Source organism: Marmota flaviventris, chromosome 6 (assembly GCF_047511675.1).
Source record: "Marmota flaviventris isolate mMarFla1 chromosome 6, mMarFla1.hap1, whole genome shotgun sequence".
Taxonomy (NCBI): domain Eukaryota; kingdom Metazoa; phylum Chordata; class Mammalia; order Rodentia; family Sciuridae; genus Marmota; species Marmota flaviventris.
In genome coordinates this window covers 80,854,098-81,142,455 of record NC_092503.1, presented here as the reverse complement: position 1 = coordinate 81,142,455, position 288,358 = coordinate 80,854,098, and the positions used below count along the sequence as shown (strand labels likewise).

At 33.8% G+C, this 288,358-nt stretch overlaps 3 protein-coding genes and 1 non-coding gene across 6 annotated transcripts; 3 read left to right on the top strand and 1 right to left on the bottom strand.

Annotated features, from left to right (window-relative positions):
• The first annotated feature begins 50,518 nt into the window (after window positions 1–50,518).
• On the top strand, window positions 50,519–51,918 carry LOC114086819 (histone acetyltransferase type B catalytic subunit-like). The gene is given in 1 exon segment (XM_034636407.2): window positions 50,519–51,918. A coding segment is annotated over 1 exon segment (1,284 nt). The 5' UTR covers window positions 50,519–50,536; the 3' UTR covers window positions 51,821–51,918.
• Window positions 51,919–90,726: 38,808 nt separating this feature from the next.
• Irak1bp1 (interleukin 1 receptor associated kinase 1 binding protein 1) lies at window positions 90,727–120,216 on the top strand. 3 transcript variants are annotated; one of them, XM_027928103.2, is made up of 5 exons: window positions 90,727–91,082; window positions 104,099–104,164; window positions 112,419–112,549; window positions 112,654–112,882; window positions 119,053–120,216. In XM_027928103.2, the coding sequence occupies exons 1-5, from the start codon at window positions 90,768–90,770 to the stop codon at window positions 119,092–119,094; spliced, it is 783 nt and encodes a 260-aa protein (XP_027783904.1). In that variant the 5' UTR covers window positions 90,727–90,767; the 3' UTR covers window positions 119,095–120,216. The 3 variants fall into 3 exon arrangements, with proteins under 3 accessions (XP_027783904.1, XP_071469348.1, XP_027783905.1); XM_071613247.1 differs by lacking the exon at window positions 119,053–120,216 and adding an exon at window positions 115,787–116,104; XM_027928104.1 differs by lacking the exon at window positions 119,053–120,216 and having other exon boundaries at window positions 112,654–113,134.
• A 14,419-nt stretch (window positions 120,217–134,635) lies between these two features.
• On the bottom strand, window positions 134,636–260,504 carry Phip (pleckstrin homology domain interacting protein). Its single transcript, XM_027928102.2, has 40 exons — window positions 260,316–260,504; window positions 260,143–260,201; window positions 259,978–260,007; window positions 259,729–259,788; window positions 243,233–243,383; window positions 243,040–243,138; window positions 219,994–220,154; window positions 207,108–207,329; window positions 206,732–206,832; window positions 201,946–202,016; window positions 200,195–200,295; window positions 200,067–200,107; window positions 199,223–199,321; window positions 198,292–198,445; window positions 197,723–197,857; window positions 186,585–186,713; window positions 184,964–185,189; window positions 181,629–181,766; window positions 180,767–180,950; window positions 177,100–177,217; window positions 174,720–174,860; window positions 173,036–173,112; window positions 171,061–171,292; window positions 166,505–166,624; window positions 164,386–164,493; window positions 163,726–163,850; window positions 163,510–163,592; window positions 161,825–161,936; window positions 161,602–161,663; window positions 159,430–159,585; window positions 157,888–158,008; window positions 155,148–155,273; window positions 152,177–152,246; window positions 151,818–151,868; window positions 150,986–151,135; window positions 145,470–145,622; window positions 143,936–144,099; window positions 143,218–143,480; window positions 142,440–142,637; window positions 134,636–140,084 (listed from the first exon to the last, which is right to left on the bottom strand). The coding sequence occupies exons 1-40, from the start codon at window positions 260,353–260,355 to the stop codon at window positions 139,444–139,446; spliced, it is 5,472 nt and encodes a 1,823-aa protein (XP_027783903.2). The 5' UTR covers window positions 260,356–260,504; the 3' UTR covers window positions 134,636–139,443.
• LOC114087011 (U6 spliceosomal RNA) lies at window positions 240,593–240,699 on the top strand. Its single transcript, XR_003581741.1, has one exon. It is a non-coding gene; the product is annotated as a U6 spliceosomal RNA (small nuclear RNA).
• Window positions 260,505–288,358: the final 27,854 nt, after the last annotated feature.

Below are 288,358 nucleotides of genomic sequence, written 5' to 3'. Positions count from 1 at the left end.
CCAAAGAAAGAACTAATTCCTAAGCAATATGGGAACAATAACTTAAGGAAGAAGATGAGTATGTGGATGTTTGTTATATCAAATACTCTAGATTTCTGTAGTTTTTTAACTGTCATATAAAAAATTGTTTTATTCCAATGTTCTAATCTCTTCCATTTAACCAACGAATAACTCCTTCTTAGCCAGAATAAGTGTCAGCAAAGAAATTCACTTTATTACCCTTTATGCCTTTTAAAAAATAATTCAAGTCTAATTTTTTTTTTAACCTGGGATTGAACTCGGGGGCACTCGACCACTGAGCCACATTCCCAGCTCTATTTTGTATTTTATTTAGAGATAGGGTCCCACTGAGTTGCTTAGCACCTCCCTTTTGCTGAGGCTGTCATTGAACTTGCAATCCTCCTGCCTCAGTCTCCCCCACTGCTGAGATTACAGGTATGTGCAACCACACCCAGCTAGAGTCTAATTTTAACTAAGCCAACTAATGGATGTCCAGATAAGGAAAAGCCTATTTTCATTACCTCTTGCCTCTGAGCAACTCATTATATATTTCAAGAACACATTATACATGTTGTTTGCCCAGAAGCCTCTAATACTCCCCAACACTATTATTTAATTTATTCCCTAAAAAGATGTCCTGCATACTTCTGCTTGTAGGTTCACATATTTTCATACAAGTATGCATAATTTTCATAGATATTCACTCCTTCTTTCCTTATTATAAGATTCCCCTCCTTTTTTGAATAGTCATATTGAAGAAAAATAATAGAAAAATAAAGATTTTATCATGTAAGTTCAATTGGCCACCCAAGCAGTATTCTAAACATCAGATTAATCTTAGAAATAATTTTAAATGACAACTAGTATTTATTAATTATTCCCATGGTCTTAGATTAATCACTCTAGTTTCATCTTTACGTTTAATTCTCATAATAAGAATGACTATGTTCACTGTATCTGAGAGAAAATACACTTATCTCAGAGAACTGGCAGTTGAGATATTATTGTCTTTTTGTAAAATATATAAATTTCAACAGTGTCAGCTTTAGTCACCAGATCTTATTTGAGGTAACTTTATTGCACATTCAAAAACTTTTCATGTACATTTCCCTTTTGAGGCCTGTGTTTCTGGGCTCCAGATTACTCTCTTGTGCGCAGGTGCCTTATCACTCATGTTATTTAAGCCCCAGGATCTCACTAGTAAATTGCTTAGGCCTCTGGAATCACTCTTGTTGTATTTTTCTAGGCTAGGTAATCCACCTCCACATATTTCTGAGTTATTTATCTTACACATTGGCGTTCCTCCACAAGATTTTCTTATGGATACCCTTTACCCTGGGTTATAGCCATTTAACTTCTGTATGAATAGTTGATGAAGACCAACTACATTTTCTCCAAAAGTTTCTTCAAGAAATGTTTTATTGTAGTTGGTTCCTTGAACCCATTTTACCTCTTGATTATATAGTACCTCCATTGTTAATTTGGAGAACTGGGAGAACTAAGATGGCAGGCCAAAGGGAGGTAGCATTCTGTGTCTCTCTGTGATCCAGATCTCACCTAGTCAGAATACTGCATCTCTGAGTGTTAGAGGATGCCTATACAGCTGCTTTCCACAGAAATCACCAGTGCTGTGACCCAACACAGGGATCTGGGCCTCAGCTTTCAAGCAGGACTCCAGACTCCTGGCTCCTGATACCCAAAACCCAAAGTTCCAGCAAACACAGGGCTAGGAAGCACCTTAGCAGAACTGGCTATCAGCATCTCTACAGAACTCCCAGATTTCACTCTGCTCCCACACAGGTCACTCAGCTGCTACCTACCCCCAGCACAACGTCATCACTGGGCTCCCCACACCTCACCAGACACCCTGGTGCGGGAAGCAGACTGCCTCCATCTTGGCTCATCTCCCTCGCCATATTTGCTGGGGGCAGCTCCCAGATAGGATCTCCAGCTGGCCAGGTACCAGGTTTCCAACTCTCCCCAGCAGCAGTAACCCAATGCAGTAACTCCCCAAGATAAAACAACTCTCAGTTGGACAGATGTGCAGTGCGACCTGGGCGCTGCCCATGGGAGCCCCAGTGTGAGAGTTCCCACAATTGGAAACTGCTAAAGGAGAGGGAGAAGGGGCTAAAGTTTGGAGCCTAACAGAGAGACCAGGAACTGGGAAATTTCCAGGCAAGATAGGGAGATAGTACTAGGAGCTCAAGTCATACGAGTGGTCCCAAAAAGACCTGTGAGATACAGTCTCCCTGCAGGGACTGGCGGGTGCCACTCCCCACTTCCAAGCACTTTACACTAGGACTAGCCTTCCAACCCTGGTTACTTCCACCATCCTGAGGGCAGAGACACCAGCTTACAAAAGACAACCCCACCTATTTGATTAGAAGAGAATCAGGAAAGAAACAGATCTCTAAAACTAGCAATTCTAAGGTTTCTTCCTTAGAGTATTTTTTTCTTCTCTCTTTTTCTTCTACCCCTCTATCCTCCCACCCTCATAACCCCAACATATGTGAAAACAAGAACTTTGCATGAGTCATCTGAATAATATAATATAGAGGTGTTGTATATGCCCTTTTTTCTTCTTTTATTTTTCTTTCCCACCTCCAAATTTTACTATTTTAACATCCTGTATTTTTCTAAATATGTACGTGTGTTTGTTTTATGTACTACACTGTCTTCTCACATACTTGTCTACCCTAAATTACTTCCTGTCTATTCTCTTGCTACTAACCCTTTTTGTTAGATTTCTCTTTCATACTTCCTAAGATATATTAACTCTATATGCTCACATCCTACCTCCTCAGCATATTGTTCTTTGTCCTACCCCAGTTCATGGTCTCCCATCAGAAACTGTAAACCCTTTTACAAAACTACTGATTATATTATAGATAATAATTAAATCCAACATTTCTGTACATTGAGACTAAACCATAAATGTCTTAATAACAACAACAAATTGTTCTTAGGTGGTATATTGTTGATATTGGGATCTGTTAACACTGTCCTTCCCCAAAAAGGAGAGGTCTTGGAACCCTACAAGAGCACTACAAACCTATAGGGTAAAAATAATAATTCCCCAGACCCATAGAGCTGGAAAGGAAGACACAAGAGCAACATGAAAAGACAAGGGAAGAAATAGCCCCAAACAAATCAAGACATCACATTATTAGAAGCATTGGCAGCCACAGCAGAAGAAATTACAGAGAAGGAGTTCAAGATGTACATGCTTAAAATATTCTGTGAACTCAAGGAAGGTATAAGAGAGCAAATACAGGCAGTGAAAGATCACTTCGACAAGGAGCTACATAAAACAAATACAGGAAGCAAAAATCACCTCAACAGGGAGACAGAGGTTCTAAAAAGAAAAAAAAAAGCCAAACAAAAATCCTTGAAATGAAAGAAACAATAAAACCAATTAAAAGCTCAAATGAAAGCAACAGAGTAGACCACTTGGAAGATAGGACATCAGACAATGAAGACAAAATATATAATCTTGAAAAGAACATAGACCACACAGTGATAATGGTAAGAAACCATGAGCAGAACATTCAAGAAATATGCGATAGCATAAAAAGACCAAATTTTAGAGTTTTGGGAATAGAGGAAGGCATAAAGATCCAAACCAAAGGAATGAACAATCTATTTAATGAAATAACGTCAGAAAACTTTCCAAACATGAAGAATAAATTGGAAATCCAAATTTAAGAAGCCTACAGGATGCCAAATATACAAAATCACAACATATCCACACCAAGGCACATAATAATAAAAATGCCTAACATACAGAATAAAGAAAGAATTATAAAAGCCACAAGAGAAAGGAATCAGATTACATCTAGGGAAAAACCAATTAGGATAACAGCAGATTTTTCAACACAGACCCTGAAAGCTAGAAGATCCTGGAACAACATATCAAGCTCTGAAAGAAAATGGATGCCAACCAAGAATCTTGTATCCAGCAAAACTAAGCTTTAGATTTGATGATAAAATAAAAACCTCCCATGATAAACAAAACTTAAAAGAATTTATAGCTAGAAAACTGGCTCTACAAAACATCCTTGGAAAAATATTCCAGAAGAGGAAACAAAAAACAACAATGAAAATCAGCAGAGGGAGATAATACCCTAAAGGAAAAACTAATCAAAGAAGAAAATCAAGTCAAGTTAAACAACAAAAATAAAAAAATCTGGCTCGGAATATAAATCATGTCTCAATAATAACCCTGAATGTTAATGGCTTAAAATCACCAATCAAAAGACATAGGCTAGCATACTGGATTTTTTAAAAAAGACCCAACAATATGCTGCCTCCAGGAGACTCATTTGATAGGAAAAGTCATACACAGACTGAAGGTGAAAGGTTGGGAACAATCATACCACTCACATGGACTGTGAAAGCAAGCAGGTGTTTCCATCCTTGTATCAAATAAAGTAGACTTCAAGCCAAGGTTAATAAAAGGGATAAAGTTTGACATTACATACTGCTCAAAGGAACCATATACCAACAAGACATAACAATCATAAATATATATGCCCCAAACAATGGAGCAGCTATGTTCATCAAACAAATTCTTCTCAAGTTTAAGAGTCAAATTGACCACAACACAATAATCTTAGGTGACTAACACACCTCTCTCACAACTGGATAGATCTTCCAAATAAAAGTTGAAAAAAGAAACTATAGATCTCAATAATACAATTAATAACTTTGACTTAACTGACATATATAGAATATTTCAACCTGCATCAAGCAGATACACTTTCTTTTCAGTAGCACATGGATCCTTCTCTAAAAGAGACCATATAATATGCCACAAAGCAACTCTTACCAAATACAAAAAAGTAGAGATTCTACCCTGCATTTTATCAGATCATAATGGAATGAAACTCAAAATCAATGACAAAATAAAAATGACTCCAACACCTGGAGACTAAACAATATGCTACTGAATGAACAATGGGTTGCAGAAGATACCAAAGAGAAGATTTAAAAATTTCTAGAGATAAATGAGAACATAGACACAACATATCGAAATCTTTGGGACACTATGAAAGCAGTATTAAGAGAAAAATTCATTGCATGAAGTTCATTCCTTAAAAGAAGAAAAAGTTAACAAATAAATGATCTCACATTACATCTCAAAGTCCTAGAAAAAGAAGAACAAATCAAAACCAAAAGCAGTAGAAGGCAAGAAATAGGTAAAATTAGAGCTGAAATCAATGAAATCAAAACAGAAGAAATAATTGAAAAAATTGACGAAACAAAAAGTTGGTTCTTTGAAAAAATAAATAAAATTGACAGACCCTTAGCCATGCTAATAAAGAAAAGGAGAGAGAAAAAATCAAATTATCAGCATACATGATGAAAAAGGTAATACTACAACATAGACTATATAAATACAGAGCATAATTAGAAATTATTTTTGAAAACTTATACTCTAATATAGAAAATATTGAAGGTGTTGATAAATTTCTTAAGTCATAGGATTTGCCCAGATTGAACCAGGATGATATACATAATTTAAATAGATCAATTTCAAGTGATGAAATAGAAGATGCCATCAGATGCCTACCAGCCAAGAAAAGCCCGGGACCGGATGGATACAGAGCTGAGTTCTATAAGACCTTTAAAGAAGAACTAATACCAATACTCTTCAATTTATTTCAGAAAATGGGAAAAGAGGCAGCACTTCCAAACTCATTCTAGGAGGCCAATATCACCCTGATTCCAAAACCAGGCAAAGTTACATCAGAGAAATAAAACTTTAAACCAATATCTCTAATAAACATAAACACAAAAATTCTCAATAAAATTCTGGCAAATCAAATACAAAAACATATCAAAAAGATCGTGCACCACAATCAAGTGGGATTCATCCCAGGGATGCAAGGTTGTCAACACATTGAAAATCAATAAATGTAATTCATCACATCAATAGACTCAAAGATAAGAATCATATAATCATCTCAATAGATGCAGAAAAAGCATTTGACAAAATACAGCACCACTTCATGTTCAAAACACTAAAAAACTAAGGATAACAGGAACATATCTCAACATTGTAAAGGCTATCTACACCAAGCTCCAGGCCAACATCATTCTAAATGGAGAAAAATTGAAGGCATTCCTTCTAAAAACTGGACAAGACAAGGGTGCCCTCTTTCACCACTTCTATTTAACATAGTTCTTGAAACACTGGCCAGAGAAATTAGATGAAAGAAATTAAAGATATTCACATAGGAAAAGAAAAACTTAAATTAGCACTATTTGCCAACAATATGATTCTATACCTAGAAGACCCAAAAATCTCCACCAGAAAACTTCTAGAACTAGTAAATGAATTCAGCAAAGTAGCAGGATTTAAAATCAATACCCATAAATCAAAGGTATTTCTGTATATCAGTGACAAATACTCTGAGAGGGAAATGAGGAAAACTGCTCCATTTACAATAGCCTCAAAAAAATAAAATACTTGGGAATCAACTTAACGAAAGAGGTGAAAGATCTATACAATGAAAACCATAGAACCCTAAAGAAAGAAATCAAAGAAGATCTTAGAAGATGGAAAGATCTACCTTGCTTTTGCATAGGCAGAATTAATATTATCAAAATGACCATGCTACCAAAAGCACTATACAGATTTAATGAAATTCTGATCAAAATCCCAGTGGCATTCCTCATAGAAAAGAAAAAGCAATCATGAAATTCATATGGAAAAATAAGAGACCCAGAATAGCTAAAGCAATCCTTAGCAAGAAGAGAGAAACAGGTGGCATCACTATACCAGACCTTAAACTATACTACAGAGCAATAGTAACAAAAAACAGCATGATATTGGCACCAAAACAAACTGGTAGACCAATGGTCTTCTTCATTGTTTCAGCCATACCTACTCAATAAGCCTCTTAGAACTCACTATCTTCTCAGGCCCCACTTGGTTCAAAAACACACTGATAAAGCCAGAGACCATATAATTAAAGATTAACCTGCAATGTCTATACATCATCAGGCCTGAGACTCTAATAAAATTAGAACAGCCATAGTTTTTAATGAGATTTCCTCCTGCTCATCTCCCATTACCTTGCTTAGGTCCACCTTGCATGTTCACCCTGCTGGTTGAATCCATATTAGTTATCTTATAACTCACATCTTGTTGAATGTTTTGCTTTTGATTTAGATAGGGATTAAGAAGTATTTCATTAAAGCCAGATTGACTCACCTTAAAATGATCACTTATTTTGAAATAGCTACTTTGCAATCAACAAAACCTCCATATGCTACATCACATGACCACATTAGAAATGAAAGAAGAAACTTCATAACTGAAGCTAGTGACATGAAAAGGAAAATAAATGAATGTCATAAGCAAGTTTATGCCAAATAAATAAGAAAAATTAGATGAAACTGTATAAAATTCTTTTTAAAAACACAACATAACAAAATTAACACAAGAAGAAAAAGAAAATCCAAATAACTCTGTAAAGGAAAAGAAGTTATAATAGTTTCCCACAAACCAAGCTTCAGGCCAGAATCACTTCACTGGTGAATGCCACTAAACAATGAAGAAAGAAGTAATACCAATATTACTTTCCCAGTTTATTTTATGGGGTAAACATAATCTTGAATCCAAATCAGGATACCATTATAAGAAAAAAAGTGTGTGGACCCCAAGCTTTTAAAACTCCCCCCATTTTTGCTATTTTCAGCAGAAGTGCCATACACACACCTAGATGTCAGTCTTTTCACATCCCTACTTACTTTATGAATTATTTATCTAAGAAATATATGCACACTTTAAGTTTCATTGCAAATTCCACATATAATTACATACTACATATTTTCATGTTGACCTCCCCAGATTTAGTACACTCCTTTCAGCATGGCATGAGAATACTTGGGTCCCTGCAACCTTCTCTTAAGTAGGTATTATCATAATTCTGAATGTTTAACTTGGTAAGTATAAAATGGCATCTCCCAGTTGTCGTAGTCTGCCAATCTCTGCTCTAAGGGATTCAGAAAGAACATTCACCCTAAAAAAAAAAAAAAAAAAAAAAAAAATTACTACTAGTTTGAGGTAGTGCAAGCAATAAAGAACAGAGGACTTCAAAGCAGGCACGACTATGACAGGAATACGTAGCCTCTCAGAGGAGAAAATAATTTTGCCACAGGGATCATCTATGTACAGAAGTGTCCCAACCAGGTAGGAAGAGAGCTAACTGAGGGTGTGGCTACAGCTGCCATTGAAAAGCTGCCGGGTGAAAGGGAGGAGCTTGCTAATGAGAGCCAAGGATAAGATTCCCACTAGACTGTCTACACACTGATCTACTGATTTTCTCAATAAGTAAAAAGGAATGAAGACTAGAAACTGGAAAGGAAGTGCCCTTCTACCATCACCTACTCTATAGTGTCCCTCGGACAACTTCTATAGACAAAGATTAAACTAAAGACTGCAGGTGAAGGTAATGAAAAGGAAAATAAATGAATGTCATAATCAAGTTCATCTCCAGGGTCATAAGCAAGGTATAGAATGGTAGACTGGGGCTGAGAGACAGCAAATTAGAAACTAATATATAGGTTTAAGATTTTCTAGATGATGATGATAAACTTTTAAAATGCAAAGAAACAAAAACATATCATGTCCTTGTAATCTGAATATGCATAGTCTTAACAAGGCTTTTGATAAACTATTAGAATCACTGGTAAGTGCCAGATTTTCTAACTGTGGTAACTGATTATATGAATGACTTGAAATCCTTCATTCCTCACTTGATCTATTCTTTTGCCATATGACTTTGTGGTTCTCCCTAAGAAGACAAAGCCCATTTACTTATCCTCTTGAATCTGGGCTGGTCTTGCTACTTGCTTGAGTCAACAATAGTAACAGCAGATGCTTGAAACAGTGTTTCTGACTACTTCTCATAGTCTTCCAATGTGACAAGAATGGCTATATCAACCAACAGCCTGCTGACACCCCACCCCGGAGCAAACCCAGTCAAGAACAACAGGGCTGCCCAGAGGATCACAGAACATGAGTAAGAACAAATCCAAGTGAACACTACAGATTTATGAGCTAAATAAATGCTTATTGCTATATAATTCTGGAATTTGGGGCTTATTTTTTATACAGTATTACAGTTATAAAGTCACTCCCTTCTGTATATTAATAGAAGAGAGCAACATAATTTGCACACCACACAAGTACATGGACAGTTGATGTTTTATTATGAGAGTTAGGATAATTTCTCATTTTCCTATATTAAAAAAATTCCATTTATGCTTTGAAATAATGACGAGGTATATTGTAAGTCAGGGTGAAAGCTTTTCCCAGGAATTACCTTTGTAGTTGCTATACCTGAGAATGAGTAAACAGCTGTAGGATCCATTAAGGCATAAAAGAAGAGGCAGCATTCACAGACTATGTTTTCTTTCAACCTTAAGAATTCTAGTTTCAATAGTCCAGTACATGCATACAGACACCCAAAGTCACCAGGATTAGCAGTGTAGTCCAGCACTATCTTCTCAAATCCAAAAAGTTCTCTCTTATTATAAAACCCATATAAAAAAGTAAAATAATCATTTCTTCCCATTCCTTCTAGGCCACTTCAGAAATCTGATAAGTCATTTCTCTGCCACAGAAACTCAAAATTCTCATGCCATGGCCTAGCAGCTCTTGTGGCCTCCCACCCTTTGTCCTTCTCCCACCCAATTTCTCTTCATCCTACCATACTTATGTTAGACCTGCTCTCAGCTGTGAGCATCTGAAAAACTCATACCCACTGGGACTAGAGCATCAGACAACTGAGGAGCAACAGACCCTTAGCAGGGAGGAGGTGTAAGTATATACAATAAAATGGCAGGAATCAATAGTAGAATAGGGAGGGAGATGGGGAACACAGCCCACTCAAGGGCCTGCTTCATGGGCAGAGACCTGGACATTTGTGCAGGACCCTATACCCAGAAGAATCCCAAATTTGGTTGTCAACACCTGGAAATTTTTAATAATATCTGAATGACCACTCTGCATTTTCCTTTTGTACAAGATCCCACAAGTTCTGAAGTTAAGTCGTCCCACAGGTAACAGGGAGTTCTCTTGATGTCTATCTTCTTCCAAAGAACAGGTTTCATATATGGAAGTCATTTTTACCTGCAAAGTCTTCTGGGAGGTACTGAACAAAAGGCTTCTGAAGCCTAATCTTATTAACACCTGGTACTTGACCTCAGGTTTTGTCCTGCTTCTTCATAATCATTCATTTACTAGCACATAGACCCCTAAAATAGGAGTCGAAACATACTGGTAAAGGTCTGAAAATGATCTGTGAATGGACTATTTTGATTTCCCTGAAAACAGAACATATTTACCATTAATACCTCAGCACCATGTTAAATGGGCAGCTGGGACTAAATATAAACTCTTATCTCTCTTGCTTTAGTTTCACATTCTGCTCTGTGGCAGAGAAAATGGAAATCTAAAATGCAATTTTTCCCTAGAGGAACCATTTTATGTACTATTTATTAAGCCTACATTGTGTCAGGTATCTAAAAGAACACATAAAAATGGCCTCTTTCTAAAATAGCCTTTTCAATTACCTCTAAGTATAATACCTTTGTAACTCTTGCAGAAGCTATAAAGCCCAAGGACTGGACTTTCCTAGATGTGTCATTATTGTTTTAAGGCAACAATGAATGCTCACCGGTTTTTCCATGGTCTGTCTTTGTTGTACTATATTTTGTTTATCCCTTATAGAACATACCCCCTACAGTCCACCCACATCTCACCAATATTAAGGAAAAATTCCCCCAGCCCTTCTGCTTCAACTTCCCCTGCTTACAAATGAATGATACTAACTCTGCCTCTCTGATTAATATGATGACATACAAATTCTCATTTTTTCTCAAAATATTTCCATCATAGCTAATTATAAAAGGTTAAAATCCCAACTTCTGGAGTCATTCTTTTTATGAGGAATTTTTACCAGAATGATTCTGTTAAAGTTCAATTAATACTTGGAAGAGGCAAATATGATCTATATAATACTTATCAGAAAATAAGTAAATACCAATTTACCTCCATTCTTCCACAGAGTTCATTTATAAGAGGTCAATGATGTTAGAGGTAGTATCTTTTTTACTACAAATTGGAGGATCACACAATGATTCAACCAGGATTTAAACATCCTTCCCATTGATGCAGGCCCTGTGTGACCAAACTGTAGAAAACAATGCAGATCATGGTAGCCACAGAAAAGGAAGCCACAAGTGAGAAGAGGAAGAATCAAGACAAAGAGAACTTAGATTCGAGAGAAAACTAAAGGGCCAAGAGACCCATAAAATCTACTTCTACATTAATGGGGAATTTAACTGCCCAAAATTTTCAGACTATTTCAAAAAGAAGCAAAGCCTTTTCATTGGTGGCCGGGGGGACCTATAATTTGATCATTAACAGAATCATAGTCTAAGGACTCATTTCAAATAGGAATATAAAATGAAAAAATAAAAACCTAGTTTAGTTTCACAGAGCATAGTAGGGATAATAAATAATAATGGGATAATAACTGAGGTAACAGAAGATGGAGACAAAAGACAACAACAGAGACTACAACTTCAGTCACACCTATCTTGGATGAAATAAAAGCATATTTTTAATGACACATATCAAACTGAGCTAAAATTAACACTTGGAACTCAATCAGAGTCAGTGTAGTCCTTACACAAACTTTAGTTGCCTTTATAAAGTTCTTAGTTTATAAATCCCAACAAAAATTTAGTATTAAATATCGGTGTAAAGACAGATCAGATCTGTTGCTTACCAATGGAAAGCATTTCAAAACAAAACAGGGAAGAAAAATATAAACTCCATCTCCAATTACAATATGAGAATGGGCTTCCAAATTTAGCAAAGGCAAATCGGAGAGTGGGAAGTTTCCAAGACAGGACTTTTAGGTCTGCAAACCTCAGACAAAGCCAATAAAACTCCATAATTTAGTGGCACACTCAAGAGGTGAAACTGACCATTTCATTGGGATGATGTGGGCTATAGTAGGATTTTGTTAAGTGTAGAGGAGGGGGGGTGGGAATTAAAGAGTGGAGTGGAGAACTGAGAAATTACACATGTATACAAAGTAGCCTCGTAATGAAGCAGGATGGAAAGAAATATACCCTGCCTTGTCAACATACATAAAGTTTCATACAAAATAAAGATTTATACAAAAATGTTATTAGAAAAATAAAGGATAGAGCATAAAAAACAAATGACAGGTCAAGAGTATTTAAACTAATGTTGCCATGGAATAAATGAAAAATAAAACCTAATATAAATCGTGAATACAAAACACTTAGGGAAAAACAGTGCCTGTACAAAGGAGACTTAAAAATAAAATTATGTAAGATTAAGGAATACATGGTAAAACAGCAAAATTAGTTGAAGGTAAGTTTGTTAATATACAAAAAAAAAAATTGGGAAGAAAAATAAAAACATTCCAAAACAAAGTCCATAAAAAATCATGAAAAAAAATGTAGATACATAGAAAAGAGATTGATTCGAAAAACTTATTAAGGATATGAAATTATTAAAAAATCAATGAGAAAATGAGAGCAATGAAAGTTAAAGTAAAACTAACAAACGTACCATTGGAGTTCCTGAGAAAATGGAAAAAAAGAAGAATGTAAAATATTAAAAATAAAATTCAAAAAAAAAGACTTCACAGAAAGAAAAATAAGAACTGAATTTACAAACTGTAAAAGCATACCCCATCTCTGAAAAAACTAACCCACATAATCAACACCAAAGCATACCTTAGTAAATGTATCAGGGACCATCAAGAGGCAGAACCCATGTAATAATTTTATCAGGGAAAGTTCAATAAAGAGAATTAAGTTCATGTAATAATTTTATCAGGGAAAAGCTTAGTGTAGAGAATTAACAAGGAATTGAGGTAATGAGTAATTGGATAGTAAGAAGTAAATAAAAAGCTAAAGAATATAAGAATAGCAAATACAAGGAGTAGCACTACCCCTAGGTCTGAGATAAGAAGAGTCACCTCTCTACCCCGATACCAGGGCTAAAATCCAGACTTTGTTGAAAAAGCTTCATATGACCATAGATCACCAAAGTCTGAAAAAACTATTCACAGGAAGATCTTGGACCCACTACAGATATTCCTAAGAGAGTTGCAGAAGAAGGCTTTTAAGAGGAGGTGTCTTACTGGTAACATTAGACAATGAAGTCAAAGAGTATCAGGGGAAGTTGCTCGCTGCTAGGTGCTACTGAGCAGCATATGTTTCAGGATTCACTGAAGCTGTGCACTGTAGGAGCCAGGCACTGGAGAAGACATGCACTATAGGAGCTTGGTAGTGTAGAAACCATTCATACTGCTAAAGCCAGACACCAGAGAAGCTATATGATAGGGACCCCAGGTGCTTGAGAAGCTGCCCATGCTGCAGGATCCTGACATTAGAAAAGCTGTCCATGCTGAAGACAGTGAGTAACAGAAAAGCTACCAGTGCTGCAGGGGCTGTACTTGGAGAAGCTGAGTGCTTGCACTCAGGTACAAGAGGAACTATCCATATAGCCAGGCAATATACTCATTTTGCAAGAATCAGGTAACAAGGGAACTCATTTGCTGTGCAGAAGCCTGGAAGGACTCAGGCTTTCTTCAGCACTATCTACAGACAAAGTTCAATAACACGCAAGCAAAGGAGAAATATTCATAAGTTTCTTCCTACCCATCCCTGGAGGACTATACAGATTGTGAAGATGGGCAGCACTGCTTTCACCTCCAATCTTTCTTTTCTATATTTATAATGAAATCCTCAGTATAAAAATATTTCTGCACATATTCTTCACAGTTCTCTTTCTTCAGAGGTGGATGTAAGTGGAGACCACACAAGAATAGAGTAATAAAGGGTGTCTTTCTTTAATTAAATTGATAATAAAAATTTCCTTCCTAAGTATGAAACTGTCCTCCAAATAGCTGGTTAAAAAATGAAAATTATGCTCTTAAATAAAAGCATTTTCTTTTTATTATTGGCCTATAAGGTGATCCTGGTGTGAAATCATCTTTTGCTTATTTATTTACCTTTACTGTCATTAAAGGTACTTGGGGGAATTGATTTCCACTGAGGAAAACCAATAATGCAGTAAGAAGGTCCTTATAGATTCCTGCTTGGGACCAGGCAAATCTGCCCTGCTGTTCAGTCTACAGCTTACATACTCTTCTATCTTCATTTGCTTCTTAAAGACTGTTGGCCCCTAGAACATTTAGAATTTTCATAGAAACGAAAATATAACACTATATTCAAGTTTAAGAAAAAATCTTGCCAGAATAGAGGACACAGAGGACTAACCCACAAAATTACAACTACCTTGTATTAGACAAAGGTGCCAAAAGCATGCACTGGAGAAAGGATAGCATCTTCAACAAATGGATATGGTAAACTGGAAATCCATATGCAACAAAATGAAACTGAATCCCTATCTCTCACCATGCACAAAAGTTAACTCAAAATGTATCAAGGATCTAGGAATTAAATCAGAGACTCTGCGTCTAATAGAAGAAAAAGTAGGCCCTAATCTTCATCACGTGGGTCTAGGCCCCAACTTCCTTAATAAAATGCCTATAGCACAAGAATTAAAACTAAGAATCAACAAATGGGATGGATTCAAACTAAAAAGTTTTTTCTCATCAAAAGAAATAATCTGTGAGGTGAACAGGGAGCCTACATCCTGGGAACAAATTTTTACCCCTCACACATCAGATAGAGTTCTAATCTCTGGGGTATATAAAGAGCTCAACAAGATAAGCACCAAAAAAACAAATAATCCAATCAATAAATGGGCCAAGGACCTGAACAGACACTTCTCAGAAGATGATATACAATCAATCAACAAATATACAAAAAAATGCTCATCATCTCTAGCAGTCAGAGAAATGCAAATCAAAACTACTCTAAGATACCATCTCACCCCAGTAAGAATGGCAGCCATTATGAAGACAAACAACAGCAAGTGTTGGCGAGGATGCGGGGGAAAAAGGTACACTCATATACTGCTGGTGGGACTGTAAATTAGTGCAGCCAATTTGGAAATCAGTATGGAGATTCCTTGGAAAGCTGGGAATGGAACCACAATTTGACCCAGCTATTCCTCTTCTCGGACTATACCCAAAGGACCTAAAAACAGCATACAATAAGGACACAGCCACATCAATGTTTATAGCAGCACAATTCACAATAGTTAAACTGTGGAGCCAACCTAGATGTCCTTCAGTGGATGAAGGGATTAAGAAAAATGTGGCATTTATATACAATGGAATATTACTCAGCACTAAAAAAGAATAAGATCATGGCATTTTCAGGGAAATGGATGGCATTAGAGAAGATTATGCTAAGTGAAGTTAGCCAATCCCAAAAAAACAAATGCCAAATGTTTTCTCTGATACAAGCGGTGGGGGGGGGGGTGACTCAAAGTGGGGTAGGGAGGAAGAGCATAGGTGGAAAATTATCTCTAGATAGGGAATAGGGGTAGGAGGGAAAGGGATGGAGAATGAGAATAGCAAAGATAGTGGAAGGAGATGGTCATCATTGTACAAACTACATGTATGAAGATGTGAATTTGGTGTCAACATACCTTATACACAAACAGAGATATGATAAATTGTGTTATAAAGGTGTATTAAGAATCATAATTCAAAAAAAAATAAGAGAGCTCATGTATAATGGCATAATTTGGTATGAACATACTGTAAATGGATAATTATGAATGTAATGAACTCCACTATTGTCATGAATGTAAGAAATAAATTTAAAAAAAAGAAAAAAATCTTGCTAGCATCAGTGATTTTATTTGATTCTTTGACAAAAGGATTAAGGAAGAAGCAGTCTGGCAATGCGTCTTTCAACTACAGTTTAAAACACATAGCTAAGCTACTACCTCAAGATTCATCTAAATTAATTAGTAGAGTTTAGATACTGATGGAAGCCTTACCCAAAAGGTAGTATTAAACTTTTGGTGCCTCGATATTACAAATAATTCTGGAGAATAACAGGCATTGTTTTATAGTTACAGAAAAAGAAGAGGAGGGATACAAGGTACAGTATAGATTTAAATCTGACATCCAAGTTTCTTTTCCTAAAACTAGGTCTGGGTTTATTTTCAATCAAATATTGTAAAAAATAATCTCCATCTTCAGCTTTATTACTGAAGATTTTATTTTCACTTAAAGCATTTGAACAAATAAGCATTATATTAGCAAAGGTTTTTTGTTGTTGTTGTTTGTTTGTTTTTTTTTTTTTTTTACTAAGCTTGCAAGTGAGAGATTCAGTTTCTGGCTTTTGTCAGAACCTCTTAGCCCTAAAAAGAAGAAATACCTATATGACTGATGGAAGCAAAGTACTAACAAAAAACATAATAGGGAATTGAAGTTTTATATTGTGACAATATGAGTCTTACAATGCTTTGTGTCAACCTCTTTGACCACCATATAGTTATAAACTACCAGACAGACCCTGAAAGGACTTTGCCCCATACTGAGTTCTGCCATATTGTTAGTACTACTCTTACTTCTAAGAACTACTAATTTGTCTAAGACTTTGATATAATACATGATTCAGTTGATCTTCATATAAATAATATGTACTTATTGTTTATATAATTGATAAGTATATTATTGAGTCTTCGTAGTGTAAAAGAATAAAGTCTCCTATTAGGAGATAATGCCAACCTCAAAAATGTTCATGTGAAATTCTAAAACTAAAGGCATTCAAGGTCTTTGATTGCCCTGTGTCATTCCACCTCCTGAGCTTTGCCTCTAATAATTCCCCTGTCCAAGTCCACCTTGCAAGACAGATCAGACTTCTGGCCTGTTCTCAATTTACCTCAAGTTTTCCCACAGTTGTGCCTTTTCTCCAGCAGAAGTTATCTCCTACCCTTGCCCCTCTCCATGTCCAAATTTTGTCCTATTTTTAAGTACCTATGAAACTATACCTTTTCTAAAAAGCTTTCCCTGGTTGTCCAGATTGGAGTGTTTTCTCCAGACTCTGAACTTTGTAGCAGTGCTTCATGATATGTAAGATTTTGTATCCTATCTATACATTTTATCTCCCCTGATAGTCAAGAAGGAATTTAGGGCAGGATTTGTGATTTTTACATTTTTCTTAACCACTTATATAACATAGCATCAAGATTTGCCCATATTAAGTGCTCAACTAGTATTAGTTGAACAAGAAACGAATCACTCAATAGGGATCTTTAGGAGACCATTTCTTGCTGTCAGGCAGATGAAACTTCATAGATGAGAAATACGGACACCACTGAACAATGTCAACCCAAGTTCTATGCTAGCCTAAATCAAAATTAAAATCCAGTAATACTGATCCAGTCATTGTTTACATTTTTTGATAATTCAGTACTTTTAAAATAATTTTTTTATTATTTAAATATTGCATTAAAATATTATCTATCTTAATAACATCTTTTTTGGCACCTCCTTTTGCCTCACTTACCTCATTCTATTTCATTCCTATAATCATCTTAATCAGGCAACTTGTCATTCTCAACATGAAGCTGACCACTGCACAGGTAGGAGAAATAATACAAAGGACTTAGGCAAGGACCCTGGAAAGAGTCGGGTAGACTACCAAATTTCCAAAGTTTTTACTTGCATTTTGAACTGAAGTATTACCAATGCCCTACAAACACTATATCAATAAAGAAGAAATGTGCAGATGGTTGGGAATGTTGGACTCTAAAGCTACAGAGGCAGCCAGGATCATTCCCGGGCCAGTGAACACATTTTTATTGGACCATAAAACTTACATTCCAAGTACCACTAGAAGGTAGATTAGGACTGTGGCTATACTTCCTCTCCTGGTCAAGACTAATTCAAGAATTCTGAAAGATCTGAATCAATATACTGCATCCATGAGTAAATACAGCAATGGGTGCTGGTAGCAGACATGATTGACAAAGACAGAATTATCTCTTCTAAGTGTTTTTAGTTTTTATTTTTACCTCTCCAAAGAAGACGACTTTAGCCTCTTTACAATTTTATAGATGTGAGGGGCATCCAAGTCTTTTCCAACTTCCTAATCCATAATTATCATTATAGCTTACAATATCCCCTACAAAATAAAGTGCAATAAAACCACAGCACTTAAGCTATCCCTCCAGACTTCAGTGGTTTTATAACTATGATTGTAAAGAGATTTCCAAAGTTATTTTAATTTCAAGTCATCATTGTCTCAAGTCTCCTGACTTAGCAGATGGTTTTCATTTTTAACAATTTTTTTCAAAATTAATTAACTTTTTCCAATCCTAGGAAATAACAGATCTTAAATGACAAGAGAACAATAAAGCCTCTTCAAATTTTTATTTGTAGTTTGCTTATTTGCTTTTTAGAGACAAGAAAATCTATTAAAAGACTTTTCTTAGGTCACAACTCAGCATTGATTTCAGAAAGGTAAATTATTGTCACCAGAGTTTCCCCACACTTCAAGTCCTCCTCACTCAATTTTTCTTTAATGTTCAGGCTGACCTCTCAACCTATGTCCTTGCTCAAATACATTCTTCTTCTCCAGTGTTTCTGAGGTTGTTCTGAGCCCATCATTTACCATTTTAATTAAAAAATATTGGTATGAAAGCTTCAATCTCACCAACATCCTAAAAATAAGCCCATTCAACCAAAGTTTCTATCATCTGTAGAATGGATAAATAAGTTGAGTACAGCCCTAACACAGGTTACTATACAGCCATGAAAATGAAGAACTACAATGACATGCAATAATATGGATGAGTCTCAGGTTGGGCAAAAGAAATCAGACACCAGAGGGAACATCCTGAATGACTATATTTCTTTAAAAATAAAAAGTACAAAATAGGCCAAACTAATCTATGAAAGTGGTTACTCTTGAGGGAGATGCTGTACCTGGAAGAGGAGAGAAGGGGATTTCTGGGGACAAGGGTGATATGTTGTTTCTTGATCTATGTGACGGTTACATGAATGTGCTATTTAAAAAAAAATAGTTTTAGGCTCACAGCAAAATAGAACAGAAGGCATAGAGATGTCCTGTGTACCTCATGCCCCCTCACATACACAGTTCTCCCCATTATTATACATCTGTTATAAACGATGAACCTACATTGACATATCATCTCTTTAAGTCCATAGTATACAAGGTTCACTCTTGGTGATATATTACATGGATTTGGACAAATATAGAATGACATATATCTATCCCTATAGTGTCATACAGAGTAGTTTCGCTGCCCTAAAAGTCCCATGTGCTCTGCATATTCATCCCTCTCTCTGCCCATTCCCTATCATCACTTACCTTTTTACTGTCCCCACTGTGTTGCCTTTCCAGAATGTCATATGGCTTGAATCATACAGTATGTCTTTTCAGCCTGACTTTTTAAGCTTAGTAATACGCATTTTGGGTTTTTTCACATCTTTTCATGGTTTGATAGCTCATATCTTTCTAATCTGAGTAAATTGTATATGCCACAGTTTATTTATCCATTAACCTACTAAAGAAATTTTCAGTTGCTTCCAAGTTTGGCAATTATGAATAAAATTGCTATTACTATTCATATGCATGTTTTGTGTAGAAATAAGTTTTCAACTCTTTTAGGTATACATGAAGTAGGGCAATTGCTAGATCATATGATAAGCATATTTTTACTTTTATAAGAAACTGTCAAACTGTCTTCCAAAGTGGCTATACCATTTTGCATTCCCCTGGTAATGAATGAGTTGCTGTAGGTCAACATCTTTCCTGGCATTTACTCTTGTCAGTAACGACACATGATGTGAAGGATATTTTCATGTGTACAACTAACGTCCTTTTAAATGAAAGATACTTAGAAAAGAAAATATTCCAAATATTTTAACCTACCTTTGCACTAAAAGCTATTCTTAGAAATAAAAATCCTTTTACTTCTAAGTCTATATTTCTGGCAGAAATTTTTCCCAGTCTATAAAAACATATATCTCACTACCCAGTTGGTTCTTGCACCTAGATGCTCTTCAGAAATGCACAGTTCAACATGTCCAAAACTAAGTTAACCTACACCCTTCCTTCCTGACTTTTATATCTCAGAAAATGGGACCACCAACCACTCATTTGCCCAAGTGAAAAAACACAGCATCTTCTTATTTTCTACAATTTCCTTATTTCCTAAACCAACAGATATCATTTCTGTCAGTTCACATCTTTAATGTCTTCATTTTTGTTCCTTCTCCATTCCTCATGTCCCGGCCTTATTTCCATACTTTAATACTTTTGTTATGGATGATTGTGATAAAAAAGCTTTTCTGTCTCTCATCTCGCCCCTTACTGACCTGACCAGCATACTGCCTTCAGAGTCCTGTACAAACCACACAAAGATCACCAGTCTTCTTGCCATAGAGACACACTTAAATTTAACCAGATGCTGTTTCATCCAGACTAATCACCCACATTCTGAAACAGTTGATTTGAATATATTCTTCTCACCAAAAAAAGAGGCAAAGGAATCTCACATACCATGAGGAAAAAAAAACAGAAGAATATTCATCAGTCATTAAGAGAATTCAATAAGTACACTGGGTGCGGAGAATGACAATTGGCTTAACAGATAGGGTGATGCTCCAAGTTAGTCTCTACAGAGATGGCTGCTGAAGAGAGGGGAGTGAGTGAAATTCATGTGTAGAAATCCTAAGATATTAAAGTCTTGGAGACACTTGTTACTTCAAAAATGTAGTAGAGGGCAAAGACCCACATATACATGTTATTTTCCCCTATCTATCTCTCAAAATGCTAACAATGAGACTAATGTTTTACAGCATGTGGATAAGATGAATCTGAAAATGTTATTTAAGTGATGCATTGTGAACTATTTGATTATGCTGAATTGGACTTCTGGATTGGAGGACCATTCTCTGAAGAAATTGATCAACCTAAAGAAAAGTTCTACAGATATTTACTGACATTAAGGATCCCACCAGAAATGCCCAAAGCCCCACTCATACACTGTTTCTCATAAGTTTCTTAACTGTTGCACTCATAAAATGCAAAGAGCCTCTATACTAAATAGAGAATCAAAATAGACTAAGAATAAACTGCAAGAATCAACAAGAAAATTTAAACATTATTATAAATATCATCAGAAAAATAAAAGAAATTATTGTGTTCATAAAAACTCAAAAATGCTAAAAAGGAATGATACAAGAATATTTTTTAAAAACTTAGAAATTTAAAAATCACAGAAGAAATCTTTCAAAAAATAAAATGTTTAGACAAAGAATTGAGGAATATTTAAAAAGAGATTTAAAGAGCTAACCCATCAGTTCTAACATCAGAATGATAGGAGTTATAGAAAAATAAAACAATTGGAAAGAAAAGTTTTCAAAAAAATTATATGAGGAAATGTACGAGAACTCAAGAGCATAAGTTCACAAAGAAAATAGTTCATTGAATACTCAGCACAATAACAGAGGGGGGGGGGAATACATCTTTATGGCTTATCTTGGTCAGAGTAACAGGGTAAAGAGAAGAATCTAAGGTCTTGCAGAGTAAAAATCAGGTTATATGTAAAGGATTCAGAATTTCATGAAATTCAATGCTTTTGAAATGTTATGGAAAAATATTTTAACTTAGACTATAATATCCAGCCAAAGTATTATTCATATTTGAAGAGAAAATAAATTCTGTATACACATTTTAGTCAGCTTTTTTACTGCTGTGAGTAAAAGACCCAACCAGAACAATTGTAGAGGAGGAAGAGTTTATTTGGGGGCTCATGGTTTCAGAGGTCTTAGTCCACAGAAGTCTGGCTCCATTCTTCCAGGCTTGAAGTGAGGCAGAACATCATAGCAAAAGAGTGTGATGGGGGAAAAAGCTCACATGATGATCAGGAGGCAGAGAGAGAGACTGTCTGCTTCAGATAGGAAATATATATCCCATAGCTCTGCACCCCCATAAACCATTTCCTCCAGTCACACCCCACCTGCCTCCATTTACCACTCAGTTAATTCCATCAGGGATTAATTCACTGATTAGATTAAGGCTATAGCCCAATCATTTCTCCTCCAAACTTTCTTACATTGTCTCACACGTGAGCTTTTGGGGGACACCACATCTAAACCATAACAATATACAATATAAAGTGTTATCTACCATACACTCTTTTCTAGGAAGCCACAGGAATATGTGCCTCAGAAAAGAGTTAAAATAATAACAGTTAAAAAGATAAAGACACAGAACCTAGGAAAGGACATTTGACATAAGAAAAAGATGCAAAGGGAAGTCCCAGGTTGACAGGAATTTATCAGGCCAAGAGAACAACCAGCCCAGGTGGGAAAAGTAAGATGGAGCAATCTAGAAGAGAAATATAAAACTTCATGAAATTGATAGATTATCAGAAATGTTTGAACACTTGTAAATTAATATTAATAAACTTCAAATATACCCCTTAAATATTAATAGTAAATACATTATAAGCCAATACATGTGAGAAAAAAGAGGAAATTATTAACTACACAGGAAAAAAAAGAAAGTCACACTACTACTTGGCTTTATAGTAAATAATATTTTCACAATCAGTAAGGCAAAAACTGAATATTGACTTACCCCCCAAAGTTATTGTATCAGAAGAATAGCTGGGCAAGAAAATAAATTATAGGAAAAGAGTGTAAGATGGAAGTTCCATGAAGTTTTACCTAGACAAGAAATCAACAGATAATATAAAGGAAAATACCAGAAGAAATAGCTGAGGGAAATAAAAATGGTTATTATGTCTGAGAAAGAGGTATGGGGATATGGAAGTATAAGGCAGAGGATAGAAGTTTTTCATTTTTTTATTACTATGCTATTTGATTTTTTCAAACAAAATAATATTTTGAAAAATGTGAGAGTAAGTGAAACAAGGCTTAAACTCCTTAAAAGGAATATTTGTATCATTCCTCTTTGTTTAATAATCTAAAATTTTGATTTCATGAAAATAGAGAATTAATAGACTTTAAAAATTCAGTATAATTTGTGAATTTAATTTATTCAATGATGCCATTCATTCTACATTACTATTATCTATCAAATATCTTTTCATAACAGAGGGAGTAATACTACCTCAAATTTAAAATGGTATTTTTCTTAAAATTATTATTTACCTACTTATATTTAAATCTAAGCAAACTAAAGAGAATTTTAGCTTTCTATGATTATTTTCATTGTTGAGTTATACAAACCTGTATACAAACATGTTTATATTTGGGTCATGACAGACCTATTAATTACTCTGAGCTTAATTTCCTGAAGTATTAAAATATAAAGTTTTAAGTTGGGAAAGCAAAAAACAATAAACTGTTAAATTAGATTCTTGGCATTTCCTGTCTCAGATTGGTTAGAAAGGGAGAAACAATAAATACAATGCAAATTACAAGGAAATTAGGATTTTATTATTTTGTAAAATATGGCCTCTTCTTTAAATGTATAGATTGTGACTAAATAACTTAATGCTGACCTGAAATTGTGTATTTAAACTGTGCAATCATGTTTTGGCATATTTTTTGTTGCTGCTTTGCTTTTTGGGTTTTGTTTTGTTTTTTGTTTTGTTTTGTTTTGTTTTTGTGGTGCTAGGGAATCTGGCACACAATTTTCTTTACTGTTTTTGTTTGTTTGGTTGGTTGGTTGGTTGAGAGAGTTTGGTATTTTGTTTTGTTTTGCAAAGGAAAATCTCATTTATTTCAGTGAGCTAATTTATAAGCCAAGCATTCCATCTCTCTCTCAACTTTTCAAATAAATCCCCACTGGCCTCCCTGAGTTAAATTAGCAGAAGAACAATATTTCATGGTTCATTAGTATATGGAATCAAGCAACTGAATCCTAACTTAGCAGTGTAAAGAAAGAAGCAATGGGGTGTGACTCATTTTTTAATGCCACAATATGCCTTTAGGCCTCAATGAAAAGGTATAAATTAAGGATTTAATATGACCATGAAGCCAACTAACAAAAACAAACAAAATGTTTTTTATTGAAAGAGCTACTGTTACTTGAACATTTCTCGTTTTTTTAAGTATTTTAGCAATAGCAATCTTTATTTGTTAGGCCAAATTTCAGCTGTAACTCTACTAAATTTCATGTTTACACGCACTCCTCGGCTCTCTGAGTCATGGTTGTTATGATTTGACCATGGTTCACTTGTGTCCCCTAAGGTAAGTTAATGTGTTGAAATTCAATCCCCATTGTGAAGTATTAAGAGAGTGGAAACTTGATCCTACCATGATGTTTAAAGGTAAAAGCTTTGGAGCGGTTAGGATTTGATAAAATCATAAAGGAGGAGACTTTATGGCTAAATTATTGGTGGCCTTATAAGAAGAGAGAAGGAAATTATATTGGCCAAATTATATTGTTGTATTGTGTGCATATGCAAATATGTAACAATGAATCCCATCATTATGTACAATTATAATGCACCAATTTTTAAAAAATAGAAAAAAAGAAGAGGGTGAAAGACCAGAACATACATGCATACACACATTCCTTCTCTTGCCATGAGATGCCCTGTACTACCTTGGGACTCTGACAGCAAGAAGACCATCACCAGATGCCGTCCCTCAATCTTTGATCTCCAGAACTATAGGTAAAAATAAACTTCTTTTCTTCATAAGGTGGCCTGCCTTGGGTATTTAATTATAACAGTGCAAAACAGTTTAATATATTTGGTATTATCATATTTACACTTATGCAGCTTTGTTAGCTGACTTTCAAGGGTTCTCAAACTCACAGGAGGACAAACACATTATAAGGAGGCGCATAAGACATTCCTTTGGGGGTATGTAAAAAATATATAAAATTTTCATTTCCATTTTTCTCTAAAAATAAAATATAATGTAAGACTCTTTAATATATGGATTGCCACAATTATACTTACTCAGTAAGCACAACAGAGACTCTATTTTCCACACAATGAGCCAACTAAAATGTGGCTATTCTGGCATAGAGGAGACAATGGTGTCCTCATGTATTCGTTTTCTGATTTCAGCAGGTTACACCCTATGGCAACTTACACCATTTATGAGGATCTGCAGATTATATTGCCAAGTTTTATCAAAACTAACCTTCCTTATAAAAATAAACAGTTTAAAATTTTTCTGCAAAGACAAAACATGTTGAAGATAATATTACTGGTAATGTCGGTATTTAAGTGAATAAGAAAATGGCAACATGGAAAGTTCTTCTCCTGGTTATGAGCCATATTATGAGAATAAAAACCAAGACACTAAACAAGAAGTTGGTCAAAAGATTTATAAAAATCCAGGCATGGCATTGCACACGTGTAATCCCAGCAATTCAGGTGGCTGAGGCAAGAAGATGGCAAATTCAACCAACCTTAGAAACTTAGCAAGACCCTGTCTCAAAATTTTTCTAAAAATTTTAAAACTCAGTGGCAGTGTTTTCCTGGATTTAATCTCCAATTCCACAAAATAATAAATATAGCAATTTTAAGTATGAATTTATATCTACAATCATTCAATATGAACTATCCTATGCACATATTCTTGATTATATTTAGTCATAAATAATGTGAACCCCTTACAATTAGCCTGATATTTTAAAATACTACTTAGTTCTTTTACTTTTTAATGTTTATTTTATATATTTTTGTAATGTACGGTACATACTGGCATTACATTTTGTAGTTATTTTTATTAATTATTTGTTATTACTTATTTTTATATATTTATTTAGAAGCAGCTTAGTGAATTGATAATAGCACCGACATGGAGCCAGACTATCAAACTCTGTTACTTACTATTGTATAACCTGAGCAACTTATTTAATCTATGACTTAGTATCTCTACATGTGAAACAAGGATAAGAGTACCCATTTCACAAATTTGTGAAGTTCTCATAAAATGTCTCAACTCTAGTAAGCTCTAAACAAGTATCATTACATTGAGTTAAACTAAAACATTAACATGTAAAGAAATTAACATGTAAATATGAGGATAAATGCTCATTTTTATTGACATGAATATAAAATCACATGCCTTCTATTCTGACACAAGACTGCTTGTGTCACATTTATGTTACTTGAGAACTTAAAAATGGTCATAGTTTATTGATAGAAAATTCCTATTCTATTTATCCTAAGGTAAAAAGGAAATATTTTTATAATTTTACATATTAGTTCACCTCTTACTTTTCAAAATTGTAAAAGAAGAACAAAAATAAGTGAGGTGGCCGGGCGGAGTCGTGCATGCCTATAACCCCAGCAGCTCGGGAGGCTGAAACAGGAGGATCATGAGTTCAAAGACAGCCTCAGCAATGGCAAGGCGCTAAGCAACTCAGTGAGACCCTGTCTCTAAATAAAATACAAAATAAGGCTGGGGATATGGATCAGTGGTTTAGTGCTCCTGAGTTAAATTCCTGGTACCAGAATAAATAAATAAGTAAGGTATTTAAAATAAATAATAAGTGAATTAAACAAAGAAGATTGTGTACTGAAGTCATTTTTAAAAAACAGTCCTTAATACTTGTAACAGTTGCACTACTACTATTAATGATAATAATAAACAAGTTATTTAATTCTAAGTAAATTGTCTTCTGGAATATGCAAATAAATAAAATAATAAGATAATTAGTGAATTAGATGTCATTTACATATGGCTGAGAAAATACTATGCTTGGGATTCCCAACAATCACCATATCAAATATCCCATTATGATAATGTTTAAATTGTTTCATATTCTTTGAGTACCAGAAACTTTATCATGGGGGACCTACAGGGGCAATCAGCCCTACTAGATAATCAAGATCAGCAGACCTGACAACTGAACGTTATTAATGACCAAAGATAAACAGAATATATGGGACTTGTGCTTAAAGAGCCACAAGTAGCTATGTGTGCAAATTACTGTGCTTCAGTAAATAAGAGTTCATAAGGGAGCTTACGCATGGTGATTTGAGTTAGGACCAGAAGGGGAGTAGGGGCTTTTCAAAGTATGCTGTTAAAACAGAGTCTGAGTGAAGAATTCAGGCTGGAAATCTTGAGTGGATTATGGAAATGAAAGGAGAGTACGCCACAAAAATGAGACTAGAAAAGCAATGAGGCCATATTTCAAGGCACCTTGTAAGTCTAGCTGTGGAACATGGATTTGATACTAAAAAGACATGAAGAGCAATGAAAGGAAGCTCCTCGGGACTGTGACATGATCAGATTTGTGTGAAGGGAAACTCAAAGCAATGTATACAAAGATGAAAAGACTAGAGGCTAGGAAATCAGTCTTGAAACTACCTCAATTAGATAGAAGTACATGCCTGAGCTATGTTTGCACCCAATAGCATAATTTAAAATTAGCCCTGGGATGGCATTTGACACTATCTCAGTTAATTTCATATAGTCATTCAACAGATAACCATTTGATGTTACTTTCTACTTATCATAGTTTGAAATGCCAGAGGCTGACTAAGGAACAATGCAGAAAAGGACCTTTCTCCAAAGGTGTTTACATCTTACAAGATACAGATAGATAAGAATCAAATAGCTATTGTGTCAAGTGAAAGTGTTATAAAGCACAGAGAGCCAGGGTTGTTCTTCTATTTTACCTAAGATGGTCAACAGAAATTCTTTAATAAAGTGATGGAGGTCTTGGTGAAGCAAAAAAGTGAGCCCAAGTAGCTATCTGGAATCAGAGTTGTGCTGGCAGAGGAAATAAAAGCACTATTGCCAGGAAGCAGGATTCTACTCAAGGTGTTCAAAGAACAGGAAGATGAAATTGAGACCACAGGCTGGAACCTCATTGTACCAGGTGGACACTATTTCTGAAAGTCAATAATCTTTAAATCAAGGAAGAAAAATGTGTTACTGTCACTTGGAAGACAGCATGAGAATATGAACAAGTCAGAGCAATCTCATCTCCACAGTTATTCCCTTTCTTTCCTCATGATGGTGGGTTGTTAAAATTGTGTGTGTGTGTGTGTGTGTACGTGTGTCTGTCTGTCTGTCTGGGTACCGGCATGATTTGATGGCAGCACTAGAGTGTGTTGAGCCAACCTCTGCACATTGACACACAGCAAATGGTTAGAAACATAATGGAATTTCTGGGAAAATATGATAGTCATTTAACTGATCAGTTTCTTTATACTCCTATAGAAGATCTCATTGCAGTTCATAAAATCTAACAGTTTATATTCTTTTCATCTCTATATGATTATGTCACAAACTACTGTGGTCCTTATTACTGTTGATCCGATGCTGCTGATTTCTGGCAAGAAAAGGTTAGAAATTACATAAGGACTCATGGGAATTTAATATTTCCTCATGGTGTTACTTATTCACACATTGAAGCACAGAACTTCAGCATTTGTGCTTCTTCTTATAATTCTGACAAGTGTCAATGTTAGTGAAACGTACTTTCTTGCTACTTGATGTATTTCTATGCATTATCCCATTTAATCCCTATAATGTCCTTAGAGGCCTGTAAAAGTGATCACATAGAAAGTAATTTTCATGGATTTGCCATCCAAACATAAAGTTGAAAAGTAATGAAACAACTCCAGTTCTCATTTTTTTTAAACTATTATAGTATAATTTTATTTTTTTTCTTTTTTTTTATTGGTTGTTCAAAACATTACAAAGCTCATGACATATCATCTTCCATACATTTAATTCAAGTGGGTTATGAACTCCCATTTTTTACCCCAAATACAAGTTGCAGAATCACATCGGTTACACATCCACATTTTTATATAATACCATATTAATGACTGTTGTATTCTGCTACCTTACCTATCCCCTACTATCCCCCCTCCCCTTCCCTCTCATCTTCCCTCTCTACCCCATCTGCTGTTGTTTAATTCTCTCCCTTGTTTTTTCCCCTTTCCCCTCACAAACTCTTATATGTAATTTTGTGTAACAATGAGGGTCTCCTTCCATTTCCATAGTTTCCCTTCTCTCTCCCTTTCTCTCCCCCCACTCGTCTCTGTTGAATGTTAATCTTTTCCTCATGCTCTTCTTCCCTGTTCTGATCTTAGTTGATCTCTTTATATCAAAGAAGACATTTGGCATTTATTTTTTAAGGATTGGCTAGCTTCACTTAGCATAATCTGCTCTAATGCCATCCATTTCCCTGCAAAATCCATGATTTTGTCATTTTTTAGTGCTGCGTAATACTCCATTGTGTATAAATGCCACAGTTTTTTAATCCATTCATCTATTGAAGGGCATCTAGGTTGATTCCAAAGTCTAGCTATTGTGAATTGTGCTGCTATGATCATTGATGTGGCAGTATCCCTATAGTATGCTCTTTTAAGGTCCTCAGGGAATAGACCGAGAAGGGCGATAGCTGGGTCAAATGGTGGTTCCATTCCCAGCTTTCCTAGGAATCTCCATACTGCTTTCCATATTGGCCGCACCAATTTGCAGTTCCACCAGCAATGTACAAGTGTACCCTTTTCCCCACATCCTCGCCAGCACTTATTGTTGCTTGACTTCATAATGGCTGCCAATCTTACTGGAGTGAGATGGTATCTTAGGGTGGTTTTGATTTGCATTTCTCTGACTGCTAGAGATGGTGAGCATTTTTTCATGTACTTATTGATTGATTGTATGTCCTCCTCTGAGAAGTGTCTGTTCAGGTCCTTGGCCCATTTGTTGATAGGGTTGTTTGTTATCTTATTGTTTAATTTTTTGAGTTCTTTGTATATTCTGGATATTAGGGCTCTATCTGAAGTGTGAGGAGTAAAAATTTGTTCCCAGGATGTAGGTTCCCTATTTACCTCTCTTATTGTTTCTCTTGCTGAGAAAAAACTTTTTAGTTTAAGTAAGTCAGAGCTATTAGACAGACAAAAGAAATTAAAGGCATAAAAATAGGAAAAGAAGAACTTAAAATATCACTATTTGCGGAAGATATGATCCTATAACTAGAAGACCCAAAAGGGTCTACAAAGAAACTACTAGAACTAATAAATGAATTCAGCAAAGTGGCAGGATATAAAATCAACACGCATAAATCAAAGGCATTCCTGTATATCAGCAACAAAACTTCTGAAATGGAAATGAGGAAAACCACCCCATTCACAATATCCTCAAAAAAATAAAATACTTGGGAATCAACCTAACAAAAGAGGTGAAAGATTTATACAATGAAAACTACAGAACTCTAAAGAGAGAGATAGAAGAAGATCTTAGAAGATGGAAAAATGTACCCTGTTCATGGATAGGCAGAACCAACATCATCAAAATGGCTATATTACCCAAAGTTCTCTACAGGTTCAACGCAATGCCAATCAAAATCCCAACGGCATTTCTGGTAGAAATAGATAAAGCTATCATGAAATTCATATGGAAAAACAAAAGACCCAGAATAGCAAAAGCAATTCTAAGCAGGAAGTGTGAATTGGGAGGTATAGCGATACCAGATTTCAAACTGTACTACAGAGCTATAGTAACAAAAACAGCATGGTACTGGTACCAAAACAGGCAGGTGGACCAATGGTACAGAATAGAGGACACAGAGACCAATCCACAAAATTACAACTTTCTTACATTTGATAAAGGCGCTAAAAGCATGCAATGGAGGAAGGATAGCATCTTCAACAAATGGTGCTGGGAAAACTGGAAATCCATATGCAACAAAATGAAGCTGAACCCCTTTCTCTCGCCATGCACAAAAGTTAATTCAAAATGGATCAAGGAGCTAGATATCAAATCAGAGACTCTGCACCTGATAGAAGAAAAAGTTGGCTCCGATCTACACATTGTGGGGTCGGGCTCCAAATTCCTTAATAGGACGCCCACAGCCCAAGAGTTAAATACAAGAATAAACAAATGGGACTTACTTAAACTAAAAAGTTTTTTTCCAGTTCTCATTTGAAGAATAAAAAAAGGAAAGGTAATAATTTGAGTTACTGGATCGAATAGAAAATTAAAATGTCAACTTTGGGATAGAATTCAACTCAACATTCTTTTTACATTTTTATTGTTTAAAAATAAATTAACCCCTACCTTTGAGAAACTTATAAAGAGAATGGGAAAAGGAGAGAGCAAGAGAGAGAAAAAGAAGAAGTAGACAGAGACAGATGGATGAAAAAGAAAATGACGACGAAGACAAAAGACAACAAAGAGGTTATTATACTGCTAGCCAGGATGTAGTTGGTGTCAACAGCAAGTTATGGGAGGAATTTATTCTGCCTGAGAGAGTACATTTAGAGTTTTAAGAGAGATATCAGTAAAGTGTGGGGCAAGATCTAGTTCAGATAGGGCAAAAAGCAAGGGAGAGACAATCCATCAAATATGAATAATCAGTAATGAGTGAACAAGTATAATGGTATTAGGAGACAAGCCAGAAGAAATCAAAGTGTCAGAGGAGCAAAGTTGGGATTGAGTCAAGACAGTCTCAGGTAAAAAGAGGAGAAAGTTAAGAACAGAAAGGCAGAAATAGACATGAATTACAGGGCTTCTAGCCTGCTAACAAGTAAGTAAGGGATGTGCCAAGCCAAAAAGTGTGGAAACTCAATTCTGGTATATCAATTATGTAAAAACAAAATTATTATGAAACGATAAAGACTCTTTATGTTTAATGACCTCTTCTTTTTTATGAACAATCATTCAGCAAGACTATGACTCGTGGCCAGGGTTACCACAGTAATTCAGATACCAGTCACATAGAACTGACAGGTAGAAATTGTGAAGGAAAGGGGAAAAGTGCTCCCAGGTAATAAGGTCTTTAGTGGAAGTGTGATAGGGATCTAAAAGTCAATTTTTTCCTTTTTTACTGGATATTAAGGTTTAGATATGAGGTGTCCCCAAAAGCTCATGTGTAAGACAATGCAAAAAAAGTGCAAAGGTTAAATGATTGGGCTGTAAGAATTTTAATCTAATTATTGCATTAATACCCAGATAGGGATTAACTCAGTGGTAAATACAGGCAAGTAGATTATGGAGGTGGTGGATCATTGGGCCATGCCTTTGAGAGATTCATTCATATTCATTCTCTCTCTCTCTCTCTCTCTCTCTCTCTCTCTCTCTCTCTCTCTCTCTCTCTCTCTCTCTTCTCTGATCCCATGTCCTGATCTGCTTTCTGCCACCACACCGTCCCACCATGATGTTCTGCCTCACCTCAGGCTCAACAGAGTCAGCCTTCTATGGACTGAGACCTCTGAAACCACAAGCCCCCAAATAAACTTTTCCTCCTCTACAATTGTTCTTGTCAGGTCTTTTGATCACAGTGATTAAAAAAAAAAGTGACTAAAACACTGGCTTACTCCAATGACCTCATCCCAATATTATCAATATTATCAACCAGAATACTTGCCATTGCCCAATCACAGAATGTTCATTCAGATCTCCAAATTATTCTTTAGGCTGCTTTCTGTGATTGAAAATGACTCCTTCTACTTTTTCACAGCCAAGTACCCAAATATGAATTTAATTAAAATCTGTTGATCACACTGTTTTTTTTTTCTTTAGTGAAACCCAAATTAGTGACCCCAGTGAAGTAGGGATTTCAGTATAGAAAACTGGAAGTTAAAGAGAAAACTTTGTTCTAATGATGTCACCAGAAAGGACTCCTGTGATCTCAAAACTGGTGATTCCCAATGTTTACTGCTTAGGTAGGTCCCCTTTCATGAGGAAAAAGATTTCCTCAGTGGCAGATTGAGTAAGCAGAGGTATCAGCAATTCCTCAAACTACTAAAGCCTAAGGCATTTTCCAGACCTTGGTATATGTATTAGGGATTTGGTATTTAACACCCACCGTGCCATTTCCCCAAACCATCAACATATTATTACCCTTTTCTGATGGAACATTCTCATGTTATTTACTTCCCAGGCAAAATCTGCTGAAACGCCACATTAATCATTTCACATATTTTTAGGATTGATAGCAAAGACTGAGTGTCAGTTTCAGACCTCAGCAAACTGGTTTTTAGATTTTTCACAGTTTATAAGAAATTGTTCTTTTTTAGACTGGAAAGATGAAAGTATAATTAGTTTGCTGAAAATGTCCAATAGCAATGATTTATTCATACTGAGTAAGATCATGCTGTTCCTTTAACATTTTCTGACTGACAAGGAATTCATGGGGTTCCATGAATCTGAACATTCTGTATCAACAACTAACAGGAATATAACTAGGCTTTGATGTTGAAGGGCTTAGAGCACCTGTGGGATTAAAATACTGACTGACCATTGACCGTTCACTGTTTAATACTAATAACGCCCAAGTCTACCACACATCTGATTTGATTTGGTGTGATTGATCTCTCACTGAAGAACTGCCATTTTGCAATTGTATTATCTATTAGAAGAAAGTGTGAAAGACCAAGTACTTTTATGTTACCTATACTGACACATTTTAAACTAGACATTTCTATTCTTTTGGTGTTTTTGTAATTGTTTGAAATTCAAGGTATGTCCAAAAAGCAACTGCTTAAGTTTGTTCCTGTGGAATGTGCCTTTGCTTGTGTACTCTGAAACCAAGTCATTTGGGCTATATTTTTCAATAATATAATAATGATAGGTAGGATTCACTTACTTAATGGTTGGCACTGCACTGAGTGCTTTTACTTTCATTAACTAATCCAGTCCCTATACTATAATTAGACTAGGGAGCTAAGGCTTAGAGAAGTCATTTGTCAAAGTCTCAGACCTGGTATCAGACCAGTTTTTAAAACAGAGAAAACTATTCAAAGTCAGCCTCAGCAACTCATCAAGGCCCTAAGCAACTTAGTGAGACCCTGTCTCAAATAACAATAAAAAATAAAAAGGCCTGGGGATAGGCTCAGTGGTTAAACACTCCTGGGTACAATCTCTGGTAGCTTCAATCAATCAATACAGAACTAGAGCCCATTTATACTATTTTTAATATTCAGAAAGTAATTGCTTTTTATCTGGAGTTAGTGGGAAGGAGCTATCACTAACTTTGTGCTTGGTTATCTTACCCTGATCTACAAAAGGACTAGAAAATCATCCCAGAGCATGCAACTAGATTTAGATTAGTTGCCATTGGATGGAACTATTTTTCTCAGTAGCAAATTTTTCAATGTTAAAAAAAAAAAAAACACTTTAAGGAGCATGTTTTGAATTTCTCCCAAAGATGTTATATAGATTTCTAGAAAGATCATTTCTACTCATTTGGCCATAATATTTATCCTCAGAAAAAGAAAAAATACAGAAGTAAAATTTTCAACAAGCATTAAAAATGTTAACTCACTTATGACTTAATGTTTTCACTCAACATTCTCTGAACAAAACTTATGATTATTAGTATAGTAGGAAGATCACAATCTTTGAAACTGTTGTCTTGGATTCAGACTTTAGCTCCTACACTGAACCTCACATGTGTGATTGGACATATTACTTAACCTTCTTAATTTCAGTTTTTTCTTCTGTAAAATTAAAATAATTTATAATTTGCAGGTTCAAGTAAGTAATTAGAGTCATTAAAACGGATTTCAAATGCTCAAAAAATTGTAGCCATTTATTATCACCAGCAATAACAACATCACCTCATTGTCATATTAAATGACAGTAGAACTTCTTCCAATGATCAGACATCTCTCCTCTTACACACCATATCTTGTTATTGACGACAGCTCTTTGAGGCAGTAGACTCTTTTTCTCTAAATAGTTTGATTCCAGTATTTCCTTCTCTACATGGTGATATCTGTTGTAAAAAACAAACAAACAACAAAAAAAAAAAACTAATGTGTATTCTGTCTTTTTTCCCTCTGAAACTACAATTAATTGGAAATTACTCCCTACATGTTATCATAGAATTTTTCTTCAATAAGAGAAAGCATGAATCTCTACTAATGTAAAACATCCTTTGATTTTTGTGTTTTTCTCTGAGTTTCAATCAGGTACTTTAGTTTCTCTATTTTTTTCCTTTATTTTTCTTTTTGGTACCAGGGTTTAAACCCAGAGGCACTTAAGCTCTGAGCCACACCCCCAGCCCTTTTGTTTTATTCTTTATTTTGAGACAGGGTCTTACTGAATTGCTCAGGGCCTTACTAATCTGCTGAGGCTAGCTTTGAACTTACAAACCTCCTGCCTCAGCCTCCTGATCCACTGCAATTACATCTACTTTTTTCTTTTTATAGACTTTTTATCCATTTTATAGACAAGGAAGGGCACTGGGACTGAGGTGAGGGGTCAATCACCTTACCTAAGCCTCAACTGTATGACAATCATGCCTCTATAGCCCTAGGTAGGAAGCATTCCAAGTTGGAGAGGGGTTTTTATGTCATCCTTTAAGAATTATCTCAGTTGCACAGTGATCGGATGGTATAACTTCACGGGAAGGTACAACGCATCAACCCCACGCCATCACTGCCTCAGTATGGCACTTCATTCCATCAACTGTGCATTTTGCTAAAAGGTCACTAGTTGCTGGCCAGAGTTGAAAAACAACTCTAGAGCATGCACAGTATTAAGTAACTAGCTAGACCAAGATGCTGAGACAGCTGTCACCATGACAGAGTATCACCTTGGCATTTGTCAAAACAATTAAGACCCCAAAGTAAAGGGAAGCAGATGATGTCTTCCACCATGAAAAGATGCCAAATACAAACTCTAGATAATAATGAGGGATACTCAATGTGGAAGCTCGTTGAGGAGCATAAAAGGAATTGTGTTGCTCTCTGAGGTTGCATGGATAAGAAATGACATAGATACTAGTGGACAGGTTGAATTTAAAAAACAATACGGCATCGATTTCCATGCATGTGTGAGTTTGTTAGGATGAACCCAACTAGTAAGTAAAACCATAAAGCTCTAAAAAAAAACAAAACAAAAAAACCAGGATCTGGATATAAAACAATAAAGGTAGTAGGACCACAAGTAAAAATAATGCAGTTTCTTTTAAAAAGTAAAAATGCAAAAATTTCCCATTGAATATTTCATTGCTAACTTTTTAGCAAAATCTGGTAGAGTTGATATGATATTATTAGAACAAAAATAATTTCAATTGTAACATTATAAAATGTTTAAAGAAAAATTAAACAGACTGAAGATAAAATATCAAAAATTGTTAACATATACAATTGAAATAATAACTGAATAGGGTATTGAGTGGAAATAGAAGAAAATTATTATAACATAATATTGTTTACTTTAAGTTTTAAATAGAAAGCAATATACATGAAATTTCATAATTCATATTCAAAATAGTTATTAGCTACAATTTCCCTACAATTTCCTCTTTAAATTATGACTTATAACACTTGCTGATTGACATGTGTTAAGATCTATCAATTTGCAGGTATCAAATTCAATGATGTAGCAAGTTTTTATATGCTATAGCTTCATTATTTGTTTAACTGAAATTGAATAAATACTTTAGAGTTAGTTTAATTATGTATGATGTTGTAAAACAAATGCTATGCCCCTTACCTTAAAGTATACAGAATTTATCACAAGCAAACACAAGAAAAAATCCAAAATCCATAATGTTTAGGTAATTTTTAAAGTGTCATGCCCTTTAGTATTCTGGGAAGTTGATAACAGAATAATTCAAATGTGGTTTCTTTTACATAAGAAGAGTAACAGTTGAACAAGATCACATTTGTCATCTATGAGATATTTCTCCTGTGGTAATTTATTCATTGGTTTATGGACTTCAGTTCTTTGAGGATAACAACAAATCAATATCAAGACTCAACATAGATTCAATATAGATAAATTTGATGTTTTCTTTTCTGATTTAGTTGACAGATATACAGAGCTGTCCACATTTAGACAGTCCCCTGGCATTTATGCACTGATGATAAAGAATGTAAGAAGTCATTTCCAAAAAAAAAAAAAAAATGAGTACAAATTTAATATTAGAAGTTTCTTTTGGTTTGTTCATTATCAATATACAGTCATTATTTATGGCTTATCTTAATTTCTGGGCTTCTAATATTGAGAGGTAGAAAGCAATATATTCACTGTTTTGGAAATAGCAAAGGACATAAAACTTACTATCAATCATACACATAAATATATACACACATGTATATATTTATGTGTATGTGTGTATATATTTATGTGTATATTTATATATTTATGTGTATGATAAATATGTATATATGTATGACTATATATGTATATATGTATGACTACCTCCTAAAAACCTGATCCACCGGAAATTAGTTTTATAAAATTTAAAATAATTACAGTGTGCAAGGTCCTATGCCAACTCTAACACCAAAAATCTGCAATATAAAATAAAATAATTACATACTGTAAAAAGAAAAAATATATGTTCAATCCAATAATCTGTAGGAAAAAAAAAAACAATGAAATAGTTAATCTCCAGAAATAAACCCTATTATGGAGTTTACACTAAGCAATAATCTACTTATCTCTTTTTATGATAAAATACACTAAGAAACTTTGTTTACTCTATTGTTATGACTCCAGAAAATATACCCAAGTCTAGTTTTTACACAGTTAGGTAAAGAAAAGTGAATTGAAATGGAAAATTTTATATGATTCCTTTTATCAATTATGTGAATTCAAAATCAGCTGCTTTCTTCTTTCCATTAAAAAGGAGGGTTTTTTGCCAGTGAAAATAATATCAAGAAATTTAGCAATCTTAAATAGCTATGATATAATTGTACTTATTATATTTCTTGGGCTGATTCTTTGCAATGTATCATACCAAGAGGGAACATTTGTAATCTCCTACTGCCATCTTATGTAATATCGTGTCACTGCACAATTCTAAAGAAAAATATACATGAAGGAAAAAACAAAGAACACTTTTTGGAAGTTGTACCTCAAATCCACATTCCTCACATAAAAATTAAATATCTATATTCCATTATTACATCTATATTAGTATTTTTAAAATAGGACCATTGAGCATGTTATTTATAATTCCTTCCCTATTAATTTCTTAAACTTTCTATTCTAATCAAATTTATTATATTTTACATACAGTTTGTTGAAATGTAAAATTCTAAGTAGCACTGTATATTAGCCAGATGCATGAGTAATGCAAATTCTGAAGTTAAATTTATAATAAATAAGAAACAAAGTACAGTTCTATTCTTTAAAGCAACTCAAGTAAGCAGAATTTCATACAGAAGTTTTTCCTGACACCAAACTTTTAAGTCATCAAGTTTATAGCATAATTTTAATTAAATGTGTCAATTATAAACATATGCAGCATTTTAATCTAAAATCATAATACAGTACTGGACTGAATTTGTACTGAAATACATGTCACTAGTCAATTACTATTTCAAGTAACCTAATACAATTTGGAAAACTGTCAATAGGAGAGTCTTCCCACTTCTTCTACCTAATACCAACATCCCAACTATCAGAGATGTATATCAATTGGGAAAATGTTCATCCACAAATGACAACAACCAAAAAAGCCTACTAGCCATGGTTTATATAAATAATAGTTTATCTCCATAGGCAAGAATGTTTCCTTTTATTTTATTTCTCAAAAACATCATCAGTTACTAAGATCCTTTTCAGCTTCCCATTCCACCATCCTTAGCACACTGGACTTTGCCTTCATGATTTTCTCCTCACCATCATGAAATGATTGCCATAGTTCTGCTATTAAGTCAGTGCTAAGATTGAAAAAGTGAAAATAAGAATACCAAATGTATCTACCCCCTTATTACTATTAGTCTTACTGGCTAGAATTATGTCACAATCTCTAGCTTCGAGGGAGGCCAAAGAAATGAGAATTTAATTCAGCATAATCACTGCGAGCCAAATTAGCAAGATACAAGAAAACAATGGATAGTGGAATGAAGCAATGTCTACCAAAGGCCTGCGATTAATTTTTATCTACTTAAGATTTCAAGTTCAGATGGTGGCATAAATTGAAACAAAAATCCTGCCTCTCTTTCCAAATACATAATAATGCTAGGTAAAATATTAGGAAAAAAAATACATACCTGAGCAGGAAGCACGCAAGGGAAATCTTCAAATGCCATAGACAAGGAAAGCCAATAACAATGCTTAGAAGTTGAAGTTCAAACTTCACATAGATAACTGGAATAAATGTATCTAAGAGGCAGAAGTAAAGATGTCAGATGAAGCACACAGGCAAAAGCAGGCACTAACTAGGAAAATGGGAAGGCAAGGTCTGGTGGGAGAACACTCTCAATCAATGCAAAAACATGGCACAGATATGGACTATGTTCCCCATGCCTGGGCCAAATCAGAATCTTTTGTAAGTAATCAGAGCGCCTGGCCTACTTGACTGCTGATGTATATGTAGCCTGGGTTCTCATACAACTTGCTCTCAGAAACCTCAGGAGGAGAAACCAATGGAAATGGTCCAAGATAGGCTCTGTAGGACACTGTAACTGGCAACCATAAAACCTCATGAGAAGGACACCTTCATTACCTAAGGAATGTAGAGGATAACTGCTGCAAAAGATTAAATTGCTGGCAAATATGGAAAAGCAAGTACCATGAGTGGTGCACCAAATGGGAGAAATCATTCCCAGGGATCTACAAATAATAGAGCAATCTTAAAGGGACTCCACAATAAGGGCTTTGGAACTATTGAAAGGAATAGTTCTTGCTAAGGCAAGACTGGGATTTTTAAAAAAGAATAGGCATATTTAAAATTGAACCAAAACACAAGTTTTAAAATGATAAATATAACAGAATATAAATAATTCATAAAGACTCTCAACTTTAGCCAGATGCAGTGGCACATGTGTGCAAGTCCAGCAAATCAGGAGACTGAGACAGGAGGATCACAAATTTGAGGTTAACCTCAGCAACTTAACGAGGCTTTGTCTCAAATATAAAATAAAAAGGGTTTTGGATATAGCTCAATGTTAAAGTGCCCCCGGGTTCAATTCCCAGTAACAGAAACAAAACAAAATCTCAACTTTAGCAGTACAGAGTGGTTAATATGGTTATAAGATATTTGGAGCATTTTTTATCTTATATGTTATAGGGAAAAAATGTAAAATGAAGAGTGAATTATTGGCCTTTTACAAAAATCTTATCTTCATCAGATTCTTTCACCTTTAATAACCAAGAACCATAAACATAACCCTTAAGAGGTCTTGGGGAATTGGGGAAGGAAAATAAGAAATATTAAAGAAACTAAAAACTTGCCCCTTTTCTCCATTGACCCTAAAATCAGCTTGCATGTCAGTCAGACAAAAACAAATGAAACAGAAAAAAGACCCAGAGGTATTTAGAACAAACCAGTACAAAACCAACTGAATTTCCGAGAGCTAAGGGATGTAGGGCAGAGGTCCTACAAACACAAATTATAAAAATGTTAATCCCTGGCCTTTAGAGTTTCCAAAATATCATTACAAAGATGCACAAAGTAGACCAGATGAGGACATCTGCCAAAAAAAAAAAAAAAGCTGCTAAATGGAGATGAAGTTTGAAAGATCTAAGGAGTGAGGAATATGGCAGAGTCACAAAAAATTATCAGAATACTGCTGAGTCAACTTTCTACATTCACAGGGTTTGTGTCCAGTCCTAATTGCACAAATTTAAATGAGTTTTACAGAAGTTAGAAAGATCCAAGAGATGGTAAAATTTGTCCAGAAGATGGAACACCACATTATGAGCAAAGATTAAATAGTTCTGCTTCAATTCACACAAAAGATATATGAATGCTATGTTCAAATTCTTCTTTCAGAGTATTCAAGGTATTTTAAGGAAATTAAGTTACTGTTCTCATTAAAGAAAAATAATCACAATTGGAATAGAGATGATATACAAAAGGAAGACTGTGATTTTCAAAACAATAAACCCTAAAATAAGCTGTCAGATCAGGAACTTTCTCCCACTTCTAGGACATCCATTAAAAAAGAATCAGCCATGATGGTATCATGAGTGATTTTCACTTTTTTCTTTATATCTTATTAGAATGTCTGTATATTACTTTTATGACAAAAGAATGTCAAAATAAAAAATTGAAAAACTAACTAACGGTTCAGATCATCAGTTGCCTGAAAAAGGAGACTAGGAGGATTTGGAAGACTCTGGGCCTTTTATTCTATAAGGAAAAAGCTCTTCCACAAATAACTTTCAAATCAATAGTTTCTGATAGAATATTAATTATTAATACAAAATCTAGGAAAATCAATGTACTCAATCTGTTCTACAATATCTAATTGATAATTTCTTAACTGGTTAATCACTTGATGATTGCATAACTTCTTTAATAATAATTAGGTGTGCTAGGCAAGATGGGGGAATAGTAGGTTTTCCATATAAAATAAAAATATGCAAAAGAAAGTCTAATAAAGAAAAGTTACATTATACTCACCATTTCAGGGGAAAAAAAGAAGAAATGAAAAAATAATAGCAATTATCCTACCTATTCACTTCCCAAATCTTTAAATATTTTCCTTTATACTGATAAATAAATATTTTAATAAACATACAGGAACAATTATGAACAATGACCATGTCCCCCTTCATTATATAATAGAACTGTAAAATGGCAAACAAAGTTACAAAGGAACATACTAAAATAATTCTTCCACAACTAGCAATAAGGCCATTTAATAACTGGACAAAGTTCAACTTCAGTAATATATAACACTTCCTGCTAAGACAGAAACACACAAAGGAATACATGTATGTAATAGATCAGTTATCAGCCGGGTTTTCTAAAATAGAAGAACCTATACAAATTGATGTCAAATCAACTTTAATTACTAAATAGCACCAGATTAGGCCTAAAACTACGTAAGGTTCCCCTGGTTTCCTAGAATTAATGAAATTACTTACTAAAAAAAATCTGAATCATTCCCTTAATTCTGTGTTTTGCATAATTGGCCTGAGCTTCCTAAACTTGATGTCATCTTGTTCATGATGACATCAAAGGGGTGAAGATATTGAAATTCAGAGATAGAAACATAATAAAAAGCTAGAAATGCTGGGAAGGAAGGAAGAAAGGGGAGGAGGGAGGGGAGGAGGGAGGAGGAAAAGAAAGACAAATGGGAAATCAGTAGCTTTCAACCCTAATTGAAAATTTGAACTTGGGAGTCTTTTTGAAATTATCACATCAACTAAAATCAGAATCTTTAGAAATTGAGACCATACTGTTTAATTTTGGTTTTGGTTTTGGTTTTGGTTTTAACCCACCAAATGATTCTAGTACAGAGAACATATTTTAAAGCATGACAATAGATTATATCAAGAAAAAAATATTATTCGGGTTGAATGCATTCAAAGCAAAGAACTATGTTCCAAACCAAGAATCGGCACCAATAGGCAAGAGACCACAAATATGACAATTTTTGCAACACTAGAATACAAAGATGACAACTTATAATAGCTAAGGCACCAAGAAATTATCTGAGGGACTGATTGCTAAGATGGTGAAAGAAACTAAAGCAAAAATGTAGCCCAGTGTTTTTACTCTTTGAGGGCCGTGAGAATAAATGCAATATTAAAGTGAATCAATTTCATTATGAATGTACTTTATCTTCCTTCATTATTTTCTTTATATCATATTGCCAAAAAGGAATCAAGTATGATAACAAAATTTTTGAACTGCCATTTGGGGTGGCATTTTGTTAATATCAAACTAAACCTATAGATTTAAATACAAAAATGAAAACTAAAAAATATATTTTCCCCCTTAAAATTCACAAGCATATGGATGTTTAATAGCATCAGTGCTCTTTAACAAGTAAATTTCTCTGGATGCCTCTCCAGTAAAGAAAAAATATGCTATCTAATTTCTCTGGATGCCTGCTCTATCTGGCTTCTCTTACATTTTGCTTATAAGCTGTACTTACGAATGCTTGTTGAATGCATAGAACATTCCTTAGCATATGGTAAAAGCCATTGATATTAGCTATTTTATTAACATATAACTCACATTAACATTAATATTAGCTATTATAAAAATATTAGCTCAATCTATCATTATAATTATTTCTGTCATTCATAATAATATTGACTACTATAACCCTATTAATATTTTCATCATCATTATCAACATCCACTCTTCCATATCACATCTCCTATAAAACACAGAGGTACTAAAGTTTCAGGGACTATAAAGTCAAAAGTATAGAAGCATCTTTAGTTAAGCACCTTTAAAATGCTGAAGCAATGACATGGACTTGGGGTTAACAGACTGGAATTGAATCTTAGCTGAGCTGCTAAGCTGCACAAGCAACTTAGCTCTCCCATGCCTGTTTCCACAACTGCAAAACTAAGATAATAATGATTGGTTCTGAGAACTGTTGAATTAAATGAAAGGGTATTCTGAGAACTGTTGAATTAAATAAAAGAGCATTCATAATTTGTTACAGCACTTTCCACAAATGCTCAATAAATATGGACCAAGATGGAACACTCCAGGCCCCTCTCCAGGTAAAATAAGGTAAAAAATATTTTTGCTTTCGTACACATATATAGAACTGTCTATAGAACATCTTATTAAGTTATTTTAACATTTTTTTCATTTTTATAATGATAAAATGTTTGTATAGCTGCCAAGAAAGCCAAGGTAAAAATATTAGATATTAAAATGTAATAAAGATAGTCTGAGGCTAGCAGCATCAGTGTCTCACATACAGTCTTTTAAAATCATTGAATTCATGAATAAATTGATTACTGAAAGAATATATAATATAATTTTCTGTTCTGTGATATTCTGGAAATAAAATTTGTATATATGTTTTTACTTCCTATGTTATAATTTTCTAGTGATACCAACGAAAATGCTTTTTACCAAGCACTTGATAAAGTGAGAACTCTGTCAATCTGAACTGCAGAGAATATTTAAAGTAATGGGAACTTATGGCTTGAAATGTATTGAAGTGTTAACAGTTTTTTGCTTCAGGAAAGAAAATAAGCACTTGTCAATGTGGGTCAAATCAATCATTTCAAGAGTAGTGTTCATAGAATGTTTGATAAGAATAAAAAGTAAAAGCCAAAAATGGAATATGTCTTACAAAATCTACCTTCATATAACATGAAACAAACATGATAAATTAGGCTCAAACATAAGAGGCATGCATAAGAAATGCAATTCTCATTCTTAATAGTTTCTTAGCTTTTTAAAATAAGTCTGATAATTGAAAGCATTTGTCCCTTTGATTTTTAAATATTGTGCTAAATGAGAAGATCATGCTACAGAGGTATCAAAATATGAAGGCTAAACATACACAGAACAAAAGGCAAATGAATAATCTGAAATGTTAATAGGGTGGGTGACTTGACCAAACTCATGCAGCTCTTCAAGGGCAGTGCCAGAAAGTCAATTGGATAGGCGCAAGAATTCTATTCTTTCTCTCCAGGATTCAAAGAATTCTATATAAAAGAGAAGGTATACTTTTAAACTTAAGCTCAGGAATAGTGTGGTTTCAGAGATAAGAATTTTTCTTTGTTCAAAAAAAATCTTCTGGTTGATACTGCCTCAAATGTCTTCAGTAAGAAATACTTTAAGAGGAAACAGAGTCATCAATAGAACACAGACAAAATATGAGCATATAAGTGAAACACTCAATCTCTTGATAAAGACTAGAGACTAGGAAAAAGTTACACACTTGAATCTTGTCATTGATTTCTAATTTAATTCCATTATGATTTGATAGAATGCAAGGTATTATCTCTATTTTTTATTTGCTAGATTTGCTTTGTAGCCTAAAATATGCTCTATTTTAGAAAATAGTCCATGTGCTGCTGAGAAGAAAGTGTATTCAGTCATTGATAAATGAAATATTCTATAAGTGCCTCTTAAGTCCAAATTATTGAATTTTTTAGTCTGTACTTTTTAAGATATTTTTAGTTGTAGATGGATACAATATCTTTATTTTATTTTTATTTATTTTTATGTGGTGCCACAGATTGAACCCAATGCCTCATGTATGCAAGGCAAGCACTCTACCACTGAGCTACAATCCCAGCCCTCTGTATCATCTTTATTTAGTTTTTTGTTGTTGTTTTTATTTTTTTCAGTTGTGAGAGTGTTAAAGTCATCCAGTGTTATTGTATTGTGGTCAGTTTGATTCTTAATACTGGGAGGAGTTTGTTCAATGTTAATAAATGCTCCATTTGAGGAGGCACAAATATTTACAATTGTTACTACTTGTTGTTTTATGATTCCTTTAAACAGTATGAAATGACCTTGTCTCTTCTGATTAATTTTGGTTTGATCCACTTTATCTGAGAGGAGTAATCCATGTGAATGGTATGTTTTTTCCCATCCTTTCACCTTCAGTATGTGAATATCTTTGCCTATTAGGTGAGACTCTTATAAATAGTATATTATTGGGTCTTGTATTTTAACCCATCTGTTAATGCATGTCTTTGGATTGAAGAGTTTAGACCATTTACACTCAATGTTATTATTGAGAGATAATTTTTATTTCCTATCATTTTGGCTTTCTAGTGTTGAATTTGATTCTCTCTTGGTTGACTATTCTAATGCTTCCTCCCTCTGCTGTTAAATGATAATGGTGATAAAACATATCAAAATCTCTGGGATTCTATGAAGGTGGTACTAAGAGGAAAGTTCATAGCATTGAGCTCATACATTAAAAGAATAGAAAGATACCAAATAAATAATCTAACATTACATCTTAATACCATAGAAAAAGAAAAACAAAATATCACAAAAATCAGTAGAAGAAAGGTGTAAAATCAGAGCCAAAATTAATAAAATTCAGATTTTAAAAAATTCAAGACATCAATGAAACAAAAAGTTGGGTTTTTTAAAATAAAATTGATAAACCCTTGAAGAACTTAACCAAAAGAAAAAGGAGGGAAACGCAACTTATTAAAATCTAAAATGAAAAAGAGTATCACCACAGACACTACTGAAATCTAGAGGATTATCAGGAACTATTTTGAAAATTTATACTCTAATAAGCTATAAAATTATGTAGACATGGACAAATTCCTAGAGACATATGACCTACCCAAATTGAGCCAGGATATAGAAAACTTTAACAGGTCAATTTCAAATAATGAAATTGAAGAAGCTATCAAAAGCCTATCAAAAAAAAAAAAACTCCAGGACTGGATGAATTCTCAGCTGAGTTCTACCAGATTTTTAAGAAAGAACTAATACCAATTCTCCTTAAATCATTTTATTAATTAGAAAAGGAGGAAACTCTTCCAAATGCATTCTTTGAAACAGTATCACCCAGTTATCAAAACTAGACAAAGAGACATCAAGGAAAGAAAATTTCAAATTAATATCCTTGATGAACACAGATGCAACAATTCTTAACAAAATACTGGCAAACTGCATATAAACACATTAAAAAACAGCATACAATGGTCAAGTTGGTTTCATCCCAGGGATGCAAGTTGGTTGAATATACAGAAATCAATAAATGTAATTCACCACATAAATAGACTTAAAGATAAGAATCACATGGTTATCAAAAATAAATACAGAAAAAGCATTTGACAAAGAATAGCATCCATTCATGTTTAAAACAGTAGAAAAACTAAGGACAGTAGGAGCATACCTCAACATTGTAAATGCTATATATGACAAACTCAAGGTCAACATTATTCTAAATGGAGAAAAACTGAAAGCATTTCCTGTAAAAACAAGAACAAGACAGGTTTGCCCACTTTCACCACTCCTATTTAACATAGTTCTTGAAACTCTAGCCAGAACAATTTTCTGCAAGAGAGGAAATTAAAGAATATGAATAGAAAAAGAAGAGCTCAAACTATCTCTGTTTGCCAATGACATGACCTTATATTTAGAAGACCCCCCCAAAATCACCATAACACTCTTAGAACTCATAAATGAATTCAAAAAAGTAGGAGGATACAAAATCAACACCCATAAATCAATTATGTTTCTATACTCCAATGATAAATCTGCCTTAAAAAAATACGTGATCTCAATCTAACAAAACAGGTGAAGGACCTCTACAATGAAAACTATAGAACACTAAAGAAAGAAATTGAAGAAGATCTTAGAAGATGGAAAGATCTCCCATTTTCTTCTATAGGCAGAATTAACATTGTCAAAATGGCCATACTACCACAAGCAACATACAGATTCAATACAATTCCCATCAAAGTTTTAACAACATTCTTCATAGAAATAAAAAAAAAGCAGTCAGGAAATTCATATGGGAAAATAAGAGGCCCAGAATAGCCAAAGCAATCCTTAGGGAGAAAAGTGAGGCAGGAGACATCCCAATACCAGACCTTAAACTATACTACAGAGCCACAGTATCAAAAACAGCATGGTATTGGTACCAAAACAGACATGTAGACCAATGATACAGAATAAAAGACACAGAGACAAATTCACATAAATATTGTTATTTCATACTAGACAAAGTCTCCAAAAACATGCATTTGAGAAAATATAGACTTTTTATTAAATGGTGTAAGGGAAATAAAAAAAGACACAGAGACAAGATGCTCAGGCAGAATGGCTGAATGGCAGAATGGCCAAGCTTCCAGCTTTATTTATATCAATAGGTTACATTCAGTCATTTGGCATCAGTTATACATTATTTTTCATTGTGTCATTAGGCAGGTTACAACATATGCCAGGAAATGGATGGATATGGAGAATATCCTGCTAAGGGAAATAAGTCAATCCCCCCCCCCAAAAAAAGGTCAAATATTTTGTCTGATATGTGTAATCTAATCCACAATAAAGGGAAGGGATAAAAAAAGAATAGGAGATCAGTGAAGCAGATAAAGGGGAAGGAAGGGGAATGGGAAAGGGGAAAATGGTGGAATGAATCTGACATAACTTTCCTATGTACATATATGAATAGACCACAGTGAATCTCACCATCATGTATATCCACAAAAAAAATTAATTAAAACAAAATAACTATGGGTAAATGGCATAAATATCAGTAGAGTAGCAGGAAGGAAGCAGGGGTTGAGGGACACAAGGGGAAGAAGAGGTACTGGGGACCGAATTGGGACAAGATATATTCCATGCTTTTCTAATTATGTCAAAATGGATTCTACTGTCATATGCAACTAAAAAGAACCAATAAAAAATAAAATGAGGATCTACCTCATAAAGTTGTGGGGATATTAAAAGACCTAATATGTGGAAACAAAGAATCTAGCACAATCTGTGGTCCATATTAAACAATTCACACATGTCACTTTATAAAACTCTGGAACACATTGACCCCTTTGGAGTAAGTATATTTGAGTCTCATTCATCTATGTTTTACAAAGAATATGAATTTAAGCAGTATTTTAGGCCTCTAAAATTAGAACAAGATTATTTTCATTTCCATAAAAATGTGCCCCACAAAAACAAAAATCGTATTTATTGAATTTTTTTCAGATGTTAAATCTTTTAATCTTAGTACTTTATTCAAATATACTTCTTTTTTTTGGTCCTGGGGATTGAATTCAAGGGCACTCAGGCACTGAGCCACATCCCCAGTCCTATTTTGTATTTTATTGAGAGACAAGATCTCACTGAGTAGCTTAGTGCCTCAATTTGTTGAGGCTGGCTTTGAACTCGCAATCCTATAGACCTCCTAGCCTCTGGAGCTGCTGGGATTACAGGCATGTGTCATCACACCCAGCTTCAAATATACTTCTATTTAATGTTTCCATTAAAAAACAAAAAGCAGTGTTATAAATGTCATTGCCACATACTATGGTTTGATAGCAAATTCAATGTAACTAGTCCCCATCAATAGCTTTGAATGTAGTTTTGTCTTAAAGTTAACTATATCCATTTTTTATCTTAGTTTATATGATGATTCTGGAGTGGCAAATTCCCAATGAAGAGAAAATGCAATCTAAATATTAAAATACCTCTTAACAAAAGTTAAAGGAATAGTTTTAGGTTTCTAATCCAGCAGTACTATACCCTGGGAACTTGTTAGAAATGTAACATTTCAAACCCCTCACAGAGCTAATGAATCAGAAACTCAAAAATTGGGACCAGCAATATGTGTCTTAACAAGTCCTCCACGTGTTTCTGATGCATGTAGAAGTTTAAGAACCACTGGTCTAAACTCTAGGTAGCATGACTGCATGCTTTTCACATATCAAGCTAAAGCTCCCTAACACCCAAGAGGCTACACCTGCACATGTTAGACAACCTATAATTCTTGGTCCCTGGCATGTAATTACAAGGTAAGTTCCTTACTTCACCACCAATCACAAAAGCTCTTAAGGAGTGGAGAGAAGGGATTTGATAAAACTTCAAGTCTTACGGCTTCAGGTCCCACTTTACTCCCTACTGGAAAGTTCTAACCAGGTGAACACTTTCAGGGGGAAGACGGCCAGCATCTCATTGTCGGGTTCTTCTGCCCAGAAGAATCCAAGCCACCCTAAATAGCCACCCTAAACCTTAGTATCTCAAATAATTAACAAATAATAAAACATAAACACTCAGAAATATATTTACAAAAGCAAAGCCCCTCATAGATCTAGTCCACATGGGTTCTTGAACTAGACAAAGACAAAATGCCTCTGGTGGCTTATTTAAGGGGGTACATCAAAGGCAGGGGTAAGATTTCAAGGGCGGAGTCTTTCTTTGTGATGTCTTGCAGTCAGGTTGATTGATATCTTGGCAGGTCACACCCATTTCAGGTGCTATGTGGGATCTTAGGCAGAGCTTGAGTGGGAAGTTCACCTGCATCAGGCAGTCAATCCCTGTGGGGAGTGCTCAAGGGAGATCCCAGTGCCAGAATTATCCCCTCAGTAGGCTACAATGCACAACATAGTCCACACACAGCCCACAGACTGCTTGAACATAGCTACAATCAAAGTAAGGAACTCATCATGCTGCTTTCTTCCATGCCACTACCATGACACTGAACAATGTTTATCCAATGTGAGTAGTAACAAAGGGCCCTTCAGGAAAAACTTGACTGGGAAGACCATTATTCCAACTCCCTGTGAAAAGAGAAATTTAAATTACCTTAAAAGCTTAATCCATTTTGATTAAATTAAGTTAAATTCTGGTCTTTCTAAACTGTGGGATTGGAAACCCTAGGACTCAAAGTTATTTCAAGGGATAATCAGTCTGTAAACACAATACATGTAGATAACAAATAATGAATCAGACAACATTTATTCAGCATTCAGCCTCTGCCAAGAATTTACATTTTACATTCTCTCATGCTGGCTTCCCAAATGCCCTATGTGGTAGATCTTTATAAAAGTTATTTACTCAAAGTCGGCTGGCCAACATGGTGATGTTCAGAGCAATCTGATTCAAGAAAAAATACTCTTAACACTTATCAGCTAGGTTCAGAAATATACAGATGTCTGGGAAACTGAGTCACATTAGATAAGGGGGTTAGCTTTAGGGACAAAGGAACTGCAGAAAACAGGACTTATTTCAAAGAGCAGGACTAGGCACAAAAAGCTTATAGCAGCTCAATTCACAATAGCTAAACTATGGAACCAACCTAGGTGCCCTTCAATAGATAAACAGATAAAGAAAATGTAGTATGTATACACATTGGAATATTACTTGGTTATAAAAGAATAACTTTATTACTTTTGCCAGTAAATGGATGGATCTGGAGACTATTATGCTAAGCAAAATAAGCCAATGCTAAGAAAAACAAAGGTGGTGGTTGATTCATCCTTCCTCAGCCGCGGGTGCTCGCAGCTCGGAAATGGCGGGATTTGGTGCTATGGAGAAGTTTTTGGTAGAATACAAGAGTGCAGTAGAGAAGAAGCTGGAAGAGTATAAATGTAACACCAATACAGCAATTGAACTAAAATTAGTTCGTTTTCCTGAAGATCTTGAGAATGACATTATATTATATTCCTGAATATATATATTATATTATATTCCTGAATATACCCATCAACTCTTTGGGGATGATGAAACTGCTTTTGGTTACAAGGGTCTGAAGATCTTGTTATACTATATTGCCGGTAGTCTCTCAACAATGTTTCGCGTTGAATATGCATCTAAAGTCGATGAGAACTTTGACAGTGTGGAGGCAGATAATGTTGAAGGCAAAATCAGACAAATCATTCCACCTGGATTTTGCACAAACACAAATTATTTTCTTTCTTTGCTGGAAAAGGAAATTGATTTCAAGCCATTTGGGACCTTACTTCATACATACTCAGTTCTCAGTCCAACAGGAGGAGAAAACTTTACTTTTCAGATATACAAGGCTGACATGACATGTAGGGGCTTTCGAGAATATCATGAAAGGCTTCAGACCTTTTTGATGTGGTTTATTGAAACTGCTAGCTTTATTGACGTGGATGATGAAAGATGGCACTACTTTCTAGTATTTGAGAAGTATAATAAGGATGGAGCTACACTCTTTGTGACCGTAGGCTACATGACAGTCTATAATTACTATGTGTACCCAGACAAAACCCGGCCACGTGTAAGTCAGATGCTGATATTGACTCCATTTCAAGGTCAAGGCCATGGTGCTCAACTTCTTGAAACAGTTCATAGATACTACATTGCATCTCCTACAGTTCTTGATATTACAGCGGAAGATCCATCCAAAAGCTATGTGAAATTAAGAGACTTTGTGCTTGTGAAGCTTTGTCAAGATTTGCCCTGTTTTTCCCGGGAAAAATTAATGCAAGGATTCAATGAAGAGATGGCAATGGAAGCACAACAGAAGTTCAAAATCAATAAGCAACACACTAGATGGGTTTATGAGATTCTTCGATTGCTGGTAACTGACATGAGTGATGCTGAACAATACAGAAGCTATAGGCTGGATATTAAAAGAAGACTAATTAGCCCATATAAGAAAAAACAAAGAGATCTTGCTAAAATGAAAAAATGTCTCAGACCAGAAGAACTGACAAACCAGATGAACCAAATAGAAATAAGCATGCAACATGAACAGCTGGAAGAAAGCTTTCAGGAACTAGTGGAAGATTACCGACGTGTTATTGAACGACTTGCTCAGGAGTAAAGATTATACTACTCTGTACAGGAAGCCTGCAAATTTCTGTACATTGTGCTGTGGAAAACCTGATGGTTAATTTTCAAATATTGTAACATTTTACTTACATTAAATGTTATGTATGTTATCTTTAGTTGAATATTTTCTTCTGAGATTGTATATTTTAAAATACTGTCTAGAGTTTATGAGCATATATTGCATTAAAAAAAGATATAGCTTCTGAAATACTATGGTTGCTTTCTTCTTAACCAGTATAATAAATGCTTAGTTGTGATATGAAAAAAAAAAGAAAAAAGAAAAACAAAGGTGGAAGGTTGTTTCTGATATGTGGATGCTAACACACAACAAGGGAGTGGGGGAAGAATAGATTAGAAAAAGGGGAATGAAGGAAGGGAGAGGGGATAAGAATAGGAAAGACAGTAGAATGAATCTGACATAACTTTATTATGTACATATATGAATATACCACAGTGAATCTCATCATGTACATCCAAAAGACTGGGATCCTAATTAGAATAAGATGTACTCCATGTTTGAATAAATATATCAAAATATACTCTACTGTCATGTATAACTAAAAAGAACAAAAATAAATGAAAAATATTTTTAAATACTTGTTCAACCAATAAAGTCTTAGTTGACAAATTTTAACACATTCTACATAACTGTTATTTAATCTACCTTGGTTTCACTATCTGGGCTCATGTCTGTGGTCTAATGAGAAAGAGGGCTTCTGCAAAATCTGAACAGGTCACCTCACTAAAGCCTAGTAAAACACTAAGAAACAAAACTGCTTTAGGAAATCTGTAGCAGAGAGTAACACCAAAAGCAATAGATGCAGGCATTTTCCTTGATTCCCTTTCCTTTCTTCCACTCCAGTATTCACATAAAGATATTATAAATATAGCCAGGCCACACGAGAGCTAGAAACTGGAAGACTAGGAGCAGAATTCCTACTTGCTTTCTTTCAGAGGCTTCTGACCATTTTTTTCCACTGTGGCTGAGTACTATTTTAATTTTGGTATGTAATAGATCTAATAGCTCTGAGTTTGAATCTCAATTTTAACACTTACTAGCTACCATTTAAAAACTGCTTAACCTCTTGAAGATTCCACTTCCTTATTTTTGAAGTGGAATAACAAAATCTAACCTCATTAGTAGTGATATATTATACAATAGGCAGAATAAGTATGTACTTGGTGAACTAGCAAAGCATCAAGATAAAATAATAAAATATTTCTGAGACCCCAGCACTGCAGAAAATATATATATTTTGAGAAAGTTTGACAGGAAAAAAAGTATTCAAATAGTCATCAAAGTAGGGATTTTATAATATCATCGGTATTATTTAAAATTATATTAGGTCTGTGCTTGCATTGGGGGAGTGGTGACAAAGCACCATAATCTTTTCAGCGCTCATTGGAGTGGTAAGTCTCAACATGGCCCTGTTCACAGCATGGATATAAAGGTTGTGATGTGATTGGAGCAATATTTGGCCTAAAGAAGCTCTTAGTAGATGTTGACTGATTTAATGATCTGTATAACAGCTTCTTCTTCTCACTTATACCTCTACTTCCTCATAACTTTAGCTTACACAGCCAACTCCAAACATTGCTCTATAAGACTTTCAGTTAAGAGTTTGTCATAATTGAACACAATATTCTATGTCTCTTAGTTCAAATCCTCAAGAACAAAAACTCTAAGTGTATTGAACCCAAGCAATTTTAGGCAGAAGTGGAAGTATGCAGAGCAGAGCAGAGTTGAATCATATCACCACCTAAGACCCCTTCTGCTCTTTTTTTTCCCCTTGCAATAAGAGTTATTCTAGTCTTGAGAAGTCAGATTTTGCTAGTTCATGCTATGGTAAAAATAATCCCTAAGGCTGGGGATGTAGCTCAGTGGTAAAGTGGTTGTCTGGAATGTGTGAGGCCCTTGATTCAATCCCCAGCAAAATTAATCAATTATTTTTTTAAATCACACCAAAATTCATGTTATTTAAAATAATAAAGGTTTATTTCTGGCCCATATCCCATGTTGACTGCAGGTTGGCTGTGACTCTGATTCACACATTTTCTTCATGCTAGGATCCACACTGAAGGAAGATGTCCTACCTATGATGCACCATTTTTGTGACAAAGAGAAAGGAGCAATGGCAAAATAACTGATATCAAGTAAAGTTTTTGCTTAGACAGTATATAAGTCACATTTGTCAAAGAAAAGTACATAGCCTACTCTAGAGCTTGGAAGTATAATCCTCCTATGGGAAAGGCAGTGAATAAATGGGAAAAATAACAACTTAGCACACTATGGGGAGCAAGTTTTTAAGAAATACATATTACAATCACGTGAAGAGCCATAATATTTACAAAGCATAACTTAAACAGTAACAGACAATGTTGGGAACGACTGCTCAAGAATACTAATTTAAGGTCTCTCAAGTCACTAAACAATCTGAAGTAGTTTCCAGTCAGCAGGACAGAGTATCATTTTCCACACAAAAGTTCTGTAAACCAGTCAATATTGAAGTGTTTTGTAGACAGCAAAGCAACAAAAATATGCATTGCCCTAAATTTTATTATATACATACAAATATCTTTCCATACTAGGTGCACAAATGACTCCCTAAGAGAGCCATTTTATTGTTTTTAATAAATTGAGGAATTTAGAAAACAAATTTTTCTAAGTAGATAACTTTTGCACTTAAATCTAATCAGTTTCTTCTGCTTCATTAAAATCTGAATTTAGGGGAACATTATAATTAAATTAATTTTAAATTCTATGAGGAGCATCAATTCTTAGTGCCATAAAAAATTTAATAATGATGTCATTTGATGCCAGAATAGTCCAGGAAACCTGTAGACAATATTATATAATGAAACCATTCTTTTTCAAAGTGACCATAACACAAAGGTAAAAAAATGTATAACTTTAGGCATTTGCAATTAGTAGCAAAAGGCATGATTACATACTTTATGCTCTATGGAAAAATATCCTAAATCTAATATTGAACTTTGGAATTGTAGCAAAAAATGATGAAAGTGAAGGAACCATTTAATTGCTGTCTCTACTCTCCCTACAGTAAGGAGACAATACCATCTGTTGCTCCTCATGTCAAAGAACCAATTTAGCTTTAGTTTCTGAGAGACCTACAGCAAACCCAAAGGAGGTATCACACCAAGTAGTGTCTGAAGATTTACAGAAGTAAACCTGCATTTTTTATCCTACTTAAGCAAAGTACTTACTTTGATACAAAAAATTGAAAGAAAACCTATTTTTATAAGAAACCAATTTTTTCCACATCTTTTATTCTTTACAAAGTAAAATTAATGCAATGAGGTATGGTATTTTAAAAATTAGTTAAAGCACACAATTTTTCATTTTTTTAAGATAATTTAAGCTAAAACTTCCTTATATGGGTTTTTTTAAAGATTTTATTGAATCTGCCCAAAAGCCAAGGCAACTTCATGCATCAGGTACTACATCCACAGCATTTAAGGCCTAAGTTTACTTAACAAAACAAAAACATTTTAGGTAACAAAATTAAAAATAAACAAGTAGTACTCGATCAAACTAAAAAGTTTTGCACAGCAAAGGAAATAATTAACACAATTGAAAGGAAGCCTATAGAATGAGAGAAAATAGTTGCAAATGGCATGTCTGATAAGAGGTTAATATCCAAAATACATAAGGGATTTATACACCTTAATAGCAAAAAACAAAAACAACAATAACAAATAACCAAATTTAAAACTGGGCAAAGATTCAGAATAGATATTTCCAAAGAAGACAACAGATACATGAAAATGTGTTCAACAACACTAATCAGGGAAATATAACTAAAAACCACAATGAAGCAGCATCTCACAAATGTCAGCAAGGATGGGAAGAAAAGGAAACTCTGGTACGCTAGTGGTGAGAATATAGGTTAGCATAGTTATCACAAAAAAAAAAAAAAACAGAACGGAGGGTCCTAAAAAAGTTAGAAATAGAACTACCATATGACCTAGAAATTCCACTTATGAGTGTTTATCCAAAGGAAATAAAATCAGTATCTTAAAAGAGATATCTGTACCTTCATGTTTCCTGCTCCATTATTCATAATAGTCAAGAATAGTCAAGAGAAACAACTGAGTGCCCACTGACAAATGTATATATGAAATTGTGGTGTGTTTATATGTTTGTGTGAAGACATATGGAATATATATTGTAGAATGTTATATATTATTCAGTCTTTTAAAAAGAATAACATGGAGCAATATGGGTGATCCTGGAAGACATTATGCTAAGTAAACTGAGCCAAACACAAAAAGACAAATACTGTCTGATCCCACTCATATGAAATCTAAAACAATCCAAGCTCATGGAAGCAAAGTGTACAATGGGTCTTTCCAGGGTGGGACAGGGGCTGAGGGAAATAAAGAGTTGAAGATGTTCATCAAAAATTCCAGACATTTAGTTAAAATATGAGTAAGTTCTGAGAATCAAATGTACAACATAGCAACTACAATCAATAATACTATATTGTATACTTGAAATTTTCCAAGACAGTAGATCTTAAATATTCTCACCAAACACACAAAGAAACTAGTAACTAAGATGATGAATGTATTCATTAACTTGATTATAGTAATTACATCACTACGTATGTGTATCACAACACATTTCACTAAATATATAAATCAAGATATACTGTACATCTTTAAAATATGCAATATAAAATTTTTATTTGTCAATTATACCCCAAAAAAGCAGGAGAAAAGATTTTAAGCTTTCTTACAAAAACTGTTTATACATACACACACACACACACACACAGAAAATTTTTAAAACAAATAATTATATATAATCAGGAATTTTTTTAAAGAGTATAATCACCTACAGGCACATCAATGTTTATAGCAGCACAATTCACAATAGCCAAGTTAAGGAATCAGCCCAGATGCCTATGAATAGATGACTGGATAAAGAAAATGCAATAAATATACCCAATGAAGTTTTACTCAATCTTAGGGAAGAATGAAATTATAGCATTGATGATAAAATGGATGGAAATGGAGAACATCAGGCTAATTGACATAAGCCAAATTCAGAAAGTCAAAGGCCAAATATTGTCTGTCATATGCAGAAACTAGAGCATGATCCCATGAAAACAGAAAGGAGATCAGTGGAGTAGAAGAAGAGAATAGAGGGGGAGGGAGGAAAAATGGAAAAAGGACGAAGCTGCAGAATGAAATTGACCAAATTATGCTATGTACATATATAAATATACCACAATGAATTCCACATGTATGTATATCTATAAAGCACAATTAGAACATCAGTAACTAATTAAAACGAAGATAGTAGAGTGGACAAAGGGGAACAGGCTGAGGGAGGAGGAAAAGGAAAGAGTAGGGACTAAAATGGAGCAAATTATATTCCATGCATGTATGATTTTGCCATCATGAATCCCACTATTATGTATAACTATAATGCACTAATTAAAAAAAACATTTAAGCAAAAAAAACTGAGAGTGAGGAGGCTGAGTCTGACTCTGACTCTCACAGTCATTGCAGTACATTGAGCTCCATTGAGACAGCGTGGGGCAAGGGAGAGCTGGATGGGCACTGGGCTAACTCTGTGTTTTGCTGAGGAAAAACAACTAAACATGAGCAAAGGAGAGCCTAAGAAGCTGAGAAGCAAAATGTCATCATATGCATTCTTTGTGCAAACTTGCCGTCGAGAGTACAAGAAGCAGCACCCAGATGCTTCAGTCAGCTTCTCAGAATTTTCTAAGAAGTGCTCAAAGAGGTGAAAGACCATTTCTGCTAAAGAGAAAGGAAAATTTGAAGACATAGTAAAGGTGGATAAGGCCCATTATGAAAGAGAAATGAGAACAAACTAATAAACAAAAAGGCTAGCATCATTTAATAGCCCCTTGGCCTTAAAAAATATTAGAAAAATAATCATAGAATATCTAATTTTAAAAAGTATAACTTCTAGGTATACATTCTAATAATAAAACATTGCAAAATGTATTCTAATGAATAGTTTTATTATTTATATGCTAAATTCATTATGTTAATAGTAACTAGGTTAATGACTATAAGGATGTTAAATGCCAGGAAACAACTCCCAGAAATGATGGCTTGGCTTTTGAATAGCTAATCTAAAGCCCTCACTTCAATCAGAAACAAATAGCTGGGCCAGTCCTCAGCTCCTAGTTTATGACTATAATACTATACCATATACATTATGAGGAAGCTTAGACTTTGTTTCTTTGTATTTTGGTAGGCAAGAGGTGAACAGAGAAATAGAAGATGAATTTAGCTAAACTGGAAGCTCAAGTTACTAAGTTTCAAATTAAAGAAAAATAGTGGCCACATTACATCATAATTTACACCCCACCCATGAAATTATCATCTCATATTTCTAAGTTCAAGTCTCAAATATGCAATTGGGAAACTTCTTTAAAGGCTGCACTTCCAGTAAAACTAATTAAAAAGATCTGGAGCAGGGCCTGGAATTTGAATCTTACATAATCTTCCAGGTGATTCTGACACTTTTAAGAAACAGGCCTAAAATACAAATGATCTCTGTCAGTTCCAAATAGATTTCTGCCCCAAATGACAAGGAAATGTATCAGCGATCAGTTGTAGCCCATCCAGGTCTAAACTTGATATCCTTCATAATAAATAACAGTTTTCAAAAGGTCCAGACCAACTAAATATTAAGAAGAAAACCAGAAAAATTCAAATGGCCTCTACTCTGGCAGGTTAACAACAGGCCTCCAATTAATGGAGACAACAGGTTATTCTTTTTAAAAATGTGATCTAATCCAGACTCTGGGACCAAATACATATCATCATACCTAGGAGACGAGAAAATAGATTAATTGGCAACCTAGGGAACTCACCATTCAGTTTTGTCAATAATTTTGGAGAAGAGGGAAGTTTTTCATAATGATTAAATGTTATTTGTCCCTCTTTGAACAGATTTTAAGAAAGATGAGCCCAGTAAAAAGAAGCAAACTATCTGTAATTTTAATATGCAGTTATGTTAAATATGACCTGTTCCTTCCCATTATTACTTAACAAACTGTATTTAGTTATAAATTTTTTCCTCATATCCCCTGATTTTCATATCACCCTGAATTTCCCCCAGTTTGCCTATGAGGCTAGAAAAAAACAGTAATTTTTTTTCTCAAAACTCTATATTTTCTAAACATCAAATGCATCTGTGGTTTTTCTAGCACATGTGTTAAATTAATTCTCTTTTAGAGTTATGGATATCAAAGTCACTATTTTCTTTTCATGATATGACATCTTGAATAATCCATTTTCTTTCAAACTAGCAACATATTATTTCACTCCCAGGAGTGACTGCCTGTCATCTTTAAAGTAACCATACTATTCAAACACTGTTTACAATGGTAGATCCAATGTCTTTGAACTGAACTGTTTTTTGTTTGTTTGTTTTGTATACTGAAAAATGACTGGTTTCTGTGTTTTCATTGAAACAAGGATAGGTGTGCACTGTAATACACAGTAATAGATTTCTAATGTCTACATTCTACACAAAGAAATTAAATTTTCTTTGAAAATTGTAAGCAGCAGTAAGTAGCTCTTCCTTAAGAAAAATAAACTTTGTATTGCTTCTTAGACTTTGGAAGTCACTTGTATTTAAGGCTCATGGCCTCCCTTGGGATATGTACTCAGAATGTTAAATTTTCTATATAGTTTATAAATATTTTTATTATAAATTTATGAATGTTTAGGACATAAGTATGTGAATATTGATCATCCCCATCAGTGACTCTCAGTAAGAGCCTTCTATATGCAAAGTACCACTGAAGATGAAGCTACAGAAGGTTCAGGATTTGTAACTTCAGATAATAGCAGTTCATATGTAAAATGCTCATCTCCTGGACCTGGAGATGTAGACGTTCATTTTCCCAAGTTTTCTATCAGAACAACAAAAATAATGCTATCCTGAACATACAAATAAAATGTGACTAATGCAAAGTCAGTGGCAAATGATTTTTAAGTTTTATTTTTTGCAAATACTATTCTGATTTGCCTATTCCCTCCTGAGCTGTCTAATGCAATAGTCCCTATACAAATGTTACTATTGAGCACTTGAAATTAAGCTAGCCCAATTGGGAGGTGCTGTCAGTATAAACTACACACTAATTTCAGTCAGCACCAAAAATAATGCAAATGATATTTATTATATGTTGAAATGATATTATTTAGATATATTAGGTTTAAAATGTCTTATTAAAATTCTTTTTACTTGGTATTTTCTTTTTGATCACTTTTAAATGCAACTTCTAGAAAATTTTAAATTATGCATGTGGCTCACATTATAATGCTATAATGAAAAGCACTGAAACTAGTCTCTCTCTCTCTCTCTCTCTCTCTCTCTCTCTCTCTCTCTCTCTCTCTCTCTCTCATAGATACTGAATGGTACACAATTATAGATATATGATATGACTTAAATTAGGGGTATCATGTTACAATGATAAAGAATAAAATTAGAAAGCCATCAAAAGGACTATGTAACCTCAAATCTATCACTAAATGCATTAACCATACATGCCACCAATGAATCCAGAAAGTTGTAACAATGTGTCTAGTTGTGATAGCAGCAAAAAGTCAGTCCTGTTGGTTCAGATCCTGCAGAAGAAGGCTGGTCACTTGGAAAATCCTTAGCACATGCAATATCTGAATGCTTACATGTTTATATTTGTAAAGAATTATGATGATAATGATGATGACATGATTATTATCATTATTATCATAACTACAATTTACTGAACACCTAATTTGTATCAGGAACTCTACAAAGTTTCTTTGTGTACTCTTCTTACTAATCCTACTAGGTATATCAAAGTAGGCTAAATTCTGAAATAAACATCCCCCAAGTTTCAGCAGCTAACATAATAAATGTTATTTCTTGCTTTCATCTGATTAAGTGGCAGAGACTGGCAGCAGGCTCTGATTCAGGCCCCTTCTGTCATATAGTTCTTATGTCTCAAAGGTCTGTGGAGTCGTCCCCCATCAGCCAGCAAATGGATAAACAAGAGAAAAGAACACAGGGAAGATTTTTGTGGGTCAAGGATGTGGTGCATTTTATTTCCACTCTTACATTCCATTATAAGAGTTCAGCAATGGAAACACAATCTACAAGGCAGGCTGAAAGATGAAATGTAGCTGTGCCCAGAAAGAAAAAGAGAACATGGATATTGATGAGCATTAGCAATCTCTACAACTGGTAGATATCATATCTATTTTACAAATGAGGAAACAGAGTATCAGAAACAAAAGTAAATTCTCCAAGATCAAAGGTCTAGAAAATAACATCCAACACAGTTCTGTAACCCTAAAGCTCATAGTTCCCCCTCTACACACACAAGGAAACACTTAACAATTTGTGGGAATTATCACGATTTTGGTATACTTACCTTAGCAGGAGGATTAGGCAAATGACCAGGAGATGACAGAGTATTAAATTGTCTATCCTCTCCTGGCCATAACAAAAAGGCAATGTTGGAAAAGCCAGTTTAGAAAATCAAAATTTAACTTTGCATCATTAAAGAATATATCTATAAGACTTGATATCAACCTTCACAAACAAACAAGAAACAAAATTAATGGGGTAGGTTATTACATTGCCAAAATACTGAATACTCAAATACATATGTCCCCAGGATTTCCATAAATAATTACCAGCTGGCAGGATTGGTATGAGAAAAACCAAAGAATATTGTGTTTTGAGAGCTGAAATAATCTCTTACTTATCCCAAAACCAAAAATATTCAGAATACCTTACTAATCAGATTTCCTTTAAAATCCTATTAAATAATAACTATTGCTTGAATTGGTGAGCCTAAGCTATTCTAAGATACTCAAATTTCTTCTGAATTACCAAAGACAGCTTTTCTCATATTTAATTTGATCTTTAGGAACTCTTAAAAATTATCTCATTAAATCTTGATATTTTATGTAGGCTACTTATGTTAAACCAGTCACATTGTCCAAAATTTATAATCATTTCATTTCCTGATCATTTCTTTTTAAATGATGCATTATAATTATACATAACAACAAAATTCACTGCTACATATTCATACATGTACACAATACAAAAATATTATTTGATCAGTTTCATTACCCAGTACCTTATTTCCTGATATTTCTTTTTTTTTTAATTGGTTGTTCAAAACATTACAAAGCTCATGACATATCATCTTCCATACATTTGATTCAAGTGGGTTATGAACTCCCATTTTTTACCCCAAATACAAGTTGCAGAATCACATCGGTTACACATCCACATTTTTACATAATACCATATTAGTGACTGTTGTATTCTGCTACCTTACCTATCCCCTACTATCCCCCCTCCCCTTCCCTCTCATCTTCCCTCTCTACCCCATCTGCTGTTGTTTAATTCTCTCCCTTGTTTTTTTTCCCCCTTTCCCCTCACAAACTCTTATATGTAATTTTGTGTAACAATGAGGGTCTCCTTCCATTTCCATAGTTTCCCTTCTCTCTCCCTTTCTCTCCCCGCACTCGTCTCTGTTGAATGTTAATCTTTTCCTCATGCTCTTCTTCCCTGTTCTGATCTTAGTTGCTCTCTTTATATCAAAGAAGACATTTGGCATTTGTTTTTTAAGGATTGGCTAGCTTCACTTAGCATAATCTGCTCTAATGCCATCCATTTCCCTGCAAAATCCATGATTTTGTCATTTTTTAGTGCTGTGTAATACTCCATTGTGTATAAATGCCACAGTTTTTTAATCCATTCATCTATTGAAGGGCATCTGGGTTGATTCCAAAGTCTAGCTATTGTGAATTGTGCTGCCATGATCATTGATGTGGCAGTATCCCTATAGTATGCTCTTTTAAGGTCCTCAGGGAATAGACCGAGAAGGGCGATAGCTGGGTCAAATGGTGGTTCCATTCCCAGCTTTCCTAGGAATCTCCATACTGCTTTCCATATTGGCCGCACCAGTTTGCAGTTCCACCAGCAATGTACAAGTGTACCCTTTTCCCCACATCCTCGCCAGCACTTATTGTTGCTTGACTTCATAATGGCTGCCAATCTTACTGGAGTGAGATGGTATCTTAGGGTGGTTTTGATTTGCATTGCTCTGACTGCTAGAGATGGTGAGCATTTTTTCATGTACTTATTGATAGATTGTATGTCCTCCTCTGAGAAGTGTCTGTTCAGGTCCTTCGCCCATTTGTTGATAGGGTTGTTTGTTATCTTGTTGTTTAATTTTTTGAGTTCTTTGTATATTCTGGATATTAGGGCTCTATCTGAAGTGTGAGGAGTAAAGATTTATTCCCAGGGTGTAGGTTCCCTATTTACTTCTCTTATTGTTTCTCTTGCTGAGAAAAAACTTTTTAGTTTGAGTAAGTCCCATTTGTTGATTCTAGTTATTAACTTTTGTGCTATGGGCGTCCTATTAAGGAATTTGGAGCCCGACCCCACAATGTGTAGATCGGAGCCAACTTTTTCTTCTATCAGGTGCAGAGTCTCTGATTTGATATCTAGGTCCTTGATCCATTTTGAATTTACTTTTGTGCATGGCGAGAGAAAGGGGTTCAGCTTCATTTTGTTGCATATGGATTTCCAGTTTTCCCAGCACCATTTGTTGAAGATGCTATCCTTTCTCCATTGCATGCTTTTAGCGCCTTTATCAAATATAAGAAAGTTGTAATTTTGTGGATTGGTCTCTGTGTCCTCTATTCTGTACCATTGATCCACCTGCCTGTTTTGGTACCAGTACCATGCTGTTTTTGTTACTATTGCTCTGTAGTACAGTTTGAAATCTGGTATCGCTATACCTCCCGATTCACACTTCCTGCTTAGAATTGCTTTTGCTATTCTGGGTCTTTTGTTTTTCCATATGAATTTCATGATAGCTTTATCTATTTCTACCAGAAATGCCGTTGGGATTTTGATTGGCATTGCGTTGAACCTGTAGAGAACTTTGGGTAATATCGCCATTTTGATGATGTTGGTTCTGCCTATCCATGAACAGGGTACATTTTTCCATCTTCTAAGATCTTCTTCTATCTCTCTCTTTAGGGTTCTGTAGTTTTCAAAACCATCATCAAGTGGATACACGTTCTTCTCAGCAGCACATGGATCGTACTCAAAGATAGATCATATATTATGCCATAGGGCAACTCTTAGTAAATATAAAGGAGTGGAGATAATACCATGCACCATATCTGATCATAATGGAATGAAACTGGAAATCAATGAAAAAAGAAGGAAGGAAAAATCCTGCATCACATGGAAAATAAACAATATGTTACTGAATGATCAATGGGTTACAGAAGACATAAAGGAGGAAATCAAAAAATTCTTAGAGATAAACGACAATTCAGACACAACATACCGGAATCTATGGGACACAATGAAAGCAGTTTTAAGAGGGAAATTCATTTCCTGGAGTTCATTCCTCAAAAAAAGAAAAAACCAACATATAAACGAAATCACACTACATCTCAAAACCCTAGAAAAGGAAGAGCAAAACAACAGCAAATATAGCAGAAGACAAGAAATAATTAAAATCAGAGCGGAAATCAACAAAATTGAAACAAAAAAAACCATTGAAAAAATTGATAAAACTAAAAGTTGGTTCTTTGAAAAAAATAAATAAGATCGACAGATCCTGATATTTCTAAGAAAAAAAAACTAATTGTTTTTGGGAGAAGAAAAGAACATGGAATGATTAACATGAAATTGGAGCATTGTCTTTATAGTTAGATGACTAATGAGCTGGATGTTAAGTGTAAATGAAATTGCTAGATGTGAGAATCATTAAATTTATTTGACTATAAAAGAAATCAAGGCAGATGAAAAGGTTAGATTAAAAAGTCTAGAACAATTCATAGGAGACCTTGAAGTTCACAGATTTGAAATTTGAATTTGATTCAAAAGATCACATTAAGCTCTAAGATTGCTGCTGATGCCAATGATCAAATTGCTGATGCTAATAATCAAATTTCTTTTAGTGGTCACTGATCTATATATACCTTTGGTTGAGGAGAGAAAGTCTAGAAATGAAGAGATAGGAAAACTGTTTAGAAAGACAATGACTATGGTGGTGAAAGGGGAGAAATCCATAAATGTTAGACATTCATTATGTTTTTTTCTCTATTTTTATATTCATTACATCTCAAAAGCACTTCATCCACTTCCATACCTTGTTAGTCAATATTCCTGACTCTACTGAATTCACGAACATATTTCTCAGAGGATAGTTTTATGTTTTAGTTCTATTTCCATTCTCAGAATGTTATTTATCTAATCTCAAGCCTTCTTGGGAAATCATATAATGGAAATCTTATACTTACAATGTATTTTTTTTCTAAGCTTAATGTGATAAGCATGATTTCTACAAGTCTGGGGGGGGAAAGATTTTATGTCTTACCTCCATAATTGTGGGCACATGGCTTGAGTTTTCCACTAACAGGTACTGTCCCCTTACTGGGTGAATGGTATATTCATTAGGTAATATGCTGTTAAGTATCATGTAAGAGTTTTGTTCATCAAAGCTTCCCCACTATCTTGCTCAGAGACAATCCTCAAATTCAAGACTGTCTCAGCTTCAAATGTCATGTAGTACTATTGAGTTCAGAGCTTACCCAAGTTTATTTACTATCATGTGTCAAGCACTATGCTGAATACCTTTAAAAAATATCAAAATAACTGTCCTATTAATCCAGTCATCTTATCTGGCAAATGGAATCCTCATCCTGTCTTTGAGATAAACTCCTGAGGGAAATCCCATTGCTTTTAATCCTGTGAATCTGCATTCTCATGAACAACTGCAGAACTCTTGATTTCACACATTTCACTTCTTGCAGCTGCTGCTTTTCTATTCTACATGAAGCTCCTTACCTTGATTTCCCAAGCCACACAAATGATTCAATACAATGTGTTTTTACATTACCAAAATTCCAAAACAACTAAATATTGTAAATAAGATATTTATGGTATTTAAATTTTTGGCTAATGTGACAACATGGAATTTTTCATGTTTTTTCACAGGATCCAGCCTCTTATCCATATTACATGGCTTTTTTCTAACTGTATTCTTTCTTCCTGGCATTTCTCCTAGTATGTGTGTGTGTGTGTGTGTGTGTGTGTGTGTGTGTGTGTGAGCCACAAAATAGGTGGCACAACATAAATATGGCATAGACACACATATAAAGGAATACCCACACACACATACATATGTATATAAAAAGAGAGAAACTCTCAATCTAAAAAAGAAAGCGTCTCAGAGGAGATAAATTTCACAGTTCACATATCTTAAAAATTCAGACAATTTAACTCTAAATGCCTGTGTCGTTAAAACACGATGCTAGAATTTAAATTTTTATTTAATTAATAAATTATTAATAAAATTATTTTTAAAACCCAGCTTTAGGTTCACAAGAAAACTGACCAGTTTCCATATATCTGTCTCCCAACCCTCCTAGATACAGATATAGATACAGATAAAAGCTACCCAACTATCAATATGCTGTATTATATGGATACATATTACCATCAATAAACATAGATTGATTCATTATTATCCTTAATAGTTCATGATTTGCATTAGGGTTCATTTTCAGTGATGTATCAAGGAGAATAAATGCTGGATCATATGGTAAGAAAAAGCTTAGTTTGAAAAGCAACTGCCAGACTGACTTCTAAAGTGATTGTGTCATTCTTCATTTCTACCAAAAATGAATGAGCACTCTTGTAGCTCCACATCCTCACAAGTATTAGGTATTATCAGTGTTTTGAATGTTGGTTATTTTAATATGTGCATAATGGTATCTCATTATTATTTTAATTTTCAATTTTCTAGTGAAATATGATGCTAAACATCTTTTCATGGGTTTAACTGCAATTCCTATATCATCCTCAATGAAGTGTCCATTTAGGCAATGTCATTTTTTATAAGACTTGATAACATTGATCATGTTGTATTATCTTTGACTCTACTTTTAAAATTAAAGAGGCTTCTTCAATGCTCTCATTATATAGATAAAAAATTAAGTACAGGTTAAAACTGAATTCATGAAGAAGACAGTAGAATATGGAAAGAACCCCATGTTAATGGATAGACATAATTAATATTATTAAAATGGACATATTTCCAAAAACAATATATATATATATATATATATATATATATATATATATATATATATATATATATATATTAAATTCAATCTCCATTAAAATACCAATGACATTCTTCACAAAACTAGAAAAGAATCCTAAATTTCATTTGGAAGGAAAAAAAATGCCCAGAATAGCCCCCAAAAAATTCTAAGCCAAAAAATCAATGCTGGAGGCTTCACAATACCTGGGTTCAAATTATACTACAGGGCTACAGTAACAAAAAACTGCATGGTGCTCCCATAAAAACAGACACACAGACCAATGGCACTGAATAGAAGACACAGAGACAAACCCATACAATATGGTCATCTGATTCTTTTTTTTTTTCTTCAAAATAACTAATTCATATTTCTTTAACTTGGGAAATGTAAAAACTTGAAGACAAAGGAATCCTTTTCAATAGCACTTTATTGTTGAATTTGCCAATAGTCTTCCTTATTGATTTTTATAGATATTTTTCCTCCCCTTTGTACTGTAAGCAAAAATAATAAATTCTAATATAGACTCTTATACTTTGTAGAATAAAAATTCTAATATTGTTTCTTACACTCTATAACATAAATGCAGTCTATCCCAATTTTTTATTCCACCCCACAGCAAGAAATACATCATCATAATCCACAACAGATACATACATAATGTGTGTTAAGAGAGATGAACAAAGGCAAACAAAAAGAGGATAAGAGAACATAACAAAATTTCACCATCAAATATTATCCTTACTATGTCTGTCACACACTGATGGGTCATCTGATTCTTGATAAAGGCATAAAAAAACACATACTGGAGAAACACTGCCTTTTTAACAAATGGTGCTGGGAAACTGGATATTCATATAAAGATGAATGCATCTAGATCCTTATCTTTCACCCTGCACACAAGCCAACACAAACTTTGCAACTGCTAGGGTCAACACTCCAACAAACAGACACAGGAAACAAACTTTTCAATAGAAGTTTTAAAGCTCAGAAAATAATAAGAAGAATTAACAAACGAATAGTATCAAATTTAAAAGAAAAGGAAATAGTTAAGAGTGTGAGGAGAGAATCTACAGAACAGGATAAATTCTTTGCTAGCTATCACTAAATGAGCAAATGAACAGACACTTCTCAGAAGAACAAATGGCCAACAAATATATGAAAAAATATTCAACAACTTTTTGCAAATTAGGGAAATGTAAATCAAAACTACGCTGAGATTTTATCTCACTCCAGTTATAATGGCAGCCATCAAGAATATGAATAACAATAAATGCTAGAGAGAATGTGAGGGAAAAGAAAACTTTTACAATGTTGATGGGATTTTAAATTGGTAAAATCAGTAAAGAGGTTCCTCAAAAGTCTAGAAATGGAACTATCACATTACGCAGCTATACCACTCCTTGGTACTTATCCTAAAGAATTAAAGCCAGAACTACAGAAATACATACATACCCATGTTTATGGCAGTGTAATTCACAATAGTCAAATTATGGAACCATCTAGTTGTACATCATCAGATGAATGGATAAAGAAAATGTAGCTGGGTCCCATGGCCCACGCCTGTAATCCTAGCAGATCAGGAGGCTGAGGCAAGAGGCTCACCAGTCCAAAGCCAGCCTCAGCACAAGTGAGGTGCTAAACAACTCAATGAGACCCTGTCTCTAAATAAAATACAAAATAGGGCTTGGATATGGTCTAGTGACCCTGAGTTCAATTCCCAGTACCCACCCCCCCCCAAAAAAAAAGAAATAAAATGTGGTATATATTCATCATGGAGCTTTATTTGGCCATAAAGAAGAATGAAATTATGTCATTTGCTGGTAAACTAGAGACATCATCCTAAGAGAAATAAGCAAATTCAGAAAGTGAATGGTTATTTCCTCTCATATGTGAAACTAGAGAGAGAAATGGGGCAGGGATGGTGTGGGGAGAATCTTCTGAAAATAGAAGGAAAACCAGTGGAGTAGAGGAAGTAGACCAGGATGGGGGCATTGGGGAGGAAAAAGGTAGGATCTGGAAAATAATATTGACCAAATTATACTGCTACATTGTGTGCACATGTGAATATGTCACAATAAATCCCATTGTTATGAATAACTACCATGCAATGATAAAAAGGGGAAAAAAAGAACTAGAGAGAAGGATATAGAACAAGAAGAGTATTACACCACGAGGTGGAGGCTAAGAATTGCCGCAGAGAAGCCCCACGTTTGCCAAACGCTTACTGCTGCGCTCACAAATTTCCTGTGGGGTCCTGATAGAAATTTGCATGCACCATAGGCCATTTAGGGATGGAGAAGGTTAAGTAAGACTAAAGCAGGAGCCGCCCCCTCCCCCCGCGCCTGCAAGGTAGACGGAACTGTGACCACTCACAGAACAGGCACAGCGGCCTGCTGAGGGGCAGAGCTGCCCCCCTCCCCCAGGGCCTGCAAGGTAGGCAGAACTGTGAACACCGGCACAACAGGCGCAGCGGCCTGCTGAAGGACAGAGCCGCCCCCACCCCCGAGCCTGCAAGGTAGGCGGGCCTGCACCCCACCAGCAGAACAGGCGCAGCGGCCTGCTGAGGGGCAGAGCAGATCCCTCCCCCAGCACCTGCAAGGTAGGCGGAACTGTGACCACTGACGGAAAAGGCCCAGTGGCCCGCTGAGGGGCAGAGCTGCCAACCACGCCTGTAAGGTAGGTGGGCCTGCGACCCACCTGCAGAACAGGTGCAGCGGCCTGCTGAGGGGCAGAGCCGCCCCCTCCCCCCGCGCCTGCAAGGTAGACGGAACAGGGACCACCTACAGAACAGGCCCAGCGGCCTGCTGAGGGGCAGAGCCGCCCGCCCCCTGCGCCTGCAAGGTAGGTGGAACTGTGACCACCGGCAAGACAGACCCAGAATTCCGCGGAGGGGCAGAGCTGCCCGACAAGCCTGCAAGGTACGCGGACCTGCGACCACCAACAGAACAGGCCAGATCTGCAACCGACAGACAGAACAGGCCCAGCGGCCTGCGGAAGGGTAGAGCCGCCACCCCACCCCCATGCCTGCAAGGTAGGCGGACCTTCGACCCACCGGCAGAACAGGCCCAGAGGCCTGCAGAGGGGCAGAGTCGCCGCCCACGCCTGCGAGGGAGACTTTGCGACTATACAAGACCAATATAAATATATAGGGGGAAAATTCAATAGCACAATAGTTTCACCAAGCAGAAAGAAACGCGAACAGTATGAAGAGACAAGGAAAGAAAGGACCACAAGCAATGCAGGTCAACTCAACGTTAGAAGAGGTAATAGCTGCAGCAGATGGAATGTCAGATAAACAATTCAGGATATACATGCTTCAGATGATCTGGAGTCTCAAGGAAGACATCAGACAGCAAAATTAGACAATGAAAGATCACTTCAACAATGAATTACATAAACAAATCCAAGAAGCAAAAGATCAACTATACAGGGAGATAGAGGTTATAAAAAACAAACAAACAGAAATCCTAGAAATGCAGGAAGCAATAGTATATTATACAAAAAATAAAGGAAATTAATAAACTGGGATAAATATTTTCAACAAATGTAAAAAACAACTAAGAGCTATAATAGATAAGGAACTCACATAAATTTATGTGGGGGGGGGGTCGGAAACAATTGCTCAATTGATAAATGAGCAAAGGATATAAATAATATCAACAAATATACCAAAATAAACAAGTATATACAAAAATGCTTATATTACTCCAAATGTTGATGATATAACTTATTATTGCTGTGTTTTCAAGTAAATATACTAATATATCCCAGGAGCCTAAACAAATGTTCAAACCCTTTGACACATTTATCCAAGTTCTGAGGATTTACCTTAAGGAAACAATTTTTTAAAACAGAAAAAAATATATGTACCAGTTTATTTGTTGCAATGTCACTACAATATTAAATATTGAAGCAATCTAAATATATAAGAAGGAAACAACTTAGTAAATTATGTTACATTATAAAAGTATTAATTATTATGAAAACTGCATAAATATGTAATAAGTGAAATCAGAATAAGATTTCATTTACTGTAATTACAGTTATATAAAATTCTTATATACTTAGAGAAAGAGTATAAGTAATATAGAATAAAAGACAACAATGAAATGGATTTGGGTTTTTCAAAAAATATACTTTGTGGAGATTGTTTTCTCCCTAGATTTATTAAAGCATACTTGTCAAATAAAATTATATATATTTAAGGTATACAATGTGATATTTTATACAAATGTGTATTGTGAAATGATTACCACAATCAAGCAAATATATCCATATTATCTATTTTGTAATTATCTTTATGCATGTGTTTATTTTGAGAAAACTTAAGATCTACTCTCAGAAAATTTCAAGTATATAATAAATTATTAATAACTATGGAAAAAAAAAAAGAAATGCAGGAAGCAATAAATCAACTTAAAAACTCAATTGAGAATACTGCCAGCAGAGTAGAACACTTAGAAGATAGAACATCAGACAATGAAGATAAAGTATTTCAACTTGAAAAGAACATAGACAGCTCAGCAAGACTGTTAAGAAACCATGAGCAAAACATCCAAGAAATATGGCATAACATCAAGAGACCAAAGTTAAGAGTCATTGGGATACAGGAAGGGATAGAGTTTCAAACCAAAGGAATGAGCAATCTATTCAATGAAATAATACGAGAAAACTTCCGAGACTTGAAGAATGAGACAGAATCCCAAATCCTAGAAGCCTACAGGACGCCGAATGTGCAAAATCATAAGAGATCCACACCTAGACACATTATAATGAAGATGCCCAACATACAGAATAAGGAGAGAATTTTAAAAGCTACAAGAGAAAGGAAGCAGATTACATTTAGGGGTAAGCCAATCAGGATAAAAGCTGATCTTTCAACACAGACTCTGAAAGCTAGAAGATCCTGGAATAACATATTTCAAACACTGAAAGAAAAGGGGTTCCAACCAAGAATTGTGTATCCAGCGAAATTAAGCTTCAGGATGGAAAATGAAATTAAAACCTTCCACGATAAACAAAAGTTAAAAGAATTTGCAGCTAGAAAACCATCTCTTCAAAACATACTCGGCAAAACATTACAGGAAGAGGAAATGGAAAATAACAATGAAAACCAACAGTGGGAGGTAGGACAGTAAAGGGGGGAAAAATAATCAAAGAGGAAAACAAACCATGTTTAGTAACATAAATAAACAAATATGGCTGGAAGAACAACCCATATCTCAATAATAACCTTAAATGTTAATGGCTTAAACTCACCAATCAAGAGACACAGGCTAGTAGAATGGATCACAAAACAAGACCCAACAATATGCTGCCTACAGGAGACACATTTGATAGGAAAAGACATACATAGGCTGAAGGTGAAAGGTTGGGAAAAATCATATCACTCATATGGACTTCGGAAACAAGCAGGAGTCTCCATACTCATACCAAATAAAATAGATTTCAAGCCAAAGTTAATCAAAAGGGATAAAGAGGGACACTACATACTGCTCAAGGGAACCATACACCAACAAGACATAACAATCATAAATATATATGCCCCAAACAATGGTGCAGCTATGTTCATCAAACAAACTCTTCTCAAGTTCAAGAGTCTAATAGACCACCATACAATAATCATGGGAGACTTCAACACACCTCTCTCACCAATGGACAGATCTTCCAAACAAAAGTTGAATAAGGAAACTATAGAACTCAATAACACAATTAATAACCTAGACTTAATTGACATATATAGAATATACTACCCAACATCAAGCAGTTACACTTTTTTCTCAGCAGCACATGGATCCTTCTCAAAAATAGATCATATATTATGTCACAGGGCAACTCTTAGACAATATAAAGGAGTAGAGATAATACCATGCATCTTATCTGATCATAATGGAATGAAACTGAAAATCAACGATAAAAGAAGGAAGGAAAAAGCATACATCACTTGGAGAATGAACAATAGGTTACTGAATGATCAATGGGTTATAGAAGACATCAAGGAGGAAATTAAAAAATTCTTAGAGATAAATGAAAACACAGACACAACATATCGGAATCTATGGGACACATTGAAAGCAGTTCTAAGAGGAAAATTCATTGTGTGGAGTTCATTCCTTAAAAAAAAGAAAAAACCAACAAATAAATGATCTCATACTTCATCTCAAAATCCTAGAAAAAGAAGAGCAAAACAACAGCAAAAGAAGTAGAAGGCAAGAAATAATTAAAATCAGAGCTGAAATTAATGAAATCGAAACAAAAGAAACAATTGAAAAAATTGACAAAACTAAAAGTTGGTTCTTTGAAAAAATAAACAAAATCGACAGACCCTTAGCCATGCTAGCGAAGAGAAGAAGAGAGAGAACTCAAATCACTAACATACGGGATGAAAGAGGCAATATCACAACAGACACTTCAGAAATACAGAAGATAATCAAAAATTATTTTGAATCCTTATACTCCAATAAATTAGAAGATAGTGAAGGCATAGATAAATTTCTTAAGTCATATGATCTGCCCAGATTGAGTCAGGAGGATATAGACAACCTAAACAGACCAATATCAATTGAGGAAATAGAAGAAACCATCAAAAGACTACCAACTAAGAAAAGCCCGGGACCGGATGGGTATACAGCAGAGTTTTACAAAACCTTTAAAGAGGAACTAATACCAATACTTTTCAAGCTACTTCGGGAAATAGAAAAAGAGGGAGAACTTCCAAATTCATTCTACGAGGCCAACATCACCCTGATACCTAAACCAGACAAAGACACTTCAAAGAAAGAAAACTACAGACCAATATCTCTAATGAACCTAGATGCAAAAATCCTCAATAAAATTCTGGCGAATCGGATACAAAAACATATCAAAAAAATTGTGCACCATGATCAAGTAGGATTCATCCCTGGGATGCAAGGCTGGTTCAATATACGGAAATCAATAAATGTTATTCACCACATCAATAGACTTAAAAATAAGAACCATATGATCATCTCGATAGATGCGGAAAAAGCATTCGACAAAGTACAGCATCCCTTTATGTTCAAAACTCTAGAAAAACTAGGGATAACAGGAACATACCTCAATATTGTAAAAGCAATCTATGCTAAGCCTCAGGCTAGCATCATTCTGAATGGAGAAAAATCGAAGGCATTCCCTCTAAAATCTGGAACAAGACAGGGATGCCCTCTCTCACCACTTCTGTTCAACATAGTTCTCGAAACACTGGCCAGAGCAATTAGACAGACGAAAGAAATTAAAGGCATCAAAATAGGAAAAGAAGAACTTAAATTATCACTATTTGCAGATGATATGATTCTATACCTAGCAGACCCAAAAGGCTCTACAAAGAAACTATTAGAGCTAATAAATGAATTCAGCAAAGTGGCAGGATATAAAATCAACACGCATAAATCAAAGGCATTCCTGTATATCAGCGACAAATCCTCTGAAATGGAAATGAGGACAACCACTCCATTCACAATATCTTCAAAAAAAATAAAATACTTGGGAATCAACCTAACAAAAGAGGTGAAAGACTTATACAATGAAAACTACAGAACCCTAAAGAGAGAAATAGAAGAAGATCTTAGAAGATGGAAAAATATACCCTGTTCATGGATAGGCAGAACTAACATCATCAAAATGGTGATATTACCAAAAGTTCTCTATAGGTTTAATGCAATGCCAATCAAAATCCCAACGGCATTTCTTGTAGAAATAGAGAAAGCAATCATGAAATTCATATGGAAAAATAAAAGACCCAGAATAGCAAAAACAATGCTAAGCAGGAAATGTGAATCAGGCGGTATAGCGATACCAGACTTCAAACTATATTACAGAGCAATAGTAACAAAAACAGCATGGTACTGGTACCAAAACAGGCGGGTGGACCAATGGTACAGAATAGAGGACACAGAAACCAATCCACAAAACTACAACTATCTTATATTTGATAAAGGGGCTAAAAGCATGCAATGGAGGAAGGATAGCATCTTCAACAAATGGTGCTGGGAAAACTGGAAATCCATATGCAACAAAATGAAACTGAATCCCTTTCTCTCGCCATGCACAAAAGTTAACTCAAAATGGATCAAGGAGCTTGATATCAAATCAGAGACACGCCGTCTGATAGAAGAAAAAGTTGGCTACGATCTACATACTTTGGGGTCGGGCTCCAAATTCCTCAATAGGACACCCATAGCACAAAAGTTAATAACTAGAATCAACAAATGGGACTTACTCAAACTAAAAAGTTTTTTTCTCAGCAAAAGATACAATAAGAGAGGTAAATAGAGAGCCTACATCCTGGGAACAAATCTTTACTCCTCACACTTCAGATAGAGCCCTAATATCCAGAGTATACAAAGAACTCAAAAAATTAGACAATAAGAGAACAAACAACCCAATCAACAAATGGGCCAAGGACCTGAACAGACACTTCTCAGAGGAGGACATACAGTCAATCAACAAGTACATGAAAAAATGCTCACCATTTCTAGCTGTCAGAGAAATGCAAATAAAAACCACCCTTAGATACCATCTCACTCCAGTAAGATTGGCAGCCATTAGGAAGTCAAACAACAACAAGTGCTGGCGAGGATGTGGGGAAAAGGGTACACTTGTACATTGCTGGTGGGACTGCAAATTGGTGCAGCCAATTTGGAAAGCAGTATGGAGATTTCTTGGAAAGCTGGGAATGGAGCCACCATTTGACCCAGCTATTCCCCTTCTCGGTCTATTCCCTAAAGACCTAAAAAGAGCATGCTACAGGGACACTGCTACATCGATGTTCATAGCAGCACAATTCACAATAGCTAGACTGTGGAACCAACCTAGATGCCCTTCAGTGGATGAATGGATAAAAAAAATGTGGCATTTATACACAATGGAGTATTACTCTGCATTAAAAAATGACAAAATCATAGAATTTACAGGGAAATGGATGGCATTAGAGCAGATTATGCTAAGTGAAGCTAGCCAATCCCTAAAAAACAAATGCCAAATGTCTTCTTTGATATAAGGAGAGTAACTAAGAACAGAGTAGGGTCGAAGAGCATGAGAAGAAGATTAACATTAAACAGGGATGAGAGGTGGGAGGGAAAGGGAGAGAGAAGGGAAAAAGCATGGAAACGGAAGGAGACCCTCAGAGTTATACAAAAGTACATACAAGAGGAAGTGAGGGGAAGGGGAAAAATAATACAAGGGGGACAAACGAATGTCAGTAGAGGGGGCAGAGAGAGAAGAGGGGAGGGGAGGGGAGGGGAGGGGTGATAGTAGAGGATAGGAAAGGTAGCAGAATACAACAGACACTAGTATGGCAATATGTAAATCAATGGATGTGTAACTGATGTGATTCTGCAATCTGTATATGGGGTAAAAATGGGAGCTCATAACCCACTTGAATCAAATTGTGAAATATGATATATCAAGAACTATGTAATGTTTTGAACAGCCAACAATAAAAAAATTAAATGTATTTTTAAAAAAAAAAAATGGATCAAGGAGCTTGATATCAAATCAGAGACACGCCGTCTGATAGAAAAAAAAGTTGGCTACGATCTACATACTGTGGGGTTGGGCTCCAAATTCCTCAATAGGACACCCATAGCACAAAAGTTAATAACTAGAATCAACAAATGGGACTTACTCAAACTAAAAAGTTTTTTCTCAGCAAAAGAAACAATAAGAGAGGTAAATAGGGAGCCTACATCCTGGGAACAAATCTTTACTCCTCACACTTCAGATAGAGCTCTAATATCCAGAGTATACAAAGAACTCAAAAAATTAGACAATAAGATAACAAACAACCCAATCAACAAATGGGCCAAGGACCTGAACAGACACTTCTCAGAGGAGGACATACAATAAATCAACAAGTACATGAAAAAAATGCTCACCATCTCTAGCAGTCAGAGAAATGCAAATCAAAACCACCCTTAAGATACCATCTCACTCCAGTAAGATTGGCAGCCATACTCAGATCGAATAAAATCAACTTCAAACCTAAGTTAATCAAAAGGGATAAAGAAGGCCACTATATACTGTTAAAAGGAACCATTCACCAACAAGACATAACAATTATCAATATGTATGCACCAACTAATGGTGCTGCAACCTTCATAAAACAAACTCTCCTCAAGTTCAAGAATCAAATAGACAACAACACAATAATTATGGGTGAATTCAACACACTGCTCTCACCATTGTACAGATCCTCCAAACAAAAGTTGAATAAAGAAACTATAGAACTCAATAACACAATCAATAACCTAGACTTAACCGACATATATAAAATATATCAACCATCATCAAGTGGATATACATTCTTCTCAGCAGCACATGGATCCTTCTCAAAGATAGACCATATATTATGCCATAGGGCAACTCTTAGTAAATATAAAGGTGTGGAGATAATATCATGCATCTTATCTGATCATAATGGAATGAAACTGGAAATCAATGATAAAATAAGGAAGGAAAAATCCTGCATCACCTGGAAAATGAACAATATGTTACTGAATGATCAATGGGTTACAGAAGACATAAAGGAAGAAATCAAAAAATTCTTAGAGATCAATGAAAACACAGACACAACATATCGGAATCTATGGGACACAATGAAAGCAGTTTTAAGAGGGAAATTTATTGCCTGGAGTTCATTCCTCAAAAAAAGAAAAAACCAACAAATAAATGAGCTCACACTTCATCTCAAAATTCTAGAAAAGGAAGAGCAAAACAACAGCAAATGTAGCAGAAGGCAAGAAATAATTAAAATCAGAGTGGAAATCAACAAAATTGAAACAAAAGAAACCATGGAAAAAATTGACAAAACTAAAAGTTGGTTCTTCGAAAAAATAAATAAGATCGACAGACCCTTAGCCATGCTAACGAAGAGAAGAAGAGAGAGAACTCAAATTACTAGCATACGGGATGAAAAAGACAATATCACAACAGACGCTATAGAAATACAGAAGATAATTAGAAATTATTTTGAAACCCTATATTCCAATAAAATAGAAGATAGTGAAGATATCGATAAATTTCTTAAGTCATATGATTTGCCCAGATTGAGTCAGGAAGATACACACAATTTACAAAGACCAATAACAAAGGAGGAAATAGAAGAAGCCATCAAAAGACTACCAACCAAGAAAAGCCCTGGACCGGATGGGTATACAGCAGAGTTTTACAAAACCTTTAAAGAAGAGTTAATACCAATACATTTCAAGTTATTTCAGGAAATAGAAAAAGAAGGAGCTCTTCCAAATTCATTCTATGAGGCCAACATCACCCTGATCCCGAAACCAGACAAAGACACTTCAAAGAAAGAAAACTACAGACCAATATCTCTAATGAAACTAGATGCAAAAATTCTCAATAAAATTCTGGCAAATCGGATACAAAAGCATATCAAAAAAATTGTGCACCATGATCAAGTAGGATTCATCCCTGGGATGCAAGGCTGGTTCAATATATGGAAATCAATAAATGTTATTCACCACATCAATAGACTTAAAGATAAGAACCATATGATCATCTCGATAGACACAGAAAAAGCATTCGACAAAGTACAGCATCCCTTTATGTTAAAAACAGTAGAAAAACTAGGGATAGCAGGAACTTACCTCAACATTGTAAAAGCTATCTATGCTAAGCCTCAGGCTAGCATCACTCTAAATAGAGAAAAACTGAAGGCATTCCCTCTAAAATCTGGAACAAGACAGGGATGCCCTCTCTCACCACTTCTATTCAATTTAGTTCTTGAAATACTGGCCAGAGCAATTAGACAGACGAAAGAAATTAAAGGCATAAAGATAGGAAAAGAAGAACTTAAATTATCACTATTTCCGGGTGACGTGATCCTATACCTAGCAGATCCAAAAGGTTCTACAAAGAAACTACTAGAGCTAATAAATGAATTCAGCAAAGTGGCAGGATATAAAATCAACACGCATAAATCAAAGGCATTCCTGTATATCAGTGACAAATCTTCTGAAATGGAAATGAGGAAAACCACCCCATTCACAATATCCTCAAAAAAAAATAAAATACTTGGGAATGAACCTAACAAAAGAGGTGAAAGATTTATACAGAACCCTAAAGAGAGAAATAGAAGAAGATCTTAGAAGATGGAAAAATATACCCTGTTCATGGATAAGAAGAACTAACATCATCAAAATGGCAATATTACCCAAAGTTCTCTATAGGTTTAATGCAATGCCAATCAAAATCCCAATGGCATTTCTTGTAGAAATAGATAAAGCAATCATGGAATTCATATGGAAAAATAAAAGACCCAGAATAGCAAAAGCAATTCTAAGCAGGAAGAGTGAATCAGGCGGTATAGCGATACCAGACTTCAAACTATACTACAGAGCAATAGTAACAAAAACAGTATGGTACTGGTACCAAAACAGGCGGGTGGACCAATGGTACAGGATAGAGGACACAGAGACCAATCCACAAAATTATAACTATCTTATATTTGACAAAGGTGCTAAAAGCATGCAATGGAGAAAAGATAGCATCTTCAACAAATGGTGTTGGGAAAACTGGAAATCCATATGCAACAAAATGAATCTGAATCCCTTTCTCTCGCCATGCACAAAAGTTAACTCAAAATGTATCAAGGAGCTTGATATCAAAACAGAGACTCTGCATCTGATAGAAGAAAAAGTTGGCTCCGATTTACATACTGTGGGGTCGGGCTCCAAATTCCTTAATAGGATACCCATAGCACAAGAGTTAAAAACAAGAATCAACAAATGGGACTCACTCAAACTAAAAAGTTTTTTCTCAGCAAGAGAAACAATAAGAGAGGTAAATAGGGAGCCTACATCCTGGGAACAAATTTTTACTCCTCACACTTCAGATAGAGCCCTAATATCCAGAGTATACAAAGAACTCAAAAAATTAAACAATAAGAAAACAAATAGCCCAATCAATAAATGGGCCAAGGACCTGAACAGACACTTCTCAGAGGAGGACATACAAACAATCAACAAGTACTTGAAAAAGTGCTCACCATCTCCAGCAGTCAGAAAAATGCAAATCAAAACCACTCTAAGACACCATCTCACTCCAGTAAGATTGGAATCCATTATGAAGTCAAACAACAATAAGTGCTGGAGAGGATATGGGGAAAAGGGTACACTTGTTTATTGCTGGTGGGACTGCAAATTGGTGCGACCAATTTGGAAAGCAGTATGGAGATTCCTTGGAAAGCTGGGAATGGAACCACCATTTGACCCAGCTATCCCCCTTCTCGGACTATTCCCTAAAGACCTTAAAAGAGCATACTATAAGGATACTGCTACATCATTGTTCATAGCAGCACAATTCACAATAGCTAGACTGTGGAACCAACCTAGATGCCCTTCAATAAATGAATGGATTAAAAAATGTGGCATTTATACACAATGAAGTATTACTCAGCAGTAAAAAATGACAAAATCATGGCATTTGCAGGGAAATGGATGGTATTAGAGCAGATTATGCTAAGTGAAGCTAGCCAATCCCTAAAAAACAAATGCCAAATGTCTTCTTTGATATAAGGAGAGTAACTAAGAATAGAGTAGGGACGAAGAGCATGAGAAGAAGATTAACATTAAACAGGGATGAGAGGTGGTAGGGAAAGGGAGAGAGAAGGGAAATTGCATGGAAATGGAAGGAGACCCTCAGGGTTATACAAAAGTACATACAAGAGGTAGTGAGGGGAAAGGGAAAAATAATACAAGGGGGAGAAATGAATGACAGTAGAGGGGGTAGAGAGAGAAGAGGGGAGGGGAGGGGGGATAGTAGAGGATAGGAAAGGCAGCAGAATACAACAGACACTAGTATGGCAACATGTAAATCAATGGATGTGTAACTGATATGATTCTGCAATCTGTATATGGGGTAAAAATGGGAGTTCATAACCCACTTGAATCAAAGTGTGAAATATGATATATCAAGAACTATGTAATGTTTTGAACAACCAACAATAAAAAATTAAAAAAAAAACAAGGAGAGAAATGAAGTACAGTAGATGGGGTAGAGAGAGAAGATGGGAGGGGAGGGGAGGGGGGATAGTAGAGGATAGAAAAGGTAGCAGAATACAACAGACCACTAGTATGGCAGTATGTAAAAACGTGGATGTGTAACCGATGTGATTCTGCAATCTGTATACGGGGGAAAAATGGGAGTTCATAACCCACTTGAATCAAATGTATGAAATATGATATGTCAAGAGCTATGTAATGTTTTGAACAACTAATAATAAAAAAATTAAAACAACAACAACAAAGTCAAGGAATGCTAGAGGTGAATCCCTTTTTTGTTTGTTCATTTGTTTGAGGAAGACCTTTGCCAACACAATAGACTCTTGATGTAGTGCAAATAATCACTGATTATTCAAAGGCAATAAGACAGAATAGAAAGAGCATGTGTAGACTTGCTTTTCCAGGAACCTGAGAAACATGACTTTAAAAACTGTCTGGGTTCTATTTGTTCATCTGTAAAATGAGATTATGTATCTTCAAGCTTCCAAATTCTGTATTTTCTTCCCTATAGAATTTTCTCTTACTTTATTTTGTATATCATATTTTTTCTTTGACAATTTTACTAATTTATTTAGCATCTCTCTATACCTTCTTATATCTCTAATGATTGCCCAGATAACCAAGATTTAATTTACCTTATGCATGTTTAAAGAGTTGTAGTTATAATAAATCTTTAAAATATATATATACTTGTAAAAGCACAAGAAATAAAATTTTAAAAATCAATAAATAGGATGGCATCAAATTAAAAAGCTTCTTCACAACAAAAGAAACAATCCAGAGTGTGAAGAAAAAATCTACAGAAAGGGAGAAAATCTTGCCACTTGCTCGTCAGATAGGGCATTAATCTTCAGGATATTTAAAGAACCCAAAAAACTTGACACCACAAAAACAAATAACCCCGTCAATAAATGGGCAAAGGAACTGAACAGACTTTTCCCAAAAGAAGAAATACAAATGGTCAAGAAATAGATGAAAAAAAATGTTCAACATCACTGGCAATTAGAGAAATACAAATTAAAACTACACTGAGATTTCATCTCAAGCCAGTCAGAATGGTAATTATCAAGAATCCAAGTAATGATAAATTTGGCAAGGATGTGGTGAAAAGGATACACTCACACATTGTTGGGGGGACTACAGATTGGTGCAACCACTCTGGAAAGCAGTATGAAAATTCCTCAAAAAACTAGGAATGGAACCATCATTTGACCCAGTTATCCTATTCCTCAGTATATATCCCAAAATTCAAAATTAGCATACTACATTGCTGCCACATCAATGTTCATAGCAGCACAGTTCACAATAGCTAGCTATGGAGCCAACCGAGGTGCCTGTCAACAGATGAATGGATAAAGAAAATATGGCATATATACACAATGGAATATTACTCATCCATAAAAAAATAATTACTTTACGATATATGCCAGTAAATGCATGGATCTGGAGAGTATCACGCTAAGTGCAATAAACCAATCCCCCTAACAAAACAAAGATTGAATGTTTTCATTGATACGTGGAAGCTAAATCACAATAAATGTGGGGGAGGGAAGAAGAGTTTAGTAGATTAGACAAAGAGGAATGCAGGGAAGGGATGGGGGTAGGAATAGGAAAGACAGTAGAATAAGTCTAACAAAATTTTCCTATGTACATACATGAAAATACCTAAGTGAATCCCACCATTGCGCCTACCCATGAAAATGGGATCCTAATTAGAATAAGATATATTCTATGCTTGTACAATTTTATCAAAATGGATTCTACTGTCATGTATAACTAAGAAGAACTAATAAAAAGAATTACAAAAAAATTAAACTCAAATTTCAAGAATAAAAAAATGAACTTGTAGAATTTGGAAGCAGAGAAACAATTTATGTAAATAGTTCTTTGATTTTTTATAATTTTATAGGATGTTTCAATACAAATGTGATCATTTATTCTGTTTCTACAGAATAATTTATCAAGAAATTAAATAAAATTTCCTCCCTAGTCAGTTTATGTGCTGCAATATTCTATAAGCTTGGAAACTAACAGAATTCGGAATTTAAATTTTGGAGGTTAAAATACCTATGGGCAAAACTATCTCCAATCCACTACTTTCAAAGAAACTAATTATCAAAAAGCTGTCTTAACCCAAATGTTTCACAGCTTAAACTTGCAAATTGTCCAACATTTTTATTCTCTTGTATACAAATAATGTACTTCAGTTAGAATATATAGAAAATGTAATTTTATTACAACAAATTGTTTTTATTATTACTACAGTAGCTTAATTTATAAATGAATTCTTCCTTAATTAAATGGACATTTAGTGCTTTGCATAAGCAATTAAAATATTAAGTCATGACATTATGCAACTAAACACATAAAAATCAAGAATAATAAGCCAGATAATACCAAAGCAAATCAGTGATGTGAAGTGAAAAGGGGAGAAAATAATCAAAGTGAGAAAGTATTGAAACTAAAGCTTACCTGAAAAATAGAAGTATCCAAGAGGTCAGTCAAGCATATATACAAAATCAGGTAAGATCTAATCCAGCAACAAAATATAGGGCAGCACAGTCGAACAATATGATAGAATGGGTAGGACAATTTATGTTTATTTTCCCCCAGAGAGCAGAGATGTACTTGAGAATACTTTCTCTGGATGAAGTTGTAACTTTCAAGGTGAAGAAATAATTATTAAACTTGGACTCTCTCTATCAAAAGAGGACACAGTAAACAAGCCTGACTGGTGAAAGTCTCCATGGTCCACACTGCACACCCTATGACTGTTATCCTATCCTACCTATGTCATTTTTGGTACCTGAAAATAAATCTCTGCAACTCATAAGAAAGCAATAAAAAATCTGGAAATAATAAGAAACATCAAAAAGAGCTATTTAGAGTGTCCAGGATATTTGTGAGATAAGATAGGATATTATCTCACTTCATTTCTGGAAAGTCTGAATCCAATTACTTTTTCTTAAAAAAAACTCACTGTAGACAATATCAACAAATATTTATCTCTTTCTCCTTTTTCTAGACACCCATTCATGCCTTAACCCTTTGTCTTCTATTTCCAAGTCAAACATTTTCTTTGGAAAGTCACTAATAATCTGATAAATACCAGGTTGAATAGGCCTCTCTCTATCCTTTAATTTTTACTTGTCTGTATCACTAGACATTATGAGTCACTTTCTCTTTTTGACAATTTTACAAACTGTAGTTCTACAACATTGTGCTATCTTAATCTTCTCTTGTCCTTGTGAGCCTTCTTTTCTGCCTCCTTTTATTTTTTTCATTCACTAATATATTTTTCTTAAGAAACTAACTACAAAGTATTATAAAAAAGTTTAAAGTGGTCCACTGCCTCTGGCATCTTTTAAACAAGAACCTTAAGATGCTTGAACCAAATTCAATGAATATCATTCCTCCTCTTTTAACTGTCCAGTTTTTTAGTTTCATTTTATTTAACTAATCACACACAAAAAGAAATCATTTTTACTAAGTAATTAAATTAAACTTCTTGGGGGTATTTTAATATATTTAAATATTATAACTGCTTCTTCTATCTCATGCCTTCCTTTTCAGCTTATTAATATTTCAAAGGCATGTACTATGGTAATAGTTTAGTGAGAGTCTGCAGGTGGGAAACTCCCTTCAGTCTATATCTGAAAACATCTTTACTTTGCCCTCATTTTCCAAATCATAATTTGGAAAATTATGAGACTTTCACCAGACAGCACATCAGAAATCCATCAAAAGTTGAAAATGGTACATCTTGGGACACCAAGCATGACATGAACCAGAGAGCTATTTGCATGCACAGTTACTTAGACCCCCACACCACCCATTAAGTTCACACCAAAACACCTCTCTCAGCTCATACAAAAAGTTATATGGGTAGAGCTCAGAAGATGACAAAGCAAATCTGGGCAACAATCCTTAACTCCTTCACAGCCCAGAAACAAAACAGTGAAAGAAGAGCTGAGCAGAGAGGTGGATTACAAAGTAAACACTCTAACACTCAATACTTCACCACTTGAGGCTTGGAGGAACTGGGAATTTGGTTAGCAGAGCAGAAAATAAAGAAAAGAGTTCCTTGACCCTGATTCCTGATTAGGATGAGGTTAGTGGGGAGAGGTAACAAAAAATTGAAAGAGGAAGAGGAAAAGACCATAAGTTTACTTCCTTAAAAACAAATGGAAAGAAAAACAGACCAAGTTAAATATGTGACAAGGAGCAACAAAGACAGAGAAGGAGATCACAAAATTCAGCTCAAATTTTGGGCAGATGTTTTCTCAGTGGAGTCCTACCAGACATTTAAAGAAGAACTAACACCAATCTTCCTCAAATTGTTGCATAAAACAGAAAGAAAGGGAACACTCCCAAATTCATCCTATGAGGCCAGTATCACCCTGATACTAAAACCAAAGACACATCAAAAAAAGAAAACTACAGACCATTATCCCTGAAGAACACAGATGCAAAAATTCGTAATAGAATGTTAGCAAATCACATTTTAAAACACATTAAGATGATAGTACAGTGGATTTCATCCCAGGGTGCATGGATGGGTCAACATGTAAACCAAGAAATGTAATGGATACAGAAAAAGCCTTTGACAAAATTCAGTACCCACCCATTCATGTTAAAAACACTGAACAAAATGGGTATGGAAGAAACTTACCTCAACATTATAAAGGATATATACAGCAAACCCAAAGTCAACATCATACTGAATGGAGAATAACTGAAAGCATTTCCTCTAAAATCAGGAACAAGAATGTTCACACTTACCACTCCTATTCAATATAGTTCTCGAAACTCTAGCCAGAGCAATCAGCAAGAGAAGAAAATTAAAGGGATACAAATAGGAAAAAAGAAGTCAAAATATCTGTTTGTTCATGACATGATCCTATATGTAAAAGACCCCAAAAAAACCCCACCAGAAGACATCTAGATATGATAAACAAATAGAATGGAAGAAAATCTTTGCCAGCTACTCCTTCAACAGGTGATTAATATCCAGTAGCAGCATATGAGATCAACATACAAAAATGAATAGCTTTCCTATACTCCAATAATGAGTCTGCTGAGAAGGAAATCAGGAAAACTATCCTGTTCATTATAACATCAAAAAAATATTTGGGAATAAATCTAACTAAGGAGGTAAAAGACCCCTAACAAAGAAAACTATGTAACACTGAAGAAAGAAATTGAAGAAGACCTTAGAAGATTAAAAGACCTCCAATGTTCTTAGATAGGCAGAATTAATATTGTCAAAATGATCATATTAACAAAAGCAATATACAGATTCAATACAATCTCCATCAACATATCAATGAAATGCTTCACAGAACTAGGGAAAAACAGTCCAAAATTTCATATGGAAGACTAAAAGACCCAGAATAGCCAAATTAATACTGAGAAAGAAGAGTGATACTGGAGGCATCACAATACCTGATCTCAAATTATACTACAGAGTTATAATAACAAAAGTAGCATGTCACTGGCATCAAAACAGACACATAGACCGATAGAAGACAGAGACAACCTACATGTTATCTGATACTTGACAAATGTGCCAAAAACATATGCTGTAGAAAAGAACCTTTTTTAACAAACGATGCTGGGAAAACTGGATATCCATACATAGAAGAATGAAACTTGACTTTTTAAACCATATTAAGTGGATCTAGGAATTAGACCAAATACTCTACAACTGTTAAAAGAAAACAGGCTCAATACTCTAACATATTGGCACTGTACATATTGACATTGTCCTTAAAAAGACACCTAAATCCTGAGAAATAAAACCAAGAATCAAAAAGTGGGATGGCATTAAATTTAAAAGCTTCTGCACAACAAAAGAAAGAAGGCTGTGAAGAAAAAGCTAATAGAATGGAAGAAAATCTTTGCCAGCTACTCCTTCAACAGGTGATTAATATCCAGAATCTTTTGTATAAAAACATAACACCAAAAAAATTAACAAATGGGTAAAAGAACTAAACACAGATTTCTCAAAAGGAGAAATACAAATGGTCATCAAGTATATGGGGGAAAAAACGTCTAACATCCCTCGTAATCAGAGAAATGCAAATCGAAACCACATTGAGATATTGTCTCACTCCAGTTACAATGACAATCTTCAAGAATACAAATAATAATAAATGCTGACTATGATGGGGGCAAGGTATGCTCACAAATTGTTGGTGGAACTGCAAATTAGCACAACCACTTTGGAAAGTAGTATGGAGATTCCTCAAAAGACTAGGAATGGAACCCCCATATGATACAGCTATCCCACTCCTTGGTATTCACTCAAAAGAACCAAAGTCAGCATACTACAGTGTGAAAGCACTTCAATATTTATAGCAGTGCAATTCACAATAGCCAAGTTTTGGAATCAGCCCAGATGGTCATCAACAGATGAATGAAGAAAATGTGATACACACAAACACAAACACATACACACACAATGGCGTTTTAGTCATAGATAAGAATGAAATTATGGCATTTGCTGATAAAATGGATGGAAATGGACAACACGATGCTAAGTGAAATAAGCCAGACTCAGAAAGTCAAGGGCCGAATGTTTTCTCTCATATGCAGACACTACAGCAAAATAAGCGGGGAAAGGTGGTGGGGTAATCCAATGAAAACAGAAGAGAGATCAGTGGAGTAAAGGAAGGGAATAGAGGAAAGAGAAGAGGGATGGGAAAAGGGAGAAACTACAGAATGAAATTGACCAAATAATGCTATGTACCTGTATGAATATACCACAACAAATTTCACATTTATGTATATCTATAAAGCACCAATTTAAAAAAAAAACTAACTAAATAGAAGGAGGAAGATCAGTAAAGTGGATGAAGGGGAACAGGCAGAGGAAAGAGGAAAAGGAAAGAGGAAGTAGGGGGGACTGAAATGAAGCAAATTATATTTTATGTGTGTATGATTTTTCCAAAATGAATCCTATTGAGTATCATACACTAATAAAAACATTTTTAAAAATAAAAGACACATATATTATGGCACTCAGGGGGAAAAAAGTCATATGAGCAGTAAGGGTTACTGTATGACCACATAGAGGAGGAAAAAACTCAACTTTTATGGATACATTATGGATAGGATGGTTTGTCATACAGGTTCAGAAATGGAAAGCAGCTGTGAGGGGTAACGAGAGGAAAAACTTTCCCAAATGTTGAAGCTTTGAATTCTGCACACACATAGAGATCTGCTTTGTGTGGAACTCCACAAATTCCTTAAAGCGAAGAGTTATACAAGTCAGCTTTGTATTCTTCATTATCTACTCTTAACAGACAATTCTCTTAGTTTTAAGATAACGTAAAATTTAGTCAAGGTTATTATGCAAAAAAAGGAATTTATGATAAGGATACAGTGATTCTTTTATAAAAATTCAAGGACAGGAATAAATACAGGTCTAAGGAAATTCTAAAACTGGAGACTTTTCCCATATCATCTTTGTACCTCCCTGAATATACAATTTGCTTTCTCTCTTCTTTATACATTGATATTTTCTACATCTCCAGGAAAAATGTATGTGAAAAATGGCCTCTATCATAGATGGATGAAGACACCACACACAATACATAAATAAAGCACCGATTTTTAAAAAATACATAAATAAAGCACATAATACATAAATAAAGCACCAATTTAAAAAACAGTAACTAAATAGAAGGAAGATCAGTAAAGTGGATGAAGGGGAACAGGAGGAGGGGAACACACACACACACACATTATTGATCCAACCAACTTGATAGAGTCATTCTTTATTCAGAATGGTTGCTAGGGGCTCAGCCTTGACCCAGATAACTAGGTCATTGTGAGATTAAAAAAATAAATAAACAATAATTCTCATTAATTCTCCCCTGAAAAATCTGAATCTTCTTAGGCATATCTGTTTTTATTTATTATATAGTTCTGTCGACAATCCATCCTTCTTTAAAACTTACCTTTATCTTTTCTTCTCCATTCTGACTCTATTATTTGCCAAAATGATAGTTCAAAAGATATATATTTTACCGTGATTAAATTCACATTTCTTTACCAGTGAGGATAAACTTTTTCTCATGACATAGGGCTATCAGTATTTTTGCTCTTTTGGATTGTAGGTACTGAATTGTGTCCTTTCCCAAAATTCACATGCTGAAGTGTCAACCCCAATACTGTATTTAGAGACAAAGCCTTTACAGAAGTAAGTAATGTCATAAAACAGGCAAGGTCATTTGAAGGCAGATGTTTGCAAACCAAAGTGAAAGATCTCCAAAGAAACCAAACCTGCTGATATAATGACCTTGGACTTCTATCCTCCAGAATTGTAAGAAAATAAATTTGTGTTGTGTAAGCTTCAAAGTCAGTCTGTGGTATCATCTTTGACTTTGTCATGTCAGCCCAAACATATTAGCAGTTTACCTCTGTATTTCTTTTTTTTTTCTTTAGATTTGTTTCTTCAGGTAATAGCACTCTAATTTTAAGGCCTTAGCCTTTCATACATGATGAATGCTACAAATATTTTTCCAATTTATTTCCCTTTCTCCTTCAACTTCTTCTTTTTGGCTTTACTTAGTCATTTTAAAATTTGCAAGCCAAATTTTTCAGACTTTTCTTTTATTGCTGCTGCATTTGAAATTATGCTTGAGATCGCCCTTCTCATCCTCAGAATTATATTTATCTACATGTTTTTCCAGTTCTATTTTTTTCCTTTTTGGTCACTCAAATGTTATTTTCAGTGTATAATGTAAGATATAGCTCAATGTTTTAACATAGCTAACCAATTCCCTATATCATTTACTCAATCATTTTCCACTGATTTGAAATCTTTTAGCATAGCCTAAATATACTTCAAACTTCTGTTGCTTTTTGCTTATAATGATCATTCATTCAATAATTCATTTTGGAGACTATATTCTCCCACAATCACCATTGGGGAAAACGAATTTTCTAAGTTTAAGAAAAATCTTGGATGTCTTCCAGTGTGGGAAAAAAAAAGATTTTTCTTTTTTCTTGGATTAGGGAAAGCTTTTAAAGTGAGTTTTAAGTTTTTCATCATATGTTTTCATCTAATAAAAATATTTTATCAAATGAAGGGCAGGTACCATCGGATTTGTCAAATTATCATACTAATAAAAGAAAAATGATAAACTACATGAGGACTGTTATTTGGCTTTTTCAGATTCCTTTAAGAGAGCGTTCTAATCTTTTATTATCACTATTATTATATATTATTAACACCCCCCCCCCATTCTCTTAATAAAATTTCAACAGTAACGAAGGGTGAGTCACAAGACTGTTTTCACAATGATTACTGCTTAGTGGTAAGAAAAGGACCCACCCAATGGTGGGGCCTTGGAAGAAGGGGAAATTCTTCCAAGAATTTCCAACAGAAACACGGGCGCAGTCCCGCAAAGCCCGTTCCCCACTTCCACCACTCCCCCCCACCCCGGGAGCGGAAGGTTGAGGTAGGACGCCGAAGTTGTGTGGAAAGGCGGAGCTAACTGAGAGGGAGGCCACAGAAAAAGTGCACTCAGATTTTTGAAGATGGTAGAGTGAACATCTTAACTATCTCTAGATGCTCAGCCAAAGCCTCAGAAAGAAAACGCAGGAAGATTTTCTATCAGGCGTGCGGAATTCCGGGGGAAAGCTCGGCCCCACCCCACCCCGGCATCCTTTGCGCGGCGCACTCTTCCGGTCGGCCGCGGTCAGCCCGGAGTTGCCATGGAAACCCAGAGGCCCTAGTTATGTCGCTGCAGCGGCCTCCTCCGTCGCGCGTGTTCGTAGAACTGGTTCCTTGGGCTTCTCGGGGCCAGGAAAACAATTTGATCACTGGCGGAGAAACGCGGCCCAATGTCTGCCGCCCCTTTTCCTCAACACAGGCCCAAGCCGCGACCCGCGAAGTGCACGTCAGCGGCACTGCGGAGGTGTCTGCTAGTCCTGACCGGGCACAAGTGGCAGTGCGAGTGAGCAGCACCAAGGAGGCAGCGTCGGAGGCTAAGAAGAGTGTTGGCCGTCGCCTAGACTACATCATGCAGTGTCTCCAGCAGCAGGGATTGCAGGTGAGAGTTCAGCAGAGCGGAAACTTCCAGCCTCACGGCACAAAGGGATGGGTGGATGGTTGGGCCCTGACAGAACACTGGTGGGGATGCGGGTGTGGAGATTCTTGGGCGTTTGGAAAGCCTTCGATGCATCATATTTGAAGGCACCACGACCTAGCCAAGTGAATCTTTTTGACCTTTTCATGTTCTAGATGAAAGCAATTCTTGGCCTCAGTAAACTTGCCAAAAAAAATGCAGATTGGGTAGGTTTTTATCTGGTGATTTTGTTTTTACATTTGATGAAATGTTAAAACTTGCAATATTAGATGTAAATACTTGGCTAAGTAGAAAGCTGGGCCCTAAGTTTGCTTTTCTTTTTCTTCCCCCGCCCCCCTTTTTTCTTTTTTGTCATTTTTACTTTATCATGGAACTGGCAAATAAGACGTGACCTGCTTCCTCCGAAGCATGTTAAAGTTTTGTAATGTGTGGTTCTTCAGTATTTTTTTTTTTTTGTAAACAGTATTGCAGGGGGTGAAAAGGTAGCACCCATTTTAAGTTTATAAAAACTCCCTCCAAAATTCTTCAACATTCTTAGTTTTAACTTTTTTTTATAGAACAGTTAAACCAGTGTATTGTGGATGTGACATATGTGAAATACCTCTACTTAACAGAGATGCCCATGAGACAAATCACCTAATAAATCTTGCCTTAAAGCCCACTCCTAAGAAAAAAATGAGCCAGCTTTATTTTATCCATACAACAACCCTGTTAATCATGTTTTAATATCCCCATTTTCTAGATTAAATGAAGGTAAGTAATGCTCTGAACTTTAGCATAGCAGTATTTGAACTTCTGTGTTCTGAAATCAAAATCTAGGTTGCATCCAACTATCCCAGGCTCCAGGTAATTAGAATGAAAGAAAATCGGAAACCATAGACATCAACTGTTTCAGCTTCATTATTTTACAAAGTACTTGGATTCTAAAGAACAAAGATCTTACTTTATGCAGAGTAACATTGAGTTTGTAAAAGTGCAGTCATTCTTGCTTCCAGTCTATTGCTAGAAATACCATAACCCTGAAAAGCAAGTCTGTATTTTAATAAGGAAAATATGGTTATATTGCATTTACAAAAATAAGAGTTATTAAGTCATTTAGGAAAAAATTCTCAAAAGAGATTTATGATTTAGAAGAATTCAAATGCTAATTCTAAATAATGTGAATAAAATGGGCTTACTATATAGAAAAATGTTTCTTAAAAACCTGCTGTCAGTGCCATAATCTTGTTTGAATTAAGTCATTTACATAAAATATAAACTGGGCCCATGTGTCTCTAACTTCTAATATGTAAAACAAAATAAATTACTAAGTCTAGTTTAGAGTAATTACGTTAAGATTCAATGTTTAAGACAAGACAAAGGATAGTAATCTCCCAAATTATCTCTGTTAATGAAGGAAGGCAATCATGTAGATGATTTGTTCAATAAATAATAAATTAAAATCATTTATATTACTTTTCAGGATGAATTACTTGCATTCATAAAGTCCTTATTCATTTTAAACTTGAGAATATTGGGTTGTAAGTTTTATAAATATCATACCCCTACTTAAAAGGCTCCTCATACTTTTAAACTCTTTTGCTTAATATATGGAACTTAACTCTCTTCATTTCCTGTCATCTTTCTCTCCTCTCTTTGTCTAGCTAACTTTTTCCCCTCTTTCCCCAGGCCAAGCACACCTTTTGGCATTCCTTTCCCAGTATAACACAAGTCTCTATTATATGATACTCTACTGCTTAATAAAATGTATCACCCTGTATAACTCTTGATTTACTTGTCTGTATATATTAAACCTCCCCAAAGCAAAGGGCTTTTTTGCATTCATGAGTTGTGTTCATGTGCACCACATAGGTATACATAGTCAAGGGGCAAGGCAGTTTACTGGAGCCTCTTTTATAAGGGCAATTTGTTGAAGATTCACAAATAAAACAGACTAATATAAGTATGTATGTAATAGAGTAAGAAAGAAAACAATGTTCATTGTACTTGAGGAGTTTCAGTAAGATCTCATAAAAGAAGTGACACTTCTGTCAAATATTAAACAATAATTGAAGGGAAAGCTTTCCTGTTCCTCATTAGAACTCAGCAAACATATATGTTCTGAGCACTATAAGCAGTTCAGAATGGCTAGGACACAGAAGACCTGGGGGACATAAAGGAGAATCGGAGGTAAGATTGATGAAGAAAGCTAGAGGCAGAACATGGAGGAAACTTTGTGTGCCCTACTGAAGAGTTTAGATATTATTAATTATTATTGCTGGGCCTTTTACAAATGCTATTTCATTTAGTATTCCTACCCTATAAAATTAGTACTAAAATTGCTGTTTTACAGATGAGAACTCTCAGGACCAGAGCGATTGTTCACATCTGGGAAGTGGCAGAGTTTAAACTCCAAGAACTTTGATCTCAAAGCCCATGCTCTTGACTACTAAAGTATGTTGCTACTTTATTCTGTTGGCAGTGGGTGATTGAGCAGATGATACTGATCACCCCCACATTTATCTGTTGGCATTTCACATTTGTCTGTTGGCATTTCACATTTGTATGCATGCAGGCCCAACTTCTGTCTGCCAACATATGTGAATTATTTGCCTGAAAAAGAAAGTTTTCCCTGGCTACCAGAATTTATTCTGCCTGCATGTGAGGCCAGACAATAATGCTTGGAAATTAATTCCTAACCCCTCATCCTAACAGCCTTCAATTGAAGGCTTAAATGAAACTGGAATGACTGAGGAGACCCCAGCTTCCTTACTCCTTGAGTAGAAAAACTTGGAGGCATGTGTTCTACCCCAGTTGCAGGGTTTTTCTATAGGATTAAATTTGAGTTACCCATAGTAGTAATTTCCTTGACAATGGCTTATTTTCCTTCTCTCTCTTCCCACTCTGGTGTTCTATGGGATCGTATTCAAAATCACCTATACTCAAATCTTTGTCCCAGAATCTGGTCCTGGAGTCACCCAATTTAAGACAGAGAATAATGGAACAGATAGAACATATATATTAACAGTAGTTTTTTATTATTAAGAATGGTAAAAAAAATGATGTACTTATAGCTAAATATTTATATAAATCCTTAATTAATGTTCTTTGGACATTAACTGCTATATATATATATATAGTGTATATTTATATATATATATTTGATATATATATAATCTGTATATATCTATATGGAATATAGATATATATATACTTGAAGGTTGATGAAAAATTACACTCTAGGAAAATAAGTTATACCACAACCTTGCATGGCAGGCAGTATTTTGTTTCTTAATTTTGTTAATTCAGTAAGTCTAAAAAATTATTCTGTTACTTTTTTTTAACATTTGAAGTTAAACTTTTTTCATATTAGTTTCCAGGTACTTTCCTATTTTTCCATTGTTTTTTCTTGGTTAGTTTGGAAGAACCTTAAAATTATGATTGTTCAGAGTTTATGTCTATCATACATTGCAAAAGTTTTCTCCCAATTTCTTATTTATCATATAATTTAGCTTATACTTGTGAATATTCAAAATTTTGAATTTTTATTTACCCAAATTCATTCATCTTTTCTGTATGTTTTCTGCTTTCAATGTAATGCTTATTGGGTCCTTCCTAAGCGTGATGTCATATAGCCATTAACTGATATGTCTGAAATATTAAGGGACCCTTGAAAATGCATTAAATGTTATGTTTTATTTTTACCTTGGTATAAGAATAAGAGTTTTGTAAATAACTGTACTGAGACAAAGTATTGAATTCTGTCATTCCCTTATTGTATTTGCAGGAACCTATCGTAAACTGCCTTTACTAATAAAAAAATATTTCTTTACCTAACTGAAAAGTTGTAATATGAGTAATCAAGTATAATATGGTCAAGACTCTATTTTGATGTAGTTCCCTTGGCTTCATCTGCATCTTCCTGCATGATACAAAATGACTGCAACAATCTGAAGCCTTACATCAAATACTATATCTTAAAAAGACAATTGTGCTTATTAATGTATCCATGTTAAAAAAAAAAAAAAAAAAACCTGCAATTCACTCTAACTGGATAATTTAAACTTGTCTTTGTGGCCAGGGAAATGCAGTAGACCAGTTTAGATTGGATATCTGTCCATCTTTTAACCTAATCCTGGGGCAAGTCAGACATGATATCAAGGCAATAAAGACTTATGGGGGTGTCTCTGAATCATAGGACTTCTGCTCTGAAAGAGTAGGGAAAAATATATGATATGAGGATTCCATATTGCCTTTTTTGCCTGTTGCTTTAAAATGTTCCAGATTATTGTTTTTTTGCAGTCTTCAGATGTTCTGGAATTGGGTTATATTAGTAGCACACTATTTAAATTATTAACATCTTTATAAAATCTTTGAGGGAGAATTCTGACCTCGTTATTGTTCCCCTGAAATGATTTCCTATCTGCAAGGAGTGGTACATGTTAAATGGCAAAATGGGAATACAATCAGAAATTCCAGATAGTGGGAAATCCTATAGGACAAATAAGACTTCTCTGTTCATATTTTACATTATATTTATATGTTCATTTTAGGATAATTGCCGATTTTGCAGTATTGTGTCCTAGTCCATTTATTCAGTTATTTTTTCTGTAAAGTTTTATGGTTTTCTTCATGTTTGCCTTTTTATGAAAACAACTGGCTATTAATGTTATTCTCATATTGACCAATTCATTGTATTTATATATAAAAGTGCTTAATTGGGAAAACGTAATGAATTATGCTTGTATAATTCAATATTTTTTAGGTTTACCTGGTATTGGCATGGTTTCTCAATATTGGCACTGTTAACATTTTGTATCATCTAATTCTTTGTCATCCGGGGCTATGCATTGATGTTCAGCAACATTCCTGGCCCATAACCATAGGGTAACCAAAATGTGCCTATTTACTTTAAACTGATTTTCTCATGTCTTAGGAACCTCCTCACTTCCAGACTAACGGGAACACTTGGTCACTTTGTCTATCTACTACATAATGGCAGTGTGCTTTTCTTCCTACATTGTGATAATCAGAAATGTTCTACACATTGGCAATGTCTCCTGGAGGACAAAATCATCCTCTGGTTGAGAACCACTTATAGACATACAACTTATAGATATACAAGAGATCTCATACTCTCCATGGAAGCCCACCAGCTAAATGGGAATATAACTATGGGAAACAGACTCAGGTTTATTTTTATTTCTTTTTTATTGGTTGTTCAAAACATTACAAAGCTCTTGACATATCATATTTCATACATTTGATTCAAGTGGGTTATGAACTCCCATTTTTACCCCAAATACAGATTGCAGAATCACATCGGTTACACATCCACATTTTTACATAATGCCATACTAGTAACTGTTGTATTCTGCTACCTTTCCTATCCTCTACTATCCCCGCTCCCCTCCAGACTCAGGTTTATATAGCATGCTACAGCAAAGAATGCATCCCAAAGGACTTTAGGAATATTTCAGAACTGAGGAGTAAGTTGGAGTCTTTTAATAGGTTTTAGACTGATGCTAAATTGTTCTAAGAAGGATCAGTGAAACAAGGGCAACATGGTAATTGGCTATTTTATTATTTTTTTCCCCAATAGGAAATCCAGAGAATTAAAGTTGGGCTAGAGCTATCTTCAGTTAAAGCTCAATAATCAAGCAGTAAAGGTTGTAAGTTGCGAATGCAGTTAGGTTCTTTTCAATTAGAAACTTAGAAACTGTAATTCTGTTAAAAACTTTGGGTTCTTTCTGTATTTTCTTGGAAGCATTGTTTATATTCTCCTTAGACCTTCTTAGTGATTGCCAACAGGCAATTTTCACTTCCCCATTCCCTATATCATTTGTATTTTCAAAATTTAGTAAATATGTGGTTATATTAATAAGAAAGATAGCTATTTTATATAGATTGCTTTCAAAATTTCTCAAGCTTCCCTTTATGAATCACTGGGCTAAATGAAGTAACTGTTTTACTGCTTCTAAGAATTTTTTCTTTTTCAGAGAGAAAAATGCTAGGGCCTAAAGTAAAGAAAGGATGGTCTTTTCTGTAATACTCCAATGTCCATGTGCAAGAAATGAATGACAGCTCACACCTTAGATAAAAATTTGTTCAAGATGGATAATATACTTAAGTGTAAATGTTAAGCAAGTGGCATCATTGCTTATTATCAGAGTAGGAATCTGAGTACTTCTTCCAGTGCATCTTGGTTTGGGAGTCACTAAGAAAACAAGCAATCAAGCACTGGATAAAGCAACACTTTACTCACATTAAGAACAAACAGCAAAATCAACTTCAGTAGTAAGTATCAATCTCCCACAGTCAGCAAATCCCTCCACAGGGGAATTGGCCAGCATGTCTATCTCTTCTGCTGCTATAAAAAAGACCCCATCCTTTCCCCAGTGGGGACAGCTATAGCAATGGAGTTGTCTAGGCGCCATGTAATACACACACTTAATAGAACAAAGGATTCCACATTAAGCCTGAAATAGGGAAAGATTCCCATGCAAGGCAATAAACTCAGTGCCCAACATAAGCTATGAGGATACTTTATCTCTTACAAGGAAGTGTTCTAAGATCTAGATCCAAGGTCTAGATCCAAGTTCTAGACCACAGGCAGCTGAGAAGGGACTTAAGACCTGAATGAACAAGACTGTCTTTCCCAGCAGTAAAATATGAAACTTTTAGGAGAAAGTAAAAGAAAAACATCTATGTGACCTTAAGTTTGAAGATGAGTTTTTAGATTTATTACCAAAAGCATAATCCATAAACTAAAAAAAAAAAGATAAATTGTACCTTATCACTTTTTAAAAATTGCTTTGTGAAAAACAGTGTTAGGGAGCTGGGAATGTAGCTCAGTTGGTAGAGCACTTGCCTAGCATGTACAATGCTCTGGGTTCAATCCCTAGCACCACTAAAAAAGAAAGAAAGAAAAAAACTCTTAGAAAAATGAAAAGACAATCTAAGTCTAGGAGAAAATATCTGTAAATTACATATCTGACAAAGAACTTCAAGAATATATATAGACACACACACACATATATATAACTTATTCAACAATAATACAAACAGCTCAATAAAATTCACAAAAAGATATACACAGACATTTCTTCAAAGACATACAAAAGGCAAATATATACATGAAAATATGGTTCAGTATTACTTTTCATTAGGGAAATGTAAATTAAAACCACAATGATATATCACTGTGTACCTATTAGAACCCAATATGATGGTACCAAATGCTGAAGAGGATGTAGAGCAATAGTAGTTCTCAATCAATCATTGCTGGTGAAATTGCAAAATGATGTATTCTTTGGAAGATAGTCTTATAGTTTCTTATAAAGTTAAATGTAGACTTATCATAGAAACAAGCACCTCTGATAATTTGTCCAAGTGAATTGAAAATTTATGTCCATATGAAAATCTTCACTTGAATGTTAATAGCACCTTTATTTGTAATTTCTAAAACTGGAAGCAACCAAGATGTTTCTCATCAGCAAATAGATAAACAGTATGATATATCTATGCAAAAGAATATTATTCATCAATAAAAAGTACAGAAATCAATTTATAGAACATCATGAGTGAAACTTACATGTATATTGCTAAGTGAAAACAACCAACCCCAAAAGGATTCCATTCATGTGATTCTGGAAAAGGCAAAACTGTGGAGACAAATCAGATCAGTGATTGATAGGGATTGTTGGAGAAGCAAGTGGTTGACTGTAAAGGGGATACACAGAGGAAACTTTAAAGTGAAAGAATTATTATTCATGGTACTGGCATGGTGGATATATAATTTCATGCATTTGTCAAAAACCATAGAGTTGTAGATCACAAAGAGTGAACATTAACATATGTGAAGTAGAAAAAAAGGCATTAAACAGGCTGTAAGAGGATCAATCCAAAAGTAGATTTCAGAGTGTGACACATAAACCTAACTCTATTATAAATGAATGGCATTACTACACTGAAAGTGTTGTGGGAAGGAAGGGAGTAGCCTTGGAAAATGGTGGTTTTTACTGGAAATTCTGAGATAAAAATGAAAAGCACATAAACCCTATACTCTAGTTGGTAAATTTGTTTTCCAAGGGGGTGTACATTAACAATTCTGAATCTGCTTTACACATATACTAGCATTGAATAAATAAGTGGATGGTGGGTGGTGAGGACCAGGTTTCTCAGTATTAAAGATAGGAGAGTTATAATGACCTCTCTGATTCTGACTTAGAGCTGAAAAAATCAGCAGGAACCCATGTTTACCTTCCTAAAGATGGAAAGATATAGAAACAATCCTAGATATGTATGTATGTATGCATTAGGATACATCATCTAGCTCTTCCACTAAAGAGGGCCTAGAAGGAATAACTCTTAAGTGGTAGTAAACAGTTGTAGCATTAAGATTTTGGTCCTAAATCCCAATCTCAGAAGGTACTTTGCTTCTTGAAGAAATAGTCAGGTTTAGAGCTGGGGCAGGAAAAGTACATGAGCCTGACATACTGTACCAGAAAGTAAAAAGAAGTGCTCAAAAAATAAAGGATAGATGTATGTCAAAGGTCTATAGGTTCCAACTTCAATCCTAAAGTCTGTATTTATTGAGTATGGAGTGCACTTAATGTCTTGCCTCTAATTAATAAAGTATAGAAAGAAAAAAAATAGTAACTTTATAATGAAGGAACCTGGCAATACTTCCTTAACCAAGTGACCAAGGTTAACATCATGAGTAATGTAGATATGTTGTAATGAAAAAGGCATTTTACTTCTATCATATTCTTTCCTAAGATAATCTCAGTCTAACCACAAGAAAAATGCAAAACAAACCAAATTAAGGTTTGTAAAATATATGACCAAAACTTTCAAGATCATGAAAACGGGAAGACTGAGAAACTGTTACAGATCAAAAGAGATGAATTAATGTAATATAGTATCATGGATTTGATCCTGGAATAGTAAAAAGGACACTAGTGTAAAAACTTATGAAATCTAAATAAAGTTTGGGCCTTAGTTAATGGTAATGCACCAATGTTGGCCAAATCCATTATAATAACTTTTTTTTTCTTTTAGTACTGGGAATTGAACCCAGGAGTGCTTTACCACTGAGCCACATCCCCAGTCCTTTTTTATTGAGACAGGCTCTCGAAGGTTGCTGAGGCTGGCCCCAAACTTGCAGTCCTCCTACCTCAGCCTCCCACATTGCTGGAATTATAGGTGCGCACCACTGTGCCTGGCTGTCAAAATAATTTAAGATAATAAGATCAGAGAAGTCTGAAACTGATGTATATGACATTCTATACCAGCTTAGCAACTTTTTTTCCCCCTTCTTTTTTGCTTCTGAGTATTGAACCCAGGGATGTTTAACCACTCAGGTCAGCCATGTTCCTAGCACTTTTTATTTTATTTGGGATCTGGCTAAATTGCTTGGGGCCTCACTAACATGCTAAAGCTGGTCTCAACCTGTGATCCTCCTACCTCAGCCTTTTCTTTAAATTTAATATTATCCCAACGAAAAAGTCTATTTTAAAAAGGCTGAGAACAGAATGTAGGATATATTTATGAAAAAGTCTAGCCAGGCTTGGTGGTACACACCCACAATCCCTGTAGTTTGGGAGACTGAGACAGGAAGATCTCCAGTTCAAGGCCAGCCTCAGAAAATTAGAGAGGCCCTATGCAAACAAGTCCAACCCTGTCTCAAAATAAAAAAATAGGGCTGGGGATGTGGCTCAGTGGTTAAGCTCCCTGGGTTAAATCCCCAGTACCACAAAAAAACAAACAGTAATATATAGACATTGATCTAGATATATTTATATGCACTGATAGATGGTTTAGTAAAATTTTTACTAAAATATTAATAGTAATAGGGTTTGGGGATATTACTTTTTGTCTTTTTCTCTAGTATTAGATTTTCTTTAATTAACATGTTTATATTTTTTAAATAACACTATTAAAAATAAGATTTTCTTTCCAGCGTCCTTTCCTAAAAGTGTTTCTATAATAAATTTTTAATCAGAAGTTTTATATGTATGAAGTAGAGAAAAAAATGAAAAAAGTGATATCAAAGGTGGACCAAAAGTATATTTACATATCATAAAAGAATATTAAATGACAGAAAAATAACTTGTTAACATCAGTGAAAAAACTGATTATAAGCCATATATGTGTATGCACACAGTTCTTTTTCATACTTATCTTTGTTCTAAATTTTCAACAATGAACAGGTATTACTGTTTTAATTTTAAAAATTCACATTAATATTTTCATGGGAGTGACAGATAACAGAGCTACAATTGGAACTTCAGTTCATATACCAGATTAAAGCTTTTAGAATTTTTCTGGATAATATCAATTGCTTATACTTAGTTTATATTTTAAACTTTAGATACAGCCATCTTCCTTACAACTTGCAATTATTATTTGACATAATAATTATTATATATTTATTTAACATATATTTTGAAAGATACAAAGAATTTTATAAAATGTTATACTTGTTCCCAAGGATGAATTTTAAAACTTTTTTGAAAACTAAATAACAAATTTAACTTTTTTATTAGAATTATGTACCAGTATTAACCTAGAGAATCAAAAAAAGTTTTAATATTACTTTTCTAAAAATAAACAGACCCAAGTTCACTGTTTTAGAAAAAAAAAATTTAATTGGCGTAAACATCAGGAATTTGTTTTCTGTTTTGGAGGCTGGAAGTCTGAAATAAGAATGCTAGCATGGTCAGATTCTGGTGAAGGGGGTCTTTCCTGGTGCCTGAGAGATCAAGTTCCCTTGAGTCTCAGTCTCATGGAATTAATATCATAAGACTAGGACTCCACCTTCCTGACCTAATTAATTCCCAAAGGCCCCATCTCCAGTTAACATCACATTGAAGGTTATAGCTTCAACATAAGAATTTTGAGAAGACAATTTGATTCAAACCTTTACATCCCTGTCCCTTGCACTCACCACCAAATTCATGACCTTATCACATGCAAAATACATTCATACTGTTCCAATGATCTCCAGAGTCTAACTTATTCCAGTATTAACTCTGAAGTGGTCATCTAAATATCATCTAAATCACTTGTGAATCTAGACAAGTAATGTACTTCCAAAATACAATGGTGAGATGGGAATATGAAAAACATTCCTTATACTCCAAAAAGGAGAAATAAGAAAAATGGAAAGGGTGAGAGTTTCCAAGGAACTCCAAAACCTAGCAAGGCAAATTCCATTAGACCTTAAGGCTTGAGAATGATTTTCTTTAGTTCCATAATCTGTCCTCTAGGACCTTAGAGTAGAAGTGTCACCCCCACAGTTCTACATGGGGTGGGGGATGGGGGGTCCTTCTCCTGGTGGCTCTGAATAGTGATCCTGCCTCCAAGGCTTTAGGAGGAGTTTATCTGACCTGTTGAAACTGAGGTATGGCCTTAATGATCTGAATCACATTGGGCATAATTTTTCCCTTTTTTATTTTTTTAGGATAATGTGTTGTTGTTGTTGTTTTGTTGTTGTTGTTTTGGTACTGGGGATCAAACCCAAGGTGCATTACTACTGAGCTGTATCTCCAGCCCTTTATATTTTTTATTTTGAGACAGATTCTTATCACATTGCTGAGAACCTTGCCAAGTTGCTGAGACTGGCCTTGAAACTTGTGATCCTTCTGCTTCAGCTTCAGAAACATTTTTATCATAATAGTATAACATCTACTTTGCTGAGTGGCTTTTTTTGTCAAGTACTTTACATACAGCTTAAATTTTCATAGCAATTTTATGTGATATACATAAAATATATTCTACATTCTGTTCTCAGTCTTTTTATTTGTGTGTGTGTGTTTTTGTTGTTTGAAATTTTTTTTTATTTTTTATTTGTTTTAATTAGTTACACATGACAGTACAATGATCTTGACATATCATACATTTGAATCAGATGGGATATAATTTCTAATTTTTCTGAGTGTACAGGTTGCAGAATTACATTGGTCATGCAGTCACGTATATACCCACAGCAATAATAATGTCTATTTTATTCTGCTGTTCTTCCATTACCCCCTACCCCTCCCCTCCCCTCCCATCACTTCTCTCTACCCAATCTAATGTGACCCACTTCTTTTTTTTTCTCACATCATCATACCCGAATTCTGTATAACGTAGGGGGTCTCCTTCCCTCTTCCATGCAATTCCCCTTCTCCCTCCTTTGGCCTCCCACCTCTCTTCCCTATCTAGAGGTAATTTTCTTCTCATGCTCTTCCTCCCTAACCCATTTTGAGTTACCTCCCTTATATCAGAGAAAACATTCGTCTCAGCCTTTTTAAACTAAACTAGATATTAACCTGATTTTATAAATTTAGAAACTGAGGCTCAAAAAAATTGAGTAAATTGCTGGGCGCTATAGTGCACACCTGTAATACCAGAGGCTCAGGAGAGGGAGGCAGAAGGATCGAGAGTCCAAAGCCAGCCTCAGCAAAAGTGAGGCTCTAAGCAACTCAGTGAAACCTTGTCTCTAAATAAAATTCACAATAGAGGTGGGAATGTGACTTAGTGGTCAAGTGCCCCTAAGTTCAATCCCCAGAGTTTTAAAAAAAAAAAAAAATGGTAACTTGGCCAAAAGGTACAAATAATAGTTATTCAGTAAGTTTATGTTACTTATAAATTTTTTGTGCATTATTTATAAGTAAATTTTAAAAATACTGAGACTCCTCTGACATTAAATATGTTATGCAGTGTGTACAAACAGTTCCTCATATTATGCTGTCCTACGTTCATACTTTCTTTATATTTTACAAATATATAATTATGATCAAATTTTAAGCAAATATTTGTAGGTTTCTTAATTTATTTTGTGTCACTTTTAGGACAGTTTTAAAATATCAGGCAATACAGGGTTTTTTGTGGGTTTTTTTTTTTTATTCTTATGTCTTCCTGATTTTCATATCAGGTTTCTGGTTTATGCCTTAGAGCAATTATATTTAATAGCCACACACTTAGTAATCATCCTCTTGTACTTTCTGTTTCAGGCAGAAAATGTAACTGTGACAAAGGATTTTAGAAGAGTGGAAAATGCTTATCACATGGAAGCAGAAGTATGTACTTAGCAAATAACTGGAAACAGCATGATTTTGTGGAGACAACTTGTCATTTAGTTTTATTTTTGCAAAAAAATATACCAGAGACATGCTTCTCGTAGTTTTGATAAAAGATTATTTTTCTCAAAATAATTTTTGATGTTGTATAGATGATCTTTTAAATATATTTAATGAGATTTAAGAGAAGTTATTTAAAATGCAATAAAAATAGCAACAGGGAAATAGCAGTTAAATACCACCTGAATAAACTTTTAGTAAAATTATTGCCTGGTGAGCAGGAAATACTACAGGAAAGAAATTTCTCTTAGATAAAGAGAAAATGAATAGGGAGGGGAAGAATAGAAATTCAGTGGATTAGATAAAGGGGAATGAAGGAAAAGGGAGGGTCTAGGAATAAGAAAGACAAGGGAATGAATCTAACATGAATTTCCTATGTATATATATGAATACATCACAGTGAATCCCCACATCAGGTACATCTACAAGACTGGGATCTAATTAGAATAAGACATACTTCATGTTTGTATAAATATCTTAAAATATACTCTACTGTCGTGTATAACTAAAAAGAACAAGTAAAATTTAAAAAGAGTAAATGAAAAAAGTCATAAAGGATTGAAACACATTTTAACATTCTTTTATTCCACAATGCAACTTAACTGTGTTTTAATAAGTATTATTTGGAAATAAAAACTGCTTTTCCTTTACACAAATTAAAAAAAAGGGGGGGGCTAGGGATATAGCTCAGTGGTTGAGCACTTGCCTGTGAGGCTCTGGGTTCAGTGTCCAGCACCACACACACACACACACACACACACACAAAGAGGGAAACATTTAAGTATACTTAATTGATGATAACATTATTTAGAGCCTACAACTGTCTCAGCTTTTTACTTTCCTTTAAAGTGTGATGATTAGGATATTTTTTATGGAATCAGAATATGTTTCTGAAACCACATGTTTGGGGTATGTGCTTAATGCATGTTGCCTCCTTGTCACAGGAGAAAAAGAACAGTGAGGTTAGAATGGAATCTTGTTTACCCAGTCAGAGAATCTTTGTTTTTAGAAGTAGAAAGTACCTCAAGGTATCACCTAGTCCTATCTTCAGGCAGAGATAGATTATTTTTTCTCTAATTTTTCTATTAGGTTTAGATCACTTAGATCTAGACTTCTTAAAGGGCATATAATAAGAATTAGAGTGAAAAACTGGAATCCTGTCTTTTTATCTCTTGAGATAGTAAACAATATTCTGTTTGTTATCTCCTGTTAACAGTTTTGTGATTTCACCATTTTAATGTAACTATTTCAAGGAAATTTAAAATTACTTATTATGATTTTAGTGATCCATTTAGCAAAAGTATACTCGTGGGGACTAAAAAAAAAATCTTTCAAAACAAAATGAAGAACAGTCTAAATTACAGAGGTTGAAAGTTCGAGTATGCTATAGCATTTCAATAGTAGATACTACCTGTTAGAGCTTCAGATTGTAACACAGAGGAGCAAATTATCTTAGTTAAAGAGGTTTATTGTGAGGGTATATCAAGGAGAAAAGAGGAGGGAAAAAAAATAGTCCCATATTTCATGAAAAACTGGCATATTTTCCAGACCACAGAGTTTTGTAGAGATTGAACTTTCAGGTACAAAGAGTACATTAGAACTGCTTGTTTTAAGAAATAACTAAATGATGACTTAACTAAACTCTCCTCCTTTTCCTTCTGCTTTAACTTGCCTTTTTAATGTATTATATTCAATTTTCTTAAGAGAATATCTGATTACATTTTGTATAGAGCTCTCTGGAAATCAGAACTCACATTATATTATACAATCCAATACATGATTGTCCTTAGATTAGCACCAGTAGTAGATATTATCTAAAATATCCAAATTTACAGGAGCAGAAAATAGAGTGTGAAGGGGGTGTGTGTGGAATAGGAGATCTTGTTCAACAGGCATAAAGTTACAGTTATATAGGATGAATAAGTTCTAGATATCTACTCTACAACATAGTAGCTATAATTAGTTTGGTATTATGCACTTACGAATTTAAGAGGGTAGATTTCATGTTTTAATGTTCTTACCACAGAAAGAAAAACAAAACAGCAAATACCACAAGAAAACACTGCAAAGTGATAAATAGGTTTATGGTCTTCATTATGTTGCTTGTGGTAATGGTAACACAGGTTACTTTAAAATTCGACAAATTGTATATGTAAAATGTGTGCGGTTTTTTGGTTTGTCCATTATACTTTAATAAAGCTGTAAATAAATTTTAAAAAGATTAATGGACATTACTTTTCCACATAATATCTGAAATTTTCATTCTGAAAGGCATTTTAAAGATGTTTTAGCTAACCTCCCACCACTTGGCTGTTCCCCTTTGGTTTAAGAATAAACATGTTGAAGGTTAGAAAGTTTCTAAATGACTTCATTAAATGTAGATGAGTGAATATGTGTGGGAAGTGGGAGTTGGATTAAAAACCGGGCTTTGAGATTCCTATATTGGTACACTTGTCACTTCTTTTGTTCTTTCTTATAATAATCTCAGTGTCAAGAGAGATTTTAAAGCCTGAAATATTAGAGGCATTCACTAATGTATATCAAAAGAAAAAGTAGTGTAGCACTCATAAGAATTTCCCCCTCCCTGTTCCCACTTATTTTTCCTGAATGCCTCCCATTATAACTGGGACTTAGAGAGGCTGCCTTTGCTAAAAGCAGTGACTCTTTACCTAGATCTGCAGTTGCTGTCATGGGTAACTGAAAGCAAGAGAAAGCTTAGCATCTCTGCCTTTATTTTATATTTGTTTCCTTTATTACCTTAAACTTTGGATTGTGTTCCTGCTTAGTTCTGCACATTGGTATATTAATCTTCTAAGGAGTGTTTATCGAAAAACTTCACATCATGTACAACCATAAGAATAGAATCCTAATTAGAATAAGTTATACTCCATGTATGTATAATATGTCAAAAATACTCTACTGTTATATATATCTAAAAAGAACAAATAAATAAAACCCTCTAGTAATACAAGGTTTATTAGCCCTAAATTTACCATACTTATCTGTTTGTCTTGAAGACAGAGACAACATTTACAGCATCTCTTATTTCAGACCTCTGGGGTGGCACCTATAAGTCTTCAAGCTTGTCCTAAACATTCCTGGAAATTATTCCATGTTTTAGTTCGCTTTTTCACCACTGTGATCAAAAAACATGACAAACAATTTTAGAGGAAATGTTTATTAGGCATTCACCATTTCAGAGGTCTCAGTCCATAGATATAGCAGACTGCATTGCTCTGGGCCTGAGGTGAGGCAAAAGATCCTGGCAGAGAGTGTAGTGGAGCAAGGCAGCTCAGGACACCAAGAAGATACTCTGCTCAACAAAGACAAAATATAAGCCTCAAAGGCACACCCCCAGGGACCTATCTCCTCCAGCCACACCCTATCTGCCTACAGTTACCACCTAGTTAATCCATTCAAGTGAATTAACCTACTGATTAGATTAAGGTTTTCATAACCCAATCATTTTACCTCTGAACGTTCTTTTATTATCTTACACATGAGCTTTTGGGGGACACCTCATAGCTAAACCATAACATCCCATGATGAGACTGCCCCCTGCCCCCAGCAGGAACTGTCATCCATCTCATGAGAACTGAAGTGTGCCCTCTTTACCCCTTTCTAGGATTACAGGTCTGGTGGATAAATTTCCTGAGCAACAAGAGGAAATTGCCCTCTCAAGTGGTAGACATCTCTGGCACTATCTAATAGAAACAGAACTCAGAGAATGAACAACTAAACCACAGTTTAATCAAATCTGCTTAATTATGCAGATCTCTTGTCCCCTACCTCATTCCATCCTCTGTTTAAACCTATACTCATGTGTGCTCTGAAGACTGAGAAGCTGGATCTCACTTTGCCTTCCCAGCATGGCCTTATTGATTAAAGTATCCTTTCCTGCTTTTCATGTACCTTTTCTCTTTGGTGTTTGGGACAAGTGGCCAAACATGGTCTTTTGGGGACCACTGGAGTCAGGACCCTAGCCTAGGACTCCAGTAACACCATATGTTGAGCATTTTCCATCCATATCTCTTCCAATCTTTGTTTTAACTATTCATTTTTCTTTTGAAATATTTTATACGTAAGACCCATTGCATTTCAGACATCTAATAAACAACATTTTCTAACCTTATACCAAAATTGACTTACTGTACCTATCTACTGTTAGAGTATCTCTTCCAGAAGGAAAAAAAATAGCTAATTATTTTCTTGAAGTATATAGCTGAAGCTCACTATCATATTGATGCTACATTTGTCTTCTCTAGGAGTAAAGATCCTCGCTTTCTTTGGTCATTTCTTATATGAAAAACTCTTTCCTGAGTTAGTCAATTTCATCCTAAAGGATCTACATCTATAGTGTCCTGCTGTGATTTGACTATTCATGTTAGAGGAAGATGATTATTATCCTCACTCTAGAATATTTTTTCCTAGTAACACACTGAATTAGCTTTTGGGCATTTGCATCACTTTGTTCTATTTAGCTTATAGCCTTGGTCAGTAATTAACAGTCTTTCTCACATGCTGCTTTTTGAATCATATTTCTCCCAATAAATCATATTTCTTCCATCTTATTTTTTTATTTACTGATTCAAAATGAACTGGGATTTTATATTTGCCTCTATAAAATTTTGCCCATAGATTCAATCTATATTCTTAGCCTGCAAAATAGCAGAGAAATAAAGTTTATAATAAAGAGAAAAATAAAGTCAAACCACTGCAGAACTGATACAGATGTTAAAATTAATTGGCAACGTCATTGAAAGATATTAGAGGGCTGGGGTTGTGGCTCAGTGGTAGAGCACTTGCTGGCATGTATGAGGTACTGGGTTTGATTCTCTGCACCACATATAAATAAATAAATAAAAAGGTTCATCAACAATTAAAAAGAATATTTTTAAAAAGTTATTAGAACTGTTTTATATACACTCAAAAATTAAGTAAGGGAGAGGAGAGAGGTAAAAGTCTTAAACTTCCAGAGATGAAAACTATAGTGTGAAAAAAAGAAATATAGGACTAATATCAAAGTTGACATTACACAGCCAAGCTTAGTGAATTTGAAGACACTGCAATAAGAACATCTAGAACAAAACATAGTAAGAAAAGACAAAAAAGAATCAATGGATTGAGGGACAACTTGCAAGTGACCTAATATACATTTAATTTTAAGTCCCAGTGGAGGAGAGAATGGAGAACAAGGATACATCTGGAGAAATAAGAACCAAAAACTTTCCAAACCTAAGGGGAATTGTAAAACCACAGATTCAAAAAGTATAATCAACCCTAACCACAACAAATACAAAAATATACAAGTGCACATTATAATCATATTGCTTAAAACCAGTGAGTAATAAAACAGCCAGAGGGAAAAATATTCATTATATACCAAGTAACAAAGGCAACAGATTTCTCCTTGAAAACAATGAAAGGGAAGAAGCAGTAGAATTAACATATTTAACAAACTAAGAGGGAAAATCAACTATAAACCTAGAATTCTATATCCAGCAAAAATACTTTTCAAAAACTAAGACCAATTAAAGAGTGTTTAAGTAAGCTGAAATAATTCATTACCTATATACGTGCACTGTGAGAAATGTTAAATGATATCATTTAGACAGAAGAAAAGAGACCAGAAGGAAACAGGAATCTACATAAAGGACTGAAGAGTACTGAAAATGTTAACTATATGGTTAATATATGATATTTTTATTACATAAATCTTTAAAAAATATAAGTATTGTGAAGTTCTTATATATAAAAATGGTACATTTCTTGGAAGAGTTTGATAAGTTAAACATGTATCCTGTAAACCCTAAAACAAACATTAAAATAGCAAAAAGGACTATCATTAATAAGCCAATGAAGGATATAAAATAGAATAATAAAAATATACTCAGTCCAGGAGTTGGAGAATATAATGCTAAGTGAAGTTAGCCAATCCCAAAAAACCAAAGGTCAAAGTTTTCTTTTATATGAAAATGCTGACTCAGTGGCATTGGTGGGGAGCATGGGAGGAATGGAGGAACTTTAGAAAGGGCAAACCAGAGGGAGGGTAATGGAGTGGGCAAAGGGGTAGGAACAATGGTGGAATGAGTTAGACTTCATTACCCTAAGTACATGTATGAAGACATGAGTGGTGTGAAAATACTTTGTGTACAATCAGTGACTTGAAAAATTGATTTCTATATTTGTAATATGAAATGAATTGCATTCTGCCATCATGTATAACAAATTAGAATTTAATAAAAAATATACTCAATTCAAAAGAAAACAAATTGAGAAAAAGAGGAACAGAGACAAATCAAAAATAAATAGTAAGATCAGAGGTTTAAATTTAACCATATCAACAATCATATTAAATGTAAATGGCCCAAATACCTTCATTCAAAGGCAAGTGTTTCAGATTATATAAAAAAGTGAACTCTCTCTATATGCTGTCTGAGAGAAGCATACTTTAAATGTGAAGGCACATTGGTTAAAAGATGAGGAAAGACAGACCATGCTACCACGAATCAAAAGAAAGGTAGAGTGACTAAATGATATTAGACAAAGTAGATTTCAAAGGAGAGAATATTACCACAAATAAAGAAAATAATTTCATAATACTAAAAAAGAGTTAATCAAGAGGACATGCAATCCTAAATACTTAGATCAAAGCTTCAAAATACTTGAGACAAAAATGATAGAACTGCAAGGAGAAGTAAATGGAGAAACCATGTTTATGACTTAAAAGACTCAATATTATTAAGATATCAGTTCTCCCAAAAGTGATTTATATATAGATTCATTACAATTCTAATCAAAATTCCAGCTAGCAGCCAGGCACCTTGGTGCTTGCCTATAATCCCAGTGACTCAGGAGATTGAGGCAGGAGGATTGCAAGTTTTAGGCCAGCCTCAGCAACTTAGTGAAGTCCTAAGCAACTTAGTGAGACCCTCTCTCAAATAAAAAGGACTGGGAATGTGGTTCAGAGGTAAACTGTCTTTGGGTTCAACTACCAGTGTAAAAAAAAAAAAAAAATCCCAGCTAGGCTTTTTTTTTCCGATAGAAATTGACAAACTGACTATAAAATACATGTAGAAATTCAAAGGATCTAGAACACTTTGACAAAGCAGCATCTTTATTTATAATAGCCAAAAATTGGACACAACTAAAGAGTTTTCAAAAAAACTATGTTTATATTCATATAACAGAATATAAAATTAACCAACTATTGACCATCTACAACTAAAAAAAATTATAAAAAATTAATCCACTATTATGCCAGAATAGGGATGAATCACAGATGCATTGTGCCAAGTGGAAGAAGTGAGTCTCAAAAAGATGCATATTGTATGCTTTCATTTATATGACATTCAGAAAAAGTTCAATGTATAACAAGAGAACAACAGACCAATGGTTGCCGGGGGTAGGGGTTGATTTAATAAAGGGGGTTCTTTGAGGGAATTTAGGGAAACAAGTCTATTATTATAGTTGCAGAGCTCTGCATATTTATCAAAAGTCATAGAACTTTACACTAAAATATTTATAGTGTATTTAAAATAAATAAATACATAAATGGTGCCATGATGTGATCATTTTTGAAGTTAGGTAATTGATGTCTGGGAATTCTTCAAATTCTTAAATCTACTATTATATATATTTGAAATTATAAAGCTAAAAAAATAAACTATGATATTAAAAGATGTCCACATAGATCATAGTATGATTAATAGAGTAGTAGTAGTAAAGACAAAGAATTATGAGATGACCTCAACTTATACAATGCAGAACATAGTCAAATAGATTAGCTTCTGCAAATAGATGTGAAAATGACTAGTGGCAGCAGTGAAGTATGATGTAATTGCTGCTTATCAGTATCTAATGGCATAGATTAGATTAAAGAAAAAGAAAAAGTTATCAGGATTAGAAATTAGCCAAAAAATAAAACTGAAGGGGAAATCCTCCAATTTCATAGAAATTCAAATTGAATAAATGAATTTTAAATATTCAGGTCAATATAGATAAATTTCAAAATTCATAAGCAAGAGTCTTTTAATAGCAAAATAATTTAAGTATCAAATAGTCTTTCTTTTTTATTATATAATATAAAAGAACCTTATAATCTAGGTTTACTTTTTTTACTCATATTTAAAAAAATAAATTTGAAACAGTACATTAGACATGAAAATAATACCAAGTGTCATTTCATTTACAGGTTTGCCTTACATTTACTGAATTTGGAAAGATGCAAAATATTTGTAATTTCCTCGTTGAAAAGCTAGATAGCTCTGTTGTCATCAGTCCACCCCAATTCTATCATACTCCAGGCTCTGTTGAGAATCTTCGGTAAGTTTAAGCACATTTTTATTATTATTAACTAAATTATTAATTGCTTAAACAAAACTATTCAGTGAATGCCATATTAATAATCTCTGCATTTAATTCCTCAGACGGCAAGCCTGTCTTGTTGCTGTTGAGAATGCATGGCGCAAAGCTCAAGAAGTCTGTAACCTTGTTGGCCAAACCCTAGGAAAACCTTTACTAATCAAAGAAGAAGAAACAAAAGAATGGGATGGCCAACCAGATAATCATCAGTCATCCTCAAGTTCATTAACTGTACAACAAAAAATCAAAAGTGCAACAATACATGCTGCTTCAAAAGTACTTATAACTTTTGAGGTAAGAGGGAAAGAGAAGAAAAAAAAACATCTCTAAAGTTCCAAACAAAATATGTTGTATTTGTATTTTTTTATCTATTTTTGTACTTTTTATAAAGTTTCCTTTTGTCCTGAGTACGTATGTTGGATAATAGATAAACTGTTTCTTTATACGATTTGTAAGTCCTTGAATATAGTTCCACAGAATGTTCACCTTTTGTTTTCAAGAACTAACTGAGAAATGTTCTTGGGAAATAAATGTAATATATGCACACTTCTGTATACCAACAATTCATACAAGTGCATGTACGATATTTACAATATAGGAAAATACTGACACTTTTATTTCATCCATGTTCTTATATGACACCACATTTTATATAAAAACTAGGTTTCCACAACTTAAAATTTTTACATATAAAAGGAAATCTTACCATCCCATCAGACCTAATAATTTTCTAAATTCATGAGTTTGATTATTTACAAACTAGTAATTTAGCCTGTTACAGTTTCTTAGATGCTGACAGAATACATGAGACTCCAGGAACAGAAACAAAGGAGCATGAACATCAGCATATTGTCATTGGCTCCCGTTGTCCCATGTTACATAGAGAAGCACAATATGGCCATAAACATAACTACACACTCAGCAGATTTCTTATAGCTGAGGACTACGGAGCTTGAAAAATTCACTGCTTTTTATTATGAACAAAAGCAAACCTCTTTGTCCTAGAAGGCATTGCCTCTTCCTTCACAGATGCTCACTGCAAACTCAGTCCTTAGAAATAGCTCAGGTAAAGAGTAGTCACACCTAGCAAGAAATGTAGGGAAGAGGAAATTCATAGAAGACTGTCTTTCTCAACATATCTGGTAATTTTCTTACTAGATCCAGACCATTTTATGAAGACGCAGACCAACAACTTCACAACATTAACAAAAAGAATGATAATACTTTTGATAAAAGGATAATAAGGTATACTAGGGAAATATTGATGCCCAAAATTGACATAATGTATGAATTAGACTCTCTTCTACAGTGCTTGTTAGATGATACTAACACCTGTGTGATACAAGCTACATGTGTAATGCAAAATTTCCTAGTACATGTATTATAAAAGTAAAAAAAAAAACAGTTAAAAGTAATTTTAGTAATGTATTTTATTTAAGTCATTATATCCAGAGTATTATCATTTTGGTATATAATAAATATTTAAAAAATTATTAACAATATACTTATATTCTTTTTTTGTACTAAGTCTGTTAAAATCCAGTATATCTTATGTTACATCACATCTCAATTCATATGCTAAATTTTTATCATGAATACTTGATCTGTATTAAATCCCTATACTGAGCAGTTGGAAAAATTGATTCACGTATCCAAGTTGTTCCAAACATGTTTAAGTTATCCAGTAATTAGATCAAGTATCAATTTTGAAATTAAAATTTAAAAATTTTAAATGCACTTCCTTAGTTACATTGCCACATTTGAAGTACTTCAGAGCCATAAAAAGGTATTGCCTACCTATTTAAACAAAGCAGGATCATACACTGATATATAATGATCCTTAAGCTATTTAACAAGTACAAACCATTGCTATCGCATTATGTATTATTTATAAGTGATCATATCACAATTCTGTTACACCATATGCTTTCCATTCACCTAGGATTTAGAATTTTTCCATACATCTAGGACATAGAATTTTTCCTTTATATCAATATTTCTTTCCAACAACATATTCCAGGATGTAGTGTTCATCACTTCTTACTTTTCTTAAATAGCCCTGAAACAACTAAAATTTAATCATGTGGGCAGATTGTTCTTAGTCATGGGCTTCATAATATATTGGGTTCCATCACATTTGATAAAGAAGATTATCAATTGAGCATGAAATACCTAAGGCAAATTTTTTTTTAGTTAGCAAGCACTTGTTTAAATTAAAAGAATAAAGATTGTTGCTTCAAAAAAAATCTGTAGAATGTAATCTTGCACTTCAGTAGAGTGGCTATGGAAAGAAATCCTTCAGAAATTAGACTGGTTTTATCTATGGCATCCTGTACACCTTTCCAAAAATTCCAAATTACAATTGCTACTTTCTGAAAGACAAAGGATTTTTTTTTCTAAGAAACAGACCTACTATGTATCCTAAGCTTCTTTTTAAATTTTTGGTACATATTAATGATACAGAACAAGTAGGTATCATTTGTACATGCAAATAATATCATTTGATCAGTTTCATTACCCAATACCCCCTCTCCTCTCTCCTTCTTATCCTCTTCCTCTACACCAATTGTCTCCTTTCTACTTTTACGACATCCCTTTTTTCTGTTTTTCCCTTTCACTTCCACATATGAGAGAAAACATGATATTTGTCTTTCTGAACTTGGCTTATTTTGTTTAATGTCATCTAAACTCCTTTTTAAAAAGAAATGCTATTAAAATAAGGTATCTGAAATTTTATTCAATTACAACTAAAAAAATTAAAATTAGAAATGTTTATCAGTATTCTCATTTAACAGTCTATTTGAGTTCATTGTAAATAAATAAGACCTGGAAAAAAATTTTGTAACTCAAGATGCTATACCTCATATCCCATAATTATTGTTATATCTTCCTCTGGAATGTAATTAGCTAAGGAAATCCCACATCTGTCAGACTCTTTGAGAAGAACTGCATAGTGAGGAGCCTTATAATAGCCTACAAAAATAAAGCATGAATCATGAGGTCAAAACCAAGAATTAGTAAATGATTGTCCACATTATAAAATTTAATAGAAAGCAAATACTTTTATTATTCATTCCAGAAACAAATATAAATTAGTTTTAAAATAACATGAATATTTACTATTGTGCATACAGTATTTGCAGCCAAACAGCATCAACTCATAACCTAATGTGGCCTCTATTACTTCAAAATGTTCAGGTATCTTAATAGACTAGAAGTAACAGCGGCTGATCCAAATCCAGACACCACTTTCAAGGAGAGGAAATAGAAGTCTTTCAAGAAGGATTATTTGTATCATTTTTTATTAGCAAAATAAAACTTTTAAGCTTGCTTGTTAGGAGGATATTTTCATTTCAGCCACTCTTCTGGAGCTCTGGCTTCATCATCCCAATCAAAAATTATTTCTGGGCTGGGATTGTCGGCTCTGTGGCAGAGCGCTTGCCTAGTATGTGCGAGGCACTGGGTTCGATTCTCAGCACCACATATAAATAAAGGTTCATCAACAATTTAAAAAATTTTAAAAAGATGTAAATCATCATGGATTTTTTTTTTAGAAATTATTCTCGGCCATGTAACTTGTGGATGATCACCAATTTCACATCAAAATGAACAAATACTGGCTTTAGACTTTGTACATTGATTCTATTATAATAGAAGAAAAAAAAGACTAAGTAAACATTTTTATTGATTTTTAAAAAAATAAATGACAGCAGAATGCATTACAATTCTTATTACACATATACAGCACAACTTTTCATATCTCTGGTTGTATATAAAGTATGTTGACACCAATTTGTGTCTTCATACATGTACTTTGGGTAATGATGTCCATCACATTCCAGTATCCTTTCTAATCCCCACCCCCTCCCTTTCCCTCCCACCCCTCGGTCAATCTAGAATTCATCTATTCCTCCCATGCTCTCCCTCCCTACCCCACTATGAGTTAGCCTCCTTATATCACAGAAAACATTTGGCATTTGTTTTTTTGGGATTGGCTAATTTCACTTAGTCTTATCTTCTCCAACGCCATCCATTACCTGCAAATACCACAATTGATTTCATTCTCTTTTATTGCTGAGTAAAATTCCATTGTGTATATATGCCACATTTTTTTAATCCATTCATTCACTGAAGGGCATCTAGGTTGGCTCCACAGTTTAGCTATTGTAAATTTTGCTGCTATGAACATTGATGTGGCTATGTCCCTGTAGTATGCTGTTTTTAAGTCTTGGTGAGGTGAACAGAGAGCCTACATCCTGGGAGCAAATTTTTATCCCTCACACATCAGATAGAGAGCTATCTCTAGGGTATATAAAGAACTCAAAAAGCTAAGTACCAAAAAAAACAAATAACCCAATCAACAAATGGGGCAAGGACCTGAACAGATACTTCTCAGAAGAGAATATACAATCAATCAACAAATATATGAAAAAATGATCATCACTAGCAATTAGAGAGATGCAAATCAAAACCACTCTAAGATTTCATCTCACTCCAGTCAGAATGGCAGCTATTATGAAGACAAACAATAAGTGTTGGTGAGGATGTGTGGGAAAAGGTACACTCATACATTGCTGGTGGGACTGCAAATTGGTGCAGCCAATATGGAAAGCAGTATGGAGATTCCTTGGAAATTTGGGAATGGAACCACCATTTGACCCAGGTATCCCTCTCCTCGGTCTATACCCATAAGTAAACATATATTATTGGCTACATAGGTTTTTTAGATTTATTCGAGTTTCATGTACTCAGTATATTTGACAAGAGATAATATTAGAGAAACAAAAACCAAAAATAGTTTACACACTAAAAGCTGAAAAGCCCAGGTGGCAAGAGAAAATGCTCATTTAGAATGATCATGAAACAAGTTATTGATCCCTGAATTAAATCTTCCAAATGCCATGTTGCTTATCATCTGGTGTGGGGCATGAAGCATGTCCACCCTTAAAAATGAAAGTGTCTTTCAAAATAATGATTCTGTCACCTATCTTGCTCATTTTCCTTTGATAAACAATTTTGGACAAAGTCAAAAATAGGTAAATAGTTTCAGCACTTCATATATACATCAGTTTTATACTGATCACATTAATTACTTCCTAGTTATATTTCATCTGTTCCTCTATATGACTATGAACTCCTCAAAAGAAGGCCGTGTTGGAGACACTTATTTTCTCAGTTTCTGGCTAATAAGAGGGGAAGAAAAAACTGCTGTCAGATATTCTACTTTGTTCCCAAACAAAAGAGATCATTAATAGCACTATAGCTGACTGCCATTAACATGAAGTGGAGAAGGGAAACACAGGACATTGATTCCAGATGTATTCTTAAACCATATATGTTTTCACCAGAAAGCATGGTATTATTTCCCTAAAGCTTACCTTTATTAAGAAGGAATTTGTGGGTTAAGAGTAGAGATCAATAGTAGACGACTTACCTAGCAGGCATGAGGTCCTGGATCCATTACCTACCACCAAAAACAAAAACCTAAATTCATCTCAGGCTTATTGAAGTGGCTATATACATGTATCTTTGTCTTTTACCTCCTCTTGCCACCGAGGGTGAGTACCAGTTGTGCCATACTCTTTCACCAGCAGGCAGGTTACATAACAGTATGCCTAGAGAAAGTCGCTTTTGAAGTTCTGACTGTAGCCACTAGAAAACTGCATATAATAAATTCAGTTTACTTATAACTATTAATAAACAAATGCTTTAACTGAATTTGTTTCCATTGGCATTAATTTTGCTTCCAAAGCTTATTTTAGAAAATCATATTTGTATCTTATAGCAATAATGAATGTGTGGCACACAAAAAATTACATTTTTTCCTTCTATTGAATCAGTGATATTCTAATTTCATTTTAAAAGAATTAGTGTAATGATCCAAATAAATCAACTCTAGCACAAGTAAGTAAATAGCATCAAAAGAATTTTTTCCACTTATGTTAAATTAATCATGAAAAGTTCAAGGCATAACATTCTATATGGAACAGGATGTAATGTATGATTGATTCAATGCTGAATGTCAACTAAATAATAAATTCGTTTTAGTTTGTCAAATACCTCACTGCAAAGTAAATATTTCTTCTTCACCTTCATTGTACCATTCCTAAAATTATAAAGATTTGGTGATACTGATTCAAATGGTCTGCAACTAAATCAATTTGTATATGCAGCTGAAACCTTTAAAAAGCATTTATTTGTAAACCACAAAGGTCAGCATATATTTGAAAAATGTTTATATTGGCTTTATTCTGTAGGTGGGCTGAGAATTCAGTCTCCCAAAATAGTATTCCTCTTAAACATTGCATTTATTCAAAATATCCAATTACTTAATGCTTAATTTGAACAAGAAGAAATAGAGAATTGATGATCTCAATATTAAATCAAACATTTTAGAAATGCTTTACCTAAATGGTTAGACATTTCACTTACCACTATGCACTAATGCTTTGCCATACTGTTAGGTGAGAGTCCTGGAAACAACACTGCAACCCACACACAGCTGACTGAGAACACCTGCTGCAGCTCTGAGGAGAACTGGACAGATTCCCCCTCTCACCCCAGGAGAGCTGCCCTGCTGGCAAGAAGAGTGAAAAAACCACAGCAGGGTCCACCCTGCTTCTCTGTGTAAACTAGAATATTCAAAAAGTGGTAGACAGGCAGCAGCAGACAGAATAATATACTTCTTGAAAGATAGCATGGCCCGGGTAGATCCTGTAACATGACTTCTAGAAGTCTATATGGAGGTAGTACTTTTAATGCTGTTTTCAGTCTTAACACAATTCTTATCCATATTTTTGTACACCCTTTAATACTTAGGTTAATATCAAGACTAGAAAGACACCTGTATAATCTAAAGAATTTTTCAAAATCCTGGGCTTGAACCCAGGCCTTATGCAGGCTATGGAATGTAGTGTACCTGTACTGCTACACTTGCAAGCAACTGCATCTGTGAAGAAGTGGCAAAGGCCAAAATTTATCAAGTGCTTGAAATTAATAAAACACATGATAATTAGCAAAGTCTTGTTTAGAATATTTTTCATTAAGGAAAAAATAAAACAGGAAATTCTGACTACTCTCTCCCTTTTCTATCCTGGATCACATACAAAGTTGCTATTTCTCATCAATTCTCTTTTTGATATTTAGTCAAACAGCCCCAAAGCTTGCACATACATGTGAGACATAATTGAGGATGCTATACATAACTTAAGTCAAAATCTTTTCATTTTTTTCCACCAAGAAGATAAATTATTATGAATGTAGAAATTTTTATTACTGATTTGGGGAAAAAACTGGATTTTATGATTTTAAAACTTTATCCTGGGGCTGAGGTTGTGATTCAGTGGTAAAGTGCTTGCCTAGCACATGTGAGACCCTGGGTTTGATCCTCAGCACCACATAAAAATAAATAAATAAAATAAAGATATTGTGTCCAACTACAACTAAAAAATATTTTTAAAAAAACTTTATCCTTTGTCAAATCTCAATCATAGAAAGTAAGGTGTATCATGTTATCCACATGTTCTTTTTTTTTCTATACTTTGTCCAAAATATGTATTATTTTCCAGTCAAACCTAAAATAATATGGGACAAATATTGGAATAAATAAATATCAACTTACCTAATTATTTTCTAGTTTTTCTTATTGTTGGAAAAATCTGAATCAAATCAGCATGAAAATGTAAAAACTAAGTTTATTTTCAAGGTTTGAAATGGACTTTGTATAGTCATCTTGCATTTTTCCAACCCATTAAACCATCTGTTTCCTAGCTGCCTGTGGTCAGTAAGGTCCTATGCCAGTAATTATTTTTTAATCACTTTTCATTTCTAAGTGGTATTGATGCTATTAAATTGGATTACACTATTATCTGAAAAAAGTATATAAACATTTATATATGTACATAAATTTAGACACATAGATATATAAAGTTATCAAAAAAGAAAGGGATTACTCCTTTGACATGTCTCCATCATTACTAATACTTATAACTTAAACCAAGTGAATCTGATTGCTTTATTTATTTACTTATGCGTTTGTTTATTTATTTGTTTTGGTTAGGCTGGCCTGGTATTCCTCCGTTAAACAAATTTTAGCCTCTCAAGTAGCTGGGACTACAGACATGTGCCACTGCATCCAGCTGCCTCTTTATAACCAGAAAGTAATTATCCCTTTAAAGTTTTTATTTAGAAATTAAAGGGATTTTATAAGTATTAGGTAGACCTCTAGAAGCCTCATGAACTTCCTAAAAGACCTTTCCTAACTTCCTTTATTCTTTGTAAAAATATCTAAATACAAATATATTCTGGAAAGAGTATATGCAAATCAGGAATCAGATTAAGATTTGAATACAAAATCTGAAAGAATATTTATATCATATAAATCTCATGTCATTTATACAACCATGGGGAGTTTGTGTAAAGGTAAGAAAATAAACCTCTCCCATGAGACAAAAATATAAAATACATCAACTGACATACACTCCTTATCATGTCCTGTTAATTTTCAGTTTTCCTTGGAATATCATGATTTCAGAATATTTTATCATAAGAATAGAATTTTTTAATCTGTCCACATAACATTTTCCTGCATTTCTATTATAATTGCATTATTCTTTACAACCAATTTCTTTTTCCCATGAATGAGCCTTTTCTAATTTTGTACATGTTTAAAAAGAATATAAATTAGATTAAATTTATATTTGGGAATAAATTAGAACAACACTTTTTATAGGTTAATCAATCACCTCTAGAACACTTTGGAGTTTTCTTCCTATATCGCAAAATTGGTCTATTCTAATAGTTAAAAGACTTCTAAATCCTATAACAATATTCAGCATTAAAAGTGTGATTTGATAATATTTTAATATGGGTCTCAGGTGTCCTGTGAGTTCATCAATTTGCTAATGAAATCATGAATTCTCAGGGTAAAATTCTGACTTAGGGAGATTAAAAAATTGAACATACTCTACCTCAACACTAAAACACAATATCTAATGATAGTAACTCAGTGATTTCTTTCTCCCAAAGGTTAAGTAAAATATATATTAATAAAGATCTATAAGATTTTATGTACGCTGGAATAAACTGAAGGTTAAATAGTCTTTGCTGAATAACCTCATTCATTTTCCAACTATATGGAGATATTTCAGATGAAAGAAAGTATACAAGGAACAGACTGAGATCACTGTTTCAATGTTATTTTTAAGAAAAAGCCAAAAATAAATATTTTTCAAAAATTACATTTTATCTTCTAAGCTTACTAAGTAAAATTATTTTCTCCAAAGTTGTTTGTCCTCATTTGCTCACTAGTACTCAAAGCAGTTTTGAAGACTTAAAGTGTTTCTGTTTGTTCTTAGTCTAATTGCAATTTTTAAGTCTTCATTAAAATATTGTTGAACACTATGTACTAATCTCAATAAGTACCTGTATTATTATAATTTATTGAGTCACCTTCTCCTACCTCCCCAAGAAAAATCTAAGGGGGTTATAATTTCATTAAAGAACATCCTCTACAAAGTAAGAAGGCATACTGATCTCAGATTAGTTGTTTTTTTCAAATATTTACAAAGAGATGATTATATCACTACCTCAGGGAATTTCTATCCCAGGACTTCACTTTTCAACATAAGTGGTAAATTGCGCATTATTTTATAACTTTTATTTATCAGAAGCCACTATATTGATTAAGCACATTACTTTCTGTCCTTGAAAAACTAAACTATTATCTTAAATAATCGGTAAAGTTCACCTCCAAAAGATAGTTAACTATTTTTAAGGATGAAAGAAAATAAGACAGAACTACAATATAGTAAAATCTTTTTATTCCTTTAAGATTTTGAACAGATTCATCATCATAAACTTGAGAGATGAAGTTCTTTGCTGATAGAGCTGCTAGCAGAATATAGATCTGCAAAAACATTACTATACTATTTGCAGACCTCTCCACAGTGATAAGACTTCAAACATACATCTCTGTATAATACATAAGGGAAAAAAATGAGGAAAAAGAAGTGTATTAACTTTGATGTGCAAATTCCTTTAGCAATACCTACATTGGAAACACTGGGTATTTTTCCTCATTACCACTGCCTGAGTCAGTTACTGACCAATTTACATTTTTTCTTATTGGACTGAAAAGTAATTAGAAACATTATGAGATTATTGATTCCTTCACAGCTACAACTATTCTTCTAAAAATAAATGTTAAAAATCCTGTTTCAAGCACCAAAATTTCCACAGACTTTAGTTTACATACAAATTGTGTGTCCCTATAAAAGCCCACTTGATATTTGTAATAAAAATAATTAATTAAAGAGAAAGCTTAGATCACAAGAAAATGTTCCTTTGCTAGGAACAGAAGATCCTTACTTGAAGAGGGGTTGAAATCCTGAGACCCATTTAATTCATATTTTCTGTGTTAAAAGTTTAGAAGTCACTACTGAGAATGTTTTTATGTCATATACACATATAAAAATAAAAAGTTGAGATAGCTTGATAGATAGTTGAGATTGATGATCTAATCTCATCAATCTGGTAACTGAGATAGCACTTGTTACTCAGGGTTCAGTACATGCCTACCAGATTGATTCAGTGTGCACATCTATTAAAGAACTTTTGGTTCTAGACATGTAATGGGGTAGAAAATCAATGTGCAATAACTTTCTTTCCCAGTGCTGAAGATCAGCCCCAGAAAGCATGCCAGCAAGCACTCTACTATACTGAGCTAAACCCACAGCTGCAATAGTTTTTACTATTAATTATTCACATGCATTAATTAATCAAATCAATGGGTTTCCCTGTGGTATTTCTATATATGCATACATTGTGCATTACTATGACAATCTACCCTGGGATAATTCTTTTAAACCACTCTCAGCTGATCACAGTGACACAAAAGCTGACTAAAACATAGTGTTTGGCTATTAGAGAGCATTGATAGAAAATTGTAAGGAGGAATAGCATGAAAGGCCAGTCTTGGTACTGAAGAACATATTGGGGGGGGGGATTGCTGATTTAATAAGAAAAGAAAGCAAATAAAAGACTAGCCTGAAGGTTAGCACATCCTTCCCTTTTGCTGAAATACAAAGATTTTAACTTAGTGTCTCCTGGCAAATCCACTGTGTGTCATATATGTGTATGTGAGTTTCACTAAGTGCTCTGAGAGTCCCCTTGAATGAAAGCACAATTAATGAGACAGTATCCATGTGCTCTTTTTCAGTCAAAAAGCTGAGCTTTAATGGCATAACTGCAGGATTCCTCATGTCTAAACCTGTACATCACTGGTAGGTCCCCACCTTTCACTAAGAGAAGGACCTTAAAAATAATTTATTCCAGTGGTACATATAATAACATGAATCCCAGCTGGGGAGCAGGGGGAATACGGATTACTTAAAAGACAGTAAATAGTTGTAATGTGTGGAGCTTATTTGGATCCTCAAACACATTAAAGCAACTAAAATGTTTATAGCAGGAGACCTTTAGAAATTTGAATACCAATGAGATATTTGATGTTATTTTTGTGTGCTTGATATTTTCATAATATATCTGTAAATGACATCTTTTATTATAGTATTCTGTTTCTGACAAGGACATGCGGGAAAAGTATTAAGAATGAAAAAAATCAGGTGGATCACACAAGATGGACATTAATCTGAATGACAGGCAGAAGCCAACTAAGGCTTTGATTTTTATCTGGGTAGTAGAATAGAAGAAACTTTAGAATTCCACAGGGAAGGAGAATTGCTAGACTGGAAAGGAGAGAAATTATAGTTAGTTGCTGGTGGGGGCAGGTGGCAGGACTGTCATTCCGTTCACAAGAGAAAGGAGGAAGACAATAGAAGTCCCTCCCTGAGTGATTGATTATCAAGAAATTGCAATCTACCAAGTCCAGGGTATTGTGGAATATTCAAAAGGAAATACAAATCTCAGAATTTAATTCAACAACATCAGAACAGGACAGAACCAGTTGAGTAAACTATTTGTGGAAAATATTCACTTGGTGGTAACATTTGACAGAAAAATCGATTTCCCATTGAATCAGTAATTCCTGTTTGAAGTATTATAAACGTACAAATGTAGATCTAGATTTGCAACAGCTACAAAATGCCTCAAGCAATTGGATAGGAGAGAAAGTGATACATCAACCAAGAAGACCAAGGTGAAAATGAAAAAGCGCAAAGCAAACCAAAAATGACCTGAGGAGGTCCGACAAAAACTTGGCACTCCCTCAGACTCAAAGAACAGCAATTCACACTACATTTTCTTCTTCCTCCCCACCCTTATACCCTGGAATGACACAGACCAAGATACTGCTCTCACCATATTTTCTCCTCAAATCTGTCATTGTCATCGGTGGAGAAGTTCTGGTGCGGAGGCCCAGGAGCAGGAGATTCCTCCCGTCTGCCCTGATCCGGGGTGTCTATCCATATGCATGGCCATGAACAAAAGGTATGTGCCTCCTGTTGGGGTCAGAATCAAGGCACCCCAGGCAAAGTCTGGGAAGGGGATGAGCCTCTCTTGTGGGGGAAGGTGACCACAGCCATGTGCGAGCTCCCCAAGTCTGGGCCCCGCAGAAGCAGTGGCTGAGGGACAGGGGAGGTTTGATTTGTTCTTGTGTTCCACAGGCAGACGAGGCAGGGCACCAAAGATACCAATATCTAGTTTTGGCTACAGCAAAGTTCAGAGGGTACAGCTTTCGCTGTAATCAATTAATCCCTGAACCCCAAGTTCAGGTACTTTCAGAACTTTATGCCCAGAGTGTAAGGGAAGGGGCCAGAAATTCACAATCTATGGAAGTTCACACAAAAGCAGCTTTTTCTTTCACTGTTCTGGGCAAGTTAACCCTTCAAGGACAGCACCTGAGAAGGGGAGAGCTTCTTCTCGCCTTTTTCCCCTTCCCTTGCCAGCTGTAACCATGGAGCCCAATTGGTAACCTCTTCTCTTAACTTTGAAATGTAAACATCTCTGTGAAGCTCTGGCCCAAGGCCAGTGGCCTGGTTAAAAGAATCTGTTTTTCCTATCACACTCTGCATTTGCAAACATACTTCTACAAACTACTATACTGGATAAATGTTTGTCAAAAACTAGTAACGGGCGTTTGGCACCAGGAGTGCTGATCTCTTCCTGGCTAGTGGCCATGTAAGACAGCAATAGGAAATAGGATGTTCAACTACATTGAACTCTTTTGTAGAGACTCTTCTGCTGATAGTCCTAAGAGATCAATTATGGTGAAGATTTCTGGAGACGCTTAGTTAAGATTTTCTTGTGGAGATGGGGGTGCCCCTACATTTGGGGCCGGCAGGCAGCCCGCTCCCCCCCCCATGCCCAAATCCGTGGGCCCCTAGTTTGGGCAGAGCGATTAAGCTCGTGATGCACCCTCAGACCACTGTGCACACCCAGTGGGATAGGGGACTGCCACTGCCAAGGCACAGCTGCAGGAGTCTGAATTGTACCTACTCCGCCAACCTGCCTCCAAGGCCTTATAGAATCACTGGACCCTTTACAAAGTCTACCAGAGCCTCATTCCCACACTGTGATCCCCATCCCTATAGGTCTTGGCACTTCCCTTGTTCGCCTGTTAGTGCCAGGTTCGAGATGGCATAATTGTGTCCTTTGCATCTCTCACCCTTTTTCTGCTACCAACACCTGTCCAGTTGACCTCTTTCTCCCTTATCATCCACTCCATTTCTTACTGTGACTGCCTGAGAGCAGGTCATTGCCCCAGCTGATCACCCTATTCCAGTACCCAAATCAGGTCACTGTAAATACTTGCCAGGATTCAGTAACCTAACTTAAACATGGCTCTAATCACATTCAACCCAGCTTAAAATTTTTTGGTGGCAATAGATAACTGACATCATCAAGATCAATCCCATCTTGTGATATCAATCCCATCTTGTGATTTCAAAGCCCCTCAGAATGGCCTCTTGCACTCCCTCCTCTTTTAATGTCCTGCAGGAGAACTGAACACATTGTACTGTCTGGGATGTTTCTAATCCCTGAGGGCCTTCCTTCTCTTCCCACCTCCACCCCTCGTGCTTGTTCAACTATACTCAGCTTTAAATTAAAAACTCATAACATCATATCCTCCAGAATAGCCACCTCAGTTGTTAGATGACCCTCTTGTGTTTTCCTTGCACCTTCACATTACTCTTTGTAACAACTCCAGCAATGTGGCCACTATCGATTCCACTCCACTTGAAGCAATCTGTTACCTGCATACCCTGTACCAGGCACAGGGTAAACCAATGTTAGGAATTGTGGAGAGTGGTGATTTAAATCATGGTCTGACTTGTGGCTGTGTTTGCATTGGGAACTGGCTGTGCAAAAGTGCAGGTCAAATGGGTCAATTGCTATGGTGACACCATTGGAGGAAACTCTGTGTAAAGGCGTAGATTATCAGTTGGCACCTTGAGTTCAGGCATCAACTCCCAGTGATAGAAAATTTTGAACATAACAAGATGATCCTAATGTCTCACCAGTCCTGCATCTTTCAGATTGCCTGCTTTGCTAAAACTTACCCATGAATTACCTTTTGATTAAACCTATACAATAAATGTGCTGAGCTAGCTCTGGGTCACTGTTTCTCCGATAGAGAATAGTGTCCTACCTGGCTCTACCTCTTTCTATGTGTGTCTGTTTGTCTTTTCTTCATCTACCATCACACCTCGTCCAGTTTCCTGTTTCTTTCCCTGAATTAATGGCTACAGCTGAGAGATGAGAGGGCCATGGCAATGATTACTTCAAACTGCCCTGTGAAGTAGCTTCTATTTTCTTCAACATACCATGCAGTACCCTAAGAGAGCTTAAGTACAGCCATTCCCTGCTTAATGACAGGTTTACTATCTGAGAAATGGTTCTTTAAGCAATTTTGTTGTGCAAACATTGTAGATTATACTTACACAAACTTAGATGTTATAACCTACTAAACACATAGGTTATGTGGGATCAACCTTTATTTATTTATTTATTTATTTTTGTGCTGGTGATTGAACACTGGAGTGCTTCACCCATCCCCAGTCCTTTTATTTTGAGACGGGATCTTTCTAAGGTGTTTAGGGCCTGGTGGATTTGCTGAAGCTGGCTTTGAATTTGTGACCCTCCTGCCACCATGCCTGTTGGGACCAACCTCTTATATGTTATCTGTCATTGATCAAAATGTTATTACATGGGACATGAGTGGATTTGTCTAATTTCACATGGCCAGGATGTAGGGAACACAGATAGGTATTCCACCCCCACTTTTTTAAAAAATCCTGCCCTATATGATTTCAGTGTGCAGCAGAATTGATAACCACTGCTATAGTCTGTGAGTTCCTTTAAGACAAAAGGCCATGAATTTAGTTTCTGTACATAGCACAGCAACTGGGACATAGTATTATGGCATAGATAGTAGGTGTCCTCAAAAAGATAATGAAAGAAAGTTTAGAGGTGAAATGATTAGTTATGGGAGCCTTAACCTAGTCAGTGCATTAATCTACTACTAAAGATGATAACTATAGACAGGGAGGGTGTGGCTGGAGAAAGGGAGTTGCTGGGGGCTTGCCCTTGCAATATATATTTTGTCCCTGGGGATCTTGTGAAGTCTCTGCTTCCCAATTGTCCTGTCCTGAGCTGCTTTCCTGTGCCACACTCTTCCTGCCATGATGTTCTGCCTCACCCGGGGCACAGTGCAATAGAATCATTCATCTCTGGACTGAGTCACAATCCTCCAAAACTGTGTCAAAAAAAAAAAAAAAAAAAAGCTTACTATAACCTATAGTAAGTGTTCATTAAATATTTGTGGAATACATGGAAGTTTTTTGGCTTATTTTTCCCTTTATCTTCCTCACTCTAGAAGGAAAGCTACACAAGATTATACAAGAATCAAGGAGCCCTTTTTAGGTATGCAAGAAGTCCTAGAAAATGACTTGACAGTTCATAAATGGTAGTGACATGATCAAAGATTATGCCCTTTTCCTCCCATGCCCTTTTCACTATTTTAACTTTTTTCTGGAACAACCTCCAGGGGAGAATTTTTTTTTTTTCTTTTCCCTTGGAAAACTTCTGTGGTAGGAGATTGTCACGTCTAACCAGATTGAGAGCATCTGTAGACCAGAATTCAGAGTGGGGAGGGTCAGGGATAGTGTATTAGCTTTTAATTGCTAGAATAAAATACCTGGGAAAATCAACTTAGAGGAGGAAAAATGTATTTTGGTTCACAGTTCCATGGGTATCAGTCTATGTTGGGCTGATTCAAAGGCAGAAACATCATGGCAGAAGGGAGTTGGATAGGAAAGCTTCTCACCTTATGGAAGCCATGAAGCTGAGAGAGACAAAGTGGCCAGGGACAAGAAATATCCTTCCAGGAGATGCCCTATTTCCTCCATGCAGGCCCCACTTCCTAAAAAGTTTCCATCAGGGCTGGGGATGTGGCTCAAGCGGTAGCACGCTCGCCTGGCATGTGCAGGGCGCTGGGTTTGATCCTCAGCACCACATAAAAATAAAGATGTTATGTCCACCGAAAACTAAAAAATAAATATTAAAAAAAATTCTCTCGCGCACGCTCTTTAAAAAAAAAAGTTTCCATCAACTCCCACTAATGTCATCGAATTATTAATCCATCAATGGATTAATCCACTGAGGTCAGAGCCCTCATGATCCAGTCACTTCTCAATATCCCCACCTCTGAACACTCCTGCATTGGGGACTAAATCTTCCACACATAAGCCTTTGAGGAATACTTCATATCCATAACAGGTAGGTTCAGTTGAAAAAAAGGAAGAGGAGGAGGAAACACACTCTGCAATATCACTATTTTCATGTATAGCTCCAAAGAAATTGTGTCAGTGACTAGCAATTATTATAATAGTAAATTACATATCTTGAGATCCTTTTAGATCATCCAGAACATTACTCTAGGTGGTTATTCCAAACCAGCAGGTTGAAACAAAGTCATAAGAATTAGACCTACTGGATATATGCATACACACATATACACACATGCAGATCACCATTACCAACATCACCAGCAGTGTAGGCAATGGACTGAAGTAGTACAAAAGCAAATACAGGAAATTATGTCCTTAGCAGGGTTGTTCATAATAGCAAAAGTTGGAAACCACCACCATATCTCTGGCCACAGAATAGTTATAGTGATGTGTTCACACAATAAATACTATTCAGCAATGAAAATGAATTATATTTTGTATAAAACACATGAACACATCTTAGAAATATTAAAAATTATTGTTGGATGAAAAGACAGTATAACACCAAATATGAGAAAAAAATATTAGCATCAGGCTCCTGATTTGTTAAATGTGCTGTGTGAATTTACACTTGCATACTGCATATGCAATTTGTTACAGAAATATTTAGATACTTATAATTCACAGGCATCTGTAAGCACATTTATACATATGCTATACAAACATTGTCTAAAATGGACTGTGATGGCACAAAAAACTGGAGAGATGACTACATCTTTTAAAAGGTTTTTAGACAAAAAGAGAATGAACTAAATAATAAATATTTTAGGTGAACCCTCCTTTTTCTCTAGCAATATTGCAACTATTTGTTAAAGGAATAGAATATAGGCATTTGTTCGGTTTCTTGAAAATACTGATATGGCACAAAACAGGAAGTAAGCAGATGATATATCCTTTTATATTTGACATTTTTTACTACTCCTTGATAATCACAATATATATATATTTTTAATCATCACAATGTTACACTAAGCCAAAATGCTTAATTCATATGAAATATTCCAAGATAAAATTTCACTTTTAATCTAGATCATTTAAACTATTCCCCTAAATTAACTTTGCTTTAGGTGGGGATTAACAAATTAATATATTTATCAATTAACTCCCAGGTAATGCTATTAACTTGCAAAAGAACATTGAAAACTTTTCTCACACTTGAGAAAAGGGTTTTCTTAATTTGCCTTTATATTGAATTATGCAGAGGTTAACCCAAAATGTTAACTTCTTTTAAAATTTTGCCTGAAAAATCAATCTAAATTTTAGAGATTAGTCATTATTTTGAGTTGTGATATCACAATATCCAACACATTAAAATGATTTATATAGTACTTTCACATTTCAAAAATGTTTTCTTTTTGCACACCAGGGATATTGGTGAACCCAAATTGTATAAGGAATGAAAACAGAGTCCTCCCAGGCTGCAAAGGTATATTCACACAGAATCTTGACATATCTGTGTTTGTGTTCATTGGAGTTGTTTTGCCTAGATTCCATTTCTGCTGTCATTTGGTTGGTGACCTCATTCATGTAAAAATTAACTCAAGACAACACTCAAACAATTTCAAGGCTGTGAATATGGTATTTACATATAAAATTACTTGAAAGATTTTCAATAAATTGTCTATTACCTACTGTTGGAAGTCACATATAAATTATGGATTTGTTTGAGCCATTATAAGGTAGGAAGGCTATTTTTCTGAGAACTCCTGGGTGAAATTCCCAGGTTGGAGAAAGCCCAGATCATACTGGCGCCCTGTCTTAGCTCACAGTCCCTAGGTTCAAATGCATCCACGTGGAGATGGGCGTAACCTGCCAAGCCCCCAACAACTTGTTTTCCCCATTCTTATTCTGCTTTCCTCAAGAAACCTGCAACACTGAAACGTATATATTTCTCCTTAAATAAAGGTCTTGGGCCCTTTTTCCGTGTTCAGTACCAGTTCCCATGAGGGCTGGAAGAGCCACCTGGTGCCCTGCTTTTAAAACTATTTTCTGTCCCTTGTCTTCTGCTCCTTATTATTTTCAGACTGTTTGTTTTCCCAGCCGGTTCACACCTCCAAGCAGGAATCTGCTCTACAGGGGTGCTGGTAACCCTGGCAGCCTACATATAATGAACAAGTTCCCTCTTTGATGATTATGATTATGACATTTAGCTTAACAGGCTGAATAAATTTTTATAGGTACCACTGTTAGTATTCTAACAGTTCAGTTATAGATTTTTATAACAGGTATTATAGGAAGAATTGTCATGACTCAAATGTGAACTTCTGTCTACATCATATGGACCACTGTATACTAATTTGCATACGATGCAGTAATTATGAACTGAAATTGTTAGAGGAAATGATTCAAAGACTATGAGTCAGCATTTCCAACAATGTAATTCATCAAGAAGTTGGGAAGAGTGTAAATAAAATGTGACTTCATGGCAAAAATAAAGCCCCAAAGTCTTAAGATATTAAAGCATGTTGTGGTAGCTATGAAAATGTGCCTCATAGAAATGCACCTGCAGTAGCTTAACAGCCCAGGGCCCCAGAAATTACATTCTGAATTCCATCAATGTGCGGTTCACACTTCCTGAGACTGCTCCCAGCCAATGCTGAACATGCAGTTGGCATGCATATCCAGGAAACAGTGACTCCATGGATGGTCAACTTTGATCCAACAGCCTTGCCAAATGTTCCTTAGGCTACGCAGCAGTTGAGGATATTTCACCCAACATTCCTCCCCTCCTTTGTTCACTTAAGGGTCACACCTGTATTATAGTCTGTTGGATTTTCCAGCCCCTCCGGGCTCCCTATTTTCTTTCAAAAATGTTTCCACACAAATATTATGTAAAAAGTTAGATAAAATTATTTAACAAATTTGGGGGAACAAGCTTATAGCTAAATTATGTTAACTCAGATTGGCTGTGTGTTGGAGGACTAATTCAATGCTTATTAGGGAAGGTGTTTGCAACTTTCTTTCTTTCACTTCATGCTTGTGTGAAGCCTAAAGGTCAGAGAGAGGTGAACACTCAGGGTCTTCTCAGGTCTCAAGCATCTAGCACAAGGCATGCACATGGCCTTCTGGACTCCCTATTATGCATGATAGCTTTTCAAAGCCTCAATTTTCCCATGTATCTTCTTCCTCAGCCTCTTCCTGCCAGGCTTTTGCTTCTGTGTGCTGCTTGCCCCATCTATTGTCCTTGGCTCAGGGCCACTGTGGCTCATATATTAGCATGTACAAGGTCCTGAAATTTCTCCTTAGCACTGCAATAAATAAATAAATAAAATAAAAACTTTAAAATATTTTTAAATAAAAAGTCTTAAAAGGAGATTGAGTTACTCTTCAAACTCTTTATAAATCTGTTCAGGTGGCAGATTCTATATCTCATAAGAATAGTTTTCTTTTTTTACTTATGTCCTCGAGTATCAAAAACAAAGATCAAAACAACAAAAAAAGCAATTTTCCACATGTAAAAAAATTTTCCTTAAAATTAATGTCATCTATATTTAAGATATTTTACTTCATTTTGAATAAATCAACTTATTCTTAGACATCCATGTTCTTAAGTAATTAATTTCTCTTTCTCATCAGTAGCAAATATTTCAAATTGACTCACAATTTATAACAATAGATTTGCAACAGTCAAAACTTCTTTCAGGGATTCAGCAAATCCCACATTTACTATAATCAGGTTATGGCCATAAGACACAGCTTGCCTGGAAGCTTTACATTAAATAGTATATTTTCTATAGGGACTAAACAGAAAAGCCAAGACTGAATCATGGGTACAGAGGACAATACACAAATGAGATAATTACAGGTTATTTTAATTGGCCCTTGTCAATAATCTAATCAACTTTTAAAAGATCTTCACATGAGGAAAATGAAGCTCAAAGATGTAATAATCTTGCTGGGGTTATTCTACTTCTTTACTGTCACTAAGACGAGTCAAACTTCCATTTTTCTAATTCCAAGTCCAGTACTTTTCAGTATAATAACATGTCTAATTAGGTAGAAAGGTACTTCATTGAATCCTTTCCACCATTCTTTTCCCTCAAACAGTAATCAATACATGAACAATACATTGAATTCAGAGTTACTAAGTACCACATCGCAAGGATCAGAGCTTTTGTGCTTTGGTCTTTACTGTTCTTAAATATTGAGGAAACTCAGATCATAGTTGATGTTACAACAAAAGAGAAATAAGTAAAAAGCAGTTGCTAGCTGGATGGTGGCAACTGAAGCCTGAAGCAGAATTACAAGTTTGATGCCAGATTGGGCAACTTGATGATACTAAAAAAAAAAAAAAAAAAAAAAAAAGTGGCTGCTGAAAATGCATTTCACTTGGCTGGTTCTTCTAAGTATATAATTGGTATTAGTATTTGCATATTTTAGGGGGGATGGGAAAGGTACCTGGTTCGATTAACTTAGGAGTTTAACAAAACTTCTTAGGTAGAAATGATCATTAGTAGCACAAAATTAGAAATTCCTCCTTATGTTCTTAATTTGAATAATCTACTATAGACACATTCTTATGTATTTATATCTACTATTCTTCATATGAAAATTAGTCTTAGGATGTTAATAAAAATGCATACTGATCTGAGCAAACTGCTAGAAAAATAGCAACAGTTTTATAGATCTCAATATCTGCACACTGCTTTTTAAGTTAAATTTTCTCATTCTTCAAAACTCTTCCCAGAAATTTCACATTTGAGAAAACATTTATATAGCATGTTCTTTTGACATATATCTTTAAAATATGAATATTGAAGTATTTATCACTCACTCTAGTAACAAGTTAATAAAAATTCTTAATTTTTATAAAATTTTTGTACCAGGGATTGAACTCAGGGGCACTCGACCACTGAGCCACATTCTTATTTTGTATTTTATTTTGAGACAGGGTCTCACTGAGTTGCTTAGCACCTCACGGTTGCTAAGGTTAGCTTTGAACTCCTGATATTCCTGTCTCAGCCTCCTGAGCCACTGGGATTAGAGGTGTGTGCCACCATGCCCGGCAATAAAATTATTTTATATGAACACCTAAAAAGGGCAAATGAGTTTTTATTTTTAATCTTCAGTCATTTTTGTAATTAAATTACACTCAGATACTCAATTTCCTTTAATTGATAGTGATTTTAACATTTCTCTAAACAGGACACCGAAAATTTTAATGAACCAGCATTACTATAATGGCTTCTGCCAAACAACCACTTTGGTAAATTGCCTGTTAATATTATGTATCAAGAGCTTTATATATTACAAAGAGCAAATAAAAAATAAAGAAATCATGAGACTTTACAAAAAAAGGTTAGAAAAACAAGTTTTCTATTTATTTAAAAATAAGTTTATAGTTACTACATTGCAGGGACAGGAATTCTTACACATACATTCTAGTTTGTATAAAAGGATTCAAAGAATTATGCATCAAAACTAACATAGAAAGTGTCCACGTAACAGTAAAGAAAGTTCCAATCAATATGTACAAAAAGAAAGGGCACTGCTATTGTGGTGTGAGACTGCTGTTTATAACATGATACTCCAGGTCTGGAAGGAAAAAAACCCAAAAACCTCAATAAAGCTAAATAATAATTTGTTTTTAACTCTGTTACTTATTACATACAACGGATTTGCTTGTGTTTAACATTGTTTTCTGTACAAAATAAGCATAATTTTAATTTGAAAATGTGTCAGTTTCAACCTTAACCCTCTAGGTCAGTTACTTTTTAAAAATTGAGCTACATTCTACACATGTCTAAATATCCTGTGACAGGATTAAACAGTTTTCTAAAAGATATTTTTTATAAGACCTGTCTTCTTGCAGTTTTAATATGGTCCAAAAATGTAACTTTATTTTGTCTCATTTTACAGTCTATCATTGTGATAAATAAACACACATTCTTAAGAGTAACCAGTATGTGTATGCATTTGTATGCATCTGCTTTATACGCTTGTGTACTACATACCATCTTGAACCTATTTTCTTATCTCCTTGAATGTAGAAACTCAGTCACACAATATTATGTATTTGGTTTGTGCCATAAGGTTAATTTCCTGATAATTTTATCTGCATTAAAAAAGTATTCCAAAACACCTATCAAAACTAAAAATATATATTTATAGCTCAGATTTTCTACTCACTTTTATTGTAGTGTGTATAAGATTTATCGCTGGAGTGCTCAAAGTGGTACTTACAGTCTTCTGACTCAATGACCTCTTCCTGGGTACTGTACATAGTTCAAAATGACTTTTCTTTTGGAGTGCTTTGCTAGTTAAGAAAATAGTTTCTTAGTAAATGTAATAATAATTTAGCGCAAATCACTTGGAAACAGGGAAAGTAAGCAGAAGTGCAAAGATGGAAGTAAGGAAAGGTATATTTTTCCAACTTTAATAGGAAGATAAATTCTTACCTAAATAAAACTAAACTGCCTAACCTGTTATGTTAGAAACATTTTCTATGTAAATTGGGACCTGTAATCCACAGAAGATAAAGTAATTCCTCTATTATAACTTTTAAAATCATACACCTCCTGCATTTAAGGTGAACATTTATAGCCCTTTAATCACTCAAGTATCTTAGTCCTTTCAATGTACTCAAAAATAAATTGCAGTCAATAAAAACCTTCAGAATAATGTTTTCTTTAGATAGAAAACTGAAAATCAAAATTATTTCCAGATTATACTTGAGAAAAATATATAGGCATCAATGAATACAATGGAATGTCAAAATTAAAGTAATACTTCTAACTGAAGAAACTACATTATGAATAATACTTTGTAACAGGTAAATGCTAATATCAAACAAGATAAAATGTCATTTCAATATACTTGTTAGATAATTTGCTACACTGCAGATAAGGGACAGCTTTAGATATTAACATACGTGCTGTATGAGGATCTTTTCTCTGCTCACCGTTTCTTAAACTTAATTCATTTCCAGGTGATACTTAATTCAGTCAATTCTATGTCTCAGATGTGACCTAAACAAGCTCACACATATTCTATGATTTTTCTAATTAAACTTAAGGAGGAAAGACAGTTTTGTAATAATGCCACCAGCCTGCAGTGAAGTTGGGCAATAAAAATAATGAAAATAAGGCCTCATTTAATTCATAAATATATACAAAAAATGGTTCAATGCTATAATAGCAGATTGCAAATAATAAAATTTAAGATGCTAAATATCCATTGCCAAAGGTTATAAGACTATCATTGGATTGAATATTTAAAACTACTCAGTGGTCACATTCAAATTTTGTAAGATTCATCTGGGGCTTGAGAATATTAGGGAAGAGAGAACATTTAGGCTTGGGTATTCATCAACATGTAAATTAATTTCCACATTCCATGCATGTAACAAGTTATATTTCAGAAACTTGCAGCGAACTTGAGATTTTTATATTGCTCACCTATAAGACAAATGCTAATGTTTCATTCTGGCTTATTAACAGTACATACATAACTTTACTGTCTTAAAGAGGGTATTTTTCCAAGTGGTAAAACAAAACAAAAACATGGCAATGACTTAAATTTCTTAATTCAATTTTTGCAATGTATAGAATCTAAATTATAAAAATATAAATATATCTGGTATTACCAATACATTTTAAGTGTTTCTGTTACAAATAATCTGATCCAAGTCATTTTGCTTTACTAAGAAACCAGTGTATGAAAATGTCCAAATATGGTCAAATATACAGTATCTTTAGAATAGGTACAATACATTTACTTGTTATAGGAAAGATGGCAAATACTCATTTTTCTGCTCAAGAGTTGGAGCTAATCCATACACTATATAGAGGTACTCTAAGACTGTGTGCACTGTTTCTTTTTCTATACACACCTCAAAACTATACACATTTTTTGTTTTACAAAAATGGATTTTATAGTCTATCCTTTTTTTATAACACAATGCAGATAACATCAGGAAATTATATTTTCAAATAGATTGCCTTCAAAAACAACTAATTATTTTAACGCCTTAAATTTCAAACATACAATTTCAATAATGGTGTAACTGAAAGATTCATTTTTCTATATAACCAAGCCATCCATTTCTGCATTATGAAGAGTTTAACTACTGAATTTCAATTATATAGTTAAATATATCTGTTAGAAAAAAATAAATATACAAAAAACCTGAAAAATTTGAAATTATTATTCAACTGCAAAATCACAGCAATCCAGTCAAGATCTGGAAAATGGTTTACTTAATTTCACAGGAGGATTTCTGTACAAATTTCGTTACAAATGATCTAAAAAGCCAAAATGCATCACTTTTCATTCTTCTTCAAGACAGTCAAATGACAGTTAACATTTAACTTATCAGAAATAAGTAAAGAATAATTATTATATATTTTGCCAAGGTTCAATTAAAGACTTTATTTTTCTACATTAGGGTCATGCTGATACATATTTTTCCAATCCTTGCTTTTTAAAAATGTAGTATTTGAAAATTTTGGTTACATTTTTGTACCATATCAGTCCTCAGAAAATACTACATTCTTTAAACTTTTTAAAAAATGGACAATAATTTTTAAACAATAGAAATGGTATTTATGTTGGTTTTTAAGGTATAAAATAAGTAACTGTACCATAAACAAATAAATAACTGCTTTCCTTTTCCATAGCAGTACATATAGTAATACATTCTCCTAAGTCATATAGTTATCATTTACAATAGACAACTTAATTTTACTAATGATGCAAAAAATAATAGAATACAAGGCACAATCATTAAATGGAGTTTTTCTTTAGGGTGTATATTGACATACCAGCGTGATAAGGATACCGTAAAAAGTGCAGAAAAAACACAATGTGCAATGAGACCACTGTATAAAACATGATTGCATAAAAAGTGATTTGGCCTATTTTAACCTTTAATAATTGAAAATAACCAATCTTCCCCTTAAAATTAAACTATAAAGTATGACATTTTAAAATTATTTTTATTCTACCACTATCTAAAAAATCCTGAAAAAAGGAATTTATACCTGGGTAATAGTATATAAGTATGTGTTTGTATATATATTTAATTATACCCATTTATCAATATATACACATACACACACAGACACATTTCTTTGTAAGTCATTTTAGCCTATCAGATATGTCTAAAGTTTAGAAATGACATTAATCCAGATCAACAAGTAAACATCAAATCCCATACCTTTTTTCCTGTATCTTCCTTGAATCCTTTAACCACTTAAAACATTTCTCTAAGACATCTCTGTCAAAGGACCCACCAGTGCATTATTTTCTACTATTAGTACCAAAAAAAGAATATATCTCAGCATAACTCTTTAATAACTTGCTCTTTAGAATATATATCCTTTCCAATATTGAAAAGTGTATGCTGTCCTGACAGTCAAAAAACAGGCTTTCCACTGCACTGATTCTCAGTCTTTGGCACAATAAACAGAGATTGAGAGACTGATATAAGAATCAAGGTCTGAAAAATTAGACAGTCAAATGTTTTCCAATGTGGATATGTTTCCTTTTCATCAGCACATTTTGAGTTTGGCAGAAATGGAATAAAGCAAAAGCCTTCTCTAGATATTTTGTAGATGAACATTCTGTAACTAAAATTAAACTTTTTAGGGAATCAAATGGTAGGAATTTTATCTTTAGAGGAAACACATTCCTTAAATTTACTGCTACTCTATGTAATATCTGTCTTCCTAGGGGCATGACCTCTGTATCAAGAAAAAAATGTATCTTGCTTGATCAAAAATAATTCCTTTTAATATGAAATGTTCTATCATTGGGAGTATTATGCTCCTTAAGAGTGTAGCAGAACTGTCTCTTTCATAAATAAATCAGGAATTCATTATAGGTCCTCAATTTCTTATGTTTCAAACAGTGAATGAAATGAATATGGAAATGTATAACCTAAGGGCAATAAATAGCAAACATTTAAAATATATATGTATATATTTATATATATATATATATTCATTTAAAGAAGTGAAGTGTCTTCTAAGATTTTTTTTTTTTTTGCAAGTCAAATCATAACATTCCCTAATCCACCATAGCAGCAAGGAAGTAGAAGTGTTAGCTCTACTTATTCCTTAACTGTACCTGTTTTATAGATTTTGAAGTAAAATATTTTGGTTCAAGTTACCAACCAATTAAATTTGCTTTTGCTTTTTCAGTCAACTTTCGGACTCGTCCTCTACTAGAAGTTCCAAAAGTCAAAGAGGTGTCTTCAAACAACAGCTGCCTTTGCTCCTCTTCCGAGTCATCCTCATTATAGAAAGCTGTCCTTCGACCTTGGTTTCTAGTTCTCATGTGGGGTTCAGAGCTTTTGAGCTCTTCAAACTCTTCTTCTTCATCTATAACAGGATCATCAGTCTTTTTTCGGTTACTTCTCCTTAGCATTTTAACATTTGCAGGAACTATAAGATCTGAATCTAGTTTTTGTGTTTTCATCTTCCTTTTGGGTTTTCTGCCTCCACGACTCTTTTTCTGTAACAAATCCTCCTTAACCATATTACTTTCAGAAAGAAAATTGCATGTTGAAGAAGGAACCACTTCATCTCTGATGGGATGCATGTTATTTTGCTCTGAATTTTCTGCCTTTGCGTACTGTAGCTTTTTGGGCTTTCTACCCCTTTTCTTGTGTATAATTTCACCACTATTGGTATTAACTTCTACCTTAGGTTTCCTTCCAGGTCCCCTCTTCACAAGTTTTGATGGCTGTCCTCCATGGCCATTTACTTGAATGGTTCCTGGTACGAGAGCATTGTTCTTACAATCTCCTACAAAGGAACAACAGCACATTTAATATATGGAATTATTTTCTTTATTTGAACCTCAAACCAGTCAATAAGGTACACTTATATGTAATAACATGATCCAACAAAGAGCTAACAGCTGCAAAAGATTTTATTGGTTAGTGATAGCCTCTTGAGGGAAATAAAAGCTCAGAGCAAATAATAACTTAGACGATAGCTGGAATTAGCAAAGGTCTCTTATTTCTACTATCAGGTGTCAATATTTATAATAAATCACTATTAATGAGTATATGTACATATATTTTTGGTATTGGAGATTGAATGCAGGGGTGCTTTTCCACTGAGTTACATACCTGGTCCTTTTTATTTTGAGACAGGGTCTCACTAAATTGTTGGGATTACAGGCATGAGCCACCATGCGCAGCTAAATATCTTAACTTCTGTACCATTCTTCCTTATACCTGATTATTTGTAATACTCAAAATTTTCATATAAATCAAACTGGGAGCTCCAGTATTGCAATGCTAAAACCTAATCATTATATACATCTGATTTCTCTAGGATTCAGGACTAACATAAGCCAGGCCAATAAACCCTTTGAAATTTGGTTTAGAAAGTAATCAGATTAAAAAATGCAAACATTCACAGTCACTTGCTTATTCATTCAAACACTTATTATCCACCATATGCCAAATACAAGTTATTTAAGAATAAGTTAATTAAAAATAAGGAGCTCATATTCTTCTGTGGACAAAGACACATGAAAAATAATAATTTTATCAACCTGTTAAGTACCACAATAGTAGTAAAGAGGATTTTCCAGAAACAAAGAAGAAAGTGCTTGATTCTACCTAAAAAGAACACAGTAGGATTCCTGGAGATGATTATTTCAAAATTTGAAAGGTAATAAATAGATCTTTAAAAAACTACAAGGAAAAAAGAAACTTCAAAGATGGGGGCAGGGGGAAGACAAAGATATTTAGGTGCTTCCATGTGGTTTCAGATGGCTAGGACATAATTGGGAGAAATAACGTAAGGAAACCTGGAATTTGTTAAGCAAGAGCCAAGGAATGAAAAGTCTTGCTTAATAGTTGGGAAGGAAAAATTAAAATCTGATTCCATGTATCATTTGAGCAAGAAATGATTTTAATTCTGTGTATGTGCATGTGCACACATGTGCTAAAGATCAGTGATCAGAAAGATTACTTTGGATGGAATATGGAAGGTGGATTGGGTAAGAAAGAGCTGAAAAATGAAACAGAAAGACTAGTTAGGGAACCTAAGTAGTCTAAGTAAGAAATTATGTAGGCCCACAATAAGGTCAAAAGTGAGAATGGATTTAAGCTATGCAATAGGGGCAGAAACAACAAAAACTAAAGACTACTGAATAGATATGGATGCTGAAAAGAAGGCTAGGATGACTTCCTGATTATAAGCTTATGAAAACAAGAGGTCTCAATGCCATTAATCAATATGAGGACATTTCACCAATGATATTAAATTGAGTGAGGTTTCTACAAAGAAACATTGAAGAAGAAATGTCTTAGATACAGTTTGGAAGTCATAAGACAAAATGCTTATTATTGGGTTGTCTGAGGTAAGGAATTATATATCGTTTTAACATGCCATATGGTATATTGAGTTATTTTCTCCATCTTTCAAACATAAAACCTTTAGAACAAAAAAAATTGCACTTCAAAAGAACTCAGCAGCTTAACTATAAGGAACTAACAGTTATATATTAAACTGGAAGCCTGACTGTAGACTACCATAATGAATTAGTAGAGGTTAGTGTACTGTATTTTTTGGGGGGCTGGGATGGGTACTAGGGATGGAACCCAGGGGCACTTAACCACTGAGCCACATCCCCAGCCCTTTTTATGTTTTATTTTGAGACAGTGTCTTGCTAAATTGCTGAGGCTGGCTTTGAATTCATGACCCTCCTGCTGCAGCCTCCCAAGCTGCTGGGATTACAAGCATGTGTCAACGTGTCCGGTAAGTATATTATATTTTATAATCTATAACAAAAATTTTTTTTAGAAAAGTGAAGAATGTTTCAATAGGTTAACTAAATATACTTTAAACTCCAAGGATCTATTTCTTTAGATTTTGTAATATTCAGAATTAAAAGTCTTTTATTCTAGAATGTGTTATTATTTCCATGTTTTAAAAAATTTAATGACAAATAGTTTGCTTTTGACATAAAACTGCAAATCAAAGGGTGTCTTACTATATTTATCAACTAATAAAGACTATATGATTTTTAAGCAGGCAATCAAAAAGTAGATAAAAAGAATAAATCCAACCACACCAAAACAAAAAAAAAATCATTTGTAAGAAAGATCTATTATACTCAAAAGGACACAAGTAACATCTTACCTTGCTCAGTGACAGATGATGACTTTGAAAGAGTGGATGCCTTTGAGAGTACAGATGATTTCATTTTACGTTTGACGGGTTTTTCCCTTTCCACGTTTTCTTTTGCAGTATTATTCCTAGTGCCAGGACTAAAAGTGGATTGACCAGGACTCGAAAGAGTATTCAAGGTTTTGGACTGTTTCACAGAATTTTCTAGTACTAAAACACACACAGAGAAGATTAAAAAAGTTTGGGACTGTGTCTAATACGATTTGCTTAAATTATTCAAAGGGTCAAAACTTAAGGGATACTTAAAAATTTCCTCAGAAAATCTACTTTCTCTCTTTCTCTCCCCCCCACCCCCAATGCTAAGGATCCAACCCAGATCCTTTTGCTTCAGATCAAATGCTCTAACTCTGAGCTACAACTCCAGTCCAAGAAACCTACTTTCTAATAAGAAAAAGGCATACCCAAGGAGACAATCTTAACAGTTAAAGCCTCTTTAGAAGCTGCAGTTCAAGATTATGAAAGCAAGCCTTGGCAAACTGCTAGCACATCTATGTACTAGAATTTAACTTCAGGCAGTTTGGGTCAGTTTGTTGTTATTATTGAGCATTATTCTACATTGATATTCCTACACATCAATTTTCTTTTTCTTATTTAAAACTTTTTTTTTAAATGGAGAAAACAATAAAGCCAGTAAAAGACAATAGCATCTACAGGAAATTATCCAAACCCACTGCAAAGTAAAATCTTAAAAAAAATCATCATACACCCTTCAATTTAGAAACTGTCTTACTTGTTTTCCCTGGCACTGCAGATGTATTAGCTTTTGGAATAAAATTCTTTGCAGCTGATGAAGTAGATGGTTGCTCAGTAGTGATAACTGGATCTATAATTACTCGGTTGCTTCTGGTTCGAACCACAGAACTGGATTCTGTTTTACCATTTATCTGAGCAGCATTATGCCTTGGTGGTACTGATCGTGTAGGTGTAGAGAATGGAGAGGTAGAGATTTCTGACTTTAACTGGGGTTTTACAATCCTTTTCTTCCTTTCAGGGCTGTAAGTAAGATCACATTGTTCATCATTCTTACAGCTCTATGAGTGAATAAAATAGTTTTATAATACTGTTGGATTCAATATTTGTACTATTATGAAATATGTTAAAATATGAGATTTGTAGTGGATTTCATATGGTTGTGAGCCTTTGAAAAGTGAATATTTAGTGAAGGATTGCCATAAATGCTACAGTTATATGACAGAAAGCATGATGCCATCACTACCCTAAAAATGCTGTTTTACTGTATAGATTTAGCAGTTTGAATTTAAGCACTTACACTAGTAAAGCTTTAGTTTAAAAGATTAAAAATCCTCCACATCATAGGAACTTGCATGTCAAATATATCATTCTGCAATATAGGGAATAGTAAAGGAAGTATTAAAAAAACACCAAATTCTATCATTTAGATGACAAAGTTATAGATTACTTAATGCCACTGAAAAGAAATTAAATACCTTGATGCAGCACTACTGGAAATAGAACTACTTCTGTTTCTTTTCTTCCTCCTCTTGGTTATAGTATTTCTTTTATGAAAACGCAGAGCAGATTTATAATCTGATAAAACTGAACTAATATGTTCTTCAAAGAAAGCAGATAGGCGCAAACTCATGCTGTAAATCTATGGGGAAAAAAAAACAACCCACAACACTGTGTTCAAACACTCTGTAAGGGAAAATGCCCATTTAGTGAATTTTGTAACTTAAATATTTTTCTAGTAAATTTTATCAGTATTTAAATATTGCTTTTATATTACTTTTCCAATCTCTATTGAGGTAAAGTAAACTAAAAAATTTTCACCATTAATTTTGTGTTTGTATTAGAAATTTCCCAAGATTTGAAATTCTTAAAAGTTCTACTCTGAATTCAGATGGTGCATACTGACAAAACTACTCATTATTAACTTTATCATATCAACTGAGGGTTTGAATTCATTTTCCACTGCTACCTAGATTTAGCATCTACTCCTTCTCATTACACTGTCATGTATCATTCTTTGCGTATCATTCTTTGGAAAAAGAACGGTAGATAATATTAATCATACTACTTCAAGAAAAATAGCCATTCCTAAACACCAAAGAATGACATCAGTGTTACTTCATAGAGGAACTAAGGAGTAGCAGGACACTATTAAGAACTCAACAGTCAGAATGACAGCTATTAAGAATATAAACAATAAGTGTTGGTGAGGATGTGGGGAACAAAGGACACTCAAACATTGCTGGTGGGTCTGCAAAATGGTGCAGCCAGTATGGAAAGCAGTATGGAGATTCCTTGGAAAGCTGAGAATGGAACCACCATTTGACCCAGGTATCCCACTCCTCTCAGTCTATACCCAAAGGACTTAAAAACAGTTTACTATAAGGATACAGCCACATCAATGTTTATAGCAGCACAATTCATAATAGTTAAACTGTGGAACCAACCTAGATGACCTTAAGTAGATAAATGGATAAAGAGGTATACATACACAATGGAATATTATTTAACATTAAAAGAGAATAAAATCATGGCAATTGCTAATGTATGCAGTTGGAGAATATAATGCTAAATGAAATTAGCCAATCCCACAAAAACAAATGCCAAATGTTTTCTCTGATTTAAGGATGCTGATTCATAATGTGGTGGTGGTGGTGGGGCATGGGAGGATTAGATGAACTCTAGAAAAGGCAAAGGGGAGGGATGGGTAAGGAAGGGAAATGAGGATAGGAAAGACGGTGGAATGAGATGGACATCATTATGCTAAGTACATGTATGAAGGCACGAATGGTGTGACTCTACTAGGTGTATAACCAGAGATATGAAAAATTGTTCTCTATATGGGTAATATGAATTGCAATGCATTCTGCTGTCATATATAACAAGTTAAAATTTAAAAAAAAAGAGAACACAATAGAAAATTAATTTTACTCTATTTAAAAAAAAGGCAACATTTGGCTACTTAAACATACTTTTCCTTTAGATAAACATAAAGCAAATAAAATTAAATACCCTTGATCTTTTGCTTGGTGTATATGCTTTGGAATTACTAAAAATAAGTCTGACATCTTTACATAACTCCATTGGTGACTCATAATTCCCAGCTTCTAAGGTTTCTCTAACAGTAGCAAAATCCATTGGAGTGTCGATGATGTCCCTGTAGTCCTAGGAGAGAGAAGACAGGCAGTATTATTATTATTACCACAAAGCATTATTTTCAGTACAAGGATTCACACAGGCATTTCATGATGAATAGAAGCTCTAGAACTATTAATAATTGCTCTTGTTTTTTAAAAAAAGCCCCAAAACATAAAATTTAAATGCTGCTGACTCACTGAAACACAACTGTTAAATTATGACTGATAAAACATAAACAATGAAAGTAAGGTAATATTCCATTGATCTGAAGGCTGAAGTTCTAATAATGTCAACTTCAGTACAATAATTGGGAGCTTTGAAGTAATCAAGAAGTATGAATGTAAATAGTTCTCACAAAGTGTGCTTGATTCCATATAGGAGTACCAAATTGCTCGAGGTATCTACTTTCCCAATTGTATGTAAAATAAGGCAAAAGCTTGGAAGCAATAAATGAGGCAAGTGAAAGCAGAAGAGCAACAGATAATGATCACAATATGGTGTAAGATTACAACATTATCAAAATAGGATATATTTTACAAAGGACAAAAAGCATTGCATCTTTTCAATGGCCTTGAAGATTTAACTATTTGTTTTTGAAGTATAACAATTCTATTTTGTACAATCAAGTTTAAAGTATGATATGTTTGATCATAAAGTAAAGCAAGTGCAATGTAAGATGAAATTATTACCTTTATAAATTTTTTATTTTTTCCTGTCCAACATATATGCTTATTTCCTTTTTAAAATTACACTAGCTAGTATTACCACTACTATGTTGAACACAATAGTTAAAATGCTTTCAATCTTAAAAACAGGAGAAACACAGTTTTTCACTGTTATGCACAATGTTAGCTATGGGCTTTTTTAATAGATGGTCTTTACTGCCTTGTGAATGTACCCCTTTGTTTTTAGTTTTCTTAATTTGTATCATGAAGTGTGCGACATGTTTTTAAAATAATTCGTTTTTGTCTATTTGACATCTAATTCACCACAGGATCAATTTTATTGCTATATTGTCTGTATTTTGGCATCTGGTGGCCTTACCAACCTGGCGGGGCGGCGGGGGGGGGGGGGTGGCGGGGGAAGCTCTTCCAGGGCTAGCCAATTCTTTTTTTTTTTTTTTTGTACTAGGGACTAAACCCAGGGGTGCTTTACCAGTGAGCTATAAAAGATACTAAAGGGTTAAACTGAGAACATGCAAACCAACCTGAATATAGTGTTCCAACTACCACCTTTTCCAATTCTCAAACTTCAGGTCAACATTTCTACTACCCTTCAATTATCCTAAGGCCAAGACTAGATAACTAGAGACCACCTGTATACTCCAGAGCCCACAGGGCCGGTGTTATAGCTCAGTGGTAGAGCACCTCTGGCTTTAATCCCTAAGCTGTTTACTCTGACTTGCTGTGCCTTTCCCACAGAAATCCTCAACAAAAGGTTCCTAACTTTTTTCATAGCTCTTGCCTTCTGCCACCTAACCAAAACCTGGTGCTTTCCCTGTGGTATAGGGTGACCTCCACCTTCTCTGGGACAAGGACAATAACCTTCTTCCTTCCAAGCTTGTTTTTATTTGCTTTTATGGACATAGTGATTTTACTACACCCTATCTAAAATGTCCTTTTTTTAAGGATAAGTATGAAATTTTGTCAAATGCCTTTTCTGTTATTAATTGGTATCATGTAGTTTTTCTTCTTTAGCTTGTTAAAATGACAGATTACACCACCTGCTTCCTGAATACTGAACTACATCTCTGGATAAATACTACTTGGTCACAGTATATAATCACTTTTAAATTCCTGAGTTCTATTTGCTGTTATTAAAGAGTTTTTGCATTTTATTCCTTTGAACTATTTTTGTCTGGTTTTGATAATACTGGAATTACAGAATGAGTTAGGACATGCTCATTCTATTTTATCTTCTGGAAGAGATTGTGAAGAATTTTATTAATTCTTCTTTAAAATATGTGGTAGAATTTTCCAGTGAAGTCATCTGGGACTAATGATTTCTTGTTTTTGAAATTTTTGAACTGCAAGTTAAATTTCCTGCTGGATATGGTGGCAAACAACTATTAACTCAGGAGACTGAAGCAGGAGGATGCCAAGTTCAAAGGCCAGCCTGCACAACTTAGCAAAAACCTGTCTCAAAAAATAAAAAGGCTGGGGATGTAGTTCAGTGGAAGAGCACTTTAGGGTTCAATTCCTAGAATCACCCCCACCACCCAAAACCCAACCAACCACCAAAAAAACCCAAGTTAAACATCCTAATCGTTACAGGGCTACTGAAAATTATTATTTTATATTGAATGAGTTGTGGTAGTTTTTAAGTATTAGTCCATTTCATCTAAGTTGTCAAATTTGTTTGTAGTAGTCTAAATATGTTTCCTTTATTATCCTTTTGATATGTGCAACGTTTATGATTATAATCCCAATACTAGCAATTTGTATTTTCTCTTAGCTTCATAAATCATATTTAGGAGAGGGAAGAAGGTCCTGTTATGTTCCCCAGGCTGGTTTAGAACTCCTGGGCTCAAGTAATCCTGATGCTTCAGCCTCCTGAGTAGGTCAAACTACAGACAGGCACATGCCACTGCACCTGATGTTAGCTTTGGAAACCTTAATAAAGGTTTAATAATAAATAATAAACCTTAATAAAGGAAACCTCAATAAATGTCAATTTTTATTGATCTTTTCAAAGAGCAAGCTTATAGTTTCAGGGATATTTTTCTTTTAGTTTTTGAGTTTCACTGATTTCAGGTCCATTATTTCCCTTTTGCTTACTTTTGGTCTATTTTAATATTCTTTTTCTAGATTCTTAAATAAGAAGCAGATTGCAGACTTCCTATGTATTCTTCAGTATACATTTAGTGCTATAAATTTTCCTGTATTGCTTTACCTGTATACCACAAATTTTGATATGTTGTATTCATTTTTATGGAGTTACATGTAATTTTTTAAAAATTAAGACCCAGAATAGCAAAAGCAATTCTAAGCAGGAAAGGCAAATCAGGCGGTATAGCAATACCAGACTTCAAATTATACTACAGAGCAATAGTAACAAAAACAGCATGGTACTGGTACCAAAACAGGCGGGTGGACCAACGGTACAGAATAGAGGACACAGAGACCAATCCTCAAAATTACAACTATTTTATATTTGATAAAGGGGCTAAAAGCATGAAATGGAGGAAGGATAGCATCTTCAACAAATGGTGCTGGGAAAACTGGAAATCCATTTGCAACAAAATGAAACTGAATCCCTTTCTCTCGCCATGCACAAAAGTTAACTCAAAATGGATCAAAGAGCTTGATATCAAATCAGAGACTCTGCGTCTGATAGAAGAAAAAGTTGGCTCCGATCTACATATTGTGGGGTCGGGCTCCAAATTCCTTAATAGGATACCCATAGCACAAGAGTTAATAACAAGAATCAACAAATGGGACTTACTCAAGCTAAAAAGTTTTTTCTCAGCAAGAGAAACAATAAGAGAGGTAAATAGGGAGCCTACATCCTGGGAACAATTTTTTACTCCTCACACTTCAGATAGAGCCCTAATATCCAGAGTATACAAAGAACTCAAAAAATTAATAAGAAAACAAATAACCCAATCAACAAATGGGCCAAGGACCTGAACAGACACTTCTCAGAGGAGGACATACAATCAATCAACAAGTACATGAAAAAATGCTCACCATCTCTAGCAGTCAGAGAAATGCAAATCAAAACCACCCTAAGATACCATCTCACTCCAGTAAGATTGGCAGCCATTATGAAGTCAAACAACAACAAGTGCTGGCAAGGATGTAGAGAAAAGGGTACACTTGTACATTGCTGGTGGGACTTTAAGGTACCTCATTACTGCCAGAGAGGTGGAACTTTCTATTTCCCTTATAGTCTCTACTGGTATCTGAAGGAAGAAAAAAAGGTGGCCTCTCCACTAATCTTTGATAATGTGAAAGGTATAAGGGGCACAGTTATTTTTCTGTTATTTGGCTGAAGTACAGCAGTGTGTATCAGTTTTCTGTATTGCTAGTCTGGCCCTTTGCTGATTCTTCTAGAGAAAAAAAAAGATAGAGCTAACTGAGGGACCTTTATCATCAGGGTTTATTAGCATTTTTAGATTAATAGCTTCTCCAATATCTTGAGTGGGATATATATAATGAGAAAGCAAAACACAGGAGAACTCACCATTCAGTTGGTCCTGAGAGCCCAGTCTATCTACTTTGTCTCCACCCTTCAGAATCTAGTTTTTACATCTGATGTCTACAAATTTTTAGTACGAGGTATTAGGAAAAAGGTCTACAACATCTTTAGCAAAGTCTAACTACACTGTGTATGACCAAATCATTCACCTATAACTGGTGAAAGACAGAAAGAAAAAAAAGGGGGGGGGGCTGTTTCATCAAAATACAGGAAAGATCACTAGAGTAGATAAAAGAGGATTGGGGATTGATTGAAGGGGAGGAAGAAGAGATGGAAAAGAATGGAATGAATCTGACCAAACTTTCATATATACATACATGAATATAGCACAGTGAATTCCAACATCAAGTATATCCACAAGGCACTAATAAAATAAAAAAAAGCCACAAATGTATTTCAGAAAGATCAGTAGAGCCAGGGGAGTAGAGGGAAAGAGGAGATAAGTTCTGGGGACTGAGTAAGAGCAAGTTATATTCCATGCTTTTGTGATTATGTCATAATGTATCCTAATGTTATATATAACTAAAAAGGATCAATTAAAAAAAAAAAAAGATAATGAAATCAGATGATACCACATCTAGGTTATGATGTCTTATAAATCAATTTATATTTTCACTTGAAATCATGCATGTTATTTGAACTATACAATCTTTAATAACTTGTTAAAAGAATAAAAATCACTAAGCTAAATTTGGATTGCTATGATGGCTTAAAAAAATAAATATTTAGATCATACATTGGCATAACTTAAAAAAAGAATATATAACATGCCACCTTACATTTGTATATAATGCTTCACTGTTTGAAAACTATTCTCATTTCTTCTCTATAACCCTATAACAAAGTTTTATTATTTTTTTCCTAGCTATGATAAAATTCTTGAAATTAGTGTGTGAAAGAGAAAAATTAGTAAAAATAATATACAGATGGGAGATATGTGATTTGCTCAAAGATAAAAAACTAGTAAGAGCAAAGCCAAGACTATAATATAATTCTTTAGATATTTAAAAGTCAGGGCTCTTTCCATTTTATTACACTATTTAACTTAGCTTTTCTATATAACCAAATGGATAATAAGATCATGCGTGAAATAATGAAGAAATAAATTATAGGCATATAAATAACCCACTATTATATATAAGATATGTAGCAAACTAAAAGTACAGATAATATTTTCAAAAGTAACTTACTGGATATTCAAGGAGATCTACTGGCTGTCTAAAAGGCTCTGAATCTTCACACTGAAATATGAGATTTAACAATTCCTGACATTGTTTCTTCCATGCTTGAATATCATAAGACTGAGCTCTGTTACGTAATCTTCTTCTAGGCTGATGGTCCTGAAATGAAAATATTCAAGTATATTAATAAAACAGCACTTATACAATACAAATTGTACACCATCCCCACCACCCCATGCTGGGTATTGATCCCAAGGCCTGGGACATGCTAGGCAAGTATTTTACCACTGAGCTACATCTCCAGCCTTTTTTATTTCTGAGAAAAGATCTCCCTAAATTGCCCAGACTGGCCTCAAACTTTTGATTCTCCTGCTTCAGCCTCTAGAGTATATGAAGACATAGGCATGTTCCACATCACGTGATTTAATTTTGAATTCTTAACGAAGCCTTACATAATTAGGCACAGGTTGATTATCCCTTACTTGAAACGGATGGGTCCTGAAGGGTTTTGGATTTGGGATTAATTGCAGACTTCACTGGTTAGACATTCCTGATCCAAAAATCTGGAAACCAAATGCTCCAAAATATGAAAGTTTTTAAGCATCCATGGAGCATTATGAGTTTTGTATTCAAATTACGAATGTTCAATTTATAACATACAGTAATACAAACAACAACAACAAAAAAATCCATAGCATCCACCTAGTTCTGAAAAACGTTAGGACTGATTTGAAAGTAATACTTAATCTGCCTTTAAGATTGCTAAAAAATTAATAATAAGCTCTTAATGCATTTTTAATTCATATAAAGTACCTCTGCAAAAAAAACAAAAGTTAATTACCTTCCTTTTTCGGGTAGAAGTTCCTGGCACATCAGCATCTTTCTCTTCTTCCTTTGAAGCCAGAATAAATCAAATTTATAAAACATTTTAGGTTTCATTACACTCAATTGTGTATATAGAAATTATTTCCTTTATACTTTAGAAAACTCAATATATACGCTGGGGTAATTTAATGACTCATTAAAAAGTCTCCCTTTTGTAACTTTAACAATAAAATACTGAATACCATTTTATTAAAAAGTTAACAATAGTACTGAGCAAACAATAATTTTCAGAACAGTTTTTACTTGAAAACTGTAATATGTATGTATGTAAATTTCTTTTTTTATAAGTAGTAATCATAATAAAATATTACATACCTCAGAGTCAGACAAAACCTTCTTCTTCATTGAATTATAAAGTGGAATTATGTTATAACAAGTTTGATCCCTAAATAGCAAGAAAATGTTAATAAGTAAGACTAAAGTCATGAGTTTTTTTCCTTTGATCTTAAAACCAGATTTTAAGGGTAAAATTGAGGCTAAAGCATTTCTGCATTTGTTGACATGGATACCCAAGACACACACAATATACCCTGTGTCATCCTTCCCCCTGGATTATTTAATTGTGTCAAACCCAATTTTTGACTCCCAAATGAATTTGCTAAGGTTGCTGGTATGCCTGGAATGCTGTCTTCCATTCCTTTGGCTTCAAGGTAAAGCTAATATACCCCATGTCTTCTCATTCCTTTATTCATTCTTAAATAGAGACATTCCATAAATTTTTGTCCTTAGTCATCTTGATACCATCACCTAAAATTCCTTGTTTAAACCTAATTGTCACTCCCCAATCTCTTCCTCTCTTAATTTTCATTTTTTTTTTTAAAAACAGCACACCATTCTAACAGTAATGAAAATCTTGGATTTTCACTATTTGTCCCTTGCTTTCTCAAAACCCAAAGAGCAGTCCAAACAGAATTCTATTCTCAAAAATATCTTGGCATCTATCCTTTTCTCACTTCCACAAATTATGCCCTTATCACCTTCTCTTTGGTATAAGCCAATGTGCTATTTATGCTTTTTGTCTCTTTTCTATATTTTAAAAGTGTAGTTCCTCTTGTAATCCTAGAGGCTCAGGAGGCTGGGGCAGGAGGATCGTGTGCTCAAAGCCAGCCTTAGCATTTTAGCAAGCCTTAAGCAACTCAGTGAGACCCCACCTCTAAATAAAATATTTTAAAAAGGGGATGTGGCTCAGTAGTTAAGTGTCCCTCAGTTCAATCCACAAGCACTAAAATAAATACTTAAATAAAAAGTAAATAAAAGTCTTGTTCCTCAGGTTGGCACTTAATGCCCACCATGTTCTGTCCCCAACTTAGCAATATATTCCTATAAGTTCTACTCCTATACTGTCTACTTAACCAACTAATATTCCTCTTAATACGGCTTTACTTTCCTACCTTAGGCTACTGCTTAACCCTGGAATGGCTTTCTTTTCATCTAATTTATCCTGAATACATCAGTATCTACCTTGTTCATAACATCTTCTTAAATACTTCTGTGTATTTGAATCTCCACTTTCAAAACTAGAAGTGACCTGTCCTCATATAAACTTTCACACAATTCTTTTGTTATTTATCGCAGTATTCCTTATGTTATTTCAACTTCATGTTTACTGGCCTATGAAACTGTATTAAAAGGGTAAAAATACGATTATGTCTATCTCCAAGTACATATTAGTTTGTATACATTGAGAGCATGAAATTTTGCCAAGTAACTCAATTAAAAAATACAATGATCAAAATTTCAAGGAATAATTTACATTTTCAAAATTACTGTCAGCTAAAAATGTTTTTTAACAAATTAAACATGTACCAGGTATTTAATTTTTTAAATACATAAATATAAAATGCTTGAAATATTACCTTAATTTGCATTTCAAAATCTGAAAGAAATGCATTTTCAGACTATTTAAAATGTAAAAACAATTTTCATCTAAATTACTTCACTGAGACATGAATATTTTATATCATGTGATTCTGTGAATTCATCTCTGAAAAGAGATGTATATACATATGCTTATAACACTTGTAAAATTACAAAGAGTTTTCTAGAATTAACTAATGTTTGATTACTAAATTCACTGAAAAAGAGCAAAAGCACAGCAATAAAGTCCCTAAAACCATTTGGAAAGGAAAAGAGTTCTAAGAGAATAATGCAGAGGAAGGACACAGAGTTTATCTTGCTAATTGTTTTTCCCTTATATCTGCTTGCATTTCTTAGGAAAAAACAAAAACAAAAAACAACAACACACACAACAAATATTCCCAGGAAAAAAGATCCTAAGATTATGTTAAAAAAAGAGAATGAAGCTGGAAAAGTTAAGGAAAAAAGCCTGAATAATCCCCTTATGTAAAAGTGGAAGCTGATAATACCTGAATTAAGGTATTTAAATATACTGTTACCTCTTCTTAACCTAAGGGAGGAGGGGGAAATCTAATATATATTAATATAAACAGTAAAATCAATAGAAAATTAGAACAATCTTTTGCACCAAAACATGATTCATGTCTCTGGCTTCAATTTAGAAGGCTCAATTCATTTTATGGCTATATAAAATCCACAAAATAAGGAAGGAAAGGTACTTTTGCCTTAAACTATAGTTATCACTCTTGCTATAGAATCAATACACAAGGAAATAAACCTAATTGAGGAAAAAGACTTCTGAAAATTCAGTATCTGACTGGATTACCTAAATACCTGTTAATAATCTTGTATATATATGGGCTGGGGATGTGGCTCAAGCGATAACACGCTTGCCTGACATGTGTGGGGTGCTGGGTTCAATCCTCAGCACCACATAAAAATAAAGATGTTGTGTCCACCGAAAACTGAAAAATAAATATTAAAAAAATTCTCTCTCTCTCATCTCTATATATTAAAAAAAAATCTTGTATATGTTACCTCCAATTAGTTCACTCAATCAAAAATTTTAGCTAATGATCTTTACCACCTGTAAGATTGAGAGAGCTAATGAAGATAAAAAATTACATGTTTGGTTGATTTTTATTACTATCCAATGAACTGAGAAATGAGAAAAGGATCAATGTGTTTTTTTTTAAACTACAGAATACAAATGTAATGCATTTTTATGATTTTATGACTAAATGTTTTTAGTGCACTTCCTTTACATTACAAATTTTTTTCTTAGTACACAGGCTTTGTATTTTGAGGAACTATATTTACGTGACAGCATTATACATGTAGAAAATTATTGTATTTTACAGTCTGACATTTTATATTTTAAAAGCCATTAATCATAGCTATTATAATTAAATATGAATAAGTAACTCACTTTACAAAATGTAGAAGAAGATCAGTCACAAATTTGGCAGATTTCACAATTGGGCTTCCCGGCTCATTAAATGTTCGAGTGTTATGCTCTATATATCGAACTTCCCACATCAGGGAAGAAACTCGCCTTTAAAAAAACAAAATATGTGTCTTAACCTCATATTTAGAAATATGTATACACAATTTAAAACTAAGACATTCTAACTTCCGAATTTCAGTCTTAATCCAATTACATCATTCACACCTTAAATAGCTATTTTCAAAAAGCACAATCCCATTTGTTTTAGAGGACAAAAAAGAGGAGTGACATTATCTATCTATAAAGAAAATGTCTAGAACAGGACACTAGACTATTAACAATGCCTACTTTTCAGCGGGGGAAATGTCTATAGGGGAAGAGGTAGGAGTAGAGCCAGAGAAACAAGTTCCTAGTTTTTGCTTTACATATTTCTGTCATGTATGGTACCTTTAAAATAAATAAATAAAAATAAATAAATAAATACCTCTAACTTGTATATATAAAAGGAAACAATCTAATTATAGAGCTAGTAATCAAATGACATGTAAAAATGAGAAGGTAATCAATAGCCTGCTTAAGAGATAAAAAACATAAAAACATGAGTGTGTTACAAGAAAACTGAGAATTATTTTCTAAACATTCTATTGACAATGCTAAATTGTTCTGGTGCTTTGTAATTTTATTTCTGAAGGTAAAGAAAAAGTCGACTTCTGAGAGTATCATCCAATTGTGGCCTGAATTAATAAAGAATACATTTAAAAAGTTACATATAATTGTGGATATAGAAGCATATAGAGAAAATGCACATTTCAAGTTGATTCACAAGGCTCATTCTAATAAAAGAATCACAGACATCTTCAGTGTACCACATAGAAAACTGTAAAGTAGGGCACTAGATTATTACTAGCAGGGCAAACTACTATTACTAGTAGTTTCACAGACACTGAAAAAATCAGAAAAGAAAAACACAAACTTTAAAAAGAGGGGAAAAAAACTTTAAGCTGTGAAATACAACATGAAGGCATCACTATATTACATAAGAACACAACTCAAGTTTACAACTATATTATCAGGTTAAAAAATAGGTGATTTCTAATTTATGTATGTATCAAGTTTCAAACTGGCTAATGCAAAAAAAAGTCTATTTAAGCTATAATGTACATTGAAATAATTAAGTACACTTTAGCAATTATCATGTTCAGCAATGTTTCTATGAGAAAGAACATAACAGTAATAGTCAGAGATGTCAGCTCCTTATCTTTCCAGCTGTAGTCCAACCACCAGTGTATACGAGATATTTCTATCTCTCCCTCTAATCTTCCCATGTCTTGTTCCAATTTCTGAAGTACTAAGTATAAATCTTAACCTTTAGTAATTTAGTTCTAGGAATACAGTTATAAATTTATTCTTCATTTTTTATCTTAAACTTCTACGAGATATTGAAAAATGCTTAGAGTAGATGGCTGAGTGAAACATCACGGGGGTCACAGGAGATTTCCTTTTCATCTCTTGCTTTTGACAAATCATCAATGATTCAATAGCAAGCACACACAGCAAGATCAGAAAAATCTTTTAAACCTAACGTATATCATCTTAGTTTTCTTTACTGAAATGGTTCTCAACCAGGAGTGCCTCATCCACCAGAATACATTCGGTAATGTCTAGATTCATTTTAGACTTTAAAAGTAAGAACTGCTATTGACATCTAAAGGGTAGAAGTACAGAAAAGTCCCTCACAGTGAAGAATTTTCCAGCCCCCAATGTCAGTAATGCTGCTGCTGAGAAACCCTGTTAATAAGGAAGAACAAATGACATTCTCAGTGCCAAGTGCCCCAAAACTGTTTATGCAAAAAAAAAAAAAAAAAAAAAAAAGGCACATTTTATACAGAAAAGTATAGATTATGAATAAAAACTTCCTAAGTTAACACAAAGAATGCAAAGAACTGTAGGATTTAAAATTAGTCATAAAAAGAAAACTCCGGTGCAATACTATATGCATTAAAATATTGTTGTCCTGTCAGGGCAAAAGTAATATAAAAAAATTAAAATTACAAATTGTAATTTTTTTATGGAGAAAACTATAAACTTAGTTTTTGACAAAACACTTCAGGTAATGTTTTTTTTTGGGAAAAAAAAAAAACTTGCAAAAATCTGTCCAAGATTAAGAACTCAATATTTATCAAAACGGTTAACTGGAAGAAAAAACAAATTTTAGTTGAAATTATATCTGCTTTTTAACACTAGTTCTATGGCATACTATTCTTCAATTATGAAAAACTAAATCTTTTCTAATTGCATTTTTCAAAAGGATTCATAACCTGAATATAAGTAAAGATAAGTAATTTTTGATATTTTAAGAAAAATCTATGAAGAAACAAAAATTCTAATATGCTATTTATTGAGAGAAAAGTAAATAATTTGGTTTGATTTATATTAAGAAAATGAGCATGAAGTCATATCACATCTAGAAAAACTGTATCCAGGAATCACATTCAACTAAACAAGCAGAATCAAGATTATAGTCAACTTGCTAGAAATTTATAATATCATATCCTATTCCAAATCTACTAAATCAGATCCTTTCAACATGTTCCCCAGGTGATTTATATGTACATTTGTAAACATAAAAAGTTAAGAACAAAGCTGTAGAAGACTGGCCAAAGAGTGAAAGAATGAATCATTTAGCTTCCTTTTGGTAGTATCCACATCAAATGATTCTAACCTGTAAAACCTGTTTTCCAGTCTTTGTTTAATTGTACTTAGATCCGTTGGATATGCCACTACAGTGCAGTACATGGGATAAGCTTGCAGATCCACAGGGGCCACAAATGCTGAAGCAATATCTAAAATAAATAAATTTTAAAATTTATTTTTTTATGTTCAAAATAATTCAAAAGGAATTCTGCTCAAATTTTAGACTAAGTCCTAATTCACACAGACATCAGTCTGGCATTGTCTTTTCATTAAAATTACATAATTTAACTGACATAAAGAGAGTCATTTTTTACTAAACCTACATTAACATTGTAAAATTCTGGGGATTTCTTTTTTTTTAATCCATAGACAAATTTAAGACAAACATCCTAATAAATTTATAAAAAATTCCTAAAACTGACTTATTCAAAACACACACATATTTCTTCAATCGATAGCCAGTCATCCTGAATCTGTATATTTGATAAAGCCATTCTATCCTTAGCATGTTGCATTTGAACATGACCTTTCTCAAACCTTACCACTTTATCTCATTCTTACATTATTCTGTGAAATATTAGGCAATGAGAGAGAAGGAAACAGATTCAGAAGTTTTTGACTCAATATAACTGATTCAAAGGCACAAAGTAAACTGGTAGAGCAAAAACCAGAATATAGTTAAAACTACTCTCTATATTATTTTATTCATTCATATATAAAACTACTTCTTATGACAGTATTTGTAGGGCCACTTTTACAAAACTGTTGCCATTTTGCAAGGGCTGAGGATATAACTCAGTGATAGAGCATTTGCCTAGCATGTACAAGGCCCTGGGTTTGATTTCACAGCACCTCAAAAAACAAAAGCCTTCAGATTTGAATATCCTACAATCTGTGTTCCCATTATCTTCAACTCTTCTTACTCAACAAAAGCCTTCAGATTTGAATATCCTACAATCTGTGTTCCCATTATCTTCAACTCTTCTTACTCATGTCTCTAAACTTTTTGAAGCTGATTACTCACTGGCAGAATGGGTTGATATAAGCCACCAAACTAGCTGAGAGTTACTTTGGAAGCCGAGTCTAGATAATCAAATTTTGTAGTTATTGCTTATTTTTTTTTAATAATACAATTCAGTTCATACTCCTTCCTCTCTCCCCTTAAAAAGATTCTCTTATGTTTGATTAATATAGTTGGGGGGAAACTGGTACAACCGTTTATATATTTAAAATCTAGCTTCCAATACTCCTCTAGTTTACATGTCGGTTTGAATATGCCAAGGCTCTTCAAACTGGATTGTGGAGGATCCAGATTTTTCAGATACTTCTGGCATTTATAAAAGGCCCTTATTCTGAAATTCAGCTGAGAAATGTGATTTATATCTGTTTTACATACTTAAATCTTGCATTAAGATCTCATTCAAGAAAAGATTCCTATTAGAAATGCTTGAAAAGCACTGTAGAATTTATTTATTTATTTTTTGTTGGCATAGTATTTTTACTGTAGTTTGCTTCCTGCTCCCCTGCATCCCTGCCTCATCTTCTATACTTCTGTGTTGTTGATAGTTACCTAGTGTCATCAACTGGTTTATTCCTGCAACAATTCTTTCACATTCTTCATCCCTGGGATTGGTACCCCATTCTCCATCAAGAGGTTTATAGATTAATGATCTGCATTCAACATCAGTTAAGGGAACACTGGTACCTAGTTCTTCCGGAAATACAGCTAAAAAATAGAAAAATAGATAGGTGAAAATTTGGCAATTAGTGTTTAGATTACCTTTAGAAAGTAAATTTAATGATGTCACAAAATTAAAGTCTAATTTTATAAAGATTTGGTAAATATATTCTTCATTTTCGTAAAGGAAAATATATTTCAAGGGTCAATAAAATTTACATTATTTTAAAAAGGATCCTAAATTTATAAATTATTTTCTAAATGATCATGATTATTCCTCCAAAATTATACCTGAAAACTTGCTCTGTAATCTAGTTACAGGTAAGAGAAAACAGTTCTATAAAAAGACGCAAATTTCAAAGTTTTCTAAATCATTTCAAAACTGCCACATTTACTTTAATAAACCACACTTGAGGTGAAACTAAAGAAAATATTTCTCAAAAATACTTCAATCAAAGCCTCAAATTTTCTAATGTAGAAACAGAATTGTGAATACTAATAGATAATCCTTGTGTGTTTTTTTTTTTTTTGCTCTGAAGTGATAAAAGTAAGCTTTTCACATGTCTAAAGCTTTAACATTTTAGCTAAGAAAATCACTAGAGGGTGGTGATGACAAAAATCTACAAATATGCCAGGTAATAATTCCTTTGGACTAGACTTCATCCGGGAAATATGTCAATGTTTGTGTATAAAACTCTTCTTCCTTGCACTGTAACTAAACTCTTTCTGCACACAGATATAACAAAAACAACATCCCACCAACACCACACACATAGAGATATATTTATATATGAAAAGTTTAATAAATCAGTGTCACTTATTCATTTATAAATAGCTAAGGTATTACAACACCTGTTTCACTACTCTCATATTAGCTCTATTATTGAACTCAATATAGTCCAATGTGACTTCAAATTCAAACTTTCATTAGGGAAGAGGGACAAAACCAGATAAGACATGTAATGTTTACAAGTTGATTTTCTGTAGTTTTAAAGGGCTCTAATAACAGACTAAGTTAACTTCTCCAAGAGTTCTATCTTTTCTGACTTTTTAGAGTAACAATAACAACTCAGCGATTCCATTTGTAAATGATTATTTCTACTATATTACAAATCAGACATTTTATTCTTTTTTAAAGATCATAGCAAAAGTAACACATTGTTAACAACTCAAACAACGTGGAATGTAAAAGATAATGTATGAAGTCCCCCTAATTCCACTTTCTATAAAATAATCATTAGTAATCTGCATATGTCCCTTTCATCCCTTTTAGGCATATTTAACTGTATCTGTGGTTATTTTTTAAAAATTGAAACAAAACAGGTAATAAGATAAAAGGAAAATGTAATCTCCATGCTTCAGCCATACCCACCTTTTCTCAGTACAAGGAAGATGTCATACTCACTGCCTAGGGCTAACTCCCAAATCCTGAGTGTGTCAGACAATATGCAAGATGATGGTTATTATTAATTATAACTACCTCTTCATTGAGCTCTTACATGTGTCAGGCTCTATAATAAGCACTTTATACACATGATGCCATTTAATCCTCAAAGCAGCCCTATAAGAAAGGTATTTGTTTAAATAATCAAAGGCTGAGTCCTAAGAAACTGAGGCTTTAAGTCTATGGAACTTGCCAAAATCACATAGAAAAATGGCAGTGTGAGGATATGAATCTATATCTGACTCAAAAGCATGACCTTTTAACTATTATGTTATACTTTTAAGTATTCTGCTGGAGTTACAAAAAAATGTCCCTAAAATACTCATTTTTAGGAATGAATAACTAATTAAAAACTTTCATATTTTGCTGTAATAAATGAATTTCAATACTCCCTGTTATGCTATAAACTCCAAGAGGTAAGGATCATGGTCTATCTTGCTTACTGCTGAGCTTCCCTAACCATTGGGGTCAATAATAGGTGTACAACAAATATTTGTTGAATTAATGTTTCCTGTTAAATCTTAACAACAACCTTATGTGGTAGTGAGTTAACAAAACACATTTCTTACTTAAGTAATCAACTTCATAAGGTTGATGCATAAAGTCTAACATATACTTACCATTATTAGGTATAAGCTCCATATCCCAAGGACTCATCTTTTCTGTATCTCCATTGTCCCAGCTTTAAGAAAGGAAAATTTTTAAATTAAAAACAATCTACAATTTTTATGAATAACATAATTCCTTTAGTGTTTGCAAGAAATATATCCCTTTCTTGATAAATGAAGAAATATTTCAAAGCAAGACTGGCCTAATAAAAAAAAAATACAAGTATTTCCTTACCAAACATTATAGCACTGAAATAAACTATCAGGGTACTCAGGCTGAAGAGGTTCCTGGCTTTCAATTGTTCCAAACCACCAAGCATCATCTATGACTGATCTGAAACGGTCACCTGGACAAGAAAAGAGGCTGTCTCATTACTCTGAAATGCATGTTTGTTGTGGTTAATTGTGTTTTCCTAAGGTATAACTCTAAGGCACTGAAACTGCAACATAGAAAGTGACCCACTTAATTCAAAAATGAGTTAAATCGGTAACACTGTAGGGGGAGAGATATTTAATATGCATACTTATTATTTTATAAACAGTGTTCTTGACACCATAAGCTTTCCGGTAAAGGTAATTATGAGTTTTACAGACCTATTTACAAGCCTACACAGACTGATGACATTAGGTTAAAGAAGGAGAATTGGAAAATACAAGCTTAACCATAATGAACAGTATCTGTAGACTTAATAATAAAGTCAAAAAATGAAGTTTCTCAAAGTAAGCCTTAAAACATTTCTGAGGAAAAGAGGAGTGCTGATGCATGCCTGTGATCCCAGAAGCTCAGGAGGCCGAGGAAGGAAGATCAAGAGTTCAAAGCTGGCCTCAGCAAAATTGAAGTGCTAACAACTCAGTGAGACTCTATCTCAAAATAAATTACAAAAAAGGGCTGGGGATGTGGCTCAGTGATTGAGTGCCCCTGAGTTTAAACCCCTGTAACCTCTCCCCCAAACTGAAAAAAAAAAAAAAAAAATTTCCTGAGGAAAGGCTAAAGTAAAAATAATAATAATTATTATTTTTGGTCCTGGGGATTGAACCCAGGGGCACTCTACCATTGAGCCACACCCCCACTCCTTTTTATTTTTAAGACAGGGTCTCACTGAATTGCTGAGGCTGGCCCTCAACTTTCAATCCTTTTGCCTCAGCCCCAGCCTTCCACACCACTAGGATTATACTTGTGCGCCACAGCACATGGCCCATTCTTTTTTTAAAGCTAAGTTTACCAAGACCAATAAATGACAAATCACCATGCCAATGTCTTCCAATGACACTGGAGAAAAGATAACTAATATATCAATTGTGGGCTTTGCTAAATCATACGTACCATCTTCATATCAGACTGCACTCCAAAATGACAATGGCTTTATCTCAAATTCTCAAGAACAACTACTTAATACATAGCAAACATTTGTACATAAACTAACAAAACTTAATGCCTGGAAATATTTAAAATTTCAAGGTTTCTTTGAAACTTGTTTACAACATTATTTTTAAATATTACTTTTTAAAATTATAACAGAAATAACAATAACAAAAAATAATAAAGTCAGTTTAGCTTTAATCTCAATCCAAATTATCACTCATTTTGTCAAGACTTCTTCTGATATCAAATATGAATTGTTATTAATATTTTTGGATAAATATTTAATTCAACATGTAAAAAGGCTGAAAAAAATCATAAAGAATCTTATAAACAGTTACCAAATGTAGGAGATAAAATGGTTTGAAACTTAAGCATCAACTAAAGTATTTTCAATTTAAACAAAACTTAAAAATACTTCTAATACATATCATACTTTGTTATTAACATTATTATTAATGGCAAAACATCTTTTTCTAAATTATGAAAAAGAATAAATCAATTGTTGGGTTGAAAAAAAGACATATCAAACATCCATGACTTCTGAATATATTACCCACCTATGTTCCACCGCCTATATTTGGCATCATCAAATTGTTGTCTCAAGACTAGGAAATCTATAACATCAGGCATATCGTGGTATCTAAGCACAAATAGAAACAAACTGATTAGATCATATTTTAGGAAAAAATATTCAAAACATGTTTAAATTTATCTGAATCTTGAAAAACAATCTACAATACTAAGAAACTACTGGTTCTTTCAATAGTCCTTACTTCATGGTAAATGATCCACCAGTCAGTTTACCAGTATCAGGATCCAGAAAAGCAAGTTTAAGGCAGCAAAGGGTAGGTAATCCCACTTCATATTTTATGCCAACTATTTTCATCAGTTCTTGTTCCTAAGATATAGAAAATAAGAAATCACATTTACAAAATAAACCACAAAACAGACTGCTAAACATAACTAAGAAAACATTTCTTGGTTTTAATATTCATCTGCATGGTAATTACTCTGTGCACATGTAAAAATTAATTGAGCTATGTATTTAAGATGTGCACTTTATGGTTTACAGGTTGTACTGCAATTTTTAAAAAAGTATAATAGTTTTCCAACAATTTCAAAGAATGCAAGATAATTTTGAACTACTGCTGATAAAATCGAGATGACAAAATAAAGTCTACCTTAAACATTAGTGTTATCTAATTTTCACTATGATCAAATTTTGTACGCAATTTATAAAGTTTATCAGTGAATATAAACTCAATCTTGAGTTTCTTTGACTGAAAAATCAAACCCTTTTAATCTCCAAAACCACTTCAATTAAACAAGGGAACTTCATGATTCAGTTTCTTATAGTGAAAATAGTAACCCTTAATACATTTTTTTCCATGACCCCTAAATAAATCTTTAGAGTTACATAATAAATACCATACCCGTAGTTCCATTTTATGCCATGGTTGTTTTTTAGGATTGATACTATAAATTTTATTTTTCCGGGCCATTTCAACATATGCTTCATGTCCTTGTCGGAAATAATAAACCTAAAAAAAGATAAAAGCGACAATTTTAAAATCTGGATGTTTCCAAGAATGTAAGATATCAACTAAAATTGCAGAGAAAATCTCGTGTCTTCTGAGCTAATAGAAATTCTGATACTGACTTTCCCCCCTCAATTCCTTAAATTGTCTCAGCATCACTTAATCATAACCAAAGTGTTCTAAATAACATTAGTATACATTTAGAAATTTAAGATGGGGCATTATTTTTATTTCATCATTTATTAGGTTCAAAATAAGTTAATTTATCTTGCAAAATAAAGTCACTTGTAACCAGTAACCATAATAAATTCATGTTCACCTACTTTTTTCTTACATTTTAGCAGGTAGTAAGACAGTGCAGCATATGTTTATTCTTATTTCATAAAGATCAAGTTTAGGTGACGTTTAACAACTGTCAATTACTTGAACACAGTAGTTTGACACCAAGTATTATTCTCAGTACTACAAATTTAAAAAGCTTGTTGAAAAATGCTATTAAGATCTTAGTAATACTTTGGAATAGCCACTTTTCCTATTACTTTCACTCTCTTCATTACTAATTCAGTTGTCTGCAACTTCAAATGCAGGAATGGAGCTGAATAAAAGTGATTTAACTATTCAAACACCAGCACCCAAAAATAAAATGGAAACAATTTCAAAGGAAATCATTTAACCAGGAATTACAAACTTTCTGACAATCTTGAAATACCATAGTAAATGTATTTAGTCTCTCCTTAATGCTGTAGGATCTGTAAGACCAATCATTATATTTCACCTATACCATAACAACGTGGTAATGCTCCAAGTTCCTCAAAACTTCTGATGCAAACAGGATCTCTAAAAAAAATTATTCCATACTTTCCTTTAGAGTCACTCTTATACTAAAAGTTTGTTTTCCTTGTTTAACTGTCAGTTACCACTTTAGTACAAATTAGAGTGCTTTATGAAAGCAGCTTTTTTCAGTTTTTATTATTGTTACTCATGTTAACAGACACCAGATAACACTATGTCTGTGTATAAAATAAGGAAATATGACCCTGGGTGAGACTTATGATCTAAATCCTTACATTTTCATTCTAAATTTGTAAGTATACAGCCTAAAATGGGAGTGCCAGTTTTTTTCTTTGGTCCTGGGAACTGAACCCAGAGGGGTTCAACTACTGAGCCACATTCCCAACCCCTTTTTGAGACAGGGTCTCATTAAGTTGCTGGGGCTGGCTTTGAAGATGTGAGCCTCCCAAGACACTGAGATTACAGGCTAGGGACACCATGCCCAGCAAGGGGTAACAATCTTAAATATTGAGAGTTGACGTATAGTTCAGTTGTAAGACCCTTGCCTAACTGGTATGCAGGCTTGAGTTTGATCTACTCTGCCAAAGATAAAAATTTAAATAAAATAAATAATAGTTCTTATTCTAAGACCATAGATTTTAGAAACAAATATGAACATATGGGTAAATGAAATATTTTGAAATAAAAGTATATGCAAAAAGCTAAATTTTATTGTAACATGCTATATATTTAATTTTTAAATTAAGAGAAACAAATATATTAATATATTTAATATATTCCTTTAGAAAGAAAAAAATAAATATTTGTTTTGAAAGAAAAAAAAGCATTACTTGTGATTGAACCCAGAAGGACTTTACCACTGAACTACATCCTCAACCTTTTTTTTTTGGAGACAAGGTCTTGCTAAATTGTCCAGGTTGGCCTTGAACTTGTGATCCTCCTGCTTCAGCCTCCTAAGTTGCTGGTATTACAGGCACGTGCCACCACACCTGGCAATAAATGTCAACAAAGCTTCCTTTCTCTTATAATATTTAGATGATAAAAAATTTATAGCAGTCTTAAAAAAGATACACAATTCATTCACAGCTGTGAATGAATTATTTGTATAAACCTGTTGTAATCTTCTATAGTTGTGTTTCAAGAACTATAAAATGTTCCAGGTTATTACTCAAACAAACAAGCAAAACAAAAAACAAAGAATAATTAAAAAGTTTAAAAGTACCTCATCACCCATCTGTGGCACAAATGGACATCTTCGGGGAATAGTATCTGTAATCCATGTTGATGGTAACCATTCTTCTAATGTCAAACCATTTTCAGTTAGTTCTCCCACAGCCAATCTCTAAATTTGGAACATTATAAAGTAATATTATCCAAAGAAGCACAATAGAGATCATTAAAGAAAAGGACTTTCGTACAAAAATTGTTTTCTTTAAACATTAAAAATCTACTCTAGAAAAAACGGTGGCATCAGCAACAATTATTCAATTAATCCAAATCATTGACAAAAACTAGACAGCAAAATCAAAATCTATAGACAACATTCATATAAGACATCCCCACAAACCCTGAAGTGTAAGCTCTGTGTTGGTTTCTCCCTTTAAAAACACTATCAGTCTTGGGATGGGGTTGTAACTCAGTGGTAGAGCACTTGCCCTACATGTGTGAGGCACTGGGTTCGATTCTAAGGACCGCATATAAATAAATGAATAAAATAAAGGTCTATCAACAACTTAAAATTTTAAAAAAAAAGTATCAGTTTTACAAACACTACTTATAACAAATTATGACATAATTTGAATTTTAAAAAATCCTATTTTTAGTGTTAGAAATTATAAGATATTCTCATATGGGTTAAGTATTCCTATAAGATACAGAAAGCTAATTATTTCCATGTGCTTGACATTATATTTCTGAACAGCCCGAGGATGTTCCTCTCCCCTTCTTTTGCCCTTTTTTTTTTGTTTTGCGGTATTGGGGGGGGGGGGGGGGTCAAACCCCAGAGCCTCACACATCCTAGGTAAGTGCTCTGCCACTGAGTTATACTGAGTTATAAGCCCTCCTCTCCCTTTCTTAAACAGCAATTTCATTCTTGGCTCATGTTAAGCTCCTTCCAAAAAAGAAAATCAGAGTTCCCCTGACCCCAAATGAAATGTTAAGCCATGTCCCTTACTTTTTAACTTTGATGGATAAAAGTAAAACTATGTCTCTGAGAAAAGGGTTTCTGAAAAACTTTGCTGAACACCTACAAGCAGCCTTAACAGTCTTGTTATTGCTTCCTTAGACTTAGTAAAAATGGACAAAGAGCCTTTGAAACCTACTATTATAACTAGAGAAACTTTATGCAACTGAGTTAAATTGTTGTGGTTCAGTGTATATGCTCTAAGACTTCTAAATTTCATTCTGTTGAGTTTTTTTTTTTTTTTTTAACAAAGTAGTTACCACTATGAGTTAATGGAATGTTTACTGAAAGAAGCAATACCACAGATTATGATTATGAACACTACTGGCAGCAGGTAATTTTTTTTAACTTTTTTTTTTTTAATTACTATTGTCCAGACTGGCCCTGGTTTGTGAACCTCCTATCTAAGCCTCCCAAGTAACTGGGAACTTAGTGCACATCACCATGCCGAGTACTGCCAGATACTACTATAATTGTTTCCCATTACACATTTTCCTCTTTTTATTAATCACACTATCATGATTCTCAAACACATCAGGAGCATTCTCATCTTGGAGAATAAGGGAGAAGTAAAGGTCTTTCATACTTCCTATATGGGAGATGAGTTCATTGGAGAATTGTAGGTAGAGAATTTTAGGTAGAAGAGCATAACTATGTACTCATTAAAACAGGGATTGGCAAGTCATGGTGCACAGTCCAAATTCAGTTTGCCAACTGTTTTTATAAATCAAGCTTTATCAGAATACAGCTGTACCCATTCATTCATGGATTATTTATGGCTGCTATAAGTCTGTAAAGGTGAAGTAGCTGGCCTTATATGGAAAAGTTTATCATCCCCTGCTTTAGAGACTAGACCTAGAAAAAAAGGGGTAGAAGCAGAAAAACAGATGGGAGGCTATTGTAGTAACACAATAGTTCATAGAGCCTTGCACCAGTGTAATAACAGTGAAAGTGGTGCAAAACAGTTAAATACTGAATAAATTTAGAAGACAGGGCCAGATTAATTCCCTGCTAGAATGGATGTTGAACATAACAGAAAAAAAAAAAAAAAAGGAATTAAGGATAACTTCAGAAATTGAGGAATAGAGCATATTTGAGAAGAAAGCTTGGGAAGTAAAGTTTTGCATATATTAGATTTGAGATACATTATTAAGTCAAATCATATCCAAACAGTTATATGATTTGTGAACAGTTATCAAGTAGTCACTTTGTTATTCACTAAGTATATTACAGTTAGACCCTGTTATCCCTAAAGGCATATGTGTTGAAGACTTTAATGCCGGTGTGTGGTGCTAAAATTGAGTATTTCTCAAATTTTCCAGCTTCATGATTTGAGATTTTCTTACTTGGGGAGGTATAGTTAACCGATTCCTTATCTTCTTCACTCATGGAAATTCTTCTAAGCCCAACTCAAACCTTTTTTATTCTAGGAGATCTTCTCTGAAACCCTAACATTAAGATGTTCCCATTTGGGCTGGGATTGTGGCTCAGGTGACAGAGCACTTGCCTCTCATGTATAAGGCACTGGGTTTGATCCTCAGCACCACATAAAAATTAATAAAGGTGTTACCTATAACAAAAAAAATATTTAAACCTTGCTTTTTAAAAAAAAAAAAAATGCTCCCATTCAATTTTTGAGTTATCTCTATAATAAATATCTCAATGAAATATATTATTAGACCACATAACATTTCCTCTATTTTATCTTAGGGCACTGAAGCATCTTGTTAGGCCACAAAATTTTTGGAATAAACACTATGTTTTACATTTCCTTTTAAATCATATTATTTTATAAACTGTAATAAATATTTATTGACTTAATATACAGAGCTCCAAATGACATGAGAAATACATGTATATATGTTATGAGAGTACATCACCTAAGATATGTTTACTACATCTCTGAAGAATTTTAGTTTTAATTATTATTTTCTATTACCTCTCCCTTTGTTGCTTAATTATAAAAGAATTAGCCTTATGGGAAAATATTTTTGTTTGTTCACACATGTAATAACATTACTTCTTAACTCTGTAATTCTGCATAAGGGAAATACTAAGCCAGGCCTGGTGGCACACACCTATAATCCCAACTAGTTATAGAGGCTGACAGGATTGCCAATTCAAGCCTAGTTTTGGCAACATAGCAAGACTCCACCTCAAAAGTAAATATGTAAAAATAAATAGAAATACTATTGTGTTATTTAAGTTAAAGATTAAGCAATAAAATAGTTCCATCTATTGCGGATGCACTGGTAGACATGTGAACAAAAATTCAAACTCAAGACAATAAGCTATAGCATCTTAACCTTAATAAAGTGTGTTCCATGCACAGCTCCTGTCATGATACTTTGTCACAGCAAAACAGTGAAATGAAAATATGCCAAACAGTAAACAGAAGATTCAAATGTGACCATGCATGAAGGAAACCACAATATTAGTTTGTGGATAACTATCAAACTAAGAAAGACCAGATAATGCAACCTGTGCTCTTGGGACCAAAGAATTACATTCTTTCTATGATATATTATTGGCAGATCTCAAAAGTTCATCAAAACTGATGAAAAAGATTATTTACCTTATTAGCCAGACACATGGCTAAATCAATTTCATTAACCAATCTATCACATAAAACAACAACTCAGAATATATTTATCATCACTCACAAATACAAAACAAACCAACCAACCTATGGGCAAATGTGGCATTCTCTTCAGTAAAGATTGCCCAAACAAAGGACAAAGAAAGTGACAAAAATAGTAGCTATGGAATCCAGATTAAAGTAATTCATAATTATAAAGCTGAAATAAACACAAACTCAACCAAATATGATTCCCTATTATAGTATTTTAGAGAGCAGACAACATGGCCCTCATACTACATGTAGTTTGGAGCAAAAATTAAAACAGTCGCTATATTCATTCCCTAGTTAGAGAATTTGAACTCCATAAGAGCAGATAATTTTTTTCCATAATACTTTTTTTTTTTTTTTTTTTTACTTTCTTTGCTCTCTCTCGAATTATCCACAGACTTAACAAATCAATACTCCTCTCACCTGAGGACGAAAAAATTATGGCTCACACACTAGGTAAGTTAATGAAGACGTGTTACAACAAGCCTATTTTAAAAATTCAGCATTGAATTCATATTTGCTTTGTGATCAACTATAACAAGTTTTGTTTTTTATTATGTGATGTTTTCCCTAGAATTTGTTTATTTTTAGCAAGAACAATTAGAGTGGTTAAACATGAATTCAATTAAGTAGAAATATACTTTGTTTTAGAGCAACTGTTTTTTTACGAAAATATATAAGTAAGTCCCATCAGATAATCAAGAAAAAAAATCTGTTCCTGTATTAAAATTAAATGCTCAATATTTACTTATATTTGTGAGTAAACCCTATTACATGTTAAACATCTAAAAACTTGTGTAACCTAGATGTATTTTGGTATACTTTATACATTTGAGTATTTTCTATTATTACTTGCTAACAGAAATCATTAAGGTTAATGATATTTAAGTTCAACTACGCTTTAAAAATGCACACTTTAAGTCATTTTCATAAAGGAAAACACAAATTTACAATTTCTAAAATCAACCTTTTGTTTTCTTTCTTTGGGTTTCTTTTTCTTTGGTGATGTTGCTCCATCTTTTTCTTCATTTACTTTTTTCTTTTCCTTTTTAATATGTTTTTGCTTCTGTTTTTCTGATTCCTCTTCATCATCTGAACTGCTTTCTGCTTTCTTGGTTTTATGCTTGGGAACTTTCTTTGGTGGTTGTAAATTAATTCCTGCATCTGCTGTCCAGTCAGAATAATCACTGGAGTAGTCACTAAGAAAAAAGAAGGGATTTCCAAAATATAAATAGAGCATATAGTTTAAGACTTTGCTTAATAAAAAGGGAAAGATTATAACAGAAAAAGGAATAACAGAATAGTACACACTTAAAGATCTAAAATATTTTCTTAATTTTCAAATTATCTTCAAAATTTCTTTACTTTGCATGTGAAGAAATGATATTTCATGTAGGTAAGATTATTCTACCTCTCTACATCTTAGGAACATCTTATGCTTCAAAGCATGCTATGATTCAGAGAAATATAGGTGTTACTCACTTATATATCATATTTGCCATTTCTTTTCTGTTACCTTTCAGACCTGTCTTACTAAAGTGATGTTATAGCAAAATAATCTAGATATGTTATCTTCTGTTTTAATTTTAGTATGTGAGAATATTTAACTACTTTGTTTTGAATAATTTAATAAAAATCATCCCAGGTAAAAATCATAACTAAAATATTGTTAGTATGATTTTATTATGAAATTTAAAATGATTTTTAAGAATTTAAATAAAAAATGTTTTCAGATACTATATTCTAAAACAGGCTTGCCTCAGTTTATTTATGAGCATTTTATTTACATTGAGTCCACTCTTTGCCACTATAAATGGCACATTCCAAATCTCAAGTTGCTCCTCAGCAGTACTCAGCTCTTACAGAGTATCTTCTGCCAGTATAACTACAAATGCCAGACTGACTGTTCTCTATAACAAATGTCCTCAACTGCTAAAGCCAAAAGCACTCAATACAATACACTATGTTTGGTTTGAGATATTCATTTGCATTGCTGAGCAAAAACAAAGCAAAAAATTTCCTTCACTGAAATGTTTCAAACACGGGTTAGATATAACCACATGCATCTGTGGAAATTGGAAAGTCCTCAATTCTAGGATTAATAAAAGTAACTCTTATAGCTTTCACTTAATGCTTCTCTTGGCACTTTTATTTTAAGAGCCACCGAGGTGGGAATAATTATCATTCTCCAAGCATTTATTCTTTCTTGCCTTACAAGGTCAGTTGTGGCCATCAGTCCTTTAACAATGTGAACCACCAATATCAAAGCAATCCTCACTTACATGATCAAATGAGATGCAAATAATAGAAAAAAGCTTATTCCCATTGCTAGAAGAGAATTTATTGATAGTATTCAATAAATTCCATTATATAAGATAGTTAACTCTATAAGATCTTGTTACTTTCATAATTTTATGCTTAAACATGTCTTAAAATCAGTAATAAGCCGGGTGCAATGGCACACCCTGTAATCCCAGCAGCTCGGGAGGCAGAGGCAGGAGGATTGTTAGTTCAAAGCCAGCCTCAGCAATGACGAGGTGCTAGGCAACTCAGTGAAACGCTGTCTCTAAATAAAATACAAAAAAAGGCTGGGGATGTGGCTCAGTGGTTGAGTGCCAATGAGTTCAATGCCTGGTACAAACAAAACAAAAATTAGTAATTAAAAACTGGCATATAATTCAGTTTATACATAATAGCATTCAGAAGATACAATACCAAGTAGGCAGTTAAATGGATCATTTTGCATATCTAATTGCACTTTCCAAAAAAATATTTCTATAGAGAAAATAGGAAAAGAAAAAAATTTCCTAAATTTTGAAAGACTGAAAGAATCTTTGAAGAAAACTTTTAAAGAGTTTTTGAAATGTCCTGCTAATGGGAAAAAATTTTACATCTTTCTAGTGATTTTATAATAATATTTGGAGAAATCAAAGTTCATTTACCTAGAACTGCCATCACTGTGCCATGCTCTCTCTTCTTCTTCAGAAGTTCCACCACTGACAGCAACCACTTCACCTTCCTAAGATATTGAAGACATATTTTATTAAATCATTTTAGGAAATAACATCCTGTGATTATAGAATATCAATGACAAAATACTAATGATGTTGGAATATTTAAATTAAAACCTTAATACAGCTTAATTTTACTCAAAAAAGTAAGACAATTAATGTATATGAAGACATAATACTCAATAATACTAGATTCAGAAAACTCAGATAATCAACATTTTAAAAGCTTCATATCTTCTAAATTGAAAGATATCAAATTCCAGTTTATATTTGAAATTAATTTCTACTTTCTGGGCCTTTAAAAATTAAGAATTTTTTTCTGTATATACTTTCATAACATTAAAGTTAGGCACATTATGTTTTGCCTAATATTATTAAAATAGTTTTATCATACAAAACAGGATAATCCATCTCTTATCCAAATGGAAAAAGATTAAAAAATAGCAAGACATTACTTCTCCTTAGTAAATATTAATTAGTGAAGACATTTTCTTCAAAAAAGTCAGGTTTTTGGTCACAAAATCTTATATAACTTCTTTGCTCAAATAAACTTTAAGCTCCAATAACAATAGCCCTTCATATTTATTAAGCTTTTACTGTATGTCAGAAATGGCTCCAAGCACTTTTGTCTATATCATCCCATTTTGTCTCAACAAAACTGTGTTGGTGGTAAGAAGCAGCTTTAATATAAGAAACTAAAGCTTAAAAAGGTTAAGAAATTTGCCCAAGGCAGCACAACTAGTAAGCAGTAAGGCTTAATTTGAAGCCAGATTATTTTATTCCAAAGCTAAGACAACTTTCTATTATGGTTCACAGTTAAAACTTGGTATGCATATTTGGATCATTCTTCAAGAGGATAATGGGATGTATTATTCATTTGTGATTTAAATAAAATGATATATTTTGGAGGAAAGTTTTCCCATTTTGATGTCTTAATGAAAAATGTGAATTAGGACCATTCCAAAGAGTTCTGAAAATTACAGGTCCATGCCACTGTTCACAGCTTACCGTGTTCATAGAGAATATACTTAGAGAATTCTCATAATGTCTAACACCACTTGATAAAACACTGCTCCAAAAGTGAATAGCTGTCAACATCTCTGAAACCCTGACTTAATTAAGGGGAAGAGAAGTGATGATGAGGGAAGAAAGGTTAGGGACATGGTTTTAAGTACTAAATAAGATTGGTTTTGTGACTACAAACTGATTGCCTTTGCTAAGAGAATGTATATTTTAGAAGGGACAAATTTATGGATGCAATTATAAATGACGAATACTAAAAAAAAAATATACATGCACACATACCCGAACAAGGCTTTAAACGGTTACCATAATTAAAAACTAACCAAAACTGTCAAAAACCTATTGATTCATTCTTAGTTACATTATACAAGTGCATCATGGTATTATTTTAAAAGTTTGGTATTAAAGTAAAGGGAATCTGCATTTAATCCCAGCTATACCATTTAATAGTTAGATGGATCTGAACTCTAAACACCTTTGAACCTCAGAACTCATACATAATGTGATTTGTTTTATGGATTTAAGATTATGAATATATATATGCCATGCCCAGAAGTCAATCATGGAAGTTATCAAAGTGCTGAGATCTTACATCTGAAGAACTAGTGCCATTTTCTATCTCCTCCAATGGTCTAGGAGTCTCTTCCAGTGCAGATCTTGTACGATAATTATGTTGATTTGCTTGTTGCTTTTTGGATTCCCCAAGATCCAGGAGATGCTCATGAGCATGATTCTGAAAAAAATAAAATGAAATTTATTCACAGTATGCTTAAAGAATAGACTTCTTAATTTAAAAGTTCATTTTTTCATTATTAAAGAACTCATTCATATATATCATGGAAATGGACTAGATTATAGTATGAACTATATATTTCAACATTACATCAAGTTAAATCACAAGATAATACACTGAAATTTACTTGCTAATTAATAAGTTTAAAATATCTTTTTTCCAAGTAAGTGATGTGAAGATTCATGATATAAGACTAAGACAAACAGTGAACTCTTTATTTTGTACTTACACCAAATCTATAGAACTGATTAAAAAAAAAAAAAGAACAATGGACTATGGGGCACATATAACAGGCAGAGGCCAAATGCAAAACAAAACAGTGATTTTTAAAAACCAAAACTATCCTGTCTATGTTTCTTTTACTGGAGATAAATCCGAGAGGTCATCTGTCATAGATGAGAAAACAAGCAATAATGAAATACCTGACAAAATCCACACAGTGACAGAGATTAACTCAACAAACAAGAATATGCATCTGAAAAAATAAGTTAATAAAGCAATCTCAAAGGCAAATAAGAAAGTAACATATCCATGAAATATGTAAGTAGAATTTTGTAGAAAATTATAGAAAAAAAATCAGTCTTGAAGTTAAAAAAAAATACTATCACAACTGAGAATGAAATAAATATTCATATACAAGGATACAAGATTTACTCCACATAGATCATCTGTAAAAGAATTACTAAATGGTTTCATAATTTTATAGAAATTTGGGGAAATACATAAAGGTATAAAAAGAAAATAATGTTCAATGACAATGTCACTAATTTTGACCAATCAACTTTTAACAATTTAATATATCTTTTTTCTTTCATATAACAAACATTTCTACTTACTCAAATCTGTGTCATTAAAAATTCTTACTGAATTTTTAAAGCTTTATCCATAATACCCACTTCTATAAAATAAATTCCAAGTCAAAGAACATAAACATTTTAAATGCCTCAATACATGATGCAGTGAAGGAGAAAGCCAGCTGTCAACCAATATTACTTCTTTCCCTTTCCCACAAACAAACAAAAAACCAAAACAAAACAAAAATAATTTGCTTTATTTATTGGGCTATCATGTGGCTACACTTTTGGCCAATGAGGAATCTGGTACAATATTATTGAGCAACATCAAACAGCCTTCCTCAGGAGAACACACGTGGCCCTTTGCAACTTCCTCTCTTGATCATCCATCCTATGACCTTAAATGAGGATGTTGGTAGTTTGAGGCCTGAGTCAAATCCAGGAGTATCAGAAAAATGAAAAAATTCAAGTCCTCAACAATTAGGGTGCCATATGAGGTCTGGATTATTCACTTTAAAATTTTGATATATTTCCAATTAAACTAAGTCACTGTGAGCTGGGTCAGAAAATCAGTTAACTTTGTTCTTTAGGTGGTAACTTGGACTTAAAGTTTCATATAATTTTCCTTGACTTTAGACTCAAAGATTTTCAAGCTAACTAAGGGCAAAGTAGGCAGGACAATAGATTCTTATGATTCCTTGACAATAAAGTACTGACATCTCTCTCTGATTAGGGCATGACCAACTGAAATTCATTGGATCCAAAAATTTTGCCAGAGTAGGATAACAGAGAACCTGGCAGAAAAAGAGGGACAATCTGCCCCTCTTAATGGGAAAACTAAGAACTTTTATGGCAGTATTAGCAGACATGATTATTTACAATAACAAATAAGTGAAAACAAAAAGATATAACAAAGAAAAAAACCCCAAAACATTGCTCTAGAATATGCAGCCAAGACTGAACTAAAGAGCTCATGTTTAGGCAGATTATAATTTATTAGATTTAATGAGTATATATACAAATTGGCATCTGAAGAAATGGCATGCTAGAAGGCAGGAAATGTAGAATTTAAAAAATTAAATGGTAAGCCATAGATACAAAGAGATAATCAGGAGTTAACTACATAATTTTATTTCATTAATTATCCCATTTAGAGTATTAACATTTGTAATTGAAAAGGGGGTCTTAAAATAGTCATCACCAGTATAACTCCCCATTACGCACAAACACAAGAATGGGATAAAAATTGGAATGGGCTGCACTCCATGTAAGTATAATGTGTCAAAATACACCCTATATATCTAAAAACAACCAATTAAAAAAAAAAAAAAAGGTCATCATACTTACACAGCAAATTATTAAACATCAAAGCAATTAATATTTACCTTTGAAACACTAAGTATTTTATTCTCTTTTGCAACAGTTAAGTGTTTCCTTTTTTCTTCTGACCTATAAGTCTTTATTTCTTCTTCTCCCTTTGCAGTTCGCCATTCTTCCTGCCGACTGAAAGAGAATATTAAAAACTATACATGTTAATTTCGCAATTGATTTTTCCCCAAAAGGAATGATAGCTTTTAGAGAAAGAATGCTACTCATATTTTCTTTCTGAATGGAAGCATGCGATAAAGTTCTGAGTTTAAATTCTTAAGTCATAGGCTCAGGACATCTAGCATTAAATGACTGGCATACTGGAAAGATAAGATGTAGACTACAAGAAAAACTTTTTCTGCTGTGGTCTTTGGCAAATCAAGTATTAGATTCTGCGACCACAGTTATTCTTAGGGTAAGTATCCTAAGGATTAGAAACTGGACTTTCTGTTTTTTAAATTGAGTATAGGATTTGTACTTTTGATAATCTTGTACACCACACAGATAGCTGGAATCCTTAAAACTGAGGTTCAACAGAATCTTAAGGTTGAACTAATTTAAGCTCTGAAAGACATTATTTTCTTTCCAGTGAGACCCAAGTTAGGCATGACTTACGAAAAAAAAACTCTATCCAGGCATCAATATGAAATTGAACAGAAAAAGTTGAGGGATATTAATTCTAAACTTTGATTTCATGAAATCTGAACTCACAGAGACAAGAATGTTATTTTTTCACTTTCATTCCTTACAACTTCAAAGTTTTTGAGGTGCAAAGGTATTGAATCTTTGAACTTTCAATTCTCCCAGGAGTTTTCATAATAGGAAAGGATTTAATATTCAAACGCAGAGCACCTATATATTGCTGATACTTTATGACTAGATATCAATGTTATTTTACTTAACAGCAACTTTTCCAATGTGTCTCATCATAATTATAAAGGGAAAATGAGTGAATTTTAAACTTGTGAAAATGACAGGCTTTGGATTTAACTTTTCTTTGTTCTTAAACTTTTTATTGAAGTATTCGTAGATTCAGATACAATTATAAGAAATAATTCAGAGATATTTCTTGTATCCTTTATTCAGTTCCCCTCAATCTTGTAAAACCATAGTATAACAGCACAACTAGAATGCTGATACTGATAACACACTAATCTTATTCAGATTTCTCACTTTAATTTCTATTTACTTCTTTGTGTTTGTTCTATGAAAATTCATCATAAGTGTACATTCGAAAATCCATCACACCAGTCAATATACAGAACATTTCCATAAGCAAGAAGATTACTTGTGGTGTCCTTTTCTTAATCAAACCCACCTCAGCCCTGCCTCCCCCCACAATCTTATCAACTACAAATCTATTCTTCATCTCTCTTTCATAATCTTAAAAAATGCTCCATAAATGGAATCATACACTATACAACCTTTTAAGATTGTTTTATGTATCAATGGGTTTTTCCTTTTTATACCAAAGTAGTATTCCACAGTGTGGATGTATAGTTGATTAAACCATGTACTCACTGAAGTACATCTGAACTTTTTCCTGGCTTTGGGGCTTTTACAAAGAAAGTTGTTTATACTTGTATATAGGTTATTGTGTGAACATGAGTTTTCGTTTCTTTTGGATAAAGTAACAAAAAAGCAATAGCTAGGTTACAAGGCATATTTAGGTTTTTAAGAAAGTGCTGACCAGTTTTCCAGCGAGGCTCTACCATTTTATATTCTCATAAAAAATTCTTAAGGAATCCAATGTTCTCTGTATCTTCCCCAGCTTTTTGTGCTGTCACTAAAAATTTTCGCCAGATAGGTATGCAGTAAAATTTCCTTAGTAGCTCATGATTTTAATATCTTTTCAGGTGTTTATTAGCTATTCTCTTAAGTAAAAGGTCTGTTCATGTCTTTTACCCATTTTCTGACTGGATTGTATTATTTATTATTGAACTTTAAGAGTTATTTATAATGTTAAAGATATTAGCCCCTTTTTAAAAAATATGTGTTTGTATTTAATTTTATTCACAATAATTAGTCTGGTTTATTTAAGAGCCTTTTAGAATCAAACTTTAAATTAGCTACCAGGGGCAAATTCTAAAAGATCCCCAAAGAAAGTGTTAGGGACAAGATCTAGGAAGGCCAAACTAAAAATAACCTCTAAAGAGAAAGCCAGAGCCTTGCTTGACCTTGGGCTTAATGGTTAAATACAATGGTAAAGAGATAAAAGGGTAGAGTATTTAAAGAGAAATATCTTTATTTCTCAAGTTTCCTTCCATGTGCAGAACTTCAGGCAAGTGAGCAATCATACCTCTTTACTCATTCCTCTCCAGGGGAAGCATCTACTAATTAACTGGTATGCTCTAGAAGGAAAATCCAGATTAGGATGGCCCAGCCCTGTGCAACTAATTGCAATGTATATATTCTGCTTTGCACTTTCAAGAAGCAAACAATCCCAGTGGTTTGGAAGTCTGAGGCAGGAGGATCACAAGTTCAAAGCCAGCCTCAACATCTTAGTAAGACCCTGTCTAAAAATAAAAAAGGGCTAGGGATGTAGCTCAGTGGTTAAGTGCCCCTGGGTTCAATTCCTGGTACAAAAAACAAAACAAACAGATAAACCAAATGTCTCATAGAAAGAAAAATACGATGACCATTGGCTATTTATGTTTCAGGTTTAGTATTAAGAAGCATAGTCTCCTGCAAATAAAAGTCACATCCTTCAAAACTGTACCAGAAATAAAAAGTAACATTCTGATTTCCTATGTGTCTTATTCGCCTCTATTATTTTTCAGTTAGTTCAGAATTCATATTGAAAAGTTGATGTTATTTATTAGACCCCCTTTCAACATTAGAATTAAAAACTGAGAAAGGAGCCAACTAAAAATGTATGAGTTAGTTAACTTTTTATTAAGGACATCTGTATCATAATATAAGTTACTACTCACATTTATATCTTAGGTAGATATTTAATCCTAAATCCCCAAATTCTAAGTATTGTCCAATCAAAAAGCTTAACCTATATGATTAAATCTAAAAATGTTAACTATATAATTACTATTATATTTTGATTTTAAGAACTAGAAAGTCTTAAAATCCAATTCTCAAAGAATATTACACTTTTTCTTATAGTATACAAGTCAGTATTAACTTAGATTCATAAAGACCTCATTCATGAATATTTTATTTCCCCATAGTATGAGAAGAGGATTATGTCAAATCAATTTTAATCCATAAATGCATATTTTAAAATTTAAAAATTTTAATATACAAGATAGTTATATATTTTCCAGTAAATGGTTTTTCTTTATGCCTCTGAATAATATGATATATATAATTAGTGAAATTCATTAAAAATCCCAAATAATAACAAGTATATAAAATGTGTTTAAGATATAAATAAGACAAACTAAGATTTATATATCAATCTTACGCTACTCAATAAAATCTCCTGTTTGGTAAGTTCAAATTAATGGGTTTTTCCTTCCATTTATCTTGGCACATTCCATCTCATACCACTTACATGACTTACTCCTGAAATGAACATATTTAAAAATTTTTCTACAGTCAGAAATAGCTTAAAATACTAGCTTTTCAGATAAGTTTAAAAAAATTATAAGGCTGAAAAGATATTTTAAAGACTATAATTCAAAATGAAAGCAAGCAACTATGGTATATACAAATTAACAATTCCCTTACCTGGCTACACCAGCTGACAGCTCAGGTACTACCACCCTTCGACTCCATGCTACAAGATCCCGCTCTGTGGCTATCTCACTCCTTGGTGCATTGCTATGCATTTGCCGTACACCTTCAATTTGTCCACTACGTCTTAGTCCTATATTTGGTGGTGAATGTACCTCTGAGGTAGAACTTACAGATCCTAAGTTTAAAAAAAAAAAAAAAATTAGTATGGTAAGTTCTATTTAGTCATACTTCTCCATTAGTTTGTAACCAGAGAAAAAGAGTCAAAATTGTTCTATTGTTCATATGAAACACAATATTATAACCACTAATTAAATTGCTAAATCACAGACAAAAGGTTGATAAAAACAAAATATGGTTATGGTTTTTCAGTTGTTAATTCAATGAATCTTAAGTATGAACTGTTAAGACCCAAGCACTATAAGTAAAAATCATTACTTCATAAGAAGCAAAATCAAACTGAAGGACATTTATGGTTCAGTAATTTGTTTTGGCTTTTTCAAGCTTTATAAAAAGCAACAATAAGGGTGATGAGCTATTGAAAATGTGGCTGGGAATATAGCTCAGTAATAAGGCACTTGCCCAGCATGTGCAAGACTAAGTGTTCAATCCAAAGCATTGCACCCCCCCCCCCAAAAAAACCACTCATTTCTAATGTTTTATTACAGAAAACTTGAAAAAATACACACATTAAAAAAAATCAGTATCTATAATTTAAAGCTTCATATTATGAACATTTTCAGAACATTAAACTATGTACAAAAACATGACCATTTGACAGCCCAATATTTCATTTTATAGATGTAACATATTTCAGAATTTAAAATATTTCACTTAAAATAGAACTTTTGCTTACCTCTACTCAAGCGACTGGTGTTACCAATACCTGCTTCACCAGAACGTCTGAGGTCTTGTTCTTGTTGTAGTCTTTGAATCATGCTGTCCAGGGGACTGATTTCCTGGTTTGCTTGCTGACTTAAAACTTGGTTTAATCCTATAAAATAAGTACAAAGATATTAAGAATATTTCAGAAACTCTTCAAACCATTTTACTTACCAACCTTGGAATCTATAATTAAATGTAAATTTTGTTTGGTTAAAAGACCTAAAATTAACAACTATTATGCTAAGAGTAAAGCAAAGAAAGAAAGAAAAAAGAGAGACAGCAAGAGAAAGAGTGTGTGAGATGAGTGCACACATACATACCCCCATATTAGTCCATTAAAGGTAATGATTAGAGTGAGTATAACTGCTTTTACTATGTATTTACCAAGATCCAGGCACTCATAATTGTTAATTTAATCAAGAATGTCATGAGCTTTGTAATGTTTTGAACAACCAATTAAAAAAAAAAAAATTCTCCCCCAAAAAAAGAATGTATTATTAAATTCTACGTTAAAGATAACAAAAACTAAAATAATTATTAAAACTCATACATCAAGGAAGTGGCAAAAGTAAAATTTCTATTTAGAGCACAGTTTCTTAAAAAAAAAAAAAAAAAAAAGATCTCATTACCTATGTTCTCAAAAGAACTTTACAGCTTCATTTATGCAACAAATTTTTGACTGTCTACTCTGTGCTAGTAACTATGGTAAGTACTGGGGATACAGTGGTGAGTAAGAGATGTCAAGATCCCCACCTTGCAGGAGCTAACATCCAGATGTGGAAAGTAAGTAATATATCTACAGATAAATGCATATTGTGAAAGATGTTAAAATAAAGAGGGTGATAAGACTCTTAAGAAAGGGTGGGTATGGGGAGAGATGGGTAATCTGTGTCGAGTTGGAACTTACAGAAGTTGTTTTTAAGAAGTTAATGCTTTAACTGAGACTTAAATTAGCCATGTGCAAAGCTAGAAAAAGTTCACTCCAGATAGTACGCAACAAGTCCAAAGGCTCTAAGACCCAAAAGAATTCTGTGTATTTTGATTCATCCTACTTTTCTAGCATCAACTTTTACCCATAATAATCACAGAGGACCACCTGACACTTCTATCTTCCTAACAGAAAATACTACTTGACCACAGAATTTCCACTGTTAAGGATAAACATAATAAAATCTTAACTCCTCCTTCAAGCGTCAACTAAAAAGCAACCTTCATATTTACTCCATAAAATATTCCCAAAATACCTCTTGATAGAATTAGCTGCAAACCTCTTTCAATTTCATACCAATCTATACATATCTTAGTAATCAGCCTAGTATGTAACATAAAGGAAAGTTTGGGCAATAGTTAGTTCCTTAAAAACGTGTACTGTCTTTTAAGAATCTTAATATTTTCTAAAGATAATACAATGCTATATATATAAAAAGAATTTTGATGATGCTGAATAAAATATAAGAATATAAGACATATGAAAATGTCATGGGAGTAAAGAAAGGAGCAGTTAATATTCGATGTGCAGGCATATAAACTTAATTGCAGCAGAATTTTAGATTGGGCTTAAACTGGGAAGACAGAAGAATATTTTAAATGTAGTGGGGTAAGAAAGGTACAAGGAAAGAAAAATTACATGTACTAAGCATATGATATTTCATTTTCTAAAATTTTTTTGTTAATTATACATGGACACAATATCTTTGTTTACTTATTTTTATGTGGTGCTAAGGATTGAACTGAGTGCCTCACATGTGCAAGGCAAGCACTCTGCCACTGAGCCATAACCCCAGACCTGCTATTTCATTTTATAGGAGAAAACTATAATTCAATAAAATAAAATTATCCACATCACAAGGTTAGAAAATTGTAAAAGCTCAGAGGCAAAGCTGAAATATCCATATGTGTTTTCCTGATTTGCTGTTGGGAAAACAAGTCATGTTTGAATATTGATGAGTAATTGGGCATATATCAAATTTACAACTGAGGAAATATAAAAAGTGTGCTATCCAGTGTCAATGCAACAAAACTGCATTCGAATTAATTTATTATAATAGCCAAGATTTACTTTTATCTATATTTCAATCAAAAATTATTATTGATCTAGATTTGCAAATAGAAATATAGTTCATAATGATGCTACAGAATTTCTGAATAAAAATTTTCTTTTGTTCTATTTTTATACTTAAGAAATCCAAAATAATGATAGTAAAGTTTTTTTTACTCTGAATTTTGTAAATCAGAACATTGAAAAATTTTGTGACTCAGTATGAAGCCATGATTACTGCTAAAGATTCTTCTGTGATCCACTATTAAAAACTAGTTTCTCTTTCATTTTTGAGCTCATGTCTGCTTTATACACTAAGAATAGCTTGGTGTGAAAGAAAGAGCAATGAACCAAGAAGCAGAGGTAAGGTTATTACTCTGTGATCCTATGACACAATACTGTTAAACTTCATTTTGTCAACTTTAAGGATCAAAATACTATAGATAGAAGGATTAAATATTATATATGAAAGTTTTTTATATATTATTATTATGTTAGTCTAAAACAAAATCATTTCACAAACTGTTCTAGTTTAAAATACAACAATGCATAATGATATGACTGGCTCAATCTTTATAGAGCTTCTCCATTATTTTCACTTAATAAATCAGTGTTATACTTGTCAAATAAGGAGGAGTCTGTAGACCTTATCTCCATTATTTCAACTCCCATTCAATTTGACTTTTACACTCTATTACTTCACTGAATAGCTCAACACTCTTCAACCCTATGTTACTTCTCATAATCGTTTAAAAGTTGACCACTTCTTAAAATACTCATTGTGAATAGGCAACCTAGTTATAGCTTCTCTCACATACTTTTATTCCCTTCAACAATATCAATCACAATTTTTCACCATGCCTTTGTTTATAATTATGCTTACTCATCTATCTAACCCATTCTATGATACCACTGATCATATTTGTTTAATTTCCTACTGAATATCCAAGGCTTAGCAGGTCAGGAACAGAGGAGATTCTCAATAAGTGCTGCTTAATGAATAAAATAATTGAATTGATTCATCACACAGCAAATATAGGGACAAGTCTATTAGTCTTCAGAAGACCTAAGCACATATAAACCAAAATTATTGCCTTAAATCTCCATTTTAATTATCTAATAATTCTTATGCATTATTCAAAAAAACTTATAAAACACCACTTTTACTTTTCATTTCCTGAAAACAAAGTTTTACTCAATGAGAAATTTTTAAATATTTCAGTGGAAAAAAAAACAAAATTTGGCTCTCTCTGAAAATAAGCACTTACCTGAGGAAGTGACCCCCATCTGCGGAATGAGTTGCTCCTCTCTGCAGTTTTCACGACCAGGAACTAATCTTTGATATCTTGATGGATGAGGGTTACCATCAACATCAACCAAAAATGGTGGAGGCATGAGATGGGGTGCCTGCTGAGTCTGTTCATCTAATACAAAATTGTTGGCATCACGGATAAGAGGCCGATAATCACTATGAAAGAACATCTGATCTGCAATCTGTAAAAAAGGTTCAAAAAGACTGGAAAAATTAAAATTTAGTATTATAAAGATTTTACAAAATTTCTAATGAGAAACATTTTAATACAAATTATGGCATTAAGCAACAATTTAAAGGCATTTTCTGGATCTGGAGATGTAGCTCAGATGCAGAGTGCCTGCTAAGCACCCACATGTGAGGCCTTGGCCCAATTAAAAAAATTTCTTTTCTTGAATTAATTGTAAGCAAACTTTGTATTTTTCACATTAAATTTTAGGATCAGAAAAGAGGCTGCTTTCTCTGGAACAGGTAGAGATTGTATATATCAAAGAGCACAGGGGTAGGAAAGACGGTGGAATGTGATGGTAAGCATTACCCTAAATACACATAAAAAGACACGAAGAATGTGACTCTACTTTATGTACAACCAGAGTTATGAAAAATTGTGCTATATATGTGTAATATTAATCGTAATGCATTCTGTTGTCATATATAACAAATTAAATTTTTTTTAAAAAAAGAGCTACCTTTAAAAATAAGTTATTCAATTTTAAATGTAATAGTAAACTCAAATTGAGGCATAAACCATACAATTCACAGAGCTACCATATCTTAATTCCTTAGGCATATAGTAAGCATGGTTTATTTACTTATTTAGGGTGCTAGGAATTGAATGCAGGGTCCCATGAAAGCTAAGTGCATACTCTACCACTGAGCTACACCCTCAGCCCCATGGTTTCTATAATATTAATATTAAAACTAACATAACAAGATATTCTAAGAGTGAGCATTTTCCCTAAAATTTTTGTGGTAATATAAAATTAATATGCACTCAGCCCTGACACATCTGATATCAAAATTTTATTGGTTAATTTGTAATGTCAAATTAAAATTTTGCTCTTCTTTAACCTTTTATACAACTCCACAACAAATAAATAATTACTTCTTTTACCCACTAACTTTAAAGACAAGATCTTTGGTAAAAATAAAACAAGAAACATTAGTTACTATAAGTGGGTCATAAAATTTTTAGAGAATCACAGAAAAGTTAAAATTCATATCCTAGGTAAAATGTATATTATTTACATAAATAAAACATTTTACATAATTTCAAAGAGCCTTTCCATGGACAGTATCTTTCATCTCCAGTTAAGATATGCCAAGTTAAGAACTCATATATAGTTTGTTCTTAAAGACTCAAATCTAGTTTGCTCTAACAGACTCATTACCTAATTACAGAACAGTAATATTTTAAGAACTATCTTCACCTTCCTTTCTAAAACACAAATTACCAGACTAGTTAAAATATGGTTATTGACTTAAAAAATGTTGATTTCACCCACTTCAAAACAATACAACTCCTAAGCACCCATGGATGAAAAATAAGGAAATGATGTATAATTATTATACTCTACCTTGTCATATTTGCTACTGGACCCAAAGCCAAAAATTAAAAGATGTCCGTGAGAGTCTGTGCATGCAAAATGCTGACCATCAGGAGAGCATTTGCAGTCAAATACTGCACCATGTCCTTGGCCTTCAATCTGAAATATATTTAACCAACAATCAGAAAATTCCCACTAAAATATTAGAATTTTATGATAAAAGATGTATAAGTATATATCCTAATGAAGTGAAGATTAAGTATAACAAGCACAAGCACAGTACAATAAAATTGGTGAATATTCATGAAAAGTGCCAGATTAACACCCCTGAAAAACAAAGAACCCTATTTATCCACAGACCATACACAATTCAGGAAATAAAAGAACGCCAATCTCCCCCACCCATCGAAGTCTGCTTCACGTTTTTAATCCAGACTTAAAATGTAATAAGCCATACATTTCATCTATTTCCATCCATTCATGCCCTTTCTGCAAAGGCTGACAAAATGTAGTAACTGTAGCGATTTTTTGATAACTCTTGGAATTAGGAGACAGAGATCACTGCTTACAAAATTCATTTTTTTTGGTAATAAATTCCCTGGTGGTCTGACTCATTTTTCAAATGGTGAATTTCAAAGGTTAAAGAAAAGGTTTTTTTTACCTGATAACTGTTTTCTGTTTTCCAGTTCCATTAATCCAGAACGAATGGATTTCTCCCTGCAACCTGTCAATCAAACAGAGGTGGCCAATCACCACTCTGAATTTTTTGCTCTCAGTGCTTCTTCAGACTATGTTCCAGTTGAAAACTTCTTTAGCAGTGTTCTGAAAGAGGTAAAAATTCTACCCTATCTAAAGCACATCTAGGGACTGAATTTCAGAAACAACTGAAATAGGGAGTTGACTCCCTAACTACAGATGATTTTCGACAAATGCAATTTGGATTTCTGGATTAGCAGAATCGGAACACATACACATTATCAGGTAAGAAATACCTCCTTTCTGTTCCGGTATCCACTGATCTAGAACAAATTGAGTATTATTAGTAATATCCCACGAAATACTTGGAAAGAGTAACTTTTTTGCTTTAGTTAAAAATCTGGCATAAGAATGGATGCACAGTTCATTAAATACACAAGTGAGTTAAAATTCAGAAGAAGAACAGTTGTTTCTCAAGGAAAGTTTGTACTTTGGTCAAAAGATGAAATATCACTATGAAAAGAAGGGCTCTGCCTAAGAAGTTAATACTGTAAACAGGAATTGCCTCAAAAGAAAACTAACTTTTCTTTTCACTTACTGAAAAAGAAGAAATGTATACAATAGTTCTTATTAATCTTGTTTTGGATGGTGACAATGGAAAAGAATGAATAACTTTCCTTAAAATATAAACATATACAAGAAAGCTAATAAACTTGTCTAATGTATATGCACATAAAAACTTACCATAACAAAAATAAAATGAACCATAAGTGAATAGATTTATTTATTGGATATGAAGAAAATTAGAGAATGAAAAGATAACAGAGGAAGGTAGCTGATTATAAGTCTACTTTAAAACAATTCAAAAACAAGAAGGAAAAGAACAATTTCTCCTGATTAATGTAAGGGCATTAGTAGCCAAATAGCATTTGCCAAAAGAGACAGACTGTAAGTAGAAATATCAGGATTCAAATTTTCACTTTTCAATGTTTTTCTAGACAAGATTTTACATGGACTGTTTTAAATAACTACATGAACAAAGTTTATGTTTAGTAGAATTTTACATCAAAAACTCAAAATTATAGAAACTCCCTTAGCTATATGTTGTTAAGTGATCTTAGTCCACTCAAAATTTCAGAAAAACAAGAGACAAAACAAAAAAACAACTACTTTATAAATCCATTCTAGTAAATGCTTCCAAAATGACAATACTATTACAAGTCTAGGTTTACAATTTTAAGTATACCATAGTAGAAAGAAAAAGATTTGAAAGTAGTCCAAGTCAGCAATGCCAAAGGAAATCTAAGAGATTTTCATAAGCATGATATGCTTCCTGTGATATTTAAGCTGTTTTGCTATATATTTTTCTTTTTAGAGGGAGTAGGTGGGCCTAATCAACTCTTTATCCATGCTATCAATATTGTCACATGTATAGTTAGCAGATCTCTACAAGAGTACTTTGGGAGAGATGGAATTTATAAAGGTCTAAAAACGCAAAGAAAAAATAGTAATCATATTTAAGATCATTGAGCATCCTATATATCACATTCCATTTTGAACATGGCAGGCTAGAACTATTTTTTTTTTTTTAGTGCCAGGCATCTGTTTACCTCTACAGTGACTTTTATATAAGAAAAAAGGTAAACTACATTATTTGGATTAATGACTATTCATTAAAGAAGGCATTATAAGAAAATACTTTATTCATGAACAAATTAGAAAAGGTACCTAAAAACATTAATTAAAAAACCAAGTTTATCTTCAGTAAAGGCTCCTTGCATAATGAACACCCCTACTTATAGAAGGCAGATTAGACTTTCCAAATACTTGTTGATGCAAAGGAGACAAATATTTTATTTTCCCTATATAACTAAAAATCTACTCTTTTGGTGTGTACTATGATTTAAAAGTCACATGAGAAAGTCAAACATTTGTCTCTGAAAAAAAATTGATCTTTTAAAACCACAGTCAAGTATTTATGAGTAAGAATTCTCAAAGGAAAAATTTAATCATAAAAGCACTATTTGAATATATATGCATAAATAGAAAACAATGAGGCAAACCTTCACAAATCAAAAGAAAAATACCTTCTCTATTCATATGAAAGGAATATGGATCTAAAATAAAAGTAAATATACTGCCTAACAAAATAATGTGTCAACATAAAATTTAATATTATATATAGCTTATACTAGTACTTCCTGCATTGCTATAGCAAAATAATTCCAACAAAACAGAAAATAACGACAAATTTCCAAATGAGTTTTAAATAAATTACTGTTGTAATAAAATGAAGAATACTCATTATACATTACCCAGCGCCTATAAAAATAAAGACCACATAATAAGAAACTCATATACATTAAATAATATCAAGAAATAGCTGAAATAAGCCATGAGATAGTATTTGCCAAGAACTGCAAAAATTTAAAAGAGGAATTAAAAGAAAGAAAGAAAAAAATATGCTTGGTAATTTTATATATATATTTTTTAAAGCAGAAGATGAGAGGACCACATATTAAAATAATTATTTCCCTATTAGAAAATTATTAGACTGAAGAATTATAGAAATATTAACAAGAAATGAGTAGTATAACCTTTGTTAGAAAGTTTGGAGATTTATTCATACTGAACTTTAAAAAAATTCAATACAAAAATTTCTGAGATGAAAATTTTGCTGATGACAAAATTACTGTACTTAAGAAAGAATGTACAACTTCTAATATAATTTATGTGAAGCAGAAAGATCAATGATTAATGGAGACAGAGGAATGAGGTCTAAGTCCAAAGAGATCTGTTCACCAATAGTGGGCAAAAACATCTCATCTGTCCATGGAATGACGGAGAATATTTAAGTGATCATTATAGATTCCTTTCTAATGCACTACTATTTGATATTAAGGAAGACTTATTGGAAAAACTGAACAAATGTGGAAATGAAGTACCTATGTCAATTCATGCTAAAATGACAGGGTCTTAATTATTTAAATCATTAGAAATACACAGATAAACAGATCTGAGCATTAAGAAGTATGTACTTCTTGAGGGCCTCAACACAAAACAGGAAAATTTTAAAATATGGGCTTAAGCAGAATTACACTGTTAAGGAATTATTTTAATTCTATGACCATGATCACTGTTCTTGTTTTGTGCATTTAAAAAAAATATATAACATTAATTAGAAGAAAACATCTTATCTAGAAAACATTTCAAAACTTAAAATTGTACACCTTTTAATATACTCTAATAATTTTATGATAGATTCATATACCAAGAGTCAAATAGCTAAGTAGTGGAATTTATACTAAGAATTGTCCTACTTAGAATTAGAAGTTCTTCTTTATGTGTAGAGAATTTTAAGAGTTAAATAAAATTATTGAAAATTCTTTATGATAATATTATTACATAACTAAGGACAGCTATTTAAAACCAATGGTATCAAGATAAAGAAATTTTTAAAACGCTATATGCCTGGTTTGATTTTTAAAAAAAGATAAGTAGATTAGCTCTAGATTGTTGTCAAAAGAAAAATATTATAAAAACAATTCATCTTCAAATTTAATCCCATTTAGTTTATCTATAATCTGATACTGAAGATAAGATAGCGATATTATATTCATCAAGTCTCCTTGAAATTTACTCTCCTTTCATGTCTCTAGCACAACATAACAAGATGTCTTCCCAACCTATTCCTTCTGGTTGTTTATCTCTTCTCTACTAAGTAAGTATATTTTTCAGTTTAGCTCTAAACCTTCTAAGCTATCCCAATTTCATAAAGAAGGAAAAACCATTTGACATGAGAACACTTCAACATTTCTTTCTCTTTACTCCTAGCCCCTCTAATTTGTCTCCAACTGCTGGCTGGCCATTTTCACATAGGCAGCTCAACATAATAAATATATACTAGAAATGAACTAATAAAATAATCAATTCTTGTTGGGCATACTGGCATGCACCTGTAATTCCAGTGACTCAGGAGGCTTAGGAAAGAAGATAAGTTCAAAGCCTGCCTCAGCAACTTAGGAAGACCCTGTCTCAAAATAAAAAATAAAAAGGCTGGATATGTAGCTCAGTGGCAAAGTGCCCTTTAGTTCAATCCTCATTGACCACACACCCCCCAAATGAATTCTTCCTCAATGTTTTAATATTTCCATTAAAAATACATTTGTTATCAAGGTCCCCCAAGTGCACTATTTTGAATACATTTATTAAATCTTTTCTCCTTGTTACTGTTCAGAAACTGTCACTACCTAACTTTGTGATCAGTCTTGTACCAGACCCAAAATACCAAAACTTAGTTTTTTCCCCCTTCAAAATTTCCCACTACCTGTCCATATAATTTTTCATCCTTTATTGATGAAAGTAGTTCTCCCCACATCCACACTGAATTTCATATCTGAGAGCTATGACTAGCAGCCCAACTATTATTCTCTTACTTTCTGTAACATCCTATAATCACCACACTGTTTACAATTCTTTATTTGAGGCGATTAAAAACCCACCTCAATTTATGTTTTTCATCTTATCATCCATTACTTCCAAACTCTGTTTCAAATTACCTAGCTAAATTACTTTTCAAACATATTTTAACATTCACCTTGATGTTTATAATGTTCTTCCTACTTATGAAAAAAACCACATTTCCTTTGTTACTGACAACGTGCTTTTTACCTTTCAAGACACAGTTCTAATTCTTTTAATTTTTTTTTATTTGGGGAGGTGTTATTGGGAATTTAACCCAGGGGCAATTTATCACTTAACTACATCTCCAGTCCTTTTTATTTTTTGAGACAGGGTTTCACTAAGTTGTTTAGGGCCTCACAGTTGCTGAGTCTGGCCTTGACCTTGCAGTCCTCCTGCCTCAGTCTCCTGAGTGCTGGAATTACTGGTATGCACTACTGTGCCAACATAATTCTTCCTTTTTAATAAGGCTTTCTCTGACCATCTATCTTGAACTGATTCTTACACCTTTAGATATAGCAATTGTCTATTCTCGTTTGTCATGCTATCATTTGAAACTATTTAATATTTCAGGTATGTTTCATCTATCCAACCTAACCATTAACAGACTGAAAACAGCCACATGTTTCTCTTCTTTGTGGTCCACATATTTTGTGCTTAACACAAAGTAAGAACTCAAATACATGCTAGTCAAAATGTCTTCACCTGCATGTTGACATTCTATATAATTTGACATACTTTCCTATTGTTTAGTAACTATCAAATCTCAAAACACTCTTGTGATAATGGGTCAGAGTATGTCCAAGAAATGCTACATCCAAGTAATTTATCAATAAAATACAGTATGACAAGCTGTAAAGACAAACACTGATGGCAAAAAATCTTAAATGTTTTTGGTATCAAGAAACAGACAAAAGAGAATCTAAAGAACCCCAGAAAGCAGAAAGTGTCATTACCTAACTTTTTGATCAGAAGACTAAAGATAATTCCTTAGCCAGACAAGATGAAAATAGGACCAGAGCCTTCAGAGTCCTTTTAAATACACAGGATATAGATATAGTACTATCTTATCAGATAATGACAAATGAGAGAAAGAAGAAAGATAAACTGACTTGAAATTTTTATTCACAAATAATACCACAATATAACCTATACCTATTTTGAGTTTCTTTTTCTTTCTTTCCTAGATATATGCTGCTGTGATTGTCTAAAACTAAAGTATGGGTAACACTGAGAACATGTTAATGTCAGAAGAATTATGCATGTGTAAAAATTCTGAGTGGTAGATTGGCAGCCTCTGCTCATTTGGAACGTTGCAAGGAGAAATATATTGTTCTGGATTAGTGGACACAGGAACATTTTTTTTTTTTTTAATCTCTTAAGTAAAAGAAAAGTTAAGAGAACAATTATAAAAATAAGGAAAACTTTAATTAAATAAAAACTGTTATTTGGAATTTACCCATGAAACAACAAAAGTAAAGCAAAAATCAAATTCAATAAAACCGCTTTCTCACAAGAGACATATTATACTCTTCAATTAAAATTAAAACCAGACAGGAGGCAACAACTACATCTTTGAAAAACATGACAGAAAGAGAAAGATATGGAGAAAGAATCAGATATAGCTAGGACTACAGAGAAAAGAAACAGCAAGAGAGAAAGCAAAGGTGCCAAAGACGTGAGAAAAGTTACTAACATGAGTCTATAAATCTCATTCCAAACATCTTTTATTTATTTACTATCTAGTATTCAAATAGTTGAATATTAAGAAACAGAAGGTCTTTCATATCTTTTCAAATTAACATGGATTCAACTGAATTTGCTGTTAAATCTTAGTTGTACTGTGTGGTAATTTAAGGGAGGAAATAAAGGCCAAAAACAACTAAAACAACTTTGTTTTGAGGAACATATAAGATTTTAGTAAACTTCTAAATGTGCCTACTTCTTTTCAGGGAATAGCAATAATACAAGGTTATCAAGTTCAGTCCAGAGACTTTACACACACTTTCAAGTTATTTCTGGGAATAATTTCTCTGCCTCTTAGTATTTAATTGGAGTTTGAAGCCTTTAGAGCTTAGAACAACTCTGATCAAAACAAAGCTATACTAATGTCTACCTCTTGTCAAAATGTGGGCTTGCTAAATTAAACCCAACTAGTTTACAATATTCTTAATATACACTATGGGTTTCAATAAAATATGCAAATATTTACTATTTTCCCCTGACTTCTCAAGTTATGCAAGGACTATTCAGCTAAAACATGAATGAATAACTGATGCTAGTTTTTTTAAATTTTTTTTTTAAGAATTTAAATAAGAAAAACTTGAGGCCCAGAATTCATGAATTTTTTTAAAACAGGAATAAAGTTGTCCATTTTCCCTAGGACATTCTCTTTAGTTATTATTATTATTTTCCTGGTTCAGTGAAAGAGAGAAAAAGAAAAAGAGATGAGGAGCAGGGAAAGAAAAAGAGACAGAAACAGAGAGAGAGCGATAAGGAGTAGGGGGAGGGGGAGAGAGGGGGGCTTTTATAAGTTCGAGATTATTTTTAATTAAAGATGAGACGGTGAAAGAGAGGAGGAATACAAGGAACACGTATTAACTATTAAATTTCATGTCCTATATTAGCCTTTTTTACAAACATCATCTCATTTGTCATACATGTCTTATTAATAATAAAAATAACCCACCTCCCAACTGTTTTTATCATTCAGATCCTCTATGAAGAGGAATGCTAGCAATACAAATAAGAAAATAATCCCATTCGTTTTCTGAAGAAAACTACTAGCAAATTGAAAATCCATTTATAAGATTTTGAAACAAAGTAAAGTAGGAAACTGTTTAAGCATAAAAAGAGCTAAATATGTTTATCTGAATTCTCAACTTCATATCTTTTAATTTTTCAAGTATAAGTCATGGCTTGATGTGGGAAAAAAGAATATTTACCTGAACGATCCCTATCAATACAATTTAAAATATTAACATCTCATAACCAACCATTAAAAATTTATTGAAACATAATTATTATAACTTAGAAGTTAAAAGTTCAACTTTTCATTTAAAAAACTTTCTAAAATGTAGTTCTGGCTTTATTTTATTTTTTACTATTTCTAAGATTTCAAAAACAGAATTTTAATTTTCCTAATAGGTAAGAAAAATTTGTAAAATGCTGATTAATCCAGAATATTGATTTGTCATGTAAATTCTATTATGTTTCATAAAAATATATAAATTTCAAATTGAAAACTCAATTATAAAAATCATTAATCAATCAATACCAAAGCAGTATTCTCAAAATATGCTTAATAAAAAAACCAAAATTTATGTTTAAAAGTTGCATTCTTTTAAAATTATAGCTTACATTTTTTATTTTCTTGCTATACACCAAATGGTGAATTTATTTATTTTATAAGCTCCAATTTCAACATTCCCATGAAATATACTTAAGGCTTCATCTAAAGTTCCACAACATTTTATAGATTAAAAATGAAGCATTCTGTGAAAATTATTCATTCTCAAACCCGCCAAGGAAGAACGACTACAACCTCCATATGGTACTCAAAAAATATTTTCTAAATTGAGTATGTGATTACAAGTAAAACTTAACATCAGGGATAAAATTTGAAATCAAAGGTTTATGGTATTTTATTAATTCCAAAATGTAATGATTAGCTAATAACGAGAAATAACTATAACTGTAGTCACAGCTCAAAATTCATGATAAACAGACACAAATTTCTGTTCCTCCCTAAAATTATTTTTCCTTATATTTGTAATAGCAGTGTTGGATGCTTTATGTTTAATCTGCCCATAGATAAACAAGCAATCAAATGAAAAAAGGAGTGAAGAGCAAAAAGAAGTTGGGCACTTACTCAACATAAATTAAAGATAGGGAAAAAAAAATATATAATACCTCAAAGATCCACACAGAGTTCTAAAAATTGTTCATGTCCCCACCCCAACATAGATCACTAACTGGGTATAAATTGAAGTTGGCTATGTAGTGACTTTGAAAACAGCTTTAAAAAAAAAAAAAACCTAACCATGACTACATTTAGACTTAAGGAGACATTCCCATCAGACAAAAATCATGGGAATAAGTTCCATGTGCCCATGTAATAACTGTGAGACCTAGGTAAACTTGGAAAAAGCACTTCATCTCTTTAACATACAGTTTATTTATAAAACCAAGAATAATAAAATCTACCCTAATTATATAACTTTTATGAGACCCAAATGAAGTAAAGAATGTGGAAACATTTTGGAAATTATTCAAAATATTAAAGAGAATAACTATATTTTAGTGAGATAAAGTATAATTTTTTGTTGTTTTTTCAAATGCAGGATATACTTTTTATCTTGTTTTGTTTTTCTAACAGTTTGAAGATTCTGTAGATACTATCTAATTCTACTTAGTACATAAATTTATTTCTATTGCTCTTTATAAATTTTTCTATCTTAGAAAGAATCAAATAATTTTATCATTTAAAACCCTAAACAATAAATAATCTTAAAGCAGTTAAGATACTGATTTCTTATTTAATTTCTTAAAACCATATATTATGGCTGACCTCTGGTTGCATAACTAATTCGTAAATGCTTAAGAGCAATCACTTAAATCTCAAGTGTTGAAATTTTTATATCTGTTAAAAAGGTAGAATATATGTGTGACCAACTTACCTGATGAAAATTCACCTTTGTAACTGAAAGCAGTATTCAATTTTAAGAGAGAACTTTCTCTTCACACACTCTACCAGTATAATAATGGTCTTTGAATTGAATTACTGAATGAAGCAACTAATATATGTATAGCTCTTAACTGCTTTCCTTTGAAGCTATAAAAATCAACTGAGAAATGACTATTTCCTTGAATACAGATATGTTCCACAAAGAAAAAAAATTCAGTACCAGCATATTTGTGGATTTGTTTTTTTTTTTTAAATCTCTATGCAATCACAAAGGAAATCCATCTATCACTAAGAACAAATAATCAACACTATCTTTTCAGTAAAATGATAATTTTACAACCCTTATTTCTTACCTTATGAATACTAAGGCATAGCCATGTCTGCCAAAGTTAATTTCTTCACTAATATAATTTACTTTTTCTTCTGTTTATTGACTACATAGAAGTTATTTTACAGATTATCAATCAAGTAAACATCACTTTCATGCAATTTTTTTCACAAACCATATTTCACAAATGACTATTACTGTGAAATAATGTCTTGCTAAAGAACTCTGACCACCTATTTATCATATTGTTTTACCTATTATTTAAGGTTTCTATCATTTTAAAAATGCTGATAGTGTAAAAACATTTTTTTTTCTTTCCTTTCTTTATAAAAAGGCATCCCTAATACATAAAAAGTAGACTTTTAAACTATGTGTCTATACTAACAGCAGTATTTGAGTTATATTTCATACAGTGGTCATAGGGAAGGGAAACACCACTTAAAGTAAGCTTTAAGTGTAATAAATTAAACCACTGTAATTCAAATACTCCACCAAATATGCCAAAATCCATGTAAGTAACAAAACATGGAGAGAAAAGGTCATAAGCCCAAATAAAAATTTAGTATATTAAAACATGATAGAAGTAAAGACCCGTATGATTCTTTGGCTTTAATTTTAAAATCAGTGTATTGGAATCAAATTTTGTTGCTCTAAGAGAAAGCTAATAAAGTTTAATAATACAACAAATACTAGTTAATAATTTATCCACATGGTTTTCTAAACATTTTTCTATATTACACTTTATATTTATGAATTTCACTGCTAAATCTAATAAAACTAAACCACTTATTATATTATATAGGTAATGTAGTATGTGTAGTTAATTTTAGTATCACAATTAAGGTATAGAATAAATGATTCTTTATTGGTGAAAACTTAATGTCAAACAATGTATGAACCAATTTTTAAATGGATTTCCTCTGTAATATGCAGAGTACTTTTGTCAAAAAGTCCCCCAAACTTTAACAGGTATAAAAACAAGAGACTGATAATTACCATATTGAAATAAGATCGAATTTTGACTCCTCTTGCTAGATCCCACACTATCACATTTCCGTCATGACCAGCAGAAAAGAGAACTCTAGGATCAAATGGATGTGGCTCAAGAACAAATACCTCATCTTCATGACCCTGAAATATTTTTGAAGTGTCAAAAGATTATAAATATTAAAGATAGAAAAAAAAAAAGCTTAATGAAACAATGACAAAAGTAATATTTCTAGAAATGGAATTTTAAGAATTATTAAATTGGCAAAACTTGTCAAATTTGTCAGTTTATAAATAAAAATGAAAATGAGTTAATAATACTGGCTAGGGCTGTGCTATCATTAAGTAATGAGAATAGTATTAACATATTCCTAAACACCAAAACACAAAAAGAATCTACAATGTATTTCCAAACAAAACCATTTTAACTGCATTTTTAAATTATTCCTAATGACCCACAAAACCCTACTGCCGTAACTAGAGATTTTAACTAACAAAATATTTTATGTTTTAATAAAAACTACAGTCTACAGTCAGCTTTAGTCATACCAAAATTTAAAGAAAGTCCATTTTCTCACCATCAGGACATGGATAAGTTGACCAGTGTAAGAATTCCAAACTTTCAGAGTCATATTATTAACTGCAGTTATAACTGTATTGTCATGTCGATCCCAAGCAACCATAGTTACTTTCATTTTTGTGATTTTATCTTCTATTCCTTGAAGATTTTGGCTGAAAGGAAGGAGGCAGCATTTGTTTACACTGCTTTTATTAAAATACTGGTGTATCAAAAACTAAAAATAAAAAAATTCTTATAATTTATAATTATTAACATGGATATGTATCACTTTAACGAAAATAAAAATAGTTTGAAGTAACAGCACAACAGCATAAGTTCCTGCGCTTAGTCAGAAAATTCAGGATTTCCTGAATTCAGGATTATGGGACTCATAAGACATTAGGAACAGATGATCTTAGGTAAATATCACTGCTATAAATCTATCTAGAATCAGGAATTCTGTGCCAGGGTGCTCACTCTATCTTTTACTGATGCTGTCAATGCCCTCCTTATTGCACCACTCTCCATCTATCTGAGATAACTACACAGAACTACTAGTAAATAATAATAAAATATTTTTTTAAAAAGTAATGGTTATAACATGTAATATGCTACAGAAGCTACTGGGTATAAATATCATCCTAAAAGGATAGATGGAACATTATAATATGGTCTCTTAAAAAAAACGTTAAAAGTTACAAGTATTCTTACAGGACAACTAGAATCCCTTAAAAAAACCAATTAAAAAATTAATCCAACAGGTCTTCTGGTTATATGGCAGTGAAATATTTCATAAAAAAATCAACCAATAATGTTTATTTCCTATAATACCTATAGTTATTGCAGAAAATTAATCATTGTGAACGATACATGGCTTTAGACAACAGCCCCATCAAATGCAGAATATATATTAAATAATCTAGATATACTATTTCAAATTTGATTCTTACCCTGCTGGACGAGTTGCCATATCCAACAAAATGCTCTTCCATTCTCTTCGTTTAAACTGCCAAATACGTGCTGTCCCATCCCGACTACCACTTACAAACCTGTATTTTAAAGAAATCCAACACCCCCCCCAAATCACACATGCTTTAACAAAATGCACCAAAATCCTGTTTTAAAAAGACAACAATCTTTATCCAATATCACAGAAATTCCTGTCTATAAATCTAACAACTTCTGAAACTCTATGCGCTTTAAAAATTTTACAAATAAATATAATTAGGTCTCAAAAATAACTTTCAAGGGCTGGGGGTAGAGATCAGTGGTAGAGCACCTGCCTAGCATGTAAGCAGTCTAGGGTTCCATCCCCAGTACTACAAAGAGAAAGAGAGTGAATTTTTTTCAATGAGATAAAATTCCTCCTAATAATAAAAAAGTTTATTCAAAGTGTGTTCTATTCAAAGTGTGAAGGAGTTTTATTTACTTTTAAAATACAAACATGAAAAATTTACAAAATATCATTTTGTGTCATCAGTAAACATATCTGTCTTGAATACTGCACTACCAAAGTTTCCCTACACTTTCATACATGTAGGAAAGATTATAGATTATAATACAAAAGCTTCTATTATTAAAAGCATTCAAATAAACTAACATTATTAAAAAATAAGAAACAAAGACACATGTTTACATGCATATGAAGGCCCTATTCACTTAAGTATATCTGGTCAAGATCTTTATTTTAGGTGATTAATTTCTATATAACTTAAATATAACTACTAGAATTATCTTTATTTTTTTAAGTTTAAAAATTTAAAGAATTAAATTAGAGAAATATAGATATTTTACCTGTTACTAGTGTTGGAAAACTGGATACTGTCAACTTTGTCCTATATATAGATACATAAAAAGCAGAAGCTGAATATAAACAGTCTCATTTAAGTTATATTCATCTAATTCCTTTCACCAATACTTACAGTATGAAACTCCAATTCTGATATTTTCTCTGGCTGACCTGATCCAAAAAAATAAACTCTAATAATATGATCTGTGCTCCCTGTGGCCAGAAACATTCCACCTATAAAGTAACAGCAAACATTTATGAGGAAATACAACTTTCAAATCTCTGAAAATTAAGTAATAGCCAAGCAACTACAAGATGTATTAAATAAATTTTACTCTAAAATCATTTACATTTACCATAAATATATAATACATCTAACTGCAATTTGAAAAGAAGTTTGCTAATATAGCTTGAACTAGGATGAATTTTTCAATATTTACAGAAGTAAACCTTTTCTCTAAAAACAATTTCACTGATTACATAATCTCACCATGTTAAAATTAGCAGTTATCTTCACTAGATAGTACAGCATTTAACTCTGATATTGCTGATATCCTTCTGTTGTTCCATTTCTCATCAGTCAGAAATCTTACCAAATTTCTAAGGCCCAATGCCCTCAGTAACTAACCTTTCCAAACCTGGCAATCAAATGAAACTGCCCTCCTCCAAACTCACCTAAGACTTTGCCTTATAGCATATACATTCTACTTGGCAGAATTTATTCCCCTCTATAAAGCAAAGCTCTCCCACAGAGTCAAGTCCTTACATTCAAAATAAAATTTTTAAGTACTTTTGATAAATGATCCACTTAATGGACCTGTAAACTTAATCAAATTATTTTTGGAAGAAAAGCATAAATTCAGAGTATATACACATATATATTGTGCCAATTTGGGTTATTACTAGAAGGAACACTGTCTTTATGGCAGCAGCACTGAAATTGAGACAAAAACAGATTCACTTCAGTTTACTAGCCCTGAACTCAGGTAATACTGCTATCCACAATTATGAAATAAAGTAAAACAGAAAATAAAGGTGGAAGGAATAGGTATTAGGAACATTAGATAGTGGATCTATTCATAGTTCAATTCATTTCAACTATCTAGATCACAGAAAACTCTTAACATTCATTCAGAATGCTGCTACAGAAATTCAAAAGGTAATAGCATATTAGTACTTCTATTCAGCTTTTTCTTCTCCCCACTACCCACTCCGCCCCAATACTGGGGACTGAACCCAGGCCCTCAAGCATGTTAAACAAGTATTCTACAACTGAACTACATCCCCAGCCCTTATTACTTTAATAAATAAAGAAAGAGTCTTGCTAGATTGCTCAGGTTAGCCTGGAACTTTCAATCCTCCTGCCTCAGCTTCCTGAGTAGCTGGGATTACAAAAGTGTGTCATCATGCACAGTAGTATAATACTGCTATTTTTTTTTTTTTTTTAAAGAGCAATAGAACAAACTGGAACAAAGTAAAGAGAGCATATAAAAATATTAATCAAATTTATTTTACTTAGCTATGGAACACCTTTAAAATCTGCAAAAATGTAAACCAGATTTAAAATACCTATGATCAATAAGAAAACCATTTAAAGATTTAATCTTTGTAACAGAGCAAATTTTGAAACTATTAATTCTCTATTAGAGCATTATGATCTTCTTATAGAATAATATTAGTCATGTGGTTATGTGAATTAAGCTCCAGCAAAACTGAAATATTTCTAACTCAATTTATCATTCTTGTTTACTAACTAGCTCTTGTATATGTATGAAGATATGATTAAAATACATTAGTAAATATTTTCCAAAATTTTATGTATTTTACTAGAAGTTTTCTAATGTACAACTTTTAGTGAAAAAGGAAGGGGAGGGGCAATCTTACCAGCACTAAAAGAAGAACAGATCATTTGAACTCCAGGTCGAGGACGCTCTGTAAATTTTGCAGGTCTTGGGCTAAAATACAAAAAATAAACAATTAAAAATATATTAAAGGGACCAGAACACCAGAAATGAGCTGTTTCAAAAAATAATCACAGAAGGACACAATTAAATAAGCAATAGATGATGACAGTCTTCCTAAAAACAACTTTGAAATTATTGTGTGTCACGATCAGATCCTGCAGACCTCTTGCACAGGAAACCTCCCAAAGTCTCTAGCACACCAGACATGTAGTTATTAGTTACACTAACTTCCAACCAAATTTAATAAGTCTTGGCTATTCATACTAAGAACAGGAATGCAGAATAGCAACATATAAAGTAACATATGTAAGGAAGTTCAGTACCCAATAACCCCCACAAAAAAGGAAGTTATTGATAAACATGAAAACATGAGCAAATAGGTGCTCTTTGGTTATGTAATGCTACATCAAAATTTAAACTTTTTTAGTATGAGATATTTTTAAGCTTCTCTGGTACCTTCTAATGTGACAAAATATTTTTCTAAAAAAGCAAGAATCTTATCTTAATGAAACTCTGAAGGCTATCTGACTGTCGTGTGAACTATAAAATTGGTTCAAAACAGGGATCTAGTCCACTACAGACTACATTTCACTGTATTTACATCAATACTATTGACATTAAATGTTATAATCTCCCATATTAAAACTACATTATAAAGTCAAGTAATGACAATAGCTCCAGTATATTTAACAAATGTGTATATGATGCGCCAATACATTGATTATATTTGAAAATATAGTTAGTAAACATTTTAACCAAGTTTTTCTCAGACTATAAGGGGAGAAAATGCAAAAAATAATTAGGTCCTTAAATCTAAGTACACTACTTAACTTTCACAATCCATAGCATTAAAATATAAAATGATTTCAGTTTTGTGATCATTTAGGGAAAAGATGTACAGATAACATATTTCTGATTTATCAATCATATATACTGAACAAGGAGGAGAGTTTTTCTTACTGATACAGAATGTACCAAAAAGTGCTTACTAAAAATTCCAGGAATAAATTTGTAAATAGATAAACCATTTATAATGAAATAAATGTCTATTAAAATACCCTTAAAAATCAAACTTTATTCAGAGCAACTAAATGTGCCACTTTCATACAAGCTTATAGATTGTAGCTTCACTCTTCCCTAGCTCTATATTTTTGTTTTGTACAACTATTCATATAAGTGCCAAGCTACCACTTAGTTGAAACACAACCAGAATATGCAAATAAAAATTCTACATACTGCTATTATAAACCAGATTTTATATTTTTAAAGGGGAAAAATAAACATATACAAAAAATTTATTTTTAAATGCACATTTGAAGAAATATTTTAAAAGAGGGTTTGAACACAAGAATTCCCATTTTCAACTTTCCAGCTCTGACATTTATCAGGTATATGACATTAAGCAAGATAACATTTCTAAACCTTTAGTCTCCTTATCTGTAAAATGGACTAACAATAGATGCTACCTCATAATTGCAGGGTAATTACATGAGATTAATCCATGTAAAGTATTAATATAGTACACAACTCAATAAATGTCAGTATTATTAATATTTTAATTCTGTTCAACAGTTCTAGATAGTCTAGATCAAAGAATAACTGTTGTTTAGGGGGTCCTGATGGTATTTGTATTTAAATCCTGTTCTACCACCATTGGCTAATTGTGTGACCTGCCTATGTCTCAGTTTTTTCACTTTTTTGCACAAGGGATAATAACTGAACCTACCTCCTCCAAAAGGCTTTTATAAGAACTAACATGATAACAAAAGCAAAATGATTAGTACAAGCTGGGCAGACTAAGAGCTTAATAGAAATCTGTAATCATTGTTATCTGCCTATTTCATATATATCTGTTCTCCTTATACCTAGTCTAAATATACTCAAGACAGGTTTCTTCTACCCAGAGATTTTTTTTGGGGGGGAGCGAGGCTATTGTGGGTTGAATCCAGGAGCTCTCTACCACTGAGCCCCAGCCCCAGCCTATCTATCTATCTATCTATCTATCTATCTATGGCAGGGTCTCACTAAGTTGCTTAGGGCCTCATTAAGTTGCTGAGGTTGGCTTGGAATTTGAATTCTTCCTGCCTCAGTCTCCTGAATCACTGAGATTATAGGGATATGGTGTCCTGCTCCAGAGTCTCTTAAGCTAGCTTTTGAAGTCACCTAGACACTCAGTTTAACCATCTTAAGAAACAGCATCTTTACTGGTGGGAGTTGATAATATACACATAAACCCTATATAAAAGTCAATTAATCAATAGATTTGGGTTTCAAAGTTCAAATGATTTTTTTCAATTACTGTAGACAGATGAATTTCTGAAGTTACTTTTCTAGATTATACAAACATCACCACACAATATAATTTTTGCCTTTATTATTATCATCATTATTTGGTACCAGGGATTGAACTCAGGGGAATTCAACCACTGAGGTACACCCCCAGCCCTATTTTATATATTTGTTCATTTAATTTATATGTAGTGCTGAGGATCAAACCCAATGCCTCACACATGCTAGGCAAGCACTCTAACCACTGAGTCACAACCTCAGCACCCCCCTATTTTGTATTTTATTTAGAGACAGAATCTCACTGAGTTGCTCGGGGCCTGGATTTTGCTGAGGATGTCTTTGAACTCCCGATCCTCCTGCCTCAGCCTCCCGAGCTGCTGGGATTACAGGATTGCACCTTCTCACCCAGCTGCCTTTGATTATTAAAGTCTAATATAACTACAGTAACAAAACTATATCCTGCCAAATTTTTTGGCAATTATCAATGATATGTAAATACAGAAAAGAAAAGAAGTGCCCCAAAGCCTATAGCCAAGGAGAAAGGGATTACTCTTATTTTTATATCTGAGACTGGCTTGAAATTTTTAAAGAGATAATTAATAATAGCAAACAGAAAAGCATACTATTCAGAAATAGCTAGAAAAAACTTTAATGTTCAAAAACAGAAAAAAAATCACTAAGCAAAGTGTGGAACAACTAAATAGAACATAACACAGCTATTAAAATTAACAGAGTGACGCATGGTACCACATGCCTGTAATCCCAGTGATTCAAAAGGCTGAGGTAAGGAGGACAATAAGTCCAAGGCCTGCTTTAGCAACTTAGCCAGACTCTATCTCAAAATTAAAAATAGAAAGGGTTGGGGATGCAACTCCTTGGTAGAGGGTCCCTGGGTTCAATTTCTCATACAAATCTGCCAAAATAAATAAAAAAATACCAGAAATGTTTATGATAAAAATAAAAAAAAAAATCAACAGAATATTATAATTCCTCTGCCTATACAAGATCAATCATAAAAAAATTACATTCAGGCAGTGAGTTATATGTGATTCTACATTATAAAAAACTCACTTCTCAAGGATACAGAAGCCTAAATTATTATTGTAGTTAGCATTGTAATGCTCAAAAAAAAAACTTTTATAAAAATTTTGTAAAACATGTTCTGTTTGTATCCTAATTTAAAAACTGCTTATCACTTTTTTCTTCTCTAACAAGACAGTAATAAACAAAGGGCATTCAGATACCAGGAAGTTAAAATATAGTAACAATTACTGATGACTGTCCAAATGAATAAGTACTATAGTTCAACCTTTATCTAAATGTCTATAGAAAGACATTAAATATAAAGAATACAATTAAGGTTAAATCAACTTGTTTTGTCCAAAGACATCTTTTGTATCACAATCTTCTCTTCAAATGAAGTACACTTGTATTATGTTATTCATGTTAGCATGTTCTAATGCCCTCCTATAACAAACATTGCATAGGAATGTTCATACACATGGTTTAAGAGAAGTCTTACATTGTGTCAATATACTAATTGGAAACAATTATGTGATACTACCATTTAAAATAATAAAGGTATATATAAATTATTAAATTACTCAACTCAAGTTGATAATTTATAAACAGATAATTACTGAAATATACCTTCTAATCTGAATGACTTTCTTTTCTGAAAGTGGCAAAAATGACCACTTTAGACACTGTGGAATCACTGGAGCAAATAAATACAAGCACCTCTCTTCAGTCCATCTACTCAAAAGAAATGGAATATAAAGCACAAGACTAAAGAGTAAAGAAGTGTTCTAATTTTGGTCTTCCATTAAAAAAACAAACAACAACAACAAAAAACTTGTTTTAAATATGGGAAAATCATTTAACCTTTCTTCACCTCAGTGTCCTTAATCAAAAGATAACTGTCAGCCAACCTGTTTTGACAAACCAAGATTTTAACATAGGTGAAAGCACAAATGGAAATGTGATTATGTGTGTACATCTATCTAGTAAAATTTGTTTTCCAAACTTTCCCTAGATCTATAATAAAATCTAGTATGTGTAGATTTAGTAACACAATTACAATTATTCTGAAGAATAGCATTAGTAACTCTAACATTTCTCAGCACCAAACAGAAATACTGAGACATAAGTATATGGCACATAGAAAGGAATAGTATTTAAACAGGTATACCCCGAAGGAAAGAACTAGGACACAGATGAGAGGAAAAAAATATTTATGATTAGAAAACTTTCTTTGAAGCATAGAAAGGGGGAGCGGGCTTAAAAAAAAACAGGTCATTGAACAAGCAAAGGGAATTTCTATTATTTCCCCAAGAAGAAAATGAAACTGATTTCTATTGTTGACTTTTGCAATTTCAATCGTTAAATACATTTTATGAAATAAAATAGCAACTGACTTTATTTTAAGAGTTCCAGCATCCCAGAGCCAAAAACAAATAGTGCCATCTGCCCCAGTAGAAGATAGATATCTCTTTGAGCCACTGCACAATGGTGAGAACTGAAAAACAATCACAGAAAAATAAAAATATTTACACAGAGTGATATAGTACAAATAACCACTTTTTATCATACCATTAACAACTAACAATACAGAAAATACCCAGAACAGAACAAGATCATGACTACTATATTATTCAAAATACATATAATTTTCTAAAGAAAACAAATATTTTTTAGTTTTAGTAAACCTTATATAATGATTATAAATCTGAGTTTCTAAAAGCTTACTCTAAATTACAACAAAAAGTTTTTAAAAGGAATTAAAACAATTACCTGTAGTGATGTAATAGATGCACTGTGACCCTGAAGAACTGCCAAAGGTGCACAGGTTCGAAGACACCAGACTCGGATCATTTTATCACAACTTCCAGCTGCTATCATGGTATTCTCATAGTTTACAGCCATGTCTGATATTTCAGCAGCATGTCCTCTTAAAGTAGCTAATAATCTCCCATCATCTGTTGCCCAGATTTTCACAAGGCAATCATCAGAACCCTTAAAATACAAGTGAATATTAGCATAATTAACCCTGTAAGTTTTAATTCAAATTCTTAACACTGATAAAGAAATCCTGTTATGCCCATTTTCCAACAATTATATTTTAAGCACTTCAAGTTGTAAATATTTTTGTTAAGAAATTTTCCTCATCATAAAGTTACTTATTTATTAAATTAAATCACTTGAAAAACAAAAACAAAACAACAACAACAAAAAAACCCTGTGTGCCCACCAGCAAACTAGAGAAGTAGGATGTTGGCAATAATTGACATTCACCCCGGTCCTCTACCTATCAATTCAAGATAAACTTTACCTGGAATCTTATGAATAAATGTGAACCTCTGAAGTAGTAACACAAAGTTATAATTACAAAACAAATATAACGTACACTGGTAACTAATACAATCTATGTTATTTTGTTATACAAAAGGAAATGTATGCTTATTTGGGGGAGCTTTACCCAGGAAGGTAGAAACATAATACTGTCTGAGTTTCCTATCATTGATCTTTGGCTAAATATAAAACATGATACCACTTATCAGAAAAAAGATAACCCTTATCTGCATAAAGTCAATAAAAATGAATAAAATACTTATTTAATTCTGCGATAGTAACATAAATTCAGGAAGAAACTGTAAAGGATATAGTTTCCCAATAATACCCATATTTGGAAATAAACATTCCAATTTCATACAACCAAAGTAGAGATCAGAGCTTCTATGGCTTATTTTTATCTTGTATTAAAAAATGTCAAATATTTTTAAAAGTAGAAAGAATAGTGTCATTAATTTGCATGTAACAATCCCCCAGGTTCAAAATTTATCAGTATTTCTACATTTTCTAGTCCTTAACATCAAGTTAAAATAAAAAACACAGACATTTGTAAAATTACCAAATGCTCTATAGGATACAGTTTTACATAAAAATTCTGTATGATTTTCCAATTTAATTCTAAAACAAAACCAAACATACAAACAAAAAACTTTATGAGTGCTCAGAGAACCTACAAAGGCAAATGATCCAGACAAGTTTTCTGCTTCATACTGAAAAGACACAGATATGAAATATAAATGATCACAAACACAATTCTTACAGTACATCTTACATGAGGTATATGAAACTAGACTCTGACAACACTGCTTACAAAACACTCTCCAATTAGCTATAAAATCAGTTCTTCTGATTGAACTTTCAGGCAAATTGGTGGGTTATCAACCACTAAAATTCTAGTAATGAAATTTAACTTTGTTAAACCATTCACATTAAAATCTGGTATTCTCATTACATATATTTAGTCTCAAGTTTTTCATCTATAAAAAAAAAGATTAATGATTTCTAAGATTTCCTGTACCTTTACAATTTGGTGATTCATGCAATCATTTATCCATCTGCCTCTTGATTAAGAATGTGCCAACACTGGCAACAGAAGGATGATATTCAAAGACATAGTATTCCTGCCTTAGAGAAGCAAAAGTGTATAAGCAATATCAAGTTCTAAGTGCTATTCTGTGAATCAGTAGAAATTCAAACAAAGGAACAGTCAGCTTTTCCTAAGAGATGAGGCCTAGGAAAGAACACAGAAGCAATGCTGCTTCAACAGTCTTATGAATGGAAACAATATAATCTAGTAGTTTAGATCAGACTCCAGAGTCAAATGTCTGAGTTCATGATCTGGCATGACCACTACCTACTTGTACAACCCTGGACATGTTATACACATTTTCTATGCCTTAATATTCACACATGAACTTTTCTCATAGAGTTGTAAAAACAAAATGAGTCAAGTAACAAGAAGAGCTAAAACAATGCTTGGCACATGGTAAAAGATATATATGGACTAATATCGCCAATTTTGCTATTGATAGTATTCTTAGTCTTTGTTTTGCTTCTTTTCCCCTCACTACTGGGGATGAAACCCAGTGCCATGCACAGGTTAGGCAAGTGCTCTATCAATAAATCATATCCCCAGATTGTAATATTCTTATTTTAGTAATTTTTTTTAAAAGTACAAATATTGTATGGAGCAACTAGAGGAAAAAGTATGATCAAAGTAAGCAACTGTGAAACAAGGTGGGTAGTTCAAAGAACTGCAAATAGTCTGCCAGCTAATTCACAGTGTGAAGCAAGGCATGAATATGAAGGAATATGGTATGTAATGAGGATCAATGAAGAATAACAACAAGCAGTTGAGTACCACGATCAAATTCAGAGTTTTCAAAAAAGCATCCTGTCATCACTGTAAATTAGGAATGTAGGAGAACAATTCAAAGTTGCTAAAATACAAGTGGGAAAGAATAAGTGGTTAAAAAAATTTTTTTGAGTTATTACAGCAAAAGAGAAAAATCAGAAGAGATGGTTATAAGGAATAAAATGAAGATTGTATCACTGATTATCTCTGGAAAGCAAAGAAAGAACAATAACATACTATGACTTCCAGAAAGATGGTGTACAACATCACATGGCATGTGGGAGGGACTCTAAGTATTTTTTGATTAATAAAAAGGCTTTTATTTAAAATACTCCTTTAAATCAAGTTCTCTAAAATTCCATAACCAAATCAATTTATTCACTTTACTTACTTATCTTCCAAAATTTAAGGCAATACATATATAGTCAGCCCTTCATATTTGTGGTTCAGTAATCAAGTACTCTTGGGGGGAAAAAACCCACACCTGTATTAAACATGTTCATACTTCTTTTTCTTGTTATTATTCTCTAAACAACAAAGCATAAAAGCTACTTGTGTAGCTATTTTATAAGATATTATAAGTAAAATGATTTAAAGTATATGGGAAGATATGTGCGAGTGTGCAAATGATATACCTTTTTTTTTAAAGAGAGAGAGAGAGAATTTTAATATTTATTTTTTAGTTTTTGACGGACACAACATCTTTGTTTGTATGTGGTGCTGAGGATCCAACCCAGGCCGCACGCACGCCAGGCTAGCACGTTACAGCTTGAGCCACATCCCCAGCCCACCATTTTATATATGGGATTTAAACATCCATGGATTTTGGTATCCCTAGGTGTTCTGGAACCAATTTCCCACAGATATCAATGAAAAACTAACTTTGACTTGCATTCAGCACAAAGATGACATTTTAAGCATACCAACATCAGTAGACAAAAGAAAAATCATGTTATCTAATTATGCTTCAAAACGATATAATTCATTTTGTTCCTATGAATGTGAATAAGAGTTTGCTTTACATTTACTAGGTGTTTCACTTTTTCCATGTTAAAAACAAACATCATTCCAGCTGGAGCTGGGGTTGTGGCTCAGTGGTAGAGAGCTCACCTAGCGTGTGTGAGGCACTGGGTTTGATTCTCAGCCCCACATAAAGATAAATAAATAAAGATATTGTGTCCATCTACAACTAAAAAAAATATTTCTTTAAAAAAAAATCATTCCAGCTACTGGAACAAAATGTCAATTTTAATGAAAGGAACAGAGGCAATTGTTTCAGAAATTCTTCACCAATCAAGTCCCACTATATTGTCACTGTGTTTATTATTTAGTAGTCTTACCAATTTAGTATTGTTTTATAATTCTTCAAATAAAGTTCTGAAAACAAAAAGCAATGCATATTCTCCCTCCAATGTGCATTATCCCAATTAATCTATCAAATTATAAAGGAGACATTTTTCATTACCCTTTCAGGGAAATCTCTTTCATGACCTATAGAATAGTTTGCTGCCCCCAACCTCAATCTCACACTCCAGAATGCCTAGCAGACTTTCAAACAAAACTCTAAGCATCCTTAAGCAATTTCTACCTCATGCATTATTAGTTATGATCACTTTATTTTTTAAAAGGAAATCTGAAACTAGAGATGACCCAAGCAGAAATTTAACTAAGTTGAAAGAAATTTACTAGAAAAACATTTTTTTAAAGTACTGTAAATGTGTTTTAAATGAATGTAGGATGAATTAAAAATTAGCAAAAGTTATTCTTTAAAAAAGGACCAAAATGTTGAGCAGATTTAAAACAAACTTTCTTTCCATATGCCTAATCTCAGTTCCATAAATTTTACTAATTCAATAATAGACTAAAAAGTAATTATAGTCTTTCAGTCAAAGGAAATGAAAATGTTAAAGCAGCATTACAGATATTAAAAGCAATGTTACAGAAATGGTGAAAAGGTGTTATATCAACAATATGGGATACATTTCTTCTAAAGAGGTATGAAGGAGGAAAAAAGTAGGGCAGAGACACAAATTTTAAAGTAAATCAGAAAGAAATTATATAATTGTACCCTTAGCTAAAACAAATATGTGAGGATTAGTTCCTTGAAAGGGGGATGTGAGGGTAATAAAGAAATGAACCAAAAGTGAAAAAGGTTTGAAAATGCAGAATAATAGCAGTGAGAAAGAAAAAAATTCTTCTTTTTTTTTTTTTCCTGAAAGCAACAGTAAAAAACCTGCTAAATTTAGATAGCCTAATTTTAGAAATACCTCAACTGGCATAGTTTTTTTCAGCAAAATTCCAATGCCCAGGAGAAAACATTTAAGTACTCATTTCTTTTCAGTACCATCTACATACCACTAGGGCTGGGGATGGCAAAGTAAGAAAAGGTGGAAGGTACAAAGCTTAAGTCTTTCAGTCAAAGGAAATGAAAATAACAATAAATTAAGTTGGACAGTTTTTATCTGAGGAAGATAGTAGCCTGTTGAAGGGCTTAGATTTAACCTGGTGAGGTGGCTACTAGAGAGATTTAGGAGGACAAGACAAGGTCACAATATTTTAGTCAGGTCCTTCTAGTGTTTATGTGTAGTACAGATCCGAAGCTACAAAAGAAGGTCTAGGCTAGAAATAGGAAGCTGGGTATTGTTAGCTTATAGGTAGTAGTTGAAACAGTAACAGTAGATGAGATTGCAAAGAGATAGCATTTAGTGCAGATTTTTATCCGAGAAACCACAGATGGGTTTTAAGAAATATGACAGGGTAGAAAATTAAAAATGGGTTTTTTTTGGAATTCATTTTTAAATCAAATTATAATGTTAAACTAGTGTTTAATCCAAACAAGCAAAGGAACAATGGTTATCACTAGTTTCACTTTTCAATAATGTAATTTTTTTAAAAAAATAATTTAACCTTTACTTTATTTGTTTTTATATGGTACTGAGGATCAAATCCTGGGCCTCACCAATGCTAGGCAAGCGTTCTACCACTGAGCTACAACCCCAGCCCCAATAATGTAAAATTGATGTAATCATTGTCAAAGAGTGCTGACTGAGATGTTATCATTTCTCTGTTGACATAAAACTTAGCATATCCTAGAAAAATAACAAAAATATAGTTTATACAGCTTTTGGCTTACTTAAATCACCCCCCAAATAAGACACCAAATTTATAGTGTTTTTTAAATGTCAAAGTATCTTGTCAATAAAGGATAAAACCACAAAAATAAAAGAATACATCTTTAATTTGGTTTGAAGAACCCTATAAGTTTGCTGATTCTGATGCTATAACATAAAGAAGCTACACATACTATGATAAAGAAATCAGACTTTTAAACAGTCAATAGGCTCTTGAAGTTTAGGACAGAGGAAGAAAACCAGATATTTGCTGTGGAATCAATGTTATTTCTTCTAATACTTTTAAATACAGTATGTAGGTAGTGGTATCAATGATCTTTCCTTCTAACATACAAGTAGATCGCTTACTGGATAGAATTTTTTTTTTGTTTATTCAAAAAAAGTTCAAATTTTGTGAATTCCTTTGGAAATAGCAATGTTTCTTCAAAATAAAAGTCTTACTTAAAGCCTAGGCAAGGTCTGGTAACACATCTGACCTTGCTGTTCTGATGAAGATACATACCACAGAACGATGAGGCTTTGTGTTTTGTCACGCACTGGATATTCCAACTCTCCTCAAAATCTAGAAAAAAAAAATGGCCTCTCTACTGACACAAAAATTTCATGCAACAACTTTGGATACAGGGCCATGAGTCTCACAAATTTGATAGAGAAAACAAAACAGATTCTAGTAGATTTTCCCCAAATTCAGTAAAACTTGGTTTCTGGATGGTTAAGTTTTTAAAAACTTTATTTTAAATAAATAATGAGTTGTTCAATTAAGTTTAAGTTTCAGAACAACTTGGTAGAGTTCTTTTTGCTACAGCTTATTTGGCAGACACTCTACTATATAAATAATATACATTTTCAAGTCAACTACAAATATTGTTAAAAAACAGGGCTAGATGACTAAAGGTGACAGTTATGTGAAATGTTAAATAAAAATATACACTACAGGATGTAACAATAAATGACAAAGAATGGTTCACTTTTTTCAAATAGAAGACTGCATACATTTAGAAATAGCTTTCTTTTGCTCACTCAGATGATCTTAAAATTAAAATGTAGGTATGCTAAGAGAAGCTTCAATCTTTAGACCAATCAAAGATTATTATTGTGACATGAAAACAAAGTAATTATGTGGTTTTTAACTTAAAACATCTTAGAAAATTTGGTGTTTCTTGAAAGCCTACTGTTATCTTGCAGAGTCCACAAAGAATTCTAATCTCTCTTGCTATTATCAAATATTTTATAAGTCAGAGATCTCATCAATTACTGTTATTAGAAGAAAGTAAAAAACATTGTGCATATCAACATGCATATAACTTAATTTTTGTACTCAAGCTAAAAAGCAGTTTATTCTCAGGTAGCACTAAAAACTGCTTATAATTTAAATTTAGATCAACTTTTTAAGAAGAGGTCATTGTTTTCTTTCTTAGCAATCTATCATCACCCTATTCATTGCCCTCACAAATTAATGTAAACTACAGTGTCAAACATTTCAACATATGCCCAATTTTCTTGCCCTCTTGTCCATCTATACCAAAAATGACTTATGCTCTATCAATTTAACAACCATCACTAGCTCTGATCCTACTGTTACAAAGCTAGGAAGCCAAGTACCATCGTGGTAAAGAATCTAAGCATGCTAATTCATAAATTCCCTGTTTATTTGGGAGGCTAAGCCTAACCAACAATCCTTTTCCCTAACTGGTTTCTACTCAATAGTGTTTCCTATTGTGAGGCTTTATCACTCACTTTTAAAACCCATTCCTATCACTAGCCAGGACTCACCAGATGAAATATTTTACATTGTAAAATAGAATGTTACTTATGAATCTAATTAAGTCCAAATAAAGTACATTTTTATACATCTCACCTTCATCTTACTCATCTATCCATCCTCCTTAAAAACTACTGCATATCAATAATCTCCTCTTATATCTTCAAGTTTATTCAAGTTCCTTCTCCTTAACCTACAATTTCTTCACAACTTATCTTCCTCTAAATTACCATACTCTGACTCTCCTTACCATTACTACAAAAAAAAAAAAAAAATACTGAAGAGATTATGATTCTTAAACACAACCTATGTTCTTTTAAAAAAATAATTTTAAATTCCAAACTTACAAAAGTTTCAAGTATCATATAAATGCTTCCCATCATCTAGGAATCAACTCTTAACAATTCACTCACTGCATTTGCTTCCATCACCACCTCCTTCTGTCCCATCTCAATGTAGCACACACACTACCATTAGTCTTTTTCCAAATCAATTAAGAGCAAGACTATAGATTAGATGACCATCACCTTTAAATATCCCGGTGTATATTTCTTTAAAGCAAAGACAATTGCCTACTAAGTTAGGAAACCACTATTAGATAATACTATCATTCAATCCACAGAGCCCATTCAAATTTTGCCTGTCAACTTTCCAGATAATATTTTTTTTTTTTCCTTTTGGGACATGACTCCATACAGCAACATGTTACATTTAACTGTTCTGTCTCTTCACACTTCTTCAATCTGGAACACTTTCTCATTCATGTCCTTACTAGTCTACAAAGAATATAGAAGTATGACTAAGGATGGGGCTCGGTAGTTGGCAGAGTGCTTGTCTAGCATGCATGAGGTTTTGGGTTTAATCCCCAGTATCCTCTCTTCCCCCAGTCTCACACCAAGAATACAGAATTTACAGTCTGTATAAAGACCCAGAATCTGGGTCTATACAATGTTTTTTCATGACCAGATCCAGCTTATACTGTCTTTGCACAAATGCCATAGGTAAGATATTGTATTTTTCTCAGTGCACCACATCAGAGAAAGAGAAGTTTATTTCCAAACTTTCTCCCATTTTTCTCCCCTTCAATTTTTCCTTTTAACTAATTGATATCTTGTGGGAAAACATGCCACTGCAAGACTTCTTTACCAATCTTATACCTGCTAATAAAGGAACCAGCTAGATGAATATTTTGAAGAAGATAATCCCAAGCAAAGGGAATAACTAGCAGAAAGGCTTTAGCCAATAACAGGTTTTGCAAGTTTGAAGTATGGAGCAGAGATGGGATGAACAGTGTAAATGTAAATGAAGTACAACAGAGGGAAAAACTTGTCTTATAGATGTCTTTATGTTTATTCATTATTTTGTTGTTTGCCTACCATATGCACCAGATATTCTACAAGACACTACAGATCTAAACACAGTATCTTGTACCTTCTATCAAGGTTCTTATCACGTGATATTAATACTTTCTGTTTAACATTTGCAAACTCTTCAAGGACAGAGAATAAGTCTTTCAATTCTGTAATTCCAATGCCTGGAAGAGTTACTGGCCCAAGAACAACTCCTAAGTTCACTAAAAGAGTACATAAACTCATATTATCTTGATGGAAAAATTTTATGCTCCTTCACCTTAATCTAAATGGGAAAAAGATCCCTTTTAAATTCTGATAAAAGGGGGCGGGAAACCTCTGCCTTTTATATTGTACCCAGCGAACTTTCATATTATTCCCTTAGTCCTAAGAATTCATTAACTTTGTTCTTTGGTAAACATAATTGGGGGTAATGATTCTGAAACTAAGTAAAAATTAAAAGGTTAAGAGAGAATTAGGGAGTAAAGTATGAGATTATAATTATGCTATCTCCCTCCTTAGGTTTTTCTCATTATTCTTCTGGGAAAACATTTTTATTAAAATATTAATAATTTTAATATTAGCACAAAATGATGATAAATTTTTTAATATATAATTTCACTTATCAAATACAATGATTCCTGTTAAGCCTTATGCAGCACCTACAAATAAAGGCTTAATTGGGTGAAAAATAGATAAAATTTACTTAAATCTATCCATAAAATTAACAGCAGCAACAGGTAAGATTTAATGACTGCTTTCTATATACCTTAATCAGTACTAATTATATGTATAATATAATTATATTTCATGTACATCCACAAAAATTCTGATAAGTTGGCACTATTATTATCTACTCCCCTCTAAGAGAAAAATAGAGATTAAAGGGGTAAAGTAAACTGCCAAAGTGTCACTACTAAAAATTAAGTGACTAAGAGTCCTCAAATGCCAAATCTGATGCTCTTAATCATAGTATTATACTGTCTCTAGTTGTGACTATTCAGAAGACTCAAGAGAATTAATCCTTTCAAAGACGCTTCCAAATACATCTATACAGGTAACTTAGAAATAAATCTGCAAAGTCTTAAAGTACTAAAGACTTCAAAAGGAAATACTAGTTAGTCCATTACTGAATTGTTATTTCAATAAATAATAATAGTGTTCTCTCACATGAATCTTTCACTGATTAATCAAGATCCAAAGCTTTATACTACTAGTTTTTAAGATTTTTCAGAGCACTAAGCTATATCTCATGTGCTTCTAATTGAATGAGAACACCCAGTATCCATTCCATTTTATGAGAAAATATAAACAATGAGCACATATCTAATCTACTGCCATTTATAGTGATAATTATAAAAATGGGAAGAAAGTTTTTAAGTAATGTTTAAAGTACTGTTTTAGAACCTGTAACTGCAAATTACTAGTAAAAAATTCTAAATGACATTTATGATTTTGGCACAATCAGCAAATAATATCACACACTTAAAATAAAAAATTTTTTCAGAATCTTGGTAAAACCATATAGAACAGTACAGTGGCTGAACACATTGGCACATGCCTGTAATCCCAGCAGCTTAGAAAGCTGAAGCCCTAAGTAACTCAGCGAGACCCTGTCTCTAAATGAAATATTTTAAAAGGACTGGGGATTGGCTCAGTGGTTAAGCACTCCTGGATTCAATCCTCAGTATCAAGAAAAGTACAGTGTTTGTTACTTATTTTTCTTCCCTTTATTTATGTGCCTTCAACTAAAGAAAGCAACCAGAAAGCAGCTTCCTCTTCACATATTATTCCTGTTTCCCAAATTCAAAGTAGGAATTAAATATCTAGAAAAGGATTGTAAATTTCTGTAAAGGGCCAGATAATAAACAGTTTAGGCTTTGCATTCCATACAGTCTCTGTCACAACTACTTAACTCTGCTATGGTAGTGCAAAAGCACCCCCTCTCAATACATAATGAGCTGAGTGTGCATATATCAATAAAACTTTACTGTAAGAGGTGATGGGCTAGAATGACCCACAGACGGTAGTTTGTTAAACCCTGATTCAAACTGCTCTTCCAACTATGTACCTATCATCCTACTACTAACTCGTAAGATAGTAACAAGCACATTATTTCATTGCATTTTCCTTCCCAAAATTCTGGAGATTGTGTATCAGATTCATCTCAAAACACAATGCTCCACAAAGTAGGATAAATGCTTGGAATCCCTTTTATTTTTCTACCAGGGATTGAACCCAGATACACTTAACCACTGAGCAACATCCCCAGCCTTTTAAAAAATTATTTTCAATTTTGAAACAGGGTCTTGCTAAGTTGCTTAGGACCTCACTAAGTTGTTGAGGCTGACTTTGAACTTCCAATGCTCCTGCCTTGGCCTCCCCAGTTGCTGGTTTTACAGGTATACACCACTGTGCATGGCTCTAACATAAAGAATTCCTACAAGGTATGCCACCAACGTCAAAACTGAAGAAGTTGAACAGCGGCTGTGGCTCAGTAATTAATAGAGCAACTTGCCTTGCACTGAGAGGCACTGGATTCAATCCTCAGCATCACATAAAAATTAATAAATAAAGGTATTGTGTCCATCTACAACTAAAAATATAAAAAAAACTGAAGAAGTTATGTATTTTTTATAACTCATAAGATAGTAACAAGCACATAACTGCAGTCATATAACTTTAATAGTCACCAAAATAAAGTTGAAACAATATAACGCTTCTTTCTCATGATTACTGCTTTTGAAAGAATTCAACTTGAATGACTTATTTTCATTTACTATGAGAACAAATTATTGTATCAAGCAGAATACAGAGATACCTACTCTCTACTCTGAAAAAAAAAACTTGTCAGAAAGTTTAGAAAATTTCACTTTTGTTTCACAGAAAACAATGGGGAAGTGAAAGTGAATAGGGAAAATATTGATGGAGAAAGTGATCTACAAATACCTAATGGACTAAAGTCAACAATAAAGAAGTATGTGAAAAAATTTTCCCTCATCCTGTTGTTTAGCTGTTTTACTGAAACACACTGTGTGTACAGATAGAAGAGAAAAAGTAGGTATATATATTCAGCTTACAAGCAAATTATCATGACTACAAAGTTTACAGCTGCTCTCTTCAAAGTCAGAAATGGGAATTACCATTTTACCTTGTATTTCCCATTTTCTTATTTCAAAGGCAATTAAGGACTTTGTGAATGAATAATGCATATTTTCAGCCCACAGGGTATTGTTTAATAATAAGTATAACCACAGTAGTGGTTAATAGTAAGTATTACCTTTAATGGATTTAATAGTTAAGGCATCTGAAAATAAATTAAAATATTCAAAAGTAATTTTCTCACTCAAGCTATAGAACTTTACTTTTGTAAAGAGGGCTGGGTTTGGCTCAGTGATAAAGTACGTGCCTAACATGTGCAAGGTCCTGGGTCTCTAGCACCAAGGAATGAGCGAGGGGATTCAAAAGAAACAATAACAAATCCAAAGAACTTTTAAAAAAAACAACATTAGATATTTTTTTTTACATGAGGTGTTAAAGATAAGAAAATCATAAGCAAAGAGTATTAGATATGCTCAGAAATTTTTCTATCACTATTTAAAGGGAATTTTCCCAGACTAGCATATGGTTTTCTATGGATAATATAAAATGGTATATTTAATAATCTCCTACAATTTGCTTAACATACTTGGGAAATGCCCTTCGTTTAGAATTAAAATTATTGCATGACATTTTATAAAATGTCAAACTACATATTTGATATAATGTTAAGAGCTACATTTATTCATCATGTGGGCCCATAATATAACTGTGACTGTTACAACATGTCTTTCATGAAATCTCCAAACTTGAAGTTCAAATTTAAGAAAAGTCTGTATACTGCACATTGAGTTATAGTTTAATTGGATTTACAGTTTCCCATTAGTTGTTATTTTTACATTCACCTATAAGCAATGTTTTGGGGTTTTTTGTTTTGTTTTTTGTTTTTTAATGTTTTTAGTACCAGGAATTCAACCTAGGGGTACTTAACCATTGAGCCAAATTCCCATACCTTTTTATCTATTTTTTTGAGATAGGGTCTTACTAAGTTGCTGAGGCTGGCCTTGAACCTTCAATCCTTCTACCTCAACCTTTCAAGCTGCTGGGATTATGGGCATGCGCCACCACGCCTGGTATAAGCAACATTTCTTAAATACCGTATATGAGTAAAAATAATATTTTAATTACTTACAGTAAATATACGTCTGCCAGTACGGTCAAAAGTTACACAGTACACAGATGACAAGTGTCCAAGAATTCGTTTATGCATCTTCATGTGCTGATATACTGCAGTTGGAACAAGTCGCTCAAGTCTATATTTCCCATTCAGCTTCCTTGAAAACAGTGTATCCGCTACCAAGAAAACAGAGAAATTAATATAAAACAGAATTAAATTTTCTTATATTATCAAGTTTTAAGAGTTCACATATTTCAATTTGCATGTTTGCAAAAATAAAATGCTTTGTAATATATGTAGCTCCTGATTAAGAATCTCAAAAATAGTCAATAAAAACAATTATTTCACCTGAAATAAGTTTAGCCAGGCATCTTCTCATTTTGTAAATTAGCAAACAATTAAATGGCCTCTCCAAAGTCACATACTAAGGTATGAGGTAGGATTAAAACCCAGACTTCTTTACTCTTTTTCTAGAGCTCTTTAAGAACAAAAAGCAGTGTTATATTATTTCTTTAGAAAGATCCCCAAGATATAGTTTTTCTTATAAAAGCAGTTAAAACTGCAAATTAGAGATTTTTTTGGGGGGGGGAGATCAACCAACATTTGAACATTCTAAATATGCCACACAGAATGTTTAAGAAAACTCTGAAACAAGACAGAAATAAATCACTTGTATTATTAAAAAATAATAATTAAATTAGGGACTTGTTAAACACTTGTATGATGATTCTTTTTTTGGAATACATTGGCTCATTTATTCTAATGAATAAATTAGAATTTATTCATTCTAACCATCTTTCAAGATCTGACTGAAGCTCATTTTCCTCCTCAAAGCTATATATGTTGACTCTAGCCCAAAATGATCTCTTTTATCTAAATTACTAATGTACTTATTTGTTATACTGTTAACTTATGGACAAAGAAGGTGCTCAATAAATATGTGTTGACTGATCTGCAGCCACATCAACAACCTATAGATTATCTTTTAATAGAAGGTATTGTGCCTGACATACCACCTACACTGAATATTTAGCACTATATTTTCTCACTTGAATTTGGTCCCAAAGAAAAATAAATATATACACAAACTACTACTTAACCTAGATTTAGACCTAACAATTGTGCCCTAAAAGCTGATGAAACATAAATATCTCAGGTGTATTAAAAAAAGTCTAAGCACCCCGGCCGCCCGGCATATCCAGTACATTTTTGACTCACACTGCATTTGCAAGCCAAAAGAGGAAAAAAAAAAAAAAAATCTTGGGACCTGGTAAAGAGAGATGAAGACAGATGCTAAATATTACATTCTAAAGCAAGAATATCTCAAAGAAAACTTATATCATGCTTAAATGTTCTTTAGCTAAAGCAATCACTTTATATTTGAAGAGTATTTCTCTTCCTGTTAGCATATAAATTCTATATAACAATCTATTCTAACAACTGGGAATGTCTAAGACAAGGTTTGACAGTTGCTAACTGGCATGTTTATGGTTAAGCTGGTTATACAGAGATTTAGAAAGTTAATTTACAAAGACTTAGAAAGTTTCCATCACAGTTTGGCCTCTGACACATTTTCCTTTTGCACAGAAATGAATTGGTAAAATACATCCTCCAATGCTTGGACTCCAAACTGATTTCATGTAAGAATCACATAATACCACAGACATCAATTGTTCTGCCTTAAGAAAACTCAAATCATCTTATTCAAATACCAAGAACTACTGACATCTCAGACTCACCTGTCTGTTCTGTAAGAAAATAAGTGATGACATACCACACAAACATTGACCGTGTTTCAAGATGTGGTTTAATTCTTTCTATTAAAAACTTATAAAATTCTCAAAATGTTAAATTCTATGAAAACATTTAGCACAATTCTGAAGGTATGAAAATGCTGGAGATAATTAAAACTACCATTTTGCAATGATCAGACACTAGTATGCATATTAAAATTTTATATAAATAATCTAAAAATCAGAGCTAACGAAGTATTGTCTAGGTTAAAAAAAAAAACACTTCCTTTACATGTAAGAAAATGTTACTACTGTCCTAAACTTTTTTACTAAATATTTGAGCTGAGGTAAAATTAACTATTTCTATTTTGGGAGTCAATTGAAAAAAGAATATCCCTTTCAAAAAAAATCACTTTACAGTTAAGTGTTCAAGTAAAACCTTCCAGAAACCCATTAAAAGTGAAACAGACCAGTTGCTGTGGAACACACCGGTAATCCCTATGTTGTGGAAGGCTAGGACAGGAGGATTACTAGTTCAAAACCAGCTTCAACATTGAGATCCTGTCTCAAAAATACACACACACACACACACACACACAAAGAGCTGAGGATGTGGTTCATGTGGCTCAGTGCCTAAGCACTCCTGGGTTCAATCTGCAGTACCAAACAAATAAGTGAAACATAATTTAAACTATATTGTACACTACCCTTCATAATGCTTAGTTAACCAGTTAACCATTGAGCTTCTTAGTAGCTACACTATGAACGACTGTCCTAAAGACTATAAATAGCAGAGTCCTTGCATTAAACCACTTTACAAACTTGTGCAACAGCACTAAAATATATGCCATACAGACAGAATAATATATAAAAGTTCCAAGGTAATTAGTTGGTGGTTCAAACTATAACTATTGGTGTTAGATAAGAAGAAATGTTATGTATTGTTCAGTACCTGAAGTACAACTGAATAATGCCAAATTTGAGGAAGACCTGACCAAATCAAATAAGTAAATAATTTTTACAAAGGTATGTATACCAATGTCAATCTTAGTTGGATCTTAACTACTTTAATAATGAACAAAAATTCTCTTGTATTTCTCACAATTGAGTAAAGAATCTTTCAAAAAAGTATATAAATGAATCTTAATTAAGATACACAAAATGGTTCAGTTTAATTTATAGCTGCATGGCACAAAAGATTATTCACTTTCTAATAAAAGTGTAACAATTGGATTTTTGAGTAAAAAAAAAAGTCTCAGATTATAGGAATTCTTTAAATTTTATTGAACTAGAATGTTAATTTTTAAAATGAGTACGATTAAACATATAAGAGGACACAAAGAATTAAGTTCTTTACATGACATTATTTACAGTTTTAAACTTATATTGAGTAGCACATGACTTTGCTTTAAAAGTACATATACTGGGGGGGCTAGGGTTGTGGCTCAGAGGTAGAGCGCTCGCCTAGCATGCGTGAGGCACTGGGTTCGATCCTCAGCACCACATAAAAATAAAGATATTGTGTCCATATAAATAAAAAATAAATATTAAAAAAGAAGTACATATACTGAGGCTGGGGTTGTGACTCAGCGGTAGAACACTCGCTTCACAGATGTGAGGTGCTGGGCTCAATCTTCAACACCACATAAAAATAGATACATAAAGTGTACATGTAGCAGAATCATATTGTTCATGTAGTCACATATATACATAAAGTAATAATATCTGTTTCATTCTGCTATCTTTCCTATCCCTACATCCTCTCCCCTTCCCTCCCATCACTTTCCTCTACCCAATCTAAGGTAACACTATTCTTCCCTAGTATCCCCCCCACCTTATTGTGAACTAGCATCCACATATTAGAGAGAACATCCGGCCTTTGGTTTTGTGGGATTGGCTTATTTTGCTTATTAGCATGACATTCTCCAACTCCAACCATTTATTGGCAAATGCCATAATTTCACTCTTCTTTAAGGCTGAGCAATCTTCCATTGAGTATATATACCACATTTTCCTTATCAATTCAACAACTGAGGGACACCTAGGTTGGTTCAATAATCTAGCTATTGTGAATTGAGCTGCTATGAACATTCATGTGGCTATGTTACTATAGTATGCCAATTCTAAGTCCTTTGGGTATAAACTAAAGAGTGGGATAGCTGGGAAAATGGTGGTTCCATTCCCAGTTTTCTGAGGAATTTCCATACTGCTTTCCATAGTGGTTGCACCAATTTGCAGTCCCACCAGCAATGTGGGACTGTATACCCTTTTCACCACACCCTCACCAACATTTATTGTTGCCTATATTCTTGATAATTGCCATTCTGACAGGTGTGAGATGAAATATTAGAGTAGTTTTGATTTGCACTTCTCTAATTGCTACAAACGTTGAATACTTTTTCAAATATTTGTTGATCAATTGTATTTCTTCTTCTATGAAGTGTCTGTTCAGTTCCTTGTAAATATTCTTAAAGCTTGCCAAAGCACCTCTAAATCCTTTTCAGTTGGCAAATTCTTTCTTATCCTCAAGTGTCAGAAAGATACCTCCTGCAATGAGACTGTGATGAATTTCAAATGCATTCTAACTTGTTGCCTTCTAACATCACTTCTCTCTCAAAACTGCAGTGTTTTTCATTTCATTTCATTCAGAATAAGAGCAAATGTCCTTATCCATTAACTTAATATGACCCTGCACAAACTTATCTCCTATTACTCTCTGACCTCCTCTGCTACTTCTCCCCATGGTCTGCCCTATCCATTCTAACCTCCCTCATTCTTCCAACACATCAGACAAGCTACAAACTTAGAAATTGGCTTTTTGCCTCTGTCTAGAATGCCAACCACTTTTAAGTCTTCTCTCAGATGTTTATTACTTTCTCAATTAAGCCTAAACTCAGCCCACTGGAAATTGCAGCCTACTCCCTAACACCTTCTTTGACCCACCTTTCTGTAGTTCTGTATTTGTTTTTTATCATTAGTCACCTGATATACTATAAGTTTATTTGCTTATTATGTACCTTTCTTGTTTCCAACCTCCTCCCACTACAACATAACAAACTACACATGGGCAGTATTTTCTTGTTTTGTTTTCTATTTCAACAAGAATAAGAGATGAAAATTATGGCTGCTGTTTAATAGATGATCCGTGTATATCAGGCAAATTGATAAATTACATACTACTAAAATAATTAGGTTTAGGAATAAAACAAAAATGGAGGATTTCTTTATCTGATAGAGTAAAAACTCCAAAATGTCTCTAACTAGTGTTTCATTTCAACTGCTACATACATATAAACTTGCAAAGGAGGGCAGAATACATATTATGGTTTGGATGTGAGGTGTCCCCCAAAGGTCACATATAAGACAATGCCAGAAGATTCAGAGGAGATATAATTGGGTTATAAGAGTCTTAACCCAATCAGTGAACTAATCCCCTTCAGTGGTAAATGAAGTGGTAGGATATGGGTGGTGTTGGTGGGACTTGGGACATGGCTGTTGGGTATATATATTTTGTATCTGGAGAATAGAACTCTCTGCTTTCTGATCATGATGTGAGCTGCTTCCCTCCACTACACTCTCTTGCCATTATGTTCAGCCTCACCTGGAGAATAGAGGAATGGAGCCAATTGTTTCAAAAGCTGACTAAAACATAAAACAACACATTTACTCATTTTTCTGAAAATAGATCAGAAAATGAAATAAAAATTTCAGAAATCACTGTTATTCATTTGAACTATCAGTCCATTTAAAGTCTAAAGTAAAAAAGGAACAAAATAGTGAAAAATGTCGTTTGTAGGAAATCATTCAGAGCAATCTTTAAAATGAAGTCTATATATACAACTGTATATACTCACTAGAGATAAACAAGAGACCCACAATTTCATAAACATAATTAGTTATAATGATAAATATATCCAGACAGTGGCTTCTTATCTATTTCTTCTCTAGGTAGTAAGATGATGAATCAAACTCCCAAGTCAGTTCTTATTAGTCCACATCTAGTGGTTTTTAAGAATTGATTTATTTCTCTAATCACAATACTAATTCATACTCAATTTAGAAAATAACAGTATAAATGAAAGAATCCTTAATTCTACTACCCAAAACAATCACTTCATAAATTTTAAAAACTGTTTCCTCATGAACAGCATCTTAATAGCTACGCCATATTCCTTAAGGAGAAAGAGGTTTTAAGTTTGAAAGATTTTTGTTATAATCTGACACTGTGGAGACTTTATGCAAGTTACTCTTCTAAACCTCAATTTCTCCAGTTATATTACTAGGGAAACATTTCCATTTTCCACAATACACTTGGCTTTCATATTCTGTTGTTATCTGACATCCCACAGTTTTACACAGTTGTTGAGAGCCACAGCCGAAGGGGCCCCAGCAAACTTCCAGCTGCCAGTAAACTTCCAGATGCCAGCTGATGATTGGCTCACAGCGGCCCCAGCAAACTTCTAGCTGCCAACTGATTGGCTCCTCTGCAGTGATGCTCTTTGGGCTGTTTCCCTGCCCTTTCAGACCACAGAGCTGCTCATTGGGGGACTTTTTTTGGCTCTGCCCAAGCGACCCAGCCAATCAGCCTCAAGAGCAGGAGGAATGGGGGAGGTTGAGAGGCTTGTGGGAAGCGGGTGGTGGCAGTTAGGCTCTGAGGGTTTTTCCTGAAGAGCTGTGTGGTAAGGTGTGTGTGTTCTAAAAATAAAGTTTGTTTCTTTTTCTTTTTTTTTTTTTTTTTTTGAGAGAGAGAGAGAGAGAGAGAGAGAGAGAGAGAGAGAGAGAGAGAATATTTTAATATTTATTTTTTAGTTATCCGCGGACACAACATCTTTGTTTGTATGTGGTGCTGAGGATTGAACCCGGGCCGCACACAAGCCAGGCGAGCGCGCTACTGCTTGAGCCACATCCCCAGCCCCAAGTTTGTTTCTTTTGACAAGTGGCTCCTGAATTGTGCCCGTAGGGGATTGAACCCGAGACCTTGGCGTTATCAGCACCATCACACAGTCACTTTAATCAATATTTTTCCTTTCCTTTGTGATTTCTACTTTAGTTTTAATATGAAAAGTCTTCCTACTAGAAAACAGTACAATAAATAGCCACTTAATGTTTTTTGTGGCTTAAAGTTCTCATTTAACTTTTTAAAAATTGTTTTAGTTGTAGATGGATACAATACCTTCATTTTATTTATTTATATGTAGTACTGAGGCAAGTGCTTGACCACTGACCTACAATCCCAGCCCCTCATTTAACTTTTTAATACATCTGCAATTTTAGTACACACTACTGAGTCTCTAAGGGTATTTTTCCTCCCCCAAATAATCGATCATTTGGTTCCTGCCTTCCCATTTACTAATCCTATTTTCTGTTATATTGTGATTACATGTATATATATATATATATATATATATATATATATATATGTGTGTGTGTGTGTGTGTCTATGTTTATATATATGTATATATATGTACACATATACACAATATATAATATTCATACACACCCACACACATACATACACACACACTAGGCCAATGACATGCCTTAAAGTCTATTTATATGCCACCACCAAAATTTCAATTTTATACTTATATAATGTTTTAATATCTGGGTATTCCTCTTCATTATGATTCCATTTAAAAATATCTATTCTCAGGGCTGGGGTTGTAGGTCAGTGATAGAAAACTTACCTTGCACATGTGAGGTCATTGATTCAATCCTCAGCACCACATAAAAATACATAAATAAAATAAAGGTATTGTATCCATCTACAACTAAAAATATTTTTTAAAAAACCATCTTATTCTTGATTATTGATTAATTAATTTTGCAGATAAGTGCAAGTTTTTTTAAAAACTTGTTGGAAATTTAAGTCTAAAATCATTTGTTGGCAAAGAACTGCCTTTTTTTGAAATATGTATTTTTTATTTTTTAGTTGTAGATGGACACAATACCTTTATTTTATATATTTATTTTTATGTGGTGCTAAGGATCAAACCTAGTACCTCACTCATGCTAGGCAAGCACTCTACCACTGAGTCACAACTCCAGCCACAGAACTGACATTTTTTTAAGTCCAGGAACATGGTCATGCTTTCTTTCTATAGGCTGGGTCCAAGTTTTCAATGCAGATGATTTTATAAAAAGATTAACATAATCAAAGATGCCCTAGTTTCTCTCACTACAAATGTGAACTACTGAAACAAGTTCATAAAAAAGGGAAGAAGTTACTATAAAAGAGCATCTATAATAACCTTAGTAATTACCTTTTTTAGGATACTAAAAAAGTACATGATAAAAATAAGTACTAATGCGGAAATACCATCATCAAAATATGCAGACTTTTCCTCCTTTTGCATGTACTGTAAAGCACACAAAACCAAAATAACTTATTCAAGATCAAAATTTAAAGATAATTTGGAAAAATTAAAATCACTATCAAATAACAAAAATGCAGAGTTTACTATTTTGTTATTGTTATTTTGTGACTGTTAAGGACAACAACAAGCTATATAGTAGAATTAGAGGACCCAAGAAGAACTAGTCACTATAACTTCTACTAACTTATGAAAACAGCCTTGATAGTAACCTAATGAATAAATTCAAGAAGCATGTAGCTTTAGATTCCAAAACCTAGAGAAACAATTTTTGTAACAGAAAAATTAGATGAGAAAGCAATACAGAGACAGATTATTTAAAGTCAGAAAGTATCTCAGTACAACTTGGGCATCGTTTGATATAGAAAATATGGGTGTTCAAATAAGAAACATCAGGACATTTCACCAGAAGGTTGTTTGAAACAATTTTTATTAAAGTCATTTTTTAAAATATCATTTTGACTAATTTTATTCTATCTGTGCTTCTGGTTAAAGAAAACAATTGGAATAAAGGCTTCCAGGGTTTCTTTGAGTAAAATGTAAAAGTAACTATGAAATTATGATGTATAATATATAAATACAGAAAATGTTCCTCAATTGAAATACACAAGAGTGAATTCTGGATAATCAGTACCTAGGCTTCATTTTAATTTCCACGATCTGCATTAATAAAGATTTTCTAAATATAAGACTAATAATACATTACTATAAGACAAAGAAATTGATAAAACTAAACTTTAATGAACTACAAAAATAGTAATTAAAAACAAGAGTACATAAAAAAGAGTATATGAAAATAAATTACAAACTGAATTTATTTCCCATACCTGCCATGTCCAAATTTAGGTGGTAATTAATTTCCCAGAGAAATAATGCTATATTCATGACCAGGCACTCAGACAGCAAATTTTTATGGAAATGACCTTCCAAGTTCATTACAAGGTCATAAGTGTGGATGGTTTCAGAATTTCTATCAGATAAAAGTACTATAAAGGCATAAAATTACATGAAATGTTATTTGCTTTAAAGAACCACAAAAGTATTAAAATGAAAAGGAGATATGAATATGGGAGTCACACACAAAAACATAAAATAACCAAGCAAAAACAACAAAACATAGCTAATAATAAATCTTTAACACAGAAGTTATGCCAAAAGCCAGGTATCAAATACCTTGAGAAAATGGCTATGAATAAAGAAAAAAACCGATATGGAGCTTACTAAGAGGTTCTGAGATTTCAAGAATGTGATGATAGAAAGTCTAATTAGATGCTATAAAGAGGGCCAGTAAATGTCAAAATACAATACAAAATACAATGCAGGGTGGAAAAAGATATGTAGAACATAAGCAATTCTTGTATGCAACTGATTTGCAAAATAATGGCTAATATTTTCTGAATGCTGTATTACACACCAGACATTATTCAAACCACTTTTACCTATATTCTCATTTAATCCTCAACCAACCTTGGAGATAAGGACTATTATCCCCAATATGGGACTATTCTTACCAATAACTATTACAGTGTGGCAATGGACACAAATATTAGGGGGAAAGATTGAAAGAACACATTCCAAAGTATAAATAGAAGATAACCAGTGAGAACAATTTTGGAGCTCTTCTGTTTTCTAAGCTTTCTTCATTGGACATGTATTCATTCTAATTCATTATTAAATAAAATACAGATCAATCTACTTCAAGGAATTTAAAAAGGCAGTAAAGAAAAATCTAAAATGTCTTAAGAGTTTAACTTAAATTTAAAGACTAATAAAAACAGACCTAGGGATAATGATGTGAAAATTAAACAATATTTTTAAAAAATTAAAAACTGTACAAAATATGTAAATATGTATTATACTATAGAAAATGACCATCGCCAATTTGACACTGGCTTGAAAAACGAGATGCTATAAAGAAAGAATTCACGTTTTGATTAGAAAGCCATAAGATAATCAATTTTGTTTTAAAGTTTTGTTGTACCTCTAGGTTTAATCCCTAGTACCATGCACACACTAAAAATCTCTCCCTTTGAGGGAGAGATTTGTTATTGAAGTACTGGGGACTGAATACAGGGCCTAATAAATGCTAGGCAAGTAAGCTATCACTAAGCTAACTTTTAGCTTAGTGATACTTTGAAGTAAAAAAGAGAAAAATGTTAAAGATAATTTAGGAGGAAACTATATAAGGAACAATATATAATTCACTGGAGAGCCACAATGGAAAGGCTTGCCACAGAAGTTTTGAGGTTACTAATATATATTAGCAGGAAATGACAACCAAATAATAATATTTCAAGAGTCAGAGATAATCTATAAAATAATTCAACACATATTGGTCTATTTCTACGAGTCATCCAGTCTCTTCATTAGCAACTAGCAACTGACCAACAAAGGAACAAGACAAAATAACATCTTTAGTCAAAGTAGGAAGGGAGAGCAACATTAAAAGGATAATCCTCTAATTAGTTTTTGTTCATAAAATGGACAAACAAGTAATGGGGAATAGAAGAGTAAAGGAAACCCAGGCAACACAATACCCACTAAATGTTTCTCTCTTCTTTATTACACTAAAAAAATTTGTCCACAAAGTAACTACTTTCCAAATAATTCATATTCATATTTTCAGTTTTTAAAAATAGTTTTTGTAGTTGTATAGTAACTTTTATTTATTTTTATGTGGTGCTGAGGATTGAACCCAGGGACTTGCACATGTGAGGCGAGTGCTCTACCGCTGAGCCATAACCCCAGCCCCAATATTTTCAGTTTTAATGTTTACTTGTACCTGTTTCAAAAATATCAGATTTTTAAGATTTAGCAGCTACCATTAAAGATGAATAATGTATAAAAAGGTAAACTGAAATACTATCTAGTAAAATACAGAAAGTAATGATATCATGATCTCAAGAATTAAACCAAAAATTTCATGAACCAAGTATATAACAAGCACATCAAAAAAGGGCAGACAGGCTGGGCGAAATGGCGCTCGCTTGTAATCCCAGCGGCGCAGGATTGGGAGTTCAAAGCCAGCCTCAGCAAAAGCAAGGCACTAAGCAACTCAGTGAGATGCTGTCTCTAAATAAATACAAAATAGGGCTGGGGATATGGCTCAGTGGTTGAGTGTCCCTGAGTTCAATCCCCTCACACAAAATAAATAAATAAAAAGCAGACATTAAATTACTAGGAATATTATTTATCTTCCCCTTTTATTTCCTGGAAACCAATCTGTTGCCATCTCAAAATACTACAGTGGTACAATATTTTAATATTATACCTTTTTTGCAGTTATTTACGTCAACATTTTTTAAATTTCCTTTTAGTTTGGTGGTGCTAAGGACTAAACCCAGGGCCTCATATATGTTAAACATAGGCTCTCACTGAGGTAAACCTAACAAACCACGTTTTTCTTTTAAATAAAAAAGTATTTTAAATTATGTAGTTTTATGTCAAACATTTTAATCATTCAATGTGGAGTCAACAAATATTTATAGAGCACCTATGAGCCAACTATAGGCTAAAGAGTGCAACCGGGGGACAAAAAAAAAAAAAAAAAAAAAACATGGTATTTACCCTCATGGAGATTGCAGTCTATCAGGCAAGAAAGACATGAAACAGACTTACAACAATGATTAAATACTATCAAATAGAAGATATAGGAAAATCTTGAAATATAAATAAGAGTTCTAAACATGTGGGAGGCAGTTTATCAGAAAGTCCAGGCAGATGTCTCTAAAAAGCAGACATTTAAACTAAGATCTGAAAAACAAACAGCCAAAGAATACTGGTAAGAAGGGAGCATGTTCCAGGTTGAAAAACAGCATGTAAAATGGATGGCCTCAGGCTGGAAACAGAATAGTACTAAAGCATATAAAGAAGTCAAGTGTTGAAGAGACTGAGAAGGTAGGGAAAAATGTAGATGCCTTCTAAGCTATGTGACACATTTGACTAAATTCTAGTAATAATATGTTGAAGAGTTTTTGGGAGAAAAGAATAGGATAATATAAGATTTGCTTTGGGATAATTAATTGCAGTTTTCTCTCTTGACCACAATGAGAAAAGATCAGAAAGGATATATATATATAAAAAAAAAAAAAAAAAAGCCAATTCAGTAAAAGAACCAAAGGGTTCAAAAAATAAAATTTCATTTCAGAAAAAAAATTAATTGGTTTGATACCAAGATTCTTACAATTCTCTCAAGAAATCAAATCTCTCTTCTTAAATTTAAGGATTTATCTGGCATAAATATATACTTGAAAGAATATACCATGTTTTATTGTTTTTAGAGTTCATATACTGAGGCACAATTCAAAAGATGGCTGTACCCAAATCAATAGGATACAACTAGTTCAACATTAATAGATAAAGAAATTCACAAAGGGGGCTGGAGTCGTAGCTTAGTGGTAGAGTATTTGCCTAGCATGTGTGAGGCACTGTGTTCAATTTTTAGCACCACATATAAATAATAAAGTCTATTGACAACTAATAAAATATTTAAAAGAAGAAATTCGCAAAAGGAAAAGGGGCTATATAAATGTGATATAAAGTTAAATGTGTAAGATCTAAAGCAAAATAACGAAAGAACTAACTGAATTAAGTACTGTCTCTCTAAGCTTTGGTTTTTCTCATTAATAAAGTAGGGGTACGGTACAGAGTTGCTATGAAAATAAATGGTACAAAAATGTTTTCCAAACTCAATATTTTTATACAAACATTCTATAAGTACTGACCCTCAACAACCAAATCATTAGGTATTATAAAAGTAAATCTACCTGATTACAGTTTCTCTTCTAATCTTAAAGACTTTCATGCTGGACATGGTGGCCCATGCCTATAATCCAGTTACTTGGGAGGCTGAAGCAGGTCAAAGCCAGCCTCAGCAATTGGAGGCCTTAAACAAATCAGTGAGACCCTGTCTCAAAATAAAAAAGAAAAAGGGCTGGGGATGTGGCTCAGATGTTGAGTGCTCCTGAGTTCAATTCCTGGTAACAAAAAAAAAAAAAAAAGAAAAAAAAAAAAAAGGAGTTTTTTTTTTCATTGAAAATCTGTTATTTATTAATGTATTCTATGATTATTAACTATCACTTTATGAAATGATTTTAGATTTCCAAAAATATAATGTGGAATAGTGTTTCCATAAGCTTTCAGCTAGATTCTTCTGATGTTAACATATTATAACTGTAGTACATATATTAAAGCTAAGAAATTATTGTTGTAATAATCAACTCCAAATTTGATCTGAATTTCACATTTCCTATCAATGTCTTTTTTTCTTCTTTTACTGAATCTAATCCAGAATACAGCATTGAAATTTGTCATTAGCCTCTCAACTCTGTGACAGTTTCTTAAAGTTTCCTGACTTTTATCATGTGGACACTTTTGAAAACAACTGGTTAGGTTTTTTGTGGTTTTTTTGCGTTTTTTTTGCATTAGAATTCTTAATACACCATTATACCATAATTTATCATCTCTGATAAGGTATGTTGACACCAAATTCACATATCTTCATACATGTAGTTTGTATAATGATGAGGGTCTCCTTTCACCATCCATGCTATTTCCCTTCTCCCTCCCATTCCCTCCCACCCCTATTCCCTGTCTAGAGGTAATCTTCCTCCCTTGCTCTCCCACTCAACTCCATTTTGAGCCACCCCCTCCACCCCCACCCCCGTTTATAACAGAGAAGACATTTGGCATTTGTTTTTTGGGGATCGGCTAACTTCACTTAGCATAATCTTCTCTAATGCCATCCATTTTCCTGCAAATGCCATGATCTTATTCTTTTTTAGTGCTGAGTAATATTCCATTGTGTATAAATGCCACATTTTTTTAATCCATTCATCCGCTGAAGGACATCTAGGTTGGCTCCATAGTTTAGCTATTGTGAACTGTGTTGCTATAAACATTGATGCGGCTGTGTCCCTGTAATATGCTGTTTTTAGGTCCTTTGGGTATAGTCCAAGAAGAGGAATAGCTGGGTCAATTGGTGGTTCCATTTGTCTACTGAGTGAAGGCAAAATTTATGTCATATAGCTACTGGAACTAAAGTTCTTAACTATATGAGGAAAATTCACAGGTTATTTCTATTATATCTGCATTTTAAGGTAGCAAAATATTAAAACCATTAGGGTATTAAATCTGTAACCTCCCACAAGGCTTTATGACTATCCTGTGTGGGTCGATTTCCCAGGTCTCTAGTAAGATGCATCCAGTTTGGGTTAGACTGCTTCCTTTCTTTCTTCAGCATCTGGCCCCCAACATAGGGCAAGTAAAAGTTCTGTATTTAAAGACGTGACCGGCTGGGAAGTTTCCCAATTGGTGCCCCTAGAGAGCAAACTGCGGACTTGGAGCAGTGTGACCTTCCCAATCAGTGGGGAGGGAAAAGATGTACACCTAGAAGATAGGGCATGGGCCAGGGTAAGACAGTAGAACCTTCTAGAGGACCCAAGGGGAAAGTTCTGAGTGGACCTGGGAAGGGACATGGGAGCCCCATTTGAGATAATCTATCGCCTTTCAATATCAGGTATCCTCAAGAGGGCCCCAGGCCTGGGCCTGTCCAGAGGCATAAAGATGCCATGCTAATGGGAGGAGCTAATGCTGAGGTCTGGGGAAGTCACCACACAGCTCCCAGACCTGCATTTTGTACAAATACCCGCACAGAAAGTAAACAGTTCTTGGTGAACTCAAAGAAGCCCCACCCTTCAATCAAACAAGAAGCCAAATGCTCACACACATTATTTTCCAAGAAAATGAATCTGCCCCTCCAATTAGCACCCATGTGGGGAGAGGGAATACAGAGCCATGGAAGGACACAGCTCAAATGGAGACATTGTGTGAATGTGTGTTTCCAAGGAATCTTCATATTGCTCTCCAAATTGGCTGCACAAATTTGCAGTCCCACCAGCAGTGTATGAGTGTACCTTTTTCCCCGCATCCTCGCCAGCACTTGTTATTTGTCTTCATAATGGCTGTCACTCTTACTGGAGTGAGATGGTATCTTAGAGTAGTTTTGATTTGCATTTCTATGATTGCTAGAGATGATGAGCATTTTTTCGTATATTTGTTGATTGACTGTATATCCTTTTCTGAGAAGTGTCTTTTCAGGTTCTTGGCCCATTTACTGATTGGATTATTTGTTTCTTTGGTGCTTATCTTGTTGAGCTCTTTATATACCCTAGAGATTAGAGCTCTATCTGATGTGTGAGAGGTAAAAATTTGTTCCCAGGATGTAGGCTCCCTATTCACCTCACATATTATCTCTTTTGCTGAGAAAAAACTTTTTAGTTTGAATCCATCCCATTTGTTAATTCTTGGTTTTAATTCTTGTGCTACAGGCGTCTTATTAAGGAAGTTGGGGCCTTGAGAGATACTATTTTCCCCCTCTGGCTTCCTTAAGGAGCTGAAAATTATTGCACTATTATATAAATATCTACAACTGATTACGAACTTCCTAGTTTCAAAAGATATCTAGAAAAATGTTCAAATCCTTTAATTCAAAGAATCCCTGAAGTAATTAAAAATAAAGAGAGACTGTATCAGAATAATTTGTTTCATTTACGAAGATGTAAAACTGAACATAAAACTTAATCATTCTGGGAAATATATGATGGGGGAGAAATGGCAAGTGTTTCCTAATTACTACTGGAATTGCTAGCCAGATAAATCACAAGGGATGGAGTGTTCTTCATCATATCTATAATCTAAAAGCAAATTTGATTTTATTATTTACCAAAAAAATTAACACACAGCTATAAGAGTAGTAATTTCAACTCACTTAGGGAAACTGTCATTCTTCAAAAGTTTCACCCTTTTGGTCAACCATAATTTGAAAAGAAATTTAAGCAAAATAAAAGTAAAACCTCATATATTTGGTACTTTGTCATAATAAACATTCACTTTATTTCCCTGAAATAAACTAACCCCCCTCCCAAACCAAAATACAAATACATCTTGGAAGTCTGTTTTTGAAAGGAAAAGAAGAAAAGAAATAGACTACAGAAGAAAGGCAGGGAGAAGAAAGTTAAGAAAACTAAAACCATGCCAAATGGAAATATGAAGACCATTTAGGGAAATAATTAAAAGACCAAGACAATAAAACAAAATATCTGTATCAGAAATAATTACATAAAAAGCACAAATTATAGAACCGTTATACTAGGATTATGACTAGGAATGCAGAAGAAAATGTTTTGAAAGAAAAAATACTGAAAAAACAACAATGCATTTAAATAAGTAATGAGTAGATAATCTAACTAGGTATGAACTAAGTATGAACTGAATAAAAGAAAAGAATAAATAGAGAATATTAGGAAAAGAACAAGTGATAAAGGAATAAAAACCCACAGACATTTAAAATCTTATAATTTATTGATATGTTAAATAATGTCAAATTACATCCTGCATGTTAAACCTTATAGATTTATAAATGAAACAATCCAACAAATAAGAAATACATAACAAAAAAATTAAATCTAAGGGTCTAGGGAAAAAACCTTCCTGACTGAATAAATGTTAAACTACAAACTGCGGATTAATTTAAAGACAGTTTTGGAAACATGGCAAAATATAGCACTCAAAATGAAAAAGTAGAGAAACTTTCTCCTCAAAGATTTGCATATAGTTTTAAGTGACTCCCTTGCTGCCTTTGTTCAAACTAGTTTCATTAGAGAATCTCAGAATTTTAAACATAGATAGGATTTCAGACTTATTAGATATTTGGGCAATAATGATATTATTGAGGGCAAAGTTATTTCCTTATTGTTTCCTTACAACATTTCTAAGAAACAGATCACCCAAAACTCATTATTCTCACCCACTAAGACTAGAGAACTTAACAGCAATCTTGCACAGAAAAGTAAGTAAAACAAAAGTAAGTATATAGGTAAAAATGCCAAAAAAAAAAAAGATGAGAAATGGAAGATCTAAAAGTAAAAGTTTATTTTACTAATATGATAAATGTAAGAGAAATGCAAAGAAATCATTTAAAAAGATTATGTATTATAATCTTTCTCTTAAAATAAACATGCATTAAATGAATATACAAATTTAACTTTAAAATCTATATAAATTTTAAGGGTTTTTTTTCATGATTTCTCTCTACCCATGGTTCCTTTATTACTGAAGTAAAATTATATATATGGAATAAACTATAGCTAAAAATAGGCATAATGTAGATAAGAAGAAAGCAGAAAAGATACTATTGGCAATTCATTAATATCTTTGAAAGTAAATGCTGCTATGCCAAGTACATATTCATGTTCTCTCTTCTACAGTAAATGAATAAAAAGTTAGTAAAAAAGAACAGATTGATGGGATCTTTTGGCTGTTTTTTTGTTGTTGTTATGGTTTTTGTTAGTTATGAAAATAATATTAAAGGAAATTCTAGGGTGTTAGAAATAGCTGACCACTTTGGAGGTCCCACACTAAGACTGAACTCTAGTTTGATGTTAATAATTTAAATCAAGGACCAGGAGATATAAAGCAGTCAGGATTTATAAGCTGATTATAAAATAAAGTGACATAAAACACTGAGACAAGTATAGTTCTTAAATTGTATTAGTATAGTTTTAATATTCCAAGTGTAATAAACTGACAACCTAATTCACTCATAAACCTTAACATCTTAAAAATCAGGTTTTTCCCCCCTACTGTAAAGCTATCCTTGGACTGTCTTTCTTCTTCCTACCAATTATATCATTTTTTTTAAAACCCCATACCTACCTCTGACCTTTTATTGTGACACCCCAATGCATCAATTACACCAATTACCTACAGCCTTTAATTTAATATTTACTAATGCTGAGGAGTTGAGCCTAGAAAGAATAAAAAAAAAAAACTCACTCATTTTGTAAGGCCTAATAGTATATTAAAGAAAAGAAAGGTAAATAAATAGATGCAAGCATGTGTCAAAAACTATAGTAAAAAATTACCTAAAATCACTTAATCCTACCCAATGGCATCTAAGATTTAAAAGATGCTCATTTAAAATTTACAAAAAATAAGGGATAATTCACAGAGAAATACAAGATGTGAAGAGACAAAGGGATAACAAAACAAAACATGTCTGACTCTAAGAATTGCCAAACAGTTGCACAATGCTGGAGAGCACAAGGTACAGGTGAGGAAAGGTCAATTTTCTGTGCCCCATTAAAACAACTGAGACTATTTAAAGTCACTAGAGAAAGAAGTGGAGGCAAGGCATGATCATATTTGCATTTCACAAAGTTTAGAGAAATGGTAACTTTGTCCTGGAGGTACTAGCATTGTCTGGATGCTACCATCCAGAGAGGGTGCTACCAACATTTAGTGGGTGGAGTTAGAGATGATGATAATACATCCTATAGGGCAAAAGTCATCAGCCTATAACAAAAAATTAACTCACCCCCAAATAGTCACCACTTCCAAGGTTAAGAAACCTTGATTAGAGATAAATTAAAGGATATAATAAGATTAAGCACAGGGGATCAAATAGCATATCAATTCTAAGAGAGCAAGAATTATGTTCTTATTAGCCAGCAACTCCTCATCCTAGTCTAGAACCAGGTATAACATAAGGAATCAACATTTAGTTGTTGAATAAATGAGTGATCCAGGCAACAAGTCTAAAAATAAAATGATTTCCAGTGTTCTACTTTGGAATACCAGACAGGCAAAATTCTATTTAGTTTAAGGCAAATGTGTGATATTCAAATAAGGAGGTCCAATAATTAGCATATAGTTTAAAAACATTTCAGAAAATCCAATTTAGTCATCTTAAATAATGCCCTTGCAATATAACAAAATGTTCAATAAAAAATTAACAAACCCTAAGTACAGAATGATACCCAAGAAAATAAAATTAGTGAAAAAACTTGGTGAAATATGAGTAAGGCCTGTTGTTCAGTTAGCGGCAATATACCAAAGTCGGTTTAGTAGTTTTGAGAAATATACTAGATAATGTAAAATTATAACATTAGGGGAAACTGTATGAGGGGAGTAAGAACTCTTTGAAATACCTATGCAGCTTTTCAATAAATAATATCCTATTCCAAAATTAGAAGTTTGTTTTTAAAAACCCAACTATCCCAAATGTGTCAAAAGTTCATATCTGGGATCTATATTAAACAATTAAATCTGTACGATAAGAAAAGCTAAAATACTAAGTTTCTATGAATGAAGAAAGAGCAAAGAAAACTTTTAAAAGGTAGCCAGAAAATGGCAAAGCAAAATCAACCAAATAAATAAGTCAAAATGACAAACACTCATATTTCTATGACAAATTCTTTTGAGCTATACTCGGACAGCTTGAAATGATTACTGCATCACTATGCAGGAAAACTACTCAGCCAAAATTTTAAAAAACTGAAAAAAAAAAAAAAAAAATCAATGACTTTTTCTATCACTTTCCTGTTCAAAACTTATAACAATGATTGTCAAACTGTACATCAGGTGAACTGTGATAAGACATGACAATAATTATGACTATATAGTCATTTTCACCAGTCCAGCATCTCTTAAGCAATTTCAAAGAAATATGTGAATAGAAATTTTTTTAAAAGTAGGCAAAACTGGCATTCTAGTCGAGGAATTTCTTAATATAAAGAGGTAAGATTTTCTTAAAAATAGGAATGGAAGAGAAAAATATTTTTTAACTTAAATTATAACAATCAAATAGTATTCATAAAGGTACATCAATGATCAGCTTGGTATTTAATGTTTTTACACATCACAGAAAAACAAACTGATATAAAACACATAAAAGTGGACAAGAGAGGCTAAAATGAGAAAGTTTTGTATTTGTTCAACTGAAGTCTTAGAAGGAAAAATGGAGCCTATTATTTTAAAAGATAATGGCTGAGAATGTTCCAGTTTCAATAAAAGACATTACAAATTCAAAAAGACTAATAAGTTCAAACAAGATACATAAAAGATACTGACACCAAAACACACTGTAGTCAAACTGCAGAAAATCAAGGAAAATAAAAATCTTTTATTTAAAGCAACCAGAGTATCATTTCCAAAGTAATAACAGATGATTTAAATACAAATATATCAATAATTACACGAAAAGGACTAAATGTTCCACACAAAGTACAAAGATTGTCATATTTTTAAAGCCATTTCTTAATTCCATTTTTAAGAGATAAGGAAAATAAGATTAAAAAAAGTAAGCAATGGAAAACGACATATATAAAGATCAAATATGAAACTGTATTAATGATTATCAGTAAATAATTACCCAGGAGAAAAAGAAATAAGAGTTGGATAGGAACAAAGATGGAACATAACAGGAGGGTGGAGGTGCAGGGAAAGGATATAATTAAAATATGAAGGTCTCTGAAAGTCAGGAATTGACTTAGTGGTAGATGTAATACAATATTACTAAAAATATTATGGGACTGGATTGTGGCTCAGTGGTAGAGTGCACGCCTAGCACGGGCGAGACCCTGGGTTCAATCCTTAGCACCACATAAAGATAAAATAAAGGTATTATGTTCAACTTCAACAAAATATTTTTTTAAAAATATTATAATCGTGCTCGCTTCAGCAGCACATATACTAAAATTGGAACAATACAGAGAAGATTAGCATGGCCCCTGCGCAAGGATGACACACAAATTCGTGAAGTGTTCCATATTTTTAAAAATAAAAGACCCAGAATAGCAAAAGCAATTCTAAGCAGGAAGAGTGAAACAGGCGGTATAGCGATACCAGACTTCAAACTATACTACAGAGCAATAGTAACAAAAACAGCATGGTACTGGTACCAAAACAGGCGGGTGGACCAATGGTACAGAATAGAGGACACGGAGACCAATCCACAAAATTACAACTATCTTATATTTGACAAAGGTGCTAAAAGCATGCAATGGAGAAAGGATAGTATCTTCAACAAATGGTGCTGGGAAAACTGGAAATCCATATGCAACAAAATGAATCTGAATCCCTTTCTCTCGCCATGCGCAAAAGTTAACTCAAAATGGATCAAGAAGCTTGATATCAAAACAGAGACTTTGCGTCTGATAAAAGAAAAAGTTGGCTCCAATCTACATATTGTTGGGTCGGGCTCCAAATTCCTTAATAGGACACCCATAGCACAAGAGTTAAAAACAAGAATCAACAAATGGGACTTACTCAAACTAAAAAGTTTTTTCTCAGCAAGAGAAACAATAAGAGAGGTAAATAGGGAGCCTACATCCTGGGAACAAATTTTTACTCCTCACACTTCAGATAGAGCCCTAATATCCAGAGTATACAAAGAACTCAAAAAATTAGACAATAAGAGAACAAACAACCCAATCAACAAATGGGCCAAGGACCTGAACAGACACTTCTCAGAGGAGGACATACAATCAATCAACAAGTACATGAAAAAATGCTCACCATCTCTAGCAGTCAGAGAAATGCAAATCAAAACCACCCTAAGATACCATCTCACTTCAGTAAGATTGGCAGCCATTATGAAGTCAAACAACAACAATGCTGTTGAGGATGTGGGGAAAAGGGTACACTTGTATATTGCTGGTGGGACTGCAAATTGGTGGGGCCAATTTGGAAAACAGTATGGAGATTCCAGGGAAAGCTAGGAATGGAACCACCATTTGACCCATCTATTCCCCTTCTCGGACTATTCCCCAAAGACCTTAAAAGAGCGTATTATAGGGATACAGCTACATCGATGTTCATAGCAGCACAATTCATAATAGCTAGACTGTGGAACCAACCTAGATGCCCTTCAATAGATGAATGGATAAAAAAAATGTGGCATTTATACACAATGCAGTATTACTCAGCAATAAAAAATGACAAAATCATGGCATTTGCAGGGAAATGGATGGCATTAGAGCAGATTATGCTAAGTGAAGCTAGCCAATCCCTAAAAAACAAATGCCAAATGTCTTCTTTGATATAAGGAGGGCAACTAAGAACAGAGCAGGGAGGAAGAGCATGAGAAGAAGATTATCATTAAACAGGGATGAGAGGTGGGAGGGAAAGGGAGAGAGAAGGGAAATTGCATGGAAATGGAAGGAGACCCTCATTGTTATACAAAATTACATATAAGAGGAAGTGAGGGGAAAGGGTGAAAAAAAAACAAGAGAGAGAAATGAGTTATGATAGATGAGGTAGAGAGAGGGGAGGGGGGATAGGAAGGGGATAGGAAGGGCAGAAGAATACAACATACACTAGTATGGCAGTATGTAAAACGTGGATGTGTAACCCATGTGATTCTGCAATCTGTATACAGAGTAAAAATGGGAGTTCATAATCCACTTGAATCAAATGTATGAAATATGATATGTCAAGAGCTCTGTAATGTTTTGAACAATAATAAAAAAAATAAATAAAAAACTGAAAAAAATATTATAATCAACTTCTTCATAAGTTCTTGAGTAAAAGAAAGACACAGTAATAGGAGAACTGAATAAGATTACTATTACAGTGTCACATAGTATGCTGGAAGGAAGAAAGGTGGAAAATGGAAGCAATTAAGTCTAGTTCAGAAAATGCTATATCAATCCCAGGTAAAACAAGGATCTAGAAGTAGTTGAAGTGAAAGAAATATTGAACTCAAGAGGAAGACCTATCTGCAACAGTTCTTCTTTGAAATTTTATAGACAAAAATATGCACAGGACTTACAGATAACCAAACTGCTTTTGTTTTCTACAGTAACAAATCTGAATTGTGATACTAACACTACTAAACTCAATCTAATAACATCCAGTTTAGTAAAAAAGGTTTGTAAAAATAAAACACTAAAGAGCTAATTAGCTTACACAAGGCACAATGTATATGTTCCATAATTACACATTATTATGACTTTGTTATTAAAACTATTAATGTAAGAAAAAATCTGATAGTTCTTTCCTCTTTGAATGCTGATGCATATGAGATTCTGTGACAGCACAGTAAATAAAAAAACTTTTTATTTTCAAATACTATTTACCAAGAGGATATCAATTATAAAAAGAACTCAACTCACCAATGCTGGGTGGGCTACCATAGTTAATTGGTGACTCAGGTGGTCTTCCACAATGCAATGCAGCCAGAGCAGATCCTTTCCATACAACATGCTTGCAGCCTATTAAACACACATATTTTTATGAATACAAAAATAGGACACAAGAACAAAGTGAGAAAAAGAATGTCTAAATTATACTGGAAAATTTCCTTACTTTTATTTGTACGTAGCAAGGACTGTCTTCCAGCTCCTAATAAAGTTTGTACTCCAGGAACACTTTGAGGAATTTCTTGTTCAAGAAGTGGTCCTAGTCGATGACATATTTGCAGCAAGTGATCAGGTGCTAGATGTCTGTAATACTTCACCTATTATGTGAAAGACATACAAAAATATTTGTTATGTAAAATTATATAATTCTTTACAACAAGTGGAATGTAAAACCACTTGTTTCATAAAAAATAGCTGCACTAACCATCATTAGTCCCTTGAAGACCAAAAAAAAAAAAAAAAGCTAAAAACTAATGTAACCTAAATGTAGCAAGATATATGAATTAACAGATGCTAGTCAATGAAAATGCTAATGAATAAAAAACATAGCATTATATATTTCAGTTTATCACTTGGATTTTTCAAAAACTTTAAGAAACAACCAAAGAAAAAAATCATCCAACTACAAAAGACAATAAATGTTTTTGAGACCCTAATATTATGAAGAAAATCTCCAGAATAATTAAGAATTAAACAATTGGGGCTGGGGATGTGGCTCAAGCGGTAGCGCTCTTGCTTGGCATGCATGCAGCCCGGATTCGATCCTCAGCACCACATACAAACAAAGGATGTTGTGTCTGCGGATAACTAAAAAATAAATATTAAAATTCTCTCTCTCTCTAAAAAAAAAAAGGGATTAAATAATTGACAAGTTTATATTCTCATTACAAAACTTAAGAACACTTAATATCTACACCGAATTTTATAACTTACCAAAAATCTTTTATAAAAGGCAAAATTCCAACTCTTGCTTTAGGCAAGTTTCAAATATAAAATAAACCTAACTACCATAAAAACTTTAGGAACAACTCCAAAACACTGATTAATTTCTGTTAGCATTTGAAACCAATTATGAAATGCTGATATTTTTATACTCTTGTCTTTAAAGAAATGAGCAGTACCACACAATTTAAACAGATTTAAATTAGAACAAAAATATACTATTTTATCACTTTATATACAGCTACCAAGGTATAAAAGATGTCAGTTAAGTACCTAACTGCACCATTAAAGGTGTTTTCAAAAGCATGTTCTAGAAACCCCTGGAGGTTTTACAGATAAAAAAATGAATACCATTGATACTGCATTTCCTTTTTTACTACATATATGACTAGAGATATCACAAAGATTGAATGTAGAAACTGATATGGAATTCTAACAGTCCTGTATTAATCTAGACACCAAAGATCGACAAAAATGTAAAACAACACCTCTCCTCACAGAAGTTTTTATAAAATTTATACTATTATTTGTATTAACATGAAAGTATTCACTAGGCTTCTAATGTGTCAAGTGGTAAGTCACTATTATGGTAAATACCAATAAATTATAACCCACATAAAGGGACCTCAATAATATTTAGTGTAAAGGGGTTCTGAGACCAAGAAGTTTCAAAACTGCTCTCCAATTCATGAGTTTTTAAGATGAATTTTTTATGATAGGACTAATGAGGAGTAGATAAGGAATTAAACCATTTCATTCCATCCTGTAATTATCTGTAACACACCACTGCACAAGACCACGAGTGATATTCTTTAAAAGTTGGTTATTACACTTCCTCCTAAGCTGGAGCCAAAAAGGGAAACCCATCTTACTTTTCATCATAACATACTGCTATTGTGGATAAGATGGAGTCATACTGTCACACTTTGATCATTTTAAACTGCAGAGTCCGGCACACAGTAGGTAGTTAAAAAGTCTTGGCAGAATCAAAAACTTTACAAAAAGGGGTTCTAATAAAACATGCATAATGCAAATTTTCACACTACATACCTAGTTGGAGATTTTAAAAGTCCACTGACATTAAGAAATCTTCAGATACATCTATTTAATTTTATTTCAACCACAATTTTCTAAACTTTAGCTACAACACCCCTTTTTTCCATAATATCATATTCACTTAGAACATTTTCCAGAAACCGCTAGTATGATTAAATAAAACTGACATTTGGGCTGGGATTGTGGCTCAGAGGTACAGCGCTTGCCTGACCAATGTGAGGCACTGGGTTCGATTCTCAGCACCACATATAAATAAATGAATAAAATAAAGGTCTATCGACAACTAAAAAAAAAAATTTAAAACCTGACATTAAAAAGTATTTAGAAGAAAATATAACAAAATATGAGAACTTAAAAACTATATTTACACTTTTCTCTGATCTTTTCCAGTATGTTCTTCAACTCTACTGCATAGTAAGGTGACTATGGTTACCAAAATATTTCAAAATAGCTAGAGGGAAGACTTTAAATGTTCTTAGCATAAAGAAATGATAAATTTATGAGGTGACAGATATGCTAAATACCCTAATTTGATCATCACATAAGGTATATATTTATCAAAATAACACAGTGGCCGGGTGGGATGTGCACGCCTGTGAACCCAGCAATAGGAAGGATTAAAGGAGGCGGAGTTGCCAGTCTCAGCAACTTAGCAAATTCTGTCTCAAAATAAAAAATAAAAAGACTGGGGATATAGCTCCATGGTAAAGTACCCTGGGTTCAATCCCTAGTACAAAAACAAAAAAAAAAAAAACATACACTGTACCTCATAAATATGTAGAAACATTTATATGTCAAAAACAAAATTTAAAAGTTATAAAAGATAAAATTTAAATGAAAAAGTCTAGAATATTTTTAAGGTCCCTTTCAGTTCTAAACTTATATGTGGTAATTATTTCAATGTAATTTCTTAAATGCTCAAAATTCCTTTAAAAATTTATACTTCAGCTGTGTGTGGTGGCACACACCTGTAATCCCAGTGGCTCAGGAGGCTGAGGCAGCAGGATCCCGAGTTCAAAACCAGCCTCAGCAAATGCGATGCACTAAGCAATTCAGTGAGACCCTGTCTCTAAATAAAATATAAAAATACAAAATAGGGCTGAGGATGTGGCTCAGTGGTTGAGTGCCCCTGAGTTCAATCTCTGGTACCCACACCACCCTCCAAAATTATACTTCAAAAAAATAAAGTTCATTACTTACTAACTTCAGTTCTGTGATGATCCTGTTTTATCAACTGCTGGCAAAAATATCTTTCCAGGTACAGAACCTGAAAATCTGTACTGCAGAATTCTATCTTTTTTGAGTCACTTTGTCTAAAGCTTTCTTTGATAATATATTTTGATTTTTCAAAAATCAACTTTCACTTCAGTTCTTAAACTCCTCATATTTTCTCCAGCTTTTGAGACTTTATAGAAGCTGATTCCTATGCTGGCAATCTTCTTTTTACACACCCACTTCTGCACCTCAATCTCTTTCATGTTTTAATCTATATGCCTCACTGACTTCCATGATCTATTCACAACTCTGCCCCTTCTTTATGTACATTCTTTGTGTTCCTGTAGGACATTATATTCCTTTTCAAATGTTCCTTCATCTCCTGGCATTCTATAGTATTTATCAAATTAATTGTTCTTAATATAACTTGATACTTAACCTTCAGTGGAAATCTAATAACTATGATTCTCATTCACAGAAACACACAGGTTCTTGCCCAATCTGGGGATTCAAAAGACCCTTTCACTAATACTAAAATTGCTGGTTAACTTGTTCATATCCTATATAAAAAAGATATAGGATTAAACCTTGTTTATCTGTCTACATGGTTTCTAATGTAGGACTTGAAGTTAAGTGCTTAATAAACTATTAGATAAATAAACACATGAGAAAATGTAAAAATTGGGGCTGGGGTTGTGGCTCAGTGGTACAGCACTTGCCTAGCATGTGTGAGGCACTGGGTTCAATTCTCAGCACAACATATAAAACAAATAATTAAAGGTCCATCAATAGCTAATAAAAATATTTTTTAAAAAGAAAATGTAAAAATTACTACTTCACTGCTAAAAAACCAAAACATTTTCAACACCTATCCTAGCACATAAAAATAAAGCAAAAAATATTTTATATTTACATAGTCTAATGATTCTAATGATTTTAGTCACTTTTTAAAGCCACAAAACATATTTTCAAACAAAATTTTAGACAAAACAAAGTTACAAAGCATTCTTACTTAAGCATCAGGGATACAAATCTCAATGCCTGACTCTACACTTGGTTCCTCTTAGCACTCTCTGAGGTATTTGCCACAAGAGGAAAGCTGAAGCTGTTTTCTCATAAAATCTATAAGGCTACCAGCATCTGTATTTATCCTACATCTTATTAACATAATTGCCCCTATTAATATCTAAGATCTAATCCCCCTAATGCTTTGAATCCTAACTCAAAAGTATTTTATACCAACACCTATATGGACTATCCCAACAACCAAATTCTCTAACTTAATGGAAATCCTAAACTATAAATTAGTCCTCCACAATCCTTATGTTCCCCCCCTTCCTTAACATCTCCACCTACATTTAAACATGCTCACTCTGCTTTCAACTTGGGCAAAAACCAAAAATCCTGACTTGACTTCTCTAACCCATCCCTTCTCAACATTAATACCCCAGCTATCACTTTCCCTTTCTTCTCCTCTTTAGAAACATGGTTTTTAAAAAACAGTCTATTGGGGCTGGGGATGTGGTTCAAGCGTAGGTGCGCTCACCTGGCATGCGTGTGGCCTGGGTTCGATCCTCAGCACCACATACAAAACAAAAAAGATGTTGTGTCCACTGAAAACTAAAAAATAAATATTAAAAAATTCTCTCACTCTCTCTAAAAAAATAAAAATAAAAAATAGTCTATCGTCAGTCTCATCTCATCTCTCACTCTCACTTCAACCTACTACATACAAGCTTTCATCCTCCTGACATTACAAGGGCTCTTACTAAAAGTTCACCTTACTTGTTGACAAATCTATACTATCTCAATATCTCTAACCCAGTTGAGCATTCATTCACTCCTTTGCAAACCCTACGTTCTCTTAACATCTGCCAGACTCCTTGGTTTTCCTCCTATCTCTTTAACCATTCCTTCTCTTTGTCCTTTATAGGCTTATCCTCTTCTACCTAGCCATTAAATGAAGTTCCTTAAAGTTCTAGGTCCCAGAACCCAAATCCAGACCCTCTTTTCCTCCCAAAATTCAACACTGACCCCCAAAACGTTCCCTACCTTGATGAACATCAACACTATCTTTCCAAACTTAAAACTGGAACAAGGAGTCATAACTTTTCTCACTGCTTGGGCCTCCCACCTATCCCACCCCAGTATCCAATCTGTCACCAAATCCACCTGACTTTTTCTTCTTATTCTTAAACCTATCTACCTCTATCTCCATAATAACAACCTGCCCAAAAGTTCAAATCATCTTCGCAACAAACTCTATCTTTCCCATACTTACTCATGCCTTCCACCTTATCCAACTCTATTTTCTATATTGCAAATAAAATTCTTTCCAAAACACACATTTGATCAAGTCACCTCTAAACTTAAAACACTACAGAGGCTTTCCTTGCTCTTTTTAGATACAGATCCAAATTCCTAAAATGGTCTACTTATCTGGCACATTCCCATTCCCCACTAGCTCTCACTCCACAATTCAGATACAATGGACTTCTTTCAGGTTCTTTACCTATACTCTTTCCTGTCAGGCTTTTCCCATGTGGCACACTTTCTGCATTTCTGACACCCCTCTTATCCAAACAACTCTTCTATATGCTTCAGATAGTCCCTCCAATGTAACTTCCTTTGTTCTTTACAAAGACTCTTTTCTCTGTTGACACTTTCCATGATTCCTTTTTAATTCACATCAGTTTGTGATTATGCATTTAGAGTTTAAGATTATATATCCTTCTTCTTCTCTATTTTACCAGAAACTACAAAAAAAAAAAAAAAAAACAGGGGCCCTGGATTTTTTTGCTCTCAACTACTTTATGTACACACACATATAGCAAGCAAACTTTTTAAAAAATAAAAGTATACTTTTCTACTGCCTTATTCTAAACCTTCTTTATAAACACATAAATTATACTCATGTTCTTCATAAATATTAAACCATGTCACTATGACCATTTAAAACGTAAAACAACTTTTGACAGTTAAAATTGTTTATGGTTATACATGACCTTTTTTAAAATATCTTTATTTTTTTATGTGATGCTGAGGATTGAACCCAGTGCCCCACACATGCGAGGCAAGCATTCTACCACTGATCTACAGCCCCAGCCCTACAAATGACTTTTAATTTCCAAGTTAGTAGGAACCTCATCTTTAATTTTAACTTAAGGCTTTTAGTTTAAATTAGCTTTTTATTTTATTAGAAAATTATTAAAAGGAAGACATTAAGTCACATTGTAATAAAATCCTTAATACATGACTATATTTGGATTCTCAGTATCTGTTGTACACTATTATTTAGTAAGACTCATTACTTTCTGTAACCATAGTAGCTGTTTTCAAACTTTTAAGATATTCAACACATAAAGGTATGACCAAATTATAAAACTAAGTATGATAAATATGATTATGTATAAATATATTTGATTAAATATATATACATAAACATATGATTAATAACCCACTAACATAGCTAACATATTGATTCCACACTATAAATGCCAGGCCCTACAGTAAATGTGGTTACATACTCTTACTATTCCTATTCCATAAAGAAATTATTTCCCAAAAAATACAGCAACTATTTTATGGTTACACACAATAACTGTATAGTAGAGGTAGTCAAATTAAGATATTCTAGCATTAGAACTTACATTCATACTGCCTCATGAATTACCTGATGCTTCAAAATGTATTTATATACTAATGGGCAAAGAGAAAAACAAGTGACATTTTTAATAACTGTCAACACACATTAAACTAAGCCAGAAAAAAAAAATATTTTACCATTCACTTTCACTACTAAAAAAAAAAACTAGAATAAAAGCACAAATGCTTAAAGGCTAAAGGGAATACTGTCTTTTAAAATCTAAGGGTAAAAGTAGAAGATACAACTACAATGATATGTTGACAATCCTAAAAAGCCTCCTAAAATGGCTGTAAGAATTCAATGTGACAAACCTAACATTTTTAAGATTATTTTTTAATTTGAAATTTGTTTAAATATGGATTAAAGTTACTAATCCCTTAAAAATTGATTACTATAAAAAATTTTCAAATGACCACTTATTAGTTGTGCTCAAATTTAACACATGCGCCTTTTGATGAACAAACACTGGTTTATCTCTTCCCTCCATGAAGAACCTGCTTTATGGATGCTACCCCTGATGCTACCCCATTGAGATTCACTACTCTACAGGCTTAACCAGAGGCTCATGGAAGCTTTTTCAAACTTCTTATAAACCTTCCAACTCCATTCTCAATTGAGAATTACTTGCTATGGTAAAAGAAATCTTTGGTTACCTGTCTATAATTAATGGTTAAAATATGAATTAAACAAAGGTATCCTTTTTTAAAATATCATGCTACATTATCCAAAGTACAGAGCAGCAAGCATGGGTCAGATTTTAGGTTTCGGGAGCTACCTACTATTTACATTAAAAAAAAAAAAAAAAAAACACTTTAAAAATGTATTAAGTCATTCTTACCTCAGGTCTTAAAAAAAAGCTATAGTATACCAACTATTCCTCTGAAGAATAATCCACAGTTCTAGCTATGTTTCTAAGAGCAAAGATTACAGAACTCTGTGAAACAGAGGCAACTCTCTTCATCCCTTGTCCACCTTGTCCCAAATCATAGACCCTTATCATTCCTTTCTCACATTTCACATAAAACTATTTCTAGAATTTCAAGTGGAATTTGAATACTACAATCATCTTTTGAGGATGTGAACTGTGAAGCCTAGAAGGAAAATGGAAAGAAACTGAACTGAACGGCTTATTATCCTGCATCTTTATCTAAACAAACTTCTTTTGGCTTAGTATGTTATTTTATATAAACAGCTATCCTTTCTAGCCAAGAAAAGTTTGCCATTATCATAAGGTATTGTTAAAAGTTAATACAATATAAAGGATCTGAAAGACACTGCTTTCCACCAGACATAATATCATTAAGAACTTTCCTTAATAATTTTTAAAGAAAAATTAGTAATTTTGAAGGAAATATGATACAAACATCCTGGGTTTAAACTTGCTAACCAGGAGCATGGAGAAAACACTCTTTTGTTACCAGATATTGAACCTAGGGGCGCTTAACTACTGAGCCACAAGTCCAGCCTTTTTTTGTATTTTATTTAGAGAGGGGGGGTCTCACTGAGTTGCTAAGTGCCTCAATAAGTTGCTGAGGCTGGGTTTGAACTCTCAATCTTCCTGCCTCAGCCTCCCTAGTTACTGGGATTACAGACACGCACCACAACCAGCTGGAGAAAATATTTTTAAACTTCAGTGTCCCCTCATCTATATGAATTGGCATGCAACAGCCATCACATCAGAAGGTAGTCATAATTTATTAAATTATTTTCAACATATGATGTTCTTAGCATAGAACCTGACCATGAGAGTCAGCTATACTCCATATATCATGAACTACATGTTGACCCTTTATGTTGGGGGGGAAAAAAACCCTCAAATAGGGAGAAAAGTTTTGAATATCTTTTCAACAAATTGTTTAAAATAAGGTTAGATCAATTAAGACTTTATGAAATAAGATCCAACTAATATTTGGCACCAGTATAATCTGACTTGTCTTGGCTATTCACTTCATCCTTACATCTTCAATACTCATAAAATGTCAGGTTTTTGGATATTTTTTTCCCATTTTTTTGTTGTTGCTTTCATTGCTAGTTCAAACCCAGGGACTCACACATACTAAACAAGCAATCTACCAATGGGCTAAATTCCCAGCCCAGCATTTCACTTTCTTTTCACAATTCTGTCCAACCTAAAGACCTCTGTTGTTCATTACATTTTGATTTAACACTAGTATAATAGAATACAATTCTTATTTTTATGACTATTCTAGTCTATGATAAAATTACAAACTATTTACTACTTAATTACTCTATAAGACAGCACCTAATATTCTCAAAATTTCCAAACTTCAACAATTATAAATCTGTTACTAGTATAACAAAGTATGGGTTAATTTTTATCTATAACCTTTATAGCTAAATACATATTTCTGACTTTGTTTTTGCTGTAATAGCTTCTCCACAGAGTGATATACTTAATTTGTGTCACTGTTTTGAAACTTGTTTAAACATCATTATCAAATAAACTGAAGGATTCCCTATCTCATAAGTAAAGAAAACTGAAGTTCAAAAGTAACACAATTTGTTGAAGGACATACATTTAAAAAATTAAAAAGTGAATCAAGGCCACGTTTCCTAATTACAATTTTATAATTTTTATTACATTACTAATTCCTCCTCAGAACTTTAATCTCCCCTCATCATCACACAAGCTTGATCACTAAAAACTACATGTCAAGTCAAATCCTTTAAGTTAACTATTTTCAGAACTCTTAAATGCCTATAATTTCTTTATAACTAGAAATGTATGAGAATTAATATAGAACCTTATTAAAGTATCATAATTAAACTTGGCGGTCTATTTACTCTTAAGAAATTGTGAATTTAAAAAAAAAAAAAACAGCTTGAAAGTCTTATTTCCACAATTTGGTCAACCATAAAGAACTCATTTAGTAATTCAGTTCAAATTATCAATACAAATACCAATAAAAATTTGTCACTTGAACAGAATGCAAAACACTCTTACATATTTTATTCATTACAATCTGATTGCATCTTGCTTATAAAACAAAACCAAAACCTATTCAGAATCAAGATTTCCATAAACCAAATTAGGAATACCCTACTAAAACTCACTTAAAACACATATAAACACACACACATGCGTGACAAAACATTTGAAGTTTCGTTTTTAAGTCATATTTGCTAAGCAAAATTTGTGCAATAAGAAATCCTTTTTAAGACATCATGTACATTACATTTTGATTTAACACTAGTGTTAAATCAGGTGAAAAAAAATCACTGTCTACTAATTTAAAGATGGAAAAATCCTTCAATTCTTAAAATCTTAATACAACCAGTTTCGTTTTTTAGTAATGTTTCAGCACTCAAAATAACTATTACTTCATGTACAATGACAGTGAAATTGTTTCAGACAAGCATGTTTCACCAAATTGCCTAAAATTTGGTATTTCCACACCCCAGAAATAAACCAAAGTTAAGTGATATCCATTATTTTTTTTTTTTGCATTTTTGTATCATACTTTCTGCCCAGACAAGTGTGTGCCTGTTTTGTATCAGTGAAAGAGATCAAGTAGGTCAAACCAATATCACCACAGGCCAGGCCAGCTAACATTCAAAATCCATGGATTCTCTAGTACTTCCTCTGGAATAGGCTACCAACATCTGCACTGCCATAGATAACCTAGGGTCTATAATACAAGTCTCATTACAATTCAGTTTTAACTTAAGCATAAGTTATGCCAGACTATACAACCACCTAAATTTCCTTAATATCAAAATTTTTGATTCAATCATCCTTTTCCATCTGTAATATTGAACCTCCAAGACTGCTTTTAGTATGGATGGTAAGCAACTGATGACTACCTTCTCTGTGGTAACCAAAGATGCTCAATTTTATATGTATATAAAGCTTCCAATATTATAACTGTTGATTTTTCAGTGCTGTGTTCTCAAATTCCATTCAGATAAAAAAATTATAATTTTCACCAATTTGCTATGGCATACTGACTGACACTGCTTTGTATCCCATACACTCAATAATTCATTAATTCCAAAGTAATTAACTTTCACCAAATTATTCATAATTTCACCAAAAGAGCCTCTCACAAAACTAAAAATCTTCACAAATTTAAAATTTATTTCTAAAATGGTAAATTTGACTCCTATTTTTTTTTAAAGAGAGAGAGAGAGAGACAGAGACAGAGAGAGAGAGAGAGGGAAAGAGAATTTTTTATATTTATTTTTCAGTTTTTGGCGGACACAACATCTTTGTTTGTATGTGGTGCTGAGGATCGAACCCCGGCCGCAGGCATGCCAGGCGAGCGCGCTACCGATCGAGCCACATCCCCAGCCCGACTCCTATTATTTAACGTTCTTTATTGTTTTTAGATATAATTAGAAGAGTAACTTAAAATCCTAGAATAACTAGTTTCTAATTTTTTTCTAATATACTAATATAATACATGATTTTCCTGAAGTCAATAAAAAGTTCACTGAAACAGAAAGTAAAATAGACATGGTATAGTACTCTCTGCTAACTAAAGGATAGCTGGCTTAATATTACAGTTATTTTTCTATGACTTCTAGAATACTAGTAAGAATGAAATTAACCTGCTTGGTATTACTTGTCCAACCTAAGTTGCAAAGGATACAATTTTGTCACAATTGCACAGTGACATAATATATAATCACGAAATTGGGGTAAGAAAAAAATGACTTCAGTAGGTGAGAGGAATTTCCAGATCAAAACAAGTATAACAAAATCAAAAACTTGGGGTCCATCTTTCAAAAAACTCTGAATTAAAAAAAATTGACTCTGGATTTATTTACCCTAAAACTAACCTAAAGAATTAATTCCAAAGTCTCTATTAAATTGTTTAAAACATATACTCTTTAAACAAAAGATTGACAAAATACCTCTCTGATAATTTCTAAGAAGATTACAAGCTATTGTGGTTTTGAATTCCACAAATTTATACATAGAAGGAGCCAGATGAAAGAGCCAAGCTCCCTTACTTTTGTCTTGTGATCACTACCAACAGAAAAAAGCTTCATCAATTCAGGATATTTCAATCACCCAAATATTCCTTATTGTTCATTGTTCCACACCAAAAGTTACATTTAGAATTAGCAACATATTTTTTCTAAAGATCTATTATCCAAAAAGTAATTTATTTTTTATATTTACCAAATTTTTTTATTTTCTGAGGCTTTATCATTTCATCCCTGATCCTAAAAAATATACTAATAGTACCTTCTGATGTTCTTAAAATGGTGTTATTGATACTATAACTGCTATATTTGAAAAATTATACATAATTGTTTCTGAAATAAAAATGCTTTAAAAGAAAACTTTAACACCTCAAAGCTATAATTAGAACAATCTTTACTACCATTACTAAAGTTCTGTAAAACTATTACTAAAATTCTATAAAGCAAACCCCAACCCTTACATAGCACATGATTCATGCCCATCAATTACTACTCAGTCTTTAAAAGGTAGGAACTATTAACCCATTTTACAGATCAGAAAAGTGGACCCTTTCAATACTATGTTGTCTCCTAAAAATTATATAAAACACGGTGTTTAGGTAAGAACAATTCAACTCCCCTTTATGTTCACGCCACTTTGCAATGGGAGTCAAAATATTAAGAATCAAATGTACTTATTTCACTTAAAATTTTTGTAAATGCCTCAAAAATTTTTCAAAGGTACAAGTACTAACAGAATAATTAAATGTGTAAGCAATTATTTAGTTCTGTTCCTTCAGCACCTCCCCATATACTACTCCCACATAACATTTTATGTTTGTGAGATATTAAAGCCCTATTTTAGTCTAAGTTTCTATTTCACTGATAATTAAAAAACAAGCCAAAAAACCCCACATGTAACTCATCATATGCTGCTCCATCCCTTCCAAAAGAGACAGACATAGGCTGAGTCCTGAAAGTACCTCAATAGAGGGTGGGAATTCCTGACTCAAAAACCTGTCACATGGGGCTGGGATTATAGCTTCAGTTGGTAGAGCGCTCACCTGGCACATGTAAAGCACTTACAAAATAAAGGTATATGGTCCATCTACTATAAAAAATATTTTTTAAAACCGTGTCATATGTTACCTATTTTTCTAAAACTTATCTCCTAGGTTTTATATGTTAACTTCCACATTAATCAGCATCCTCTAAATAAATGCATACCTAAGATATATACTTAAGTAAATCCTATTCAGGGTTCCTATTCAACTCTGAATTTGAGACTACCAATAATCTATGAAAACCAGTACTTAAACCATGTGGAAAACATAATAATTATGGACCAACAAAGATGTATTCTACAACACAGTTAAGTGCCTCAAAAATTTTCATCTTTACAAAACATACTGCAACCAAAAAATAACATTATGAAAATTATTTATTTAATTTTCTAACGTGCAAGGTTTCTCCAGATCTACTTTTCAATTTTGGAAAATTAAACTCCAAGAATGAAACAATTGAGCACTTAAAAATAACACTACTATTTCTAGTTCAAAATCACAGAATTTCAGATTAGAAAAATTTCAATCCACTCTTTCACAAATAAGATAACTAGGGAAAAGAGAAATGCCAAGATTTTCCCAAGATTACCTGCAAGCTGTCAGCAGTGTTTAAGATACAATACAAAAAAAAAAAAAATCCTGACTCTCAACCTACTAAAGGGTCTACTAAAAATTTTTCCCATAAGATGTTAGAAATATGCAGACATCTCTAAAGTGACAACTAGAAAGCACACTTAATAAACCAACTAGTTCAATTACTCAAACTAAGAAACAAATGACAAGTTTTCCTTTGTCCAAAAAATACTTGGTTTTTTTCTTATTCTATAAAAAGTTCACCTATATACTTGGTTCCATTTAAAAAATAAGATTCTGACAAATATTTGAAAAATGCCCTTCTGCTTTAAAATTAATGTTTTTAAAAATTTATATAATCTGAATAAAATTATATCAGTGCCAAAACAAATCCTATCAAATTTCATTCATTTTGTTAAGAATGTTTTAAAACTCAACATAGATGGTAACAATTAGTCATATTTCATAATACCAAAAGCAAAAATAATGCTTGGATTATGAATATTTCCTACTTCAATCACACCTGAAATAAATGCACTGGTTTTATTTTTATTTTTTTAACCATCAACTTTAATACTGCTCTTTAAACTCCATATTCTTAACTGAAATCCAATCATTGTGATTCTATCTGCAGGCTAACTAAAAATGCTGATCAGTGCCCATAAGTACAAATATACACCCTTTCCTAACTTGCTAAGATTTTCTAATTTTTCTAGAACTTGCAATTTGACATTTGAATTTTCCCATTTAAAATACTGCTCAGTTTATCAGTTAATATAGCAATCATTCCCAGGCAGAAATAGAAGCTACATAAATTAGTTTTACTCACCTAATGGTCTTCAAACCATTATTAAATAAATTCAACTTGATACACAACAATGTAAAACTTGTTTTAAGTCATAAGAGTAAATTAAAACAATAGGAAATACTGCAAAAGAAATGAGCATGTGCTCACTTAGACACAACATTTCAGGATCTATCAAACAACAAAACAAAATGTGCTCAAAAACCTGGTAATCCAGAACATTTTTAAAACTAAGTCTCAAAAAAAAAAAAATCTAATGAAGTTAACCCAAGTAGCCACATACATAGATATATATTTGGACGGATATGAAAGCACCTTAAATGGTGCCTTGCATCCAGTATACACAGTAAGCAATATGCTGAATGAAAAAGAGAAAATGAACCAAACTCCCCGAGTTTAATAATAACTTTTAACTGCCTTATGAGTATGCCAACAAGACTGTTCTAGTAAGCTGAAAACTCTGAAAGCAAGAAAAAACACTTGCATGCAAAATAGGCTGATTTTGATAAGTAACACACTTAAGACAATTCTTACTGTACTTTAAATCTGAAAAACAGACTAGGAATATAAATTCTAACATGTGGAAGATGAGAAACACTTCTCCCCAATTAAATCACAGTTAAAAATTTTAAATGATTCCTAGAAGGAATCACAATTAGCTGCTTCATTTAAAAAAAAAAAAAAAGTAACATTACCGAAGGTCTCCAAGAAAACAGCAATTCTCAGTGACTTGCACTTAAAAGATATTTTGTAAAACCTACCCCATCTTTAAAATGGAATATTAATATTACCCTTGTGATAATTTTCTCAAATAGCATGGAAGACATAGAAATCCACTTACAATTTTTGTCAAATATTTATAAATAAAAATTTCAAATATTGGTTAGTAAATCTTGACCTACTTCAAACTCAATTCATTTTAACTAAGTATTGAATATAAAACTACCCTAAATCACTACTTGAAAAGTGACACAACTTAAGTGTGGAAATGAATACACTGCTAAGTCTCCATTAGATTTATTAAACTAAAGTACCCTTAGTATTTAACAGCTGTGAGTAATCATCTATAACTGACATTAAATAAGAGACTTAAGCACACAAAAGCTAGGAGATGTACTATACCCAAAATAAAATAAAAGCTATCAAAATTATGCTCATGACTTCACTTCACATAAGACATTCATTCTGAATTAGGTGAAACTTCCTGATCATTACAGAGGCCCTGATGAGGTAACATTAGTAATTATAAGTATCTCAAAGGAGTTACAATCTCTCATAAACTCAATGCACTGCCTAAATTTCAAAAGCTTGGTATGCCTCGGTGTGACTGCTTTAATTGTCCTACACACACATTCGTATAAACAACTTAAATCAGTTTAGGCAAAGAAAATACTATGGAAAGCATAGCTCCTTTTAAACTAAACTTTACAGTAACTACTTTTCTATTCACAATACTAAAAACGGAAGATCACTTTCAGGAAGCAATTTTTAGAAATTACTAAAATATTCACGTTGAAAACCCACAAAACTAAAAAAACAGGTATTTTCCAATCTATTAAACAAAATATATCGCAATATTAACACAAAAAACTTATCAGTCAAGTTCCATACTACAGTAGATATTTATCAAAACTCCCCAATGTCTTTCAATAATAGTTTTTAACTAAAAGTGGGGGGCATACCAAGAGAATTAACAAAATTAGAGAAAGCCTGTTAAAACTTCTGGTTTTACACTTAGGCAAATATGTTCCGGCAAAAACGCGCCGCTAGCCAACTATCATCACATACCGAACTCCTCCGATTAAAAAACAAAACAAAACAAAAAAAAAAAAACCCAGCTCTGAATTTAAGAAAGGGACGACCAAATTAAAAAAAAAAGAAAAGAAAAAAGAAAAAAGTCTTGCCAAGGTTCCGCAGCGGCTGAATAGCCTGCTTGTGAAATGCTAATGCCACTTCGATGCAGTTAGTCACCAGCTATTGTGTAGGGCAGGAGAAAGCCTAGCCGGCCGCGCGTGCAAAGCGAGCGAGCTTGCGCGCCCTCCCTCCTCGCGCAGCTCGCGCTACTCTCGCTGCCGCCGCTGCCGCCGCCGCCGCCGCCGCCTTGAGCGCGCCGCCGCGACCGCACGGACGCGCGCGCCGGCCCCTCCTCCTCCGGCCTTGCACTGCACAACACTCATGACGTATCTTTATTTCTAGCACATTAACAAAATATCACAAATAAATTGTCCGCAGCCCCTGCGGCCCGGGGGTGCGGGTCCCCCCAGCCATTGCCCCCTGAACCCCCCACGCCGGCCTACCAACCCTCCCCGTGGCCTTTGGAGCTTTCACGTTCTGGGGCCAAGTTTTTGTCTCTGTAAAAAATTGCGGGAAATTCAATTTTTATTCGACTCAGGGAAAAGTTTCTTTGCTCTGCGACGTGAATGCCTCACCAGATTCTGGTAGGTCCTGGGATGCTCCTTCCCGGTCCAGTCGGTGCGCCGGGGCAGCAGCTGCGGGGAGAAGACGCCCCGTGAGCGCGGCCCCCGGCCCCGGCCCGCCCGATCCCCTCCCCCGCCCGCCCCGCGCCCCGCCAAGGACCCCGCGCCCCGCGCCCCGCGCCCCGGCGGCGGCGGCGGCGGCGCAGCGGCCCAGGGGCAGCCGTGCGGCGGCGGGACGCGCCGGGCCGCCGCCGCCCTTACCTCCTTCTCGGCCACCTCGCGGATCAGCACCTGCAACAACAAAGCGGGGAGAGCTAAGCCCCGCGCCCCGGGCCGCGGCCCCGTCGCCGCCGCCGCCTCCCTCCCCCACGCCCGCGAGCGGAGAGCGGCGAGCGCCGGCCCGGCCCGCGCCGCGCGCCGCCGTACCTGAGCCGCCTGCTGACAAGGTCCATCTTCCAAGAACCGGGCGATGAGGAAGTAGAGCTCTGCGCGGGAGAGAGGAACGGGGAGACACACAGACTGAGCGGCCGGGCGGCGGGGGGCGGGGGACCGCGGGCGGAATCGCCCGGTGCCAGCGGCCCCGCAGCCCCCCGACTTACCCGATCGCAGCTCCGAGAGGCCTTTCCTCTCACAAGACATGTTTATGGGTCACTTCGGGGCCGCCGGCGGGACACCCCGCCGCCGAGGGGAAGCGGGGATGGTGCCGCCGCCTGCCCTATAGCTGTCAGTGTGTGTTCACGAGCCGAGCCTCGGCTCCACCATTCAAGCAACGGCGGCGGAGGCGGAGGAGGAGGAGGAGGAAACAACAACTCTCAGGCAGCGGCTACGGCCGTAGCCGCCTCCGCCGTGGATCCCTCCGCCGCAGAAAGGAGTCCGCCGCCTTGGCGGCCCGGGGTTCGCTGGGGTCCTCGGCCCGCGCCCCCGTCCCCCCACCCGGGGGACAAAAAAAGGAGTGCCTCCGACCCCTCGCCCCCAGCGCCCGGCACCCGCCACGGCGCGACCCTCGCCCCTCCTCCTGGCCCGGAGCGCGATTTATTTATTTATTTCCAATCGGAGAAGATGTCGGAGCCGAAGCCGCCGGTTGGCTGGAAGGCGCTTTCTCTGTGGAGGCCGATATCGGGAGGGAGGGGGCCGGGAAGGATTCGCGGAGGGATCTGACGCACACGGTGCCGCAGCACTGGGTCTATTCAGCGGCGCTGGCTGGGGCTGAGATGGAAGTTAGTTTCTATGTAGCAGAAATAGGAAACAAATGAAGCAAAACTGCCCAAAGAGGGGAAATGCCCCGAGGATGGGTCGCACTCTCACGCGCGCATACAGACACACGCAGAGAGCACTCTCACGCTGAGCAAACTCGTGATCGCACTGTCTTGCCCGAGTTGAATGATAGTGTTTGGTTTCTGTCTCTTGCCATGTGCATGTGTATAAATGCTGCGGATTGGCATCTGTGTAAGTCTTGTCCTGCGTTATTTCTGCAGCCTATGCAAGTGTTGTGTAATTTATTGGAGTGCTGTATATTGAAATTGAGGTTCGGGCTGCTTTTTGTTAAGCACTTGGCGTTTTGGAAACCCGTTATTTGCTGAAGCCACCTCTGCATATTTCTTTTATTACTACCATTGCCTTAAGCGTACGTTTTTTAAAAGATTTTTTTTTTATTGTTAAACCACGGCAAAGCGAACTCCTGATTTGTACTTCAGATACTCTTTCCTGATTACAAAAAAAAAAAAGGCTAGTGATGGCTAATTAGGGATTTGGGATTTGAGAACCTTAAAGCTTTTTAAAATGTTTACAGGAAGGGATAATGTTAACGTGAGTGAAAGGAAGGGACGCTAATATTTATCTTTTACTGATCTAGAGGTAATTTAGTGACAGATCGATAACCTACCCGAAGGATACTGAAAGAGTATACCACCGTTTAGCCAAGGTGATTAGTGATTAAATAATTTAAATTATCTGTGTATCTTGCCGTTGACTTCGTCATGCTAATTAATGGCTTCTAATTTGAGGTATAAACCATTACTGTTTACAGTTAATCACGGAAAGACTTCTTGAAAACTGACGAAAAGAGAAAAAAAATAATCTTTCGTAAATCAGTATGTAATTACCGGTTTTATATGCTAAATCATACATCTGTATGTTGCTGATGAGGATAAGGGCCTTGTTTTTTTTTAAAAAAAAAAAAAACGAATATGGGTGAAATTAATGGAAACAATAGAAAAAAAAACATTTGTTAGAAAACAAGGACACCAAAGATATTTATCTCCGGATGATTTAAGCACTTTCCAAAAAGACTTGAGAGTTCAATTCTTTTTAAGGTTTGCATCTTAAAGGAAATTAGGGTAGTCATTCTTTTGTTAACATTTAACAAAAGATCCTCCTTAAAATTTTTAGATGATAAAATGCATATTATGGGTTTGGTTTTAAAAGGTTATTTGTGAGGAAAGGACCAACAAGCTGTATTGTGATTTTCTAGATTGTTTCCTCAAGCCTTGTACCCTCCTAGCTCCTTACATTCCTAGTGGGAAATACTTGCTGCTGTTGCCTTGGGCTGTGCACTACAAGACAGCACTGTTGTAATGCCCTGTACTAAAACATCCAAAAATCATCATACATGGAAGGAAGAAGGAGAAAAGCCTCAACCCCTTTGGAATAATAGGATGTAAAATTACCTTTTGCAACTCTATCTTAACAAAATAAAAATGGGAAGTTACCATGATTTGTCCTATTGCAGGCTGGTTATCAGAATAACTGTTATTTCTTGACATAGCTATCTTAGATTTCTGAAAATATTTGCATCTTTAAAAACATTTGATTCTATTCTAATTATTATAGGCAAAGTAACCTACTTCTAGATGGTTAGCCAAAAAATAGAGATATTTTACATGCTTTTTTTTTTTTTTTGCAGTTGTACTTATTCTCTGATGCTATCTTAACTTTTTAAAAAGTATGTTTTTCAAATAATCATGGTATCTTACATTATTGTGATGTTCTTCAAATTAACAATTTTAGGAACTAAAAATTCAAATTGGGAATTTCGGGTTTTGAAATGCTATTATTTTGATATTAATTTGAAATGATATTAGTTTGATTCTTACCAATAGATATTTTATCCTTATAAAGGAAAATAAACCAAAGTATGACAAGGAATATAAAATTACTCTGAGTAAAGTTTCAATATATATCTTATGGGAGTGATATAAATATGGACAGCTGTTATGATTGTCTCATGTATGTTTTTCATTTGAGAAGCCATGAAAGCTTTTTCCTAAATATGCTACTAGTACCTAGCTTCTAAAAAATTTTTCATGAAAAGTTTCCTTTTTTAATGATATTCCTGTCAATTTTACTAATCTTTGACAATATTTTTAGTTTCTTTTTAAAATATTCTATTTGAAAACAGTTGAAACACTGCCTTTGAACTAATTGCTATAAGTTTGTTATAAGAAAATATAGATTTCCTGGCAAAAACTTCTCTGCAGCCAAATAAACTAATTGTTTTTAGCAACAGATATTAAGTTGAACTTTAGCCAGTCCTTCAAATGTAATTTAAAAAAAAAATTCACACAATCTTTTAATTTCTTTAAACATAAAACACTTTTCTGAATTCTGGTATCATAGATTAACTATAAAGTTTATTAAGCAATTTATTATGTGTATGTACACAAAAAGTTTATACATATCAAATAGAAAGAAAATCTTATTTAGAATTCCTACATTGTAGATCCCAAAGTAATGACCTTTACAGTTCTTTATTTAACTAACTCTTTTGCATATAAGGATAATTCAGATTTCATCAATAACCCTTTTTGTTTATTTATCTTAACTTTTTCTGTATTTCAAAAATAAAATGTCAGCTTAAAAAGATCTTCATACATTTTTAAATAGGAAGGCCAAAAAAAAAAAAAAAGTTCAAATTTGGAAAACCAACAACTAATATTTTTATATGATACTGTCTTTTTAAGAGAATTATAAACTTTTTTAAAATGAGAAAGTTTCTGTGAAATTCATCACTACATTTCATTTGGCATCATATGAAACAAGGTAAACATTTAATAAAAACTTTTGTCTTGATCTTGATAAGCCATTATTCCAGTACAATTTTGCTAGTTCTATCTGTTCTAGAATAAGATGAGACAGAATTTTTTAATTTGAAAAATTCCATTACATTTATGAAATATAGTATGGGAAATAATACATAACAAAAAATCTCTACAAATAAAACTTGTTAAATATATGTTAAATCTTATTTCTATCTTGATATTATACTGCTTTCTCTAGCAAAAGTTTTACCCTATGAAATACAGAAATAGAAGACACCCTTTTCCACAAAATACCTGTAAAACTGCTGTCAATACAATCTTGTTTAATAGACCACACTTCTTCTTGTGAATCGCTCCCCAATATTGTGTGTTTCTGTCTATGCTTGCCTTTTTCTCAGCATATGCACCATCCCTCTTCCTTCACAAAGTATGAATATTTATCAAATTTGAAGCACATGAGTAGATATAATATTTGATTCCTACAGAAAGAACAAGGGTAACCACTTTTAAAAAGCCATTATTTAACTTTTGTTGTTGTTATTTAACATTATTTAACATTTTTCCCTGACATCTCACTGAAAAACCTTTTAAATTAGAGCACATTTTCTTTTAATCTGTAACAAAGATTATCTGGTCCCCAAAGATTATATAATCCCTTCTGTATTTACATGTTGTTAGTAATTCTCTCAACCTTTTCCTCCTCCAAATTAAATAATCCTAGTAGTTTAGATTTTTTATAAATCTTAATCTGCAAAAGAAATACACATCTTCATGGATTAATTTATGTTTATTTTCTAACTTACTTCATGAATTTAACAGTACAATTACAAAGATTAAAGGAGAAAAACAATTTTAGAACATATTTCCCCTAGATTTGGAGCAACACAGTGGATAAAGTAGAAAAAGCTGTTCCAGATGGCAGGAAACATAAAGGAGAAGTCTGCAGGCTTGTTCTATCATAGGAGGATGGCTGATGGACAGGGAGTGGGCTAGCCTGAAAGAACAGTGGAAGAAGAGAAGGTAGACATGCGGGGAGGGAGAATGCAGAGGCTCTGTAAAGTTGCTGGTGATTGTGTTTCAAATAAATCATACTATTATAAAAGTGATATTAAGATTTGATTTAAACAGTCTTTTGCCTTTACTTATGCTTGAATTCATAACCTTCAAGAATCCAAAAAAAGGAAAATAATTTTAGTTATGGAAAAATAAGGTAGAAACTTATCTGACAAGTCATGAGGAATCTGTGCATAATAGAGATACTAGGAACCAAGGACACCAAAATTAAAATACTATTGGTGAAAAAGGAGAATGGTTTGAAAGAAAAATATCTGAACTGGTGTTCACTGACTGTAAGGTCCAACTCAAAATTGAGAATGAAATTAGATTTAACTGACTTTGTAATTTAAAAAAAAAATGTTCTTTTCAGTTTTAGAAGTCTTATAAGATGCCTAATTATACAACCTTATTTATAAATTGCTCCCTCCCCATATATATCAGTACGCAAGTCTGAGCTCGCACACACTTGGTAAAGATCACCTTGACTGTCACCTTTAAAAAAAAAGGGACTATAATGTTTTAGTTGTAGTTGGACACAATACCTTCATTTTATTTTATATTTATGTGGTGCTGAGGATTGAACCCAGTGCCCCGCATTTGCTAGGCAAGCGCTCTAACCGCTGAGCCACAACCCCAGCCAGTTATAGTCCCTTTGATGGATATGCTCATACACATTTATTGAAATAATGATTAGCTAACTAACACAAAGAATGAGTTCTATCTTAGAGTTATAGAATTTAAAATAATATTGGTAGCAAGTAGATCTTTCAGCTGAGATGTGTGATAAATTTTAAGAAAAGCTTATAATTTCATTTTGAAATTACAAGTAAAATCCCATTGCACTCATAACTTTTATGCTTACTTTTGAGTGCATGAAAATATAATTACAGATAAAAATGATTATAATGGATTTTAAAGCCTCATCAAAACTTACCAAATGACTATGGTTTACAGACAAACTAAGATAGCCTTTAAGTGGGATACTGTAATAAGAATATATGTGCTATTTCCTCTCAACAGTCCTCAGAAGTAATGTTACTGGCCACCATTAGGGAATGTGTTTCTTAACAATGTTGAATAAGTGGTATCATACAAGAAGGAAGAAATGTTTGTATAATACCATCCTCACCTCTGTGATTTGCATGTTATACTTTATACTTATTTTTATCATTCAACATTTTAGGTTTTTTTGGTAAATGCATATATAAGATCTCCATATTTCCTTTGATATTCCCACATTTTCAGTTTTCTCAAAGTGTCTATAAAATTTCATTCTCTTTCATCACTGAAACTTGAGTTTCTAATGGTAAACCAAATGTGAAAAATAAGATGTCATTAACTTAAAAAAGTTTCCATTTTATATTAAGAACTCTAAAAATACAAAGGTGAATTTATTCTTTGCTTCTTACAGTTGGGACTGTCACACGTTAAAATCTTCAACATTTCTTATTTTCAGATGTCCTGGCTACTATACAAAAGATAAGAAACAATTTATTCAATTGGTGTCAAAAGGAGGAAAAGTCTTCCTCTTTTCCTCTACTTTTCAGTAAGGAAAAACAAATGAAGTGCTAAACAATGTATATATGCAATGTGTATATGCATTTTTATATTACTAAATTTTTCTTATTTCAACACCTTTGCTAAGGTCAAGGTAAACATGGCCTCTTCAGATGTTAGATTTTACTCAAAGGATATACTGAATTTGTAAAAATTATTTTGCATCTCTCAGACTCTAATTTGTGAAGTTTATAGGACTTATATTGACTAAAGCCTCTTTGTGGTTAATATGGCTTAATTTCACTTCTTTAATATATTCAGATTGGGAAACTGACTCAATTTTCAGGACTAGATCCCATTATACCTAAAAAAAAAAAAATTAAAAAGCAATTTGTGTTTTACACTTGATGGCAAATTTCCATGGCTCAATAGTGTAGATATTTTCCCCTAATATCTATTAAAAGTCATTCTTCTATTAGAATAATAATTACAAAGGTCATTTCCTCTTTCAATCACCCCATTTATTTTCTTTCTCATTATTTTATCTTCCTGTTTCCCTTTTTAATACTAAAATATTTTAATATAAATTGTTTTCTAAATGTTAAAAATAAATAAGAACACCTATCACAGTTCAAATGACCTGCATTATTTCTATGAAGTCCTTTCTTTTGCATGGGCAAAACTGAGTTGACAGAAACATCAAATCAATCTCTAACATCTGTCACTGTGCCCATATACCATTCTTAATATTATGGTATCTTCATGGCAATATCCTTATTTTCTGCCTGTGTGTCAGTGGAAGTTTGACCCCCATTATGCACTTTATTCCACATAACTCACCCAAAGTTGATCCAGGGTATGAGAGCTAATCTGAGACAGCCGTGTTCCCAGATTGTTTCAGGTACACCTGGAAAGCAGAGGTTTCAGTGATAGTCTGGCCAGTCTCCAGAAACAATCAATTATTAAAATCTGACTTTATTTAGGAACAATAACTCAATTTATTGAATGCACTGCAAGAGATGAGTCAATTGCTGTACATAGTATTCAATTTAACTAGAAAGAATTCCCATGCCTAACATAGAAACAATGAATGTACTCATTACATATAGACTTTGTTTTTGTATGTTAATTGATTTTGGTACAAAGTCTACCAAGTTACAGCAAATTAACATAAAATTTGTCAAATAATCACTTGAGTGTAATATAGATTTATGCAGTTTTTTCAAAACACTTTGGAATGAGGGTATGATTTTCATATTTTCAAAATTAACAACTAATTTCCAACAAGTTAGCTTTTGTTGTATGAACTTAAAGAGTCAGTCATACAATATGAAGTCCTCTAAGCCACAATTATATTAAAACTTACAAAGTAGAGTTGAGTTGCATTGACTCAGAAAATTGTGAGATGTACAGAGTTTTTTTCCTTTCCTTTTAGCTTTTAAAAAGTTACAAACATATATTGTTTAAAAATGTAATCTTGGTCTAGGGATGTAGCTCAATAGTAGAGCATTTGCTTTATGGTCGAGGCCCCAATTTCAATCCTCAACACTACAAAAGAAAAAAAAAGTTTACTTCTCTTTTATTAAGATATTTATCTTTCTAGAAATCAAGTTACATTAAATCAGGAGAAATTTTTAAAACTCTTTTTTAAAAATATTTATTTTATCTCTTAGTTTTAGGTGGACACAATATCTTTATTTTACATGTATGTGGTTCTGAGGATCAAACCCAGTGCCTCATGCATGCTAGTGGAGCACTCTACCACTGAGCCACAACCCCAGCCCCTTAAAACTCTTTATTGTGGAAAAAGTTCAAACATTTAAAAAAATAAAGAGACTAGAAAGATAACAACCCCTACCCCCAGGCACCCAATTCCTAGTACTCATAATTACCCACATTTTGACAATATGGTTTTATCTATTTACCCCAACCAGCCCCCTTTTTGATTGAAAGTTTAAAGTAAATCTCATTGTTACCTCTATAAAAAGTTTGATGTGTACTCCAGAAGCAAATTCCTAACTTAGTTCCTTTATTGATTGATGGAGTTATTTATTTACTATCTCATATTAAACACTTGTTGAGTGTAGTATCATATTCTAGACCCTGCATTAAAGCCATGAAAATTGTTTGGTCATGTCATTGGAACCCTTTTTAAGAAGTTCTCTGGTGATTGGAAATGTAAACTGCTAACAATGGAATTATATTACTAACTACTAAATGGGTTTAAGCAATCCATGATGCTTCATGACTCCCAGACAATCTTTAGTATGACTTGTGAGATCCATACTTACCTGCCCCCATCAAACTCTCAATTCTATCTACTGGACCACAATCACTTTACAGTCCTTCTACATGAACATATTTAGTATTCCAAATGTCTGTTTTATTTTTTGCCCATACTGGTCTCTCTTTCTGGGATCTTTACCTCCAAACCAGGTAATCATCACCTCTTTGGAAAACCTGACTTTACCCCTCTCTTCCCAGAGAGCTAACAACTAGGTATTCATCCTTTGTACTTCCAAAGAACCTTCTATATGTCTCTACAGTAGCACAGAATTTGGATATATTTTAGCTTTATATTTTTCTGACTCACTAAACTAAGAGATTTTTAGGACAATTCCTGAATTTTGGAATGCTGTATCCCCATGATATGGAACAATTCAGAATACAACAGGCACTTAATATAAGAGGAATATTTTTTCCTCAGAATGTGTGTGTCGAGTAAATAAACCATGATCATTTCTGGAGTTATATTAGGGTGGTTCCTAATATGGCACATGGAACCACTGATAGTTTTTTCATTGAAATGAAGGAAACAAAGAAAGCATTGTATTTAAAAGAAGCAACAGAAAGTCATGTGACATTTGGATATTAGATTTACCCTTTTGGTCTTTATAATGTTATTATTTGAATATAAAAATAAAGAGATGCTATGATTGATGAAAGAAGTTCACCGAATACAAAATAATAGCATACTATCATCCTAATAATGGCGAATTTGTGGTCCTAAGTTAAAGTAATGGACATCACTTCTCCTGCACCCACCTCAAATTCCCCTTTGCCTAAATATTTAGTGTCAAATCAGGCTGGTACAATGTTCTTCCATATCTTATATCTCCACCTAATATTTTGAACTCTTAAGAATCAGAGGTAAGGGCTGGAGTTGTGACACAGTGTAGAGCACTTGCCTAGCACACATGAGGCACTTGGTTCATTCTCCAGCACCACATAAAAAACTAAACAAAATAAAAGTATTGTGTCCATCTACAACTAAAGTATTAAAAACAACAACAACAAAAAGAGAGGGCTGGGGCTGTAGTTTAGTGGCAGAGCACTTGCCTAGCATGTGTGAGGTACTGGGTTTGATCCTCAACACCACATAAAAATAAACAAATAAAAGGCATTCTGTCCATCTACAACTACAAAAAATTTTTTTAAAAAATCAGAGGTAAACAAATACACTGTAAGTAGGATACCAAATACATAGCATTGTGCTTCAGCATGGCCCTGTGTAGCAAGTAGAAAAAAGTGTCTGGGTCATTATGCTTACCACTGGAGCAATTCCACACATAGGACCACTAAATAGAGCTGGAAACAAACCTAGAGCTTGTCTAGTCCAAATCCCCTTTCAAATAAGTTAGATGATTTGTCCAAGCTCACAGCCTCTGCAATCTTTCCAAGATTATTGTATAAATGGCAGAGCCAAATCATCAAAAGAGAATAACTTTTCATGAAGGAGGTCAACATGATTTCTGCATGAGAAATGATGTTTGTTGGTTTCACTCAAGTTGTTTCAGGGGATAAATAAGCATGACTAAGTAATTCTGGAGAGCAAGTTTATATTTAAACTTTCAAAAAGCTTTTTGACAGGTTTCATATCAGAGATTATTTAAACAATCTCCATAAGAAATCAGCTTGGAGAGAAATAGGGGGAAATTTGACTAGTTAATAAAATAGATAAGAATCAAGTCCTAATTCTGTCTCTTAGTGGCCTTGGGGGGAAATTATTTCAACTTGCTTTTATCATTTTTCCACAAATAATTTAAGTAATATGTTTGTAGAACACCCCTGGTGCCGCAGTCTGGCTAGGCACAAATCACCGAGCCACCACAAAGCACTTATATGTTCAAATAGGAAACTTTATTGCCCGAACTCTACCAGCACTCCACGCACACTCCCCGGGAACTCTCTCAGCTCTCAGCTCTCCCCCGGGCTCCTCGCCTCCCCCGCTTGGACCCCGGGAGAACTCAATGGGAACTCCAAAGTAGCAAAGTAGCGGGGCCTGAGGCAGCAGGAACCACCCTCTTCCCTGAGCCGCCCTATTCTTGGAGCCACCCTATTGCCGGACAGCAGGGGTCCATATACAACTGGATACACAGCTTAACATAAGCATCATCATCTCAATGGCTGGCTGGCATCACCTCTCAACCACTCCCTTCTGGCAGAATGCCATGCATCATCCCGACTGGGCTGTGGCCCTCAACACCCTGGTTAAGTCCCCACTTAAAAAAAAAAAAAAGTACTTTGACCTAAGTCATAGGGCCTGGTGTAAGGTCTGAATGAGATAGTATTATTCATAATAAAAGCTGACATAGATTGGGTACTTAGTACATGGCATACACTTTTCTAAGTGTTTAATAGTCTCATTCAATCCTCACAACCCCCTCCCAAGACATTATTATCCCCTCACTTAAAAGATGAGAGAACTGAGGCATAGAATGGTTAAGTAACTTATCCTGTGTCATGGAGCTAGTAATTTGTAAATACAGGAACCAAACCTAGGAGTGCTTGCTCCAGAGCCCTCACTTAGCCAGTGAATCTCCTGACTCTTGGGCTAATTATTAATATGCACAAACCCTTTTCCATGTGCAGAACTAAGTACATAATAAGGGCTTAATAAATGTTAGCTCTTACTATTTTTATACTTTCTCATATGGAAGAAGAAAGGAATACCTAATATTGACTGAAGAATTATCTCACACCACATTTACTTGATATAACTTGATTTCCCCTTAGTCTGGAACAGTTGTCCTGCCTTTTTCATCTTTCATGACATTGGTAGTCTTTTTTTAAGAATCCAGGGAAAGTATTTTTCAGAATGTTGCTCAGTTTGAGTTTCACTAAATTGTGTCTTCATGATTCAATTAACATTAAAGATTTTTGGCAAGAATACTATGTAGGTATTGTTGTACCCTCCAAGCACTTTTTAAAAAATTAGGGCATTATACATAGTAGTTGGTTTCATTTTGACAACATGATAACATGCATGGAATTTGATTTACTCTATTTCAGTCCCCATCTTCCCTTATTCTCCTCCCTCCCCCATCCTCCTTCCTCTATTGGTCTTCCTTTCATTTATTTATTTGTTAATTTTTGATTGGTGCTTTCTGCATGTACATAAAGGTGAAATTTCCTGTAGTATATGTATAGATGCTCATAATGTGATTTTGTTAAATTCATTCTGCATTTCCTCCCCTTTCCCATCTCTCCTCTCCTCCCTCTTCTACTCCACTGATCTTCCCTATATCTTTATGATATTCAATTCCCACTTACTCCCCTTTTTTTAAAATTTCAACTTTCACATATGAGAGAAAACATTCAACCCTTGATTTTTATTCTCCAGTTCCACCCATTTACCAGCAAATGCCATAATTTTATCCTTTATGGCTGAGTAAAACTCCATTGTGTATATATGCCACATTTTCTTAATCCATTCATTAATTGACAAGCATCTGGACTGGTTCCATAATTTGGCCATTATGAATTGTGTTGCTATAAACATTGATGTGTCTATATAACTATAGCATGCTGCTTTGATTCTTTTGGAAAAATACCAGGGGCTAGGAGAGCTGAGTCATATGGTTCATTTCTAATTTTTTGAGAAATCTCTATCCTGCTTTCCAGAGTGGTTGTACTAATTTGCAGTCCCACCATCAATTCATGAGTGTACCTTTTCTTCAAGCACTTCTTAAAACTTAAAATAGGAGAGATTTAGAACTGTTGAAGTCCTACTGTATCTTCAGAGAAGTCAAAGGAAGTACTTTCATTCATTCAAAAGACTTAAACTGGGAGGCCTTAATCCATAAAAGTTAAATCTGTTAAGAAATCAAGGAATGCTTTAAAATGTTTTTAACTATTTGCAGGCGACATGTAGGGGCGAGTATGGCTTTCCACAGATCTCTTGACATTACTGTTAAGAACAGAATGCTGACTTTTATAACCTGACGCTAAATGGTGTGTTATTTTTTTTTTTTATTTTAGCTTGCCTAAAAATGGCATTTTCTAATGTCTATCTCAACACAAAATCAAATCCCACTCTGCTAGGCGTTTGCAACATTGATTCTAAATGTATTTGCAGAATACAATTGGAAAGACTTTAAAATGTTTGAGAGGACTTACATATCAACACAGGCTACTCCTAAATTTTATATTCTTAATGACCTTGAGTATATAGTTCTTTTTTTTTAAGTATTTTTTTTATCTTTTTTAAAATAATTTATTTTTATATGGTGGTGAGGATCGAACCCAGTGCCTCGCACATGCTAGGTAAGTGCTCTACCACTGAGCTACAACCCCAGCCCCAGTGTATAGTTCTTTAACATAACAATTGAAAGTCCTTAAAACTTGGGCAGATATAAATGCACAGAGTATAGAGAAAATCACCAATTTTTCCAAAATTTCCAAACTGAAATTTACTTTTGCTACTGTTTCATGACAATGAAGTATAATAAGATTAATATGGATTTGGGATGCAAAAAGAATTTAAACCCCAACATTGCTACTGTCCAGATACTCCCCTATATTTGAGTAATTTAACTCCTGTAAGTTATATTTTCCACATTTGTAAAATGGAAATGATAACATTTACCTTTCAGTATTGTTATGAGTACTGAAAAATTCTTGAAAGTATTGGTTTTATAATTATGGGAGAGAAAAAAAATCTTTGATTTGATCCAAGAACAGCATGGTTCACTTGGACAATCAAACCCTATCTTCTGTATAAATTAATCAGTTACTTGATTATGTTTGCTACTTATTAAATTTTTCTCCAAGTGAAAAGTGCCAGACCAAACATTCTTCAAGTCTCTTATTCTATTTGACACAAGTTCCCAACCTTAGGTTGTGTGAAACAACCCAATATCTGTATGATAAATTATCCTGTTTGCTTAAGAAAGATTATGTTTAGTTTTTGCCACCTATAAGCAAAAAAAAAAAATATTAACACACCATTTAGCATCAGGTTATTAGTGCCCAGCTTGGTTAATATCAAGGATGGTCAACTAGTACTAATAATTCCTTTAACAATCAGGTTGATGTTTTCATTATCATTCTCACATCAGAAGGTGGAATACTCACAGGGCTCTATGTGATTTGATATTGTTTTCTAGTTAATTTTCATTCCATTCTCCCATTTTGACTTCTCTCCATTCTTATTGCAATTTCCCCTATTTTTATGTTAAGGAATAACATATAAGAAATACATATAAAGTAAAATACAGAATTATTAATGCTATACTTTACCGAATCTTTATCAATGTATACCACCCAAATAAAATATAACAAATTTACATCACACGTAGATACCCTTAACACCATTTACAAGGAAACCACTATCTTAAGTTTGCCTGTTCTTGATTTTATGTAAATGAATCATACAGTATTGTATTCCTTTGTGCCTAGTTTCTTTCCCCATATTGTTCAGAGATTCATTCATGTTACTGCATGTATTCATAGTTTATGCTTTTATTTCACTGTATGGTATTTCATTGTATGAATATACCATAATTTATTTATACATTTGCCTATAGAGGGACATTTGGTTTGCTTCTAGTTGGTGGCTACTATGAAAAAGATGGCTATTATAAATAACAATGATTATATGAAAGATTATTATGTACAAGTCTTTTGTGGAAATATGTGCTTTTTTCTCTTGGATGCATAGGGATAGAATTGATGAATCAGAAGGTAGTTCTTTTGGGGGACAGCATTAGTAGATAATCCCAAATATTTTCAAAGTGGTTATATACCTTTTGGCCGTGCTACCAACAATTTATAAGTCCCAATTGTTTCACATTCTTACCAACACTTACTAGTTTCATTCTTAAATTTTAGCAATATTAGTAGATAGATAGTGGAATTTCATTGTAGCTCTAATTTGCATTTCCCTAGTGACAAATTCATGTGGCAATTCTAAATTTATGTGAAAGTACAGACCTAGAATATTTGTGATGATACTGAAAATGAAAATTGGAAGACTTGTACTACTAGATTTCAAGACCAACCATAAAATTACTAGTATGAACAAAGTGAGGAACAGAGACCAGAGAGTAGACCTATACATATGCAGCTGCTCAATTTTCAATTATTTTGCCCATTATTCAATAAAATGGAGAAATGGCTCTGGTATAACTAGAACAATTTAAAAAAAATGGTTCTGATATTACTGTGTCTTCATATTAAACATGAATTTAATAGAGTGTTAGATCTAAATGGTAAGTCTAAAATCACAAGGCTTCTTTGAAAAGAGAGATATCTTTATGATTTTGAGGTAGGTGAGAAAACAGAACACAAAGAGCACCAGCCATAAAAGAGATAAATTATATTACTGACTGAACTTAAGAACTTTTGTTCATCAACAAAACAAAATGAAACAGTAAAAAAAAAAAAAAAAAAAGTGAGATACAGGCTGGGAGAATGTATTTGCAACATACTTATCAGTCCTTCATTTGATAAGGACTTGTATCCAGAATATGTTTTTATTATTTTATTTTTGTGTTACTAGAGATTGAACTGAGGGGTGATCTACCACTGAGCTACATCCTAGCCTTTTTAAATTTTTTTATTTTCACATAGGGTTTCCCTAAGTCACAAAGCTGGCCTCAAATTTGTGAACCTCCTTTGTAAGCTTTTTGAGCCATTGGGATTAAAGGCATGCGACACCACGCCTGGCTCCAGAATATGAAAAATATATATATTTTTTTTTGGGGGGGGAGGGGTACCAGGGATTAAACCCAGGGATGCTTAATTGCTGAGCCATATCCCAGCCCTTATTATATTTTATTTAGAGATAGGGTCTCACTAAGTTGCTTAGGGCCTTGCTAAATTGCTGAGGCTGGCTTTGAAATTGTGATCCTCCTGCCTCAGCCTCCCGAGCTGCTGGGATTACTGGCATGTACCACTGCACCCAGCTCCAGAATATAATATTAAAGAATTCTTATAAATTAATTTTTAACAAAACTAAATAACCTAATTTAAAAAATGATAAAATACTTGAACATAATTTCACAAGAAACTATTCGTATGGCCAATAAGCATATAAAAGGTGCTGAATATCATTCTCTGTTCTTTTTTTTTAATATTTATTTTTTTAGTTGTAGTTGGACACAATACATTTATTTTATTTATTTATTTATTTTTTTATTTTTTCTTTTTTTTTATTGGTTGTTCAAAACATTACAAAGCTCTTGACATATCATATTTCATACATTTGATTCAAGTGGGTTTTGAACTCCCAATTTTACCCCAAATACAGATTGCAGAATCACATCGGTTACACATCCACATTTTTACATAATGCCCTATTAGTAACTGTTGTATTCTGCTACCTTTGCTATCCTCTACTATCTCCCCTCCCCTCCCCTCCCATCTTCTCTCTCTACCCCATCTACTGTAATTCATTTCTCTCCTTGTTTATTTTCCCATTCCCCTCACAACCTCTTATATGTAATTTTGTATAACCATGTGGGTCTCCCTCCATTACCATGCAATTTCCCTTTTCTCTCCCTTTCCCTCCCACCTCATGTCTCTGTTTAATGTTTATCTTTTCTTCCTGCTCTTCCTCCCTGCTTTGTTCTTAGTTGCTCTCATTATATCAAAGAAGACATTTGGTATTTGTTTTTTAGGGATTGGCTAGCTTCACTAAGCATAATCTGCTCTAGTGCCATCCATTTCCCTGCAAATTCCATGATTTTGTCATTTTTTAGTGCTGTATAATACTCCATTGTGTATAAATGCCACATTTTTTTTTTTATCCATTCATCTATTGAAGGGCATCTGGGTTGGTTCCACAGTCTAGCAATTGTGAATTGTGCTGCTATGAACACTGATGTAGCAGTATCCCTGTAGTATGCTCTTTTAAGGTCTTCAGGGAATAGTCCGAGAAGGGCAATAGCTGGGTCAAATGGTGGTTCCATTCCCAGCTTTCCCAGGAATCTCCATCCTGCTTTCCAAATTGGCCGCACCAGTTTGCAGTCCCACCAGCAATGTACAAGAGTACCCTTTTCCCCACATCCTCTCCAGCACTTCTTGTTGTTTGACTTCATAATGGCTGCCAATCTTATTGGAGTGAGATGGTATCTTAGGGTGGTTTTGATTTGCATTTCTCTAACTGCTAGTGATGGTGAGCATTTTTTCATGTACTTGTTGACTGATTGTATGTCCTCCTCTGAGAATTGTCTGTTCAGGTCTTTGGCCCATTTGTTGATTGGGTTATTTGTTTTCTTATTGTTTAATTTTTTGAGTTCTTTGTATACTCTGGATATTAGGGCTCTATCTGAAGTGTGAGGAGTAAAAATTTGTTCGCATGATGTAGGCTCCCTATTTATCTCTCTTATTGTTTCTCTTGCTGAGAAAAAACTTTTCAGTTTAAGTAAGTCCCATTTGTTGATTCTTCTTATTAACTTTTGTGCTATGGGTGTCCTATTAAGGAATTTGGAGCCCAACCCCACAATATGTAGGTCGGAGCCAACTTTTTCTTCTATCAGACGCAGAGTCTCTGATTTGATATCTAGCTCCTTGATCCACTTTGAGTTAACTTTTGTGCATGGCGAGAGGAGGGGATTCAGTTTCATTTTGTTGCATATGGATTTCCAGTTTTCCCAACACCATTTGTTGAAGATGCTATCCTTCTTCCATTGCATGCTTTTAGCTCCTTTATCAAATATAAGATAGTTGTAGCTTTGTGGATTAGTCTCTGTGTCCTCTATTCTGTACCATTGGTCCACCCGCCTGTTTTAGTACCAGTACCATGCTGTTTTTGTTACTATTGCTCTGTAATATAGTTTTAAATCCGGTATCGCTATACCACCTGATTCACACTTCCTGCTTAGAATTGCTTTTGCTATTCTGGGTCTTTTATTTTTCCATATGAATTTCATGATTGCTTTATCTATTTCTACAAGAAATGCCATTGGGATTTTGATTGGCATTGCATTAAACCTATAGAGAACTTTTGGTAATATCGCCATTTTGATGAGGTTAGTTCTGCCTATCCATGAACAGGGTATATTTTTCCATCTTCTAAGATCTTCTTCTACTTCTCTTTTTAGGGTTTTGTAGTTTTCATTGTATAAATCCTTCACGTCTTTTGTTAGGTTGATTCCCAAGTATTTTATTTTTTTTGAAGATATTGTGAATGGAGTGTTTTTCCTCATTTCCGTTTCAGAAGTTTTGTCGCTGATATACAGAAATGCCTTTGATTTATGCGTGTTGATTTTATATCCTGCCACTTTGCTGAATTCATTTATTAGTTCTAGTAGTTTTTTTGTAGACCCTTTTGGGTCTTCTAGGTATAGAATCATGTCATCCGCAAGCAGTGATAATTTAAGTTCTTCCTTTCCTATTTTTATGCCTTTAATATCTTTCGTCTGTCTAATTGCTCTGGCCAGTGTTTCGAGAACTATATTGAATAGAAGTGGTGATAGAGGGCATCCCTGTCTTGTTCCAGATTTTAGGGGGAATGCCTTCAATTTTTCTCCATTGAGAATGATGCTAGCCTGAGGCTTAGCATAGATAGCTTTTACAATGTCGAGGTAAGTTCCTGTTATCCCTAGTTTTTCTAATGTTTTGAACATAAAGGGATGCTGTACTTTGTCGAATGCTTTTTCTGCGTCTATTGAGATGATCATATGGTTCTTATCTTTACATCTATTGATGTGGTGAATAACATTTATTGATTTCCGTATATTGAACCATCATTGCATCCCAGGGATGAATCCTACTTGATCATGGTGCACAATTTTTTTGATGTGCCTTTGTATCCGATTCGCCAGAATTTTATTGAGGATTTTTGCATCTAGGTTCATCAGAGATATTGGTCTGTAGTTTTCTTTCTTTGAGGTGTCTTTGTCTGGTTTCGGAATCAGGGTGATGTTGGCCTCATAGAATGAATTTGGCAGAGCTCCCTCTTTTTCTATTTCCTGAAATAGCTTGAAAATTATTGGTATTAATTCTTCCTTAAAGGTTTTGTAAAACTCCGCTGTATACCCATCCGGTCCTGGGCTTTTCTTGGTTGGAAGTCTTTTGATTGCTTCTTCTATTTCATCTATTGATATTGGTCTGTTTAAGTTGTGAGTATCCTCCTGACTCAGTCTGGGCAAATCATATGACTTTAGGAATTTATCGATGTCTTCACTATCTTCTATTTTATTGGAATATAGGTTTTCAAAATAATTTCTAATTGTCTTCTGTATTTCTGTAGCGTCTGTTGTGATATTGCCTTTTTCATCCTGTATGTTAGTAATTTGAGTTCTCTCTCTTCTTCTCTTCATTAGCATGGCTAAGGGTCTGTCGATCTTATTTATTTTTTCAAAGAACCAACTTTTCGTTTTGTTAATTTTTTCAATAGTTTCTTTTGTTTCAATTTCGTTCATTTCCGCTCTGATTTTAATTATTTCTTGCCTTCTGCTACATTTGCTGTTGTTTTGCTCTTCCTTTTCTAGGGCTTTGAGATGAAGTGTGAGCTCATTTATTTGTTGGTTTTTCCTTTTTTTGAGGAATGACCTCCAGGCGATGAATTTCCCTCTTAAAACTGCTTTCATTGTGTCCCAAAGATTCTGATATGTTGTGTCTGTATTTTCATTGATCTCTAAGAATTTTTTGATTTCCTCCTTTATGTCTTCTGTAACCCATTGATCATTCAGTAACATATTGTTCATTTTCCATGTGATGTAGGATTTTTCCTTCCTTCTTTTATCATTGATTTCCAGTTTCATTCCATTATGATCAGATAAAATGCATGGGATTATCTCCACCCCTGTATATTTACTGAGGGTTGCCCTATGGCATAATATATGGTCTATTTTTGAGAAGGATCCATGTGCTGCTGAGAAAAAAGTATATCCACTTGATGATGGTTGATATATTCTATATATGTCAGTTAAGTCTAGGTTGTTGATTGTGATATTGAGTTCTATAGTTTCTTTATTCAACTTTTGTTTGGAGGATCTGTCAAATGGTGAGAGAGGTGTGTTGAAGTCACCCATAATTATTGTGTTGTGGTCTATTTGATTCTTGAACTTGAGGAGAATTTGTTTTATGAACGTCGCAGCACCATTATTTGGTGCATAAATATTGATAATTGTTATGTCTTGTTGGTGAATGGTTCCTTTTAACAGTATGTAATGTCCTTCCTTATCCCTTTTGATTAACTTAGTCTTGAAGTCGATTTTATTCGATATGAGGATGGCCACCCCTGCTTGCTTACAAGGACCGTGTGCGTGGTATATTTTTTCCCAACCTTTCACCTTCAGCCTGTGTATGTCTTTTGCAATCAGATGTGTCTCCTGGAGGCAGCATATTGTTGGATTTGTTTTTTTAATCCATGTTACCAGCCTATGTCGCTTTATTGGAGAGTTTAAGCCATTAACATTTAGAGTTACTATTGATATATGGTTTGTACTTCCAGCCATGTTTGATTATTTATCTTCTTTTTTTTTTATTTAATTTAGTTTGTTTCTCCATGGTTAGCTTTCCCCCCGCCCTCTGTTTTTATAGAGGCACTTCCCACTGATGGTTTTGGTTATTGTTTTTCATTTCTTCCTCGTGTAGTGTTTTGCTCAAGATGCTTTGCAATGCTGGTTTTCTGGCTGCAAATTCTTTTAGCTTTTGTTTATCATGAAAGATTTTTATTTCGTTGTCGTACCTGAAGCTTAATTTTGCTGGATACAGAATTCTTGGTTGGCATCCATTGTCTTTCAGTGTTTGAAATACGTTGTTCCAGGATCTTCTCGCTTTCAGCATCTGTGATGAAAAATCCGTTGTTAACCTTATTGTTTTACCCCTGAATGTAATCTGCCTCCTTTCTCTTGTAGCTTTTAATATTTTCTCTTTGTTCTGTATATTGGATATCTTCATAACAATGTGTCTTGGCATTGGTCTACTGTGATTTTGTGTGCTCGGTGTCCTGTATGCATCTAAAATTTATATATCCGTTTCCTTTTTTATTTCTGGAAAGTTTTCTGTAATTATTTCATTCAGCAGGCTACTCATTCACTTGGTTTGAATCTCTGTACCTTCTTCTATCCCGATGACTCGTAGGTTTGGTTTTTTTATGTTATCCCATATCTCTTGGATGTTTCTCTCGTGATTTTTAACCAGCCTTTCTGAGTTGGCTAGGCTCTTTTCAAGATGATATATTTTGTCTTCATTATCTGACGTTCTGGCTTCTACTTGCTCCACTCTGTTAGTGATACTCTCAATTGAGTTTTTAATTTGGTTTATCGTTTCCTTCATTTCTAGAATTATTGTTTGATTTTTTTTATAATCTCTATCTCCTTATAAAGATGCTTAACTTCTTCTTTTATCTGTTTATGTAATTCATTTTCAAAGTGTTCTTTCACTGTTTGGATTTGCTGTCTCGTATCCTCTTTAAGGTTCCATTCCATCTGTCTAAGGTATTCCTTGAGTTCTTTATATGACCATTTTTCTGCTGACTCTAGGTCCTCCTGAATATTTAGGCTGTCCTGCATTGTTTGTACTCCTTTTCTTCCTTGCTTTTTTATGCTGCTCATGTTACTTCTTGTTCTGTTTGACTGCTGAGTTACTGTTTACTCTTATAAATTTATTTGATGCTTGGGAGGAAAGATATTAGAAGGGAAGGGAAGAAGTCACTAGAGAGAATGAGAGTAGGCAGGTAGAATTCAAGGAAGGGGGAATAAGAAAACTGAAAAGAAATGAAAAGACAAAAGAAACAAAAACAAAACACACACAAAAAAGTTAGAAAATAAAGAAAGAAAAGAAAAAAAATTTTTAACAAAAATAATAATGATAATAAAAATAATGAAAATTAAAATTAACAAAAATAAAATAAAAAAATTAAAAACATTTAAAAAAGTTAAAGAACAACAACAACAAAAATTGAAAATGAAAGAAAAAAATGATAATAATAATAATAATAAATGCAGTCATAGAGTTCGATTAATTTCTCTTCCAGTAGGTGGAGCTGTGCCCACTGGGTCAAGCTTCTCCTCTCAATAGGTGGGAACCAATCACTGTGCAGCAGCTCTTCCTCACAGACTGGGCGGGTCTCCAATCCTGAGTGCCTAGGGCCTTCTCTTGTGTTTCCTCAAGCCAGGCCGCGCTCACCTGTGACGCTCACCACAATACTGGCTACATGCCATGTCTGCTGCTCCTGCGAGCCCTGTCGCGCTGGTTTCAATGCAGTTATCTCCTCCGCCCGTGACGTCAGTTCTCTGCCAAGGTGGTATCGCATGCAAATGGTGACCGTTCGTTCCCTTTGCCGGGTGACCAATGCAACTGGTGGGTCCTGACTGTCTCTCCCAATCCCCGTTTCAATCCTGTGGCCACTGCCTATGAAGGCTCGGTTGGTTTTTACCTCTGAAAGTTCATAAGGGCCAACCAGTTATTTCAGCGGGATTGTTAGTGCTGAGTCACGAGAAGCAGGCGAACCGGAGCTTGAATGCAGCCGATCCTGGCTTGGTGTGTGTGTTCTGAGGGGCCCAGACTGTACACCCCAGATCCACGTCAGCTCAGCATTGCCTAGTGATAAACAGCATTTATACAGTTTACAGCTCCCTATGCCCGCGCAGTTGAAGAGGTCAGAGACTTGATCTCTCCCCGCCCGCTGCCATGTTAGATCTCCTCAATGATATTCATGTTGCCCTTACAGCTTCCTGGCATAAGCAAGTTCTTGGGATTATACAAACTGCTGCTTCTGTTTCCAGTCCAGATTTCTAGAAATTAAACCCTGCCGCCGTCGCCTCTTCCCCGGGGCCACGCTCAGGGGTGCCGCGCTCGTCCGTGACCGTAGCTGTGCCGCTGCCCGGTGCCCAGCCCCCGGGGCCCAAGCGGCTGCCGCCGCGGCTCTCCAACCCCTCCTCTGGAGCACGGGTCCCCTCGCAGGGGGATGCAGAATGACCCCAGAGCAGGCTCTGCCCGAAGGTGCTGCGGCGAACAGGCGACCCAGGCGCTCAAGGCTGCGGTCCAGCCTTCGGAGGACAGGGCTTGGCACGCAGCCCAGCTTCAACCTCTAGGTGCGGCTGCCAGACAATGTAGACATAGCCATCAAGACAGCAAGCAGACAGCAAATGGTTGCTCCCGCGGAGTGGATTTTCGGCACAGAAACCCAACAATCCCAATCCACAAACTCTCCCTGTATGAAAAATATTAAAAAAAAAAATATTCAAAAAAAAAAAAAAAAAAGGCGGGGCGCACTGAGCTTTCTTTGCCTAGGGTACTTACAATCCACTGCTGATTACATGTTCAGCTTCTCTGCCCAGAGCGAAGCGAAAGAGGAAGCAGATGGGAGCAAAGCGCCCGCGGCTCTGGGCGGCTATTTTATTTATTTATATGTGGTGATGAGGATCGAAACCAGGGCCTCACACATGCTAGGCAAGCGCTCTACTGCTGAGTCACAACCCCTGCCCACTCATTCAATGTTCTTTAAAGGTACTATGATCTTTCCTATACATGTACCTTCTCTCCCTAACACATTGTTCTCCCCCATTATCACAAACTACTTCAAAGACTAGATTGCACCTCCCATTACAACCCCTCTTGGCACACATCTTCTAGTTCCTCATAGCCTCTACCACATTGTGACCAACTATTTGTTTGATACCTGTCTTCCACAAGGAATGAAGGTATGACAGTCAGCCATGCCTGTAGCATAAGCAAAGTACTTAATTCATAGTTAAATACATAATACATTTTTTTAAATATAGGAAGGTAAAAAAAAAAAAACCTGCATATAGACTAAGAAGAATAATCAAGCCACTATGGGATAGCAAATAATCTAAGAATAAAATAAACCAGATTAAACACTTTAGTTTAATAGGAATAAGAATTTGATGCACTGTGTATTTAAAAGTGAAATTACTTTAGCATTTTAAACAATGCACAGGTTATCTCAAGAAACTTGTCAATAGAAACACTGCAAACTAAGCGCTTCTACTCTACCCCCAGTGGAACTGGTGATCATTACTATCTGTCTTGCAATTTGAATTCTACTCTATGTCTGTGGCTAATAATGAGCCAGAATGAATGCGATAGCTTCCAAGTAAGGTATGGCATGATTAAATATCTCATGTTTGGGAAAAATCAGCTTTAAAACACAAATGCCTCATTTCCCACTAGCAAATTAATGGAAACCAGACACCATTTCTATTAATTTATCCTTTACTTCTTATTATATCTGATTTAAAAACAACCCTTATTTGTTGTTCTTAGTAACAAGTTGCATTTCCAAATAAATGTAGATCAGCTGCCAAGATCTTCATTCCACATATTTTTCTACAATGTGACCTTGCTACTCCCCCATTGAAGCAGGAATTTGCATTCTTTCCCTTTGAATCTAGGTAGGCTCTGACTGTTCCAAATAATAGAAGTGGTGGTACATAACTTTTGAGGTTAGGTCATATAATGCCCTCAGCATCTATATTATTCTTTTGAAAAGCTCGCTCCAGGGATACTTCCTTTTCAGAATTCACCTTGTTATGAAAGCCCAAAATTGAGTGGCCAAAAGTGGGTACTCCTATTTACCCAATAGTATAGGTGAGCATTCTTCATGTCATCCTAGCATAAGCATAGGCTTTTCTTTTTTTGGTGGGGAGGTATGGAGGATTGAACTCAGGAACACTCAATCACATCCCCAGCCCCATTTTGTATTTTATTTATAGACAGGGTCTCGCTGAGTTGTTCAGCACCTCGCTTTTGCTGAGGCTGGCTTTGAATTCGTGATCCTCCTGCCTCAGCCTCCTGAGCTGCTGGGATTACAGGCATGTGCCACTGTGCCCAATTTAAGCATGGAATTTTCTTACCTGAGAATGGCTTATAGTGAATAGTACCCATGGTTCCATCCATTCTCAGGACAGTAGATTTCTTTTGCTTTTTTCTAAGAAACGCAATAAAAATAAATTTTTTACTCTTAATTACTAGCATATAGAAAAGTAATTAAGTTTTGTATACTGATCGTATATGCTACAAACGTGCTAAACTATAGTAGTTCTAACAGGCTTTTTGTGATGTAAAAAAATGTTCCATACAGGAGAAACAAGTTAATAAAAGCAGGATCACTTCTTTATTTCTGATCTGCATGGCTTTTATTTATTTTCCTTACTCTAAGCTCCATAAAAAGATGGAGTAAAATCCTGAGAGCACACACTCTCCTTTTTGTGGATATCAGGGAAACAAACTTCAATTTTTCTTGTGGAAAAAAAAATCAAAAAGTAGTGTAAAATCAAGTAACAAGACTCTCATAGAGGCTCTTTCCCAGGTTAAGAGCATTCTCTTCTTTTCCTAGTTTGATTTTTTTTTTTTTGAGGTGCTGGGGATAAAACTCAGGGCCACACACATGCTAGGCAAGCACTTTACCACTGAGCCATATCCCCAGTCCCTAGTTTGAGAATTTTTATCAGAATGGGTATGGATTTTGTTCAATGCTTTTTTTTTTTTTTTGTACCTTTTAAGATGATCACATGGTTTTCTTTTTAGTCTATTAATATGGTGAATTACCTTGAAGGATTTTTGACTGTTACACCAATCTTACATTTCTGGAAAATCCATTGAAATCCATTTTTTGGTTCAAATTGCCACAATTTTGTTATAAGAACTTTTCCATATATGTTTATCAAAAATATTAGCATGTAGTTTTGTTCCTATAGAGCCTCTCGGTGGTTATTGTAACTGAGTAAAGCTGGCCTCATAGAATGAATTGGTAAGTATTTCATTCTTTTTAATTTTCTGGCAGTTTTTAAAAAAGATTGTTATCTTCCTTAAATGTTTGGGTAGAATTCACCTGTAAAGGTATCTGAACTGGGTATTTCCTATGTGAAAATATTTTTAGCAAAAAAAAAAAAATCAATCTATTTAATAGATATGATCTATTTCTGGGCAAAGGGTGTATCTCTACATTATAGCACTTGCCTAACATGCAGAAGATCCTGGGTTCAATCCCCAGCACCACCAGTAAGAAAAATAAAATCATTTTAGCTGCAAAGGGTGACAGATGCCACTCCAGAGACTGAGGCAGAAAAATCTTCAGTTCAAAGCCAGCCTAGGCAACTTAGTGTCTTGAAATGAATAAAAAGGACTAGGGATGTAGCTCGGTGGTATAGTACTCGTGGGTTTAATCCCCAGTACCACCAAGAAAAAAAAAAGATATTTCTTCTTGATTGAGCTTTGTTAGTTTATGCATTTTTTTTTATAGTTCCATGCCTTCAAACTATAATAGTTTTGGTCTCTCTGAACTCCCAACTACCATTTTGAACTTGGGGACAATGCCAGTCTCCATTAAAACTCCTCAATTCTTCACAACAGTCTGGAAACTTTTGTAGGCAATAAATTAGGGCAATTTTGGTGCTCATTTCATTTATTTCTGGTCTCTTAGAATCACTGTTAATTCCTTGCCTGATGTCCAATTTCTAGAAAACCTATCCTTTATACATTTTATTTGTTTGTTTCAGGAAAAAAAAAAAAAAAAGGAAATTCAGTCCCTATCATTTTGTCTTGGCTAGAAACACCAGTCCATTCTTCAACTTTTAAAATATTTATCTTACCCAAAATTGAATGACTCTTACATTATGCTTATTTTTTCTTAGTAATTCTTTAAGACTTTGACACTCTAAAACAATACAGCTTTCCTCTGGGAGGGGTAGGAAGGAAGCTTTCTACTGTTTTATTCAGCTCAATGCTTGACTCATAATTTTCACCCATCAGCTTTATAAAAGATCTTCAGTGTAAGCTATTGGGATCAGTTTGACAGTAAGACTTTCTGTGATGAATGCATTCCTTAATTGTTAAAAAAAAAAAAAAAAACTAAGCAAAAGATTTAACTGTTGTGCCTAATTCTTCTTCACCACTGTACTATTCTTCGCAGAAAAGCTTGGAAACCAGCCATATTCTCTTCCTCTTTTCATATTTTCTTTTGTGTTCTTTTTGTTCCCCCACAAGAGTGAGTTGGAATGTCATAAAGATGTTTTTAACCATTTAAAAGAGAAAACATAGAAATTCTTCTACATTTACTTGTATAAAGCATATATTTATCAAAAGTAGTATAAAATCAAGTAACAAAATTTGAACATTAGACAAATTTTAGGGTTGACTCCTTTAGGGGCTGTCAGTGAGACATACCCTCTAATACCTAGGGCTTGTGCATTCCTTTTGTGGAATGATATGTTCCAACTGGGGTTTGCTCAGACTGGCAAAGCTCCTGTCTGCTGTTCTATCCATCAGCAAGATCTTACCTGCTGGCAGGTAAGAATATCATATTATAGAAGTTATACAAATGTTAGTAGCTCACGGCAGGTGCATAGTGACACTGTAAAATAGTTTGTTAACCCAGAACCAGGTACACAGGAACTTTGGACAGGCTGCAAACATCTTGAAATCATACACAAATGTTTCTATACATGTTATTTTTCCTGTACTGAAATCCACAGCTTTTATTTGATATTAGTCAAATTAATCAGTTTCTTATCACTCTAACAAAATAACTGAGGTAATTAACTGATAAAGAGAAAGGGTTTATTCTGGCCCAGAGCATTGGAGGTTCCAGTCTATGATCCATTGGCCTCATTGTTTTGGGTCTGCAGCAAGGCAGTACATCAAGATGGGAGCACACAGCTGAGCAAAATCACTCATTAGCCAGAAAGCCCAAGAGAAGAGAGAGGAGACCAGAGGTTCTCCATCCCCTTCAACAATACATCCCAATGAACTAAGGACCTCCTAGAAAGTCCTACCTCATAGAAGTTTCACCACCTCCCAATAGTGCCACCTTGGAGATCAGACATTGAACATGTGGGCCTTTGTGGAATATGCAGGATTCAAACTGATAATACTCAAAACTATTTTTTATGGCTATAGTAATCCCTTTTCAGAGTAGTGAAACAGAATAACCAGGCTAATTGTCAAAATACTATAGAATGGCACCCCTAGACAGTTATATTATGAGGGTAAATCCAGTTCATCCAGGTCTCAGAATGAACATTTTTGACTCAATGATCTCCTGCCATATTCCAAATTATAGCTAATAATTTACCCCCAAATAATAAGCTCTTTTGGTGGCTTAAAAATCTAACTATCTTAAATTTGGTTTTTATTTCTTTTTTTCCTATTAAAAAATAAAAACATACTCAAGTGAAACTTTTGTTTAAGGCTATAAAACATTTCTAAGAAATGGGCATTTTTTAAGCTAATTGTTTATTTAGGTGTTTTTTTGTTTTGTTTTGTTTTAATGTGGTGCTGGGGATTGAACCCAGTGCCTCATATGTGCTAGGTAAGTGCTGTACCACTGAACCCCAACCCCAACCCCAGGCATTTTATTTTTAAAAGACAAAGTTGCCCATTCACAAGATCAGCTATTCAAGTGCAAGCCTCTGGGTTTTAGTTTACTAGCTATTTATGCTAAATCACGGAGCCAAGTTGATAAGATCAATTGTACTCTATATCAGAATTTGAATGATTTTTTTTAAAATTTATATTACTCTTTCTCCCAGTAGACTGTTTCTTTGCTATTTTTATTTCTGGATAACAGTACCATATCTCAGAATGTAGGCTAGTCATTTAAACTATTCTATAATAACTCACTCTATCATGATTCATATGGGGGAGTGTCATTATTTCTGTCATTTTTAACAAATCAGAACCTCTAAAAGAGATTATGTTCATGATAAAGTCCACTTTCTTATTTTTGAAGAGTTCTTATTAAGCACTTTTTAATGTATAATTTACTAATAAAATTTACATACATTCAAGTTATACCCTGTGATGCTTTTTGTATTATGAAATGATTATCAAAATAAGGCTAATTAATATAT

Bases quoted from the DNA above. Each gene is read 5' to 3' on its own strand.
- Phip (XM_027928102.2), bottom strand. From the start codon at position 260,355: ATGTCTTGTGAGAGGAAAGGCCTCTCGGAGCTGCGATCGG. The intron at 161,937-163,509 runs GTGGGTAATATA...TTTCTTGTCCAG, and splicing joins ATATAGGCGGTGGAACATAG to GTGACCGTTTCAGATCAGTC. The intron at 151,869-152,176 runs GTATGTAATATT...CTGGCTTCAAAG, and splicing joins AGGTTTTGTCTGACTCTGAG to GAAGAAGAGAAAGATGCTGA.
- Irak1bp1 (XM_027928103.2), top strand. From the start codon at position 90,768: ATGTCGCTGCAGCGGCCTCCTCCGTCGCGCGTGTTCGTAGAACTGGTT. The intron at 112,550-112,653 runs GTAAGTTTAAGC...TTAATTCCTCAG, and splicing joins GGCTCTGTTGAGAATCTTCG to ACGGCAAGCCTGTCTTGTTG. The intron at 112,883-119,052 runs GTAAGAGGGAAA...CCATACTGTTAG, and splicing joins AAGTACTTATAACTTTTGAG to GTGAGAGTCCTGGAAACAAC.